Consider the following 287175-nt stretch of genomic DNA (forward strand, 5'->3'; position numbering starts at 1 on the left):
GTTATAATACTTATGTTATTAATTTAAGTAGTGTTGTTACTCTATAGGCAGTATCTTGAAATTGTTGTAATACAAGAAGAATTCTACGGAGCAGCAGCCATGGATCGAGATGAGGAGTTCAAAGAGCAGCTACGGAGCAGGATAAAACTACATGAGAACTGATTGAACAAATGAACTGAACTGCTTGTTAAATATGATTAATCAGTCGTTAAATCAAACCCTTTTTCAGCCAGAAAGAAAACAGGGGAAATGTAGAGAGTGTTTTTTACAGCTAGTTAGCTGAGAAGGGTCGTAAACACGGTGCAGTTTATCAAGCAGCCATACCACTTGCAAGGACAGCGAGAACAACAAGATGCCCAGGGATGGTGAGGAACTAGCCATGGTTCTGGGAACTCAGCAAGGGAGTAGCTTTCAGTTGATAACAACAAGCTGTTAAGATACTCAGGGATGGTATGTAATTGGGAACCAATGATGAGCTCCACTTTTGCAATATGTATGAGCTAATTATCCGTATTATAAAGGTACATGCAGCCAAGGAATAAACGAGAATAGCTGATCATATGTCAATGACAGGTGTGGTCGTTTGCTTTTCTCCCGCCGTTCTGCAACAGTGGTGTCTCCGGTGGTCGGTACGGGGGCCCATATTGTTTAATATTTTTATTGATGACCTAGATGAGGAGATTGAGTGTACCCTCAGTAAGTTTGCAGATGACACCCAGTTGGAGGTGGTCTCAATCTGCCGGAGGGTAGGGAGGCCCTTCAGAGGGGTCTAGATAAGCTGGATCACTGGGCTGAGGTGAATGGGATGAGGTTCAACAAGGCCAAGTGCTGGGTCTGGCACTTTGGCCACAATAACCCCATGCAGCGCTATAGGCTTGGAGCAGAGTAGCTGGATGGCTGTGAAGAGGAAAGGGACCTGGGGGTGTTGGTCGATGCTCAACTGAACATGAGCTGACAGTGTGCCCAGGTGGCCAAGAAGGCCAACAGCATCCTGGCCTGTATAAGAAATATTGTGGCCAGCAGGAGCAGAGAGGTGATCATCCCTCTGTCCTCAGCACTGGTCAGGCCACATCTTGAGTACTGTGTTCAGTTTTGGGCTCCTCACTACAAGAAAGACATTGATGCGCTGGAGCGTGTTCAGAGAAGGGCAACAAAACTGGTGAGGGGTCTGGAGCGCAAGTCTTATAAGGAGAGGCAGAGGGAGCTGGAATTGTTCAGTCTGGAGAAGAGGAGGCTCAAGGGGAGACCTCATTGCACTCTACAACTTCCTGAAGGGAGGTTATGATAGGACGGGCCAGGCAACAAACAGGACAAGAGGAAATGGCCACAAGTTGTATCAGATGAGGTTTAGACTGGACATAAGAAGGAACTTTTTCTCTCAGAGAGCGGTCAGGCACTGGAATGGCTGCCCAGGGAGGTGGTGGAGTTGCCATCCTGGCAGTGTTCGAGAGACATCTGGATAGGGAGAAAGGAGATATGGTTTAGTGGTTTTCTGTAGGTATGATAAAGGGTGGTTGGACGGACTAGATGACGGTGTAGATTCTTTCCAACCTTGTGATTCTATGATTCTATTAATCTCAGCAGAAATAGTTGTGCTAAGAGTGTGAGATTAAGGAAACATCCCTATCAGGACAAAAGTCTTAGTATGGCAGGTTTAGTTATGGCACGCTGACTAGAAGAAGAGAAATGATTATTACCTTGAACTTTTGTCTTTCTGTCTCTCTCATCATGTAAATCTGAGGATGACCAAAGCCTGTTGCCCTGAGCTTTGCTGAAACCATCAAAATGGTTGCTCAGAGGTATTGCACCTGCACATAGCATAGGAGAACTCTGTAACCTAAGTGCCAAGGAAAAATGAAAGGGGAACTGTCAACATTCACCACCTCCTGTAAAGTGATGGTCATTGGCAAATGTGGGAGTATTGCCCATTGGACAACAGCCATGGTGCTTAAAGCCAAAGCCACAGACAGACGGGCTGAAAAAGGCCCTGGAGACTAAAGGCACAGCTTGAAAAGCTTGAAACAGTCCAGGGCCTTGAAGCCATGGCCACAGTTGAGAGAGGCCGGCACCAGCCTGAGAGCCTGAAGATGCAGACACAGCCGGGGAGGCCAGCACTGCCCTGGGACTTAAAGCCACAGTCTGAGAGGCTGATATCAGCCCTGGGGCTTAAAACCCCAACCAGAGATGGCTGCACTGGCCTTGGGTTTTGTTTCCTACAGGTTCCTCTGGAACTCCATTGACCACTATGAGGCCATATTGGCCTTTACTGGTTTTTATTGGGCTGCACTAGACTCAGCTTCACTTCTCTGTTATTTTACTTAAAAACACCCCACTGGATGACCCTGGCATTGGTTTCCTACCATTTGGATCTAGAAGGAGTCCATTCCCTTCGCCTATGATGAAAGCACAGCAGTGATGCAGACACTCGCTGAGGTCACAACCGTTGCCGGGTGGGAGCATTTGTACCACAGGTGGTGAGCAGAGCTGTGCTCTGGTGAGTGTCTGCACGCAGACTGAGCTCTGGGCCCTCCTTGGAGCTGATCACCCTGTGAGAGCCCATCTGAAGCAGCGCTGCGGCGTGTGCGTGATCTGGGCACAGCTTGGGCTGAGCAGGCCCAGCAGGTGAGCTGGGTTTGGTGCTGGGTGGTTGCCAGGAGGTGTCTCAGCAGAAAAGCTGTGCTGGGGAGGAGTTCCCAGCTCCAGCGGTGCCCCTCAGCATGGCTGTTTGCAGGGAAATGGGTTCTTGTGGAAATTCCATCCCATCTTACGGTGAGGATGATGAAATGTCATTCCTGCCCTGGAAAACTGCTGCCGGGTTCCCAGCTTCACGTCAGACATGACAAACGCGACCTTCACCAAGAGCAAATTGTGCTGCGCTGCCCCGCAGATGGCTGGGTGCATAAGAAAGCTGGGAAAATGCTTCTTCCTGACAGTTTTTCACTTGTTGCAACTTTCTGCAAGGTTCCTGTCCAAAAGGAGATTTCGGGGTTCGAGGCAGTCTTAGGAAGAGTGAAGCCAGCTCTTTCCAAGAGCGGGGCACGTTCCTGTGGAGAGAGCCCTGGGAGTTTCAGCTTCCTCTGAGACTTCACCAGCCATGTCTCAGCCAGGAGATGACTGCTATTCCTATTTCTGCTCTGTGAGTGGAAAGGTATGGCTGGGTTTCTTTGCTTGGTTCTTCTTCCTTTGTCTCATTTTTAAGGGAAGGGACGGAGCGGGAGGAGCCCTACTGGTCCTTTGTGCCCTCAATAAGTGGTCGGGTTCTGTGCTCACTGCTGACAGCCTGGGCTAATGGCAGGAATGTGGCTCAGGCTGTTTTCCCTTAGTGATAAATAGTGTCTCAGCACTCTGATATCCCATCTCTGGCACCATCTGGAACCTCTCTGCAAACCGTGGCTGCACGTTCCCTCCCATGTTTCTTCCTTTCTCTCTTCAGAAGCAGCCAGCAGGCTGCCAAGGATCCAGCGTCGCCTTTCAGCTCACAGAGGGACTCGATGGGGATGGCCTGTCCTTACTGCCAGGCAAAAGTGAGTGTCCTCAGCCCTCTGTCATGAAGTGTGGAGATATTTGACTGTTACTTCTGGGCGGGGGCAGTGCTGCAGGGAATGTCAAGAAACCTTAAGATTTGCAGGAAGGCGCAGCGAGAAGTGATCAAACAGATTGTGTTTGGGCTGTCAAAGTAGCATCCTTCTGTTCTCTGGGGGAGCATGGGCTTACTGGACAGTATTTCAGCTTCTCCCTGGTATCTGTGAAATCAACACCTGATCTGTTGTTGTAGGGACGGAGACCGCAAATCCATGGAACGGTGCGGAACAAGAGGGGAAACGGAAAGCCTCCATGGGTAAGAAGCTCTTGTGAGCTGTGGTGTGGGTACCTGCCTCTAAATAGGGCTGCATGAAGGGCAGTGTGTGTGATGGAAGAGAGAAGAAAGGACTCTGCAGATCTCTGCTGACTGCAGAAAGGGCACAATGTTGTGGCAGCAGAAAGGCAAACTGAAGAAACTGCTGTTGAAGACCAGAAGCTTGTTGTTGGCTGCGCTCAAATCTTCCTCCATTGAGATGCTCTTCATGTCTTTCTTGTCTCCTTCGTGTCAGAAGCTGATGCAAGCAGCATTCTATCAAAGCGCAGCCTTGCCGAAAGCCAGGGGAGGAGCACAGAGTGTGGCCCAGCACCCAAGAGAGATACAGACACACAGTGGACGTCTGGCTTTGGTGCACTGTCTTTCTACTTTGGCTTTCTGTCCATTCTTTCCTGGAACTGTTCTCATTGTCTGTTCCTGGGGTCTTAATCCCTGGGCTTGACACTTAACTTTGCCGTCCTGATCTGTAATGGGAACACAACGTCCACCAGAGATCCCTTGGTACGGGATGAACATGGTACTGGAGAGCTGGCATTGAACCTTGGGCATTTTCTTGCTTTTCCCAGCAGTGGCGACCAGCTCGGATGTGCCGGAGGACATCACGGGCATTCAGGGTTTGCTCTCTTGGATCAGCGGTGAGTTTGGGGGCTGCACAGCCCACAGGTGTGTGTTTGCACAGAGTGTGTGTGGGAAGTCCCCAAAACGGTGATCATCTTGCATTTTCAGATGTGTCAAGAGCTGCTGAGGTGCCTCACAAGAAGCCGAGAAGCCCTGCCCCAGGATGCTTCATCGCTGAGCTCCCTGACAACCCCTGGGAAAGCACAGAGCTCAGCACGGAGGCACAGGCTGCCAGCGGGACCCACAGCGACCCCTTCTGGGGGCTTCCACCATCCCCTGGGTTCCTGTCTGAGCTGCAGTATGAGATGACACGGCTGTGCCCTGTCGTGCCACCAGCGAGTGCCCGGCTCAGTCCGCTGCCAACCACGCTGGCTGTCACCACACCTCCCTCAGCCCAACCCGCACAGCTCATTGAGGAGGTGAAGCCAAAGCAGCCCCAGGTTCTTCATGCTCCCTTTCCACCGTCACTGGGCTCTACTATCTGCCGGGTGGCAGATAAGAAAAAGAGGGGCAGCACCAAGCGGGCCAAGCGCCCTGCGCCTGCTGACATGGCCCAGAAAGGGGAGAGTTCCCAGCAGGAGCAGCCCACCAGCAGCGCTCCAGCCAAGAAAAGGAAGCTGCTGCCAAGCAAGGAAGGAAAAGAAAGAAAAGGCTGCAAACGCCCACATCAAGTGAAGCAGCCTGGGGCCAACACAGGAGCCAGCAGCAGCGGGCAAAAGGGCACTGCCAGCGAGCTGCACGTGCACCTGTGTGAATCCATCCAGGCCGTGCACCCGCTGGGGCAGAGAGTGACTGCGGTGGGGCCGGTGCGCCAGCCACCCTCTGTGCAGCCCCAACCCACACCCAGCGCCAGACCTGCTGCCCTCCAGCCCCAAGGCAGAGGCTCAGCCAAGGCAGTGCCGGCACCTCCAGGCAGCACGGCGCGGAAGGAGAACGCTGCCAAGAAGACACCATGGAGGAGCTCAGTGCTGTGCAGGGACCCACTGCCACAGCTGCACCAGCAGCAGCCTCGGCCACAGCGCCCCATGGACTTTGTGCCCTGCGTGGGGCCCCGGGCAGGTGGCCGTGCGCTACCCAGAGTGCTGGAGGAATCGCTGCCCATCACAGCCGAGCAGCGGCTCGAGCGGGAGCGCATGAAGAGGCTGGCCCAGGAGGAGCGGCAGCGGGCGGCCCAGCAGATGAAGATCGGCCCCGTGCAGTTCCTGGTGCAGCGGGAGATAGAAATGGCCATAGCTGACATGTACGGCTACCTGTAGCCCTGAGCTCCTCGCCGGCCCTGCAGCACCAGGCAGCAGCGGCAGCATTCCAGGGGCACCAGCAGCAGCCCCATCCCTCCCCTGCAGAACAGAGCCATCCTCCAAAGTCATCATTGCAGTGGGATGGGACACTGTCTGGACACTCAGTTGTTGTGGGATGGCAATTTTAGGAATATTGTTGTTTCTGTTACTCATTGTTTTCTATGATTTGTCATTAAATGCTTTGTGTTTCCTTTGACGTATCCCTCTGCCTGCATTCATTTGTGCCGTGTCATAGCCCCCCAGCTCCCATGGAGGGGAGAAGCAGGGGCAGCCGGGCCTGCTGTGCGATGTACAGACAGCCATAAAGATACCTCACATGGCATCGTGGCTCCTCTGCCTCGTTTGAGGCCAGGCAGTTTTGTCCTCGCTCAGCCAAGCCTGGACACCCAGAGCAGCATTTGCTGGCTGGTGGCCAGCCACGAGTGGTGTCCCCCAGGGCTCAGCTCCTATTGAACACCTTGATCAGGGATCTCATCCAGGGCATTGAGTGCGCCCTCCGTAAGTTCACAGACAGCACCGAGCTGGGAGGGAGTGCTGATCTGCTGGAGGGGAGAAAGGCGCTGAAGATGCAGCTGGAGAGATTGATTGCATTGATTCTACGGTTGGGCTGCAGTTGGATATCAGGACCTTGAAGCTCTTTTGCAACCTGAGCCATTCTAGGATTCCGTGATCCCATATGCATCCCAAGTCCATCCCATATGCACAGCCACCCCATATATATCCCAGTTCCCGATATCCCATCCCATATCCATCACATATCCATATCCCCACATCCCAATCCCAAATCTCACATCCCACATCCAACGCCCCAATCCCGCATTTCAGTCCCACGTCCTAAATCCCACATCCCAATCCCTATTCCAAATCTCGCTCCCAACCCCTCATCCCAAACCCATCTTTATGCTTGATCGCATAAAGAACAAGCATGTGATCCGAGACAGCCAGCATGGCTTCACCAGGGGAAGGTCATGCTTAACTAATCTTGTGGCCTTCTATGATGGAGTGACGGCGTTGGTGGATGAAGGGAAGGCGACCGATGTCATTTACCTGGACCTGAGCAAGGCCTTTGACATGGTCCCCCATCACATCCTCATCTCCAAATTGGAGGGAGGTGGATTTGATGGGTGGACAACTAGATGGATAAGCAATTGGTTGAAAGGCCGCAGACACAGGGTGGTGGTCAATGGCTCTATGTCCAGGTGGAGGCCGGTAACGAGCAGCGTCCCTCAAGGGTCTGTCTTGGGACTGGTGCTCTTTAACATCTTTATTAATGACATCGATGAGGGAATGGAGTGCACCCTCAGCAAGTTTGCTGATGACACCAAGCTGAGTGGTGCAGTCGATACGGTGGAGGGAACAGATGCCATTCAGAGGGACCTTGACAGGCTGGAAAGCTGGGCTCGGGTGTACCTAATGAGGTTCAACACGGCAAAGTGCAAGGTTTTGCACTTGGGTCGGAAGAACCCCAGGCACCTGTACAGGCTGGGAGGAGTTGTCCTTGAGAGCAGCTCGGCTGAAAAAGACCTAGGGGTCCTGATAGATGAGAAACTTAACATGAGCCAGCAGTGCGCTCTGGCAGCCCGGAAAGCAAATGGGATCCTGGGCTCCATCAGGAGAGGGGTGGTCAGCAGGGATAGGGAGGTGATCGTCCCTCTCTACTCTGCTCTTGTGAGGCCCCATCTGGAGTACTGTGTCCAGGTGTGGAGCCCTCAGTACAAAAAAGATATGGAGATTTTGGAAAGGGTCCAGAGGAGGGCCACAAAGATGATCAGGGGGCTGGAGCACCTCCCCTATGAGGACAGGCTGAGGGAGTTGGGTTTGTTCAGCCTGGAGAAGAGAAGGTTGCGGGGTGACCTCATTGCAGCCTTTCAGTACCTGAAGGGAACTTACTCCCAGGAGGGGAGTAAACTCTTCGAAAGGGCTGATAATAGCAGGACTAGGGGAAATGGTTTTAACTTGAAGGAGGGAAGATTTAGGTTGGATGTTAGGGGAAAGTTCTTTACTAGAAGGGTGGTTAGGTCCTGGAACAGGCTGCCCAGTGAGGTTGTGGATGCCCCGTCCTTGGAGGTGTTCAAGACCAGGTTGGACAGGGCCCTGGGCAACCTGATCTAGTAAATGTGTATGTTTGGTGGCCCTGCTAGGCAGGGGGGTTGGAACTACATGATCCTTAAGGTCCCTTCCAACCCAGGTAATTCTGTGATTCTGTGATTCTGTGATGTAATCAATGCTAGAATCTACCAGAATAGCTCTTTCAATGTTTTAGTACTGTTTGGTTATGATGTTATTAGCCTATTAATTAGCTTTTCTTAATTTGCAAAGACAAAACATGGAAAGGAATCCCAGTCAAAGAGAAGACCCTGTATCATAGAATAGATACCTCTCTTACATCCAACTAATTGGGATTTTTAAAATATAACCATGCATCATTTTAGACAAAAGTGCACGCTAATAGAACTAAATTTGATAGTTTATTCTGTTTTCCAAGCAGGTGTTCCACTTGGGCTCTGTATCACACACTGGCCATGCGGATATGGTGTACAACTGGAAGAAATCCTTCAGACCCTGAATGCAGGAGAGAATCTGTGATGGGTGAGAGAGGAAATGTGCACCTTGAAGCAGGGGACGGCCTGCTGGCACTACCTGTCGCATCCACCACCAACATGGCTTGCTGTTTCTTAAGGGTCAGTAAGTATTAATGCCCCTAGTGATACTCTAGTACATTTGTCCTCTAAACTTGGTTCTATTTGACATGCTATTCCATTAAATTGTGCGATCATTAATCAATTATTAGCCCAGATAACTCAGTTGGTAGAGCATGGTTATGAGCATCCTAAAAGCATTTATTGCACAAATTTTAGTGGTCATTAAAAATCAATGTATCAGAGTATATGAAAATTGAAGAATTTTCCAAATCAGCTACAGATTAACACAATGGGACCCTCACGGATTTATTTTCAGGTTGCAGAAACTTAGGTTGCAGTACAAACATATTTGTTCTTTTTAGTGGGTTTAACAGTAATGTTGTTATGTTGTATTTGACTTGTCTCTTTTTTCACTTTTAGAGTATTGTCAATCGAGGCTTTGATTGAGTTATAATACTTATGTTATTAATTTAAGTAGTGTTGTTACTCTATAGGCAGTATCTTGAAATTGTTGTAATACAAGAAGAATTCTACGGAGCAGCAGCCATGGATCGAGATGAGGAGTTCAAAGAGCAGCTACGGAGCAGGATAAAACTACATGAGAACTGATTGAACAAATGAACTGAACTGCTTGTTAAATATGATTAATCAGTCGTTAAATCAAACCCTTTTTCAGCCAGAAAGAAAACAGGGGAAATGTAGAGAGTGTTTTTTACAGCTAGTTAGCTGAGAAGGGTCGTAAACACGGTGCAGTTTATCAAGCAGCCATACCACTTGCAAGGACAGCGAGAACAACAAGATGCCCAGGGATGGTGAGGAACTAGCCATGGTTCTGGGAACTCAGCAAGGGAGTAGCTTTCAGTTGATAACAACAAGCTGTTAAGATACTCAGGGATGGTATGTAATTGGGAACCAATGATGAGCTCCACTTTTGCAATATGTATGAGCTAATTATCCGTATTATAAAGGTACATGCAGCCAAGGAATAAACGAGAATAGCTGATCATATGTCAATGACAGGTGTGGTCGTTTGCTTTTCTCCCGCCGTTCTGCAACAGTGGTGTCTCCGGTGGTCGGTACGGGGGCCCATATTGTTTAATATTTTTATTGATGACCTAGATGAGGAGATTGAGTGTACCCTCAGTAAGTTTGCAGATGACACCCAGTTGGAGGTGGTCTCAATCTGCCGGAGGGTAGGGAGGCCCTTCAGAGGGGTCTAGATAAGCTGGATCACTGGGCTGAGGTGAATGGGATGAGGTTCAACAAGGCCAAGTGCTGGGTCTGGCACTTTGGCCACAATAACCCCATGCAGCGCTATAGGCTTGGAGCAGAGTAGCTGGATGGCTGTGAAGAGGAAAGGGACCTGGGGGTGTTGGTCGATGCTCAACTGAACATGAGCTGACAGTGTGCCCAGGTGGCCAAGAAGGCCAACAGCATCCTGGCCTGTATAAGAAATATTGTGGCCAGCAGGAGCAGAGAGGTGATCATCCCTCTGTCCTCAGCACTGGTCAGGCCACATCTTGAGTACTGTGTTCAGTTTTGGGCTCCTCACTACAAGAAAGACATTGATGCGCTGGAGCGTGTTCAGAGAAGGGCAACAAAACTGGTGAGGGGTCTGGAGCGCAAGTCTTATAAGGAGAGGCAGAGGGAGCTGGAATTGTTCAGTCTGGAGAAGAGGAGGCTCAAGGGGAGACCTCATTGCACTCTACAACTTCCTGAAGGGAGGTTATGATAGGACGGGCCAGGCAACAAACAGGACAAGAGGAAATGGCCACAAGTTGTATCAGATGAGGTTTAGACTGGACATAAGAAGGAACTTTTTCTCTCAGAGAGCGGTCAGGCACTGGAATGGCTGCCCAGGGAGGTGGTGGAGTTGCCATCCTGGCAGTGTTCGAGAGACATCTGGATAGGGAGAAAGGAGATATGGTTTAGTGGTTTTCTGTAGGTATGATAAAGGGTGGTTGGACGGACTAGATGACGGTGTAGATTCTTTCCAACCTTGTGATTCTATGATTCTATTAATCTCAGCAGAAATAGTTGTGCTAAGAGTGTGAGATTAAGGAAACATCCCTATCAGGACAAAAGTCTTAGTATGGCAGGTTTAGTTATGGCACGCTGACTAGAAGAAGAGAAATGATTATTACCTTGAACTTTTGTCTTTCTGTCTCTCTCATCACGTAAATCTGAGGATGACCAAAGCCTGTTGCCCTGAGCTTTGCTGAAACCATCAAAATGGTTGCTCAGAGGTATTGCACCTGCACATAGCATAGGAGAACTCTGTAACCTAAGTGCCAAGGAAAAATGAAAGGGGAACTGTCAACATTCACCACCTCCTGTAAAGTGATGGTCATTGGCAAATGTGGGAGTATTGCCCATTGGACAACAGCCATGGTGCTTAAAGCCAAAGCCACAGACAGACGGGCTGAAAAAGGCCCTGGAGACTAAAGGCACAGCTTGAAAAGCTTGAAACAGTCCAGGGCCTTGAAGCCATGGCCACAGTTGAGAGAGGCCGGCACCAGCCTGAGAGCCTGAAGATGCAGACACAGCCGGGGAGGCCAGCACTGCCCTGGGACTTAAAGCCACAGTCTGAGAGGCTGATATCAGCCCTGGGGCTTAAAACCCCAACCAGAGATGGCTGCACTGGCCTTGGGTTTTGTTTCCTACAGGTTCCTCTGGAACTCCATTGACCACTATGAGGCCATATTGGCCTTTACTGGTTTTTATTGGGCTGCACTAGACTCAGCTTCACTTCTCTGTTATTTTACTTAAAAACACCCCACTGGATGACCCTGGCATTGGTTTCCTACCATTTGGATCTAGAAGGAGTCCATTCCCTTCGCCTATGATGAAAGCACAGCAGTGATGCAGACACTCGCTGAGGTCACAACCGTTGCCGGGTGGGAGCATTTGTACCACAGGTGGTGAGCAGAGCTGTGCTCTGGTGAGTGTCTGCACGCAGACTGAGCTCTGGGCCCTCCTTGGAGCTGATCACCCTGTGAGAGCCCATCTGAAGCAGCGCTGCGGCGTGTGCGTGATCTGGGCACAGCTTGGGCTGAGCAGGCCCAGCAGGTGAGCTGGGTTTGGTGCTGGGTGGTTGCCAGGAGGTGTCTCAGCAGAAAAGCTGTGCTGGGGAGGAGTTCCCAGCTCCAGCGGTGCCCCTCAGCATGGCTGTTTGCAGGGAAATGGGTTCTTGTGGAAATTCCATCCCATCTTACGGTGAGGATGATGAAATGTCATTCCTGCCCTGGAAAACTGCTGCCGGGTTCCCAGCTTCACGTCAGACATGACAAACGCGACCTTCACCAAGAGCAAATTGTGCTGCGCTGCCCCGCAGATGGCTGGGTGCATAAGAAAGCTGGGAAAATGCTTCTTCCTGACAGTTTTTCACTTGTTGCAACTTTCTGCAAGGTTCCTGTCCAAAAGGAGATTTCGGGGTTCGAGGCAGTCTTAGGAAGAGTGAAGCCAGCTCTTTCCAAGAGCGGGGCACGTTCCTGTGGAGAGAGCCCTGGGAGTTTCAGCTTCCTCTGAGACTTCACCAGCCATGTCTCAGCCAGGAGATGACTGCTATTCCTATTTCTGCTCTGTGAGTGGAAAGGTATGGCTGGGTTTCTTTGCTTGGTTCTTCTTCCTTTGTCTCATTTTTAAGGGAAGGGACGGAGCGGGAGGAGCCCTACTGGTCCTTTGTGCCCTCAATAAGTGGTCGGGTTCTGTGCTCACTGCTGACAGCCTGGGCTAATGGCAGGAATGTGGCTCAGGCTGTTTTCCCTTAGTGATAAATAGTGTCTCAGCACTCTGATATCCCATCTCTGGCACCATCTGGAACCTCTCTGCAAACCGTGGCTGCACGTTCCCTCCCATGTTTCTTCCTTTCTCTCTTCAGAAGCAGCCAGCAGGCTGCCAAGGATCCAGCGTCGCCTTTCAGCTCACAGAGGGACTCGATGGGGATGGCCTGTCCTTACTGCCAGGCAAAAGTGAGTGTCCTCAGCCCTCTGTCATGAAGTGTGGAGATATTTGACTGTTACTTCTGGGCGGGGGCAGTGCTGCAGGGAATGTCAAGAAACCTTAAGATTTGCAGGAAGGCGCAGCGAGAAGTGATCAAACAGATTGTGTTTGGGCTGTCAAAGTAGCATCCTTCTGTTCTCTGGGGGAGCATGGGCTTACTGGACAGTATTTCAGCTTCTCCCTGGTATCTGTGAAATCAACACCTGATCTGTTGTTGTAGGGACGGAGACCGCAAATCCATGGAACGGTGCGGAACAAGAGGGGAAACGGAAAGCCTCCATGGGTAAGAAGCTCTTGTGAGCTGTGGTGTGGGTACCTGCCTCTAAATAGGGCTGCATGAAGGGCAGTGTGTGTGATGGAAGAGAGAAGAAAGGACTCTGCAGATCTCTGCTGACTGCAGAAAGGGCACAATGTTGTGGCAGCAGAAAGGCAAACTGAAGAAACTGCTGTTGAAGACCAGAAGCTTGTTGTTGGCTGCGCTCAAATCTTCCTCCATTGAGATGCTCTTCATGTCTTTCTTGTCTCCTTCGTGTCAGAAGCTGATGCAAGCAGCATTCTATCAAAGCGCAGCCTTGCCAAAAGCCAGGGGAGGAGCACAGAGTGTGGCCCAGCACCCAAGAGAGATACAGACACACAGTGGACGTCTGGCTTTGGTGCACTGTCTTTCTACTTTGGCTTTCTGTCCATTCTTTCCTGGAACTGTTCTCATTGTCTGTTCCTGGGGTCTTAATCCCTGGGCTTGACACTTAACTTTGCCGTCCTGATCTGTAATGGGAACACAACGTCCACCAGAGATCCCTTGGTACGGGATGAACATGGTACTGGAGAGCTGGCATTGAACCTTGGGCATTTTCTTGCTTTTCCCAGCAGTGGCGACCAGCTCGGATGTGCCGGAGGACATCACGGGCATTCAGGGTTTGCTCTCTTGGATCAGCGGTGAGTTTGGGGGCTGCACAGCCCACAGGTGTGTGTTTGCACAGAGTGTGTGTGGGAAGTCCCCAAAACGGTGATCATCTTGCATTTTCAGATGTGTCAAGAGCTGCTGAGGTGCCTCACAAGAAGCCGAGAAGCCCTGCCCCAGGATGCTTCATCGCTGAGCTCCCTGACAACCCCTGGGAAAGCACAGAGCTCAGCACGGAGGCACAGGCTGCCAGCGGGACCCACAGCGACCCCTTCTGGGGGCTTCCACCATCCCCTGGGTTCCTGTCTGAGCTGCAGTATGAGATGACACGGCTGTGCCCTGTCGTGCCACCAGCGAGTGCCCGGCTCAGTCCGCTGCCAACCACGCTGGCTGTCACCACACCTCCCTCAGCCCAACCCGCACAGCTCATTGAGGAGGTGAAGCCAAAGCAGCCCCAGGTTCTTCATGCTCCCTTTCCACCGTCACTGGGCTCTACTATCTGCCGGGTGGCAGATAAGAAAAAGAGGGGCAGCACCAAGCGGGCCAAGCGCCCTGCGCCTGCTGACATGGCCCAGAAAGGGGAGAGTTCCCAGCAGGAGCAGCCCACCAGCAGCGCTCCAGCCAAGAAAAGGAAGCTGCTGCCAAGCAAGGAAGGAAAAGAAAGAAAAGGCTGCAAACGCCCACATCAAGTGAAGCAGCCTGGGGCCAACACAGGAGCCAGCAGCAGCGGGCAAAAGGGCACTGCCAGCGAGCTGCACGTGCACCTGTGTGAATCCATCCAGGCCGTGCACCCGCTGGGGCAGAGAGTGACTGCGGTGGGGCCGGTGCGCCAGCCACCCTCTGTGCAGCCCCAACCCACACCCAGCGCCAGACCTGCTGCCCTCCAGCCCCAAGGCAGAGGCTCAGCCAAGGCAGTGCCGGCACCTCCAGGCAGCACGGCGCGGAAGGAGAACGCTGCCAAGAAGACACCATGGAGGAGCTCAGTGCTGTGCAGGGACCCACTGCCACAGCTGCACCAGCAGCAGCCTCGGCCACAGCGCCCCATGGACTTTGTGCCCTGCGTGGGGCCCCGGGCAGGTGGCCGTGCGCTACCCAGAGTGCTGGAGGAATCGCTGCCCATCACAGCCGAGCAGCGGCTCGAGCGGGAGCGCATGAAGAGGCTGGCCCAGGAGGAGCGGCAGCGGGCGGCCCAGCAGATGAAGATCGGCCCCGTGCAGTTCCTGGTGCAGCGGGAGATAGAAATGGCCATAGCTGACATGTACGGCTACCTGTAACCCTGAGCTCCTCGCCGGCCCTGCAGCACCAGGCAGCAGCGGCAGCATTCCAGGGGCACCAGCAGCAGCCCCATCCCTCCCCTGCAGAACAGAGCCATCCTCCAAAGTCATCATTGCAGTGGGATGGGACACTGTCTGGACACTCAGTTGTTGTGGGATGGCAATTTTAGGAATATTGTTGTTTCTGTTACTCATTGTTTTCTATGATTTGTCATTAAATGCTTTGTGTTTCCTTTGACGTATCCCTCTGCCTGCATTCATTTGTGCCGTGTCATAGCCCCCCAGCTCCCATGGAGGGGAGAAGCAGGGGCAGCCGGGCCTGCTGTGCGATGTACAGACAGCCATAAAGATACCTCACATGGCATCGTGGCTCCTCTGCCTCGTTTGAGGCCAGGCAGTTTTGTCCTCGCTCAGCCAAGCCTGGACACCCAGAGCAGCATTTGCTGGCTGGTGGCCGGCCACGAGTTGTGTCCCCCAGGGCTCAGCTCCTATTGAACACCTTGATCAGGGATCTCATCCAGGGCATTGAGTGCGCCCTCCGTAAGTTCACAGACAGCACCGAGCTGGGAGGGAGTGCTGATCTGCTGGAGGGGAGAAAGGCGCTGCAGATGCAGCTGGAGAGATTGATTGCATTGATTCTACGGTTGGGCTGCAGTTGGATATCAGGACCTTGAAGCTCTTTTGCAACCTGAGCCATTCTAGGATTCCGTGATCCCATATGCATCCCAAGTCCATCCCATATGCACAGCCCACCCCATATATATCCCAGTTCCCGATATCCAATCCCATATCCATCACATATCCATATCCCCACATCCCAATCCCAAATCTCACATCCCACATCCAACGCCCCAATCCCGCATTTCAGTCCCACATCCTAAATCCCACATGCCAATCCCTATTCCAAATCTCGCTCCCAACCCCTCATCCCAAACCCATCTCCCACCCGTCAATCCCAATCCCTCATCCCTAATCCCGATCCCAATCCTGATCCCACATCCCATCCCCTGTAACGACAGAACGCACCCGGAGCCCCTCCCACACAGCCGCTCCGCCCCGCCCCCGGCCTCTCATTGGCTATCGGCAGTTCCGGCCTGATCGTACTTGGTAAGCGGCAGTTGCAGCCCACCCCCAGTCTCTCATTGGTCAGCGGCAGCGCCACCGGCTCCGATTGGCTGAAGCGGCCCGCCGTCCCCTCCGGCGTGGGATGTGGGGATTTGGGGCAGCTGAAGGACTCGGGGCCCCCACTGCTGCAGCGCTGCTGCCCGCATCCGGGCCGTGCCCCCCCCGAGGCGTCCAGCGCTGCTCCCGGTGCCTCCCGGGGCTGAGGTGGTCGGTGGCGTAGGGGGCAGTAGGTTAATGTGGGGCTGTGGGAGTTGCGGGGGCTGTAGGTTAATGTGGAGCTATGGGTGGGGGGATGGGGGGAGAACAGGGTGATATGGGGCTGCTGGGGGCAGTGGGATGGATGTAGGAGTGGATCTTGGGGTATATGGGGTTGTAGTGGGCTGTGGGGGGCTGCCAAGGGACTTGAGGATATGGGCAGGTGTGAGGGGAATATGGGGGCTGTCAGGGGGCTTTAGTGGGGATATAGGGATGTAGGTAGCTGATGTGGGAATATAGAGGGATGTGGGGGTATTGGAGATCTATTGGGAGAGATGTGGGGCTACAGGGGGCTTTGGGGTTCTATAGAGGGATATAGAGCTGGACGGGGCATATAGGAGGATACAGGGCCTGCAAGTTGCTACAGGGTTTATAGGGGTGGTTGTAGGGGTATATGGGGCTATGGGGAGCTTTGTTGTGGCTTTAGTGGGGATATAGGTCTATGGAAAGTTATGTGGAACTACAGGAGTGATATAGGGGGATATGGGACTGCAGGGGCTCTGGGGAGGATATAGGGAACTGTGGAGGGGATATAGGTCTGATGCTGGGCTGTGGCGGGCTTTAGGGGACCATGGGGCTATAGGGAGCTGGAGGGCTGGGGTACTATACAGGGTTGTGGGGGGAGCTATAAGGTTCTAAGGGGGGGCGATAGGTGCTCTGTATGGGCTGTAGGAGGGTTATGGGGGACATGTGTCTCTAGGGGGCTGTGGGTGGGCGATAGAAGGGTTCTAGTGGGAAATGAAACTATAGGAGGTGTATGGGGGATATGGTTCTATAGGGATCTGTGTGGGGCCATAGGGTGATATGGGAGTATAGAGTGGGCTATAGGGGCATGTAAGGCTAGAAGGCTCTCCCTTGCTTCCTTATTCCTTGCCCCCTCCCTTCCCCCTCTTCCGTAGCAGGGTGAGTGGATTGCTAGTCAAGAAATTTAATTCAGAATTCTATTGGAATAGAATATGACTGTTTTGTGGTTCTGAATATGAACTGTGTTTTCTCCTGGGGCTTCAGGTCCAGGTACTGTTTAATAATGACTTTGGAGAAGGTTTCAGCATCCAATCTCCTGCTCAGGAAGAAAGAAGGAGGTTTCTGGAGGACTTCCTGTCGAGTGGAGCTGCTGCTGAGCCTCCCCTTCCAAGAAGGCAGCAGGTGAGGCCGTGGTGCATCTCAGCCTTTCCTCAGTGCAAGGTAGCAGCGATTCAGGATGTGCTTTGCACTGATTCTCCACCAGCAGTTGTGCTTGTATCTGAGCAGCAGGCGGCTCCTAACATTGTCTGCTGGATTTAGGCTGGGCAGGCATGGGGAGCACTGCCTGCAGCAGCACCAGCTGAGCCGAGGTACCAATGGGCTGGACTGGAAGCACTGAGGTTTTGAGGGCCTGATGCACAGAGGTAGGCCAAAAAAGAGACCATGAATCCGTGAGTACTTAAGGCACAAAGGAAGGCTTAGAGCTGTAATGGAGAGCACGCATGGAGGCACAGATGTCCTAGAGGCATAGAGGGAGGCCTAAAGGCCTAGAGGTTGCCCAGGAAGCTTAGAGGCCTTAAGGTAAAACAGCCTGGAGGGAGGCCAAGAGCCTGGCCAAGAGGCCTTGCAGCTTAGTAGTCCTGAGGCCAAACTGAGGCATGGAGGCCAAGAAAGAGGGAGTCTAGAAGAGCAGAGGCCAAGAGGACTTAGGGGTTCTATTTGAACCTTGAGGTCACAACAGCTACAGCCCAAGAAGCCTGAAGGCCTTGAAGCTGGACTGGAGGATTTGAGTTGGTCTTTGCTCCCCCTCCAGCCAGTTGTAAAGAGCCCTTCCATTGTGGAGAGGGCTGTAGGTTGAGTTCAGCATCTCCTGATGTGCTACACAGATTCAGGGCTTTCAAGAGATCGCTCATTGAAGTGCTTCAGATGGTGAATGTTCCTAGACAGAGCGGTTGTCTTCTCAAAGCTCTGAAGCCCAAGGTTTGTTTTGCAGGTCCTGATGATGGCACAGGCATCAAACAGCCCAGAGCTGGGGAGAGACTGCGTATTGCATTGTGAAGGGAGAGCTGGAGGAGGGCTTTGAGCAGCGCTGTGCAGGAATGCAAGCAGCTGGTAAGAGAAGAGGTGTGTGTGCTGAGAGCACGGGCTGTGGAAATAAGCCATCTGCCAACCCCCCCTGAGCTGCAGATTGTCAAGGAACTCCATCCGTTCCCAGGATGAGTAAGGGATGAAATGAGTAAGGGATGGCCATGGTGCCTGAGGGCGGTGGCTGCACTGGTGCTCAGTATTCAAAAAGCCCATAAATCTACACTGGGCCAAAGGATACCAGTTTTAATAACTCATACAGTGTTTACTGTATTGGGGACAAAAGGGGGACGTTGGCTCACACCCCAAAGATTCCTGAAATACCAGGCCATCCTGGTAGAGCAGGATGATGTAGAAATAATTGTAACGAATATTGTCAACCATTATCTTTCCTTCTGAAGTACTTCATGACTGCTTTGAAACATCTGAAACTGCATGTTGCAGCCGGTTAGTCGGACCTGAAGGACAAACCCTTAGAAGATGCAGAAGTTCCTGGTCTACCAACAGTTTTGTGAGACAAGGAGGCAGTAAGGCAGGATGTGCTACTGAGCAGGTAATGGAAGCACAGCATTACCTGTGGGGACTTCCCATCAGAAGGCTGAAATGACTGTACTGACAAGAACCTTAAATATATGGACAGATGCTAATTACGTCTTTGGGGTGCCATGCGCTCTTAGTGCCATCTGAAAATGGCAAGGATTGCTCACACACAAGGAAAACAGCATGATGTAAATCTACCAATGGCTCTTATGCATTGCTAAGGACATCAGAAAGGTAACACTGTACAGGAAACAGGGAGTAAGATGATGGGTCAGGTGGCAGAACAGGCAGTTGAAGAAGGCTTCAGTTCTAGACGGTAAACTTAAAATCTGTGAACCTGAGTCAAAACCCGTAAAATATTTTAAAGAGGAGAGGAGTCCAATTAATTTGACCTGGTAGTCTCGGCTGGGGAGCAGACTAAACCCCCCATGATTCTGGAAGGAACGGTCAGAGACTTACTGCTCCAACTGGACTGCCACAAGTCCATGGGGCTGGATGAGAAGTATCACAGTATCACAGTCACAGTATCACAGTCTCATGCAGGTTGGAAGGGACCTTAGAGATCATCGAGTCCAACCCCTGGGATTCGAGCCTTCTGTGTAGCAGAGCAGCACTTCTACCACTTGCGCCACAGATCCACCTGAGAGTGCTGAGGGAACTGGCGGAGGTGATAGCCGAGCCGCTTTCCATCATCTATCAGCGCTCCTTGTTGACTGGTGAGGTCCCAGAAGACTGGAGGCTTGCCAGTGTGATTCCCTATTACAAGAAAGGTAGTAAGGAGTATCCAGGGAATTACAGGCCTGTTAGCCTGACTTCAGTGTCAGGGAAGGTTATGGAGCAGATTGTTGTGGGGGAAGATGTAACTGTGAGCAAGTCACCAAAGAGCTTATCAGATTCTTCGGTAGAACTTAACACTGAAACCCTGGAAGACCAGAGTATGAGACAAAGAGCAAGCAGTGTCTCTTTGCATCTAAGGGTAGACTGGAGGTGCCATTGATATGCATTGTTAATCCTGTTACTCTTAAGAAACCTTTCATCCTTTACCACTGTTGTTTGGGAGAATCGGGGACCAATTAACTGATTAGAGGAACTGTTAGAGGAACAGGAATGTCTTGTAAGTGAATGGTAAATAAGATGTATGTTGAATACAATAAAGACACACTATTCTGATACTACATGAAACTAAGAGAGCTCTCTAACTCAACTGAGCACTGACAATTGTCTGGAGGGAGATTATGTGGCATGTGTGGGATGGCCGGGGGTTCAGGCCTAGGCCGCATGGGTTCATGAAGGGCAGGTCCTGTTTGACCAACCTGATCTCCTTTTATGATCTAGTGACCCATTTGGTGGATGAGGGAAAGGCCGTTGGTGTGGTCTACCTAGACTTCAGCAAAGCCTTTGACACTGTCTCCCACAGTATTCTCCTGCAGAAGCTGGCAGCCTGTCGCTGGGGGTCAGCCTCTTCTCTCTTGTCATTAGTGACAGTACTAAAGAAAATGGTTTCAAGCTGCAGCGGAGGAGATTCAGGCTGGACATTAGGAAATATTACAGATCAGAAAGGGTGGTGAGGACTGCCCAGGGAGGTGGTGGAGTCACCGACCCTGGGGGTGTTCAAGGAACGATTGTATGTTGTGTTCAGCGACATGGTTTAGTTGGAGCTATTGGTAATAGGTGAATGGTTGGACTGGATAATTTTATAGGTCTTTTCCAACCTTGATGATTCTATGATTCTATGATCATGCCAGTTCCCTGGGCTGTCCCTTAAACTCTGTTGTAGCTGGAAATGCAGCACAGGGCCTTTCTGGAAATCCATGGCCAGGGAGTGTCCGTGGTGCTACGTCTACTCTAATGCCTGTGTGCCACCTTGTACACTAATACAATAAGTGAACTATCCAGTCAGGCGAAGAAAGGGGTACACAAGCTCTGGAAACAAGGCTGTGTCACCTGGGAAGAATACAGGGATGCCGTCCGGTCTTGCAGACGTGGGATCAGGAAAGCCAAGGCGCAGGCAGAACTGAACTTGGCGAGGGATGTGAAAAACAATAAGAAAACCTTCTACAGGTACATTGGCCAGAAGAGACAGGCCAAAACGGGCGTACCTAACTTGGTAAATTTAAAAGGAGAAATGGCTTCAACAGATGAAGAGAAAGCTGAGGTGCTGAACGAGTTCTTCACCTCGGTCTTCACTTGTGGCCAGGATTCTAGTCTTTTTCACGTCCCTAAGTCTTGCACCCACATACTTCTATGTGGGGACCAAGGAGGTAAATCCCTCCCCACTGTAAGGGTAAAGCAAGTCTGAGAGTGCCTCCTTAGACTGAATGAGTACAAGTCTATGGGGCCAGATAGCGTGCATCCCAGGGTCCTGAAGGAGCTGGCTGAGGTGGTTGCTGAGCCGCTCTCCATCATATTTGGGAAGTCGTGGCTGTCAGGTGAGGTCCCGGACGATTGTAGGAAGGGTCACATCACTCCCATTTACAAGAAGGGGAGCAGGGAGGACCCGGGTAACTACAGGCCGGTGAGTCTCACCTCCATGCCTGGGAAGATTATGGAACAGATCCTCCTGGGCAACATGCTTGATCACATAAAGAAAGTCTTGCCTGGGCATTGCAGGTCCTCGCATGGTGGTATGCAGAGACAACAAGGCCAACCCTTGATGATTTTGCAGCTCGTTCCCACTTTGCAATGGAGGTTTGGCAGGAAGGTCAGGAGACACAGCTGGGACGGCTGTGCAACAGCATGCAAATGGTACCAGGGTGACAAGGGATGTGTTGGCCCTGTCCTCCAGCCCCCACCTCATCCTATGCAGAACGCCACTCCCAGCAGCACAGGTGCCATTTTGGAATTTTCCCCGTGGCACAGCTGTCACAATTCCCCCCTTTTCTTCTTTATACTCTGTTGATTTCTGCAATTCTTTTCTAAGGTACAATCCTATATATATATCTTCTTCTCCTTCATTCTCCAGTTCTTCTAGTATCATCAGTTTGTTCAGGTATGGTGGTGGCTCTATTGGCATTTGCTTTGTTAGTGCTGTCTCAATCAGCCATTTAGCTTGGAGAAGAGCAGTTTGTTCTGAATTGCCTGGACCTGTTAACAGACCATCTCTTTGACCTGACTTCAAGTGGAAGCAGTTTTGCATTATAATTCACTGTGTTTGAAGTAGTGTAACTGTGTATGCAGCGCTAGGCTTTGCAAAGTCACAGAGCTGTGTGTCATCAATCAACAGAAATGACAAATTGCATTGTGCTGATTAACGGCATTACCTGAAGTAAGATATAGTGACATGACACTGCATTAAATGGGATCAAGAACCTTAAGGGCATCCTACGATAATGTCTGTATTGGTGTTGCAGAAAGGAACCAGGTCAAGACTCGAACTCGTGGGTACTCCAGGGCTGATTTTATTAACAAGCTCAGTGCAACAGTGCAACATGCATACAGAGCTTGGGTCACTCCTAGTGAATCCAAGCCATCTGAGCTAGACCAGTCCATTCCATCTGTCTTATGATTTTAACTTATTAACTAGTAAATAGCAATGTCAGCACTATTATTGTCTAACTCTGTTGTTTTATAATTTCACAATAGTCTAACACCCCTACATGGGTCATGGTCCAGGGCTATACAGGGGATACATGAGTAGCATATTGGTTGAGAGATTTACTATTTTCCCTATCAATTGGGCAGAGGACGAATCTCCTTTCAGTGCAGACAGACATCTGCTTGTTAAAACAAGACTCAGGTCTAGTCAAGGCAGACCTGGTCTAACCTGCTGTACAGTGCAAGGATGCGTTATGATGTTATATTAATATTAAAAATTAAAACCCTTAATATTAAAAACAAGCATAATGCAGGTGCTTTGAAGTACAGTAGTATTTAAGTACAATGGTCTTGCTATAGAAGCAAAGTAGTAGCTTGTAGTTTCCGTGTTTGTGATCCTTTTTCTCCCCTAAAGGTGCTCCTGTGTGGAATGGAAGAAATTGATCTGAATGACTGGCAGAGGCAATACCATCTACCAGCGTGATACCAGAAGCAGCCGACAGATACTGTGGTTCTGGCAGGTTTGTAGACTTCTTTTTTCCTCACAAGAACACAGCAACAGCTTAGTGAGCAACAGTCAAAATTACTTAACAGCTAAGTAGCATGTAAATGTAAATGATAAATAACTGCTAATCCAGCTGTCCTAGGGGTGATGGGGAAGTGAACGTCTCAATATTAAACTTGACATCAATGTTAATTCAATGCTAATTATTATCTTTCAGTTTGTGAAAGAAATAGATAACGAGAAGAGAATGAGACTTCTACAGTTCGTTACTGGAACATGCAGATTACCAGTGGGAGGATTTGCTGATCTCATGGGTAACTGTGAAAGACAGAACTGGTTTTCTTTTGTTGTCTCAAAGTTTGCTTCATGAGGCCTTCCTGATGATAAGACTCTGACTAACAACTGTTAAGTGTCCTTGGGGGTGGATGTTGGTTGTCATTGTGCCATAGTGTTTCTGCTTACAATTGCAAAGATAAGCAGAAGCAGGACGAGCAGTTTTCTTCAGGGGTGCTGCTTGAAGGAGCTGACCACTGCAGAAGGCGATAATGCTTGTGTCTGGTGACAGAGACCCCCATCCCCTTTTGCTGGCTTATCTGTGGGCCAGGAATATCACAAAAGCTGGTTTAAATCCCTACTACAAAGAGTGTTTACCTGCTTGTTTGGAAGTTCAGTGTTTGCTCGAGATACGTTCCCAAAAATGCTGAGTCAAACTTCAAAGAAGGAGAAAAACAACCTCACCGAAATGGAGGATAAAAGGCCCTCGCTAAACTGGGGACTTAGGAGACAAACTCCCAAAGACACCTTTGACGGAGAATTCCCTGAGGGGAAAACCTCGTCGGAAGAACCCCAGGACCGGCTTGCTGCAGAGCTCCCTGGCTGTCTCCCATCCCCCACGGTGATCAGACGAGTTCCTGAGATCAACGGACCTACTGTGTACCTCGCTGGACCCACAGTGGTGACTATCTCTTTTGCTCTCTGCAAAGACTCCTTGCTTATATTTCCTACTTTCCCTATCGCCTACCTTCCCTTCCCCATCTCCCTAAAAATGGCTAGGACTTTAATAATAAACTGGTTGGACCAACATTTGAACCGTTGCTTCTTAATCTCATGCCAGGTATACACATATCAAAGAACCTTGCCTCCCTCCTACAAATTGGAGTGAGACAGTAACGAGCCCTCTTTAAACCATTTTATGCTCATGTTTATTTCTTTTTTTTTTTTTTTTTTTTTGTTAATAAGGACCAAGCTCTGTGTTTAAGGGTATTTTTTAATGAATTTATATGGAATCCTTTTTCTGAGTCTTGTATATTGGTAGAGCTGTGACAGCAAAAGGGATGGAGTGAATGTGAACACGCCTTGCATCAGTGACTTGATCCATGGTTTGGACGTGGTCCTGGCAGGGCAGCCTGCTCTAGGTATCCCTGCTTGATCAGAGTGGAAGGACTAGGTAAACTCCAGAGATTCCTTCCAGTACCAAACCAACGATGTGCTTCAGGGGTTGAATTTCTTTGAAAACCGCTTCATATTTATGCATTTCACTACGTGGATTTCTTCAGAGGGATGTAGTGAAAGACAGATGTCTTTGTGCTCTGCAAGTAGTTATAGTCTTGTTTTCTCTTCAAGCCTTTCACGCGCTGTTGTCATCTATTACCTACTGGTTTACACGGGCAGTTAGACCTAAGAATTCCTTGTTTGATTTTTGTACAGGGAGCAACGGACCCCAGAAATTTTGCACTGAGAAAGTTGGGAAGGAAAACTGGTTACCTAGAAGTCAAACCTGGTATGTATGAAGGATCAAACTCTGCTGTGGGTCTGTTCTTATAGATGGCAATCTATTTTGAGATTTAAGGAAGTGAGTGTGATATGGAAGTGACTGAGACTGTGAAAGCAAAGCACTGGGTTATGGCAGCAAGCTCTGCTGAGTAACTGAACTTCTGAACTGAGTAGCTGGAACTTCTGAAAAGCAGTTTTGTTGTGGAGCTATTTCCATTGTAAATGCCATGGATTTGCACACCACTAAAAACATATAGCTACTTTTAGTACTTAAGGTAGTGCATTTTTCTAAAGAGTTTGGGATTGATCTTTCATTATCACCACACCCGATATTGACAATGGAAATAAATAGCCACATTCATGCGCCCTCTTGGCTGGTTAAAATGTAGCTTCTGCTCAGTTTCTCAGTTATGCTGGTGCTTTGTGAATATGCTCAGATTTTAACTCTCAGATACAGAAGAGATAAGGTGAGCCTTGTTACTAAATACGTTGCCAGTTCTGGAAAGTTATCGCTGCTCAGGTGCTTGTTGTGCTTTAACTCTCACTTTCACAGACAAATGCACATCAAGATACAGCTGTTTTAGAGGGTACAATTGCAGTTGTACAAATGCAGTTATCCCTCTGAACAGGACAGTTCATATGCCTGTGTTCCTAATGGATTTTTTGGTGGTCTAAACTGTTCTTCAGTACTTAAGGTTTCTCTTTGTTTTCAGTTTCAATCACTTGGACCTTCTAGCCTATAAGAATTATGAGCAGCTGAAGGAAAAGCTGTTATTTGCAATTGAAGAAACAGAAGGTTTTGGGCAGGAATAGCTGCGATTTGCACCTTGAAGAATGTGAACTCAACATGTGTCGGAGACGGCAGGAGAAATGCAAACAACCATACTGTCATTGACATATGATCATCAAATCTCGTTTATTGCTTTGGCTACATGTACATTTATAGTGCAGATAATTAGCTCATACATAGTGCAAAAGCAGAGCTCATCATTGGTTCCCGATTACATATCATCCCAACTATCTTTGTAACTTGTAGTTATCGTCCTGATAGCTACTCCCTTGCTGAATTCCCAAAATCATGGCCAACTTCTCACCACCATCACACATCCCTTTGTTCTTGTTGTCCTTGCAGATGGCACAGCTGCTTGGTCAGCTGCACGGTGTCTACGTGACCCTTCTCAGCTAGCCAGTTGTCAATAAGACTCTCCGCACTTCCCCCATTTTCTTTTTGGATAACTAAGTTGGCCGAAAAAGCTTGATTTAACAGCCGACCAATCATATTTTGCAAGCAATTCAGTTCATTTGTTCAATTGGTTCTCTTGCTTTTTATCCTGCTCCGCAGCTGCTGCTCTGTGAATCTTGATCCATAGCTGCTGCTCTGTAAAATTCTTCTTGTATTACAATTCCAAGCTACTACCTATAGAATAACAACACGACTTATATTAGTAACTTAACTATTATAACTCAATCAAGGCCTCGAATGACAATACTCTAAAAGTGAAAAAAGAGATTAGTCAAAGACAGCATAACAACATTACTGTTAAACCTACTAAAAAGAATAAACGTTTGCTCTGCAGCCTAAGTTTCTGCAACCTGGAAATAAATACGTGAGGGTCCCATTGTGTTATTCTGTAACTAGTTAGGAACAGTCTTCAACTTTCATGTACTCTGATATATTGATTTTAATAACCAATAAAATTTGTGCAGCAAATGCTTTTAGGATGCTCATAACCATGCCTTTGGGCTAATAATTGATTAATGATTGTGCAACTTTATGAAGTAGCATGTCAAATAGAACCAATATTAGAGGACAAATGTGCTAGAGTATCACTAGGGGCATTAATACTTATTGACCCTTGAGAAACAGCAAACCGTGTTTGTGGTGAATGCGACAGGCAATGCCAACAGGGCGTCCCCTGCTTCAAGGTGCAACTTTCCTCTCTCACCCATCACCCATCTCCTGCATTCAGGGTCTGAATTTCTTCCAGTTGTGCACAATATCCCGTGGCCAGTGCTTAATATAGAGCCCAAGTGGGACACCTGCTTGGAAAATGAAATCAACTATCAAATTTAGTTCTATTAGCGTGCACTTTTGTCTCAACTGATGCATGGTCGTATTTTAAAAATCCCAATTAGTTGGATGTAAGAGAGGTATCTATTCGATGATACAGGGTCATCCTTTTGCCTGGGATTCCTTTCCAGGTTTTGTCTTTGCAGATTAAGAAAAGCTAATTAATAGGCTAGTAACATCATAATCAAGCAGTACTAAGACATTAAAAGAGCTATTCCCATAGATTCTAGCACTGATTACATCAAATCCTGTTTAATACACATTTGAACTATTACTAAAATAGAAGAAGCACACAACCACCTGAATAATGCCTAATAATTCTAACTCTTGAGACAGCATTGATAACACAGAAAATCACCCACTACGTCATACAATTACTAATATAATCTATAACACAAGTTATAAAGCAGTACCACTAGGTAAGAAGCACACAATCCCAGTTACTATAAAGGCTGGGTGCTATTCTGCCTTGAGATGAGGCCAACATATCACGCTGGAACACAGTCCCTGTGGGAATACGAGCACATCCACAGCTTTCAAGCGGCACTTGGAGCAATGCGCATGCGCCTGGATCGACCCTGCACTGCGCGTGCACCCTTCTGGGCACAGAAGTACGCATGCGCCACTCTGCGCTCGGCACAGCATGTCCGGGATGTACGCATGCGCAACATTTCCCCATAGCTGCGCGCATGCGCTTTGCTTTCTGCCGCACAGAGACCTCTGCAGTTCCGCAGATTCGCTACGCGATGGCGCCAGAGACGCAGAAAACACTTCTCTGGAAAAACCACATTGGGGGTGAGGGGCGAATAAAAGGGGAAAAAAAACTACGGAAAACTTCTCAAACCCAGCAAACCTGTTCTGTGTGCTTTTGAATATCTGTGAATAAATATATAAACTTCGAATTTATGGGTTTTAATTTTTTTTTTTCCCCACAGTGTCTGAGGCGGTGGAAAAAGCTGGTGTCTATCAGCCAGATGCATGCAGTTTGGATGCAGGATGGTTTGGAACCATTAACAGGGCAACACAAAACAACAGAGCCACTTTACAATATATACATATATATAGTAACAGCTTCTGTACCTAGCCTCACCACTCTGTGATTCCAGCAGTTCACCCAAGGCCTGTAAATATCCACTGGAGTGGTTTTGATATCAAGCAGTTTAATGTTAGTTCTTTCATTCACAACCAGTGTCAGGATCTGCTGCAGGGCGTTCTGACCACAGCACCACAGCTGGACCATTTCAGTAACTGGGATTCCCAGGCACAGTTTCAAGACATTTGATCTACTTTTGACCCAGATGAAGAATTAATATGAAACATGAGGTTTGCGTGAGTCACCATGAGGCATGCTTCAGCATCACCTTTGGGAAACAGATAATGGATTTGTAATAAAAATCTCACTACAGCATAGCATGCAACACTGTATAAGAATAATACAAGAACACTTCTCAAGGAGGCCAGTAACTTAATTACCTCCATCTGGGACATCCAGCACCATTTGCCCGCAGACACCTCTTTGGCAACTGTTCCAGATCCAGCTGTATGTTCTGTTTGAGAGCACAACTCAAAAATACCAAGGAAACAAAGTTTTAAAAAGAGTTTTCTTTAGGCAGAAGGAAAAAAAAAAAAAAATAAAAAAAAAAAAAAAATGGTATGTTTATTTCAGTATTTAAAATAAGCAAGTGAACAAGCAACAACAGAAGCTGTTCCTAGAATACTGCCATGAGAAACATAGCAGCAGAGAAGAAAGTATCCACATTTCCCTGAACTACTACTCCAAAGGAAAAAAAAAAAAAAAAAAAAAAAACATAAAACAAAAAAACAAAAAAAACAATAAATGTGTTTTATACGTTACCTGTTTGAAGGCATCTACCATCCTCACATTTTAAAAGCATTAAAAAAAATTCAGAGTCATCTCTTCCAACACTATGTGTATTTGCTCTAGATAGCAAGTGCTGCAGCTTTGTGCCATAGTGAACTTATAAGCACCAAGTTCTGGAGGTCCAACCAAACATGCCTATGGATGGACAGAATCCTTAAGTAGGACAGTAAGTAAAAATGTCAGACAAAGCACCTGATTCTCAGCCCCTGGTTTTGAAAATCCGGAAGCCTTTGTGAGAGCTCCATCTCTGGCCTGTAATGTTCAAGTTTGCTGTCTGTTGAAAGTCCCTGTAACTAGACAGGAGAAAACTTACATTGGACTAAATTTCAGGAAGGCACTGCATTACATCAAAAGTAGTTCTTCCCTGAGCAATAATATATGGGCTAAAGAAAAACTGCTTAATTCCTGAAGAACAAACTTAATTTCTCCTTTTCACATTACAGAAAGGACTAATGTGAAACAGGATGAGCAGAATGCAGGGACAGTTTAGCATTATCTGCAAATTAACATGGGACATCACACGAGAAGGGCTTTAGTTCTAGATGCTGTCCAAACTGATGCAAGAGCGAGGTTGTGTCCTGTGTTACAACATACCTGATCTCCTCTTGCAGCACTGTTTGGGAAAACTGACACAGCAGATTGTGATAAGTAAGGGTTAAGTTTGTTAGTCAAACTGTTGTGTTAGTCAAAGTGTTGTGAAATGTAAATCATGTTGTAAAGAAGGGAAACTAAGAAGCTACAGGCATTGCAAACAACACATTACCAGGGCACATAAGCTGCTAGAAAATAACCAGAGAATAACAGAAAAGAATGCTGACTTTCACTCCACAACCATCAGGAGACAAGAAAGCGCATCCCCGGCAACAACCTACAACCCCAGCAATAACCTGTGCAGCCGCAAGAATGACTGGAATTTATACAAGAGATAAGAATTGTATAAATGCAGAACTGATCCTTTGTTCAAATTGCGACCTTGGCAGAGTGTAGACTCCCCTTGGCACCCAGTGCTGTTTTGCTCACTTTACCAACTCGCTTAATTGAATAAAGCCATCCCTTTATGTATCACACTAGACTTTGTCTGGTTTTGTCACGGGAATCTATACCAATTTGGTGGCATGACTCGGATCCAGATTCCTTTGCTGTGGGATTCCCTCACGATGGGAGACACCTTGCCCACAGTAGCAGGCAGCCCTGAGCTGGGGGTTTCTTGCTGCAAATACTGGATCTCTGAATCCCTCTAAATTTGGAGAGTGAGCAAAAGAACCTGCAGAACCCCATAATCATTTGTGCACGAAGATCGAACAAAGACTCAGGATTGAGTAAGTATTGTGTTGATCTGGTCGGGGTTGGTTATCCTGGGGCGTGCCTGTGTGAAAGGTCTCTGAGAGGCCAAGTGAGAGTGGACCCTTCAGTAGTGCTGTTCTCATAGCCCAAGAGGGAGCGAGCCATGACCAAGGGGAGCGCATGTGTGTGTATAAGAAGGTGCCCCAGAAGATGGGACAGGGGAAAAGCAAGGCCCCTCTACCCAAAGGCATCAAAGGAAAGTTGCCAGACATACCGCCAGAAAGTCCGTTAGGGCTAATGATCAAATATTGGAGGGACTCTCCCTGTAGAAAAGGGAAAAGTAAAGAAAAAATGGTATACTACTGTATGGAGATCAGAGGAGGGAAACCCCTAAGAAATCTCCATATAATATGGCCAGTATTTGGCTCATTTGAAGACTGGATATGTTAAGAATTGGATCTATGGGTAAATAATAAACCCCAAGTGGACTCTGAGGAATCTGAATATGCCACACTCTGGATTGTGCAATCACAGGAGCAGGTCTTTTTATTTAATCTTAAAGAAAAGGGAAAACAAAAAAACTGAGGAGAAGGAGGGGGAATACCTTTGGCCACCCCCACATGTGACCCCCAGGAACAAGCAACCCCTCCTCCCATTAGCGTGGAGTCTTCCCTGCAACTAGAATCTCCTGTAGCAAGGAGAAGCACCCGAAAATGTAATCAGAAGGAAGAGAAGTTATATCCATTAAGGGAGGTTTTAGACCCAGGTGCAGGTGCTGCAACCCCCAGGTCTGGGTATGTAGCAGTCCCACTGCAGTTTCTGGGACCTAATTTATACACTTGGGACAAGAAACAGGATCTAGGGATCCTGTTTACGGCAGAGGAGAGAAATATGATTTGGGGAGCAGGAATGAGAAACTAGAGAAGCTGGAACACTGGCAAGGTATAACCAATAGACAAGTTACTGAGGGAAGCACAGAAGGTATTCATTAAGAGAGAGGAGGAGAATCAAAAGGAAACAAGGCAGGATCTTGGTAGCTGCAGTAAAAGAAGGACAGAGGGGAGCTGTAAGTGCAATAAGAAGTCCAGTAGGGAAGGGAATCGAGAAATTCCCTGCCAGAGGGTCAAAATTTGAAGAGAAGGAAACGAAGAAAAGAAGAAAGAGAGTGCTTCTATTGTAAAAGGAGAGGCCATCTGAAGAAAGATTGTAGGAAGAGAATACAGGATGAAAAATAAAATAAATAAACTAAATTAAAAAATAAAAATAATTTTTAAAATGTTTTTAGAAGATTGGGGGGGGAGGGGGAAGGGTCAAGGGCTCTATGTGCTGAGGATCCCAGGAAAAACAGAGCCCTTGATAAAATTAAAAGTGGGTCCTCAGCAACAAGAGTTGATATTTCTTGTAGACACAGGGGCAGAGAAATCAACTGTCCAGACCTTACCTCCTGGGTGTAAAATCGTGTCTGAAAGCATAAATGTAGTAGGAGCAAAAGGGGAGCTATTTAAAGCTCCAGTCATGAAACATGTAGAAATAGAATCAAAAGGTGGGTATGGCATTGGATCCTTGCTGTTAGTCCCTGAAGTGGATTACAGTCTATTAGGCAGAGACCTAATTGTTGAGTTAGGAATAAATTTAAAGGTAGAGAGAAAGGAACTAAAAGTATGTGCCCTCACAACCCAGAATGAGGAGAAAATTAATCCAGAGGTCTGGTATACCCCAGATACTGTATGGAGATTGGAAACTACCCCCTTTGAAGTAACCATCAAAAACCCTGAGATCCCTGTTAGGATCAAACAATACCCCTTATCTCAGGAAGGAAGGCAGGGGTTAAAGCCTGAAATTGAAAGGCTGCTAAAAAGGGGCCTTCTTGAGCCCTGCATGTCCCCGTTCAACACTCCAATATTGCCCATAAGAAAACCCAATGGAAATTATAGATTGGTCCACGACCTCCAGGAAATAAATAAAAGAACAGTAACCAGGTTTCCTGTAGTAGCTAACCCCCATACTCTATTAAACCAATTAAGCCCTGAAAATCAGTGGTACAGTATTATAGACTTGAAAGATGCCTTTTGGGCCTGCCCCTTAAAGGAAGAATACAGGAACTATTTTGCATTTGAATGGGAGGACCCGGAGAACATAGGAAGTAGCAAATTAGATGGACAGTCCTTCCCCAGGGATTCACAGAATCTCCTAATTTATTTGGTCAGGCCCTCGAGCAAATTCTCCGAGGTTACAGTCCGGGCAAAGAAATCACCCTTGTCCAATATGTAGAGGATTTACTACGTGCAGGGGACACCCAGGAGCCTGTGAGAGAAGAAGGTGTAAAATTACTGAACTTTTTGAGTTTACAAAGATTGAAGGTTTCTAAATCAAAGCTACAATTTACCAAACAGGAGGTAAAATACTTAGGACACTGGATTAGTAAGGGAAGTAAGAAGCTAGACCCTGAAAGAGTAAATGGAATCTCTGCAACCTCCCCAGAGCAAGAGACAGGTCAGACAGTAATTGGGATTATTAGGCTATTGCAGGCAATTGATTGAAAATTTAAGTGGAAAGATAAAATTCCTATACCAAAAGTTAACTAAGGAGGGATTGTTGAAGATGAGGAACAATTACAAAACTTGAAAACTGAACTAGTAAATGCCCCAGTTTTAAGTTTACCAGATATAAGAAGGGCGTTTTATTTATTTGTTAATACAGAAGAAGGTACTGCCTTTGGAGTTTTAACTCAAGAATGGGCGGGGAAAAAGAAGCCGGTAAGATATATCTCTAAGCTACTAGACCTTGTTAGTTGAGGATGGTCCACATGTCTGCAAGCCATAGTGGCTGTAGCCCTGCTGGTGGAAGAAGCTAACAAAATCACTTTTGGGGGAGAACTGAAGGTATATAACCCCCATAACATTACAGGGGTTTTACAACAAAAGGCGGAAAAATGGATAACAGATGCACTGCTCTTAAAATATGAAGGGATCCTAATAAATTCCCCGAAACTGAAAGTGGAAACAACTACTCTCCAGAACCCAGCACAATTTCTATATGGGGAACTGGTAGAAAAACTCACCCACGACTGTTTAAGAACTATAGAGGAACAGGTAAAAATCAGACCTGACCTAGGGGAAGAGGAGCTGGAAGAAGGGGAAAGACTATTTGTAGATGCATCCTCAAGAATCCTAAATGGGAAATGGAAGTCAGGTTATGTTATTATTAATGGGTTAGAGATGAAAGTGCTAGAATCAGGGCCTCTGAGCCCTAGCTGGTCCGTCCAAGCTTGTGAACTCTATACAGTCCTTAGAACCCTTCAGTCATTAAAAGGGAAAGTGGGAATCATTTATACAGATTCCAGATACGCTTATGGGGTAGTACATACATTTGGAAAAAATTGGGAAGAGAGAGGGTTCATAAATTCCCAAGGAAAAGGACTAATCCATGAAACATCAGTAACTCATACCCTGGAGGCTCTTAGAGGGCCTGAAAGAGTAGTGGCTGTACATATAAAGGGACACGAAAAGGGTTTTGATTCAAGAATAAGAGGAAATAATTTAGTTGATGAAGAGGAGAGAAGGGCCGCCTTTATGCCCTCAAGAATAGAACTGGCAAGAACAGATACTAACATTCAAGAGCCTGAATTGAGGCTCACAAATCAGGAAAAGTTACAGTAAATGCGGATATGGGAAAAACATGGAAGTGGAGATTACCCGATTAAAGGGAAGTCCTCCTGAAAGCAATGGCACTCAGAGTAATGAGGAGAAACCATGATAAATATAGAACACACTGGGGAGTACAAGCACTACACGATCATTTTGCAATAAATTTTATGTGCATAGGGGCCTATAATGTAGCTAAAAGAATTGTAGGGGAGTGCTTAACTTGCCAAAATATTAATAAACATCAACTAAGGGAAAAAATACATGGGGGAAGGGAAATGACCCATTGCCCATTTGCACGGTTACAGGTAGAATTTTCCTAGCTCCCTAAGGTTGTAAGATTTAGATATCTTCTTGTTGTGGTGAATCACCTCACATATTTTGTTGAGGCATTCCCTACGGCTAGAACAACTGCACGCACAGTGGTAAAAATTTTGTTTGAAGAAATAATTCCCCGATACAGGGTCATCGAGATCATTAGTTCTGACCGGGGACCTCATTTCACCTCAAAGACGGCATTAGAGGCGATGGTGTTAGTAGGTACTAAATGGGAATACCATACACTGTATCACCCCCAAAGCTCAGGAAAGGTAGAAAGGATAAATGGAGAGATTAAGAAACAACTTACAAAGTTAATATTAGAAAGAAAATTATCATGGGTGAAGTATCTGCCTTTAGCCCTTTTAAATATTAGAACACAACCCCACGCTGACATCGAGCTTTCACCTTTCGAGATGTTATACGGTATGCCTTACAACATTGACCTACCCCTAGATCATCCCATGTCAGATGATAGGAACTTGCAACCTTATGTTATGCAACTAATGTCCAGAAGAGAAGGCAATGGTGGTACAGCACCCCCCTTAGGAAATCGGCACGCATTCCATAAAACCAGGAGATAAAGTATTAATAAAGAATTGGAAGGAGTTATCTCTTACCCCTTGCTGGGAGGGACCCTTTCCTGTCTGCTCACCACAGAGAATGCTATCTGGACTGCTGAGCGCAGCTGGACACATGTATGTAGAGTGAAGGTACTTTGAGAACCAGTGAACTGGAAAGTGGTGGGCCCACCACCCCCAAGGACTATAACTGACAATGAAGAGAACAAATCAATTAGATGAGTAGTCCCATATTCTGTGATACCCTATCTGTTTTCCCTTCACGTGTTTAGATGTATAATATGCAAGGATAGCTGGTGGACATATTGTGTGAACGGGCACTCTCCTGCAGGTACCTGCAAGCAGTGCTATAGGAATAGGTATAAATTGGCCAAGTAAACCCTAAGGGTGGGGGTAGACACTGGGCGTATCGTTAAAGGGTCCAGAGAATGGTGGACCATATTAAGTGAGGGAAAACACCCCAAGGAGTGGTGGGTTCACATTAACACAGTCAGTGTGCAGATTTGGTGGAGCTATCCCTCTTGCACCCGGTGCTGTGCAACACTGAAATAAACATACCTGCTTTATAACCAAACTCTGGGTTATAGAGTTTGTTTCCACAAGTCACTTGTGTTCTCGTAGGTAATCCAAATGGATTTGATATGCTTTCCTCTGTTTACAACCAAGCCACTGGGACCAAAACGAGAAAATGAGTGCTTACTTTACTTTTCAAATTAAAGAGAAGTAATAACAATTCTAAATTTCCTTCTGCTGCTCAGCTTCAGCTAAACAAAATGTAATGGAGACATGCTCATCTTACAAGATATACAAAGTAAGAGAGATACAGTAAAGTGTTAACTATTTATTCCATTGGTTGTCATCGTGTGAGACTTGAAATTATCCCCATGAAGAGCATGAGCCTTCAGAAATGCAGCTAGGGAACAAATGTGTAACTAAGGAATCAAATGCACAGAAACACATGTGCAAAGGTCATGTGGCAGATGCTGCTGCTGGAGAGAAGAAGGACACAAAATTATAAAGCTTCAGAGTGGATTCTCTACTCCTGATTCTCAGAACAGAAATTGGATGAGGAACTGGACTACATTTAATGGGAGAGTGCTGTTTTTATGAGCTGGGGGATTGTGATTGTGGCTTTTTGTTTGTTTGTTTTGTTTGTTACAGGCAGAGCACGTGCTACCTATGCAGGAACAAACGTGGATACACAGGCCAAATAAAGCAGTATCAGAGTGCAAAGCATATATTTAACTTGCAAACGTTTCAACTGCAACCTTGAAGAAAGATTCTTTTAATTACTCCCCTGTAAATGTGCCCAACCTTATGATGAATAATCACACCATCCATTCCATGTCCTCGACTCTCCGAATCCCTAGACAAATGAGAAGAGAAAGAGACTCTTACTCAGGCACACTGAAAGCCACGCTGCCTCTCTTCAGTTCTTGTGACTTGCGGAATCAAACTCTATAATCCAGAGGTTGGTTATAAAGCAGGTATGTTTATTTCAGAGTTGCGCGCCGGGTGCAAGGGGGATAGCTCCACCAAATTTGCACACCTGAACAGTGAAGCAAGAAGCAGAAGCTCTGCTGGAATTTAGAACAAAGGGGAGCTAGAGGGAGATAGTTAAATGTAGTCTGTAGGTGGGAAAAGGAGTGATCTGGTTAGTCAGAATAACAAGGAATGGAGACAGAGGGTCTGGGAGAGCAGAAAGGATGCAGATAAGGAGTGAGATTTCCTTGAAGACTTAGATCAGAAGAGTAAGTGATTAGATCAGAAAGGGAGTTACTCTCCCTGATTAAATGGGTGATAACAAGAGGGGTCTGCATAATAAAGAACTATTGAATATGTATCAGAATTACGGGAAATCATTGACTATGTATGAGGTGTACCTATATCTGTATCACGGTTTTACAAGTCGGTGTGCAAGTTTGGTTTGTGGGAATCAAATGTTGTTTCTGCATTTAGAACAAAATATGAATATATAAGTGAAGAAATTGGTAGTTATTAGGTAAAAATCATAGTTACAAAGACTGCAGCTTCTGTCTGTCCAGCTATCTGAAATAAAAACTATTTTTGGTGCTGGACAAATAGGGCCTGAATGATAAAAGATCCAAAAAGAGAAGTTAAAATAACAATATAACTGTATAAACTAGCAATAATGTATGTTTTAATGTTTTGTTGTACACATTGCAAAAATATACAGGTCGTGACATACCTAAGGAAGAAGCTTTGAAGGTAATCAACATATCAATACGATAAGAGTACCGAGACATCTTGGAAACAAAAACAGCAGGACGGCAACTGACTGGCACAAGATAGCAAGTGAACTAACAAATTTCAGAATGTAATTAACAAATGCAAACCTCGGGTAAAATTGTAACCTTGAATACCCAACCAAAGGGGAGAGGGGAGGGGAAAACATATGGGAGAAAAGGTATAAAAACTGTAACATCATGTCCATAGGTGCGCTTCTGCCATCAGGGCGCCCACCATTGCAATCGTGAATAAAAACTGCTTTTATCAGAGATACCGTCCTGACCAAAAATTATTGAGGATATTTCCAACAGGTTGGAGCTATCCCCCTTGCACCCGGCGCTGCGCAACGCTGGAATAAACATACCTGCTTTATAACCAACCTCTGGATTATAGAGTTTGATTCTGCAAGTCACACCGACTTGTAAAATCGTGACACAGATATAGGTAAAACTAATACATAGTCAATGGTTTCCTGGAATTCGGATACATATTCAATAGTTCTTTAGCATGAAGACCCCCCTCTTGTTATCGCCCATCTTTTCAGGGAGATGCAGCTCCTCTTCTGATATTAAAACTTCTAATCCTCTCCTCAACAGATGTATCAGAGAGATCTCACTCCTTATCTGCAGCCTTCCTGCTCTCCCAGACCCACAGTCTCCGATCCTTGTTATTCTAACTTCTACATTCCTTTTCCAATCTACAAACTACCTTTAACTATCCCCTTTTAGCCCCCCTTTATTCTTAATTCCAGCAGAGCCTGGAGAAAACAGAGGAAACAGAGCCTCTGTTTCTCACTTCACCATTCATTCGAAGAATCACAGTGATAACACTGCATGATGAAAAATTACTAAAATAAAGACATATGACATACTATTGTCTATTTCCAAAACACACAGTCGGATGATAAAATAATAGGTGAAAATTACTCAAATGCTGTTTTTAATCTCTGCAGCTTGAGGAGAGTTTATTGTTCATATAACAACAAAAAGAAGTAAATTATATACATTCTTTGTGAGAAGCAAGTCTTTGTGAGAAGGAAATTCTTTGAGAGAAGACTTAGCCAGCCTCCTCTCAGAAGAGGCAGGGCTTGTCACTGTGTATAACCCTAATTTGGAGCCAGCTGTTGCCTTTCTTAGAAAAATTGTAACGTGATCAAAAGCTGAGCCTACCCTTTGAAACATAGCATGACTAATAAGGTGATCTGCAGAGAAGAGATTCAGTGACAGTTACTTGGATTGTAAGAAGACAGCTGATGACAGCTGGTGAGCTCGTGTTTTTATCATCATGGTTGTCAGTGCTTCTGTTCTTCCCTTGGTTCCTCCTTCAAGCATGTCAGTGCTGCAGCTGTGTTGATTTAAGCTTTGAGAGTGAATTTGTTCTCTTGTTTTTTCAGATTTGTATAGATCCAGGTCCCGTTCATTGGTCTACCCAATAGAGGCAAGTGAGGGGTTTATTTGATCTTAATTGTTTATTTGTTTTGCTCACCCTTTTCTGATTTGTCTGAGGCAGTTCAACAACTTCATTTAAACTCTTCTTGAATCTTCAGTATCATGCTTAGCAGGGTGAGCTGCAAGAGATAGTTACACTGCATTCAGCTATCAGGATTAGTTTCTAACTGTCCAGCTGTGTTGCAGTACACAATTAGAAAGCTGTCCTAACAACACTCAGCTCTACCCTGCATTTCTCCTGCCTGAGTTTCTCAGTCCCAAAATTGTTAAAATTTTTAGTTGTCGTCTTCATAACTGTTCTTCCCAACCATTGAAACACACGTGAAAAGGGACTGTCTGCAGGCTATACAAATTTAAATGCAAGTACCAGGTGAAAGCTGAGTTTTCCAGGCTTCTGATTCTTTTCTTGATAAACTGCTTTGTCTCCCTGGCTTTCTGTGTGAAAAGAATCCTGAGTCACAAGGAAACATTAGTTGGCAAGAGCTGGATAACCTACCTTCTCCTCATTTGTGGCTTTTGTTGCCCCCTCTTTGGCATGTGCAATTGTGGAGAAGGGCTGCGAGCAGTGTGGGAGCAGTTAAGTCAGAGTACTGGAGTCACCGGGGATGACAGCAGTCTTTGAGTTCCAGGCCTTTTTTGATGCTGCTTTTCTGAAGCCTTGGTTAATCTGGGCCCCTTGTACTTCCAAAGGTGATAAAGCTCTTCTCCCTTTCAAGATTAGTCTGCCTCTGTGGTGTACTTCAGGCACAGGCTGTCCCTTTTTGGATGTACAACCCAGATGGGATCAAGTCATGACTGCCACAATTGGAAAGAATTGAAAACTACTGACTAGTTTTAGGCAACTCTTCTCCTTGAGCAGCTTACTCACCCTGTTTTGTTGTATAGCTTTGGTAAAAAACATATGTAGGGGGACCAGACAGAGCTCTCTGCTCACATTTTTCCTGTTCTTTTACAAATCTCTAGTAATAAAGGATCTTGGTTGCTTTAATCCATGTTTCTCAGCTATTTCTTCCACTTTTTCTGATGAAGTACAGTCTTCTTTGGAGTCAGCTAACTGCTGTTCTCACAACCCTGTCAGCACTGAATCTGATTCCAACTTTTATTCCCATTTCACAGATTATGAAATGTAAGGTTCTCTTCTGATCTTTATTTGTGCCCACTTTTCATCTCTCAACCCTCACTTTACACAGCTGGAATGCTCCTGAGGATGAGGACTGACTCCATGCTCTCATTACAACAAGTATGATTGACACCTGATTCTTGACTGAATTCTTTCACTGTCTTGGTTAGTCCATTAGCAAATGTTGTGCGGGAAGTTAGCCTGGAACAAATGTTCCCAGATATTCTGGATCATGAGTGAGTGTACTTTCTTTCAGACAGGCAGCCAATGTTCCCCTTAAATTTGGACTCAAAACTGTATACGGTGAGCCATTTCATGGGACACATTATGAAATATTTACCAGCACTCTTCTGACTGTTCATGGTGTTGGAAATATCCTCAATAATTTTTGGTCAGGACAGTATCTCTGATAAAAGCAGTTTTTATTCGCGATTGCAATGGCGGGTGCCCTGATGGCAGAAGTGCACCTAAGGACACGATGTTATAGTTTTTATACCTTGCCTCCCGAACGTTTTCCCCTCCCCTCTCCCCTTTGGTTGAGTATTACAGGTTACAATTTTACCCGAGGTTTGCATTTGTTAATTACATTCTGAAACTTGTTAATTCATGTGCTATCTTGTGCCAGTCAGTTGCCATCTTGCTTTTTTTGTTTCCAAGATGTCTCGGTACTCTTATCATATTGATATATTGATTCCTTTCAAAGCTTCTTCAATTCTGTCCCAGAAACAAAGAGTTAAACAAAGAGCTGGGGGGGGGGAGGGGGGTGTGATTCCAGTTCTTCCCGATATCTCTTCAGGCACATCCTTAAGTATGTCACGACTTGTATGTTTTTACAGTGTGTACAACAAAACATTAAAACTTGTTTGCTAGTTTATACAGGTATATTGTTAATTATTTTAACTTCTCCTCTTTGGTTCCTTTATTACTCAGGTCTTATTTGTCCAGCAACAAAAATCAGTAGTTTTATTTCAGACAGCTGGACAGTCAGGAGCTGCAGTCTTTGTACCTATGACGTCTACCTAATAACTACAAATTTCTTCACTTATGTACTGAGACCTTGAAATAAAATATTCTTATCTTTTTCTAAATGCAGAAACAACATTTGATTCCCACAGTGGTCTGTGGAGAGTGTTTGGGAATGCAAATAAGGCAATATCATTGTTCCATCTGATCTTAAAATCTAGTGAATGAAACTTATAGCAAAACTGTAATTCTCAGTTAGTCCTGATACACTTAAGCAGTGCAGAGGCTATTTCTGAGTGCCTTCAGATTGTCTGTTGCCTGGTAGTAACTTAGGAAGAACACAGCAAATAATGTGGAATGGTAATATTTAAAGAATATGTATTTTCTTCCACAATTCTTAAAGTTTTAATAGGGGGGGCGTATTCTTGCCTCTCATTGAGATACAGCTGCACCTGAGGTGAAGGGCAGCAAATGTTTAACAGACTTTAAGAGCCTACAGTTACAATAATTCAAGACCAGTTCTGAGGGTTAATATGTACAAAGGTAGACAGTAATGTGAATTTTACATTGTAAAGAAAAGCAGTCCCAAGTGGCAGGTGGGCCTAAATAGAGGTAGAATCCATGTTCTAAAAGTATCAGCACAAGCTCCTCATTTCTGTTTTGTCCACACAGTGGTGCCTCATACAGCAAATTGATCAGGGGCTGTTCACAGGGAGGGGCATGATACGAGGGTAACCACTGCTTGCTGTGGAGCTTGGCTTGTGTTTTTCAGGTTGGCCTTTTTTTTTTCTCTTTTTTTTTTTTTTTCCCTCTTTGATTACATTTACATTTGATTTCATTTCCATTCTTCTTTGTGACAGAATCTATAGATTTCCAGTTCTCAGGCTGTAGTCCTCTGCACAGGATAGGGAGCAGATAAAAAAAAAAAGGAAGCTAAGGAAGATCACTTCAGCTGGACAGTAAGTTTCATCTTCCCAAGATGTGAGCTTTGTTTCTGACAGTTTGTTGGCTGCTGCAGAGCTGCTCAAAACAGGTGATTAAATGGATGGGTTTTACCTCTTCTCTCTGAAATACAGGATCATGCCCACTGTCCTGATAAGTAATTCTTTTTTTTTTCTTCTGGATTTTATTTCTGTCATGCAGCTTCCCTTATTTCTGCTTTTCAGCAATATCCACCACAGAGGCAGAGCCTAAGCTGTCCAGGAGCAGTTCTGCATCCCTAACACCTAAAAAGGATGTAACACCATAGTCCACAGGATGTTTCTTCTGTTACAGGCTCCTTAAAGAAACCTGAGAGGTGAGTTTTCTCAAGAGAAATATTTTCCATAAGTGAATATCACAGCCTGACTGTCTGTGCTCTGGTCTGATTTTTTTAAATATCTATTTCCTAGAGTTCAGTTTCCCTCTCATTTAGCTAACCACTAGGCATTGCCTCCCTTTATTAGAAGAAGGGCTTGATATCCTGGAGTTAAAATATTACCCAGAAAAAGCCAAAAACTAAACTGCTAATAGAACTTTCTTTCCCGAGAAACATACTGCTTTCTGTTTTTAAACTACCTGGTTTGGCTGTCATTCTTGCATGTAGTTCAATGATTGTAGCCAAAATTGCAGATCTTGGTTCACTCTGGTTTCCTCTGATCACTTTGATATCTAAAGGTCAGACTCATTTTGCTGTGTTATATTCTCAAATGTTCTGCTGTCAGTTATTTGCATTCCATCACATGGGAAACCTACAATAGAATCAGAACAAGAATCAAAACTATCTATTTTTTTCTGCAATGTCTTTATCCCGAGACATTTAGCCGTTCATCTCAGTATTCTAGTGAGGTGCTATGCAGCTCAGAAATTTAGGATAACAGACTTCTGTGGCTATTATGTTTATCAAAATCTCTTTGCTTAGGCACATGCATTCAAAATGAACCCTCCTAGTTACTGGCCTTCTGATCTCATTGTTTTTCACTTACCATTGCTGAAAATATACACAGTGATATAGTGGTTCTAAGTGACATTGGCCGTCTTGTTACAAAGCCTGGTGCTTCATAAGTACGTGAAACCATCATGCTGCATCGTCATTTTCCCCTTCTTGGCTATATATTCTGTATGCTTGTATTTGGTGAAAATAATATCCCTTCACCATAAAGAGCACAAGATCTAAGCTGCAACTCATATTACTGCATTTAATTGGCTAATGCTGTCATGCAGCTCCTGCAAGTCATAATTTACTGTGGGTAATCATCACAGAACAAGCTTGCTGGCCTTGTAATTGTTACTGGGTCCAGAAAAATGAGTTGCTGACCTTTTGCAAGTGCTATTTCTGTTGACTGCTGAAAACATTCTGAACAAAGTTACGTGTTTCTTAGGGGTGCAAGCCAGACTTTTTTCTGCTTGCTAGTCTCCAAATCTTTGCATGTCTGTAATGACAGCATGAGGTACACCAAAGAAGTTCCCAGTTTATTTAGTATATACTCTAAGGAAGGGTGAGCTTCAGGTCTTGCCTAGCAGCACTGAGATAACATCCCTTCTTTCTCCTTCAGAAACTGGTTATGGTGAATCATGTTAAAGTAGCTTACAGAGCACTTTGAACAGAAGAGCAAGTTTGTGTCAGCCTTATATGTTTCTACATAGACACATTGCTGACCAACACACAACACAGCCTGCTTCACTGAGAGGTACTGTTGGTGGGGGAAGCCCAGTGCTGGTCTGCTCTGTAAGGACCTGATTCGGAATACAGTAGTGAGAAGTGAAAAAGGCATTATTTATTCCACTGGTTGCAGGATAACAGATGCTGAACACCTGTGATTCTGTTCTGCATCTCAACTCTTCTGGGTATTAGTTGTCCATGCTAGTTCAGAGCTAAGACCTCAAGCTGCTTCATCAGTACAGGATAAAGGTAAAGGATCTGTCAGTTTCACAGTCCTGCACATCATATAAGAAAATCCCATCTTTTTAAATACAGTGGGGAAAAAAAGAGTCCTGCGAAAGATTTGATAGGAAATTTCAAAACCAGAAGCATACGAAAGTTCCCCATATTTTTCAGAATGAAGGATGATGAAGCCATATTACTTGAACTGCATTGGAGAAATCTGAAATGTTTATTTGCTAAGGATTGTATCACAGGGGGTACTCTCCTAGCTGTCTTCTTTCAAGGCTGTTGGGGGACAAGCTGAAGCAGCACAAAGGCAACAGTTTTGATGCTAGAATAGAGGAGGGCTAGGAAAAGTTGTTTGTTCCCGAACAACTTAATTTTTGGTACTGTAGATAGATCAGTCCAGAAAATACATCGCTTACTGTCCTGTCTGTAACATGAGGATTGCTTTTCTTAAAGGACTTGCTGATTTAACCATGGGAAGATGTATATGTTATCTTAAGTAATCTGGGGTTAGACTGATTTTATATAAAACAAACAGAAGCGAGGTTTTGGGGAGCACAGTGCTGCCCTTCAGATGTCACTGTTCATTCTCCCAGTGTTATTCCTTAGCTGGGTCCAACCTGTCCACTCTTCATGGACTAGTGGCTTTCAGTTCCTCACACTGGCATTTAGATAATGCTTTAAAAATATGCAGTATCAGCTGTCATTAAAGGTCTTTAATGAAGCAAAACAAAAGTGAGAAGAGAATGGTTTTATCTGCCTCTTTCTGAGAATAATCTTGTAAGTGTAGATAAATAGCACAATTAGCCTAGATAAATAACACAGTTCTTTATTACTCAGCTATTTTCAGTCTTGAGCAAGGCTCATGACTTTTGCTGAAGGTCGCAAGTTTAAACTAACTTGTTGAACTGTGGGTTTAACTGGCATACTAAGGCAAAACCGTAATTGCTTCCTATGGTGAAATATTCCAATAAGCTGTTCAAATGTTTGTCAAAAGCCTGGTAACTGTTTTTCACATAGTTGTGTGAGGAATGGGGAAGTGGTTTCTAGAAGCTTCTATTTTCAAAGTCGGGTAAATCAGTGATCGGTGTCATCCAGGTCTCAGCTTTTTCATTGTCCACTTGCAGAGACAATTAAATGTCTGCATATGCCTAGCCAGGTAACTCAAGGCACAGTGATGGGCATGCAGTGATCATGGCACGTTCTTTTATTTTCCATGCAGATGTATTCTTCCCACAGCCCCCCAAATAACAAGACTGAGCACTTAGGTAGTGCTTGTTGTGCTGTCAGTTAACCAACTACTGTCCCACTTGCAGGATAAGGAATCTGCTTCTCCATGTTTGAGATCATAATCTGTGAACTGTCCAGTCTTCATGGTACTGTGACCAAATGTGGAAGATCCCTCTGAAATACCCATGTACTTACATTATCACGATGCTCTATTCTGCTAGATGGCAGATGCCTGGGGAAATGGCTTTGCACTATATGTAAATATATTTAGCAACTTCAGTTAGTCTAGGACTGCTAATGCTGGATAGCAGTTACACTGAGATTGTGTCTTTCTATTGTCTTCCCTCTTGTTTTGACAGCTGCTTTTTTGAAATATATGTAATGTATGCCATGAGGTTCTAGTTCTTTTCAGTTCCAAAGATAACAAGTTTAAATTATACTCTCATAACCTTGCTATTATAGTGGGTTGCTGTAGCTGAAAGGCAGTCTCTTATGCAAGGTCCTCACTAGTTCCACAACTGTGAATTTATAAGCAGCTGAGGTAGGTTTCTTTTTAGTCTCTGATTAGCAAGGAAGAGAGAATAGAACCAGTGAAATAATGCATGTTTAGTAATTTACATAAGATCAGACATGAAGCCAGCACTGGCGGAGGAGATGGCTCACTGGAAACAAAATGTGACTCCACTGAGGTTGAAGGAGTTGCATCACAATTCATCTGTAGCCCCAGTTTGTTTTGAGTTTCCATGTTAATATTCTTTCTTACATACTTATGGCACGCCCCTACCAATATTCTACTCACCCACCACATTTTCCATGCCCTTTCTCTTTGGAGTGCTGGGCTATTGGTTTGACATATGGTGTGACATATCTTTTCATAAAATAAACAAATACTTTGTATATACAATTTTCAAAATCAAGACCAAAGCCTGCATTCAGATTTTAGCAGCATAGCTACATATCTCAAATAACTGCAGGAACTATTAAAATAACTACAGATTTATTTTCTGGTATTAAAGCTGCAACTGGAATGTTTGCTGTTATAATTTAAATTACTGGCACAGCACATATATATGTACCTCTATTAAAAGCCTCAGGTCCTTCCTGCCACTATGCTTCATGTGAATATGTAAGGCCTGGGCTCTGTCTTCAGTAAAGTCTTTTCAGGAAACATATGGCTAACATTAAATGACAGCCCTTAGTAAAAGTCTGACTCTATTGCCAATTGCTCTTGTAGTCAGGGGCTTAATGAAAGTTAAATATGTCACCCATGTCACATAGGCCAAAAACACATGGCAGCCAAGAGTAAAATAGGCTGTTAGCATGTTTTAATACTTAGGATTTCCCTCCAAAACAATACAAAACAACAGAACAGGTTGTAGGAAGCTGGGAGGGGTATGGAGCTGAAAAAGCAAAGAATTCTGAGGGGGTAGGTGTGTGGAAAAATCTTCAGTCGGAAGAACAGATAAAGATACATACTGATTAGGCCATGATCAAGTGGTAGGAATGTTATGTTGTGCACAGGCATGTGTTTGATGGTTTCCTAAGGATACTCAAGGAGCTCATCAACCAGCATTATCGCTCAGGAAAACTGCTATCAGTCCCTTGCCCAATAAACGGCTTAAAAGCCTGGTGCACAATCAAAGTTGGAGTAGTTTATGAAGTGCTTGGGGAATGCAAGGCAGGATAGTGGAGTACCTAACAGCAGATTACACTCAAAGCATGAGGAAGAGCAGCATGCTGCTGGTCTCCTAACGTTCCTGATACTCTTCAGAGGTTTGGCAAAGGTGTTTCTTGGAACAAACAAACAATTAGCTGACTGGGGAAACAAAAATGCTAGCCATTTGAGTGGGAGTTTTGCATGTCTTTTGGCAACTTCAGGGCCATGGAAGCATGCAAATATTTTACATCCTTAAAGGATGTCAAGGTGATGACTGCAGACCAGTTGTTTCCTATAGTGTTGGGTGGCCCTGCTTCTTTCACATGCAAAATCCAAAAGTCAGTGACTGTGGTATTAATTTTTCATTCTTCCTCTCAGAGATTTGCTTGTGAGATCCTCAGCCTGGGTAACTCTCACAGCATAACAGAGACCTGTATGGCTTTTGTTTACTTCTCCTTTTTGCTCACTTGTAGCCCAATCTTGGATTTTTCAGTGATATATCACCTCTGTGCCCCAAACTGGGTAGGCTGAGTGCTGTGGAAAATAATAGCTAATAATAAGCCACATTTTAAGATGCAGTGCATGATGAAGCAGGTGCTAAGTAGGAGATGTGATTAAGGATCTGGTTTTAGTGAAGTGACAGTAGATTTTTTCCACCTCTTCTGTAACAGAGCACTCTGGGACAGGTGCTTACAAAAAATGTCCCATTGCTGAAGCCTTTCCCTTGCCTGGCAGTCCTGTATAAGCTGGTGCCGGGCCAGAGTATCATGTTGCCTACTGCCATGAAAAGTTAGAACTTTGATCTGGAAAGAATTGGAACTGCCCATGGAATGCTGTCAGACACATGATCAGATAGCGATTTTCTGAGAAGAGGATGACTGGGCCTCAATGTTATCTGAGATCACTATTGAGAAAACAAAGTTTGCAACCATGGTAGCAACTGCTATCTCTTAAGCGTTATCCTTGACAGGGCTTGGCACCCTAGTGTGCTGTAGAGACTGTTAGCTCTGCCAGTCCTTTTTGAAGTGAGTGAACATGGCAACAAGTGCTGAAAGACCTTGCAGGATCTGGGAATGGATGCTCCTTTTGATGTCCATGAATTACTCTGGCACATATTGCAAACATATGCTTAGCGCACACACACTGTTATTTCTCTACCATTGTTATTGTTTTGTTGTGATAATTCCTGATGCCAAGAACAGAAAAGTTGCCTGTCAGTTACGTTAAGCACCTGGAGACTCTTGGCTGTTAGCCTGCACAAGGTTGTTGTTATCTTCTACTATTTTCAAACAAGCTTCTCAGAGCAAAGCTAATGATTCAGATAAGCTGCTGAGATCATAAATAATTTCTAATATTAACTATGTTTACAGCCCCTTATCTAGTTGCTGAAATACTGTAATTTTCACAGCCATCCAGCTGTGAAACCTCATTGGAAAAGCAGTTTTCAACTTGTCTGATTCTAGGATCTGTTTCTGTTATTTACGTTAACCAAAGTATTTTTATGTCTAAGGCACCTCTTTAAATCCTGGGTATATTAATACTAGTGGATTACTTTGCTCTTAGGCTAGCCTGTGTTCATAGGATGTCTTTTTTCAAGGTCTGAAATATGAACAACTTTAAATTGTTTCTAGAAAGCATTTATGTTGCCTGTGAGGATTCCCCAGCTCATTCTTCATCTCAGACATTCACATGCACGGAAAAAATGGTGAGTTCCTTTCTATCTGTGTGTCTTTTGGGGACAGAAGGGACAGTAACACTTAACAAAGAACAGAAAGGTAATCCGAAATAAGTTACCATATTGGGGGCAATAAGAAACCAGATGATATTTAACAAAAGCAAATAACTGCAAGTATCAGTACAGGTTGGGGCATGACCTGCTGGAAAGGAGATCTGCGGGGAAGGACCTGTGGGTCCTGGTGGATGACAGGTTGTCCATGAGCCATCAGGGTGCATTAAAATGACCATGTTCGGGGAGGTGATCCTCCCCCTCTACTCTGCCCTGGTCAGGCCTCACCTGGAGGCCTCATCCACTTCTGGGCTCCACCGTGCAGATAAGACAGGGATCTCAAGGAAAGAGTTCAGTGGAGGGCCACAAAGATGTGGGCTGGAACTTCTCCCCTACAAAGAAAGGCTGAGTGACCTGGGTCTGTTCAGCCTTGAGAAAAGAAGAGGGGGATTTTAAGTGTGGGAGACAAAGGGACATAGCCAACCTATTTTCAGTGGTCCATGGGGACAGGGCAAGGGGTAATGCCCACAAACTTGAGCATGGGAAGTTCTGCATCAATATACAAAAGAACTTCTTCACAGTAATGGTGATGGAACACTGGAACAGGCTGCCCAGGGAGGTTGTGGATTCTCCCTCTCTGAAGATATTCAAGACCTGTCTGGACAGGTCTGGAACTGCACAGCCTGCGATAGAGAGCCTGCTTTGGCAGGAGGGCTGGACTCTATGATCTTTAGAGGTCCCTTCCAACCCCTACAATTCCATGACTCTGTGATTGTTGCAAAAGGGAGTTTACCCTCCTTCTCACCTGGGCAGAACAACTCCACAACTAGTGGGCTATGCTCCCCTGCTTTCCTCACACTCATTTCATCCCAGTACAGCCCCATAAGCTTTGGAGGGATACCTCCTGATTGCTGGGAGAAAACACGTTTTTATTTTCAGACCCTGGATAGTGGGAAGTGATAAACATGATCTTGGATTTCCTTAACAAGATATTGTTTCCATAAAACATACTGTTCCAGTGTGGAAATGTGAATGATATCTTGTTGTTTACAATTCTTAATTGTGGTATCAAATGTAAAAGTCACCAACAGTGTTCTCCAGAAAGATCTGGTAACAGAACCCCATAACATGTCCTAGCTACTGTGGAGTAAGAACCCCCTTCTTTCTTTATATGAGCATCTAGCCTTTTAAATAAAAGCTGACCGCAAACAGAAATCACATCCACCACCTGTTATCCCAGTTCTGACAGAAGAGCATAAAGGGTCTTAAAGCCTCAGCAGGCTAAAAAATTAAGTGACTTGTGCAGTGATTGCTGGAAGGTCAGCAGCAGTGGGAAGATGAGCCCAGTGGCCAGTCCCTGCACTGAGTGCCCTGTTCAAATAAATGAAAAGAGACTTGAGGAACTAAAACTGAGAAATGAGATTCAAGTGGGAACAAATCTCAACTATGGAAATACATCAGAGAATGACTTAAAATACACTCTTGGGCACAACTGATTTTAAGGGTTCTGGAATTATGACTGCAACATGTCACACTGATTTGTGCGCAACACACTGAGAGATTGCATCAAGAGCACTCACAGTCTGTTCATGTGCACTTGCTAAGATCATATTTCATGCCATTAAGATCTCTGCAGCATGCATGGCTTTGATTTGTACATCTAGATTTCTTGCATACTGCACGAATACAGCGCTGACGTGTGTATTTCTTGTGTACTGCAAAGTGAGCTGGTATGCCAGGACTGAAAAGATGTAAACATACTATATTGTCACACTTTGCTACAAAGCATAAAGTGGTTCTGAAAGTAGCAGAGGAGTAAAAAGTACACTGACAAAAAAAGCCAGCCGGGTAGTTCCTCCACTTCAAACTTTCTCTGATTAAAGAGCATGCAGGATGTCACATTTCTGTTCCATGCTCTATTGAATAAAGAAATATGGTCAACGGGTTGTGGGAGGTGATTCTCCCCTCAGTGAAAGGTGCATATATGTGCATTTCTCCAGAATGTCTCTCAGAGCCAATTATCTTCCTTTGTTTTCATGCTCCTCCAGGAAGGAATACATACTGTTTACTTCAGCATCGTCATGCAAGCAACCCAGGAAAGATGAGATGATGACCTCTTCACTTGCTCTCATTCCTGCCCAGCTGCCATTTCCTGCTCACTCACTTCACGCACAAACTCTGCATCCTCGACCTCCTCCAGGTCTGGTTCCATAACACCGCCTTCATCCCGCCACGCCCGGCCTTTCCTTCAAGGGAAAAAGACAGCTGTGAACCCCCCATTGCCCCCGCCCCTTCTCCCTCCCCCTTTCGTTTATTCCCTTGTGAAATTACATCTCCTCTGAGGGAGCACACACTGGGCCGGGTGGCCCTGGGCAGTCACTCAGCTCCTGGTCTGGTTGCCCCGCTACGGCGCGGCTCTGTTGCGGTGACCCCGCCGGGCGCGCCGCACGCTTTGTGTCCACGTTATGGGAGCGTACCGGGCTGCGGCAGCCGTGGGGGCAGGCCGACGTGGGGGTTGGGCCTAAGGGCGGCTAGGGGGAGGTTTTGTGTGCGCTTTGAGGGGACGAGCAGGTGGTGGCAGCAGGGAGAGAAGATCTGGTCGAGAGTCTGTAGCCGTCGGCTCCCGAGTTCCCCCTCCCCCCCCCGCTCCTATCCGGCCGCACCGCAGAATCTGCGGGCCGTGAACACCATGTCCAGCGAGATCGACAACCTGAACAGCCGCGAAGCAAAGACGGTATGCGAGGCGTTGGGGCGCTATGAAGACACGCTGCGAGGCGCTGTCCGGGAGATCCACGTGGACATTCAGGTGTTCAAACAAGGCGTGAGCCGGCAGGTGGATGAGGTGCTGCGCCTCGCTAGCCCACTGGCACGCACCGTCTCGGAGCTGCAGCAGGAGAACCAGCGCCTGCGGGTGCAGCTGGAGCGTCTGGCTCGGCAGGTGGAGGCCCTTGGCCGGTCGGCGGGGCTGCCGCAGGAGCTGCGGGACGAGGCAGAGAGGAGCCCTCCGGCTGTGGAACCCAGCTCTCCAGCCCCAGCTTTTTCTGGAGACAGGTTCTCTACCCTTGCAAAGCTAGCAGTGTCTGGTCGGAGCCAAGTAAGTGCTGTCTGTGGCTGGGGAGGCAAAGAAGGGAGAGTCATGAGGATACATGAGCACCTATGTGAGTGGATGCTCCTACACTGAGCTGTATGGTAGCATGGGGGAATGTTTACATGGAGCACTTCCTGTGCAGTGAATATTTATGAGCTTTTGGAAGATGCTTAGAGAAGTGGCCTTGACCATTCTACCATCTGGAGACATTTCTGATTATAGTGCTACTTGGCCAAACTGAGACCTTGCTTAGAGCGGTCACAATCGCTGTTAGGTGTGGTTAGAAGTACGAAGTCATAGCAATCTCAGCTACCCTACCCACACCTACGTGTGGGTGAATCTCTGTATATCCTTTCCAGACTCAGGAGGATCTGTTTGCCAGCATTGCTGTTTGTCAGTTACCAAGCTCACAAAGGAAAAAAGCTCAGCATACACATAGCAGTCAATAATGTGCTTACCTAACATAGAGGCTTAGCGTACTGAAGTGTTACAGTTTTGAGGCAGAAGTGCTGTGCTACTGTGCAGTCAATAAGTAAACAAAGATATAAACAGATATTTTGTTGAGAGACATTATCATGATGGAAATACAATCTATAATAAATGGAAACGCTCACCAGTGTTGAAGGCTCACAGTAAACTCCACAAAGAAGCAATCTCCAGAGAAAGAGATCCTTCCTCAGTGGCAGTCAACTCTTAAATGGGATCTAGGAGAGGTGGAGCCAGGTTCCACCCCTTCCAGTAGCACAGCTGAATTACCTTCACCTGTGCTCCCGCATCTGACTCATTGCTTGCCTCAGGTGGTCAAACAGAGGTTCAGTCTGTAATCAACAGTTTCTCATACAACTACTGTGGTTCCATCCTAGAGAGGCACATCCCATGCAAGCTGCTCTGGTCTCCATGACATAAACTACCACAGAGATGTTTTTTCCAGTGGTACAGCTGTTTCTGTGATGTGAAGCTTTATAGCGTGGTGCATGGAAAGCTCAGTTAGTGGGAAGCTCATATGGTACTGAGCTTTGTGTAATATTTTTCCAGTGCATCTGATTTTGTGGAAGGAGATGAAAGTTCCTGTACAATCCTTGATGCCAAAAGAATGTCCCCAGACAGTGCATGGTGATTGTTATATAAAACTATGTGGTATTAGAGAGCTTTCAAAGCTGACAGCCTATTTCATGTAATATTAAACTATCTCTTGCAAGATTCTTTAAGATTTGGAGCCTGGAAAGTTGTGGGACTGGCTATCCAGGCCTTGGGGATGAAAAGTAAAAGCTTGGAAATGAAACCAATTTGAAGTGATTTGGGTGCGACTGAGTAGAGTCTGTATAATATTCCAGCTCTTTTACTTCCCACCAATCCAAAAGCATGGACCACAGCTGGCCAAATGAAAAGTCAGAGCTGCCATGTGCTGTACTATTCCAACTCTGTTGTAGCAGCTGCTGCCTTTTCTCCAAAAAGACTAAGATTAACAGCTTACAGAACGTATGGATCTTTTGTTTGTTTGTTTTGTTTTGTTTTGTTTCCTCCATGGAGCCAGCTGCATTTACTTACATTGCAAGAGAGGAAAGTAAGCTCAGTTCCAGGAAAGGGATAAGAGGAAGTGATGTCTCACACAACTCATCTTCATTGCCACTGTCTATCTGTAGTGTGTACTCTATGCTCTGTGATAAGCTTTGCATTGAAGCTATGTCATTATCCAGCTTTTGATATCAGACTAGGCTAAAACACAAAATGTGCTTTTGTTTTGGTTGGAACATTCTTACTGTGCTTTGAGGGTTCAGGGAAGATCACTTAAATACTGGTAGTTCCCCAGTGTCCTCCCAACAGTTTCCCCACAAGGATGGATGGCTTCTGGGGTTAGCATAGCTGACTGAAAAGGAATCTCAGTACTGAGAACCACAGAAGATGCAGCTAGAGCTACACACACCAAGTGCATGCAGAAACTACATAATTTTTCTGATTAAGGCTGTAATGTGGCTGTGTTCAAATGACTAAGGATCACTGCACTGGTCACCCAGTTTCTCTGTGGTAATGAAAGTATTCCCTTAATTGTCTGAAATTTCTGTTCATGCAACAGAAGCACTTGAAGCAGAGTACCATAAATGACACTGTGTTTGCTTTTAGATAAATTTGTGGTTGTGATAAAAATTGATGAGACTTCCATCCACAGTAAATGCTTATATAAGTCTGAGATAGAAGAAGCAAGTAATATATTTCTGGAAATAGCAGCAAACAAGATGTACTCTTTTGCTCCTGAAAAAGATTTATTGGTTGGCTTTCTTTTAAGTATGTCGTTGATGTAGTTCTTATCCCAATAAGTAGTTGCGTTCTGTTCCCTTCAACACATCCATCAAAATACTCTGGATAAGAGTTTCTTTCTCAGAGTGAAGATCAGGTATTAGAGATTCTGAGTGTCTTTATTGTGTGAACTGTTATTTTCTAACATTGCTAGATTACTTTTCAAGTAATTGAGAAGAAAATGTGGCTAAGGAGTTCTGAGCAAATTCAAAAGTAAGGACGCAAATCTCCTTTTAAATCTTTGGCTAGTCTCTTCTACACTGTCCTTGAAATCCGATATACAACAGCCTATGTGTTCATTTAGATGGAGTCAGTTGCCTTTCTGTCCAGCAAGTGGGCAGAAAGATAACGATTTGTTGTTAGCCCCCACTTCCTGCAGGCGACACAGCAGTGACAGTGTTACAAAGGATTTGTGTGATCTGCCCGAGATTTATATTATACCCAAGAACAGGGCTCTCCACGTACTGGGGAAGGCTATTTTGGGGGTGTAGAGTGGGGAAGGGAGTGTGTTCTTCACGTTTGCTCCGTTGTTTTTGTTTGTTTGTTTCTCTCCTTTTTTTCTCCCTCCCATTTCTGTGGTATGTTGGTCTTTTTTTGTTTTGTTTTTATTGTCTTTGTGGACATTTCAGTGTCTGACTGACAGAGCAGGATGGTTCAAAAAGCAACTAATTCGTTTGTTTTATGATGGTGGTCATTTGCATCCAAGGTTGTTACACTGGTAGTCTTATTTGCCCTGTTCTCCCAAGAGATCGTATATGGACAATTGCTCATCTTTCGAAGGATATGGATAGATTAGAAATTTTAATAATGAAAGGAGAAACACTTTTTGTATTTGCAGTGCTATAGTAAACCCACTTGTTCAGTTGCTACAGCTAGATCCTTAATTTTCTGTTTATTTCTTGACTTAGACTTAGCAGCTAAGTACCTTCAATTCTTCAATACAAGACTTGTTTTTGGACTCAGTGATCTTTGTAGGTCCCTTCCTACTGAATTGTTCTGCTCTGTTCTGTCCTTTTTTGTGCCTGCAAGGAAATGCAGTATAAACTTGACTGTGAATTCTTATTGTCTGTAGAAGCACAATATTCTGAGCTCTGTTCTAACTGCACAATAATTTGCAGCACGTTCATTTGCAGCACAGTAAAGATCATGTATCATTTTTTTCAATTACATCTCCTGATAGGTAATTAGTTCTGTACTTTTGTTTCCGATAATTTTTGGTCAAAACTTTCACTGCTAGTTATCTGTGATGTCATTCTCAGCAGCTAGCTTTGCATATCTTATGTGAAAAATGGGGAGAACAGCACAGAGCTAGAGGTACCAGTACTGTTAGCAGGTAAAATAGAATTTGCCAGTTGCAGTCAGTGTTTGTTTGTGGTGTTGGGAAGGGTTTATCTGTTGGATACAATGGCTGCTGAAATCTAAGGTTAGAGTGTCCTCTAACCTTTTTAGATTTTAGTGAATGAGAGGTGTCCCCCTATTTCTTCCTGATGCTTAGTTTTTTATTTTTTTAAATGTGAAAATTGTGGCAGAGCTCTGAAAAGTTCTGATCAAATCTGAAGCTTGGAGGGTGTACCTATGAAATTCATTTTCCATCAGCTCCAGATAATCTTGACTGATAAAGGAAGCAGGAGAATTACAGTTGCTTGGGTCCAGCTCATTTGAAGACACTAGGTTGTTGAGTTGCAGTCTCATGTAAATATCTGTGATTAAAAGGTCTATGTACATGTCAGCCCAAATTCTTATCAGGCTGGATCTAGATCAGTTTGGTTTATAGATAGATAAAGAGAGATGGTACGTTTCCACTTTTTTTCTAATCAAGTGTTCCTACCCTGCCTGAATTTAAGCCTCCTCTGTCCATTTACTCTCACCTTGAATCAGGCTAGTGAACTGCATTGTGAGTCAGTAAGAATTAGTCAGTGCTTCCTTAGTAGCCTTATCTCTTTTCATGGTGTGACCTCTGCAGAAGCTGTATACATGGATTATGGGATTTATTTCTGTGAGCTCCAAAGTCTGGAAAAGTTTGAGATTAAAGATGGTAACTTGAATTTGTTCCTTACCCATGATGAGTCTGTTATGTAAACAGTCTGCTGATTTCCAAGGATTGAAATGCCTGATGAGGAGACTTCAGTTGGCAACTTCCCTCAAAGCTGAGGAAATATCATTTAATTCCAAAAGCTGACGGTGTTGAAACTAGAAAAACTATGTTCTTTGCCTTCAAAAACATGCTGTCTGTTGATTGTCCTTGACTGAATTGTCTTTCCCTTCTTTTTCTTCTTCCTTCAGTCAAGGCAGGATGCTGAATAAGCTGCAGAGTAAAGAGATAAATATATGAGTAATGAAAATGCAGCTCTGTAACATATCGAAGGTTGGGGAGAATTTTAAAAGTTGCAGAACGGGGAAAGAAAATTCCAGGAGTTGTGTCTGCCTTCTGCTGCTTTTTTCAGTGTGGGAAGCAGATTAACACACCACTGTCAGTGGTATCTGTAGCTTTTGTGAACAACCACAATATCTTTTTGTTGTATTCTGTACAATCGTGTTACATGACAATAACTTTCTGTGCCTCTGTCTCCCTTTCTTTTCATGCTGCAGTCTTTATTTTGCAGAGACTGATCACTGTCTTCCTGCTGTCGATATGCACATTGCCTGGTGCAATACAAACAAAGCTAAGTAAGAGCTGCATTCAAGTGTTTTTCAAATAATTATTGAATGATAAACTGCAGTAGCTCTGAGACTGAGGCAAATTGGCATTATGCTGTTAGGAGAACCTTATTTTCAGCAAGAAGACTGCTATCACTGAGGTAAAATCAATCCCAGACCAATTAATGCACAAAACTGAGGAGGTGGTGGCAGAAGTTATGGGAGCTAGCTTCTCTGATACCTGTACAGGGTTAAGATCATGTAATCAAATGTCTTGTGCTTTTGTCCAGATAAAGACAGGTGAGGTCTGTCTGTAGTCCTTCAGGTGCTCTCTGTGCTCACAGTAAGTCTTGGTGAGGGGCATGTGTCAGGGCTTAGGGTTCAAGTTTGCTGTGTTTAATTCAGTCTAGCTACAGTCTGTTGCTGCTTCAACACATGGACATATTGATATCATATATATGGTTGCTTGCTTCCACTGCAATCTAATAATGTAACTGTGAGGAAACGGGATCTCATGGAAAACTAGTGAGTTTTTATAACAAAAGGGTTTATTCTTTTATTTGATTTCTGAGCTGGTGCAACTTGCTCTGTGGTTGCACAGTTTGGTAGATCTGATACAAGGGAAGCGGAGGAAAAAGGAGGCCTGGAATTGGAGAGAGGCTCTGTATTTTAGCAGTAATGCTCAGGAAATAAAATGAGGAAGTGCACCCGCAATCTTGGCAGAGCATAGGTCAAGGTCTTCAACTGGGAGCATAGAGGAGAATACTACCTGCATTCCTCATCCCTTCAACATCTTTCTGGGAACCTAAAGTCTCTTAATATTTTGTGGTTTCTGTGTTGCAACCTCATGTGACATCACTTGAGAGAGCGGATAGAAGTCCTCCAGCTTTACTGCTGACAGTAGCCTCTCAATATCACAGATGTGGGCCCCTGGCAGACAGCAAAACTCTCTGGAGAGACTGTCCAAATGGCAAATGATTTGGTGCCTTTCAGCAAGAAGTCCCTGATTATTAACGCCATTTCCCACCCTTTGGTGTCACTGGTTCTAATAAGGATGCTTGGTTGGACCAAATTAAGTTGGTTGTTCCTTCTTGGCTGTTGACCACTATCCATGCCTCCTCCTTTTTCCAACCTCAGAGGCTCATATTTGTTGTGTAGGGGCACCATGGGAGCAGGGGGAAAACTTCTGTAAGCAGAAATTAAGGACTGGTCCTCCTTTTCTTGTTAGTGTTATTGCAGTATGTCTCTTCAAGGTTGGAAGCTATTTTAGTTTAGTTTCTTTCCCTTTCAAAGACTTAAGGGCTGCTGGTCAGCTTGTGTCACTTCGCAATACCACCCTTCAATCTCTCTCTGATTCCTGGATACTACACTGTCTGGTACCTTCCTCTTGCAACCTGGCCACTTGCTCAGAAAGTTTGTGGAGCTGGGCATGCTTGCAGCCATGATACCCACCCTCAGCCCCTAGGGGGACTTCCAGAGTCTAGAATTCTCCATGGTCAAAGATAAGGGCATCTCTAATGCTCCTTGGGAGGTCTGCTTGGGAAACGTGTGGCTGGTCTAGGTTTCTGCCTCAGCCTGTTACAATGGGCAATGGCCATATTGGTTTCAATAGAAGGCTCTTCCCTGCTTCTCCCTGATGAGAAGAAAGCAGGCTGCTTTTTGCCCTCACTGTGTGCCCTCCATAATTTGATACTCTTTCCCTAGAATGTTTCATCAACCGCACAATTGATTTCCCATGTGTTTTGTGTTGGTTTTTGTTTGTTTTTAATGTGTGATGAAAACAGGTGATATCTAGCTTATAGCTCCACATATGTCATGAGGAAATGCCTGAAGGTTTATCTGCAGTAAGAGAATGACAGAATAATCACATAAACAGGTAAGAAGATGTAGAACACAGCACTGTATGAAACTGCTTACAAGCATGGTACACAGTATTCCGGTCTACCAGTTGCCTATGCAGCTATTAAGCCAAACAAAAAAAAAGTGTGCATTTATGTGTTAGTTGTTAGCAACTGTGAATAACAGCAGTCAGTCTTTCTGGTATTTTGATGCCAGACTTTAATTTGTCTCTTTAACCTGGCCAAATACTGAGTACTGCTTTTGCAAAAATATCCGTTACAGATAGGTAATCATAGAATGGCCTGGGTTGAAAAGGATCACAATGCTCATCTAGTTACAAACCCCCTGCTGTGGGCAGGGTCGCCAACCACCAGACCAGGCTACCCAGAGCCACATCCAGCCTGGCCTTGAACGCCTGCAGGGATGGGGCATCCACAGCCTCTCTGGGCAGCCTGTTCCAGTGTGTCACCACCCTCTACATGAAGATTTTAAGGATGAATTTTAAAGCAGAATAATGGAGCTGTAGCTACGCGACTGAGTATTTATCCTTTGTTGAACGATTTGTTGCTGTTTGTAATCTCTTGCAGTCCTTCTGCTTGCCAGTAGTGATTATTAGAAAGGATGAGTTCTGGCCCTTTCTGATGAGCAAATCTCACACGCTGGTAGGAGCACAATCACTTAGAATCTTTCTGCAGTGTTTGTGGTTCAGCATGATGCCTTTGTGAACAAGGAGGACTAAAATTAAAACAAGCATGTTCTATTTTGATACTATCAGAAGAGTCTCTCTTCAGTGCTGACAGACTGCTGGAAGGACATCTGCAGAGAACCAGCCTGCTATGGGGAAAGCAACAGAGTGATTGCCCAGCTGGCTGGGATCACTTAGGAAGATCTAAACAAACATTAATTGGTATCTGGTGACCTTATGGCACTCAACAGTGCAGGAGTAACTGCATGAGACACAAAGACCTGGGGTATACAAGCAGACAGATTAAGTGCTCCAGAAGGCACCTTGCATTGTATACAGTAAAGCCATCTCAAACTCCTGTATTTGATAAAGGAAGTCTGGTCATTCTGTTTACTTATTATTCTCTTGAAATTCCCATAAGTGTCTTGTTGGAACGGTGGCATTCCAAAATTGCCTGAATCCTCATTTAGGTGATTTTTTTCTTTTCTTTGACTGTTCTGTTGTTGTTTTATTGTGATATAGTGTGAACACCTGCTGAGCCTACAAAGGTAAAGTTGTTTTCCATGCTGTCAATTTTTTAACCCAGGTTTGCATCAAAATAAGGTTTTCTGAAAAGTTCTACAGTTTTTCTTCAGAGATTACTCCATGTGAAAAAGCTTTTCTAATGCTGCTCAAGGCTGCTTCTTCAGGCTGTGGGGTCATTTATAGAATACTCCCATTAACTAACAATGTCTTTCTGCTCTAGTAGAATTGAGGAGTAAAGGTGGTGCAGTTCTCACTAATATCTAGCGGCCTTGATTGTCTTCCCTTGCACATCTCACCTTTCTCCATTTCCAAAGTATCAGTAATCTCTGTATGCAAAGTGCAGAGAGGTGACTGAGGAGCTGGCTTTTATGAAATTCCTGCTTTCAAGAGGTGCCTTAATGGAAGATATCCCATGAAAACCAGTGGAGCTAATGGTGTTTTTGCTTGTAAGAAAGTTTTAGATTCTGGACCACTGCTATTTTAAGTGCATATGAAACTATATTCGGGCATGAAAGAAAGTTTAATTGTCTTTCTAATGGAGCTAAAAGGCTCATTGTGATAAAACTTGCAGTTTTGTGTTTGGTTTTGGCTTGTTTTTAGAAAGCAGCATCTCTTGCAAATTTTAATAGTAAACAGACCAAACTTGGCTTGCTGTGTAACCTCCAGACCTTTATCTAGCAAAGCGCAGAGTTGCATATGTAACTCCACCAAAATCACTGACTTAGAAAAAGGCAGGAGAAGTAAATTAAACCTCTTGTCTGAAAAATACTGAAAAAATCAAGGTTTTGTTTCCAGATATATGGTTAAGTAAATACCAGACACATTCACCTATCTTTTTTTCATATACAGATGGAAATTTTTGTCCTCTAAAGCATCTTAGATTTCCATGTGCTCCTAGTATGGCAGATGGCATTACTTTAACACCAGACCTCTCAGACTTTCTGATGAAATAAAAGAGGTAGAACGGGAAGATTTGATCTGGAGTTTCAAATCTCATGTTTCCCTTGTCTCTCAACTATTAGACAGGGTCTTCAGTTTATCATGATCACAATGGATACTGACAGCTTTATCTAACTGAAGTGGAAGATCCCTTCTAGGTGTATGGGGCCTGTTGGGACAAGTATGTGAGGACTGATACATGTCCTGCATTGCCAGTGTTCAGTTTTCAAGTTCTGGCCTTTGGAATTAAATAATTTCTCCCATCCTGTATTACAACCACTAGTAAAGGAAGGCCTGTTCTTGGCTGGGGTTTCTGGATAATCTTCTAACTTCTGATGCTGTTGGCAATTTAGTTGTGTACATTTTCTGTTCTGACAGAGTGTAGACCTGGATGATCACCACAAACCTGAGGTCAGAAGAGTTTTTAGTTCTTCCATCATTGAAAATGGGCATCAGTCTTCATCAGGTAGGAACAGGACAAGAAATGAAGGATTACTTTAAAAAAAAAACAACCCGATTCTGGCAACCATAGATTGCTTTTGGATGTTGGAACCATTAAAATCTGAAATGGTTTCAGGATGGATTTTGTGCTGCAGCACAAAATTTACTAATTAGGAAATAATTCCTAATTATTTCCAATTATTTCCTAATTAGGAGTCTAACTTTTATAATAATAAAACGATAATAAGATCTGCTATTCTGGGTTCCATTATATATATTCTGGGTTCCATCTCAAAACATTTTGCAGATTACCAATCTATTTCAATAATCCTTCAGTGGGGGCAGTGCTTCTTTTCTATATTTTAGAGAAAACTGAGGCACCCAGCATTATGTGAAACTAAGAAAATAACAAGGACGCTGATTTCTAATCTGCATTGTGTGATTGGGTTGCACAGAGGAATAGGAGGAGCTTGCCAAATATAGGTACTAGTGAATTAAAAATCTGAAAAGGCTGTTCTTGCTGGGTGTCGTGTAGGACAGGTACCAGGACTGTACTTCAATTTCTGCAGAGCACTGCAAGTGATATAATGTCCCAGGGGAGAACTGGGCAGAATACTTCAATTGGCTTGTAAAATAAAGTTGTCACATGGAAATTTGTAATTTTTTTTTTACAAGTGTGCAAGTAGATTTATTTCATTTCTGCTTTTCTTTTATTCACCAGGTCAGGCAAAAGTCTCCCATGAACTGACTTCTTTTTACACGTCAGACTCTTCCCCTGAGGCCCATGCTCCTGCAATGACCTTACAGATGCCCCACCTTCCCGTTACTGCAGTAACCAAAATATCAGAGAAATTTTCAGGAGAAGCCATCCATTCTGCAGGAACAACTAATGCATCCACTGGCCTGCTCGGACAAAACCAGAGCAAAAATGAGATGGCACTGAAAACTTCCAATCAATCAGGTAAAATATAGGGATTTAAAAACAAACAAACAAACAAAACAAAACAAAAAAAAACCCCACTGTTTTCTGAAGCTCTGTTTCATTTCATTACTTCAAGTTACTTCAAGGAACTAGGGACATGGATATTGTCCTGTGACCTAGAGGTAATTACGTAACCTTGCTTCTATGGCTTTCCCTTCAATAATGGGACACTCTGATTTGTAATATTGTGGGTCCTAGTTGGAGGCTGAGTTTATAATGTCACATCTTCTGAGAATTTTTGTTGCCTAAAATTGAGTTCATAGCGCAACCTATTTTCTAGTACAGTTACTGAAGAAGTATTTTAAGAAGTGAGTATTTGCTAATGGGTTTAAAAATTGTTTGGAGGGAGGAATGACTGACAGCAGACTGACATGTAGACAGAGAGTTATTTCAGAATTTTATCTGTAAGTTAAATTTAAAATAAAAAAGCTGATGTCATTTGATTTATAGTCAGATATTTTGTCTTTAGGGAAAAGACAAATTATCAAGTGTTTTTGGTGTAGGTGATGTCTGATCAGAAACTATATAGATAGATCGGATGGAGTTGCCAACAAAAAACAGATTCTTTGCAGGTTCATCTTTCAAATTTTATCTTATTCAAGCTAAGAATGTAGGAAAGCCTTCCTTTGTTGCTTTTTTTTTTTTCTTTTTTTTCTTTTTTTCTGTTTCAGTGAGAACAATGACTTCATCTGCCAGTGGAGGTGAGTGTTCCCACCAGTGTATCCTTATGCAAAGCATATTGAGAGGGATTCCATGTTCCATATCTGGGGGATTCAGATCTGAGCATCTAGTTCCATTTAATAGGTACATGACAGTATTAAAATCACAAACAAGACTGCATGCAGATTTCCTGGGTATCATGGATCCTTGTTCTAGTTTATTGGGCTTTCCATCAGTTCAAAGCAAGGGAGCACCTACCTGTACTTGCACAGTGGTGTACATGTGTACTGTTAGGCATTCTCTACAGTGGAAACAATAGGTGCCAGAAAAGTAGAACAGAATGCAGTTTTACTGGTGAATGTTTCAACTCATCAGGTAAAAAATGTGACTGAATGCAAGCTGATGGCAGCTGGAAGGTAGTGGGCCCAGGATTTTATAGCAAAATTTACCTCAGCAGAAGAAGAGTAAGTAGTCTGCATGTCTAAATGTGTAAAAAGACAAAATGCCCTTACCTAAATTCCCTAGACTGATTTGGACAGCAATTAGGTTGAATTGCTTCTAAGATGTCAGTCTTTCATCTTTGTCTATATAGTAAGCCTTCAATAAATGACTTCTGGCCTTGCACAAAACATTCTGGCTTTCGTGTGTTAAATCTGAACAAGTCACTTAATTATTCCACATTTGTGGTGCCTAGCCAGAGTCTAGTACTGGGCTCTAAGATGGAAAGCACACTAGATGTAACCACAAAAGAGAGAAGAGGAAGATACAAGGCTGGTTTTGAGCCACCTTTGAAGTCTGTTCTACTTTAAAATTAGAAAAGTTCCTAGTGTAAATTATGATCGGGTAATTTAAACTATGCTGTCAGTTGTGGTAGCCTTCCCAATATGGCTTAGGTATGTCAAAATGACTGTTGCAAGCTAAGCTGTAGGAAGCTTCTCTCCTTCCAGTGAAATATCCATGGCAGAATGCCCTCCTCTGAGGTCTGCACAAGGGCCTAGAAGTATCCAATGTTCCCGACACAGTTTTATCAAAAGCATTTTCTCACAGTCTTTTCTGGCCTGTTAACACAATCTTTGCTGCAGTACAACAGTGTTGCAGAGGGAATAAATCCCTGGGGAAAATCTCTCTGGCTTGTTAATGGGACCTAGACAGAGGCCTGTTACTTCTTACAGTGGTGAGAAGCAATGTATGACTGTCTTACCAGGAAATGATCTGAAAAAGTATGAGGAGAGAAGAGAAAAATGTTTCAACATTGTTGCATCCTAGGGTTTTTTATTGTTTTTTTGTTTTGTTTTGTTTTGTTTTGTTTTTGTACAGTGAATGCCACATCTGTCTCTTCTGCAAGCTGCGAGGCAATTAGTGGAAACAAAACTGGCGAAAGGTAAGCATTTATCTTGATGTTTTGTTAGGCCACTGTGTTTTGTATATTCTTGATGAGGTATCCTGCTGAAAGGTGAGTCCCAGATGCTGTAATTTAAATGCATTAAAGGTTGTGAGCCTTCCTGTGAGATATGTGGAGCAGAGATGGGAAGGAAAGAGGGAAAGATAACAAAAACCAACAGTCACCTTTTTGCAGAGCAGCTTAAAGCAGACTTAATTGTGGATTTTACTTTTTTTTTAATTATTTTTTTATTTTTATTGTGCTACTAGCACTATACTACTCTGTGGTAGATTTTTGTTAGGGGGAGCGAGATCTCAGGCCCTTAGGAAACACTTTTAAAAATAGCCAGATGTGTCAGTTTCTGCTTTGGACTAACATTTTGAAACTCAGCAACTGACTACCATCAAACATCCATAGTTTGGCTAGACTAGAGTTTGGTTTGTAGATAAATGCATTGCAGAGTACAGAAGAGACTTACAGCCATCTTTACAAACAGACAAACAAACAAACAAAAGGCTACTACATACATTTTTTAAAAAACACAGTCACAGTTAGTATAGTGTTACATGGTATAGCAATTACTACAGCCATGTCCAGGCACTCTTGGCACGCAAAATATCCATCAAGAAAAGAGGGAGAACAGCCAATGTAATCTTTTAAGTTGTGCTTGTGCGTACATTGAAAATCATCCAGATTTTGACTAACACATTCTTCTGTGTTAGTTCCAGCATTTGATATAGCAAGCACCTTGCAGATTTTGCTGTCAGGAGATCTGGCCTTAATCAAATTTTCAAGGTTGGAGTCAGTGAAACAACACTGATGTGCTAAGGATTCTGTGTATTATAACTAAAATTTTCGAAGCTTCTTTCTGAAATACTGTTCAAGTTTATTTTTAAAATGTGTTAAAAGTTTATTTTTAAAATTAAATCCTCTGGGAAACCAAGAGTTGCAAGTTAAAGGGATTTAGTATTTCTGTGTGTCCACAACTTTTGCTTTAGTTTGTTTCGTTAAAGGTATTGCTGTTCTTCTAATCAGGGCTGTAAAGCCTTTGTGGCTTGGCTAACTGTCTCATTCCTAAAAGTACCTTAGAACCTTCTGAATTTGAGTGCTGTTGTCTATTAGTAAAACTTTAACCTTCACTTAAATTGCTTTTGACTCATTCACGTCCACTTGAAATTGCTGTTTTGATGGGCATTATTGGGTATTTATGGTATTTATGCTGACTGCTGGCACTGCAGAGTGCTACTTTTTTTTTTTTTTTTTTTTTTTTAACCACATCCTTTAATTTTTCTTTAGTGCAACTGACAGTTATTGTGGTGTGACACCCAAGCCTCACTCCTCTCCTCCTACTATACATCGTCAAGTTGAAAGAAGGCGAGAACTTGTGCGGTCTCAGACACTTCCACGAACTACAGGACCACAGGCCAGGAAAGCACTTTTTGAGAAATTCGAGCAAGACAGTGGAAAGTATGTCACTTTCTTACATCTCCAGAATGGATCTCTTTATGGGAAACTAATTTGATAATCGTTGCTAGCAGAGGACAAGTGTGTAGACTTTTGAGCTTGGGGAGCTATAAGGTAATGTATAGATTTGCTGCCATCACAAATTGAGCCCTGGAAATTTACAGGTACAGATTTCTATCTCTGAAGTTGTTTAGCTGAAGAAGCTAATGACTTTTATTGGGAAAGATTGTTGTGAAAGATGTCTTCTCTGTAATTAAAATCAGAGACTGACAACCTTCTGTTGTCATTTGTTAAGGAAGAAAAACAAGGACTACTCTTTTATGCATCATGATAAGGGCATGATTTAAACAGAAGAGCACTCAAAATCCTGGCTTTGGTGAAATGAAAATCAGTTTTTCTAGCAGAACCAGTAGGTTGAAGTTTTAGCCACATGTTTCTCAGATATCACCTGAGCAAAGTTGCATATATGTTGCTGACAAATAGGTTTAAGTTATTCTAGAATGTAATTTAATCTGGTCTCTGTTGATTTTTCAGAGGAAGAGGGCAATCCAGAGCTAAACTGAAGAGATCGCAGAGTTTTGGTGTTGCCAGCGCTAGCAGCATTAAACAAATTTTGTTAGACTGGTGTCGCTCAAAAACCATAGGATACAAGGTGAAGACATTTGCACTTCTATCACTCTTTTTCAGAAGAAGCTACTAAAAAACTGAATGTAAAAAGTGCTAGACAGTGAGTTAACTTCCCCCAGGGTCAGTGTTCTGAGATCATGTAACATGCTGTATGGGCAATACTTCAGGACAGTCATTGCATGAATGAGATTTTGTATATCTCTCAAAGCACTGAAACATTTGGTCTGAAAGCTGACATTTTTGTGGATACATATTTGGACTTCGCTATACACACACGTTTTTCTTAGATGCAGACTTTTTTTGCATTCTCATCACATTAAGTCTGATTAGTATTTCTCCAGTATGTTATACCTGTCTCACTTTGACTACACAGAAAACCAAATTATTCTCTTTTGATTTTTAGATAAGAGAATTTATATTAAATATTTGGGATCGAATCACAGCATATTAGTAAGCAAGATTTTGTAAGACAACATCACAATAGATATGAGAATTCAGTTGCTGAAATTTCATTAATTTTACCTGGCCCTAAGCCATAATTCCCAAAGCAGTTTCAAGGGGAAAGAGAAAAAATTTCCAGTTTGTTTTTTTTTTTCCCCCCAGTAATGCATGTTTTTTCAGCTCTTTCTAAAATGTGCTATATCACAGTATTCTTCAGCAGAGCTAGTGAATATGACTGTTAGTTGTTTAAGAGGAGAGTTGGGGTTAAAATTTTATATGATGGGAAAGCAACACTAGCAGAGAACCTAAGTATTATTTTGTTTCATTTTGGCAGTTGAAAATAACAATAAGCATTAGTTCTAATAATCAGGGTCTGCAGTAGGCCTAATTCTTCCTGTATTTTTACTAATCTGTGTAATAAACAAGCAATGAATTAGGCCTTACTGAGCACAAAGTAAGCAGGTCTTTATCCAGTATTACTTATTTTCACAAGGTGAACAATTCTTCAATTATAAATACTTCATAGGCATAAGCATTGCTCTCACTGTACATAGACACTGATCTGGTACATTGGGCCTGCTCCAGAGCTCACTAAGTTTCACAAGATTCTTCACAGTATGCTAGTAGGTTTTGGGATCAGGGACATTGAGTGTGTGTTTGCTTTGTATTTGGGCATGTCAGGCAAGAGGCTTTCATTACTAAGCGTGCCCTTTCTTCTCAGAATACAATTCATGTATTAGATATGTACAGAGGGGAAGAAAAACACAAAGCCTGTACTCGAGTCAGTGGGAGAGCAGGACAGAAAAGTGCAGTGAGCAAAAGCAACTGCTCTTTCCTGTTCTCCAGCGCTGTGTTAATGTGTGTTTTTCATCACAACAGCACATTGATCTTCAGAACTTCTCCTCAAGCTGGAATGATGGGATGGCATTCTGTGCTCTTGTACATTCTTTCTTTCCTGAGTCTTTTGATTATAATAAGCTTGATCCAACTAACCGCAAGCAGAACTTTGAGCTGGCTTTCACCATGGCTGAGTGAGTATCACCTTAAATCTCTGTGAAGTGCTTCCAGTTCAAGTTGCATGAAGTTGGACAGCAGTGAAGAGTTTAATCATTCTTTCCATAAATCCTGCATCACTAGCTTAAGTATGATGTGCTAAAAAATAAAGCTCTGCACAAAGAATGCACAGAACAGCAATCTAAGATCAAATGTGGTTTTGCCAGGCACAGTGTAGTTGACCAGAGTCCCATGTTCCGATCTTTCACAGTCTCTGGGTGGTACTTCAATTCTTCTTTTTCACTTCTGTGATCCTAGAAGCAATGCTAGAACATGTGACTGCTGCAGCCTCTGATAGCAGTAGGTTTCACCCACTGCATTTTACCACAGATGATATTGCTAATGGGACTAGTACTGCACAAAGTCATCAGTTTCAAAAACTCTGTGGAGTCCTTAATTCTGCTGCTGCTCATAGTTTCCTGTTTTGTCCTTACATTTGCAGTATGCATTACTGTTTTGTTTTTTTTTTTCAGTATGTCATATGAGCGTAAGTGCAGTCACTGGATTTCAGTTGTGCTCTATAAAGATGTAAAAATTCACAGCTTTCACTTGTACTTCAAGATGCCTCATCTGCCATGCATGCTTGCCTTCCAAGATTTGGTCGTGTGTACCAATAAGAACTGCTTTACAATAGGATACTGCTTTTAAAGGAAAATAGCCCTGGCAAATATATTTTACTGACAGAACATTATTTCTCAGGTCATGTAAATGACTATCTGGAAAGTTCCTAAACCTTACAAATTTGTATTTGTCGCCTCCTGATCTGGCAACAAATCAAGGCTGCTGAGTGAAAGTACCGTGCCTCCGTGCACGGGGAAGACGGGACTCACACACAGTGTGTAACACCAAAGGTCCAAATATAATGCTGCACCACAAACCCTATATACTGGTACATGTGACCGCCCCTGTCAGATACTCGTGACCTCCCTGACTCCACCCCTGGTGCACTCAGGCGTCACCTACCCAACACCCAACGGTATTTTCTGGGACTTACACAAGACAAAACCCAGAATGAACATAGCCCAGCCCATTAGAAACACAAAATAAACACAGATTGCATGACAGAAGTAATTGTTAACAACCTACTGGATGGCTGTATGTTGGCAATTGAGACTTTCATTCTTCTGTCTTGAATGATCTATGTTGAGTTGTCTGAATGTTTCCAGAAAAAGGAAGATGATTAAGGTGTAGATTAAGGTGCATTTTAGACATTTACTGTCTCTGTTGTGGTTTTACATTGCGATGGGTGTGCAGTATGACTTCTGTGTCCTTGCATTTCTTAATTGAGCAGTTTAGTTTCTCTGTTAGCTTCTCTGTGGCCAAGGAATGCAGAATCGGATGCTGAGTAGAAGCCACATTTGGGTGTATCTTACATTGATGTTTGCTTAGGTCTGCAAAAGACTATTAACAGGGAGGAAATCTGTTCAATTATCAGGCTGTCACTTCATTTATCATGTATCTTAATTTTTGTATGGGTTTTAATATCAATGACAGTTAATCTTTCACATGGACTAGCATTAACAAATTCTACTTATGCAGAATTACAGAGGTATGCATCTGCGGAAAATGGTGCTCAGAGAAATTCAGTTCATCTTAGTGAATGTATTTGAATAGTATGTAATAGAAAGTAATACAAATAAGTGCAAATTACTCCTCAGTTTGCAGTGAAGATTTATTCTGTATCTCTTATGTATCGCTTAGGGAAATAATTATTCTGGTGATAACTAGCATCAAAATGTTATGTATATGATGGATTATTGATTGGGGCACTGCAGTACTCTTCTGACCACATGAAGTGGAGACTAACTTTTCATTAAGGTCAGAATTGATCTGACTGTGTAATCAACTGCAAAGATAGATAGGTTCCCACAGATGTTTCTTTTGCTACAGATCAGTGTGTACCAGTTAAGATGGCATTTCCTCTCTCCCCTTCTGAAAGTAACAGGAACAAAGCTTTGGCTTTTCAGCATTGTTACGACCATGTATACCATTATGAAAGAGCAGATGTTGTGATGGAGAGAAACAGAAACTGCAGTACTAGTGAAAACCCTGTGTCTTATCTCTTTATTGTTCTGCAACATATTCAAAGTTAACAGGTCTAAAGTGCATTATAAAGTGACTTCTTTCCAGTTTTCATAAAAGATGAATTGCAAGCATGGGAAGTTAATTTATAAAGAGTAAGAGAGAGGAAAACAGTGCTATAGTGGATGTAAAACTTACATTTCTAGAAATGTGAAGAATTCTGTTGTGTGGTTCTCTGTTTAGGCAAACAACTGCAGATCATCTGAACTGGATGAGGGTCAACAAACCGGATGAGGTTCAACAAAAGCAAGTGTAGAGTCTTACATCTAGGGAGGAAGAATTACATGCACCAGTATAGGCTGGGGGATGACCTGCTGGAGAGGAGCTCTGCTGAGAGGGAACTGGGCGTCCTGGTGGACGACAGGTTGGCCGTGAGCAGCAGTGTGCCCTTGTGGCCAAAAAGGCCAGTGGCATCCTGGGGTGCATTAAAAAGAGCGTGTCCAGCAAGTCGAGGGAGGTGATCCTCCCCCTCTACTCTGCCCTGGTGAGGCCTCATGTGGAGCATTGTGTCCAGTTCTGGGCTTCTCAGTACAAAAAAGACAAGGATCTCTTGGAAAGAGTTCAGCGAAGGGCAACAAAGATGGTGAAGGGACTGGAGCATCTCCCCTGTGAAGAAAGACTGAGTGAGCTGGGTCTGTTTAGCCTTGAGAAAAGATGACTGAGAGGGGATCTAATCCAGGTTTATAAATATCTGAGGTGTGGGGGCCATAGTGGTGAGGCCGGTCTCTTTTCAGTGGTACATGGGGACAGGACAAGGGGAAATGGACATCAGCTGGAACATAGGAAGTTCCACACGAATGTGCGTAAGAACTTCTTTACAGTGAGGGTGATGGAGCACTGGAACAGGCTGCACAGGGGGGTTGTGGAGTCTCCTTCTCTGGAGGTATTCAAGTCCCGCTTAGACGCCAAGCTGTGCAACCTGGTGTAGGGAACCTGCTTTGGCAGGGGGGTTGGACTCGATGATCTCTAGAGGTCCCTTCCAACCACTACAATTCTGTGATTCTGTGATCTTAGCATTTCAGTGTAATTGTGCAATTTAACGCTGCAATTGTTATAACAAAAACATGTCATTTAAATTGGAAAAATGTAGTTGCAGTTACTTCAAGTCAGCCTTAGCTAAACTTGAGAAAACAGGCTAATGAGTTAAGCACCTACTGCTCCATTCTACTTCTCTCTGATTTTTATTTATTTATTTATTTTTAATTTACTGGGGGAGAAAAGGTTGTTTGTGGGGTTTTTGATTGTTTTAATGTTTTGGGTTTTTTTTTTTTTCATTTTCCTTTTCAAGTAATTAAGACGTCTTAATGGATTTGTCAATCATAAGAAAGAAAATTGCGTTAATAGAGCACAATGCATCCAACTTTTACCGCTAGTCCACTGGAACTGGACATCCAACTTGTAGCTTCTTTGCCAATCCCACTTGCCTGAAACCTGATTTGAATCTCGGGCATTTTAATATATGAAACATCTCTAGGGAAACCTGTAACCCTTGAATAGGAAGGAGCAAGCAAATTAACTTTTGGAATTGAGTTTAGTGATAGGGTTAATAGAATCATAAAATGGCTCAAGTTGCAAGAGACCTTAAAGATCATCTAGTTCCACTTCCCCCTGCCATAAGAAGGAATGCCAGCTATGAGATCAGTCTGCTTACAGCCCTACCAACCTGACCTTGAATGCCTACAGGGATGGGGCATCCACAGCTTCTATAGACAGCCTGTTCCAGTCACTCACCACCCTGTAACTAAAAAATTTCCTCCTAATATCTTACATAAATCTCCCTTCTCTTAGTTTAGAACCATTCTACCTCCTTCTATCACTATCTGTCCAAGTAAAACAGTGCTCTCTTTTTTACAAGCCCTCTTTAAGTACCGGAAAGCTGCAGTGTGGTCTCCTCAGAGTCTTCTCCAGACTGAACAACATCAGCTCCATCAGCTTTTCTTCATAGGTGAGATGCTTTAGCTCTCTGATAATCTTGGTGGCCTCCTTGAATCCCCTCCAACAGCTCCACATATTTCTTGTGCTTGAACATGGTACTTCAGATGGGCAATGTAGAGGAGGACAATTGCATCCTTTGCACTGCTGGCTTCTTTCTGAGGCATCCAGGATATAGTTGACCTTCCGGGCTGCAGGTGCACACAGCTGGCTCACGTTGAGCTTTTCATCCATCAGAATCGCCAAGTCCTTCTCTTCATGGCTGCTCCTAATGAGCTCTTCTCCCAGTCTGCACTCATATCTGGGATTGCCCCAGACAAAGTGCAGCACCTTGCACTTCGAATTGTTCAACCTCATTTGGTTCATGTTGGCCCATGTCTCAAGCTTGTCCAGGTCCTTCTGGATGGCATTCATTCCCTCTGTTGAATCAACTACATTGCAGAAGTCAAGGTAAATGACATAAGTTGCTCTTCCCTTGTCAACTGATGCAGTCACTCCATCACAAAATACCACCAGGTTAGATACAATTTGCCCTTTGTGGAACCATTTGCCTCTAATTGTGTGTTGCTTTGGTTGAGCAAGAATGAAGGTTGAATTCAGTATAAGTAGAGTTTGGTCAAGGTTGATAACTTCTCATCCTTAACCTGATAACTGCGTTTTTGTAAAATGGACTCTTCTAATACTCTCAATCATACTGTCCTTTTTGAAGCAGCAATTAATGGTTGTTAAAATTGTCGTGAGTGGGAATGTCTCAGCTGTTTCATTGTTTTGTTTAACAGCAAAAGGAAAAGCCAGCTTTCCTGACCTTGTATCAACATGTTTTTTTCTTGCTGTTTTGCTTGCTTGTGTAATAGTAAGACCACTCCATGTGTTATGCATCTGGGTTCAATGTGCTCTTTTCAGATACTGATGGGATGTGGGGATACATTGCTGCAGCTTCCTGCAAGTTCTGATACAGCTCCAAACACTGTTACCACCATGCTGAAGCTGTGGGGCTCTTCCAGATTTGAAACTCCTAGCATAATATTGGCTGTCCAATGTACACCTGGCAAATGATTTACATGATTTGGGAATCAGAGTTTTTTACATACATATGCACACACAAATTTTCTCACACATCACTGAGTTAAAAATGACACTACAGCATTTTCAGTTGGTTACTCTATACACTGTATATAGCTCTCAAAGATGAAGTATGCTTTTACCTTGATTTCTATCTAACGATAAGTATAGGGAAAATTCAAGAACAAATTGAGACATAGGGTAAGAAATATCTACAGAAATTACTTACTTCTCCTTAGCTGAGAAAGCCTCTAAACTGTTCTCTTATTGACAGAAAAGGCTCCTTTCTCAATTACTGCTGTTAACCTTAATGTGAGCTCAGGAGCCCAAATGCCTAACCTTTCTAGGTTAAACAAAATCTTTGAGATTTTTAATCCTAGGCTTCAGCAAATCTTTCTTTTTCTTCGCATTGTTCCAGTTCTGTTAGACTTGTGCTCTCCAACATGATGGTCATCTCAGATTGTTGCCCAAGATGCTCATGTAGGGGTAGGGGAAAGAGAACAGAAAGAACCTACAGCCACTTTGGTTTTTAATGAGCACCTCTGATCTCTTCTCGTGTTTGTTCATTCTTTAGAAGTTTTCTACTTAATGAGCAGAAAAACTCATAATTTGCAAACTCATTTTGCCCTGTTTACTAAGACTTGGGCGGAGGAATGAGATTGTATTACGTGGCACAGAAACATGGGACAATGACCCTGCAGATCACAGTATAGAGGAAAAGCAGGAAAGAACAAGTATTTTCCATGATCACAAAAATAGCGGTCTCCAAAATTTGACCTCAGACTGACCATTTCACTGTTGCCTATAAATCACCGGATTTCTTATATGCCTCAGTGGTGCTCAACTCAGAGCAGCAAATGAATCTTGGAAGTAGTTACAGTCTTTGGCTTTAACTCTTGATTGGATAAATCTGTTTTATTATTACTACAGGAAAATGGCTCACTGTGATCGTCTGATAGAAGTGGATGACATGATGATGATGGGCCACAAGCCAGATCCCATGTGTGTCTTCACCTATGTCCAATCTCTGTACAATCATCTACGACATTTCGAATAAAACCATTGCCACCTGTCCAGCCAGAAGGATCAAGTAAATTATCCTAATGGGAAGGAAGACTGACATTTTGCAAATAGAACACTGTTAGTTTTGGCAAGCATGTGGACAGTAAAAAGCATTCAATTGCATTTGCTGACTGAAGTGTTGCTGAGCAGTGTTTATGTATTTTTGGTGCTAATAGTTGGTTGAATTTTTAATATTCTTTTAAAGATTACAGGAAACTAAATCTCAGCTCTCATCTCTGTTAGAATCACAGAATGGCTTGCATTGGAAGGGACCTTAAAGATGGTCTAGTTCTAGTCCCACTGCTGTGGGCAGCATTGCCACTCACTAGATCATGCTGCTCAAAGCTCCATCCAGCCTGGCCTTGGATGCTTCCAGGAATGGGGCATCAACAACTTATCTGGGCAACCAGTACCAGTACCTCGCTGTCTTCATGGTAGACAATGTCTGCCTAGTATCTAATCTAAAACTCTACCATTATTTAGTAGGGTCACTCCATGTCCTGTTGCTACATTACTGGGCTAAAGACAGTCTTATACACTGACGAGTAATTCTATGATGTTCCCTCTTAAAAATACAGGTAAAACTCTAGGAGGCAGCAAGAGTTTTTCCACTTCTTTGCTCAGCATACCAGAGAAGTCATAGCAGACAGACGAGAAAAATCCTGTTTAACAAATTTAGCAATATTGCCCCTCCACCATCCCCATCCCACTTCAGCAAACATGCGTACACACGCACGTGTTCATGTTAAATAGGCACTGTTCTAAACTCTGGAGAGCAGTGGTCCAGCAGGGACAGGAACGAAGCCTTTACAACTTGTTCAGTCCTTATATTGTCACTAATGTGGCCAGGCAGTGTTCCAAAAAAAGAAGTGTGAAAGATGTGGGAATTCTAAAATGTCTTGGGCTAGTATCTGGTTTCAATTAAATTTATGTTAAATCATCAATGTCTCCATTAACTAGGGTTGGTTACACCAGAATTGCTTGACAAAAAGTTCACGGTTTATCTTTTTTGATTTTCTGTTCACTAAAATAACATAGCTTTGTTTTCACATTGAACATTGTAAATGAAAACACCAAGCATGCATATCTTTTTTTTTTTTTTTCCCCTAAGGCCTTTCAACTTATTTCTTTCCTAAGAATCGTCTATATAAAGTAAAAACTACCAGCCACAAGCCCTCTACTCATGTTAGAGAATGGGTTTTTAACCTGCGTTTATTTGTGCTCTTTGTAGATAGTGATAAAGGTGACTTTGGCTCTGTGCTGATGACCCTTTATAATAAGACATATCAAATGTTCTTTAGAATTACTGCTTCTCTATAGAAGGATTTTATTTTACCCTTCCTTTCTAGTGAAGTTTACTTAGGAAACCGTGAGTGAAGCAACCACTTTATCAGAAAAAGTTTGAAAAGAAAAAAGCATGCAAAGGTAGAGCATAAGCTAAGTGCTGAAGAGCTGGGTCGCCAGTATCTATCTGTTCAAAGTGTGCCTAGCCTGTTTCTACAACATGTTTGAAACAGCTTGAAAGCATGTTTTAAATGCGCGTCTTAGTATGTATCTGAAAGACATATGATCAAACTAGCAGTAATCCCAGGTACTGCTCATACGGGTTTAGTGCAAGTGAAGAGAGGTCAGGCAGGATATTTGTGTCTGCAATTGTCTTTGGTTTTTAACTTTTTTTGAACAGTTATGATGAGTGTGTATCTGTTGTTCCAACAAGCGCTCTATAAAAATGAACAAATTGTAGTTGTGTTTTGGAGAAGTGATCAGATTAGGTACAATGAGAAATTAGTCTGCAGGAGGTATGTGATGTGCCTATTTCCATTTTCATAGCAGAATACTTTTTATTAACTAGCAGAGCCAAGTTCCACTGCAGCTATATTACTGGCAGTAGCAGCTTTATACATTTAACTTGTTCACAGTCCCAGGTTCTGTGTGACTTGAGTGCCAAAGACATGGTTAAGTGTCCGGCCAATTTTGGTCTAGTAGGAAATAATTACAAAAAAGGAAGTTCTAGGCAGAAGTTTTGCCAATGCACTAAGGGGAATTAGCATTTTTGCTACAGTTTAGCTTGTTCACATCTACCCAAAAACTTCTTGCACAGTTTCCAAAATTCCTCTCAATTTAAAGAGACGATCGTAAAGATATCTTGTGAGCTGGGGAGTGGAAGACTGTAAGCTGGTTCTAACTCCTGATGGTTTGTATATAAGGACATGATAGAAAAGATATTATTGTCTAGTTATAGAAAAGTACAGTGCAATAAAATGCATTAAGAGAATGCCCGATGCCTGGATGAGATTGTATGATTAAATGTAATAATGTATGTAAAGTATGCCCCCGGTGGTTTTTTATGGTTTTTAGTTAAAAGTAATACAGTGTGTATGAATATGATGGTAAATGTATTTAACATGAATGACAAAAGACCAATATATTAAGTCATCACATTGTATTTTACACAGATGGAGTGTGTCTTGGATTTTTTTTTTATACAGTTTCTGCACTGTATCTAAAATTTAGTGCTATCTCAGATAGTTTATTGGCATCTTTATCCTACTTTTAAAGGCTAGATCAATTTGTTCTGCATCAGATTTTCAAAATAATCCTAGCAGAGCCATTACCTACTGTTTAGGTGATTATATTTTTCCTTGTTGTTCAAAACTTTCAAAACCCAAACAATTTCAGCCTTTAAACACATTTTGTTCTCTTTAGTCATTGCTTTTGTTTACAAGCCATTTCTGAGCAGTTTTGCTTAGAACATAGCTCTGAAATAAACTATGTGCTGGAGGTTTACCCTACAGAAGCTTTGAGTAATTCTGTTCTCAAAAAGCAATGCAAGTGACTCTCCATCTTATTCTACTAGCTGTAGATGAAATTAACAACAAAGAGAAAAGGATACACACTGATACCTAAGCAATGCAAGCACTGTCATAGCTTCAGTTCACTGACGATGTCTATTTGATTTTCACTTTTGAAAAAATATCTCCATAGGTGACTTTCAAGTAGACAAATCTATTGACTCATCCTGAAGGCACTGCATCAGCTACAAATAGGTATTATTAAAGTAACTTTAAAATGGTAGCCCAAGCAAGTCCAAGGAATCTGTCCCAAACTGCCACTGGCAGAGATTTTAGACTTGCTGAGAGTCTATAGCATCTCTGCCTCTAAAAGTCCTGGCTTCTGACAAGGTCTTGTCAGAATAGATTACATGGTAAGTGCCATTAAATCAGTATTCTTATCACAAGATATATGGTGACAGAAGGGGTGGAAACATTCTATGAACCTAGGAGATTCTTGTTTTTTTTGAGCAAAGTAGAAAGTTCTGATTAGCCTACACATTCTGGACTGAGAGAGGAAAGAGGTAACATTCCAAGTTCCTCTTCATCTGCATTCTGGTTTTGATGCTGTCCAATGGAGCTCTGCCACAGATACTGACTGTGCAAGAAGCGGCACCAAATGAGTAGTGATAACTGGGATCATCACCTGATAAACCATGGATGTAAGCAGGGAAGAGATTGGGATACCAAAGTGTTCACAGTAAGAGGTAAAATGCATATTTGAAGTAGAATACACAAACTCATCATGCAACTCTGTAGCTGAATACCACACTCATTCATCTTTCCTCTCATCCCTACGAGTTAGTTTCAGTTAATAATCGGCTATAGCCACATGCTTTATCCTATTGCCAATAAAATGTGAAAAAGCAAAAAAAACCCTACAGTCATCTTTCACATGCACAGGTCTATGAATAAAGACCATGCAGCAAGTGTTTTTTGTTACTGATAATTAGTTCATTCATGTTATAAAATTCATCCCATAAATCTGGGCTTTTTAATCATATCTACTACACAGGTCAATTTACCTCTTTTGGAATAGATATATTATATACATCAAGACGCTGTGATCTTGGATGGTTAACTTTACACAGTGACCTGTGATTTATAAAGCATTACAACAGCCCACTAAACACACAGTTAAGTATTTCAGCAGCATTGGAGTTGGTTTTGACTTATGTTTGTGCTGTTAAATTCATTTGCAACTGCTTTGTTGTTGGTGGGGTTTGTTCTTACATGTGTGGGAGTTTCAGTGTAGTTTTCAGTGCTCCCAGCAGTGCTGTCTCCGCAGATCAGAGTGGGAAGCGCTGTGCAGATCTCAGCACTGTGCATCTGGAAACACCCAGAGAGCAGCTGCTGCACCGCACCACCTTTATGCAACAGTACCATGGTGAAGAGAGCAGATGGTCCTGAGTCGTTCATTTCAAATTGTAACAAACATTAAAACATGCCTTTGTGAATTTAGGGCTGGAAATGTGCACGTTTTTGTTCACATGTTAATGTCCACGTCAAGATTATTACGGTTGTACACATCATCACAACGACCACTTGGGCATCAGTTTGGCCGCTCCTCTGGTGCTGAGGCAGAGGGGTGTCAGATGCCCGGGAAATCCCTCGGCCCCGCGCCCGCTCCACGCCCTTCCCGCTGCGAAAAATTAAGAAGCTCTGCGAAACGAGCGGGGCGGCTTCGCCACAGACCCCCGTGGACCCCCGTGGGCCGCCATAGGCCGCCACAGCCCAACGGGCTCCCGCAGCAGCGACACACGCACACAAGTCTAACCCCACGACCCTTGTTAAGACGCGCGTTGCGGGGGGCGGGCGAGGTTGTGGAGACAAACCGATTGGCTACGGGAAGTGAAGTGGCAGCTGCGATTGGCTGTGGGTGAGTGGAGGCGTTGCACCGCAAGGGGGAGGAGAAGGGTGGGCGTTGTGTGCTCCGTTACGGAGCGCTGGGTCTGTGCCGGAGTTAACAAACCGCTCTAATTTCTTCATAAATTATCTTAGATGCTGAGTTGATTTTAGCGGTCGTTTGACGAACGGCAGCGCACTGTTGTCTGCTTCAGAAAATCTACTATGACTTAAGCCCTGAAAATCACCAGAGGTAAAAATCAAACTTTCTTCTGTTTTAGAATTTGCATTAAGGGACAAGTTGTATATTGAGTGTTAATATAAAAGCAAGTCAGCTTTTGTGGCAAATGATGAACAGCTTCTGGGTTTGTGACTGTAAACACAGCACTTCATGAAGGCTGTAGATATTGGGTTCTCAGAAGAAAATCTAATGAAACCCCATAGGCCTCATAAAACCAACTGGATTACCTGATTTGAGGATTCACCCGTTCTTAAAGTGACTGAGCATGCTTTAAGGAACATATTGGATATCACAGCATCTCAGTTTATTAGTAATTTATTTATTCATGGTTTTGCTTTTGTGTGACATGAAACGGAGTATTCTGAGTGTCTGTGACCACAGCTTCCCTCCCAGCCCCAGCCTCATTTGACAGATACTTATAATTCTCCTTGTTGGCATTGTAACACATTTTCTGCTGCTTATTGAATCTCTAGTTTTGCGTCCCCTCAGGCTAATAGCTTCAGTTTTGATGTCAGCCTTGTCTCCTGAAGCCTGGATGTTCCTTTGTCTCTGGAATACTCACATCTTTTTTTCTGAGACAGTGTTTCTTCAGCTGCGAGATCTTTTTGTCTTCTCTGGAGTATGAGCAGATTTCTATATACATGGCAGCTTACATGAGAAGTGTTGTGGCAATCAGTTTTAATGATCACTGAGAATTTAACTAGTGTTTGACATTATAGATTGCTTTCTAGCCATTGGTGCAAACAATAATTACAGTTGTTTTGCACTCTTATATCTTGGACTAGCTCAACATCTTTTGACTATTACCATTTGCTTCTTTATTATTGTTTTGTAGTCTCTTTGAACCTTGCTGGAAAATACTGAGAAATGCCATTCTGATCTAAACTGTGCTATGGCCATAACAGAAAGGGCTTAACTTTAGCATCTAATGTAGTACTTTTCTGCCTCCTCCATTTCTTCTCTCAGGCTCCTAGTCTTTTGTCCCAGGTAAGGCAAGAACATAGTTCCCATGGAGTGGATAAAAAATACCGCTAAAAATATTGTAAAAGTGAAGCTTTAGATAGGTACATAGCATAACTTTCATTTGATTTAAGATTTTTTAAATGCATTTCTGCCGTATGACCATTAAAACTACTGACCAAGGCTGTTGAAAACATTTTAATTAACATACAATAAGTTTTTATTTCTAAACAGACCTTATCTGGCAGTGGGTGAAAGGAAGTACTCCTGGCTTGTGTGTACTGTTCTTTCACCTGGTGTAACAGCAAAAGCTGGCTGGTTTGCTAGAAGCAACGTTGCATAGCAACCACTTTGTTGACCTCCCATGCCGTTCAGAGCCCCCTCCTGGAATAATTGTCTCACATTTAGAACTACACCGTGGTGCTGCTCTGGAGATAGAGACTGCACGCCAGCTGGGAGCAAACCTCACAGTGAAGGGGAACAGAAGATGTGGCTTTTAGCCAGAGTTTGACCTTGGAAATAATCAGGTGTGAAGCAGTATCAGTTAAGGAGTATGTGGGGGGACAAAGAGATGTTTTAAGGATGCCTGTGCTGGAGCACGGACAAACTATGTTGTGGAGGAACTGCTGTGTTTGTCTGGGGAGAGAAGTTGTCTCAGAAGCACTGGAGAAACATAGTGCTCTAAGAAGGAAGTTGATATTGAATCAAAATTCTGTAACTGTGTATTTTGGGGACACTGGCTTAACTGCATTAGAAACTTCCCTTTGTTCTTTGTTCTTGTTTAGCCCTCCCTAGACTTCTCAATTTTCTCTTTTGTCTAGTGTACTTTCTCCTTCAATTTTCTCATATTTTGCCAGTGACTGTGCTGTCAGTGTTGTTTTTGTCCACAGTCTACAGTTCATCCAGGTGTTAACTGTTACAACTTTGCGGGACACTAATTAACTCTTACGTTTGTTCACATTTTTTAATTTTTTTTTTCCCAATTTGCTGTGAATCTTTTTCTCTTCTAACTTCCATTTCCAAATTCTTGTTTCTTCACGCTTTTTTGAAGGTTAATGGGACAAGAATCTTTTCTACCCTCCTGGGCCCATCTTTAAATATTTTTGCTTCTGCAGCCAAATGTAATCCTACTCTGATTTCAGGTTCCACATTCCAAGAATTCACCTGTGTTATATGCAAAACCTTTCAAAAAAAAAACCAAAATGGCCAGACCGCTGCAAGCTCCACCCAAGTTTCTTCCTTCAGAATGGCATGTTGCAAACAAGATGCAGAGTGCCAGTACAGAGTCTCAGAAATCCAGTTCAGAGCGCTTAGTAGCTGAGAGTCGAAGACAGGTGGATGAAATAGAAAAGACAACTCAGAAAACCCAAAGCAGCGTCAACAAGAAAATAGGTAATCCCACGTATACTTTTCAAGTGTCACATGTTTAAGAGGGACTTAGAAAATTACATGATTGTGAGTAAGAATATATGTCCATGGCATGTTATCTGATCTCATGGAAATGTCAAGATATTATCTAAAAAATATTTTTAGGTGGATTCTTTATTTTGTATGAAATGATCACAGAATCACCAAGGTTGGAAAAGACCTACGGGATCATCCAGTCCAATCATCCACCCATCACCAATAGTTCTCACTAAACCATGTCCGTCAATACAACGTCCAAACATTCCTCGAGCATTGGTGACTCCACCGCCCTCCTGGGCAGCCCATTCCACTTCTTTTTCAGAGAAGCAGTATTTCCAAATGATGTCTCCATACATCATGTCCAGCACTAAATTCACATCATAATGAACTCATTCTATTTCTAGCCGTATCTAAGAAATGACAAACAATGCGCTGGCTTATATTAATAGCTGTTTGAAATGTTCATTCTGCAGAACAGAGACTGGAAGAAATAAAGTTCTGGAAGCGAGAATTAGATAACAAACTTGAACAAATTGTTAATGAGACAGAGGTACTGTTAACTTTCAAGATCAGGCTGGAGAAAGCCTTGGAGAGCTGCAAAGAGCCCCTTGCAGTTTCCCAGAAGTGTCTCCTGAACAGGTGAGATTAAGAAGGAAAACATCCAGGGAGAGAAGAAAATCTTATGTAACAGACCTTTAACAAATACTTAAAACAGTGGCAAGCTAACGGCCTGCTTATGCAGCAGTCACTGGCTGTTTTTTTGTTATAACATTGGAGAGCCAAGCCCATAAAGGCAGTGTTTCCAGAGTGGCATAGAAAAGCTTTGGATATAGAATGCTGGGCTTTACCTCTGTTTGTTAGCTATAGGCATTCTAATAATGTGATTGATGGCTTTTCCTCTTTATTTAGGCAAAGACGAGCTGGGACTGACTTGGTACTTGATGAAGTGGAACGGGAACTGGTCAAAGAAGTTGAAGTTCTGCAGGGGGTGATTGCTTTGCTTGAACGTACATTGGAACAAACCGATGAGCAAATCAGGTGCAGAGGCAAAAAGTGTAACCAAATGTGGGTTAGCTGAAAAGTAGGGCAGTCATAATACCAAGAAGTTACATCAGGCTGAACATTCAGCAAAGATTACCTGCAGTGCTACACAGTTACAGAAGTCCTGTTCTAATCCATGAAACTTGATAATTAATTCTTAGAAGTTCTGTTAGAACTGAAAGTACTGCTACATGATCCATGACCTCAGGTTCCAGTCCTGTGGCTTTATTTTAATGTAATTTAATAGTATAATTTCTAATTGATTTATTAGGAGTTTGAACCATACTCTAGGTCTTGGGACGTTGTAAATAACAGTTTGTGAATGAAGAATTTTGTGAGCAGCATTTCCACTGCCTAATGTTCCATTTCTCACATGCGTGTTAGGGAGACTTGTAAATGCCTCAGCTTTGGCTGAGAGTACGATCACTTCTTCTTCTAGACTAAACCGTGCCGCAAAATACAACCTGGAGATGGATGTGAAAGACAAGTACACAGCTTTGATGATTGACAGTTACTGTGCTAGCTTGACGAACAACTCTCCTGATGTCAGATACCCTGAAAAAACAGTGAAAATAGGAGGAAAGTAAGTGGTTATTTAACTCAGTGGATATACATTAATTATACTGCTAGGAAATGAACCATTGCAGTAACAGCAAGATTAAAGTAACTGTATGTAAGACAGACTAGCTGTTCATTGTTCTGTTGTAGCTATGTATTTTTTTTTATACACTGGTGAAATGAGCCACAGTAATCATATTTCCAGTGAATTGCTGCTCATTGGAAGTTTTTGAGGCTCGCAGATAGCCAAATTTCTCACATGGCTTAAACCCAGAATAGATTCACTGATCTAACTTTCTTTCCTCTCCCATGGTGTCTAGGCAGGTCAAATGCTGGACTGAGGCAGATGAGGTGTGAGGTTTAATTAATCTGTCCGGTGTGCATATTTTGTGTGAATTGGTGTGAATGGTTTAGATGAAGAAATACCTACTACAAAACAACAGGCCAGCAAGAAGAAACAGGCTAAGTAGCATGCTTGGAACACCAACAGACTGCCAGCTCTTACCGCTAGCACGTTAGTGTCCATCAGCAGGTTGTGTAACTCAGACCACACCCAGAACAGCGTTTGCTGCTATACACAAATAACGATTATTAAATTACAGGTTTATATAGATACCCATTGAAACAAAGAAGTCTCTGAGGGACTTCACAGAGACCTGCCTGCCAGCCACTAGTTGACAGATACCACTCTCCCCTTCTGAGGATGGGCTTTCCAGCTATTGCTGGAAGTGACTATGTAGGGGTGTCCTGTGAGCACAATTAATGTGTGCATAGAAACTTGGTGTTAATAATACTAGCAGAATTGTATTACTAGTAACACCTTCACTGATGAAAGATGTTCCAAGAAATACTAGTTATTATGTGTGTGCCTACTTGTCCATATCTTTCCTCCCTTTTCCTGCTACAACTTAATCTCAACAAAGTTGTTCTGAGATTGTAGCAAAATAAATTTTTATTTTTTATTTATTTATTTATTTTTACACTCGTGCTTGGCTTATGGAGTAATTATAGATTAATGAAATTGCAGATTCTGCCATTCTTTTATTTTGAATCTCTTTCAGTTTTGTTAGCCCCGAAGACTGGATATATTTCTCAAAAATAAATGTTGAAAAGGCTGACAAGCAGAGAAACAATTCAGTGGCACTAAGGACGCTGATTGACAGCATCCTCTCCCAGACAGCAAATGACATGTGCAAGCAACGTGAGATTGTGAATATCGCATTTAGAAATAGAGTGAAGGAAGTCAGTGATGCCAAACACAAGCTAGAGACACTCCTTGCAGTGGTAAGTTGTAGATCATTGGTGAAAAGATACAAACAACGAGCTTTGGTTATCAACCAGTTTTCTCAGTCCAGTGTACTGAGGTGTCTTGAGCTACTGTGGTTAAGAATTTTAGCTTTACAATACTGGCAACAGCTGGAACATTCCCCGTGGTCCCAGTTTCTTTTAACAGTCATCTTAGATTTCATTAACTTACCTATAAGTGCACTGCTATTAACATGAATTTCTTGAGTCAGTCAATCGATAGAAGTATTCTGGTAGACTTCACTGAAGTCAGGATTTCCCTTGTGATTTTTAGATACGTAGGGCTGCTACAGGTTTTTTGCAATTGTGCTGTAAGAGCTTAATGGCTTATAAAATCAGGGCCAGCGTGTTTGAAATTCAATACACGAAAACTGTGCTTGAGTTCTAAAAAGTAACCACTGAACTTAAAATGATATTGGCTACTCACTAATCATAATCCTGGACAACCTTTGTGAAAATCTGTTGATAAAATAACACCTTAACATAATGAGTGTTATTACTGTGATTACAGCTGTACTGTAGCTGTGCTTTCTTCTGTTGGATTTGTTAAAGGTGATGGAGGAGATTGCCTCACAGGAGGTGAACATTGTAGCCTTAAAGAAAGCAATTGCTGATAAAGAAGGACCTGTTAAGGTGGCTCAAACCCGCTTGGAAGCAAGAAACCATCGCCCTGGTGTGGAACTATGTTATGACACAGTGCAATATAGGTTGATGAGTGAAGTTCAAGAGATTACAAACAATATTCAAAGGCAAGTGGAAATTATGAGAAAGTGGGGAAATCTGTGGTACAGTTTATTTGGTTAATTAAATAGTCAAAGTAGCACTGGGTCCCAGCTGTTCTCCATGAAATTTTGAGACATGCTTTTTCCTTAAGAGTTGCACACTTTAAAGGATACTGCATGGATATTATCTCATTTTGAATCCCTGTCCTTGTTTTTTCACTTGGAATTATTTTTGTATATGACAAAATATCTATGTATTTTCAACTAACTTCTGGCTGTATTTACCCTGTTAGGTTAAAGGACACACTGGCACTGGCTGAAACAGAGCTGAAAGGGCTGAGACGTCGACAGCTTTCCCTGGAGGAGGAGATCCAGATCAAGGCAGATTCGTTATACATTGATGAGGTGCTCTGCATGTCGTTGAGAGAGTCTGTTCGCATTAACAGCTTTTGAAGTCACATTACTGGACAGCTCATGCTGAGATTTTTATTGACAAACTCCAAATTTATTGATTTGAATTACTGCTGTCCTCATTCTAGATGTGTGAGGTAACTAACACAGATGTAGTATTTACAGCTAGCACTGTGCTCTAAAATGTCTGATGAAATCTCCAACTTGTCAATAAAGCTCCAGAATAAGGAGTGTGCTTTCCATGTTATCTCAGGTACAACCAATTTTGCCATTGAGAGGTGTAGAAGTTGCTAGAGCAGGAGTTCTCTCACAAGATACTGCTAGGTGGTCAAGTGGGAGTGTTGACTGCCAGGACTAGCCACAGTATGTTGTTTTTTTCTGCTGAAGAACTGGGCACAGTGTACATTAAACTCAATGGGAACTAGGGAATGATGATGCAGTGGAATGGAGTACCTGACTGCATCTGAGTCAAGGTCAAGCCAAGGTTGATTTGGGGATAATTGTTTCCTCACTCCCTGGCTCAGTTTTCCTATTTGTAAAATGGAAAGAAACAGATGGGCCTCATTGATAAGATATTTGAAACTCTGCAATGGGAAATATTGAATGAAGACAAGGCCTTTTTTTTTTTTTTTTTTTTTTTTACTAGAGGTTGCCTACAAAGGCTGAGAAGGAGCTCGCTGCTGCTTCTGGTTCTGGTGAGGGTAAATAAAAAAATGGCAATAAGTGATTCTGGAGACATAGGAGACTGGTTCCCAAATCCAATTTTTTAATCCAAGGCACAGTAAAATTGTCCTTTGCATACAATCACATCTCCCTTTCAGAGGCATGCTGACAAGACTCAGTTCTCTTACTAATGCCATCAAAAGGATTTATTCATCATTTGCAGACGTAACTCCTTGTGGCTTTATGGCAGTGGATAGGCAGTGACAGAATAGTTGATCTCTGAGTCAATCAGATTTTTGAACTTCTTGTAAATACTGCGCAACAGCCGCTCCCCCTCCTTGGTCTCCTGTCGGGATGTGTAAATCCTGACCTGTGAACATGAATGGCGGTCATGTCTCTCAGATACCTCTCAGTCCATTAAAGCTCATCGCAGAAATAAACCTTTGTTAATACTGAAGAATATAGAGAAGCCAAATTCTTAGAATAAAATCCTAAAAATCACTTATAGTTTTCACTTGGTTTAGAGTGAAAACTATGACTCATCTCCTGCCAAAGAATTTTTGGGAAGGGGAAGGTTCCTTTTACCCTCACGACTGATGCATTCTTGGAATATGCATAGCTCTGGATCTAATACATTTAGAATCCAGCAAGCAAAATAGTATGACAGCATGGTTTACACCAGCTGCATTTGTGGTGTGGCCCACGTTCAGTACAACATCCGTTTTTGGTGTGATGTGTTTATATCTTTTGTTTAATGAGATTAAATTGCCATGCTTCAATTTAAGCGTAGATCCAAGTACCAGGCGAGCATCTGGGTGAAACAGACAATCCCTAGCTTAATAAAGGAGGTGACAGAGGGGACCCATAGACTAGTGGAGTCCTGTGGAATGGTTGGTGCTGGTTACCAAATTTACATAATATTCTGTAATATTTGTACTTATGGCCTAGTAGGTTGTAAAGACCCATTTCTGAGTGGTTCTCAGGATTATTATAATGCTAAAATGTTATATAGGAAAGGTAGTTATATTAATGTTTCCTTCTCTAACCTTACTGCAGGATTATGGGGACCTCAGCATTTCTCTGGATATGGAGGAGAGGAAAGTAGATAATGGGAGTTTCTGGAGCACGGAGTCTTACCTTTATTGTAGTCAAAAAGCATTTCCTTTCTGCACGATTATGTAGCAACCTTTCCATGAAAGTGATGCTAAGAAATGCCCAGACTTTCAGAAAATACAACTTCCTGCATGATAAGATAAGCTGCAGCAGCTCATCATCCAGCAGCTCATTGTCATTGTTTACTTCAAGGGTTAATTTCTTCAAAAAGAAAGAACATGGTCAGTACTACAAAACAAAGCTTGCACTAGCTAGACTTCAAGTGTTTCCTAATTTTACCAACAGAAGTGACTGGCAGCAGATCAGCTGTGTACCTTGACATTAGCAGAGAACCGTTTTTTCATTATGACAAAAATATATGCTCCGCGCTCCCATAGATATGAGCTTCCTGTGTACATTGCATACCATCCTAAGAGACAGACAACTTCCAGTGGGTGCTATACCCACAGCTCATGCCACTATACTATTTTGCATACCAGAAATAATTCAAGATAAAAAGTAAATCCAAAGCTAATTTCTAGAAAGCTTTACAGATCTGAGATGTCTATTGAAAACTGTAGAGCATTAGGCCGTAGAGAAATCTGTCAGTAACCATCAGTTTTAAGGCCATGTGCTTCCCTCAGGCACGCACAGACTTGATGCTCGTTTATATGGGTCAACTGTTGAATACCTTTCATGATACATCCTTGATGATGCCAAAATGCTTTGACTGAACAGCTTTCCTACAAAAATAATGCTTTCCTGTCTGAAGGTTCCTTTTGTTCACAGCTGGCTTTACAACCATCAGTATTTTTTGAGTGTTTTAGCATTTCATGAGGGCAACCTGACATAAGCGACATTTGTAAAGAACAGCATAATGGACATTATAACTGGACAAGGACAATCAGTTGAACTGAACTATATAGCTGGTACACTGGATGGCTAACTCCTACGGTTATGTAGAATGCCTATACAATTACTTTGCTTAGCTTTCTGCGGTGAGTTGTCATGACTACTTGCCTTACCTGCAGCACATGCCAGTAGGCTGGGAGGATGTTGCTGAGGGTAGGTCTCATCATCCATTCTGGGTCTCTGAAATAGCAGCTCCGTAAACTGATGCTCCTGACCGGGATCTCCGCTAGCAGGATCCTGGCTAGATGATCATGCTTCATGACTCTTTCGAAGTAGAAGTTCACATTCAATTTTGGGGCTCTTTTGGCCAAGTTGGCCCATGACATTCTGCAGACCACTTGCCCATGAGGGTCATGGATATGACATTTGATATTCAAGGTGCACAGGGAATGAGCACAGTTCTTGCACAGAATGTCCAGCAGTTGATCAGAAACACAGTTATAATTGAAAGTTAGGATAACCAGGTTGTGGAACTTGGACACAGCATGGTGGAACACGGTGCTGCTGTAGACAGGAAGATGAAGACTGAAGAAATCCTCGATGTTTATTTCTGATATAAAGCTTTTATTAGTCAGGCAGCTCAGGGAATTCAGAAGCTCACAGCCTTCTTCCAGGGTTACTCTCGCTCCTTTTAAGTTGAGATAATTAAGCTGTTTGCTCATTCTTTTCAGAAAGGTACCTAAGTTCTTGATAAACTGAGCCCTGACTATGTTTTTCCAAACCAAGCGGTCTAATTCCAGATGCTTGATGCTCAAGGACAGCAGGCGACAGTTACACTTAGCCAAGTGTGAGAGAAGGCCTCTCATAGACACTTGAAATTTTCTGGTAAAGACAGCACTGGAAGGATGCAATAACTTGACTTCAAGGTGTTCCAAATACTTGCCAAATTTCTTGACATACCACAGTGCAGTTTCAAATTCAAATGCATGTGTCCTTGATGGTTGGCCATTGAATGTGATGGTTCTGGTTTTCCAGAGGGATCCTGAGTACATGGCCTGGTTCCATTTCTTACAGACCAGTGCAGCTCGAGATCTGTCCTTGTCATCTAAACAATGGAAGACATGCCTCAGACAGACGTCAGGTAAATATGCCCAGTAGCTCTGCTCAACCTCACCGTCCTCATCCATTGAAGAAACACTTCTTGACAACATTTTGGAGTGCAGAACAAAACCTAGATGAAGGAATTTGCTGGATAACTGTCTTGCAATTCCCAACAGAACAGCCTTTGAAGCAAACAGCTAAAAGTTGCCTTTTTTACATCCCAAAGTGATAGTCCTTTCTATGTCTCTGTACTCAAGTTGTCAGGATCCAAGTTCTTGTGTCTAACCTAAATCAAAAAACGAGTAAAAAGCAATCATAGTAAGAGCATAGGACAAGTCATTGAACATTTTGGCTTCTTGTCTGACTAAACAGGGAAATTGTATGATGATAGAGCAGTTGTTGCAATTGATAATGGTTTGGGGCCCCATACCTAGTGTTCTGGGCTGTACAGAGATGAACAGTAACCTGCACAAAAGCAGTGCAAATGACCATTCTCAGACCTTCAGAGTATTTTGTCAAGAAAACCTGAGGTAGTCCCCTGCCATAGATGAAAGTACAATCCCTATTGAGTGGAATAAGCACTATAAGCTGCTCTATCACTTTGCTTAAGCAAGATGTTCAGCCATTTTCCTCCAGTGGACAGGAAGGATAGTGAACAGGAGACCAGGTATAACAGTAAAATACAGAAGAAAATAATCATACTGCAAGAAATTACTAGTTCAGCTCTCAACACTAGACCCTAAATATTCAACTCCCTGAGAACCTTTTCAGATCTGACTGATAGTTTCCCACCTGTCTTCATGATTTATTTCCTGCACCTCCTCCTGCCCCTCCCTCCCCCATGTTCAGTCATTGCTATGAAACAAAGAGGTAACCTTTGTGACATCACAACTGAATTTATTCTAGGGCAAACAAAGCTGACTTGAACCAAGTTAGCTGGGTTGAGGTGAAGACACTGGAAAAGAAAGACTTGCTTGGTCATCTCAGAAACAGAAAAATACAGGCCACAATCTATAGACATAGGTGCAGGCTGTATGTTTGGTATTATCACTTTAAGCCAGCTGGATAAATGATCAGGCAACTGAGCAGTAAATATCCAAATAGGGATGCAATGCATTCCATATTTCTTTACTTATGAATTGCAAACTTCAGTTGTGAAATGCAAATTACCTTCCACATATCTGTTTGATGCTTGCTTTCACAAGACCTTTTATACAGATCGGGTACCAGTTGTCTCTGCCAACAGCCATGGGGAAAACTTGTATTTTGTTAGTACTTCTGCAGTGAGGCAATAACTCAAAATAATGGTACTTCCTATTTCTACAGTGCACATATTACCATGTTCACTTGACAAATCACTGCTAAGCTCTTGGGAATTAAATTTAAAAAAGAAAACAAAACAAACAAACAACAACAACAAAACAAACAAACAAACAAACAAAAAAACAGCTAAGGATAGTGAACTATATGATCTACCCCAAAAATCAAGGCCTAAATGCTGGTATGACCAAAAGACAAAATAACTAAAAATTAGGTGATGCCAATCTTTAAACAGTCTATCTTTCCTCCTTTGTATGAGAAGTTTCCTTGGTGTAGTGGAAATGCTGAACAGCCTGAAGCAGTGATGGAGCACCTGGTGGGAAGGCAGGGCCAACCCAGGGAAGCTCATGCGCATGCAGTGTACCTGAATGACCAGGAGGGCTGTAGCCGTGATCCACCTCTTACCTAGAGCTCATTTAAGGGTTGGCAGTGGAGGTGAGGGTATCTTGCTGGAGATCCCTTCCTGTGGCTTTTCAAAGGCAAGCAGCTTTGTTTTTTTCTCCTTTGTTCCTGTGACTGCTGCATCTAGGCTTGTTCTTGTTCGCTGCAGCTAAAGACTTTGCCACCTTACTGTTATTGCTGTACTTTCCATTATGTTGTAGTGTTACAGTGTAACGAAGTTGTAATGGATGAAGATAATGGGTACCATAAGGAGATGAAAAAACGTAGGTCTCTTGAGAGCCTGTTTACAACTCCAAAGGCAGCTGTAATATTTCTCTTTTCATTTTATTAACGGGCTTATGAGGGCAGGCTGACTGCCCAGTTCAACTTTGCCTTGCTGCTTCCCTTTTGGATTAGGGCTATTCCGTCACACTATTTCTGCATTAGCATGCACCCTCTGTTCTATTAGCACCATGTCTTTTCCTAGCTTCTTTCCCTCTTGATACAAAAATGCTAACTCAAAATCTAATCTTTCACCCTTATTTAAGTGCTCTTAAGTCATGGGGTTGTGATTACTAGCTCACCACCCTTGCTATTTAGGTCTTGCGACATCCCTCACCCCACAAAGAGCTTTGTTTTTAGTGTTTTTTAATTACTTTTGGCCTGTCTAGATTTGAGAGGAATCTTAAAATACAGTGTTTCAAACCGAATGTTGCAGGCAAAAGGAACCTGAAACCTTTCCTACATAGATGGAGGTTGGAGGCAAGGGGATGTACACTGGGACAGTTACAGATTTGTTGTGCCTCTTCCTATCTGGAAGCCTTAAAGTGAATTGGTAGGAGGAAAGAAAAAAGCAAAGGAGCGTCCATGGCTGTAATACCGAGAAGCACATTTCTCCACTGCGCCTCACAGCCTAACGGCCACCGCGCTGCGAGAGGCGGCAGCCAATCATAGACGAGGCGGGGCGAGATTTGAACGCGGCGGCCGAGGCGGCTCTTGTGTGGTAGCGGTCTGTGCCGGGTCGTTTCCCGCCGTCCGAGGGGAGCGAGTCGGGTCTCCTCCAGCTTCAGCGTCCATCGCCTCAGTGTCCGTCGCCTTTACCGCCCTTACTGTGGGTTCGACCGTGCGTTGCGGCAGCTCGCGGTGCAGGACCGGCTCGGCGGGAGCGACCGGCGGGGATTAACAGCGCTTGACAGCACCGATAAACCGACAGCAGGCATCGTCTCTTACAAAAGAAGCGGGATAAGGTACGGGGCAGTCGGTTAACTGACATTGCCCAATTACGAGCTTTTCCTTGGTGCTACGTGCAAAAATGCACTGAAGATGTTAATGCCCTGAACGTTTTTGGATTTAAAAGTTTTCAATAACTTCTTGCACTTCTGAGATAAATAAGGCCACTTCTGAGAGGTGGGGGTACTTAGAAAACGAGATTTAATAAGGAATATATGGGGAGTTTTGTAATATTTAATGTAACAGTGTCAGAATTCTCCCGTGTTTGTTTTTTTGTCTAATTCTTAATGAAACAGCAGTGAATGTCTAACTCTTAATTCAGATTGCTAAAATACATCTGCTTTTCAGTTGCTTTTCAGAAGTAATAGCAGTATATTTTGCTAATGAGCTAGTGAAAATTAGGAATTTAGAATACGTACTTAACACTTTTATGGATCATTGTAAGTAATGGGCATTTTAGCCCTTCTTGCTTTTCTTCTGTCACTAGCAATTGTTGTCCACTTTTGGACTTGTCATGGTTACAACTGTAGATAGACTTAAGTGTAAGTTTTCAGTCAGGAGGCAGCAGGAGCTCTGTGAGCTTGCCCGGGAGTAGAAGATTTTTAATGAAGCCAAAACTTTTGTGTGAGACCTTGGCTTAATTTGCAGTTAAACTCTGTTCTACTTTACAAGACTGAGTCTCACAGCTTACCCGGACTGATGTCCTGGAAGTCAAACAAATGAGAAGACTTGCCCACAGACATACATGAGTAGCTGTAGGAATTCATGTTTTCTTCTCCCTCAAGCTCAGAAGTAAAGAGTCTGCTTGGCTCTACTTTCATTTCAGGTAAATGTAACTAGATGTATTATTATAGCACAGTTTCCATTTCTCCTTTTCCACACTGGTGGACCTTGCTTTAATTTTTCTTCATATTCTCCCTGTTTCAGAAATAAAGTTGACAAAGAACAGAAACAAGATGGCATCTATGCTTCAAAATGTCAGGTCAACAATGGGCTGGCAGAAACACCTGCTTTTAAATGACTATGATGAGAATAAGAGCCCTGTGCCAGACAAATTCAGGAGAAAAGCTTCTTTCAGTTCTCTTAATACTCTTCGCATGTCTCTAAGAAAGCGAATACCATTAAAACAAGTGGAGCTGAATTTCCACGAGACACCACTTTGGGAAAACATGGAGGCAAGCAAGATGAGTCAAATGCTCCAAAGTATTACAAAAACAGCAAGAAATGCTCTTGGAACAGTGTCACAGGTACTTTGTCTTTGCAGTGGCATGTAGGTAGTGCCTATTTTTTGCTTCAATTTCAGCACTAAGATTTCTGAACTTTCATGTACTCCTGATAGTTTATCCTCTGTACTGCACAAGGTAGTGGTTGGCTCATGGAACATAAAAACTATTGGAGGGTGTCCAAAGGAAGGCTACAAAGATAGCGAAGGGTCTGGAAAGAAAGACATGTGAGGAGTGGCTGAGGTCACTTAAGTTTGTTCAGCATAGAGGAGGGGAGGCCTCATGGCAGCCTACAGCTTTCTCAAGGAAGCGCAGAGGGTCCCTGCTGAGTTCTGCTCTCTGATGTCAGTAACAGGCATGACTGAAGTGTTGCTGAGCAGTGTTTATGTATTTTTGGTGCTAATAGTTGGTTGAATTTTTAATATTCTTTTAAAGATTACAGGAAACTAAATCTCAGCTCTCATCTCTGTTAGAATCACAGAATGGCTTGCATTGGAAGGGACCTTAAAGATGGTCTAGTTCTAGTCCCACTGCTGTGGGCAGCATTGCCACTCACTAGATCATGCTGCTCAAAGCTCCATCCAGCCTGGCCTTGGATGCTTCCAGGAATGGGGCATCAACAACTTATCTGGGCAACCAGTACCAGTACCTCGCTGTCTTCATGGTAGACAATGTCTGCCTAGTATCTAATCTAAAACTCTACCATTATTTAGTAGGGTCACTCCATGTCCTGATGTCTCTGATGACAGTAACAGGCATGGAGCTGTATTGGGGAGGGTCAACTTGGGGTTGGGGAAAGATTCTGCAACAGAGGCTGATGTTAATGAAAGAGGCTCCCTAGGGCAGTGGTCACAAATTCTAGTTACTGGAGGTCAAGAAGCATTTGCACAGGGTTTCAGTTTTGGGTGGTCCTGTCCTCTCTGTGGGTCCCTCCCAGCTGATGATACCCTATAATTATATGAACAGGTAGTAATTTTATTATCCTGGCTAGGTAACTCTTGCCTTATTATCTGGATAAATTATGGCTATGGCAGAACAAGAAAGTGAGCAGTAGCTACATGGGAAGTAGTTTAATCAAAACCTTTTCCCTTACTTCATGTGGTCAGGTAAGACAGAGCAGCCCTCATGAGGAAGAATATAGGTAGACTGCCATTGCTTGCAAATAGTTGATTCTGAGAAAGGTGTAGCTTTATATATAAATTGTTTTTGTACCCACACTATTAGGATGTTCTTCCAAATTGTCAACATAATTTGGACTGATAAAATCCAGTGGGTAGTAGTATGTTAGCAAACTGAACTTTGTATTGTTCTTGCTGGTGGAAGACATTAAGTGTACTTCAAGTTCATCAGTGTGTATTAAGAAGCCTGGCTCTTTCTTGCACAGAATGCAAGAAAAGCATGCAGAAGTCCTTAACAAGTTCCAAGGTTTAGAGAAGCAAATGATCCAACCCAAGTTGGTACACAAGAAAAGCATTCATGCTAGACTAAACCTGATATGAGAGTGAAAGCTAGGGATTCAGCTCAAAGAGGCTTCCTCATCTTTGTGGTCCCAAACGATACACTGATTGACTTATTTGCTTAATATGTCTAACTAATGCATCTTTCAGAAAATACAGAAGACTTGCCAAAGCCCAGTATGTTCAACTGCGACCTTTCCAGCTGAATACAGCTCTGCAACTGGTTTTTCCAAGAAAAGAACAGTGCAAACACCGTGCCTCAGTATGAACAGTGTTATTCCAGCAGCTAGTTCCAAGTGTACTCCAGAGTCCAGCAGAAGATTTTTGCTTGCGCCAACAAGGGTGTCAAAACATAAAGAATTGAGGGGTTTCCCATCCTTGCATGGTGAAGATGCTGTCCCGCTCTTGAGATCAAGGAGAGCATCGGCAGCACTGAAGAGCGTCTATTTGTCACCTGTTCCTGCCAGCAGAAGAATGTAAGCCACCTTCTTTTGTGAACCTTATTGTTTGTTTGTTATTATTGTTGCTATGACTACAGTATCTTGTACAATTAAAGGCAAGATGAAGGTTGCTAACCTATTCCACTGAAATGATATACTACTAGAAGATTTAAATTCTACACAATTGCACATCCCTGCATAGAAAGCTTACAGTCAGAAACAGACTGTAACAAACAGCATCTGACTCAAGATCACAGAATCAATCACAGAATAGCATGGGTGGTAGGACATGACCTTAAAATCACTTAATTCCAACTCCCTGCCCTGCTGTGGGCAGGGCTACCACCCACTAGATCAGATTGCCCAGTGCACCATGCAGCCTGGCTTCAAGCCCCTCTAGGGCATAGGGCATCCAAAACTACTCCAGACAACCTGTTCCAGTGCCTCATCACCTTTTGAGTAAAAAACTTCATACTAATATCTTAACTAAGAGAGGGGGACACTTAGATTAAAACCATTCCCCCTTCTTCTATCAATATCTGCCCATGTTAAAAGCCTGCCTCCCTCCTGCTATAAGCTCCCCTGAAGTACTGGAAGGCTACAGTGAGGTGTCCTCAGACAGAGCCTTTTCTTCAGACTGAACAAGCCCAGATCCCTTGCTTTTCTTCATTGGTGAAGTGCAGCCCTCTAATTATCTTTGTGGCCTCTAGACCTGTTCCAACAGCTCAATGTATTTCTTGTGTTGAGGGCCCCAAGCCAGGATTCTGTACTCCACATGGGTCTTAAAATGGCAGTGTAGAGGGGAACAATCACCTCCTTTGCCCTGCTGGCCATTCCTCTTGTTGCACCCCAGGAAACAGTTGACCTTCTGGGCTGCTAGCGCATGCTGTTGGTTCACATTGAGTTTTTTATCCATGAAGATACCAGATAACTTCTCTTCAGGTGTGCTCTCAATGAATTATTTTCCCAGTCTGTACACATCCCCAATCCAAGTGCAGCACCATGCATTTGGGTTTATTGAATCCTATGATGTTCATGGGGGCTCACTTTTCAAGATTGTCCAGGTCCCTCTGGACCATTCCTTCTTTTGTATCATCTTCACCACTCAACTTTGTGTTATTAGCTAATTTGCTGAAGGTACACTCAATCCCACAATCCAGATCACTAATAACGATGTTGAAGGTCCTAAGATGGACTCCTTGGTGTTACCCAAGGACATAGAGCCAATGACTACAACTCACTGTCTGCAACCATCCAACCAATTCCTTATCCACTGAATAGGCTTGGGCATTGCCACCTACTCAGTCTGTCCACTTTAATCTTTACTAATGACAATTCTTCCGGAGTGGAATTTGACCGTGAGTTGGATCTGGTCTCTTCAGGGATTTGCCAAGTGAAGCATCTTTTCAGGGCACCTGATGATGGTATTGTGAAAGACAAGAAGTAAATACTGTTAAGTATCCCTCATCTCAACTCCTGGTAATAGGCCACCTCTCGCTCAAACATTACGGTCTAAGTGATTGCTCTGACTCAGGATGACAAAAAGCTGTAGAACTTCATCAACTGTAACACAGAGCCTTTCTTTTTTCAAGATACCTATGCAGATTAAATCTGGATGTGCAGATTTTAAAACGTTAGATTCTCTCCTTGTCTTTGGGTTTCTTGTTGAGGAAGTCTGACCCAGTCAGACCCCAACTGTAACCTTGTATGAGAACAGTACCTCATTGCCTCTGTGTAGAAGAGCTATTAGTCTAAATATTTTGAAAACAAAAAACAAACAAAAAATCAAACTGTAAACCACTGACCACTTATCTGCATTGGTGTCTGCACATATGTAAGAAATTTTCTTGTCAGGTAACTTTATGTTCACAAATAGTTAATGGTAACTATACCTCAACATTTAGAGGATGCAGAAGCCTCTTGTACAAAATTGTTAATCCAAGCGGTGATAGGTTGCTGTGTTTGTAGAGGTTATGTCACACTGAATTACATGTTCAGTCAGTAAAAACTAAAGGTGAAGAATTACAACACAGAGCATTTCCCAAAACTCTTTCCTCTTAGAACAGTTAATGTCAAGCACTCAGAAGTTGTCAAGCATCTAAAATCCTCAGCATTAAGTACTTTTGTCTACACAGAGATAAAGACTTACAATCCTGTATAATTAAAAAAATAAAATAAATTCGACTTCTACCGATGGGACCATTTTTAGATAACTGTAAGTTATCTAAGTTTACTCCTGTCAAGTTAATAATAATATATGTTGAAAATTAACTAAATCTCACTCCTAACTATTCTTCCATCTGTTTGTGATATGACAGTCTCTCATTTGTAACTGAAGATAATATCAAACAGGTAAAGTAAATGTTTGATATGTATCTACAAAGAGAAAATCTGATGTTTGGAGAGCAAAAGAGACATGAATTCAAATTTATTTAAAACTTTAGTGTGTGGAATCAAAAGGTTCTTCCCTCATATTCAGTGTGGTTTCCATAGCACACTGTTGCACAGTTGCAGAACTTAACCTTTATATTGTGGATTTTTGCACGAGGATTAGTTAAATTTTGTGACGTAAGCTGTAAGTTATGCTTCTATGCAAGCAACAATTTTTCTCATCCCATATGAGAAAATTACTGGTACTGATGTCTTTGCCACTTGACTAAAATCACAAAGCACTAAGGAACAAACTATTACCCTAACCAGTCTAATTGTTGTGGAACAAGGTCAGCCGGTTGATGGACCTGAGCAATTGCACAAGAAATGCTACATAACAACAGCTGAACCAAGGAATGGGATGCAATAAAGTGCCTTGCCAAGTGCCGTGTAATGACATGATTTATTCAGGGGAGGACTCTGGGAGTGGGAAGGGGCATGTGCGCATGGGGTTGCGTTATTGGGTGTATGGGATGAGCCTGTGCAGAAGCCATTGCTGGTATATAAGCAGTGTGATGCAGCAGTAAATAAAGAGCAGGCTCCATGGCATCCATGATCGCGTCTCTCTCTGGATGGGGTCCGGTCCAGGGTCAGTTGTCAGAAACTACACTAATTCTAGTTTTTTGTTTTTTGTGTTTTTTTGTTTGTTTTTCTCTCTTGCATTGTCTCAGTAGTTAATACAGTGACAAAAAATGTAGTTGATGTATGCATTGTTAGCATTTTTAAACGCAATAATTGTACATAAGTAAATGGGAATAGTAATTCTTTGCACTATGTTTCTGAGCATCGCTTCTAGTATCAACTCATTGCACCATTACTTGATTTGCCATGAAAATGTCACAAGAGCCTCAATTACCTTCACTGTAATCTGCACTGTGAGATTAACACAATGTCCAATACTTATAGGGAGCTTATAGTCAGGACAGAGAAAGACTTTTAACGTGGTCTGATAGTGACAGGACAAGGGGGAACAATTTTAAATGGAAATTTTTAATTTCAATTTTTAACAGAACAGGAGGTTTAGATACTAGGGGGAAATTTTTCACACAGAAGGTGGTGAGACATAGGAATAAGATGCCCAGAAAAGTTGTGTATATTCCATGAGGCATTCAAGGCCAGGTGGATGGAACCCTAGGGAACCTAATCTAGTGCCTGATTTAGTAGCTGGCAACCCTGCCATGGGGTGGGAGTTGGAACTGGATTGTCTTGGTGGTCCCTTTCAACCCAAGCCATTGTATGATTAATACCTTGGCATTTGAAGTATTTCTTTTGTTCAAAGGGGAAGTTATACTGTGTGTTATATGTACATATGTCTCTGATGTTGCAGGCCAACAATATAAAATAGGAGGCAATCCACTATTATAACTAACATTATTTGCTAATATAATATAGGAATTTGGTTCAGTGAAGTATACTGGGCATTGACACAGGTATTTTACTTAAGCAAATGCTACTTTAAAAAGAAATAAATTAACAAGCCTTTTTTTGATGTGTGTGTAACAGTTACTATTCTTGTAACAAAGTTTAGGAACTTTATTTCTGTAAAAAAAAAAAAAGCACCCTCTCCCTCAACTGTGCTGGATTAAAGCTTTGAACAGTGATGTGCATTGCTTTCACAGAGTGATTCATTCCGGTTCTCCAGCATAGATAGATACACAGAGTGTGCTGTCACTGGCTGGTTTGCAGGCTCTGCATTTGGAATACCTGTAGAATAAATCTTTTTAGAGGTACTCTTATACTCTAGCTTGTTGCTTTCTATTCTGGTATATAATTGGCAAGAATTTTAGCATTGTAGCTCCCACTTACCTTTTCCATGATGAACCAAGATTTGATCTCCAACTGTCAATGGTTGCTATCTCCATGTATCATTCAAATGTGTCTGTTTTAAATAATTAGTTTATATTGCAAAAATTGCTCCTGTTGCTAGTTAAAATATTGCCATACTTAATTAGTATACTGCTATTTATGCTCAATGAACATTTTAAAAAAGCTTTCTTGCTTGTTTTCAAAAGTGTTTAGTGAAATACACAGGTCTGTATCTCATCCTTCCTTGCTCCCATTAACCAGTTTTCCAGCAATGCACATTGATAACCAATTACATAACCCTGATGACTTCTGCATGCAATATCAGATTACTACTATTCTAATCTGTAGCCTGTGCATCAGTCTTAGGAACTTCCTCAGTCTGTCAGAAGGCAAGAAAAGAAAATCCATTGAGTAGTTTGTTCCCGGACAGAAATGGCTATAAATAAAATTAGTTTATGAGCATACGTAAAGGAAAACTTCACCTGAAATATGAGACTGTATCTTATACTCTGCATAGAACAATGTGCTTTAAAAAAACAAAACAATTACATTTTATAATATTTGTTGACAGAGCAGCCTAAAACTTCTCTTCCCTTGCTTTTGCTGTTCAAGTCAAGTAGAGAATTAAATTTGAACCACAGTGTATTATCTATCTCCTGCTGAGAGAATGGACCATCTTCAATGTGGGTCTTTCATAAGGCACTAAGTAGGCATGGTCAGAGCAAGGGCAGAGATTTATGAATGATGATCATGGGCAAGAGTAGTATTCAGATCCTCCTATATATCATGAAAGCACTGATCTGTAATTTGCAAAGTTTAACAATTGATTTTATTTTTTTAATACTAACAAATCAAAAGCTAACTTTCAGTTAAATGTAAAGCTTAAAGAAACAATATTTGCTATTTGAGTTCTGAGCACAACTGCCTTTCCAAGTCAGCATGTTTCTGTAGTTATTTCAAAGTCACAACTGTGGAACCACGTTAGGAATTTAACTCACAGCCCAAGGATTGCTGTTAAGTAAGTTAGCCCAAGTAGTTCTGTCTTAAATTGTCAGGTTCCACACCAATCATAGCAACTTAATTTTTTACTGCTATTTTAAATACCGTCATGGCATCAGAGTTAAACGTTGCTTTTGTACAACATAATTTGTCATTTAGTTATTTGCAGAAATTGCTGATCTTAATTAATATACATAAGTTGCTCTCAAAGTAATGCCTTCTATTTGTTTCCATAAAAATTCAGCAAGTGTTGATGAATGTCAGTGTGCCATTTTTTTCCCCAGACAGAGGAATTCCATTCTTCACCTTTGCTTCATACAGATGCTATTTTGTCCCACTGCCCCCCCCCCGCTACCCTCTGCCACATGGCAAGAAAATGTAGCAGAATTGTTTTCAGTCACTAAGAAGATTCAACATGTACTGTCATGCTACCAACAGATGTCTCTGATGTTACAGGCCAACAACATAAAATAGGAGGCATTAGTTTTGGAGCAATCCACTATTATAACTACCATTATTTGCTATTATAATACAGGTATTATGTTCAATGAAGTTTACGAGGCATTTGACACATGTATTTTACTTAAGCAAATGCTACTTTAGAAAAAAAATTAACAAGCCTTTTTTGATGAGTGACTCATAACGGAATGTTGACTTTCAAACTGGAACAAAGATTTCTCAAGCTTCAAGAATTCAACAGCCGTTTCTATAGTAGCAGTTCTAGAATTTACTTTCTACTCTAAACTCAACCTTCAAACAAAAGAGTGATTCAGACAACTTTTCTGTACAGTGACTTTTAAAATGAGTATGTAATTTTGTAAAACTGGAACAGCTAAAATCTTAATGATATTAAGTATAAATGTAGGACACAGTAATGTTTGGTTCTGATTTAAGAACTGATTTTAATACTCATTCCTGATTTCAATTTTTCTTCTTAAACTAAATTAATTTATTAAATAATGAAATAATTAGCAGGCTCTGGAAGCATGAAAACATCCCAGCCTTCAGATGACTGGTGAGAGCTTTAGCTTGTGTTATTTTTTTTATTTATTTTATTTATTTATTTTTTTAGCAAACTAAACCAAATAAAACAAAACACCCATTGCCTTTGTAAATTGAACAGTAGTTATTCTTTGTATGTACTGAGATTGCTTCTATAAAATGTTTTACAAGGATGGTGTCTCATTATTGAAGTATCTTCTCCTACTACTTTTGAAAAGTTAGGAGGGTTGAAGTTCACAGGTTGACTTCTGTTCACAAACTGAAGTTTTACTCTAGATGGTCACCCACACTAAACAGTTCAGATACTGTTTTTACTTGCTAACATGACATGCAAACGATGATCTAAGACTTTCAATACCGTTGATAAGAAGAGTCAGGAACACTGTTTGCTTAAAGGCAAGGAAGGTTTTATTTGATTAATTTAAGATTTTAAAAACCAGCTCACATCAAAATCTATACGAGTTGTAGAAATCTTACTCCTTATTTCATATTAAGAAATGCATTATTGTACATTTTTGAATCTTTACAAGGCAGCCATAAGAAATATAAACATTTGTCACAAGATAGAACCTTCCCACTGACAAACAATATTTAAAAGTTTACACTCAATAAAACTATAGACTGAAAGAAAATGTACAATTTCAAGTTTACTTATAGGAATTCAGTTCTAAGTGGACCATCCTTTCCCCTCCCCAACAAATAGAAAAATATGGAAACAGCTTGGGGTTCTGTGAGAGGGCTGCCATTCTGGCCTCCACACCAGAGGTCCCGGAACTGCTAACCCTTAGAGGCTACAAGTGTTAAGTTACATAGTAATCTCTGTTAACCCATCTCAGCAGATCACTGTAAACCTGTTTCTTCCTCTCCTTCCCCCATCTCCTCCTTGAGTTCTATACAACCTTATAAATTAATCTGCCAAAATTTCCTTCATGCTCCTCCACCCTCCCAACAAGGATATGATATTTTAAAGGTTGCTTATTGGGTTAAATTAAAATAGAAAAACTTTAATCCCATTACCTTGGGCTTAATTTAAAAGGAAGGAGAGAGGGAATACCAATACCTTACTTGGATCACAGAGTCCATGGCACAGGATTTTAGCTGCTCAGGGACATTTCCTGTTTCTGAAGAAAAAGAGATCTCTTCATCCAGAAAGGTGTGTTATTATGTTATTACACACACACACATATTCCCCCCCCCCCCCCCCCCCCCTTTTTTTTTTTATTTTAGGATCATAAATAGAAACTTAAAGTTACAGTTGAACAATTAAATAGAATTGAAGTCAAATTACCTTGTTAAAACCACAATTTCTATGGATGCTATGAACATAGATCATAAATAATCACTGCTCTCACAGAAGCTGAGGAAGAAAGCTGGAAATGTTTGCGCTTAGGGAATTCTGTCTATCTCCTACCAACTCCAGAAGAGAATGAAAAGTGCTGCTTTCTCCCCTGCATGACTGAAAGTAACACTTCAATGCAGAAATCTTGATTTAAGATCTTGTATTTCAAGCTGAAACCAGAAAAACCTATGAAACTGCACTCCACACAATCTCATCTTCTCTCCGCTATTAAGCCAACAAGCTTATTAAGAAAGGGTCCACACTGGGATTGTCTTGTACTTTGATAACATACTCACTGTCTGTAGCTTATAGGCAAAAGGAGGAAAAATGTGGAAAATCCCATCTGTTCAGTAACAATTATTGCAGCAGTTACAAATTATAAAAGCTGAAAATACCTTTGGTTTTCTGGTACAATTAAAAATGCTTTCAAATGAAGTTTTTAATGCATTTAGGACAGGAAATGAATAAAGAATTTCATTTTTCCCTTCTGAATTTATACTGTGAAATACATGATAATTCTACAGCCTTAACTATCAGGGACTTAAAAACACATATTAGCAGTGTCATGATCTTGCAATGTGCAAATAAGACAATGTGTTCACTAACAAAAGCAAAGCGAGGCTATTTTGCAAAATGGTGGAGCTTCACGGTAAATGTCGCTGCATTTATTTTAATTATAGATGAAAGTATTAAGTGTATTTCTCTGTGGTATCTGCACTTCTACATAATGAGTAAAAAGCTTTTATTTTGTTTAGAAATGACTTCCCTACGTAGTAGAGAAGTGATGTGCAACAAATCAGAATAGCAACTCTCATGAATCCCTAAGGAACAAGAACAATGATCAGTGCCGTGTCAATTTTACACTTGATACAATTTTTATGCAGAATAAACATAAACCATGCCACAAAACTAAATAGGTGTAATCTGTTCCAAGTGCATCAGCATATGCAAATACTTTTTTTAATTGAATAAACACAGTCATTGTTTAAAAAAAAAAAAAATACAATTTTGCTGTGAAAGAAGAAACAAAACATCACTTAAGGTTGCTTTCAATAGTTACACACATACAACGTATGTGACAGTGGAAATGTGTGTTTTCACAATACCTCAGATAAATCTTGGTAAGTCTAAAACGGCGACTGATCACAGTTGGTTTTACTTTTTGTCTAATACAGTAATTTGAAACTGGATATACATCAACAATTCAAAGAAGTAAAGTAAGTGCTTTCAGGTGTGGCTTACTTTGTATTCACTTGTTCTACCGCTTCAGCACTTATTGAAATAACAGCTTTGTATTTCACGGTTTCACTTCTGCTTCTTCTATTCAGCAGGTAAGTGTAAGTGCTTCTCTGTAATATGCAGCTTTCTCTGTCTGTTTCCTTTCTGTGGAAAAGCTTCAGAACTTCCACAGCCTTTAAGGTTAAAGAAAGTGCTGCCCGTACAGAGAATGCAGCGGTGAGGAACCAGTAGAGAACTGAAAGGCTGTAGGATCGTGCTCAACCTCAGTGAATGGCTGGCTTAGGAGGACTGATAATCCCTCCGTGATAACTGAAGTGAAACTAATCCCCACACAAAATGAATGTCCATGAATGGCCACATGGTTTTATGTAGACAAAGCATAAAACTAAAGCACTGACTAGAAGCAAATGTTGCAGGAGAAAATGGCATTGAAAAAAATATGCTGTAAAAAACTGGTGATTCATCAGAAATTGTCCTAAGTGTAACTGGGGGGAAAAAGGCCAAAAAAAAGCCCAAGCAATTGAATTCCTTAACCATGTCTGCAAAGTACTGAACTGCCAACTGAGCTGTGAGATGCCTGAGTCACTACTATCTCTTTCATAGTCTTATCTCCAACAAAAGTTCTATTTAGTGGCAGCTAGCTGATGCTTTCAAAAGAAAAGCATCTGATGTTTGTGAAGATAAGCTCCAAACAAGCATGAAGCCTTACCTTCCAAACCGATGCCCGCACCATTGTTTGTCAGAGTGCTCAGATGGAGGCATGCTATCAGGCAATAAACCATTCTATCCCTGAGCATTAAGTAGTGTTGGCATGATGAAACGAACATGTGAGCTCTCATAGGAAACAAAGTCAGAGAAAATATTTCCAGCTGAATTCCAATATGACATTTAGAGACTGAATTGTTACCACTCTCAATCAAGCACAAAGAGTAGCACTTGTTTTACTACTTTTAGCTCATAATATACTGTAGATACATATAGAGAACCAACACAGCGACTAAAAAAAATAAACCTGGGAGATTCATCTAGCCTTGTGTTTATATGTAGTCTTTTAACAACAGTCACAGAATGACACGCAGATCTCTTTAGAAAGGAAGGAGGTTTTTTTTTAAGTTAGCAACTTAATTCAGCAAATAGATTTTGGATGATAGAGGTAGACCGCTAAACCAGAATTAATTTTGCTAATACTAGTAGGTATAGTGATTACTATGAGGATACTGCTACCCAGCACCCAGTGCTTAAGAAATTAAGTTCAAATTCTGCAGTCAGTGTTGACTTTATGTCCTCTAAGCAAATTTCAAGTTTGCTCTTTGCATTTCTCCACTCTTCAATTCATTCACCTATTTAAAACCAACAACCAAGAGCATGCTCAAAATACTTATATTCCACTGGGTATGCTCTGGCAAGAGTCAAAACTGCCAGTCATGGAAACACAAGAAAAAAGAATGTTTGTTTTCCTAAGGAGGCTGCCAAGACTGCTCTGTTATATCAGCCATGTATTGGTCAGACACTGGGCTGGTCTTTTCAGAGGATGTACTCTGGGCATTGCCTTTTTTAAAATTTTTTTTTGCTGTCTGTTAAAGCAAGATTTACTTAACAGGAAAGAAGCACAGATATAAACATCAGATGTACATTTTGCTACCTGCTTTTTTTCTTTCCTAGATCAGCGGCAGGAAAGAAAACCTCATCAGTATGATAAGAAGCCTTCCCTGCTCTAACATCTTCTCTGACACCTCTGCAAGCAGTGAACTGACTGGAGGAAGATGGAGTATGCTCTCTGGTCTACCTTGTGCAATTTCCTCCTAGCTGCAGAGGCTAAGGAAAGAAATGGACACAATCAGAATAAAAACACACAGTGGACCATGATAAAACACTGAAAACTACTTAAAAGTTATGGCTTGAACGGCTGTGAAACTACTGTGAAAAATGTAAACGCGAAGACTGCTTCTGTGTAGTTCATTTAGCTTTTGCAGCTGGCTACCTTGGCAGCAGAGATTAAAAACCCCAGGCTCCAGTAACAGAAGTTACCTCTTCCTAATGAACATGAACCACTAAAATCTTAACATTCTTCCTAAGTTTTCAGCAAAAAAATTTCCTCTTCCCTTACAGGAAGCATTATAAAAAACTACTGATGTGCCAGAGATCTTTCAGGATATTTGAAATACGTAACTCAGAAACTTGCTAATCACCATCATTTATACACTAGTTTGCTGGTTGCCTCTTAAGACAAAAGCCACAAAGCTGTCCTTCAAAAAGCAAACTGAAAATTTTGTGTGAACTGGGAATTATTGGACTTACTTCTGCACCACCATCATAGTTTTTCATGGCACTGCTTCTCTGTTTTACGTACCGACTTTGAAATCATTAACAACATCCTTCTCCCAGTGCTAAAAAACTTAGGGAGGGAAGTCAAACAAATACAGAAACAGCTTAAGAAGTCATGTGTTGACTGTAAGCTTTCTCAGGGTAAACAGTTTGATTTGAACTTTAAAAGAAAACTGGTTTTGTGCTGTAGCAACTTCATTGCAGGTTTTGAAACATACATCAGTTCTATCATAAAAGTTATGATCATTAATTTAGCACGGTGGAAATAGTTGCATAAAGAACCAGCAAACTGCAGCTATGTTAAACTAACTACAACATTTAGTTTAGAAATATTATCACTTACGGAAAATTTCACACGTTTTACTTCTAGTAAGAAAAAGATCGAAAAGAAGTAAGAAGGAAAACACACATTTGGCACCTCCATTCTTTGAAGCTCAACTACTGCAACTTTGATTGCTATAGATTGTCTTAGCAGAGCACTTGCTGTAAAGCATGAGAAGGTACATGATTTACTCCATTAGCATTTATTTTTTATCCTGCAGATTAAAGATTCTAGTCAGAATAATGGAAAAAGTGACTGCTCTGCAGATCTCAGACCCCTTAGTAAAAAGGCTCCCTTAAGGCTTCCATCTTAGAATCTGTGTCTCAGTCTGAAATGGTCAGAGACACACAGTTCACACATTTTACACAGTCACCAAGTTTCACAAAAATCACACTGTTTTGTACACCTGCACATCACTTTGCATACAGCAACACTGACTACTTCAAACTGTGGCAGAGATGTTTATTACTAACATTAAGCGTTTATGATTTGGTTCGCAGGCAGAGTTCTATTTACTTGATGTCCAGCACCTTATGCAGCATGAGTGCCTATATTAGTGTATGTTGACCAACAGTATAAACTGAAAAGAAATCCTGGACTCAAGGCACCCAAAAATTATCTTGCTGTACAGATCCTGATGACCCACTATTGTACTCTCACCTCTGCTTCCCTTACAAATGTATCACTATCAAAAGTGAACTGGCAAGAGATGAAACTAATGGTTTAAGTGTGAACTTTCTCTGTAACCTATAGGACCTACTGTTTATATTGTTCTGGGTGCAGCTAGTTAGCTGATACTACAATCCTTCTTTCAAGTAAAAAGCCTGTAGCAGCTTTTTCTCTTATTGTACGTTTTATTGAATCTGTTGTAAAAAATAACTAAATAACTGAAGACTACTTTTTTCCTGTTTGCTTTAATGTTTAAGCATTTGAGATAGTTTTAGAGTGTTTTAAAATTTCCCAAAACATCAAGAGAACAAACTGAAAGTTCCCTGGTTGGTATAAGAAGACATTTTCCAGAGCAGGGAAGACAGTTTCCCCTCTACACCTCCGAGTTTGAAGCAGCCTAAATAATACCTTTGAGGCATGACTACAAGTTAAATAGAGGACACCCAAAATCTACAGCCTCAGGCTTCCTATGGAACAGACTCAAATTTGTGGACTCCACCCCTAACCCAAGCAATGGAAGGCAGATGCCTGTCATGATCTTTGTCTGACTCAGGCTGGCTCTGGGCACGCTCTGGTTTGGGGTTTGCAGAAGGTGGGTCAGGTTGCTGTACAGACATAGTCCTGCGGAGATGGTTTCTCTTGCGCAAAAATTCAGGTTGAGAGTGGAGGCCAAAGCTGCCCTTTCTCAAGATCATCCGAGAGTTGTTCTTTTTGGATCGTGAATGAAGACTGAACTCCAGTGAGGCCAAGTGGGCTGCATAACCCTCACTAAGGAACTGAAATACAGAGGAAAGAGAGGGAGCGACAAGTTACCACTGCTTCAAACTATAGACTCTATAAGAAGTTAAGTTGCTATCTTTGGCAGAAGAATAACATTAGACTCCTAGTGCTTTTATTTTCAGTGAATTCTTCAATTTTGTTGTTCAAGAATATGCCGTGCATGCACTTGCAGGTAGAAAATGTGACCATTCAATTCTATCATTCGCTCTGCCATAAAATGCCTCCTCTGAAACCAAAACTGTCTTTTTTTCCTCTGAAATATTCTCTGCTCTTTATTTTCTGAGTCTGTGTATGCATGTGTGTGCATGCACACATTCACACAGACGCGTTTCCCTGCTCCCCTGAAAACTTCCTAGTTAAGTAGCAAGAGTTACTTACTTGACACTGTGCCTGGTATTTCTTTGTAGATCGTCCAACTATGTAGATCTGGGATGGCGACAGAGCCAAGACATTGTAAACGGAAATATCCTTTGTTGAACCATATGCAGCACAGATTTTGATGTGGCACTGAAACAAACATTACTTGCAGAGTGAGTAATATGGCTACTGAACAGCATGCGTTACAGGGATGGAACTTGTTTTGCACTGAAACAGGAGATAAACTCACTGTTAACGTTTTTGTAAAGTACGCACAGCTAAACCTGTCTTCCTGAATGACAGCAAAATTATGAATAGGCAGACAGGAAAGAACAAGTTGTTTATTTATTTGTAATACTACATGCCAGGAGGTGCACTTGGATGTTTTATTAGCCACCTTTGCTCTTTAAAAAGTAAGAAATGACATTAGGAATGGCAAAAATATAAGAGCAGTAGGATTTACTGCTCCAAAGGAAGAGACAGATCTTACTTCAATGAATGACAGTTTCTAGTAAAAGGTTTCAGAAATATCAATGTGTTTCTAGTACATACCTCTTGCATGAGATTCCGTAGAAAAATAGTCTTTTGTCGCAGTGGGTCATGAACAAGTCCATCAGAGAAGAAGATCATTCCTTGAGGGAAGTTGTGTTGAGATAACCATGAAACCACACGCTGTTTTTGCATATCTGGACGGCCAGTAATATAGATAATCAGATATCCTAGGTCCTGCCAATGTCTGTCACAAGCAACAGATAAATCATATAGGTTAAGAAAAAAAATTAATGCCTACAGGTCACATCAGTATTTATTTGCCTGACACAGACCCAGTCAGACAAGATCTTCCAACAGGTGTGAATCAACATGCCTAAGCATCTGCACCTACTGAGAAATGATGTAATAAAGTCTACATCTTGGGAGAGATGGAGGAAAGCAAGCAATAATCCAGTCTCATACAGCATGAGACTCATAAAACTTAAAAGCTACAAATTCACAGCTACCTCAGGCAACTCTGCAGGCTTGGGGAGGAGCGGCTGGAAAGCTGTCTGACAAAACAGGACCCTGCTGTACTGACGGACAGTCAGCTGAATATGAGCCAGCAGTGTGCCCAGGTGGCCAAGAATGCCAGCAGCATCCTGGCTTATATCAGGAAATGGTGTGGTGAGCAGAACAAGAGAAGTCATCCTGCCCTTGGACTTGGCACTGCTGAGTCCTCACCTTGAGTACCGTGTTCAGTTTGGGGCATCTCAAAACAGAAAGGACATTCAGATGCCAGAGCATGTCCAAAGAAGTGCAACAAAGCTTGTGAAGGGCTTGGAGAATATGCCCTATGAGGAGTTACTGAAGGAATTGGGGCTGTTTGGTCTGTGGAAAAGGAGGCTGAGGGGAGACCTTACTGCTCTCTTCAAATACCTGAAGTGTGACTGCAATGAGAGCAAGGCTGGTCTCTTCTTACTGGTTACAGGTGACAGAATGAGGGCAAATGGCCTCAAGATGCTGACAGGGGAGGACTAGGTTGGATATCAGGAAAAATGTCTTTACAGAAAGGGTAGTTAAGTGCACTAGAATGGGCTGCCCAGGGAGGTGGTTGAGTCACCATCCCTGAATACGTTTAAAATCCATTTGGATGTGGTGCTCAGGTGTAGAGAATGTTTTTTACAGCTAGTTCTCAGCTTAGCTGAGAAGGGTCGTAAACACGGTGCAGTTAAGCAAGCAGCCATACCACCTGCAAGGACAGCAAGAACAACAGGATGCCCTGTGATGGTGAGAAACTAGCCATGGTTTTGTGAACTCAGCAAGGGAGTAACTTTCAGGATGATAACAAGTTGCAAAGATACTTGGGGATGGTATGTAATTGGGAACCAATGACGAGCTCCGCTTTTGCAATATGTATGAGCTAATTATCTGTATTATAAAGGTACACGCAGCCAAGGAATAAACAAGATTAGCTGATCATATGTCAATGACAGGTGTGGTCATTTGCTTTTCTCCCGCCGTTCTACAACACTCAGGGACATAATTTAGTGGTGAGTTGTTAGAGTTAGGGTAGTATGGTTAGGCTGTGGTTGGAATTGATGATCTTGACTTTTCCAACCTGGGCAATTCTATGATTCTATGAACTTGAGCTATATCTCAAGTTCTACTACCTTTGAAATTTATAATGAGATTCCCTGTGATTTCAGCATCCCTCCTTTCCCATGCAAGCTCCAAAACAAGCACTGTATTTCTTTGCCCACTGCAGCACTGCAAGAATTGCAAGACTGAATTAAGAGCCTTTTAACTTTTCCTCCAGAAAATGCTTTTGCACTCATGGCAATGTGTCATTCAGAAGCAGAACTATGTCCTTATTTGAAGCTGACCAAACATAAAATACACTCTTTGCTAATCACAGTAACAAATGAAATCATTTTAAATTCATTATGCTCACTTTAACATCATATTCTCAAGAAGCATTCTTTATGCAACTTAACATACAAATTGTAAAGCAAACCAAAGCATTCTAAGATTCCTCAGAAAACCATGAACAATTGTCCAAGTAAATGCAGGAGCATATCTGCAAAACACTTCTGTATATGTAGTAGAAAAATCTATTCTCTTCCTACTACTTCCTACTACTTCCTACTACTACTACCCTCTTCCTACTACTGTGTTCTAACAGAGAAGCTAGAAATTTACATACTGAAGCATGCAAACCATACTCACCTTACCACATCGACGGCCCCAGCTCGGACTTTGGGGTCACTTCCCATTATTGAAACACTTGCTGCAAATGAACCATCAATGCTGAACACAACACACTCCATTCCTCGGGGAAGCACAGTCAGGTAGCTTGTGGCACTGCTCTGGTCCCCTCTGCAGATAAAAAGCAATACATGTTTTTTTAGAAGGAGAATATTATCTGCATGTTCTAGTTAAGAACTCATACTAGATCTGCCTGGATCTGCAGCCTCAACAGTCTGTGTTAAACAGGACTTTTCAGTTCTTTATGGGGAAATTAAAGGCTACACTTTTAGGAAATAACTTTCCAAACATGAAATTTGGAAGCTGACTTTAATAAGACATCACATTCGTACAAATATATGATTTATATTGAACAAACAACACTGAAGAACTTAAACTTTGAATGTTGTCTATATATACACACAGATAATACACTAATGCTCTATTGGCATACATGCATTTTGCACAGAAATTAGCTATATTTTTTTCCCCAGCAGTATATAATTACTCGTAAATTATTAGAAATTACAACAGGAGAACTGACACACATCATTTACTGGCATCCACCAGCTTATAGACATCAACTTATCTCTACTAGAATTTTATTGAATAGAATTTTTAAAAGCACAGCTTACCCTAATCCTGCACCTGTGTCAACAAATTTTGTTTCACACCTTTTCACTTGTCATGCTTGACTTGGCACAGTGTTGGTTTGTGGGTTTTTGTTTGTTTGTTTGTTTGTTTTTAAGTGTTGGAAAGCCAGGAGAATTGATTTCAATGAACAGTTACTTTCAAGTGCTGTTTTCTTCCCCCAGTTTTAGAATAAACACACTCTTACAGAATTATAGTATATAATTCTGAAGTATAGAATTAAAATGACTTCTACTATCAGCCTGCCATCAACATACAAATAGCTGGCTGAGAAGGCGGCAGTACATGCTCTACTGTTCATTTCAACAATTCATTTCAACTTCTTATTGAAGAATACACAACTATACCCTTCAGTAATATTTTCCCCAGTGGAGAAGCTCTGAAATAACCCAAGTCACACACTCTTAGCACAAGAAGACTGATTACAGTCATTCAGTCTCCCTACTTTTGCAAGTTTGAATGTCACAAAACTGAATTATGTTGAGGATTTATGTTGCATGAGGGATAAAAACCCACTGGACTGAACACCTTTAAGCTAGCCAGAATGCACACAGTCACTGCTTCAAATCTAAGCTGATAATACAGAAAAAAGATTAAGGAAAGATAAACAGAATTGTCACTGGAGGCTTGAGGCAAAAAGAACTTAAATCATTTGCCCAAGGCCACACAGAAGTCTGATGCATAATCTAGAACTGACCAAAATTCTCCTCCATGCCCCCTTCAATCCTACACATCGATGTCTTCCTGGTCACAAGAGCCCATATCAGCTGTAGTATCAACTTGAGAGCAATTACCTGACCACCATTTTGATGGGATATACACCAATTCTCAGTCTCTTCTGTTTGGGTATGCTATAGGATATCCGGCCACTGCTGTTGGATATCTCTGTGTCAAAATACACCCACCTACCAGAAGATGGCTCAGTCATTACGAAGATATCAACCTGCAAAACCAAGCAACAGTCACCTGGTGTGAGAGCGGACAATACTATTGCCACTTTAGGAACATGGTATGCCAAGCCTTCAACATATTACCACCTTCATTTGTGTTTTGTAACCAAAGGTTGCAAGTAAGTTTCAAGGAACCTCAAAACTCAGAAACTTCTCAGAGCGTCCTCACAACTAGAAAATGCTTCCTAACACACAGTACAAGAGCTCATTATTTCCTTGATTAATTAAAGTACTCAGCACTGAAGTTATTAAGAAAATATAGAGCTCAGGAATTTAGCAGGAACCTAGAAGCAGAAAAAGGATCATTTAAATCTATGTGTGTATATTGTTTTTGCACAGAACAGGCAAAGTGAAGCCTCCATGCTTTTGGTTTACCTACAGCTCAGCAACACTGCCAAAAATTCTTAGTCTCGCTGAATGTGACCAAATGAATTCACTCAATATTTATTTGGCTTTGAAATTTTAAACTTGGGTACCACAGGCAGCTTTAAGAGCACACAGTGTTCCAGCTACATTACATCACTGAAATTCTGCAACTACTTGTGAGAGGCCATGCTTTTTACTACTGCCTCAAAGTTTGCTCCCTCCTATAAATTGGAGCAAGACACTACTCTCTACTCTTTCATGTATATGAGAAACAACAGCTACCTAGCCTTTAGAATCCCAGTTCCTTTATACCATTCTCTTACCTTGAAAGGAGGATACACACTTTTCTTTTACTGACTTGCCAATTTCTATTAAATTCTTTTTTGTCCTTGCTCAAGTTAATCAACTCCAGTAGGTGGTGCAAACAGATGACAGGTTCAGAAATCACTGCATAGCACACTGTTCATTAACCAGACGAGATGTTCAGCATCATATAAAAAGGATTACAGGTAGAAAAAATGTAATCTACCAAAACCTTTGATCCAAGTACGGTGGGATGCTCTCCTATGTACTCCCCTTCATTGTAAGGCTCTCTCTGGTATTATTAACCACATGTGCATTACATTCAGCAACTATCTGTATTACATGCCAGTTGACAGAAAAACAAGGAAATAGAATACTCAGTCTTTACCTTTTCACCTGTTAAAGCTACCATGTCCAGAGGCCCATACATAAAGCGCCCAACAAGTACCTGAGGACCATCTTCTGCAGCAATTACATCATTTGCTCGATGATTAGCAGTCACATTCTGAAATGAGACCAAAAGATGGAAAGTGTTTGTTTTTATGTAAAGCTATTGTCTCATTAAGAACAGTGATAAACAGTCCCATCATGTTTGAGGAATGTCTCAGCGTACCTTAGTGTACCTAGCAAAACTGGGCTGCTATTTCAGCAAGAGCCAGGACCCCATTAATGGGGTGAGAACACTTAAAGGAATGCCAATTATCCTTCAGTACAAGTGGTGCCATAGTGTGAAATTATCACATGCAAGGCATTCATCCTGTGAGGTACTTTCACATATTTTTAGCAACTGGAATTTTTTGCAAAATCAAAGCATAAGTATAAAAGCAAATCTCCTAGAAGAATGCTTTAACTGATGCCAGTGCTGGAAGAATATCTGCAACTTCATAATACTTTCAAACTGAGTATACATCTCAGCACATACTGGACACAAGCTTTTGCTGATGGTCATGCTTCACCCTGCTGTGTTCTGAAGTGCATACTAGCACAGTGTTACTCAACACTTGTTAACAATTCATCTGAAACTTAGTAGGGTCGTTTTGCTACAGGAAAAGAACAGTCAGAATCTCTGTGACTTCCAAAAGAAATTTCACACTGCATGATTTTTTTCATGTATTATTTAAGTCTGTAGAATCTGAAGAAAAAAAAAATATTTTTTTCTTGGGTCACAAATTCATCCAGCATATTAGAAAACAAGAACAACCTATGTTGTTAACAGGCCCTTCTGTTATTTAAACACATTTGGAAAAAAAAATGTAAATGTCTAATGATAAACCAAGAATAAACTGCTCTTCTTTCCTAATTGTTAGATTGACTCTGGACTGTATCAGTAGTTTTCAGTTAAGTAAAATTCATGCTTTGGGAGATCAGGATCTTAATTTCACCCAATTTCTATAGCTGACCTGGATATTCAGATTTATACTTACTCTCAATTTGACATGTGTCCTTTTGCGTAGCCATTTTTCTCGTGGATTGGATGGGCTCAGTGTTGCTGGATCCAGGCTATCATTTTCTTTGAAATTTACATTTTCATATCTCATCACCTGAAATGATATTAACATTCTAAAAAGCTGTGCTGCCTGGGGAGCCCTGTACTTGACAAGGAAAGGAGTATCCTGCTGACCCAGCTGAGTAACATTGCAGAGCAAACAGCACAAGCAAAACAGAAAGAGGTACAGGCCATATTGTTACATTAAATGCTGCACAACAGAGCAAAACTAGCTTATCCATCTGTAAGGGTAAGTTCAGGTATTAAACAGCTTTTCCACCCTCAGCACAGCTTAGGTGTTCTTTAACATTAAAATCCTTCCCACACGAATACAGAGAAAGTGGTGAAAATACTGGATGATATCAAGAAATAGTGATGCTCTTTCCTCTTTGCTAAGTCTGTAAGGCAGCTTAGGACCACAGAAGTACTTGTTATCGGCATTCTGAACAGAGGTTCATCTGTGTTGATCTTCTGTACTTAAACAGACAGTCAGCCAATGTTTCTCATCATCTTTTGGATGTTACTCACCACTGCAAGTGGCAACAGGGTCAGGATTTAGCTTATGGCTAGTAACATCTAGCCATCATCGAGGGTAACAGGACTGTAATTTGTGGACATGCAGAACCCAATAATATTGTACAAAATACATTTTCTTATAAATATCACACACCAACAAATTTGCATATTCAACTCAGATATCAGAACCAGTTGACAAATTTAAATGATACGGGACTTCTGGTTCCATAATCAGACTACAGATAGAACGAAACTACTTTAATTTGAATGAGAAATAGCTTAGTCTGTCCATTTCAAAAGCTAGTAGAAAATGAATCAAGCTCAACAGTTGGCTATGCTGAAGTTTTCCATGCAGCTGTTTCTACCTTTGGTGCCCTCCCTGGAATGGTGGCCTGAAATCCCTTTGAAAGCTGCTTCTTACAAAGTCCATTGAGCAAAATCTTGCTGCACTCAGTTTTAGCAAAGCTAATTGGCTTTCCACTGATCAGAATAATCCTGAAAAGTCAGTGTTGTTTTTAATAAATTGACATAAATTCCGTTCACCAGAGGGCAAGTATAGGTTCACAAGTCATCAGCCTTAACTTTAACATCCAGCAAGGCAGAATGTGGAGCACATGCTGGAATTAACCAGTCTCTTATGCAGTGCTGCAAGCTCACATTATTTCTTTAGAGTCATGATCCAAAATGCTTGGATGCGCATCTATTTTAAGCTTTAAAAAAATTCAAAGCTTTAATGCACATATAAGACTCAATAAGACATAACACTGCAGATTAACACAGATGCAGGAAAAATAAATCAGGAATGCTTACAGAGAGACAAGCATGCTTAGGAAGGTACATGAAAGGGGAGATGCAAAAATGTTCTGACGGATTTAAGGTATAAACAAACAATCAGAAAGTGTCCTGAGAGAAAGGAAGAGATGACAAAGGTATTAAGAAAGCTGCAAACAAGCACAAAAACATCTATGTACAATTATCTAAGGCCCTGAAGAGAAAGAACAAGGATCTGCATCTTGCCACTTCCAGCAGAAACTTCTCTAGTTGGGAATGAACACCAAACAAACTTCCTGTTCAGGAGGCTGTTCTGAGTCATGAAAAACTGTTCAGCAGCTTTTGCACTGCATTGATTATGGTGGCACTAATTATAAACGTTTACTTAAACTAGCTTTAAAAATACAGCATTGCTCAATGACGCACTTTGGATGGAATTAGATATTCTAAGGGATGCTTTAAAAAGACAGTAAGAGGCTGAAGGAATCTTAGAATTTCATCAGCTTAAAATATTGATCAAAACTCAGCAAGTATTCCTGTTACCAGCCAGATCTTCTGCTGCACACTCCACCCACTGGCTGGTCTATAACAATGGGAACCCTATACAATTACACAGTACAACTCAGCAGCAGTTCTGAACTGATGGAAACTCAGCTACCAAGTTCCCATTTCACTAGAGCCACTAGATGAGAGATTTTAAGCCATTACACCCACACAAAGAGTAGGAGATGTCAGAGCACATACACAGAGACCAGCCAAAAGGAGAGCAGCAAGCACACTGACATTGTCCCAACTGATTTAATCAAGAAATATGACTGTGCAGTTTTCTGCTCTACTCTCTTGACCATTTTCCAGGCTTCAGCTGTATTATCATTCACTGGATACAAGATACAATGATTTCTGGGTTAATCCAAATTAAAATGTTTATAACTGGATTCCATAGGAGGGTCATCATGGCTTATTGGAGAGATACTTTTACTGCAGGTCACACTGAAATATCACTAAATTTCTTTCAATCCATGTGAGATTTCTCAACCTCACCACTTTCTCTAGAGGTCACAGCATGAATCATCTCCACATCACTGACAGCTGCGATCTAAAAACTGGGACAATAGGAATAAGAGAGACATCACACGCCTTAGAAATGAATTCTGAGGAGACAGTGCACACAATGCTCATAAACATACTAGTACAGTTACAACAGAGACTGGTAATGAAGTCTTTTCTTATACACTTCAGTCTCCTCATTTTTCCTTATCCCCTCAAAGTTACAGTTCTTTCATTGTGGAGAGAGAAAGATCAACAACCTGTCTTAAAATGAATGCCACAACGTCTGTTGATTCCCAGTAGCTGGCATGGAAAAGATGTGGCAGGGCCACAGTTGGAAATGCTGTCAGGACATCTGGACAATACAAGGCATAATCAATCCGCTTTGTTCCCCACCACTTGGCATTAACTACAAAATAAATAAATAAATAAATAAATCACATTTCTAAAATATGTCTTCTTAATCAATCTGCTGTTGTAATGTATAAAATAGATAACAGAATGAAGCCTTCCATTTTTTTAATTCTGACATTTAGAGCCTGTTGAAAGCATCAATCTAACACAAATGTTCTGTTTTCACCAACTGCACCATCTGTTGAAGGTCTGCTGTCTAAATTGCTCTGCAAGTTTTGGGAATCAGAGGTTACTACAGCACGATGCCCTTTGCTTTCTGGCCCACAAAAAGTGTACAGGGAAAGACTGGTTAACTTTATGATCATATTATACAGCAAGAATTGTAAATACTTCCCAAATAGTGACTACAGCATTATTAAAACATTACAGTCTATAAAAGAAGAATACAATGATCTATGGCACCTAGATCTATGTATCTTTCTTCATTTTTGGACCATGGCTCTAAACTCAAGTTTGTCTGAAACCCTTAGTAACTACGACTTACACCTTAACATAAACACCTACTGCAACAGTCTATATAAAGGATTTCATTTCTATTACCTCACCTATGTTACTATGAACAGAAGAGCAATCTAAATTGTGTTATTTAAAAAACACAACAACTTAAGCTGTTCTTGTTCTCAAATTTCCAAAAAATTAGTTTTCCTAATAAGACTTTTCCACAGAAATGATGTAGTGGGAATGGCTTTTGCACATTGCAACAAGCTTCACTCACTGCTGGTGAGGCATGCTGATGACAAGCTCTCTGCTGACCCTGAATTTTCACTGTTTGTGCTGGCCAAGCTCAACCTTCTCTCTTGCTTCTGAGATGTGTTCGGAGATTCAGAACTCTCTTGAGAGTGAGGTATGTTCAAAGAGCTGTTCTCAAGGAACAGAGCACTGTAGTTTTGAATAGCATCACCTGCAGATTACAGAAATAAAATAAAGCAAGACAAAATAAAGAAACACTACACACACACATACATACATATATATGAATCTTCCTCTGTTGTCTTCTTTCAATACTTGCTAAAAATATTTGTGCCATCCTGTCCCAACTTACTTATTTTTATCATGCTAGCATATTTGTAGTTCAAATCCTCTTAAGCTGTGTAAGGAGGAAAGCGTCAAGAGAACATTAAATAAACAGAGCTATGAAAATAAGTACTATACCTAACTGATGCGATCTTCCATCCCCCAGTGGGTATCTCTGGTATCGTGGGACACCGAATGGAGGCAGGAGATGAAATTTTTTCTCCAACAATGGTTCAAGTCTGCAGGCAGATGGGTCAGCAGAGTGAAAGAAACTGTACACTTGGTTGCAGGCTGGCCGAAACTGACAAACTTCAATGAGAATGAAAGAGAAAAAGAGTTTGGTATTGCCAGTTTAAGATTTTCCAGGAGCCTATGCATAAATGTGATTAATATATTCTCCTGCAATCCAAACTAGCACACATCTAGCCAATATAAATTTAAGAAAATAATCTACAATTACCTCTGTGAGTAACACCTCATTGCAAAAAAAGTTTACAGAGACATCATAACCTGAGATGCAGGCATGCAGCAGACAAGAAAACCAGACAGAGTTCCCAATCTTTCAGTGATCCTAGTACACAATATAAAATTTCAGGAAAGCAGATTCCAAACTTACTTTTAAAGGACATGTTTATATACAGCCAACAATAACTTTCGAACATACAAACATTTTCACACGCAGCACAGTATTCAAGAGAATGTAATCAGGCTGCACACAAAATATAAAACTTCTGAGCAAACTCTCTTGCAAAAACAACTGTGTTGTTAAAAACAGCTTACAGCCAACATATCTGGGGACCAAGTTTAGTCATGAGACCAGAAATGAACAAGATGAAATGCAAGTCCAACCACAGATGCTATTTTTGGTATCATTTTCAAGGACTACTCCTTGGTGAGGCAAAAACTTCCACGTAACATGGTGAGGAATATATGATCAGCAGCAGGAAAAATGACACGCTACTGTGAACAGGTGAGCAGTGACGTTGCTGGAATAAAACCTCATCATCTCATGCCTCAGTACTAGCTTGCACTGACATTCCCATCTTTTAGAAGAAGGAATTTCCTAACTCATTCCCCAGACTTCCATCAGACTCCTTTATTTACCTGCTTTTAAAATAACCTCTTTATTTACAAAGTCAATAAGCATCCTGCATTCTAACATTAGAAAGAGCATACCATCCAGGCCCGGAAGAACAGTACTCCTCATGGCCAGCACCAAACCAAGCGGTGATCCAAAGAGGAAGAAATCAGACACCTCAAAATCAAACCGGCCCAGGTTTACATCTGAGAGACTGGAATTCACAGGAAGAAAGTCTGCGTCACCTTTCAACACACTTGAGTGGATGCTGAGCAAAGAAAATACACTGATTTAACCTTAATGAATCCAGAGAAGAAATGCATTCCCCAAGCAGGTAGCTTAAAAAGTTCTAGCACCCATGTCTAGATTCAAGAAATATGCCTTAAACTGCAGAAAGATAATTACAGCATAGCAGCCACTTATAATGATTTCCAGTGTGGATATTAAATCTATTACCTTTAACATATGCAAGCTTTCTACTGTTAAAATACTTATCAGCAAGTTATGCAAGAGCTCTAAAAATTGAAAAATTACTTTTACTTACTGTTAGCTGTATAGACGTGTTTAAGCTTATTCTGAAACTTTCAATACAAATTTGAGCCTTCTCAACTTGTATTAGGACAACAGTATTAAAAAGTGTCATGGTTTTGTAATTTTGTAATTTTGCTATCAGTATTCCACATTATAACATCATGTCAAGTATGGATACTTCTATTGAATGTGCAGTCCACAGAAGAAGACTACATATCCCAGAGAACAACAGGAGTAACAATAAGTCACGGGACCAGGACTCTATATGATCTCGTTCCCAGGCTGGAGTGCCCTCCTTCTTCTCTCGAACTTCTCGGAGAGTGGGAAGCGTTCCAGCTGTGTCGCCTAGAGTTCACAGTAGGCCTCTCGGTTTTCGGAGACTCTCTCTCTCTGTTTCGTTCGATTTGTTAGCCTTAATTATATTATATTGTGTTATCTTGTATTTCGATATCATATTTAGTAAAATAAGTTTTTCCTCCTTAGATTGTCACTGTTTTATCCCACTCCCCTTTTCCCCCTCCTTTCCGGGCCCCGGGGGGGGGGCCCGCGGGGTGGCTTCCCCTGTCACGGGCATAGGTAAATCTAAGTAACCCGTGACAGATTTTTGGTGGAGGATGCGGGCAAATGCCTTATGGGGGTGGTTACAGCGGTGGGAACAAAATAACTGGCAACGGAGGGGAAAATCTGTTTGGGCCACTGAACTATGGAAGGACATTGCTGCCCGAACAAAGAATATGGTTGTAAAGGTGCGTCACGTGGATGCACATGTGCCCAAAAGTCGGGCTACTGAAGAACAACAAAACAACCATCAGGTAGATAAAGCTGCTAGAATTGAGGTGGCTCAAATCGACTTGGATTGGCAGAATAAGGGTGAATTATTTCTAGCTCGATGGGCTCATGAGACCTCAGGCCATCAAGGAAGAGACGCAACATATAAGTGGGCCAGAGACCGAGGGGTGGACTTAACCATGGACGCTATTGCGCAGGTTATTCATGATTGTGAAACATGTGCCATAATTAAACAAGCCAGAAGGATGAAACCTCTCTGGGAGGAAGGGCGATGGCAAAAGTATAAATATGGGGAGGCGTGGCAGGTTGATTATGTACTCACTATGGTAGAGGCAACCACTGGGTGGCTTGAAACATACGCAGTACCCCATGCAACTGCTCGAAACACCATATTAGGTCTTGAGAAACAAGTCCTGTGGCGACATGGCACCCCAGAAAGAATTGAATCTGATAATGGGACACATTTCAAAAATTCTCTTATAAATACTTGGGCCAAAGATCATGGCATTGAGTGGATTTATCATATTCCCTACCATGCACCAGCTTCTGGTAAAATTGAACGATATAATGGGTTGTTGAAAACTATGTTGAAAGCAATGGGTGGTGGAACATTTAAGCTCTAGGAGAAGAATCTGGCAGAAGCCACTTGGTTGGTCAATACTAGAGGATCTGTCAATGATCCAAGTGACAAAAAGTTACAGTCATAAGTACATAAAACAGGTTGCTTTAATGCATTCCCTGAGATATGACGTAGAAGTCTAAATTAGTGATGCTTTATAAACAGCTTTTCAATTTGTAAATGATTAAAATGCTTATTTAGTTTCTACACTATACATGCATAGAGATGGTTATATTTCTTAGGACACAAAAAAGTTAATTATGTTTAATCTTGCCCCCAGACTCCTTCCATCTAGGCAAGACATTTGCTGTTTTAGTTGTTGTTTTGCTTTCAAGAGAGCTGCACATCAATGGAACATCAAAAACAATCATCTTACTCTGTAGAGAATAAAGGAAAGCCTATAAGGGAAGTCCAAGGTGTGTTTAGAAAGAAAAAAATATCAAGGTCAGAATTATAAAGCATTCATCCACCTTGACTTCTGTGGGCTATTCTGAAGAAACAAAACTTGCATTTAGTCTTGCATATTCAAAACTCACACAGCTGAATAAAAAATAAATATAAAACTTGTGAGTAAATTCATACCAAACCCACTAAGTCTATATCTTTTCTTTGGAGGATATTTGCAAGAACTTTAAGCAAACCTCTAGAAACACATCAGAACCAACACAAATGATTCTGCCCCTACAGCACTGACAAGCTGAATCAAGTGCCAAGCCTATTTCTTTCACTCAGTCATCACACACTAGTTACCAAGACAGGAAAGCATGATGATGTGTTATAGTATCACAGTTGTAGCTGGATGAATCACTCTGCTTCCTAGGTAACAGCTGTCTTGGCTCCTCATCGTCCATGATTTCTGAGATGTCAATATTGCTTTTACTCAGATGCTTTCTGCCACCCAGACTGCAGTCCTCTGTTAAAAGGGGATTATCCTTCAGAGAATGAACAGAGCAAAAAGAAGATTTAGACAGACTTCAAAATTCAACAGAACTCATACAAAAGGGCTGCATTCATACATTTGACCTCATTTTATCCAAAGAATGGTTGAAAGGGTTAGATTTCCTCTCCACTGGAGAAGAAAGGGAAAGATGTATGGCCTAAAAGCTGGAGAGTAAGACATGCAAGAGTGGGAGGAGTTTGCTGGGCAAAAGGAGTAGCACAAAGGCTTCATCTTTTGTTGAATGCATCATTCCTGAAAAACTATAAATACTGTAAGGCAATCAGAAAGGGGTCTTACCTGGCTGTACAAAATTAGAACATTATTGCTATTACTCATCATGTTCCATGGATACATGACCTGATTTTTAAAGAATGTGAGTTTCTGTGGAATGCAAGACCAGTGGTGCCATACCCCATGCCCCTCAAATTGGAGATCTATTTATTGTTCATTTCCTCCAGCACTTCTGCAGCTAACACTGATTATGATTTATTTGAAAAAAAATTTAAAAAATCAAGCAAAATAAAGCATACGAACACGAGCAAGACATATTAAGAAAAGAGATACAGTTAAACCCTTCTAATTGTGTAGTGCTTTCACCTATATAGTACTAACCCACATGATGCAGTATTAGAATTCATGGGATGATACTACACAGCTAACATTAGCATCCTAATAACCTTGCAAAAAATTAGTTTAGGATCCTGGCATTTGTATGCAATTATTCCTATGGTGATATAATAAAAAACATTATTATGTGTATAGGAATTTTTCTGCATTCCATAGTAACACAGCAAAAATCCTACCATGCAAACTTTCACATGAAAGCCAGGTGGCAGTGGTTTTGGATGTGTTTTTGTTTTTTTTTTGTCTTTGGTTGTGTTTGTAACAAACTGCGATACTGACTCTATATGGATTAATTTGTCCTGCAGTTTACTCTCTTACAATGAAGCTCTGTTATAAAATAATTTTTCCCTTATCCATTATCTGTTTTATCTATTCTGTAAAACACAAAGGTACAGCAAAAGTCCAAAATTTTATAATCAAATTATTCCTGAGAGTGTTTCCTGCAAAGAAGCTTTTGACAGATTAATTCCTGGAAACACTCATGAACACCATTTCTTGATCTGTTCATGTTTCATGATAACCTCAAAATGACCTAGTACTCAGAAGGTATTTATTAGTCCTCATGAGGCTCACCTAAGCAACTGTGCCACAAGAATATATACATTTTTATGATTTTAACTTTGAAATTTGCATTCTACAAACATTCTGCAGCCTTTTTCCAAAAATGTCAATTTGGCAACTGTTCTTAACATTAAGAAATTTATTAATAAGAATATTCATAGTGGCACACAAAGTGAAGTGAATTCACATACAGCTGAAAGGGAATTCATAGAAACTGAACAAAGACCCATGAAACTCTCCGATAAACTCACTGAATTAAAAGGGTGAAGCACATACAATGCTGGTAACTTCTGTAAATGATACAAATGCTGTCAAATTTCAGAGTTTCATCAGAACGCTGGACACTATAAGGCTCGTTTTCCTAAAGCCACGTGGCAGACATAAGAGCATCTCAGCTCTCATCACTTTTAAAAAGGTACTGCTGAAAACAGACTGAGAAAAATGGGAGTTCATGATGATGCCAGAGCAAATAAATAAATAAACAAACAAACAAACAAATAAATAAATAAAAATTAAGTGAAAAGAACACAATCAAATATTTTGTTTTCAACCTCTTTGTTTACTGTTGGTCTCGGGAAAAATGCCGGCTGTTGAAAAGGTATGAAATTGATAGTAATATAACACCAACCATTCTTCTTCTAGTGACACATATTTCTCCATTGTACTTAAAAACTACCTTGTACCACCACAGGATTAGCTGATAAGGCTGCTTAGCATGGAAGTTAATGTCTTCATCCCTGAAATCTGGCCACAATTCACCTTTGTCCTCCAAGTTTCAAATATGTTCTCCTTGCAGAGTGTGTATTCTTTTCTTGCATTGCAAGATAATCTCAGGACATCTTTTGTAGGAGCTAAATTTTCATGTCACTATCTTGAGCCAGGTTCACTTTCACGACATGTTCTTTCTTGTATGCTGTGAAAGAAACTAGGCCAACTCAGCACTTGTTTTAGCCCTATCAGGGAGTGAGAAACAATTCTGGTAAACCACTTAAAAACTGAAGCGATCAGTACAAAGACTATTTAGTGCATTTCAAGCTATTAAAAATCTGTTTTTCTACTGATACAAGCTCTCTCAGTGCCCTGAAATGCCACAATAAAAAACTCATCTGTAGTGAAATGGTATCAATAATTAGGCTCTGAATCAGTCACCCACAGGTGGGTTTTATGTATTATCTATCTTTGTGGTAAAAATCAACTTTCTGTGTTTGTTCTATTGAAAAGTTTTCTGCTTCAAAATAACGTGCATTTTAGCTGTTGCAGCAAGAGGGAACCATCTTCCTCTTCTAAAACGCAATGCTTAGTTATTCTCAGATAGAAGTTACACTAGAAGTGAAATGGAAGAAGAGAGAAAAGATTTAGATGAAAACTGGGAAGGAAGCTCTTCAGCACTGCGAAAAAAAGAGGCAAGTACAAGAACTGGAACTATAAGCAAGAGCAGTGCAGTCAAAGAACCTGTCCTCCTAAATCCTGATCCCCATTATCAGATTAATCAGCAACACTTTTACAGGCTCACTGTAGCAGGGACTCACGAGGTCAGTTTCTCCTTTTATGCTGCTTGCAACACACTATCCTCAGTGCTGCTGCTGTCAAAGGCTGGCTTCTGAGATCTACAGACATTTTTGTATCAGAGAATAACTTTCCTCCTGGAAATATTTAAACAGTTTCTCTTTGCTTGTCCACATGCTATTCCATCACACTGCTCTCAGATTGAACTGAGAAGGCTGCTATCACTGATCCCATTTTTGATGAGAAAGGTAGCTAAAGAGACAAAAGATGAAACAATTTAGCTAGTGTCACAAAACAATCAAATAATAGATTATAGGCATCTCATTCAGTATTAACACCACTATTCCATATCCACTTAAGTCTAAAGTACATAAAAGTAGTTGAACTCAAGTTTTTGTTCTTAAGTAGAGAACACACAGTGTAGCTTATATGACAGTAATGCTTTAAAAAAAAAAAAAAAAAAAAAAAAAAAGTGCTTTTACTACCACATTCTACTCCTAGATCACAGTGAGAATTAGTCCTCCCTTATTTCCAAATGTAGCACCCATCTAGAGACCTTGTTATTCTCACTGGCCTGTTTACCCAACCTCAGGTGACTTGCATTCTTCACCAGAAAGTAGGCACATCTCTCACCAGTCAGCAGACCTTATTTATGAGCGTATCTTAATGTTAGACTACCCCTAAGCAGCAGAATAACAGATCCCATAGTGTCTGAAAATAAAAAATAAAAAATGGCAGAAACAGCAGTCTGAGATTACTGGGAGGATACATTTACATCTACAGTTAGAGATGTAACAGAAGACACTACTTTAAAGATTTACTAATAAAGCCTTCGCCACTGATTTCTAGGTATCGTAAAACTGAAGATGCAGACAATTTTCAGACAGCAATTTTTTGAGATATGAGCAAAATCCTGTGCCATCATTTTAAGTTACCAATTCCTTCAGTTTTTTCTGGTTTAATATGGACATGAACTTATTTCCCCTTTAGGGAATGAATCTACATATAGGGTATGAATTTCAGCTGAGTAGATTTTTTTTCTCTTCACCTGGGTGCTGCTGACGCTTCCTCTCCTGCTACTGTTCTGACTCTCATCAGTTCTAGTATTACAGCAGATGGCATCAAACCCCAAAATGCCTCCAATGCAGTCACCAACGAGACATACCTGAGGGAATATAAAATACACTTATTGAGATGTAGCAAGTATTTTACAAGAAACAAAAACCATTACAGAACTGCAGAAACATACCCAACTCATTTTAAACCCTTGTTATATATATTTTTTAATATCTTGATTCCTACTGCAGTTAAAAGTTGTAGTCACTTTTTCCCATTTCCTCTTATTTACAGACATATGTCCTATGCCACAAATATCTGTCCCAGGGACTGTTTTGACAATCATAGAATTGTTGTAAATGTACCACAGAATTCTTCCAGCTACTTACAGTCAGATTCCAGCTCAAAAACTCCATATCACTGAAGAATCTGTCTTATAGATAAGACACTGATAACTTTAATAAAATTAGCAACTCATTTTTGAGGAATTAATGGTATTTCTGTAAATCTACCATTCCAATTATAATCCTTACTATCCCTGGCATTAACTTAACAGAGTTAAGTTGATCTACATGCTGCAGAAAATCAAAAAGACAGATTCTGATCTGCTGAATGTTCCACACAAACTGACAGAACAGATAAAAATATAAAGGAGACACACAGGGTAAGGTCAGGTGATGCACCAGTACATGACTTAGTGGTAAATCTGAAATTTATATCTGAGGACCAAAGCAAGTCTGCATTCAAACAATACTGGTACCTGATGATGGTAAAAGCTCATGCAGACTTCTGCACATGTAATATTAATGCAGAGTTTGCAATAATCACCAGAGATATTTGTTGTTGTTGACCATAAAATTTAATTTTTAACTGAGAGAACTGCTTTCACAATTATTTCCATAACTGCTATAATTCTTTTTCACATAAGACTAACTTTTATAAAGTTCTATCACAGCAGATTGTTTGTTTGCATGTTTTGAGCAAGAACAGTTTACTTTGGATATTATGAATGGCTTAAATCAAAGCTTAATCTAAAAATACTGATATGCCACAGTGTAGTTTTATTTTAGCTGTGGAAAATAAGAAGTGTAATTAGACATGTTTTTCCTTCAAAAATCATGCTGCACTCCAAATACAATCTGTTTTCCCCCCTGTCGTGTAGACAGAAAGTCACTGTACTTTAGGGAAATGAATGTTTTCAGGTATCTAAAGGGCCCTATCAAAATAACATCAATAACTTACACAGAGTAGCAGTAACATATTTATTCTAAAGTAGGAAAGTACTATTTTTTCTAGTCTAGAGATGGAGAAGCAGGAATAATAATAACTGTGACGCATGTCAGCTGGAAGAATTCAATAGGTGACTTCCCTGAAGAGTGAACCATACCGGAAAAATTAGAGTATCCCAAAGCTACATGAGAAATCTATCTGCAAAAGAGTCAGCAACTGAGTGTTTATCTTCTGAGTTTCTATGCCATCAAATGCTTTATTACTACTTTGATGTAGGCAAAAAAGAAGTAACAGGTAAATTTTGGATTCTTTTTGCTGTCAGGGATGTGCTGATGACCCAACTCTTCAGCTATGGAAGGTGTGTAACAAACACAGAAACATAGATTAGCGGTTGTTTTGGACTGACAGACTCGTCCACTGCTTAGTATAATACAATTTTAATGCACAATTAAGGCTCCTGTATACTATTAGAGTTCACAGCAATAATTACTAAGAGTTAAGGTGTCAAAAGGCTTGTGGGAGAAGGTATAGTATTTTCCACCAACTGAATAAATTGAGGTTAGATTCGGCACAGGATTCCAGAAGGGTCTTCCTCATGCAGATTACTGAGAGGGCATTTTGTTTAGGTAATCCCAAGCTAATGTTCACGCATCTAATGTACAGTACTGTTCCCTCACACTCATAACTGAAAACCATGAATGCAAATCAGAAACAGCTTAACAAGAAACAGACTTGCTCCGAAGGAATTTTTATTTTATGTAAGAGAATAATAGCCCTACCTGCCCGTTAAAGCCAACTCCATCTGCAGATTTGAGAAAGTCATTGTAAACTTGGTTTGCTCTACTGATCACCATGGCAACTGCGTCCTGGTACTGAGGGGATGAAACAGCCAGCAAGGGCAAAGCAGCCAGTGGGATGTGGTCTTCACTGCTGCTGAGACAGCTTTCATCATAGCTGTAGGGATTTAGGCTAAAGTAGAACACGCTATTGTCAAGAAAAATGCAAAAGGCAGCACACAGCATTAGCACATGAATAGTTACTAACAGAAATAGGATGTGCTGTTGCAGTTCACTATGAAAGTACAAGGACCATCTGACCACAACACTCAACAGGTTAAACATCAACAAGGTTAAAAATCAAGGAGTTACTGCTTTATGAGACAAAGACAACCCTAAAAGGTATTCCTGAAATTAAATACACAAGGTGACATTTTTCCACCTTACTTTTACACATACCAGTAGACATAACTTAAGAGAATAAATTGATTATTCCTTTCAACCTTTTTCTTCCATATACTGACTTACTACATTAAAGAATGGGATTCAGAAACTAAAATGGAATGTTGTTTCCTAGAACAGCAGATAGATACACTGTTTAAAAGCATACAAAAACATTTTTCGAAATGTTCCATCCCCTCAGAAAGACAGAACAAAGTTGTACTACCTCCAAAATTATATGCAATTGTTTGCACAGTAAAATTCTGCAAAAAGGAGGTTTAATGGCTGAAAATGCACGCTTAGCATGGCAGTTTTATTTTAGTTTGGATGTGTGCTTTGCAAGCTTTTCAGTAAATGCCATTCATATCTTGACTGATTTTTACTGATGCATGGAGAAAATAATTCAGAGAGTCAAAGGTGCAGGCCATATAACTCAGTGCCAGATTCAGTAAGCTGACTGTCCTTCAGAGACTAAAATACAAGTCAGAAGTATTCTTGACAATTCAGCTCATCCAAAGTTCATCAAAAGCAAGCAACTTCAATATACTTACCAAGTGCTCAGCTTTGTACCTCCACTTAAATGTCTATGAAACCTACAGCACACACAACTCTTGGGATTTACATATAGCCAGTCCTTAGCCTGGTACATAAGGTTTTATTCAAATCAAGTGTTAAAGGGAGTCCTGAATTGTAGATGACTGCCAGATAACCAACTTCCAGTGATGCTTATCTTTCAAGATTGACTTTTTTGTTTCCTAAATGTGTTTTTTATTTATTCATTTTATTTTAACGTTTGCAATTATTATTCTCTAGTTTGACTTCTTCTGTAATCTAGAAGCTTCAGTATGAAGTGTGAATCGATGTACACTCATCAAATCAATCTATCAAAAGCCTAACTCTTGATCCAGTCAGTGACATCCAGCTGGAACAAGAAAATAAAGGTTAGAACTAGGGCCTATTTTGTCTTTAGCAGCAATGGTGGAAATAAGCTTCACAGAATATTACTCATATATTACAGATTCACACTAGTTGCATAAGCAGTGTCTTTCTGATATACAAGAGAGAAACGAAAGTGTGCCCCGGTGGCACAGTGGTTAAGGACGCCACTTTGCAACACCAGGGCCCAGGTTCGAATCCCCTGTGGCGCAAGTGGTAGAAGCCCCGCTCTGCTACACAGGGGGCTCAAATCCAGAGGGTTGGACTCAATGATCTCTAAGGTCCCTTCCAACCCGCACGAGACTATGATACTATGATGAAACCGAAAGTGATGGAAGTAGATGGGAGCAGACCAGATTAAACAGCCTGAAACATTTACTAGTTGGGAGTGATTTCTCCTTGAAAAATCCCTTTCTTTTAAGCCACTACTTGCAAGATAGGGAGGAAAACTACCTACATGTGTTCAGATTAAAAGTTCCAGTGGAATTTGTCTGAACTCAGACACTCGGCACACAGGCATAGCATATCACAAAACCTGTGTCAAAGCAAAGAGTTGCTCTACTTTGGCATGCACTATGCTGGCACATTCAGAAAACTGAGTATACACTTGAATCAAACAAGAAATCTTGTGCTGCTGCTTAATCTGGCTCACACTTGATAAAATATTTCAATAATTAAAAACACACTTCCTCCTCCACAGTTTGCTAAGCAGGATGTTTACCACAATTTTATGTTCCACAACTGCTTCTTGGAGTTTTGAATGTAAAAGCTGTTGAGTGAAGCTACAGCAATTTGAGACGGAACCACCTCTCTTTTTGTCAGCTCCAAACAGATAAACCACAGAAGCAGCTCTGTGCAAGAACATATAAAGATAATACCAATCATACGTCAGCACTAGGAATGATTCCACTGGACATTCAAACATTCAGCTTAGCTATTTTCAGTTTGGCTGAGTATAGTATAATGCAACAAGAGGGAATCAAAAAACAAAGAAAAAGCAGGAGGGAATCTGTTCATTTGGACTGCCAGCACACACTTCCTTTCTTCCACTCTACCAGCCCTCTGGGGCTCCTGATCTGGCTTCATAAATGGCCCATTCGAAGGGGGATCCTTCAAACACCTTTTGATGCATCAAATTTCTTTCTTCTGCTGGTTCACCTTCTTTGAAGGGTAGCTACTTGGACACACACTCATCCTTCTTTCCTGGCTGTTTCAGTGTATTCCCCCTCAATGTGAACACTGTCACAGCTTCCAGCAGTCTGGAACACTTAGTCACCCCTTCTTACTATATGCCTGTGTATGGGAAATCACAGCTTGAACCTCTGATTAATTAGCTGAGGCAAGTGTTGGGTCAGCTGCAGGAGCACAGGTGATAGTAATCTAGCTGTGCTCCCGGGAGGGGTGGACTTCGACTCCACCTCCTCTGAGACCTCATTTAAGGGCTGGCCACCACTGAGGCAGTGTCTCTTGGAGACTGCTCCCTAGTGGAGACTGCCTCAGCTATCTGGTCATGGCATTGACATTGGTGAGTTTTCTTTACTAATAACCTTTGACTATTTATTACCATCTTGGTTAACATCTTCATATTAGCCACCTTTATATTTGGCGAGCCAGCCAAGAGCCTGTGGACACAGGAAAAGAGATGTCTTTCTTGTGGAATATGTTTAGCTGGCTCAATGGGGAGAAGGCCACTCCTTTAGGAAAAATCCTTCCTGGGCAAATCCCAGGATTCATGGGGTCCCCATTTTTCCATTATTGAACAATGGGGTCCCTTATGGGTGGTGGACAACATGTCCCCATTTTGTTTAACTGAATATTTTCAAGGATTACATAAGGACATACTACTAGAGAAAGACAAATGGCTGTGTCTATAGTAGCCTGGCCCTTACTAACCGCTTTAAATCAGGCTGAAATGAGATCAAATGATATTGAGCATGAAAATCAATTATTAAAGGCTCTAATTGAAAAGCTAGAAAGCTAGCTTAGTTTATTAACGGGGAAAAATCCATCGTTTTTTTCACCAAATACCCAAATTAGTTATATTACAATGAATGATTAACAAGATCCTAAAAAAACAGACCATTCTAGTCACCCAGACCTGGGTAAAACTGGGAGTTGGGCGCCTCCCACCATGGGAGTATAAGGTATCCATTGCCCCAATTCCAGAGTATATATTGGGGACTGACATCTTGTGGGGCCTGGCTCTCCACACAACGGTGGGGGAGTTCCGGCTCTGACAGAGATGCATTAGTATCCAAGCAATACAAACAATACTGAGAGGCCATGCAAAACATGAGCCTATTTCTCTGCCAAAGCCAGGCCGGATTACTAATGTAAAACAATATAGACTCCTGGGTGGGCAGGACGAAATAACAAAAACGGTGCAGGAGTTAGAGAGAGTGGGTATTATAAGGCCTGCACATAGCCCATACAACTCCCCAATATGGCCAGTATGAAAGCCAGATGGAACATGGAGAATGACAGTAGATTATTAGAGAATTGAATAAGGTCACGCCGCCCATTCATGCGGCCGTACCCAATATTGCCTCCCTAATGGACACACTAAGCAGAGAAATTAAAACATACCACTGTGTCCTGGATTTAGCAAATGTGTTCTTCAGTATTCCAGTCAATGAAGAATCACAAGACCAGTTTGCATTTACATGGGAGGGCAGGCAGTGGACTTTCCAGGTCCTACTGCAAGGGTATGTGCATTCTCCCACCTATTGTCATAACTTAGTGGCGCATGACCTGGCTAATTGGGAAAAGCTGGATAATGTCAATTTATATCATTATATTGACGACCTCCTGTTAACATCCGACTCATTAGAGGCGGTAGGACAAGCAGCAGATTTGTTGACAACTTACCTGCAGAAAAGAGGGTGGGCTATAAACCCGCAGAAGGTGCAAGTTCCAGGGTTATCTGTGAAATTCCTGGGAGTAGTTTGGTCGGGGAAAACCAAAGTACTACCCAGTGCGGTAGTAGATAAGGTTCAGGCATTTCCAGTCCCTATGACATCTAAGCAGCTGCAAGAATTCCTAGGTATATTGGAGTATTGGCGCTCCTTTATACCTCATTTGGTGCAGCTATTGAGGCCACCGTACAGACTCACTAAGAAGGGGTCAATCATGGGATTGGGGGAAGGTAGAACAGGATGCTTTTCAACAGGCAAAACTGGCAGTTAAACAAGCTCAGGCACTGGGTATATTTGATCCTACCCTCCCAGCCGAATTAGATGTTCATGTTACCCAGGATGGTTTTGGCTGGGGCCTGTGGCAATGCCCGAGTTCTGTTCGAACCCCCACTGGATTCTGGTCTCAGGTTTGGCATGGAGCAGAGTGAAGATATAGCATGATTGAGAAACAGTTATTGGCTGCCTATTCAGCGTTGCAAGCAGTAGAGCCAATAACACAGACGGCAAAAGTCATAGTAAAAGCTACATTACCAGTCCAGGGGTGGGTAAGGGATTTGACCCACCTTCCTAAGACAGGGGTGGCCCAAGCACAAATGGTAGCACGATGGGTCGCCTATCTGAGCCAGAGAAGTAGTCTGTCTTCATCTCCACTTGAAGAACTACAGAAAATCCTAGGGCCAGTGACATATCACAGTGGTGCACCAAAAGAACCAAAAACCAAAAGAAAAGTGGTTGCTCCACCAGAGAAGAGTCTTGTTCATGAATGAAGACATCCTATTCCTGAAGATGCCTGGTATACGGATGGATCGAGCAAAGGCAACCTGAGTAAGTGGTGAGCGATAGCATACCATCCCTCTACTGAGACAATCTGGTTTGATGAGGGGGATGGTCAGAGCAGCCAATGGGCAGAATTGAGAGCTGTGTGGATGGTTATAAATAAGAACCTGGTGACAGTGTCCTGAACATCTGTAAAGGTAGTTGGGCTGTGTATTGGGGGTTCACTCCTTGGATTACACAGTGGGCTACTCAGGAATGGACTATCCACACCCGACCGATTTGGGGTAAAGACATGTGGTTAGACATATGGAATGCAGTCAAACGCAGGACAGTACGTGTCTACCATGTCTGTGGTCATCAACCCCTGCAGTCACCAGGAAACGATGAAGCTGACACACTGGCCCGAATCCAATTGATTGAGAACTCACAATCCGAAAATATTGCCCATTGGTTACATCAGAAACTACGACATGCTGGACAAAAGATAATGTGGGCAGCCACTAAAGCATGGGGGCTGCCTGTACAACTATCTGATATCGTCCAAGCATGTCAGGATTGCAACGCTTGCTCAAAGATGAGACCAATACTGTTGCCTGAAACAACATCGCACATTGCTAGAGGATACAGTCCTCTTCAAAGATGGCAGGATGATTACATTGGGGCCCTCCCTCGATCTGAGGGGGTGAGATATGCCCTGACCTGCGTCAACACCGTATGTGGACTGCTGCAAGCCTATCCAGTGCCAAAAGCAAATCAGGCGTATATCATCAAGGCACTTACTAAATTGATGTCTACCTATGGGACACCTCAAGTTATCAAGAGTGACCAAGGGACTCATTTGCAATGATACAGCGCTGGGCAGAAGAAAACAACATTGAATGGTGATTCTACCTACCATATAATCCAACAGGGGCAGGCATTATTGAATGTTACAATGGTATCCTCAAGACTGCCCTGAAGACAGACTCCCAGACCCTGCAGGGGTGGACAAAAAGACTATACAAAACCCTGCGGGACCTGAATGAAAGACCTCGAGATGGCAGACCCAGTGCCCTAAAAATGATGCAGACTATATGGGCCTCCCCTCTTAGGATCCAAATTACGGGTACTGATAATCAGGTAAAACCGCAGGTTGGTAATGAAAATAATCTTCTGCTCCCTGCCCCTGAGAATCTAGAACCAGGAATCCATAAGATAAATTGGCCCTGGAAGGTACAGGTAGGACTCAAGTGGTGTGGCCTACTTGCACCTTGGGGGAGATTATTGGAGGTGGAAGGTTCAGTAACCCCCTCTGTGATAGGTACATGGCCTACTCACATTGTGGTCAATACTCCGATCTTCATTGCTAAAGGGACACCTATCATGTCCTTATGGCAAATTAAGACTCCTCCTCTAGTGCCAGATATAGTTATACAGCCACAGATATCTGGCCAGAGGGTATGGTATCGGCGGCCAGCGCATAATCCGGTACAAGCAGAAGTATTGACCCAAGATAAGAATACGGCCTGTATCTTGCCTTGGAGGGTGGACCTTCCCCTCCTAGTACCCTTGAAACATTTGTATTACTCTCCCTAAAACTCTAAGCCTCTAGGACCATTGCAGGACGATTCGTTTGGACTGATGAAATGCAGATAGTCTTGCACCTTAAGATGGCTTGTCTCCAGTAACATCTATCAAGCACTGGCCCAGGGAAGATTATGAACACCCATCAAATCATCACTCAAATTATATCAACATTTATGGCGACGGGAAAATTGTATCAGTGTCACGTTGGGTCTCTGAAATAGGGAAAACTCACCCAATCATTGGTTCACACTGTGAAGGGGTGGAGTGTATGGGAAATCACAGCTTGAACCTCTGATTAATTAGCTGAGGCAAGTGTTGGGTCAGCTGCAGGAGCACAGGTGAAAGTAATCTAGCTGTGCTCCCGGAAGGGGTGGACTTCGACTCCACCTCTTCTGAGACCTCATTTAAGGGCTGACCACCACTGAGGCAGCATCTCTTGGAGATCGCTCCCCAGTGGAGACTGCCTCAGCTATCCGGTCAAGGCATTGACATTGGTGAGTTTTCTTTACTAATAACCTTTGACTATTTATTACCATCTTGGTCAACATCTTTATATTAGCCACCTTTACAGCCTGTCACAGCTTTGAGTCCAGCCGGTATTTCAGAACTTTAATGTATGCCCTAATTCCTCCAATTTCACTGCTGTCACCTAGATAGCAGGCATCACTGTTCCCACATCTTAAGGTCCCAAATGTGTTTTTAAAAAACTCCTCTCCTGTGAGGTTCTCTGTTCCACAATAAATTCAAACATAACCTCAGGTGTTATACTGCAACAAAGGCCAGAATGAGACCATCACTTGAAGGAAATCTCAGGAAAAAAAAAACCACAAAAAACTATAGAAGTTTCTCTCTGCTTAGGAAAAGAATAAATCAAGCAATCTGAATCTTTCTTCCCCATCACCACAGAATAGCTCTTGGTTTACACTTGCAGAAGAGCTGAATCAGGCCCAAGAGCATATTTCCTTCTCCTTTCTCAGGCAGAAAAGGTTAGTACACATCTGTTTAAAATATTTATATAAAGGAAAATGTTACTAAGGAAATAAATGTTACCTTGAAAAGGTTCTCTCATTTAAGGAGTGAATTTCAGGACTAAAAAAGTGGGCACAGGCAAATAGCCCATTGGAAAATTCAATTTGGTATTTTAAATTCACTTCACTAAAAATCACAGAAATAAATAAAAACAGTGAAGAGATTTTTAATATTTTACTCTTGATGTTACAGAATATTCTGTATAAGCTCAGCTAAAATACTGCTTGTACTAGTACCAGAATCACAGCACAATCAGAGCTATTGCTACCCAAACTGATAAAATATTATTGATTACCAGTGTGAGAAGGCAGAAGACAGTTATAACATCACTCAGAGGAAAACCTGCTCAGGAAATAAGGCTTTCAAGTGTTTAGTGTGCAGGTAATGATGCATGGAAAATTTCTTACAATGGGGAAAAGAAGTAAAATTAAGCTGGTTACTCTATTGCTGCTATGACTCTCCTTTCATCATAAACCTTATAAATGTAACAGCCTTTAAACATGCAGGCTAAGATCAGCTGCTGTCCCATGGTGTTAACAACCTGACAAAGAGAAACATCTTAACCGTGGTACTCTCTTATTCCCACATCCCTTAAGTTTTCCTCATGTATCCTAGGCTAGAGATACAATTCAAAGACAGCATAAATATTTCTATTTCTTCCTCAGGCTTTGTGCTAGGCTTTTGGTTAATGACTGAAAGAAAATCTCCTTGTACCATTTTAACCTTACATCTCTTCAACAAAATTAAGAAGCGAGGCACTGATAGACCAGTTTCCTCTTTTGAGAACATGCAAGAAATGTACTGCAGTCTAAGGAATACTACCCTTATTCCCTGAAGTCCATGTCAAGATTATACCTAAAAAATCATACCTCTCCCGGAGCTGCTGCTACATGTCATTTTTTAATTCTCACAGCATTGTCGTAACAAGTGCATATCTGAAATTTTTACTAGCATACATGTAACAACTGTTAAAATTAACAGCAATAACAGTTTTTCAACATACCAGCACCTTTCATACAAGCACGTAGAGGGTCTTCAAAACACATTACTGATGTACAATTAAAAGTAATGTTCTTGCTCCAAGCACAGTAAATACCAAACTAAGCAGGTCTCTATATGCAGCTGCTAATTACCCTTTCTCTGAAAGTACATTCAGAATTTCATACTGACTTGTTTTGTATTGAAATATTACCACAGCATACTACAAAACAGCTATTAACAATAGAGCTGACTTGCTACCAAGAATATGATCTGATGAACAACCTCTTTGGTTTCTTCAGCCCAGAGAAGAGGAGGCTGAGGGGGGCCCTCATAGCAGCCTGCAGCTCCTCATAGGATAGTGGAGAGGCAGGCACTGACCTCTGGGGACAGCAACAGGGCCCAAGAGAAAGAATGGAGTTCTGTCAGGCAGGGGTTGGTAAAAGGTTCTGCACTAGAGGGTGGTGGGCTCCCCAGGGCAACAGGCATGGCCTCAAGCTGCCAGAACTTTAGAAGCATGTGGATACTGCTCTCAGACATAACCAAATCCTAGATGTATTGTGAACTGAAGCCTTCGATAGCCAAAGGCTATCTTTTCTTACAGATGCATCCTCTGTAACTCATTCAAGAGTATACTGCCTTCTTAATGGCAACAAATGAACACCACAAAACTGTAAGACTTCAGAAAGTAGCTCCTATTGGGAACAAACATGTCATAAAAAGCCTTTCAAAACCATGCTGCATAGCCAAATAATATAAAGCAAAATCTGCTTACCTGGAAACAAGAGAGAAGGCTGCTGAACAGATTGCTGGGCAGGGAACAAGCCTGATTAAGATGTGGCCCAAAGCAGCAGGGAAATGGGCTTGGGTCACCTTCTCAAAGACAGAACTGAAGGTGTTGATGTCTGCCAGCTTGCTACTATGATCCTCTCCCCCAGTGTCTAAGATGTTCCCTCCATGTAGGATCAGAATTAGCACACGAGTTTTGCATTTCTGGTGTTGAACTACTTCCTATGAGAAAAACAGGAAATAAGAAAGAAGGAAGCCTTTTTACAAAAAGTGTTGGTATATTCAGTGTAAATGTTCACAAGCACTGATTTCTTTTTTTCCTCATTCCCACTGCAATCATTTGTGTTACCTGCCTTTGGGAAAGGATGGGGGATGTTGTTTAATTCAAGTACGTCTCAATCAGCTGGAGCAGACTAAGCTCTGCCATAAAACCCTTACAGCTCAGATTTAGGCATTAGACTAACAAAAATTATCAACAGTTTTGTACACATCAAAAGCTATTGGAAACATATTCACACTGGAGAAGACATCAAACATTCACAGACAGCCTAAGTAGGTGTCTAGGTATTGTGAACTGGGATGCTACAATTTTGGAGAAGTTTATCTCAAATAATCATGGGATCTGAGAAGAAAAACAAATGAGAACATTTCTGGTTATTTTTATTTCTGTCAATAAAAGCATTGAGCAAAAAAAAGGTGATAGAGTTTTGACAACAGTAGCCTCCTGAAATTGACAAAATATTAAACTGAAAAAGTGGGGTTAACTTACCCAGACATTTACTGAAAGAGTAAATATTGTACTGGAGATGACAGCCATAAATCTCATAATTAAGTTTATGAGAACGTGAATGCATGCATACAAAGACAACAATCTACCATGGAAGGTGAAGTGATGTGGTCTGCAGAAAAAACAAGATGTTATCTACTTGAAACTGGAACAAGCTTTTGCACGTTTCACAGGTGCACTTTTATTTTCCCCTTCTATAGACTCTATGAGTCATATTCACTCAAACAATGACTTACTAATACATTAAAAGATCGGGAAAATTAGGTGATGTACTGAGAAAGCATATGAAATATAACAAGACATTATACTGTGAAATAAAATCCATTTATGTCCAGCAAGGTCTTTTAAATTAATTTATTTTATATTCTACCACAATCTGATCATAATCTAATTAGATATGTCTGCATCTTTATCTGCCATACTCAAATGATGTCTCTTCTCTTTTTCATTCCTTTACCAGTTTATCTAAACTGCAAGATATTTAAGGCAAAAATTGGTTAGACTCATGTGTTTACACAGCGCCTTCTAAAATATATATATATAATTCATATATATATATATATAAATTGTGGCATGTTTGAATATATATATATATACTATATATATATATTCCTGAGGGATATATATAGTGTACGTGTGTATATATGTATATACACACACACATATAGTGTGTGTGTGTGTGTATGTGTGTGCGTATATATACATATACATACATACATACATACATACATATATATGTGTGTGTGTGTGTGTGTATATACATATATATCCCTCAGGAATTCAACTCCAGCATGGTATTATGTTTTTGTGAAGAAACTGACCAATATTATGATGACAGTTCTGGGCTCTCCAGCTCAAGACAGACATGAAGATATGGAAGTGCTAGTGAGAGACCAGCACAGGGCAGCAAAGAAGGTTGGGGCCTGGAGCACCTTTCTTACCAGAAAAGACTGGGAGCTCTGGGGCTGTTCAGCCAAGAATCGAGAAGGCTGAGAGGTGATCTGATCAATGTTTATCAGTATCGAAAAGCCAGAGATCAGAAGGGAAAAACTAACAAAGAATAATTGCAAAAACATACACTTCAGCCTGTAGTTTAGGAGGATGCACAGCAGGTGAAGGGAGGGGGAGGCACATGTTGGGGTGGAAACACTGACATAGACAAGGAAAAAAGATGTCATTCAGTATGTAGAACGGTGACACAGAAATGGTTGAAAGAGAGAACTATAAATTGTTCCACACAACCATTACCTTTGTTTAGCCTGCAGTTTTTAGTCTCCAATAACGTTACTCATTTTAAGTCTCACATTCATCTCCTGAAGGCATGTTTTCTGCCTTCTAAGTTTGGGATATGCATGTACACAGAATGAATGTTTTTAAGGCTCCATCTTTCCCTGCTCTAATATACAAATTCTGTCTCCATTTATTCCCAATCCAGTTATTCACAGAGTAACTTAATTCCCTTTAAAAAGCTTTAAAAAGAGGTTTTTTTTGGCTTTTTCCAAAGCCAATGCCAGTTTGTAAATAAGTAATGCTGCTGAAAGGTTGATGTAACCAAAAGCTTCAAAACAGAAAAATTCAGGCAGGTAGTATTGATCAAGTCACTGTACAAGAAGTGTCTCAGCATAACTGCATTTAACAGGTATCCTTCACAGAAGGAATTAAAAGGAATAAAAATAATGTGCCTTTAAGGAATAGCCCAGGCATGTCTAAGGAAAGAGGCTCAAGGACTAAACTTATTCTGGTGCAACTTGAGGCCATTTCCCCTCATCCTGTCACCTGTCACCAGTGAGGAGAGACCAGCTCCTGCTAGTCACTGTGAAGCAGCGACCTATGAGTTTGAAATTATGATGTCTAAATTCAGCTTGCAAATTAATATTAGCCTATGTATTTGAATTAAACCTGTAGAGAAGGGTCTGGGGGTCCTGGTAGATGAAAAGTTTAGTTTAAGATGAAAAGTTTAAGTTAAGGTTGGATATCGGGAAAAACTTCTTTACAGAAAGGGTTGTTAAGCACTGGAATAGGCTCCCCAGGGGGGTGGTTGAGTCACCATCCCCAGATGTGTTTAAGAACGATTTGGCTGTGGTGCTCAGGGACAGAATTTAGGGGCGGGGGTTGTTAGAGTTAGGGTAGTATGGTTAGGTTGTGGTTGGACTTGATGATCCTGCGAGTCTTTTCCAACCTGAGCAATTCTATTCTATTCAAGGACTAATTCAAAGAGCATCTGAAGTGAAAGACTAACATAATTTCCAGGGAGCTCTAGGACTGGGATTCCTCGAAAACAGAAAAGGAGGCATCTGTTTCCTGTTTTCTTTGGTTAACTGGAAGGACTAGAACTACTTTAGATTCTTTGCATCTTCTAAAGTAATTATTATGTTACTATAAATTTCATGACTGCTGCTGAACCTTCTCAAAATATGCGTTTGCATTGAAGCACTATGCAGATGTAACTATTTTTCGAGAGAGATAGGGTCATATTTCCACCCAAATTCATTATGCAATATTTTAAAAACTTGTTTTGATTTTCTGTGATTTCATGGGCACTTACTGAACAAGAAGAAACACTAAGCCATCAAAGAGGCTTACAATTCCATAATGCAATATGACAGTATTTCCACATTTCTGAACCCAGAAAATCGGCACAGTCTGTTTTGAGAAACACTCACCTCGTTGTCTTCATGTATTTCAATACTGCCTTGTGCAGGTAACCTTTGTTTTCTTAAAGAGTCATGATATAATTCACCTGAAAGGAAGTGAGACATAACCGACTGTATAAATACTTGGGTACTTCACAAACACCTTTCACAGACATCTGTGGAGTTAACATACAGTTATAGTTTCAAGACAGAAAGATTCATATTCTGTGGACAATCAGAACCATAGACAAAGTTTCTTTGCAGTTCTGTGTTATACAGAGTCCGCTATTCCTAACAGCAACATTTGTAACAAAATTCAAGTCCTTATGCAAAGGTATACTGTACCAGCATCTGCGCTGTTTGTCATCTGTGCCTTTCTGGAACAGGCTGAAAAGATGAAGAGTATTACCTTGTCTAAACACAACTACTATGAGGTAATGAGAAGGAAGAGAGTCTAAAAAAAAAGTTCATTATGAGAACTATGGCATGGTAAAACTACAGTGTTGTTTCTCTGTTGTTGTTGTTTAGAAGTAAACAATTACAAACTAGAAGTCCTAGGTTGTCTTAAGATTATACCTTTTTATTCCTATATGTCAGTGGAATTTACACAGTAATTAAATATTGCAATATTTCGCTAAAGGGCAATTACTTCAACTGAAGTTAGAGGGTTAGTTCTTTGAGAGGTTAACCCTTCTATATAGACAGTGTTGACATCCCAAATAAATGAGAATCCTCCCATCTCCTCTGAACGCGTTCCAGGGCCTCAATGTGGGCCACTCGGGCACACTGTCAGCTCATGTTCAGCCGAGCATCAATCAATACCCACAGGTCCGTTTCCTCTACGCAGTCTTCCAGCCACTCTGCCCCAAGCCTGTAGCGTCACCCGGGGCTGTTGTAGCCAAAGTGCAGGACCTGGCATTTGGTCTTGTTGAACCTCATCCCACTGGCTTCAGCCCAACTCTCCAGCCTATCCAGATTCCTCTGCAGGGCCTCGCTACCCCCAGGCAGACCCCACACTCCCAGCCAATTTGGTGTCATCTGTGAACTTACTGAGGGTGCACTCAATGCCCTTATCCAGGTCATCAATAAAGATATTGAAGAGGACAGGCCCCAGCACCGACCCCTGGGGAACATCACTCGTGACCGGTTGCCAGCTGGATTGAGCTCCATTCACCACCACTCTCTGAGCCCGGCCCTCCAGCCAGCTCCTTACCCAGCCAAGAGGGTACCAGTCCAAGCCATGGGCTGCCAGCTTCTGCAGGAGAATACTGTGGGAGACAGTGTTAAAGGCTTTGCTGAAGCCTAGGTAGACCACATCAACAGCCTTTCTCTCACCCACCAGACGGGTCACTAGATCATACAAGGAGATCAGGTTGGTCAAACAGGACCTGCCCTTCATAAACCCATGCTGGCTAGGCCTAATCCCCCAGTCATCCCACACACGCTGCATGATCTCCCTCAAGACAATCTGCTCCATAAACTTCCCTGGCACTGAGGTCAGGCTAACAGGCCTGTAGTTCCCAAGATCCTCCTTACAACCTTTCTTGTAAATGGGAGTCACATTAGCAAGCCTCCAGCCTTCTGGGTCCTCACCAGTAAACAAGGAGTGCTGATAGATGATGGAAAGCAGCTCGGCTGTCACCTCTGCCAGTTCCCTCAGCACTCTGGGGTGGATATCATCCAGCCCCATGGACTTGTGGCAGTCCAGCTAGAGTAGTAAGTCTCTGACTGTTTCTTCCAGAATCACAGGGGAGTTAGTCTGCTCCCCAGCCGAGACTACCAGGTCAGAGGGAGGGGTACCCTGAGGATAACTGGTCTGACTTTTAAAGACAGAAGTAAAGAAGGCATTCAGAACCTCCGCCTTTTCCTTATCCTCAGTGGTCACACTCCCAGCCTCATCCAGCAAAGAATGAATATTCTCCTTTGTCCTCCTCTTACTGTTAATCAATTTATAAAAGAGTTTCTTGTTCCTTTTCACCCCAGCAGCCAGGTTAAATTCAAGCTGGGCTTTTGCCTTTCTTATCTCCCCTCTTGTCACGGAATTCCCTCTAGAGATCACTCTGTGACAGTGGGAACAAATACAGGGGGGCAGGAACAAAAGTGCCTCCCTTCTCTAGCAGCACGGTGCGGCACGGGGCCTGACCACGTGCACTTCGGGAGAGGGAAAGGGAATGGAGATTGCAATTGGGTCTAAAAATAATAAAGGAGAAAAAAAAAGTGATCTGAGAATGAATGGCAGTTTAATAACCTAATAACGCTAAGCAACAACAAGAGAGTTTCAACAAAGAGAATACCAAGTCCCCAATCTCACCAATGGAGCTGTGGAAGGCGGGAAGCTCCGACCACGTTGACTCCTCGCAGGGAGCCGGGCCAGCAATCCCATCCCCTTCCCCACTTCCCCTGCGGTGCCGCTCCCCACATGCCCATTTAAGGCAGTCCACAGAAAAAACTTGTCCCCTTAACTCCCATTATTCCGCATGGTGTTCTGATGTGGAATACCAACACCAACCAAATTACAAAACCATAACACCTCTATACGTCTTAACAGCTTGTTTGTATTCATTCTGAATTGCTCATCCCTCCTTCCACAGGTGGTAGATTCCCTTTTTCTCCCAGAGCCTCAAGAATAGCTCCTTATTCATCTACGCCAGTCTTCTTCCTCCTGGCTCATTTTACAGCTTAGAGGGACCACCTGCTCCCGCTCCCTTAAGACTTCCTTCTTGAAGAGCAACCAGCCACCTTGGACCCCTTTACTCGCTAACACTGAATGCCAGGGGATTCCCCCTACTAGTCTCTTGAACAATTCAAAGTCCACCCTCCAGAAGTCCAAGGTAGCAGTTTTGCTATTCCCCCTCCAGGCTCCACCAAGAATCGAGAAATCCACCATTTCATGGTCACTCTGTCCAAGACAGCCCCCAACCTTCACATCTCCCACCAGACCTTCCCTGCTTGCAAACAGCAGGTCCAGCGGGGCAACTCCTCTTGTGGGCTCTCTCACCTGCTGCATCAGGAAACTGTCCTCTATGCACTCCAGAAACCTCCTAGACTGCTTCTTCTGCGCTGTGCTGTACTCCCAGCATATGTCAGGGAAGTTGAAGTCCCCGATGAGGACAAGGGCTGGCGACCGTGCAGCTTGTGCCAGCTGCTTATAGAATACCTCGTCTGTCTCTTCATCCTGGTTTGGTGGTCTATAACAGACGCCCACAAGGATGTCTGCCTTGTCAGCCCTTCCTCTGATCTTTACCCACAGGGATTCAACGTTATTGTCCCCAGTCACAGTCTCAGTAGCATTAAAGAATTCCCTAACGTAGAGAGCCACACCACCACCCCTCCTTCCTTGCATATCCCTCCTGAAGAGTTTGTACGCCTCTCTCCTAATCCCAGTACTACTTCCCCAGGCTGATCTCTAGCAGGCCTGGCTTTATCCCTTTCCACCTTCCTATCTAGTTTAAAGCTCTCTCTATATTTATCCTCAAGAGAGTACTTAAGAAATCCAGGAGTCATCAAATACTCAGAAATCTTCACTGCTACCTTTCTCTTCAGCACAACACACTAGGCAAAATGCTTTCTGGAATTATTTATACCCTGTTCCTTTGAAAATCCTATTCTAAAAATACATCTTTAGAAAGCAGAGAGAGTGGTTTGCTTTTTCCTTAATGCACTTGATACCAAGGTTGAATGATAGTTTGCTCCTGGTGTCACATGCAAAAAAAAAACAAACCCAAACAAACAAAAAAACAAAACAAAACAAAAAAAACCCCACATCATAGATAACTGGATGTAAAATTCCAGGGATTGTGATATACTGGGCTTCTTTCAAAGAAGCGTGTGTGTGTGTGTGTCAGGGGATCAATACATGCCTTTATTTCACATTTCAGGTTTGCTAATTGTACAGTTTGGAAGATAACCAGATTTGGGGCCTAGGTTCAGCTCTACTGTTTAGGTTAAATACCAGACAATCAAGTAACTGGGGATCTCCTCTATAATGAGGAAAATATAATGAATAAGACTACTCAACAGCTAAAGCTCTGTCCAAGACAGGAACACACATCAAGACATACTACAGAAAAACATTGAAATCTCATTAGGCAACAAAACAAACTGATCAGAGATTACATATCTTATTATTTATTGGAAGGGCTTTAATGAGGTAAAATACTAATAAAGCATGGCTGGACCAAACCTCTCTGTTCATGTTACCAATATTTTACAGATTTTTCCAGTAGACTCGATTCATATTGTCATTAGACCAAATTATGCTAATTGTGCCATTATGTGAATTACAGTAGGGGAAAAAAATTGTATTCAAATCCTTCAGTAAGAAAAACAGTAGGCTGTAACAGATTACATTCTAACACCCAGTAATATTGTCAGGAAAGGTCAGGATGAAATAAGAAAAGAAAAAAATTAAGAAGTAATTATTAAACTTGCAAATTTACCAGCTAGAAAGACTCCATAGCTTCTCAAAATCTGGCACAAGAAGACACTGGAACAGGAGAACAACCTGATTTTGGTTTCAACCCGATCCTTCAGGACAGTCAGCTCTTATACAGGCTTCCCAAAAAAAAAACTAATCAACAGTGGGCAGGCAGTCGTAGTGGCTAGTTCCCATTGCCATTCTTACATTCCAGTTTTCAAAAGCAAACAAGTCCTCAAATATACTGGGAACCTGGGAAAACCCAGCCTTTCTATTGTGTTTTTTCTGGGAACATAACTATTGAAAACCTAGATCTAGGTACATTACAGCTGCTGGGCCATCCTACACAGTTCTGGCTCATATTACTGAGTAGAATGAATTCTTCATGCTACTGAGTGAATGTGTCCCAATGACATTCCCTGGTTTCCTGTGGGCTAGAAGTAGGAATGAAAAGTCCTCGTCTTTTTCTAAATGCTTTCTTGACCCAGCCAGCATGCCAGGTTGTAAGGTCACAATCAATTATCCTGCTAGGATCCAAAGACCTTCCTCTAAAAGTTCAAATAATCTTGCCTCTACAGACATAAGTATTCTTTTTGGGAGATAGTCTGAGACTGAAATTAACTCACTTAGCACAAAACTTAACACCTTCCACTCCCACTGCAAAACACTTTTGCTGTGAAGAAACAGACTTGAAGTTATAGCAGCAACAATTTAAACAAAGAAAAAAAAAACACCAAAACAACAACAACAAAAAAACACACCAGCAAAGATCGAGAAATAAAACCATTGAATCACAATACTACCTTGCACATAGGACTCCACAGAGTACAAAAAGAAAAGTGAAAGCACTGCATATGACAAATTTAATCTAGAACATATTACTATACTCCTAAAGGTAACCCACTTTAGGACAAACTAATGAAAGAATTAAACAATGATCTGCCAGCTAAGACATAAAAGCTCAGTTCAAATTTGTACCTTAGCATGTGCTTCTTCTATATCATATATTATCACATTTCTCTATGCCCTTTTTTTAGCTACGCAGGTGGACTCTAGAGAACAGCTGTATTACAGGGTTAGGCAGGTAATCTATCACTGAATTTCTGGATCTGCAGGATTAGCATAAGAACAAGCTTAATGCAAAGGAGAAAAAACAATAACAAAAAAATCTGGTCATGTGTTTTCCCTGTGGGAACTCCATTTAGCATTTTACAGTAATGCTTTACAGTGCTCAAAATGCCCTCATTTCCTGCTTCAACTAGCTACATACTACATTACTGCGCTGTTTTGCCCTTCTTGCTAAAACAATAAAAAAAAAAAAAAAAAAAAAAAAAAAAAAAAATTAAATGGAATAAACCAGGTTAAACAGAGCATACAGTCTAATACAGCATAATGCACTATTTAATGTACTAGCTCTTACAGGCACTTCTGGGGTACATCTTCATAAACCTCAGTAACAATAAATAAACTAAGCAAACACAGCCTTTGCTCTTTCATACTTCTTCTCAAAGTCACTTTTGAGGAGAGCATGGTAACACTTGCGCTGATCAACACACTATCTCTAGCTGTTGCACAGCACTGAATATAAAGAAAAAAGAAAATAACTTCAGACTCACGTTGCTTTTCCTGTAGAAAGCCAGATGAGCAAAACACAGATTCTTCACCTGCAAAGGGAAAAAAAGACAATATGAAACAGGATTGCTTCACACAAACATCAACTTCTTTCCTTTTTCTAATACATTACAGTAAATAGTTTGCAACTGACCACTATGCTGATTTTGAAAACATCCAGTGGCTTCTGTGGAAAGAGCTTATCAAAGGACACACTGGAGAATTAGTCTCTAGTGAATAAGATTCTAGGGTGCATAACATGGTGTATCTGCTTAACAATTCAGAAGCACTTCAAATAATGGGATGCAAAATACAGCCAATTCTTCACAACCCGTTATTTCACATGGCAAGTACATACATACAATTAATTGACAAAATAAAGCAAGCAACGGCGACAATGAAATTCTAGATTTCCAAAGAAATTAACAGATCACAAAACCATCTGATACTACATTTAAATTCTGAGCTGTGATGGTTTTAAATTTTCAGATGCCACAGTTAGACACCTCATTAAGTCTGTCCTCCAAATGCTTGACACAAAGTTCTTTCAAGCACATAATTAAAATTTAATTTTATCTGTTTTCACAAATATTCACAAAATGTTGTTCATAAGAAGACAAATCCAGAGAAGTATGTTCTTTAGCATCTTCCAGCTACAGGTTCCTAGAATTCGTTCTGGTCTCATTTCCTCCTTCTCCTCACAAGTAAATCTTTCTCCAGCTTCAGGATATGTGACACCGAAATTCACAACGCAGGTCTAAAGCTTTCCTAAATCTCATTATGTTTCTCTTCACAGTCATCCCTCAAGAGGTTCAAGGAGCACAAACCTAGACCGAAGGCAGACCTGCTACATTATAAACTATCTTTCTGATGACACTGAGAACATTTACTGTGATACGACAGGAAAGACTTAAATGCCAAGCCTAATTAATGACACGTGGGCATTCTACTTCATTTGTTTAACCAGTCCTCATAATCTACTGTCTAAAACCATGACATCTACACTACTAAATAGCTTTGAAATTACTTCTAACTTTTCAGGAAAAGTTTAGTTTATGAGGAGACTCACCAGATTCAAAGAACTATTGACTTTATCAAAAGAAAATATGCTGCTGAAATTAAGGCAGCAGGAACTCTATGCTCTAGCAGACTTTAAACTATGCTCTTCACAGGTGTACAGATACGTTCATCATACGTTCATTTCCTCAGAATCTGGGAAAAAGAAAAAAAAAAAACTACTTCTCTAGTCTGGAATTACAATATGATCTGCAATTCTTCCAGTTGCACGTTACTAGCTACTGTGATGCTACAAGCAAACCAACCAAAAAAAGCACGCAGTTTTTTTGAGCAGTGCTGAAAGCAGAACAGAATCCATCTTACTTTTCCACAAAGGACAGCAGATAACAGCAGCAAAAATAAACTTATCTATTCACCACAGAAATTTGCTGCAATTAAATTTTTACAAAGTTTGCCTTAGTGTTACATACTTGCGTGTTATGCTCAATATACATATGCCTATCTTCACAGATCAGCGCTCCTAAGATGCCAAAGAATTGCAGAATGGCTGAGGTGAGATGGGACCTCTAGGTCCATCAGATCTAACCCTCCTAGTGCAAGCAGGGAGGCATAGAGCAAGCTGCCCAGGACCATGTCTGAACATCTCCAAAGACAGAAACTCTACAGTCTACAAACTGCTCCAGTACTCTATCATCCACACAATAAAGAAGCACTTTCTGATATTTAGATGGAATGTTGCATTCCAGTTCGTGCCCACTGCCTCCCATCCTGGCACTGGACACCACTGAAAAGAGCCCAAATATGTCTTCTTTGCAACCTCATAGGGTATTTGTATACCTCGTTTCACTCTCCCCCACAATTACATCACTAATGTGATCAGCACCAGAGGACAGCACAGAGGAACACAGCTGTGTGCCTCAGTACCAGTAAGATACTAGTGTGGCCCTTGTTTGTCTTCCTTCCCACACATCCAGGCTTTCTTCAGCAAGAACCCAGTGAAATTTAACTAATAAAAAAGTCTGATTTTTTATTTATTTATTTATTTTTAAACTATGGCAAATATAACAGCAATGGCAGTTCAGTTAGGCAAAATTTAGAAAGGGGGGAGGGTAGGGGAGGTAATACACTTAAAGACAGCATGATCTAAATGGGACTGACAGCCAGGGAACCTTTAGGCCCAAAGAAACTGATGCAAAATCACCTGCTGATTTCAGCATGTGGATGGGATCTTAACACAGATCCAGAATCTGCAGAGGGACTGCAATAAAGTAAATATGCTACACAGCATGACCCCACTCTCAGGTAAAAACATCTTAGAGGCTAATTTAAGTTTCTTCCATTTTGCACACATTTGCTGAGCTGTATTTTACAACATACAGTATCACAGAAATAAAATGACAACAGTTGTAGAATGCCAGCAGCCTTGTTCTAGTCTGAACTGCTACCACAGATGATTTGCATCTGCTAGAATTGTTAGTAGAATTAAATCTGTTTTTATATGAGCCATCTGATATGTTTTGAATTGCTATTGACTACTGTAATTTCCATCTTTGCTTTCCACTGCTCAATTCACCAAACTAAATTTTACTTGCCATTCTTCATGTTATTAGGCAGTGATAGATGTTACTGCAATAAATTTAATAGCAGCATAAACATGACATTCAGCTATGTACAGACACGCTTTCACTATATGACCTCAGGAAGCCACAAGAGAGAGATCACATGCTACTGGCAGGGAGAATACCCATTTGTTTACAGAGAACCTCGACTGTGGATAAAATCAGGCAAGGCAACCTTCAGGGCCAGAGGCTGAGAACACCAATAAAAGGTGAAAATCATAATGCTGAAAGCACATAAAGATATATGGATTTTTCCATTGTAGTATGCATTTCAATCACTGCACTGTTTCAGGCCTGAAGATGAATGGCAGATGTAGCAAAGGAGAATGAATCAGCAAGTCAGTGAAAGATAAGAGCAGACACACAGCTTGATAAAGTGTGATATTGGTATTAGTGTGCACCCTGTCTTGCACAGAATCTCCTGTACTAATTAGTCTCCTGTACTAATTTAATAGGTCCATATCAACACAGCTTATAATTTCAGATAAGATTTAGTATTCATACTAAAAGGTAAGATGCAGAAGATATATGAGAGGCCATGAAATCATCACTCTGCGAGGCTTCTTTTTAAACACAGAATGTGACAGTTATCTCTAGATAACTATCTGTGTCCACGACAGGGGGACAGCAGGCTCACAGGCCTGAAAAGGAAAAAAAGGGAGGGGAAAGGGTGTAAAGAGAGAAAGGAATAAAAAAACAACATTAGCAATGATCTGAGAAGGAAAGTTAATTTATTAATTATAATAGCAAAAATACAAGTTAACTGGGATTGAAGCTAATAAACCACACAAATGAGAAAGTGAGTGTCCAGAAATGCAGGCCTTTCTCTAAAGCTGAAGGCAGATGGCTGGGGAGAACATGGTTCAGAGACATGTAGCATGAAGAAAGGGGAAGCCTCATGATTTGGGAAGAGTTTTATCTTTCCCTCTAAACAGAAAACAGAAATCGAACAGTGAAAGTCTTCTGGGAGATGGAGCTGTTCTCTTCTGAGACGCAGATACCTGGAAATATCCAAAGGCCGCAGAACTGGAACATCAGTCCTTTTAACTCCCAGTGCACTATGTGATGTTATGATGTGGAGTACTGATGCAAAAGTCATAAAACCACGACATAGAGTTACACAGAAGAGCTGGAGTGGTAGGGAACTGTGGTGCACACCACAGTCTTTGGAGAACAATTAATGGTGAGTTTTAATGAAAGAAGTACACAATTTGTTATTAAAAAAAATAAAATAATCAGTAGGAATTGCATGTCTCAATTCTAGGGAGTGCAGAAAGGGCAGGATTTTAGGGTTTCTGTATACAGATGTAACATAATTTGTCCAACCATAGCACCTCACAGCTCCAAATCACTACCTCACAAATCCACTGGGTGTGAAAATTAATGTTTAGTCTAAGTCAACAATTCAAACAAGTCTCCAAAAGAGAGCAATATTACTATCAGCACTGCTTTCCAGATAATCAGTGCATGAAAAGATGGAAAGATCTCAGTAAACTGGTCTTAGGCAGTGATACCAGGACAGAGCTTTAATGCAGCTGGTATGAAAATTCCCACTTGTGAAAGCTGACTGTGTCCATCTATTTTGCTGGTTACCAGTAAAACAATACCATCAGTCTGCATATGCAGCACGTGAAGCACAGGAAAAGAAGACTTCACAGGCATTTTATGGCTAGTTATGTTTTAATCAACTTAAAAAAACCCACCCAACCAACCAAACAAAAAAAACTGCCTACCTGGGAATTCATCACAATCTATTACATTTTAATTGAATTACCTGGATTTACAGCATGTAACAGTAGCATATATGACAGAATTGACTAAAGGCACTTAAAATGTAAGCAGGGATTATTAAATGAACAGTCACCCTGCCAAAGCTGTATTATAGAAATAATACCTTTGATTGCTTGTTTACATTATATTCAACAATAACTATCACTAACTTCTTTTCACTATTAACACTTGAGCTAAGGCTGAAATACTTGCTTCTCTATCTGAAGATTACTGGTCACAGACATGAGACTACTGAATCAGTAATTCTACTCAGTCTTATTAAGCTATAACAAAAGCACTGTCTAATTACTTGTACTAAAAACACTGCAATAAGCATTTGGCAGATAATTCCATGAAGACAGACACAGATGTGTAGATGTAGGGGAAATCAGGGAATAACAAATGAGTGGGGCTGAGTTTGAAAGCATAAGGTGGCAAGGAAAAGGAAGAAATGCATATCACTGCTTCATCTGCTACAAAATCTCACATATTTATCAGGCATGCAAGATAGTTCACAGTGAGCCATTTAGAAAACTAAGTCATATTTGATGCAATACCATATTAATTTTTCTTACTACTCTTTTTTCTCTTGCAGAGAAAATGGTATGCTACTTTACATCCAGTAATTCTTCCAAACTGCCATTTGGAGTCAGAGACACAACAAAGTTGCCAAGTAACATAAGAGAAAACTTGGTATCACAGTGGAGAACAAAAATAAAAAAGAAATCTTCCCAAATTACCTACTTAACAATTGTAAACATATTGTCTGGATTGGCATTTACTTGTCATCTAAGTACTAGCAAATAAAACATTCCAATGGTAGATAATCAAAAACTTTCTGAATCAGATAAATATTACTTCTCATTAATCCTTATACTGAAATACATGGGCTCATAGTTATTTTCAGGATTGACTATGTGTAACAAATCAGTATAGGAAAGCCTGCAAAAAAGGATCTTGAAATGCACAAATCCATCAAATTCTTTAAAAAAAAAGATTAACAGCAAGCATCATTATACACAAATTCTCTCACCACAGATGGGAAAGTAAGTTAGGTTCACCCATCTTCAACCCAAACCATTCTATGGTTCTATGATTCCCTGTAAATTCACTGAGGTAATTTTCATTTCTAAATGACAAGGTAATTTAGGAGACAAAGAAACATTTAAAAGGAGTTGCTTCTGCCTTAGGTCCTAGACCCTTACTGGTGCATCAGCATTCACTTCTCACTCATATCAGTGGTGCACTACTACCTAAATGTTATGCTAAAGCTGTCTGAAAACATTCTTAAGGTATGTCTCCTTGAAATTTTTTGATAATGATTTGTTAACTTCAAAAGAAGCATTCAGAGTGTTTAAGTAACAGACAGAGACTTACTCTATGTAGAAAAATAAACCAATGATAATGACAAAAAGGTCTTTAATATACCTTGATCACAGGAAACACAGAAAACAAGGCTACCATCTTGTGGTTGTTGAGCTTTGAATCTAAAACAGCCCCACTGAAGTCAATACATTTATGATGCTACTTGGCTTATCAGAGAAGTAGTTTCTTTCTGGAATAGATCACTAATACATTTTACAGCCCTAAAACATTTTAACACGTTTATGTAAATCCTTAAACAATGTGATATTATAAATTTTATTTCTGTTGAGTATTTACATGTCCAGCACTGAATTGCTTAACTTTAAGTAGATATGTAAGGCAAGCTGAACAGTACCTTGATTTTCTTCCAGCTTCCCAATTGTTTCTATCTGCTCAACAAGGTCATTAGAGTTCCACTGGCTCATGCCAATGAGAATAGCACTTTTTCCTTCCACCACCTCTTCTGCATGAGGAAAAAGGAAAACAGAATAAATGGCAGTGATGAACATGAGAACACCACAAAGGACTAAAACTAGTAACTGTGAGAAAAATAAGCATCTTAAGTTAGCATAGGCAAGACTCTCCAGAGAAGCTTCCTGCTTACTGATATATCCTGAAGTGTACCTATGCACTACATAAATTTTGTGCAGGAAAACCAAAGAGGAGGGGATTGTTTGACTATTTGCTCTTAACTTGAGCAGGTTACTTAAAAATAAAACTGGGAATAAACAACTGAAGTGTTTACTATCAGCTTAGTAGTTAGAATTCCTTTCCCTTTCCCCACTCCAGGTAAGCACTGAAGATCAAAACAACCCTAAAACTGACATCTTTGTTTTCTCCTAACAGCTGAAAAAAAATTTCACACAACCTACAGCCCTGCCCAACTCACAATTCTCCTTTCTCAGTTTCTAAAAACTGAAAATACTTGCAGTACTACAATATCAACTTGTGTTTTTTTTTCTATGAAACAGACATACAGATTATATTCTCACATTCATTCAAGGAATGAAATCAGCTGTACTATAATCAAAATAGTCCACAACAGGCCAACTATATGAGCTTCCCAGAACACGAATAAGAACTTTTTTCCAGATATACGGGGAGTCTTGGTCAACATAGTAGTACTTACATATATATTGGTGGTTCAACATTCATTTCAGCCTGAAAATGGAGCTCTGTTCTATAATTATAAGCATTTTTAAGTTTATTATATACCACAATTTTAACAAGTAATTAAAAGTAATCCTATTCCAGACAGGCCTGAAGTGAAAGATGCAGCAGAATATGCTCCATACTGTTTTGATGCCAGATGCAGTTCATGGCTTCTCATTCATCCACACCAGTACTTCACCCATCTCTGATATACTTGGGCCTGTGCAAAAATCATACCCCAGTCTGGTGAGAACAAAGTTGTCAGTCCATTCCAAAATGAGCTTACTCACTTGTGGCAAATCTGGCAAAAGAATAGGGAGAGTAAAACAAAATTTTGCACTGACCTCGAGCATCAAAGAACTCATCATCAGAGCTCTCCACAGAGTCTTTGAGGATGTTCTGCATGTGCCACTGATCACCAATGAATCTGCGTAGGCCAGCTGGAAATACAGAGAGAATGACATTAACCCAAAGGAATGCTCACTTCTGTGCCAGACTTAAAAAGGAAAAGTACAGTAATAAACACTGGTCATGATGTATCGAGAGGATCCTTTTGGTCAGGGCACCTAATCTCAAAAGGATTCTTAAGATGGCATTAAAATTACACTTCTCACTTTCACTTAAGAAAAATTATTAAAACAAGGTTTTGGTTAAAGATGAGCCTGCATCACTTTCAGTTAATGATGAGCCTGCATCACTTTCAGTTAATGTAGTGACTTGCAAGATAAATTCCAGCATATGCATCTCACCAGGCTGTTCAACACTCAGACAGTACAATATTTGGTTCCTAGACCTCAAGCAACATTTCCCCAGAACATGGCAGTGGTTCCTGTCCAAATTATACTTCACTTCTGAGAGAAATGGCATCCTATTTGGCTCACATGTTTACAGACAAACTAATGAATACTCATTCATTCAAACTTATTCATAGAATTTTCAAATCAGAGAGCTTTGTTTTGACAGAGACCTGTGCTTATATTCATAGCTTGTCATTACAAGACAAGAGGGCAAATCCCCATCAGAACAGGTACAATACCAAATATACTGACAGTAGTTCCAAGGGGTTACACATAACTCAGGGTAATTTTTAACTAGAAAACCAGCACTACATAATTACATCAGTCCTTCTTAAATCTACAGCAACATATATGTTGCCTTACATTGACAATAAACGCACCCCAAAACACTGGTGAAGCAGGAATTGAATCCACCTTAATAACAGAGGCAGAGCCAGACTCCTCACAGCAGCACTGGGCAAGGACAGGAGACACTGGGCATAAGTAAAGTGAAAGTTTCATACCAGCTTTAGGGAAAAACGTTTTCCACAGAAGAACATTCATTGAAGCAGCTCTTCAGAATTGTGCAATCTTCATTTTTTGGAGTTTTCAAGGCCCAGATGGATAAAGTCATGTACAACCTGGTCTGCTCCCATAGCTAGCTGCACTGTTTGGGAAGTCACAGGCACAAAGAGGCACTATGATCAATGCTGTATTCCTATATTAAATGTTTAAACACAGCTACAAATGACTGGAGTGATGCATTCTGCCCCCTGCATAGGAAACTTAGCCATCATCTCCACTGATGATGCTCTCATCACCTCCAAGCACAAGATTAAAAAAAAAATCCCTTCAGACCTGTAGAGTCACTTTTCTATTCTTCTCACTGACCAGCTTACAAACAAAATGTCTTTATCCACTGGCTGACCACAGCCTTGCACAAATGCACAGCATTCCTCAAGCAAAGAGATGAAAAACAAGAAGAAAGGAATGGATGCACCGAGTACTTAGGTGACCCTGTTACATAACAAACCACTGCAGATCCCTGCAGAGTCAGAAACTTGAAAGATAAATAAAAGAAAAAGAACAATTTACATGTAGTTCAGATGAAGGGGGACAAGCTCATGTTCAATTATGGGCTCTGTTGTAAACTTAAGAGGGCAAGGTACTTGCAGCAGGATTCTATACTGCCAGGCAAGAGCACACAAACTCAGGATGTCAGTGATTGTGGACAGCAAACACAGCACTTTCAAATAGTAGCCATGTCTCTGCAGTACTTAGTAGTGAGACAAGGAGATGACTTGACTGCGTCTCCACTCTGTCACCTTCTTTTACTGGTCTCTTTCCCTAGGAAGCCAATACTGTCTGGTGGGTGTTCAGATCTATCAGAATCAGATTAAAACCTGCTTTGCAGCCTCTGCAGTTGGCCATAGTACACTACTATCAGCTTTACAATAAGGATGAAATGTATTGCAAAAATTCTGGCTATCCAAAAAGCCCTTGGCAGCATCAGCTTTATTATATCTCACTAGGAATGCTTCTAGATTTAGAAATAAAACATAGACACAGCTGGCAGCACAAGTCTGCATATGCTAGCTGCAGCAGTTCTTCATATTCACATTAATTTGCTGGCTGGACTGCGAGACACTGCCCTAGTACAATAGTCTTATCAAGTCTGCTTCATTCTGTGCCAACAGCTTAGCATTCGCCACCTCTGTAGGACTCTATTATCATTCCCTGATTATATTAGACACTGCCATTGCCTGGGGTCACTGATTTCATTTACAGCATCAACTGCTGCATATTTTATAATTTAATTTCAGAGAAGGATCTTAGATTTACTCCAAAATACAGTCTACCTCCCTGGTGATGACATTTAATGCTTCTAAGTATTTCTCTTTAAATACTAGACTTGCTGACTGGTTCCCAGCAGACAGATTTCAGTATTTTCTGAAAGCAGGGCAGCAATTAACATTTAATTTCACTTGATCAGTGTTAGAAATATCCTCAATAATTTTTGGTCAGGACGGTATCTCTGATAAAAGCAGATTTTATACAAGATTGCAATGGCGGGCGCCCTGATAGCAGAAACACACCTAATGACATGATATTACAGTTTTTATACCTTGTCTTCCATGTTTTCACCTCCCGTTTCCCCTTTGGTTGGGTATTCCATGTTACAGTTTTACCCAAGGTTTGCATTTGTTAATTACAATCTGAAACCTGTTAATTCATGTGCTATCTTGTGCCAGTCAGTTGCCATCCTGCTGTTTTTGTTTCCAAGATGTCTCGGTACTTTTATTGTATTGATATATGGATTCCCTTCAAAGCTTCTTCCATTCTGTCCCAGAAACAAAGAGTTAAACAAAGAGTCCGGGGGGGGGGGGTTAATTCCAGACCTTCCCAATATGTCTTCAGGCACATCCTTAGGTATGTCACAATTTGTATATATTACAATGTTTACAACAAAACGTTTTAGTTTATACAGGTATATTGTTAATTATTTTAACTTCTCCTCTTTGGATCCTTTATTACTCAGGTCTTATTTGTCCAGCACCAAAAATCAGTAGTTTTATTTCAGACAGCTGGACAGTCAGGAGCTGCAGTCTTTGTACTCATGATTTCTACCTAATAACTACAAATTGCTTCACTTATATACTGAGACCTTGAAATAAAATATTCTCATCTTGTTCTAAATGCAGAAACAACATTTGATTCCCACAATCAGTACTGCTGTTTCAGAGAGTGGTAACGAAAGCTATCCAGAAAAGCAATCCCTATAATAGAAACCCACATTCCTAACTTGCAGGTCATTCACACGAGTGAGCTAGAAGTACACGCACTAATTTCCAGAGGCTGCTGGAGACAATGTACCAGACTGGCAGTGAGGACACAAGCAGAATACTTTCTCACAACACAGTCCACAGAGATGCACTTTCCTCCTAAGAGAAGCAGAAGCAAACTTTCCTATCTAAACTGCTTTCTTTTGTATAGTACTGCTGGTTCCTACACTCACCTGTTTTGCAGACAGCTGAGTGTGGGTTTGCACTGAGCAGAGCCATCTTCAGCACTGAACAGAAATGTTGAATTTTCTAGCTTTGTTCCTGTATGGCTCCAACTTAGGCAAAGACCCTTAAAATAAATAAGTCTAACCACCTAACACTGCACCACTAAACCATGTCACTTAGTGTCACATGCACACAACTCCTATATACCTTTAAAGATGGCAACTCCACACTTCCTTGCGTAGTCTGATGACTAACCACCCTTCCAGTTAAGAAACTCTTCCTGATATATATTACCTAAAACTCTATTGAAAATTAATTTAGACAAATTTAGGTTCAACAGGAAGTAGGATTTATTATGAATCCATGGTAAACCATGAGTTAAGATTCTGTGATTTTTACAGTGCAACTTGAGGTCATCTCCTCACACCTAAGTGAGCCCTGGTACTCCACTGAGCCAGCTATTGGACAAACAAATAAGAAGCTTCTCATCTCAACTGCACTCAACTACAATCATTTCATTATAAAACTGGGTGGTTAAATTGTAGTTTCAACAGATTTGCAGCCCTAGTGTCACGGGTTACCTAGGTTTACCTGGGCCCGTGACAGGGGCCACCGCCCCAGAAATGAAGGGATAGAGGGGAATGGACAAAAACAGTGACAGCAATCTAAGGAGGAAATTTATTTTACTAAATATGATATTGGAATACAAGATAACACAATATAGTACAATATAATTGAGGCTAATAAATCAAACAAGAGAGAGAAAGAGAGAGAGGGAAAGAGAGAGAGAAAATCCCCGAAAACCGGGAGGCCTACTGTTAACTCTAGGCGATAGGGCTGGAGTGCAGAGACGACTGAGCTGGAACGCAGAGAGCGAGAGAACAAGAAGAAGGCGTTCCAGCCTGGAAGTGAGATTATATATGTCCTTCTCCGGTGAGTCATCTCTGGCCACGACGTCCTCTGGGATATGTAGTTCTCCTCTGAGAGCTGAGTACTCGGGACGCTGCCATTCCACGGAACTGGAGCATGAACCTTCCACACTTCCACATACCTTCAATCACACTTCCACATACCCTCAACCACACTTCCACATACCCTTAATTACACTTCCACATACCCTCAATTACACTTTCACATACCCTCTATTACACTTTCACATACCATCAAAACAGTTTGTCCCATTCAAACACCTTTAATACCATATAACTTTCCCTCAGCAATCCGTATCGTTCAGTTATAAACTTACTTTCTCTTTAACCCTTTTTCCTTTGTACATGATTCCACTATTATACCCTCAATTAATGATTCATACTGCACATGATGTTATGATGTAGAATATTAATAGCAACAGCACAAAACCATGACACCTAGGTCAAGTGTTGACTACAATCTTGCCAGCTCTGATCTGAATGCTTAATTTTATGCAGGTATTTCATCCCGCTGACATCAGTAGAAACTTTTGTGTATGAAACTAAGCAGCTGTTAATGCACCGCTGGAATTAGGACTATGAGATTATAAACATTTGGATATCAAAAATCAAATAGTTGAAACCAGTCTGCAGGAAGTTCTGAAATTTCTGAAAAGATTTTCACTCACTGATCAGGGAATTTCTCCCTCTTCCCTCCACTCATCGAAACAGATTCTTCTCTAACTTGACCACTTCCCCACATTATTATAACAGCCCTGATGTTCAAAACTCATTAATTTCCAAGTATCCTAAGTATCATTCAATAACTCCACATGTACTACTACCAGTACCAAAATCAATATTTCAAGATTATTTGATAAGGAAAAAAGAAAGATTAAATGTGCATCAAATGAGGGGAAAAAAACAAACAAACAAACACAAGAACTTATTCAGCCCAGTGACAGGCATTAGTTCTGAATTATAATAAACCAATATCAAACACAGTGTACCTCAGGTCTCTAGATGCAATACATCTAGAGGTGGAATGTTTGTATAGAGAGCACACTTCTGCAAAAAGTGAAGAATATTTGCCTGTGGAAATGATGTCCTACAACAGGCAGCACATCTGATGAAAATGCAGGGCTTCTGGACCAATCCATTTGAGAAATCATTGAAAAAATGCACTGGAAGTAACCCTAGCTCCGCTGTCAAACCAAAGCCATGTCACCTTTTCTCACTGGCTCTCCTTCTCCCCAGCTTCAATAGGCCATTATAACCAACAGCAGCTGAAAATGAAAACCTTGACTTGCATCATCACTGCTTATTACAGCAGAACTTCACCGGCAGGGTCAGCACAAGCTCTTAGTGAGTGGGCTTTCCTTTAAAACTAACTCAGTACAGTTCACATCAGTGTCACGGTCATAAATTGCATCAAGCTTTGAAGCATGCAGAGCAGTCCGCAACATTTTTTGCTTGATAATAAACACTTGCTGATCAAATGTAAACACAAGCAAAGGCCACAGGCAGGTGAACATTAAAGTAGTGCTCTTGGATATTACTATCACAACAACAGAGCTATATTCTCTTAACTACTGAAAACTCAGTATATTCATAAATCACTGAAGACTGAACTAATCTCAAAACAAATTAATCAAAAATTGACTTAATTGCACAGATTAAAGCCTTTCTGTTTACCAAAATTTGTTTCAGAATTGTGTCCTCTTTGAATTCAGGAAAGGTTTTTCTAATAAAACTAAAAAGCACAAATCATTGGACAAGAAATGATGGGTAGAAAGACCTTTGTTGTCGCATAATACTTCTTTCTGTTCTGCTGGTTTCAGATGCATCTTTCCTACCCTCTACGTGACTAAAGTGAGCTACCCACAATGTTACCTAAGAACTGCAGAGCCAAAATTACGCACTGCTATGTTATAGTTATGCTTTATTTCTTCTACAGAAAACACAAAACTGAAGGTGCATTTTAAAATACACAAATTTTAACTACTGGACATACTTCTTGGACTTAAAAGACTCCGACAAAAAAAAGGGGGAGATGCTGACACTCCCTCATATTAATCCACAGCAAAAACTGATGCTATAAGTAAGTAGCACACATGGTGAGAAGCAGTAGGGGAGACTGAGAGGAGCAAGAGGCCTGAGAAGAGAGCACACAGAGCCAAAGGAAGAAAGACAGTCAGTCCAGATAGGGAATCCATGGGACAGCAAGGAACTAAAACAGGAGTGGCAGATTGAGCTGGTGAAGTACGTAAATAAGCAGGGCAAGGGGAGCAAAGGGAAGAGGAAATAAGGGGCAGGGGGCCTCCTACCAGTCTAGCTGACTGCTTCTTGCAAGGGATATGATCCTGTTTCATTCCGCCAGCCAGGCACAGCATTCACTTGATTCTGTGGTTGACCTGTAAAGCCAGCAGAAATGTTCAAAAAATTTAAAACAACGAAGGGTTTTCCACTTCTTTGGCTCCCAGAACTTGGCTGCAGAAGAGCTGGGGAAGCCTGGTAGCCAGCAAAAAAAAAAAAAAAAGAAAAAAAAAATGAAGAGGAAATGCATCAAATTTCTCTTACTGTTGTCAGCAAGGCACCAGATCTAAGTATACTTTGTGTTCATGGACTTGCAGTTCTCCAATTACCTGCTAAAACCTGCATACACTTAAAGTCTTGAGAAAGGAAGACTTCTAAGTACTGCTGGCACTTCAGAAAGAGGACACATGGGCGGGGGGTTTAGTCAGGAAGAATTAAACAGTGAACAGAAATGGGAGCTCTAACTACAAGAATTAGGAGAAAGCTTCTGGTTTAATAGGCAGTGAGATAAAAGACAAGAAGTCAGAAGCATGTTTGCATGAGAAAACGATATTAAACAAAGTTAGTCTTGAAAGAAGAATCAAACAAGCAGGGGCCTACAGAAAGCAAAGTTGTTACGTTTATCAGAGAAGCTGAAGCCCAGAGAACAAGTGTTAACATAATCACTTAAGAGCAGACCTGGGCAGGCAGAAGCAGAGTGCTAAGATTCAGTTTCTAGCAGGTGGGAAAGGGGCTGGCAAGCACAGAGAGAAAAGAACTCAGAGGTGAAGAAAAGCATTAAGGGATGAATAAAGTAATCAATTTTCTAACATGCAGGTTGGAACAAGAAACAGAAGAAAAGCATAACAAAGACAGTAAGTCAGACGGACACAAGACCTCCCTTTATTCTCACTGTGGTCGAACCTGTACCAAAATAAAAATGAAAACAAAGAGCCCAGTTGATTCAGCCACAGACAGAGTTAAAGACAGAAATTTCACACACACAGAAAAGGAGGTTCCGTTGCTATGAAGTAAAAGAGCCAACTGGAGAACAATCCAGACAACTCTATGGGCAGAAATACCCAATATTATCAACTATTCTCACCCATCTCCTCACTCTGTGCCTTTCCAGTAACAGAACTTCAGCAACTAAATGTCCCTTGTTACCTACTCTGCACATCCTTCAACTGACAGCTCTGCAACAGATGGCATGGATAGGTATATGTATGCCTGGCTCACTGAGAACAGAAAAAGAAACAAGAAACTACGTTATGCGGTCCTTTGAGCCCTTATTTTAAGGTACCAGAGACATTTTCAGTCATGCACCTTATGGAATTACCAGTGAAATGGGGAAATAGAGAGACGTGGTTGAAAATCGTGGTTCAGAGTCCAAATCCTAAACTAAGCTTTCCTGTAAATACAGTACATCTTTCAGAGCTGTTTCTTGATGTGTTGGATGCCAGTGCTTCAGAGCAGAAATTAACTTCACCCTCTTTCTCATCAGCATCACCACCTCCTCCAGACTCACTCTCCAAAACAAGGAACATATGAATATTCTCTAACCTTTTCCTGCAACAACTGTAGGTGGACTGCCTGCATCACATCTGAAAGGCTCTACTTTCACAGCGCAGACATTTTTGCATTCTGTGAAATATCTGGTGCTTTTGAGTCACTGCTGTTACAAAAATGAAATAGAAGATGAAGAACGGATACCACACCACCCACAGGGACATGTCAGGTAGATCTGCAGCTGCCACTATATGCTCTGCAGTTTACCATCCTGCATGTGCCTAAGCATTTCTTTGCAAGGACTTTATTCCAGTTGCTTAAGATCTGGTGGATATGTAAAGCTGACCACCTCTGAAAGCCCTTCATAAGCACATGTGACATTTGAAAATGATCAAGCAACAGATGTAACAGCCACTAGAGTAATGGTGATTCTCTGTGACCAAATAATAGTGGCTGAAAGGCATGGAAAGCACAAGCACAACATCACATTTATGTATTTGTGCATATTCCAGCTTACGTACAAACCCAGCAGACTCAATTTATAAAAGCAGTAGATTTGCCCTGCTGCTAACCAAGATACATTTAATTTATTAAAGATGAAAATCACTGACAGTATAAAGCTGGCATCAAAAGTCACATTTTACCTACCGAAATGTATGGAATCAATTAATCATGCAGAAGAGAATATCTACCCTTGGAAATTTGCATGCAAAGTTGTGCATGATCAAGCATGCTATGTCTGCAGAATAGAATACCAAAGTCCCACTGAATGTGAAAACACCACCTCCTTATCTTCCTATCAAAGTTAAAATGTCAGCAAACGAATGCCCCAAAAATCAACGTGACATTTTCCGTTTTTACTAATCCTCAATTTACCAAAGAATAAAACCAACTATCTAGCTCTACACCCATTTTTTTGGCCTTTTCTCTAGTGACTGATGCTCTCGTGCTCTTGAGTGCTATTTCATAGGGTTGCCACCAATCCACGTCTATCCAGGGGCAGAGGGGAATCCTGTTTGGAAGGAAGCACTTCGTTTTAGCTGTAATACTACCAAACTGATGTAAGGATACACAGCAGGTAACAGTGCTGGCAGTGAACACCAAGTTTTACATGCCAACCAACAGGCATTCAGTCATGGCACAGTTTGGCCATCACCACCCAAAGCAACGGGCTCTGCGTGCAACCTCGAAGAAATCTACCACTCCAAGGGAGAGGTTTCTCATTGTTCACGCATACCAACTATGTGCCGCCTGGTACAGAGGCACCACTGCCTCCAAGCTTTCTGGCCTGAACCCTGGAGTGCTAATTTCCTCCAAATAGTACAGTTTCTGGGTAAGGAAATACAGAAACGCGTGAACCTACAAGATAAAGGATGGGTTGCTGCTGCCTTCCTTCTGAGCAGGTACTACCTGACAAGCACGCCTTTACTGTTCGTAGAGGAGACCGCGATTCTGCGACCTGCACCATTTCTGCCAGGTCTCGCAGCGCCGCGCATCAGTTCCACCGGGCCACCTCGCTCCCCAGCCCTGGGAGCTCCTTGGCGGACCCCGAGACGTCCCCGCAGCCCCACACGGCACCCCGCGACTGTCGGCACAGGCGCCGAAGGCAGCGCGGGCCTCGCTCGAAGGAACGCACTGCAACCCCTCAAGGGATTCTGCGCTTACCTTTCGGAGCCTCGCATCGAGCGTGGGCGCGCCTCGCCTCCAGCTCCACCTCAGGGCTGCGCAGCCCCGCCGCGCCATCCCCGCGATCCACCACACACTCACCAGGGCGTGGAGCTTTCGCCATCTCGGTGCTACCCGCTCCGGGCCGAGCCGGGGCCGGCCGCGTCAGCTGCTCGCCCGCGAGGCCCTCCAGGCACGCCAGCACCCCGCGCCCCACCGCCCCATCTGCTCGCGGCGAACGCTCCGCACCGCCCCATCACGCCGCGCAGCCCCCGCCGTTTAAGGCACACAGAGCGGCTCCCACGCACCATGGGGCCGAGCCCAGGCGGCGCGGGCCGCGGCTGCTCGGAATCGGCGCGGAGACGGCCGTGCGCAAGGATCGATCACGCCAGCTCGCCCGGAGGGGCCTCCCCCGGAGCCGGGCCGCCGCTGGAGACGGGGGGAGGCCTCGCGCTTCTGGCAGCGCCCATGTTCGCAGAGGAAGCCCGCGAGGCGCGCGGCCCACCCGCCCGTCCCGCCCGGTGTCCGGAGCGCGGTTCCCGGCCTTCGCGGCGCACCTCAGAGAAGGGAGAAGCGGCGGGAGCCGTTCCGCGCCGCCCTGCGCCCAACGTCCCGCTGCGCAGCGCCGGGGGCTCGCCCTGCACGCGGCTCCTCAGTGCTGCAGCGCTGCCTGCGCAGCTCCTGTCAGCAGCATCTCTTCGCCTGTTGCCCAGCCCTGCACGGCTGAACTGCTGCAAGGCACTGCCTTGCAAGTCAGCGCCGTGCTGGCAAGCTGAACTAGGGAACATTCAGGGCTTGTTTCTTCTCCCTTCGCGACCCTCGCTAGAGGCATTTCTCTAACGCTTCCGAGGGGAAAACAGCAGTCAGCTCCTTCCCAGCTCCTAAGAACTGGGAGAAAGTCAGCATAAGAAGTAGATGCCTGACTTGCAGGAACAGTGGGAGGAGATGGGCAGAAAAACTCTGAGGGGTTGTATTTAGTTACAGCATGTCAGTCAGTACACCACCAAATAAAGATCAGTAAATAAGTTCTGCCCAAGGACGTGTACAGTATAAGAGCCAAGCAAACACAACACAACAGGGACCTAAAGCAACTTAAGAGGCTTTCCACCTGTTGGTTGGTTGGTTGGTACAGTCGCAGAATCACCCAGGTTGGAAGGGACCTCAAGGATCATGAAGCTCCAGCTGGGGGCCCTCCCCCCAGCCTGGCAGGGCCACCTACAAACATAACTATTTATTTGCACTAAACAGCTCATTCAAGCAGTCAAAGCAAATACCACTGAGAACAGTGTTTAAAACCCCAGAGAAAGTTAAGTGGCTTTGTTTGAATCTTAAGTGGAATGGTCACAACTCCCAGTAATTTTCAGCCCAAAGCCAAATGCCAGTAAGCTAACTGTAATTTATGTTACACCATCTATGTGTGACCACTCCACTGTGGAAAGTTTGGGCTGGAACCTCATTGCCTCTGCTGTTTCACTGCAAGCCCCAGTTTAAAGATGTGACTGCACAACTGGCTTCTCAAAGATGCTGTAGTGTCACTAAACTGCCAAATTAAGTAATCTCAAAGAAGAGCCATGGATAATATATTCATGGGTCTGTTGGAAATACTAGCTTAGCAGAAAAGTGTCTGTAAGATGGGGATATGCTTGAAGAGAATACTGCACCGCTTACTCTGTGCTGCTCCCTACTTGTGACAGTTACAGTACTTTCCAAACCATTTCTGTCTTGTATAGATGTGACATGTGAAGGAGCCGGATAGCAAAAAGCAGGATTAAAACATCTAGTTTAATTTCATGTTAATCCAGTACTAGTTGGAGTAGGAAGCAGAACAAAGGACAGACTACAGCTTACTTTTAATGAGCATTTGAAAATGCATCATTATCTTCAGCTATCAAATGTACAACAAGTGTATGTTTATCGTAAAAGCTATCATGACAACAGCATGAAAGGGATAAACAAACAGCATTTTTCTTCTCTATGCTATTCACAGGGAGCAAGTGTGCACTAACCTTTGCTTTCTGTTATGTCTGTGCAACTTCTCTGAACTCATCAGAGTGAGCACACACAAGGGCAGAATTTCATCTCTTATTTCCAAAGGTGATGTTGTTACCCATGCAGAAGGCCAGCACAAAAGTTATGCATCACTGTTTCAAGGAAGTTACCCGTACAGGAGGCTCATGCTAGCAAGAATCTATCAGTGATGCATATCCATACATCCAGGAATATATTTGTTACAGACCAGACACCGATCCACCTACACTGTAGCTTTTAAAAAATATCTTAATCCTTTCCATATTTGCATTCAGTCTGAACAGACATGGACTGCAGTAACTTTCCAGAGGTGACAACCAACAGTCTCCATATCAGCTACCATGTAGAAGCCACACCAAAACAGATTCTTATAATCATCTGAACAGAATTTTCCATGAGAAGTTTTTCTGGGGCTTGGAAGAATTCAGTTTGCAGGTAAGACACAACCAGGGAGATTCCCATGAGGCTATTATCTATGTTAAAATCTCTGTCCTTCATTAACTGTGCCCAATTTAATAACCAGACCAACATTAAAGTGAAGGTGATTCCTTTTTCATGCTCCTCAAATCTTCATTGGGAGAGAAAGGGAGAAAACCGTGTGCCCCGGTGGCGCAGTGGTAGCAATGCCTTGCAACACTGGGGCCCGGGGTTCGAATCCCCCCTGTGGCGCAAGTGGTAGAAGTGCCGCTCTGCTACACAGAGGCTCGAATCCCGGGGGCTGGACTCGATGATCTCTAAGGTCCCTTCCAACCCGCACGAAACTATGAAACTATGAAACCTGCCTTCTATTTAGAGATGTGAAGCAATTTCTGCAGATACAAAACAAAACAGCCTTTTAAACAGAATATCTTTACAATTTATCCAAAGTCATTTCATCATTAAGATTCTTGCATTGTATTATCATCTCAGTAAGTGCAAATACTGAACTGAGTCAAATTAGTCTTTTCCTTAGAAGACACAAGATGCAAAAATTTCTTAACATCTGCATGAGATTCAAAAACTACTGTATTCTGTGCTCTAAAAAGGTTTGGCTAATACTACTGAAAGAATAACTTTCTTCCTAAAATGCCCTGAGAATTTGAACTGTATAGAGAACATAAATACTCAGATTAGGTAAATGTTAAATTTCCCTGTCCTTTGTCCTGTACCCCCTTTTACAGACACAGAAAGCAAAGTAGCGTGGCTAGAGGCAGCATTCAAACCCAGGTATGCATTCCCAAAGCTCTGCTCAGCATGCTAAGAGGTTCTTAAAAAATAATAATTCCTTTCAACTTACATTGAGCTAATTTAAACCTTGCAGTTGTGCTGTCTCCCCACCCATCATCCTTCCTGAAGAAAGCTGAACGCTTTCTGGAAGTTACTGATTGGACAGTAGCAAAACACATCTCTGGCTGTGAGAAAGCATAAGCTCTGTTGTTCACAAGTGACACAACAGTTCTAACACATTCACCTTGAACAGCTATTTTGCTGTACAGTTTGGAAAAAACAAAAGGTTTTCTTATGGCATGGCTGCTGTTACCTGCAGCCTTTGAAGGTAATAAGAACTACAATTCCTCCCTCTAAGGGAACGGTAAAGAATTACTCCATATCGTCCCCAGCTCTGACAACAGACAACTGGCAGCCCTTGAAAATGTAACCTCCAGAACTTTCTTCTTTCTTCTGAAGTGTTGCAAAAGCTTCAGACATTGTAATTAATTCCTCTCAGTACATAAAGGCAACCAGCCTTTCCATGGATTACAGCACAGATGTACAACCTCTACAAGAGTCACAGCCAAACAATAACGTAAGAAAAATATAAACTAAGAAGTGGCCTGAGCTGGAATATCTTCAAAGATCTTTTTACTTCCAACTGCTTTTTAAGAAAATAATCTTAATCCAAATACATTTTCTCTTAATTCTAAACACATTCAGATTTACTGGTGACTCGAGTGTTTTTCCTTGCAATTCAACAGAGAAACCTCTGTGAAGACAAAGCCTCTATCAAGGGATGCTTTCTATTATCATTAGGTTTTCTAGCACGCAAGATGTAAAAAACCTTGTATGAAACATAGTTTACATACTAACTCCTGCAGAAGATCAGCACAAAAAGTAATGCCATATGTCACTAGGGGATGAGAACTCAGAGGAGAATGTTATCTACTGACACCATTGTCCCCGTGAGAAGCAGCTTTCCACATAATAAGCCAAACTTGCCCAAACTGGACAAGGAAAATGGCTTTGGATGTATGCTTAAGGGCCTATTCAGAAAAAAACTGAAAGTCATTTGGTTGGCTAATATCTCCTGGACTACATTCAAGTCTGGATTCTATTCAGTTGTGCCTGCTGATACAATGTTCAGTCTGGTTTAAACAGCCTTCAGGGCCAAACCAGGAAAATGCTAAGGAAGTAAGAGAAATGGGAGCTCTGTCCACTGGAGTCCACAGTCTGTCCAAAGTTACAAAATAATCTTTTCTTATGTCAAGAAGTGGGGATGCTGAGTGCAGTTCCATCAGCAGGCCTGGGGATTCAGCGATAAAGCAGTGTGCAGACTCAAGTAACGCAGCTGAAGAGGGCAATGGTCAGGATGGATTTCAACTGCTATAACCTTGATGTCACCAAAGAAATCAAGAGGCAGCTCTAAGGAGAAGACGCTACATTGAATCAGAGAAAACAGCAGGTGGTAGAGCTGAATGTCAGCCACTCACTAGAAATGGGTTGCACTATGCTGTTTTACTTTGAATGACTGAGAAATTCTCTGGCAGCAGAGATAGTGATTGCTCATGCTAGTGAAGCAAACACAGAAGTCGTCCAAGATCCAAGAGACAGCAATTCTTTGCAGTATAATATTAAATCTCTTTGCACTGTTTACATTTCACCTACTGCCAAAATGAAAGAAAGAAAGAAAGAAAGAAAGAAAGAAAGAAAGAAAGAAAGAAAGAAAGAAAGAAAGAAAGGGAGAAAGGGAGAAAGAGAGAGAGGGAGGGAGGGAGGGAGGAAGGGAGGAAGGGAGGAAGGGAGGAAGGGAGGAAGGAAGGAAGGAAGGAAGGAAGGAAGGAAGGAAGGAAGGAAGGAAGGAAGGAAGGAAGGAAGGAAGGAAGGAAGGAAGGAAGGAAGGAAGGAAGGAAGGAAGGAAGGAAGGAAGGAAGGAAGGAAGGAAGGAAGGAAGGAAGGAAGGAAGGAAGGAAGGAAGGAAGGAAGGAAGGAAGGAAGGAAGGAAGGAAGGAAGGAAGGAAGGAAGGAAGGAAGGAAGGAAGGAAGGAAGGAAGGAAGGAAGGAAGGAAGGAAGGAAGGAAGGAAGGAAGGAAGGAAGGAAGGAAGGAAGGAAGGAAGGAAGGAAGGAAGGAAGGAAGGAAGGAAGGAAGGAAGGAAGGAAGGAAGGAAGGAAGGAAGGAAGGAAGGAAGGAAGGAAGGAAGGAAGGAAGGAAGGAAGGAAGGAAGGGCATAAAAAAGACAAGCTACATCAGATCCCAACAAACCAGAGGAAAGCAGCAGCATTCTGCCAAAAAAAAAAAAAGGGAACAAAATCATAACACACAGAGGCATAACAGAAGATTGCAACTGATGGCTAACTTGTTCCAGCAAGGATTTTATAGTACTCTGAGTCACAGGAAATTCCCTAGCAGAAAGATACATGGTTTGATGAGCAGTGTTGCCTGCCAGGTTGCTGTTAGCTCTAGTTAATCCCAGGTACTACAAATCTTGCCTCATACAACCCTTACAACCAGGGCTGCACTGATTAATACAAGAATTAGCTGGCACTGAATGCATGGCTATGAGAAGTCCACACCAGACACATAAGACCAGACAAATGTCTGGGCCTATGTGAGAACCCTTCTTTGTTTTCTGGCTCAAAGCTTGGGTCCTGAGGTGTTTTCTAGTGATAAGAGTCTCACTGATTTATGGAGGAGGCAAGTGATGTAGTCCACCACAGTTTGAGGGGTGCAATCTGTGTCTTTCACAGAGTTCCACCACCAGCCAATCTCCTGCTCACACTCTCTGATGGTTCTTAATCTCTCTACCTCTTCCCTGAACTCCATCACCAGGCTGAGCTGCTCATCCACCGCTTGCACCTCATGCAGGTGGCATCCTTCCCATCCTCCCATGGCCACAACAGGCTCTGGCACTCCGTGCAGCTGGAGACCTGAACTGCCACATTTCTAGGCAGGCCCTCTGTCTGGGTCGCCACGGTCTTCTTCAGACAAGCCTGCCATCTGGTAGTGTTGTGGAGTAAGTGGATTGTGTTGATTACACAACGAGCTTGGATGAGGAACCTCAGCCATCCAGGAATCCTAGAGGTGATCATGGACTGGCCTGAAGGAAAAAAGTTTGGAACATCACCAGGAGAAGAGGTGTCACATGCTGAAGAGGTCCCACCATACAATGAACTGCCAGAAAATGAATAGAAATATGCCCTGTTCACTGGTGGATCGCATTGTATCGTGGAAAAGCATTGCAGATGGCAATCTGCTGTGTGGAGCCCCACATAACAGGTTGCAGAGGCCACTGAAAGAAAAGGAGAATCAAGTCAGTTTGCAGAGGTAAAGGCTGTCCAGCTGGCCTTGGATGTTGCTGAACAGAAGAGGCGGCCAATGCTTTATCTTTATACTGACTCATGGATGGTGGCAAATGCCTTATGGGGGTGGTTACAACAGTGGGAACAAAATAACCGACAATGGAAGGGTAAACCTATTTGGGCTGCTGAACTGTGGAAAGGCATTGCTGCCCAAACAAAATATAAGGTTATAAAGGTGCATCACGTGGATGCACAAGTGCCCAAGAGTTGGGCTACTGAAGAACAACAACCATCAGGTCGATCGAGCTGCCAGAACTGAGGTGGTTCAAATAGACTTGGACTGGCAGAACAAGGGAGAGTTACTTCTAGCTCGATGGGCCCATGAGACCTCAGGCCATCAAGGAAGAGACACGACATACAAGTGGGCTGGAGACCGAGAGGTGGACTTAACCATGGATTCTATTGCACAGGTTATTCATGACTGTGATACATGTACCATAATTAAACAAGCCACGAGGATGAAACTTCTCTGGGGGGAAGGGCAAATTTTTGCAAAAGTATAAATATGGGGAGGCGTGGCAGGTTGATGATATCACCTTGCCACGATCTTGCAATGGTAAGCATTACGTGCTTACCATGGTGAAGGCAACCACTGGGTGGCTTTACACATATGCTGTACCCCATACTACCACCTGAAACACCATACTGGGTCTGGAGAAGCAAATCCTGTAGTGACACGGCACCCCAGAAAGAATTGAGTCAGATAATGGGACTCATTTTGAAAATTCACTTGTGGATAGTTGAGCCAGATATCAGGGCATTGAGTGGGTTTACCATATCCTATCCCCTACCATGCACCAGCTTCTGGTAAGATCGAATGCTACAACAAGTTGTTAAAAACCATGCTGAAAGCAATGGGTGATGGAACATTTAGGCATTGGGAGAAGCATTTGGCAGAAGCCACCTGGCTGGTCAACACCAGAGGATCGGTCAATTGAGATGGTCCTACACGATCCAGCTCCCTACATACTGCAGAGGGAGAGAATGTCCCTGTAGTACACGTAAAGAGCGTGTTGGTAAATGCGGTTTGGGTCCTTCCAGCTTCTAGAAAGGGCAAACCTCCCTGTGGAACTGCTTTTGCACAGGGACCTTTGGCACTTGGAGGGTGACAGAGAAAAATGGGGACATGCAACATGTACCACAAGGGAATTTGATGCTTGGGGAGCGCAGTCAGTGATTCCATGTATATATATGTATATAGGTGTGTGTATATGTAACACATGTTAGTTATTGTTTCTTCAGATATGTGCATATGTAACACGTGTTAATTATTGTTTGTTCCTATACAGATATAGGTCAAGCATGATGTGGTGATGTGGAATAAGGGGTGGAATGTTGTGGTTTTTGATGTTGGTATTCCACATCAGAACATTATGCAGATCAGTAGCAGTTACAGAGTTCATCTCCTGCTCCTGTTACCGCCATTTTGGGCATTCTGGTTTTCCAGAGGGGAAGGGCAGCATCCCCAGAGGACTTGGCGCAAAGAGGAAGTGGGGTGGGACTCCGGACAGACCCCAGCCGCTCTCTGTCTCCAGCCTCAGCTTGCCACAGAGCAAAGCACTGCTGTGGTTTGACTCATACTTTGGGTACTCGTCTCGTTGTGCTTCATTTGGTTACATGTAGTCAATTCCCATTCCTCCTCAGATCGCTGCCATTGCATTTTCTCTATATTAAAGCTATTTGCTAGCTCTCTGCTCCTTCCCCTTTCCCGAAGAGTGTGGCCCGGGGCCAGCCGGGTCGTGCAGGAAACCCCCTCCTTTTTTACTGATATGCAGGGATAACCCCGTGACAGGTAGAGACTGTGTTTGAAGCTGTGGCCTCAGGGTCTGTCAGTAGGAAAGCTGGTCTCCTGAGCAAAGACAAAAGCACTCACACATCCCACCACAAGACCCACCTCCCACACCTGCTGCTGCAGTAATGTATGGGCAGCGTGGGCTGCACTCACCCTCAGACTTGCCTCCCTCTTGTCAGTGGACAGTAACACCCTTTTCTCACCCAGCATGTTCTGTGGGCTGAAGCTATAGCTCCCGAGGGCTGCATTTAGCCTCCCAGAAAAGGATCAAGGTCAGCTCACGAGATAAAAACAGGCAGTGCCAGCTCCACCCCTGCTGGCTCAGCATCTCGCCCACAAGCTGCCAACCCTTTGGCACCAGTTCAGAGCTTTTGCTGGCTTCAAAAAAAGACCTTTTTGGTCGGCACTTTTGCTTTAGATCCCTTACCCAGTGCAGCCCCTGAATCTGGTCTCCACAGCATCTAATCTTAAAGAATAACCCATACACTTCAGTCCCCAACATTACTGACATTTACTTTGCTTTCTTAAGCCCTTCCTGATTTTTTTCATTAGAAAAAAGAGGATGACAGTAATAAAATGACAGGGTCCCTCCATTTCAGCAGATATGCACTGGGCATCTATTCTTCCCACATGGAAAGCTCTATTAGTTTCTCAGTTTTACTTTTCATCAAGGCAGCTTGTGTTTTCTGGTTGCAGTGGTTTTCTTTTCTACAGCATTGTTACAGGGGCTTAACGTGTTGCTAGGAAGCACTCCTACCTGCCTGATTGCTAGTCCATTTGGACTATGACAAATGCAAGAAGATTCATTGATGAATATCAGCTTGATACTAAATCTATCTTATTTTACTAAATGAGGGACTGAATACTTGTGATTTTGGAACAAAAGGGAAAAAAAAAAAGACTATACATTCAAAACAAAAACAAAAAGCTCAGAGTAATTAGACAGCTCAGCTCTCTGAGCGCTTTAAACAGTAGGCTATTTTTAATCATCGGTTTCCTAATTGAAATGCTGAGGGGAGAGGACTGACAACGGTGCCAGGATTTTTATAAACATCTATAGAGCATTCCTGCTCTGCAGCTCAGCAGCTGTTTGCACAGACATACCCACCTCAGGCTTGTGATTGTCTAGTCAAGACACACCTGCATGAATCCTACTCACACTCAGTGGAAACAAGGGGAGCTACCCTCCTCTGCAGTATGGAGACCATCCTGCCATGCCATCTGTGTCACTGAGAGAAGTTAGGTCTGCTCTTGTGACACAGCTGAGAGTGGCACAGCTAGTCTGGACTTGAGTTGTCAGCAGTCAGTTGTGAACACTCTTATGGCTGTGGTAACAAACAGTTCAAGTGAAGCAGCAAAACATCTGCAGAAAGCAAAGGTGTTACTCTGGTAGTTTTTCCCTCTGAGTTCTCTGCTACTATGGGTATACTGCAATCTATAACCAAGTAAGACTTTAGCTCTAAGCAGACACCAGAGCATGACAATATCACACATTTCTTTACAGTTGTTCAGGGTCGACAGTTACAGTTCCCAGCACACACATATTACCATTAAAAATATATACGTATCTGTATTATCTATGTCCATTTCTCCCTATATTAAACAGTTTACAGCTGATGACTAGGAGCTAGTCAGGCTCAACACATTTTCTTACGTTATTCCTGTTACTTCCTCCCCCAGTTCTGATACTAATCTTACAGTCTGGTGGACCATTTATTCCCCACATGCAGTCTACCAGCAGTATCCTCCAGGGAGCCGGCCTGCTCCAGAAACCCAGGCTCAGAACAGGGACCAGTCTCAAACCTCCTGCTGGTACACACCCTGGCATGCAGGTAGACTCTTACCACTGAGACAGGTAGTTTTCCCAGATGCAGAAATGGATGACGTGTTTGTGCAATGCCTCCTATAAGCCAATTAGAAACATCAAGAACACAGCCCAACACAGCCCTAAGCTGCAGTGGTCACCAAGGCATTTTTACCCTGCTCACCTCTTACAGGCTGAGACCAGTAACACCAGTATCCCCACAGCTGTGACCAATCACAAAAATCACAGTCATAGGATATCTTGAGTTGGAAGGGATCCATTGAACCCACCCAGCTCCCTTCCTCTACTAGAAAACTATGTCATGTTTCTGTAAGATTTACAGAAAGGGTAGTTAGGCACTTGAATAGGCTCCCCAGGGAGGTGGTTGACACTAACACAACTGAAACACAAGGAAACAGGTGACAAATGATCAGCTAGGACCACTGTCCTTCAACCTGCTTCATTCTCTCAGATCAGACCAGCATTCTAAAACCTAAGTTCAACCTCACACTTCAAGCATGCTGCAAGAGGTAACGTGGGGTCTTCTGATGAAACATGTACTTGAAACTTCATTCTTCAAGGACACACCTTGAGAAAATATAGCAAAGCAAACTGTCTGGCAGTTGGCTAACACATATGTTACGAACAGAACCCCTTCTCCTGTTGCTGGTGAATCAGATCTCAAAGTGTCCCCAAAAATAAGAAAAAAATGAGAAAACCGGTCAAAAGAGAAACAACAGAAAGTTAACCTCTAGGAGTAACACAGTGATAAGGCAAACCAGAGGGAAGGAGTTCAAGTTACGTTCTTATAGTGACATTAATGACAGCAGAATTAGGTCCAGCATTGATAGAAAAATAAAATAAATCAGTTCTCCAAAACACTGGTGAAGCAAACGCTGTTGCCAAAACCATCTCACTCCCAGAAGCATGCTGATCTAATTTCTACAGTTAAATATTTACAGAGCAGATTGTGTGCTTTTGGGAGTTGCAAGAACTGCTCACAGAATTCAGATGAGCAATTCTGCCTTTGTGGTCCTCACAGAGGGTTTTCAGAATCATCCACTTTCTTCATTGCTCCTTATAATACCTACTAGGTATTATACCTATCAGGGAGCAGCAGGAGGGAGGACAAGCCAAGAGAACAAGGGTGTCCACAGCACCAGTTGGGAAGTTTCTACACCAACACTGTGGAGCTCCGAGGTTTGGTAACTGCCTGTGCACCAAACTGCTCTGATGCACTTCTATGTCACTCTGAACTGCTCCATAAACCTCAGCTTGCCTGCAGCAACTGGCATTTAATGGAGCCATCCATACATCTATACTACCACTGAATTATTTCATCCTGTTTTTGTTTTATCTCTTTCACAGCCCTGACACTGAAGAAAATTACATGTAAAGAATAAAAAAAACCCAGGCCTGTTAAAATCTTGTAGATCCATGGAAGGGGATCCTTCACGGTATCAGGTGGGATATTATATTTTGGATATCTAAGCTGTTCCTAAGGATCTTCAGCAATAAAAAACAGCTCAGGTTCCAATAAAATTTGTTCTTCCCTATCAATAAAACTAAAATACGTTCCAAATCTGAAACTGTTTATTGTAGTCTCCCAGTACTCAGCTATAAAGAAGCTGTGGATTCAGATGCATGACAGTGCTATAAGTGCATGATCAGTTAACACATATAATTAGATGCACAGTTAACTCTTGTGGCATTATTATGGTTGCACTATATGGTTCAGCTCCATGAACATATCTTAACAAAAGTTATGCATACATGTAATATTCATCAAGCTTGATTCTGATTTGTCCCTTAAGAAAATGACATGCAGTCACTTCAACTCAAAACTTTACAATTGTGAAATTTTCAAGGTAGAAACATTCTGAATTATCTAGTTTGCATCTGAAAATGGACGGTACAAAATCCATCAGTTTGGTTCTGTAGGAAGGACTGAAGAGCATGAAGCAGGGCTTCTACCTAAAGCCTTCACTCTCCACAGATTTTCTCTTAAAAGAAAGCATGTGAACACCACAAAATCTCATTCAGAATAAAAATTCACTTTGGCATTATTGTTCAGAGAACACCACTCACAGCAGGGAAAACATTTACTTTGTCAGAAAACCACGTTACACTGAAGAAATAGGGTAGTCTGACTCTTGTAAAGCTGCCAAGTTGGGTGCTGATTGTTCCAAACGGTTTCAGGAGGAAGTTATCTTAAATTAAAAATACACTGAGTTCTATGAAAGACACATGGTTTATTAAAAAACAGAATACTTTGGCAATACTTTCATGAGCGTACATGCAGATACAGACACTATGCCTACTATTTTTTATTTTAAAGTAGACTTATCATACAACTACATAAATAAAAAGGTGGTGTTTAGAATTTAAGAAATCACTCATCAAAGTCACACATCAGTAATATTTACATTGTTACATCTGGTGAAAAATTCAAGACAAACAAAACAGGAAAAGTCCTTGATAAAAACAATTATTTTAATAAAATATGTTAAAATAAGAGGAAATAAAAATAGCCTTAGGAGATTAAACTTATTCTGATGAGAGCAACACTGCTATAGAAAAGAATCTTGTCAAAGGATACAACCTGTTATGCTGTTTTTTGGATTACCTCGAGGGCTGAGCTCATACCTCCCCAAAATAGTACCATAAATGTTACTCATTACTCATTCCAGGCATAACCCAAACTAGTAGAGACTAACTTATTAACTACAGCGCAGAAATGACAGTTTTTGTTTATTTTGTTGCTCTTGATTTTAATAGGATTGCTAAGATTAAAGAACGTAGGGCTGGATAATGAAGTGATTTAAAGTTTATATAATATTTTAAGCTAATTTAAAGAAAAAAAAAAAAAGAAGAAGAAGAAAGTCTCCATTACATGCTTCTCTTGAATGGATTAATTTGTGCATAATGTACTAGTGACATTCTAAAACAAACAGGAGAGCTACTTCATTCAGAAGTTCACTGTAGGAGCGCAATTTCTGTCTACAGCCAGTGTAAGAGTTTACCTCTACTTAGCACTGTGCCATGGGAATCCTTCACATTCTAACAGAACTAATCCATCTGTTCCTCATGGTGGTCAGACAGTGCCTTTATTATACAACACATAAAGCTCTAAAGAGCAAATCCAACGGTTTTTGTTCTTGACTTTTCCATCAGGATTTTAGATTATTATCAGTAATGACTTGCTCTTCCAACACAACTATCAGACAAATTCAATGCATTTTCTTGACAGAAATAAACTAAAACCCGTAAGTCCTTTGTGAGGTAGTTGAGATACTCCCAGTTGAAAGAAAATTGAGGCATAGTGCAGCTTAGTGTATAACATAGCTTAAATCCAGTGTCCCCTTCCCAGTATTTTATTCTCATCAGTAGTTTACACTCAAAAATGGATAAAGTTATCACAGGAAAGCAAACAGACACGTATACCTACTAAAACATATAAATTTTACCTGCAGTAGTTCACATCATTCTACCAAAACACTGGTCAAAGAAAAATGTCCTGATCGTGGTTCTATAAAAACCTGACCTGAATTCTCGTTGGATTTAACTCATTTAAGGGAGCAAAATCTCAGACAAAAAGAACAAACAAACAAAAATAGGAAAAATTAGATTTATCAAACTATTAGACTGAGGTTGATTGCCTTGGTAATGGGTTAGATTTGAAAGCACTTACTGTGCTGGCTGCAAGAACTCCGATGTGAACACAGCTTCAGCATAATCCTCACAAACATTCTGCAGCTCTGCTGCCACATCAAACAGGGCTTGGTCTGTTAGTTCCTCTGCAAGACTAAGGTAGAAGGGGAAAAAATAACAGGAAAAGGCTGTGGTCAGATTTTGAGCTTCGCTAATTCATACTAGTGATATCAAATGTTGTAATCTTAAAAGTTACAAATTAAAATTTAAATTGGAATCATAAAATCCTTAGTCAGAAAGGACCTTTAAAGGTCATCTAGTCTAGTTTCCCTGCAATGAACAGGAATCTCCAGCAAGAGATACCCTCACCTCCACTGCCAGCCCTTAAATGAGGCCTGGGAAGGGGTGGAGCCAGGATCCAGTCACTCAGGTGCATTGCTTGCACATGAGCTTCCCTGGGTTGGCCCTGCCTTCTCACCAGATGGTCAGTTACTGTTTCAGGCTGTGACTTTGCATTTCTGCTGCACATAGCTTCCATGAGGATCTGCTCCATGATCTTTCCTGGCACAAAAGAGAGACTAATAGGCTAGTAGTTCCCAGTGTCATCCTTTTTACACTTTTTAAAAATGGGTGTGATGTTGCCTTTTTTTCCAGTCACCAGGGACTTCACCTGATTGCTACAATTTTTCAAATATCACTGAATGCCCTGGCTACTACATCAGCTAATTCTCTTAGGACTCTGGGATGTATCACATTGGGACCCATAGACTTCTGGATGTTCAGCTTCCTCAGATGGTCACAAACTTGATCTTCACTTACAGTTACACTTGCAGGACATTGCTTTTCCAGTCCCCTCCTACCAAACCAGACATTTGAAGGCTGTGTGGTGAGCAGTTATCAGGGAAGACCGAGGCAAAAAGGCTAAGTACCTCAGCCTTTTCCTTGCCTGTTGTCACCAGCTTGCCTGTGTAACACTAGGAGAAGTACAGCCTCCTGGACTTTCCTTTTCTGGTTTCAGTACCCCAGCTAGAACTAGAAACCTTTCTTGTTTGTCTTGGCATCCTTGCCAAGTTTACTTCAAGCTGAACCTCGGCTTTCCTAACACCATTCCTACACAGCCTAGCAGCTTCCTTATATTCTTCTTACAATACCTGTCCCCACTTCCACTGCCTGTGCATTTTCTTCTTACTCTTCAGTTTGGCTAGCAGAACCCAGTTCAGCAATGTCAGTTTCCTCCCTTCCTTTCCTGACTTGCTACACCTGTAGATGGAGAGCCCTTGTGCTCTGAGGAATTCTATCCTTTGTCTAGTTCATTGCAAAATATAAATTTTGCAGGCTTAAAGATGTTAAGAGATCACTGTTGCTACATTTTTCAAACACTTATATATTAATTCTGCTTTAGGAGCAATAATTATTATACTGTGGCACTCATTCTAAGGACACTGAAGTAAATAGGAAGCATTTTACTGATTTTAGTTGCTACTGAATGAGGCCTTATAGAGAGATTTAAGGAAAAATGAGATGAGTGGCCTCCAGATAACAACAGTGGACATAACAGAAGGGAAAATTACTTAAACATAAAAACAAAATTGTTTATTGACCTCTGTAAAGTTTATCTTCAGAGTTTTGCAAATATTCTAAAATATAAGAAAGCTAGCATATCCAAGACCTTTTTAGCAGAGCAGGGGAGTGTTTCGTCTAAACGTTTTTTAACACTTATTTTATATAAGAAGATTTACAATGCCCCCTTGTGGTAAGAATTAAGGACAGAAAAAAAAAACAAACATCTGAGACTTTCCCAATTAACTACAGGTAGTTCATATACCTTTCAGCAATCTGCCATGGATTGAAACTGCCTACTGTTTCATGGAAAAGAAGCTTTAGGTGATGCTCATATTTGCTGTTGTAATCCAGGATACTCTGGAGCATATGCTTTGTAACTGAGAATGAAATATAGGACTCTTTCTGCACAGAATTCTGAGTCAAGGGCTTCGGAATATCATTTCCAGTCAGCAGTTTTTCCTGAGCTTCTTTGTTTTCATCAGTGCCACTGGAAATATAAAAGAGTCATTAAATCAGACCTAGATTATCAAGTATATTTTTTTTGAAAGATCAGAAAATGGTTTCAAACAGTAAGCATAATTCCCTCTATAAAACAAACACTATAATGAATGTGCACTACAAAAATGCACAACAGCTTTGTCTACAATCAATGTCTTCTACTTACTTGTTATCAAAAACTTTTTCAATTAAAATGTCAGTTTCTGGCTCTTTCTGTCTAGTTAATTTGGTTATCTGAATTGAATGAGGAGATGTAGGTGTTTGAGCTATTAATGCCATTTGTTGATCTAGAAGAAAAAAAGATAACATTAATATTTGCTTCTTTGGAAGAAAAAAACCCTACAGTTAATGCAGTTAGGACTTCACAAAAACTTCTGCTTCTTTTATAGGCATATTCTTCAGGTAAAAAAAGATTAGTACTAAAGCTGACAAATCCCTAATAATGTAAATTCAAGAAAGGATATCCAAGAGCTCAGTGTAGTGAAGCTAAGCATTTTAGATGTTCTTCCTTCAGTACAAATGTAGTTTGTTTTATCAATGAATACCTCTCTAGAATAGGTAGAAAAATATCGCTCAAAAATTAACGTAGTATATTAGAGCATGGCAGTAAATCCAAGATATAGAAAAATGTAACAAGACTTGGGGTAAGTCTTTACCTATCTTACTGTTAGATTTTGTACCTCATGTGAAACAACACATTTCTATTAAAGTTAGTATGTGACCAGATCTTCAACTTGGTAAACTGAAGTAGCTTCACTGTTGTATTCAATCAAACAGAAAGATAAAGAACAATTCACTAAACACTCTAAGATCTGGACTTAGAAATTCCCAGTCATGCAGAGCCCACCAAAAAAACCAAAACAAAACAAAACAAGGTGAAGAGGCTTCAGGAGATTTCAGGCTCAGAAAATAAATTGTCTTTCTTCTGGAATAGATTCAAACAGCTCGAAATTGAGCTGAAGTGTATGTACTCCAATTACAGACTACAGTATTTAATCTCCCTGCACTAAAATCACTACCCACAATTTATTAGAAAAGAAAATATCTAAGTGAAGGAATGACAAATGCCTTTAAAAGGGTGACATTAAAACTTAACATGTGATGACTGTATTAAAGCATGTACTGAAGATTCCTATCCTTCAACTAAGCTACACTAGCAGTGCTATGCATGCAAATGTAGACTCAGCAAAGGCAAATAAAAAATAATACCCTGTTCTCAGAACAGATCCTTCTTCTTTTAGGACTGTATTTTGTAGAATCACAGAATGACCTGGGTTGAAAAGGCCCATAGTTTCAAACCCCAGTTTCAAACATCCAGTTTCAAACCCCCTGCTATGTGCAGGGTCGCCAGCCACCAGACCAGCCTCCTTGGGCAACCTGTTCCAGTGTGTCACCACACTCTGAGTGAAAAACTTCCTCCTAATATCTAACCTAGATCTCCCCTATCTCAGTTTAAAACCATTCCCCCTTGTCCTATCACTGTCTACCCTTGTAAACATATGTTGCCCCTCCTGTTTATACACTCCCTTCAAATACTGGAAGGCCACAAGGACTCCCTCTGGAGCCTTCCCTTCCCCAAGCTAAACAAGTTTTTTTTTCAGAAACACTCCTCTCAATGGAGCACCTATAATCAAAAATGTGTCTGATGAGATTTGTGGAAAAAACACGAATCATGGGCTGAACAAAAAAAAAAAAAACAAAAAAAAACAACATTTCCTTGGGAACACAAATAAACTGCCTCTAAGTTCTGCACCTAGAAGAGACTTGTGAGAAACAGCTCTGCAGCTGCAACTGAGTATCCTCATTTTCTGCAAATAACCTTGATTAGACTGATTCATGTTGCTTCACTGTCATACATATGGCAGGCACAGACGTCTTGCCAGCCAGCCAGCTGTTGGTAATGAGAGTATCTCTAACAAACTGGTGAATGTTAACTTGCCTCTGCAAACTTTGTTTGGGATTTGGTAAACCTTATGCAGAAGCATTCACACTTTTGCATTGCAACAGTGATATATGATCACGTGTAATCACTTTGACTTCAGTTCTTTGAACTCAAAGACAGAGATGCCAGGAAGATGCACTGAAGAAATCACTTACCAATTTTATCATCTTGGGCCCTGAGTTCTGAATCACTGTACACAATCTGGGTGAATCTCCTGCATACAGTTTCCTGACATCTCTGTTTTTAAATATAAAAAATAATCAATTAATACATGCTTAACAGTTCAGCTGTAATAGATACCACTTGATAGGAAAGGAGGGCGTGATTCTGCTTTTCAAAGCAGGATTATTTTGCGTGGTTAATATAGTACTGAAAAGGAGTAAAGGGGAAGATGAAATCACAGATAATCATCAACGAATAGATTAAAAACTTACTTCAATTTCTTCCATTCTTTGCAACATTGTCTCCAGAGTAGGACTGCCAGCCACAAGCAGATTCTCATCCTGAAGTCTCTTATGCTGCTCCATGTTGCAGAGCTCCTGAGCAGTATCTTCCAAAAGATCATCCAATACTTTTTCACTCAGAATATCTGCATTTGCTGCAACCTGAGAAAAAAAGCAAAATATACACAGCCAATGTGGGGGGGTGGGGGGGGGAGAGAAGAAAGAAAAGAAAAAAAAAGAGAAAAAAACGATGCTTATAAATCACAATATTTCTTACAGCATCTGCTGGTAAGAAGCCAAATGTCATTACAACTTTTCAGTGAAAACCCAAATAATTTTGTTTTTCTTCTATTCACATAGTAAGCCAAATCAATAAAAACAGCTTGGTATATTCTTATCAATAAAAATCAGTGAACGTGGATGAAGAACTCTACACAACTAATTTTCTAAGTTCCTAAACACAGGTTCAGAAATCATCCAGGATTCAAGAATAAGAAGTGAAGGCCTTCATGTTACAAACATGGATTTAACAGAACATACAGGAGAAGTCCCACAGCAGTTGCCAAAGTTACTAAGTAAATATAAAAGAATACAAAGTGAGTAAACCCAGGCCAAAGCTTTGGGGCGTTGGACTTGATGATCTCTGGAGGTACCTCCCAACCCCTATAATCCCGTGATTCTGTGACAGCTGTAGGTTCCAGTTGTGTCCAGTTTTACCAGCTAGAATCATAAAACTGCTCGCGTTGGTAGGAACATTAAATATTATCTTATTCCAACTCTGCCATGGGCAGATTGGTGCAACCCCTCCAATCAGACTGCATACACCCCCCTTCCAGCCTGGCTTTGGGCAATTCCATTTCTTTTTAACATCTAACTTAAACTCCTCTCTTTTAGTTTAAAGCTGTTTTCCCTTGCCCTATCACTAGCCATGCTATGGTATCTCTATTCATAGAATCACCAAGGTTGGAAAAGTCCTCCAAGATCATCCAGCTCAACCACCCACCTACCACCAGTATTTCCCAAGAAACTACGTCCCTTAATACAAGATCTAAACATTTCTTGAACATGTGGGGACAGTAACTCCATCACCTCCCTGGGCAGCCTGTTCCAGGGCCTGACCACTCTTTTGGAGAATATTTTTTTCCTGATAACTAATCTAACCCTCCTCCGGCATAACTTGTGGTCATTTCCTCTTGTCCCAGCGCTAGTTACCCCAAAGAAGAGGATGACTTCCATTTTGCCACAGCCTCCTTTCAGGTAGGCTGTAGAGAGCTATAAGGTATTGTAAGGTGTAAGGTGATGGAAAGTGTTAAGATCAAGGAATAGTCACTACTTTTCTAGATGAGCTCTGCCACATGGGAAAGATAAAAACTCAGCTTTTCTCTATGACACATAGATAGAACATACCTTCTCAGCTGCATGAGTTGAAAGCTGGCTTAATATTGAAGGATCCTTCAAATGACAGTTTGTTTCCGAGGAAATATTGATCTGCTAAAAAACCATAAATCTACTTAGAATAATGAATCTTCTGTATTATCAATCATAATTACTAGTAATGAGAATATACTTAGTCATTAAACATGGTATTATATTAATTATTAAAATAATCTCATCAAGTCCAGTCATTATGAGTGTAGAACAGTTACAACTGTTCACTACTTAACAATATACTAAGAAAAGATATTAAAAAAAAATAAAACAAAATGAATGCAGCTTTGCCACTTTTGGTTACGATAATTTAAGGCCTACATACTGAAATGGAAATACACTTGTCAAATGTCCCAGAATGTACTGACCACGTGAATCACTTGACATGTTTCTCCAAAAAAACTTACTTGCACAACACTGAAAACAAACATTATATTGACCCTTTACAAATGTACCCTTCAAATACTGCCATGAGCCTGACTGCACTTACCTGTGCCCTATCCAACAGAAGTTCTACATGCTCACATGCTGCTTTGTCAACTTTGTCTGCATACTGAGTTGGAGAAGCACTTTGCAACCTAGACACACACACAAATAAGAACAAATGACAACTTTAAAATCCGGCATAACAACAGTAAAAAAAAAACAAAACAACAAAAACCCACATAAGTCCACTTTTTTGGGAAGTAGAAAGTTGAGTAGCTTTTCCTATTGCTGGTGGGGATAGTAGGAAGACTATATCAAGTTCTGGTACCACTTATTAGCTGTTTTGAGCAAGTAATTACCTTAACTTTTGTACTTTTTTCATTTCTCCTCTATTAACGTCAGTCAGAACTTTCATTCTTCTTGACGCTTCTGCTTCACGCCATGCTAGTCTTCAAATGTAGGATAATTACATAAAGAGAATTACAAAACACATGTTATAACTGGAGAATTAAATAATCAGATTTTGAATATTAATTTATAAAAATTTTGAAAACATTTATAGAGAAAATTAAATTGGCTTCAATATTGTAAAAGCCAGGAAATTCATCTGAAAATGAGCGATCTTCAATCATCCCTACACTACTGGTGAAAAGACAACTTCATGGCTATCTTCAAACACTGCCTACATAGACAAACTCCTCATCACTGTGCAATGCCTACTGCAGATCAAGCAGCAGGATACTGGTTAAACTGCCAGAAACAGTGCAGCAAACTAAATGTGGGGAACCTGAGTCTCCAGAATGCTGAATATATTTTTTATATAAACAGACCTAGACCATATTACAGACATAGAAAAAATTACATATTTTCTCTTTCTGGAACCAGGAAGATCACATCTGCATTTTCATCACAGTGCTGAGATAGTACATTAATTACATTTGGAAAACAAAATATTTAGATGGAAATATGAATGAGGGGCATACCAACAAACTGCACCTTAAGAAATGGAGATGGACTAATTAACAAAGTTAATTTGAGAAAGAATGAAATCTTAGGAAAAGGAAGGAATACAAATTACTTCACTGCTGCAATTCTAATAGTTCAAAGCAATTTCTATGAAATAGCAAGCTTTCCACAGACAAAACCTGGAGCACTGTGTGCAGTTTTGGGTGCCACAGTGTGAAAATGTAGCACTACTTAAGGGCAACAATGAGAGGGCTATGAACCAAGATCTTTGGTTTGTTTAACCTAGAAGAGGGAAGGCCTGATGGTGGCCTATAGCTCCTCACAGGGAGCAGAAGGGCAGTGCTGAGTTCTGCTCTCTGGAAACACCGACAGGGTCTGAGAGACCAGCATGGAGCTGCATTAGTGGGAGGTCAGGTGGGGGGTCAGGAAACAGTTCTGTAGCAGAGGTTGGTGGGCACGAAACAGGCACCCTACAGCAGCGGGCACAGCCTTGAGCTGCCAGAGCTCAATGAACATTGGGACACAACTCTCAAACCTAGAGTCTGAGTGGTCCTGTGTGGAGCCAGGCACTGGACGTGATGGTCCTCGTGGTTTGTGCCTTCCAGCTTAGGATAATCTATGATTCTGTGATTAATATGACTGAATTACTTCCTCCAGAGAAGGCTGAGAAATTCTTCATTTAGATGAGTAATTTCATGGCACTTGAAGAAACATACTGTTGTTACTTTCACCTCTGTCATTTTAAAACTGAAATTAGCTGATAGGTTTCAAAAACCATTATGGCAGGACTGACAGTCAAAATTGCCTAATTTTGTTAGTTAAATAAATTTAAAAATTTAATTAGAGCAACAGCATGGCAAGTGAAGTCCATTCTGCATTATATGTACACTGTCAATGCTTTGCCTAGTGCAGTTCTGGTCTGTGACTTCCAGATGATATTCAGATATAACACAGGAAAAACATAAGGCAATGTTTTTCCCCATGTGTGTGAATGAGGCCACTTCATTCTGAGAAAAGAAAAAAAAAAACAACAAACAAATATCCAGTTGTGAGCTGTACTATGGCACTTGCCACTGTAGTCTGAGAGCCAGGCTAGGTATTACTAGTAAAGATACAGTACTACTTCCACAGAAAAGTGGGGTGAACATTGGATCCGGTAGACTATGAACATACCGTTTAGGTGAAGCGGGAGGTGACGTAGGGTTTGGAGGCACCCAGGGTATGCTGTTCTCCTTAACAAATCGTTTGTTCTCTTTTAACTGAAAAGCTATAGTTGTCTCTCGAAATCGGGCATGATTTCCTGGAGGCTGCACCTGCCTTGGTTTTAGAGATTTAGGCATTCCCTTAAAATTAACAAAATTACATTAAAAACATGCATCTCTGCTGCTTAATTTTTAAAGTATTTTGTATTCTGCTTTAGAATTTGTTTGGTAGTCATGTCTTTTTACTTTATTGCACAGCTGACATGGAATATTTACAACTCATTTAAAGGCAAGTACAACTGTGCTGTAACAAGATGTGCTTAAATTCTGTGATTATAATTTTTGCAAGCATTTCTAAGGTAACACTTTATTTGGCCATCAAAACTGCACAATCCACCCCACCACTAATTTATTATGTTGGCCCACAACATCAGAGGTGGATTTTGGTAGGATGGCAGTAGAGGTTGAACCTTCCCATCAGTGTTCTGTCACATTTTACTTTATGTCACAGACAGAAGCAGAGGGACAGTCTGATAAAATGGTGTCTGACATGGAAGTGCACATGGAGCAAAGGTCTGGAACTGAAATACTTCAAGCAGAAAAAATGTCACCTACTAACATTAACATTAGCACAATACTGCTAAAGGCATTTTACATGACAAAAGATGACCAGTAAGACATTTCAGCCTTAATTCCTAATGGGGGTTGGACTTGATCTCTGGGGGTCCCTCCTAACCCCTACGATTCTGTGATTCTGTGAAATCTAGTCACATTAATTTCAAAAATGAAACCAGTTTTGAGCAAACAGTTCTCCTTATTCATCCTGTTATTCGTTGTTTCTAGTTATACAGTGCATTTCTGATAAGCAACAGCACTACTTTCAAAAAACAACTGATAAAATATAACCATCAGAAATAATGTAGGCAATAACATTATTTCCCTATACTTCTAAACCCAAATGAAAAAAATCTATGTTTATGAGGAAGTACAAGGTCTGAAAGTGCCTTACACTAATGACAAATCCTAAAGGACAAGATGAAGAAAGCATAAATTCTTTTAAAACTTGCATACCCGTGATTTTGCAGGTAAGAATATGTCTTTCTTCTTTAAAGAGCCACTTTGAAGGATGGGATCTTTTTTTACAGCTCTAGATCTCACCAGTGCATCTGGACTTCCCTGTAAAACAACATTTCTTTCTGGAGTGGGTAGATCATTTGCTTCCTGGAATTTATCAGGAATGTGATTGTTCATCTTCTGAACTGCCAAATTTTTTGCAACATGTCGATGTTTATCTGTATCAAAAATAGTAAAGAAATCTTCAGCTGCAAGTTCAAGGGGGCAAGAATCACCTTAATGTCTATATCCAACTTTCAGTTGTGCTAGGTATACCCAACCACAACATTTAAAGCTCTAATATAATACAAAACTATCAAAATTATAAGCAAATCTAACAACAAAAAAACCTCATATTTCCTGCCAAGTATTAAAGTAACTGTGTTTGTTACAGTGATTAATAGAAGGGAAGATTTAGCATTATGTATGTGTACACATACACATACAAGAAAACATACACATTTTCCATTTACAATAAATGTATGTACATACACAAAAACATGGACACATATGCAGTCATGTAGTAAGCTATAATAGATTTAATAAGGTGGCAAAATATTGTATTATCAACTATTTCAAAACACGTTGGGAAAGAATAAAGTCCATTTCATACATAAGGTAAATGAAGAATAAAGAGAAGTAATTCCCAAAGGCTGCGTCTCAATCTAGCAGTGAATAAAAGAGACTTCAGTTTAACTATCAGTTAATGTGTCTTTAGACACTGAGACTGTGATTAGTGTGCAGAAGAAATGTGAATGGATCGTCATGACCAAAAGCCACATCTCTCAAAATCTCTTTCAAAAGTAGAGAAACTACACAAACTAAGGAAATTCTGAGCCAAAGCTTCAGTTCATCTTTTCACTCCAAACAGTTGTACAAACAACAATAACTTCGCTGGAGACGTACTAACAATGACTTTGCATTTCAAAATAATACATTCATACAGTATCTTCTATGCAAATATTTGATAAATTCTGTGTAAATCATTCAAATTAACTTGTAAATTGTCATCTAGGCATGCACTGCAGAAAAGCAATCAAAAGGCAGCCTGCTGCAAAAGAACTAAACAAAATAAAAACACGATGATTAATGATAATATAAAGAGGCACATAAACTATATAAACCTATATAAACCTATAAATCACCTAATGGTAACTGCTAGGGAAAAAAAACAACACTAAAAGTATAGCAAAGCTACATGAATCTGATGACTGCATGTGGGCTGTTATACACTTCTGCCCAGCAACATGTAACACACTGAAAAACTGAACTGCAGAGTGTAAGTTAACTAAAAATTTAGTAATAAAATACAAACCAATCAAGAGACCTCTGGCAGCTGGAGATTTTCTATGTCCACGTCCATGTTGTTCCTTTAAGAGGAGAGGCTTATTTTCTCGTTCTGGAGATATTGGCTGCTTTCTGGATGGAAATGTCACAGTGTTCACTGGAGATTTGCCATGAGATTTTGAAAGACAATTCTTCATTTTTTTGGGAGTTTGTTTCATTTCCAACAATGAAATCAGATCCTATATCAGATATTTATAATTTTAATTACTTTCTCAGTAAACAAGACATAATGAAGAAAAACAAATGCAAAAGATTCTGAGTAACTGGAACTTTTTAATGTGGCTTTGTTGGGTTTTTTGTTTGTTTGCTTGTTTTTTTGTTGTTTTGTTTTTGTTTGTTTGTTTGTTTGTTGTGACTAATCCTGACAGCTTGCTCATGAAGAAGCATCTTTATTTGATTAACTTAATCATATAAGAAGGGGTCCGATTTTTTTTTTAAGTTACAATTGACTAGCAAATTATCTACTTAAAGCACATTAAGAAATAAATTGATACATAGTCTGAGACAAAAAAAAAAGCCCAGGTGACTAAGATAAGACAGACAAACACATTGTCCATTGAGAAGTACAATGTTAATTCTACATCCTTTCCTATTCTGAGGAAACTAGAATTAGAAGTAGTTCAGAATATTAAAAACATAGCTCTTACAATTAGAACAATATTTGAAGGTAAATAAAATATCTTGCAGCCATTGGATCAGCTATTTTTATTTGAAATAATTAAATACTGATTGTAGAATAGTTCAGGTTACATAGATTATTACTTTAAAAAAACAAAATAAAACAAAACAACCCTGTAATTAGAAACTACAGCAGGAAATGTGAATCAGAACTTTTTTGTTAGATCAACAGATGTTATAAAGCATCAGCCATTACTAACATTTGAAGGGCAGAGAGCTTTAAATTGTAGCTACCATCTACACATTTCTGCACCCACTATTGTATGTGAGGCAGAAAGACGGATGTCCTGATGAGTAAAAGATGCACAGCAGAACAACAAAAAAAAAAGTTAGATATTCTGCAAAAACAAAATATTTATTCCTACCTCAACTTGCATCAAAATATCTATTATAACATCAGAAGCTGAAGAATCTAGTTCTAGTTTGGCAGAACAGAGTGACAGCTGTCGAATGAGACTGCCCAGCTCCTTGTAGTGGGTAGGAATCCATTGCCCTGTTTGGTCAGTAAACTGATTGGCAAATGCCTGCAAGGCTCGTATAGCTCCTCTGTGTGCTGCTGCCAATCTGGATACTGCTTGGGACTGGAAAAACAAAAAATATATACTTTAGTACCTACAGTTTCTGTGAATATTGATACAATTGACATTATTCACAGAATTGTTACCAACATTTCATGTATCTGGAATTTGGAATAATTTGGATGGAGATTAGGCTGCTTTTCAGGGAAAATGAAACATTCATTTAAGAAGTCTTCTAAAGGTACTGCACAACACATATCAAATACAACGTTAGCTTCAGCTCAAACAGCATGGTGTTATAACTCCTGGTGTTTCTACTTTACTGCTTTATACTTATAAAGTCATGGGGTTGATCCCAACGTACAAAAACACAACTGTAGGATATTCTCCATCCACCAGAGCCTGTTTTCTTGTTGAAAAAGAGCAAGTGATGGATGGAAAAGCACAAGAGAATAATGAGGCAATACTGGCCAAACAGTAACAATTATCACAGCATTATCTTTCTGAAAGATAACGGACTAACATGAAAATTAGTAAAAATAGCTACGACTGAGTGACATTTTTATATAAATAAAAGTCAAAAAAAAAAAAAAAAAAAGCAAGTGGAATGAAGTAGGAATGAGAAAGCACATAAAAGCAGAGGGCCACCAGTCTTTTCCACACCTGTGTACCGTAGGCAGATAAGAACTTAGAAAAAGATGGAAGGAATAAAGGCAGCATGAGACCAAGTGAGATATATTTCTATGCAATAATTTAATCTTACCTTTTTAGTATGTTTGATTTTATGAGGACTCAGTTTTTCCAAATCATCCTGAATTTCTTTTACCTGTTCATCAAGAGGGGGAGTAGGGAAAATCAATTAGAATTAGTTCCATGTTTATAAACGAACAGTAAGTTTTCACTGTAACATCTGAGTGATTTTTTCCCAAGAGTGATGCTCGCACCTCTAAAACCAGTCACAAGCAAAACTGGACACACCACTCAGACCCAAACTGGAACGTCATGGAAATTCAGACACATTCCCATTAATCTCTCTTGTTTCAGTTCACATCTGTCAAATTTATCACAGTTAACATCCCAACTTGAAATGCTAGTTGTACCTGTTGCTGGAGTACATACAGCATCTGAGCTGACCGTGCATCTTGTTTCTGCCTTTGAGTGCAAAGTTGTTGCTCTTCATCAGCATCTAAGCTTTTTTTACCTCGCTCTGAGAAGCATGAAATAATAAGTTTTATAACCGAATATATAAGATTTTATATATATTTATATATACATATATACTTTATGTACTTAATATAAGATTTAATATAAGTCTTATTTTAACATGTGAATATCTTGTTTAAGCCAAATGAACAAACGTAATTTAGCAACAAGAATCTTTCATGCAGAGCATCCTGGAGCAGTAATGAAAGCTAGTTACTTTAACTCTACATTATGTACCTGCTTAGCATGCAACTACTCTTACACAATACACCTTTTCAGATACAGTTTACAAAATAACTCATGACTCCTTAGCCTCATGACAAACCTGCAAGTAAAACACTCTCAGAAATAAATTTAAACCTCCAGGTAGTTATTATGAAGGGACCAATGCAATGTTCCAGGTCTGGCTGGAATGGCTTTACATTTTTCACTATAACATGTATAGAGCTGTTTTGGATTTCTGACTTAAAACAGTGCTGATAACACATCCACATTGTGTCTGTTGCTGTAGAGCAGGTGCACAGTTCCAAGGTTCTCTTTTTCCAACTCAGTCCCCCAAGTGAGTAGGCAGGAGGTGTGCAAGAAGTTGTAAGGGGTCACAGCTAAACCAAACCAAACAAAGGGATATTCCATGCTATATATTACCATGCTCAGCAAGAGCTTTGGGTGAAGAGAAATGTAGCCATTACCCAGAAATTCGTTGGGCATTGGACTACCTGTGGGAGACAGCACAACTGCCATTGCATCATCTGTTCTGTTTTTCTATCTTCCCTTCATTTACTAAGCTACCTAATTCCCAACTCATACGTTTTCTTGCTTTTGATCTTCCTGTTCTCTCCTCAGTTCTGCTAGAGGAGGCGATAAGCATAAGCAGCTCTGTGGTGTTTTGGTATTTAGACCACCACAGTGTCAGAAAGGACATTAATCATTACACTGCACACCTATATATCAGATGAGTCAGATATGCAAAATGACATGAACTGTTGACTCATTACAATTAAGAATGAGGTAAATCATGGTACTGCATTTTGCAGTCAGAAGCTCCAGTTAACACAGCAATATTAGGCTATTAAATAGCCTGCCACTGATCTACTGTCATTGCAGGCTGAACTGAAACTCCCTACAAATACTCAAAGATATCAAACCTTGTTATTACCCATCCTGGCTAACTATCCCACTTGTTTTTCTATTCTCAAAAATCCAGATTTTAATCCAGGTAAAAAACAAACAAATAAACAAGTAGAAATCAACAAACAAGAAACAAGAAAGAACAAATCAACAAACTCTCATGCATTTACATATAATAATTGCTCAGTCTTACACCTTTTTTAGTTAGGTCTTCAATTTTCTGGATGCAACTTCGTAGTTCTTTTTGCAGCCGTTGAATTTCAAGAATGTTATTATTGTCCTTTATTTTAACGTTTGTCTTGGGGTCTGACCTTGCATTATGGGTGAGTGAAGAGCCCAAAACAGCTGGTATTAACATTTTCTCATTTGGTGAGTAGAGATACACTTTTGTTCCAGACATGGCAGTCTTCATTTTGGAAGGCTGGACAAGTTTCTGGTGATGTTTCAGCTGAGTTTGAGACTCGAGCTCACTTTTCTCTCCTAGACTTTCAGACACTTTGCTCTTCTGCTCTTGCGACCTCTGGGCCAACAACGATTTATTGACAGCACCTCCAAACACTTGTTTCACTTGCTCTTCAAGATGCCTTCGTTTTATGTCCCTTTTGGCTAGATGAATGGCCAATTTTAGTCTCTCTTCAGATATCACTGAAAACATGCCAGAGCTTCTTATGCTGGGGTCATCGCTTCCAGCTAGATTTCTCTGATCGTTAAATGACTGCAGTTTTTCTATTATAATTGGATGGGGGTTAGAGAATCTGAGTGATAAGTTTTCCGGAAATGCTGGAACATTCTTATTAAACTGGAGCTGTTTCAAAGTATAAACAGAAATCGATGTTACACAACACTTTACATAGATGAGGCACCTCTAGTACACGACAGTAAGGAAAACAAAGCCTCTTTCATATTACAGTGCATTCCGTCACAGTGGTACTTTTCCAGCACGTGCAAGGATTCCCTCCACTCAGATAAATGCCACTATTCAAAATGACCTTGAATTAAGCATGTAGATATTCTTGTAAATAACAACGCATACTTATTTTCACCTTTAGGTAGGCACCCACAATGAAAAATCTGCTCCAAAATGAGCAGGTAACAGTCAATGCCATTACAAAGATTTTAAAAAAATTCTGGCAACAAAATTAGTAAGTTGTAATGTAAGAAGGTATTATTTATATCATACCAAAAGCAGAGTTACAAAGGTAACTGATGGACAAATGACAATGAACGCACAATGAAGGAGAAATGGAAAGCTAAAATGCAGTAACAGAATAAAGTTTCTAGATTCAGTGACTATGTGGTAAAGTAGGAGGCTAAGACAAGCAAATGGTATTTGCAGGTGTAGTTTCAGTTCCACGCCAGGAAAAAAAAAAAAAGGGTTAAGATTATAAGTGACAGTGTTATGAAAGCAAGTATGAAGATCTGACATTCACGAGTGGCCTGTTCCAGGAAATGCATCTCACTCATCTTTTTGTAGTAATCACAAATGAAAATTCCTTCAGCACTGCTGAAAAAGTCAAACAGTACCTGTGTTTGTAAAGGTTTTGCTTCACTCCTGTACAGCTGGGTAGTGGGTGCGAGTGGAGCATCAGACAAAGGCTTGCTTGGTCCCATCACATTAACCTGATGCTGAAAAATGAGTTATTTGTCTTTTGCTTACAATTACAGTTAGTTATGGATACAAGAAGAATCATATGCTATTTCTGTCTCTGAAAAGGAATCCCAGGTCTTATGTGAATAACAAACAGATTGAGAACCAATCTGAGGAAGCACACAAAACCAGGAAATAGATCAAGTGCCTTTACACAGGCAGTGTACAAAATGGAAAGTACATTTCTGTTACTTAATGCAACATTTACCATTTATATCTTTCTTTTACACACACCCACAAACACTGAGGAGCACCGCCACAAGCCATGGTATGGCTCATCAAGGAACAACTGGATGTTGTGTTGAGGGACATGGTTTAGAGGGAGCTATTGGTAATAGGTGAACGGTTGGACTGGATGGTGTTTTAGGTCTTTTCCAACCTTGATGATTCTATGATTCTATGATCAGAACACTGCAGGATTTCCATAGTAGTTATCTACCTACAAGAACAGCATACTGCGAAAGTATGAGAACAGAGTAGGGCAGCACTCAGGGCAGCAGGCTCGTGCCCTATTACAAAAGGAACGTAGATCAAAGGGCGCTATTCAAAGCGAATTATCTGAAATATAAGCTATGTGTCGAGATCATCAGAAAATTATATCCCCTGCGTTTGACCTCGGGAATTAAAAACCGAAACTGCCGCTTCTGTAGCAGCCGAGTCGAGACTTTGCCGTTGTTCGTCAGCTCGGCCCGTACCGCCCCAGAACTCACCGATCCGCGCCCGCCGGAGGTTTCAGTCACGACGCGCCGCCATAGGCCGGACAGGCAGCGGGAAGCCGCGAGCTGCACCCAGCGACCCGAACCGTGCCGGGGACGGCCCACGGAGGCCCGCTCCTGGCGCCGCGCCTCAGGCACCAGCGGGAAGGCACCGCCACCCCTCGCGCCCCGCAGGAGTCCCGGCCCGGCCCGCTGAGGTCAGCGGTTCAAACCCGCTGTCGGCGACCGCCGCCGCTGAGGCCGTCGGGAAGCAGCGCGGCCCCGCAGTACGGTAACCGGGACGCGCTGGGCGGGGCTGCGCCTTCCCGCCCTCGGTTGCCACCTCCCGCGGCCGCCATGGGTTGGGAGGAGAAGCAGGTCCGTGGGTACAGCGAGTTCGTACAGACGGCGCAGCGCTACCACGGCCGGCCTATTTTCGCGCTCTTCTGCGGCGACAAGGATGCCCAGGGCCAGAGCTGGTGCCCGGACTGCGTGACGGGTGAGGTCCGGGGCGGGAGATGGCTCCCCAGGGAACTCCGGCCTCGGCCCGTGCGGGCGCGCAGCGCTCCGCAGCCGCTCTCATTGGTGTGAGGCCGGCGGAGCTGCGCCGGGAGTCCTGCGCCGGGTGTGTCTTCCTGGGGGTCGCGCGGTGGGAACTCCAAGCGGTCGCGGCGCGGTGCAGAGGTGCACACAGACCGCCACTGCCGTGTCCCACTGCAGTTATCCCCGGCGTTAATCGGGCCGCCATTGCGGGCCGCTGACTGGGAGCTGCCACAGCAGTGCCGAGCCGCCCACGCGTGGAACGTTACGCTGCTCGGCAGAGGCTGGTACAGAGGGTGGTTGTTCTGTCTCGGCAAACAATTCGATGTAAATCTTATATGAATCCACTAATGCTTTCCCTAACAAAAGGCAGAAGTAACTTACCAGTGTCTGGGAGCACAATACGAAGGTGTTATGAATGCATTACACTGAACTCTCTGGATTATACTTGCTGGATTACACAGGGCAGCAGCTTGCTGCTGTTCTGCTCGGCCTCCTCCAGACAGCAGCCCGCGTGTTCTTATGACTTGTCAGAGCAGCGGTCGGTCTTCGTGCAAAGGCTGGTCCCTTTAACACTGAGTATATACATCCTGCAGTGCTTATGGATGACCACATGAAACAGTACAGCTGTCTGCCCGAAGCAGACAAAGCATTCATTAGTAGCACTGCTAGTCAGACTGAATGCTCATGATATTGTAGCATGGTGTATTAACTATTAACACTGAGAAATTACTCTCTAGCTGAACCAGTTGTGAGGAAGGAGCTTCATAACATGCCTGATGAATCAGTGTTCATCTACTGTCTTGTTGGAGACAGAGCCTAGTAAGTAACCGTTTTAATGCAAACAACTGACATTACTTCACTTTTCCTGGCCTGCAGGCTAACTAACCTGTTGGTACTAGTGACTGAGTTAGTTCTGTCTGTACAGGTCTACAGTTCCCTTAAGTGGATTATTTGCATGCTTGTTCTAACAAGGAGGTTGGGGAGGTGGGAGGCAGAATCATCCCTTTGAAAGAATTTTAAGAGTCAAACTTCAAACTGTATTTTTACAAGTTCTGTTTAACTACACTCTTTGCTAACAGCTGGAAAGATCCTAACAATGAATTCAGGAAGAATCTGAAACTAACAGGAGTGCCTACACTACTTAAATACGGAACAGTAAGTCATTCAACATATGCTGTGGCTCTACATGCATTCAAGCGGGAAACTGACAGGAACTTATGACAGTCACTGTGTTTGCTGTCCACATTTTCTTATACCTTCTCTTGTTTCAGAACAGACAGTGTGGGACGCCTTTCAGCATTGATGAAAATCCATGCACTTTTTCTAGCTCAAATTTGTTTTCTCTCAGAGAACTACCTCTCGCAGAATGCTCTCTGTAATGAACTTATCAAATGAAATATATACACTTAACGCATCTTGTTTGAGGGGCAGGATAGATACTTAGCAAAATGTTGTCAGTTTCCTGACTTGCAGCCAAATGCTGAATTATAGAAGTGGAGCAGGATTGTAGGTAGTGTACTCTCTTCTTGAAAACATTAACATACCACACCAAGCTTTAACTTTGATCCATTATTTAAATCATTGGTTACTTTTGTAGGAATGCTTCAAAGAACAGACAATACACAGGCATTTTTTCATCTATCCTTACACTGCTGTCTCCACTCCGCATACCAGCTCCCACTTGCCATCTAGCAAGAACAGCTGCCGTAGCATGGCTAATATTATTAGGTATGAATAGCTCTAGATATTTTAATTTCTCCTAAAAACATCTTTTCTTTCAGCCTCAGAAGTTGGTTGAAGAGGAATGTTTTAAAGCAGATCTTGTGCGTATGTTGTTTACTGAAGACTAAATCCTCCAGTAGTCAATCATTTATGAAGATGTTTATCTTGTGTTGTCCTGTCGTGGGATCCTCACTCCCCCCCCCCCCCCCCCCCGAAACTATCATGTTTAATTACTTTTGACTAATCAAGATAAATGTCATTAAATTCTAGGTTCTAACCTACTAAACTCTTGCAACAAAAAAAAACCGTTTTCTTTTCTTCTTTGTTGAAATAAATTTGAGTCTGTCAAGTCTTTACAAAGAAGCCAAGCTCAAGATATAAACCAAGGCAGCAGTCTGAATTTACTGAACAGTAATACTTAATGACTAAGTTTAACCTTTAATAGCGGAGGAGGGGGAGGTACAGAGAGGAGCAGGTAGAAGACCAGAAAAAAATACTTTTTCTTCCTGAAGCTAATTTTATGCAGCTGCTGAAGCTTTTAAGCTAAATTTTCAACACCAACAATGTTTAGCAGCTTATCTCTTTAGCAGCAGGTATGGTGAGCTGAGGGCTAGCAGTTTCCATGTCACTGACTGCACTGCTGCACCTACTCCTACAGGAATATGAAACAGGTGAATACAGCATGAGCACAATCTAAAATATGAAAATGAAATCCCTCACAGCTACCATGATCTTCATCCTTACAGAAAAAAACAACAGCTACACAAGAACACATAATGCTTCTCCAGTTTTGCAAGCATTTACACCACCTTTGTACCAGAACCCAGGAAACAAACATGGCACTGCTCTATCTGTGCTATAAAAGTTTGTCATTACTTATTTCTGCTCCACTCTGCAAGTCCTTATCTCTTCACACTGCATTTTTTGTCTCTCAAATAACATTATCAAGAGAAGTCTAAATTACCTCTGCCCACCGACCCCCCATCAAAAAACCCCAGCTAAACAGAATGGACAAGTAATAGCTCATCTCTGTTTCCAGGGAAAAAATTACATATTAATTTTGTGCAACAACCATAATCACTTTGCTCTTAAAAAGCAGTACGTCTTAGTCACATTTGGAGACATGTTCTCTCTCGCTGGAGAGTCTTCTGAATGACACTTTTTGTTGATGCAGCAATGTCAGTGCCCTCAAAAAGGAGGTTTGGTTTTCAAAAGGAACCAATACCAGAAATAATACTTTTAACAAGATTGCCCATCCCACATAAGAAACTGCAGAAGTAGGTGTTTCAGGCTTCTCTTGTAAAAATGTTACAAGTTGCTACAAGACAAAGTCACCAGACAAATCAAAACTTCAAAGCATACACGTGGCAAAACCTACAAAAGACTTTGTTCCTTTCTTGTAAATACTTGAATTAATGCAAAGTACATTTTATCATCACTCTTCCAAGTGCTTTTCATTTCACAGAGGTGTTCTGTTGCTGCTCTGCTAGTGCTTGCTGGAGGCGCATTCTCTTCCGTGAATAGTGCTGCCAGTGAAGGATCTGCTGCTCATCAATAAACTTGGCACACTGAGCATTTACCAGTTCTTTGCGAAAGTGCTCATACTGGAGCAGCTCTAACATATGCAAACACTGAGGATACCTGGATTTAAAAAAAACACAATTTACAAGGTGCACTAGAACTGGAGTCTCCAGTATCTCTCCATTATTTTAGTCATTTAGTGCCTTACTCAAGTACCTGAAACAGTGAGCGCTGTACTTTTTCCATACACTGTAACTTAATACCTTCAGTAACTACAAGGCTAGAAAACAGGGAATCCAATAACAATATAAATACATACACGGAGCTGATTAAAATAACTTTTATAAATACTAGATTTCATTAAAACAAAAACTAATTAATTAAATAGCTCTTTCCAGAGCTCATTTGAAGTAAACAAAAAAAATTTCAATAACTGAGTTTAAACATTAATTAAAAAAATGAAAAAAAACGATTCTTTGTGTAGCTATCAACAGGGCAAAAATCACTCTCAGAATGTTCTTAGTGGGCTGAAGTAGTTTTGTCCCGTGATGTTCAGTAATCTTGCTTTATGCAGATAGAAGGTGCAGATAAAGGTTGCAAATGGAAAATTCCATGCATATGTCAAGAATGAAACGTTCTTTAATTGTGCCTATCCCAGACTACAGGAAACAGGAAAATTTATACTGCATATAAACACAGTGCAGGTTTTGGCTGCAGGGAGAAATCAAATATGCACATGCTACTTTACAGTGCATAAGAGAAGGTAAAAATCATTAAAATGCAGAAACCTGAGGGCTTTTAATACTTACTTCAAGTATTTTGCATATTCAGGTTCTTTCCAATACAGTAAATATTTAAGATAGTTTACAAAAGCTTTGTCTTTGAAGTATCCTCTTTGTGCAAGAACTGAAATAAGAGACAAGGAATTTTTTACAACTCAATAAAAAAAAACACAAAGGGAAAAATATATCTTAAGTCAACACTCTAATACAAGTTAAGCATAGTGAGTTAGCATATAACTTTTATACAGCAACAAGGATGCGATGTCTTCAAAAATAGGAACTTCTGACATCAAAACTGTCAGGGAAAACCAAAGAAATTAAGAATTCCACCTGAAACTATTATAAGCATTAGTGAAATGTTGGTTTCAGATATGAGTACTTCTAAGATTGAAATGTAATTATTATTATTTATTTTCTACTACAGATGTGCACTTATTCTCCACCAGACAGTTGTGTTTTATTTCAAGAAATAATCATTTCACATTTTAAAGGTGTCATCTCCTCCCTCTTCTACCTCACCTTTGAAATTCGGACAAATTAAATTATCCTCAGACTACATTTTTCCTTAAAGATCTCTTCCCTTTTCTTTGTTTACCCTTCGCCTCTGCCCAGCTGCGCACGCGCACACACACACACACACACACACACACACACACATTGTTTACCATTACACGTAATCATTAAACTGTTAAATAACATTAACTTCTCAGGATCCCTGACATTAAGTACTCACAGTTGAGGTAATTGGGATTTGCTAGGCACTGAACAAACTCCAACTCCAACTGGAACCTAAGTCGATTTCCTGTATCATCTGAATACAAGAGAAAAAAAAAAACAGTAAAAACTGGACCTACATGGCAGATTTAAAAGTAAGTTTCTCAACTTGAGCCACAAAAATAGAAACGTTTAGAGAGGAGATAAAGCACCAAGAGCCCACAAGTATGGGCTCATCTAGCAGTCTTTTCTATTACATGAATAAGTGTTGGGCCCATGTTAATACATGTACTATTGTTTGTTTGTTTTTTTAACAACTAAAAACGATGCAAATAATGGAGAAATGCTCTCTGACACTTTATGTAGAATATATGAAAAGGGAAGGGAAAGGGGCCTGCTTTTAGTGCAAGGAAAATATAAGAAGGCAAGAAAAGAACACTACCAGCAGCTCACTGAAAGCCTCCTTGCACATAATTTAAGAAATGCTTACCGTGAGGCTGCTTTTTGTTTTGTTTGTTTTGTACAGAGATGTCTCAGTTTAGTGAGAATCCTGCAGTGTTCTCACACTATTGGTGTACAGTAGGCACTGATGACAGACCCAGGGGTCAGCACAAGATTCTGCTGTCCTATGACAAAAGGGTGAGGGAGCTGGGCTTGCTCAGCCTGGAGAAGGCTCAGGGAGATCTCACTCTGGTCTTTTAGCGTGGAAAGGGAGCTTATAGAAAAATATGTTGACTTTCCACTCTGACTGAAAACAACAGAACAAGAAGGAACAGCTTTAAACTCAAACAATAGGAAACTCAGGTTAGATGTTAGGAAGAAATTCTTCTCCGAGGGGCGGTGAGGCCCCGGCACGGGCCGCCCCTCTCTGTGGGGGCCCCATCCCTGGAGCTGCACAAGGGAAGGCTGGAAGGGGCACCGCGCAGGCCGCTCTGGCGGGAGGTCCGATCTGTAAATAAAGTCCCCTCCATCCAAACACTCGGGGTCTATAAAAGATTCAGCTCCTCGACCACAGATGCAACGTGGGATGTCCGCTGCCATGGCGTCCGGGCAGGTAAGAGCCGCGGTGTCTCCATGAACGTCGCGAAGGGCCCCAACGGGGCCAACGGCCTGAGAAGGGCCAAGCCGGGAGGGCAGCGCAGCAGGACCGCCCCGGGCCCCTCCCGAGGAAAACGATTCGGAGCCTGTCCGGCCCATCGCTCCCGAACCGCCCGAACTCTGCACGGCAGGACCACCGACGCTCTCCGTGGCCCGGAGTCGCTCGCCCTGCCCGAACCGCACCGCGCCGCTCACCTGCGTCCATGGCGGCGTGCTGGGCTCCGCTCCCCGCCCGGCCTCAAAATGGCGGCGGGAGCGCCCGCTGTCGGCAGGCGGGAGTTAGGCGGGAGGCGCAACGAGGCAAGATGGGAAGGTCTGTGGTGGTGAGGAGCTGCGTTAATGATGCGAGTTGTGTAGAAAATGACCTTTTGAAATAAACTAAAGTTGGAGCAACTTTTTTTCCCCTTGTCTTGAAAGAGAGCTGTTACCAGACAGGCAGTACGATTGGAAGGTACCTGTAGGAGCAATGTTCTGGGATGGATTTTTTCCTAGGCATGTGTGTGCTTTTCTTTCTTCCCTTTCCCCTTTTCCTTTTTTCCTTTTCCCTTTCCCTTTTTCCCTTTTCCCTTTCCCTTTTTCCCTTTTCCCTTTCCCTTTTTCCCTTTTCCCTTTCCCTTTTTCCCTTTTCCCCTTTCCCGTTCCCTTTCCCCTTTCCCCCTGGCAGCCCATGCTGAGCTGATCTCACACAACCTCTGCAGTTTATTTATTAAGAAGTTATGTCGTAGTGAAACCAGTTAAACAGATGCGCCAGGGGTGCAGAACAGCACTATGCTATTGCACCTGGAGAAGAGTTCAGCACTTAGGTTGCAGATTTATTCCTAATGCTGCATTCATGTCTGGGGTCACACACTGGATGTTCATATCTTGGTTAAAACAAAGACTGGTGGGGTTTAGCACTGTCAAGCTACCTGAGTTCCATTGCTGCTATGATTGCATTATTAGGCACTTGTGTAACAGTTTGCACTATACAGGCTCAACACGAATCCTAATTCTTTTTTAAAATTTGTGATTTGTTAAACTATTTTCAGTGTCTCAGCATTTTCCTGTAGTGCTATCTCTTTCTATGTAGTGTAACTGTTCCCCTCCAGCCCCAATAGAAATTAGGCTATAAGACCACCTAAAAAAAGACTTCTGCATTGCTTTCCTTAATAAAATAATTTTGTGTTTTGTTTCTTTTTTCCCCAAGGTTTTAGTGGTTGTGGAGTACTACCATTACTATAACAGAATTAGCAGGTCACTCCCCAGTAAATACAGACTTTTGTCTAAAAGCAGAGATCAAACATATCCCACGCATTGGCAGTGCTATTCTGGAACACGATGTATCTCCCAAGACTGACTTCAGAGGAGAGAATCCTAAGAAAGGCTTGGTCACATGAATTAAATTACTACATAGGTTTGCCAGAGTAAAGTGCAAGAACGCAATTCTTGGCCATCAAAACTAGGAACAAAATTGAAAGTTGGAGTCATATTACAAAGACTAAGAACATTCTCTAGGAAAAGCTGGATTTATTTATGCTTTTAAATATTAGCTTAGTCAGACTTTCAGGGAAGAGGTATTAAGCTGTGTGTTTGAGCCAAGAATTTTCCTTTTTATCATCATCAAATCATAACATCACTGCCTCAGTTTCACTTTTTATAGGAGCTGAACTGCTAACCCTATTCTCTGTTTGAGCACTGGTGCTGAACCCTTGTTTTCCTAATGCATTTTGAGAGCATGCTCATAGTAGATCTAGATATAAAACAGCCACTAGCTAACAAACAGATCAGATAAGGTTTTCTACCCAAAGCAAATAAAGCTATTCAGAGTTTAAAATTACACTCCAAAAAGGGACACTTTGCTGCAGTAGTAATTCTAGACAATAAAATCAATGTGAGATGTCCCTATAAATTATATATTTAGGAATGATATATTTATACACAGAAAGTATAGTCTTGTATGATCTTCAGCAAAGCTTTACAAATGAGAACAGTAATCTTGTTGAACAGCGTCATGCCCAACGCTTGGATTCTCAGACATCTGCTTTTTCTGTAGAATGCAGACTTATGTTGGCATGGATAATGACATCTTAAAAGATCTTACTCATAGAATGTAATACAGAATTTTGCAGACTGGTGAGTAGTCTGCTTCAAATAGAGTTAAATAACAGAGAACAGAGCATGCATTATGTTAGCATTATGTTATATTTATAACCAGCCAGTACGAACTCTGCAATTTTTTTACTCCAATGTTATAATTGCAATTGAATAGAAGCAAGATCATAGTTATCACTGACTGAAACAATTGTTAGAGCATATTTAGTTAAAGGCTTAACTATTCATGAAGCTTTTTGGGCTTTTTTTTGAGGTCAAGTAACAGGCTGGTAATGTACATTTCAGATGTGAACCTATGACTGTCACAGTAGAACAATCTTAATTTGAAGACTATTAAACTCCATTGAGCAAAGAAGTAAGTTTGGCAAAAGGGTGCAAAAAGACTCAGAAGTCTGTGGTTTACAGACATGGCAGCATGTACTCATGTAACTATGGTACTCCTCCACATATAGAAGGCCAATGTGAAGCCAAGAATTCCAAACTAAAAGGCAAATGTTCAGAAAACGTTTTTTTTCTTTAATATATTGGTTAGAAATATCAGTCTTCTTAGGACATGCAGAATGCAGATAACTTTGAGGTCAGCCTTTTGTAAGGAGCAATATGCTTTGAACTTCAGAACAATAATGCAGTGAACACCTTCATAAGGTACTTCTTGTCATTTTGAAGCAAATTTTAAGGTGCTTTAAGGAAATAATTCTGTAGTGAACCAAGAAATGTGGGACCCTATTTAAAATATCATAGTATCATAGTCTGGTGCGGGTTGGAAGGGACCTTAGAGATCATCGAGTCCAACCCCCGGGATTCGAGCCTCCTGTGTAGCAGAGCGGCACTTCTACCACTTGCACCACAGCGGGGATTCGAACCCAGGCCTCGGTGTTGCAAGCAGCATTCCTATCACTGCGCCACTGGGGCACACTAGATAGATAGATAGATAGATAGATAGATAGATAGATAGATAGATAGATAGATAGATAGATAGATAGATAGAGAGAAGCATCCTGGCTCCACAACTGACAAGAATGGCTGAAAATGTGACCTCCTCCTCCATAACAGCCTGAAGGTTCAAGAGCTGGATGGGGAAACCATCACCCCCACCTGCAGAAGTACTGGCTAACTAAATTTTGGATGTCTAGTTTAGGTTGTTTGGATTTGGTTATACCAGAACAGCAGATTTCTCTAGGTTTTGTAACTGATAAATGCATTTGAATCCCCCTCATCCCAATTTCCAGACATGAACAACAGAAGTAAGTAGTAGACTATTGCGCAGAACTTCCCTAACAGCTCAGAGACCGCCTAGACAAGGTGGTCAAAATCTCAGGGATTTCCTGAAACTTTGAGAGGAGTGGAAGAGCACTGGAATAATTGTCTAAAAAAATAAAGGTAGAAGATCGAGCACATTCAAGTTGTTCATCCCCAAAATGCTGAATGGGCCAAACTGCTGTAACATGTGCTAGAAACCTAGATCCAAAAGAGCTTTAGATTTAAGGATGTTTAGGACAAGTGCTAAACCACATGCAGTACTGAGATGAATTGTTATTAGGAGGAGCATTTCCAGTGTGCAATACTGCTAGCCACCAGGTCTATAATGCTGGTGGACATAAGTGTTAATATTTAGATAAAAATGAGTCATGCAATTGAAATCACTGGGGCTAATTTAAAAAAATAAATTTAAAAAATATATATTTGTTGTTTGGATTTATTTTTTTTTTCCATTATTATTTCACTTGCCTGATTTGAGAGAAGCAGAAGAATAAGATTCTTCTGATCTTGTCCAGGAATACAGAGCTGCACTTGAAATAGTATTGCACTTTTATAGCTGAAGAAAAGAGTACTAGAAACACAAGGTCTCTCGGAATGAAAATGTTGTCATTCATGGAATTCCTTCCTGCTGGCAAGTAAAACTTAACTTAAAATATCTCATACAAACTCACCCACAAGCTCATCCACCCATGATGAAAATAACTTTAATTCTTGGTCACTGCAGAGGTGGTGTACAAACAGTTACAATTTCATAGATGCCTACCTAAATATTTGGCAAGAGCATAAGATCCTTTAGTTGCTTGCTAGCCAACCTGTCAATACTTATAGTTAAGATTGTACAGCACTCAGGCAAACAAAAGTGCTGAATTCTTTAGGGAGCAAATTTAAATATAACAAATATAGACAAGTCCCATAATCTCTGAATGTCAGGCCTACAGTAGAATGGATTATGTCCTTGTTTACTTAAATACTGTGAAGTAACCTGGAGCTTATGAATAATTACACAGCAGGATAAAACACACCTGGATTTCTTACTTGTGTTATGTTCGATTTTATTTCTTGCTGTATTGCAAAGTTAAAATCTTTTTCTTTCTCGTGAGCATATTGAGATCAATATAATACTTCACGTTTCCTTAACTGGCTTTGGGTCTCTCACCAGCTTAACTCTACAATTTCTTTGTAAATTCAAGAGAAAACATAAAAATCTAGTGCAAGGTTATCCCGATTAGTCTTTCTCTTGAATTACAGAAGTAATTATAAAAACAAAGGGAAATAGTACATAATGAATATGTTTTCATCTGGGATTCAGACTCACCACTGTCAATTCATGTACTTCTATTTATTGTTTTGATTTGATGGATAGATCACTTGCTTGATAAGAAATTGGTTGGATTGTTGGACTCAGGGAATTATGGCCAATGGCTCAGTGTCCAAGTGGAGATCCTCAGGGATCAGTATTGGGACCTGTTTAACACTGGAGACATGGACAGTGGGATTGAGTGCAGCCTCAGCAAGTCTGCAGATGACATCAAGCTTAGTAGTTCAGTTGATGCGCTAGATGATCTTAAAGGTTCCATCCAACCCAAACCATTCTTGGACTCTATGATTTATTCCTCCAAATACTTGTATGGCCTTTTTTCTGATCCTTTGATTCCCACTCTTAGAGGTGATAAAACTAGAGGGGAAAAATCCCACCCTTGTAATTTGAATTCCTTAAAGCTTCTCAGGAGGCCGAGAATCCTGACCTCCCTAACTATATTCTACTGTGCAGATACCAACCTGCTGGTGGATCAATTACAATACAGTGCAGTAGAAGAACTCCATGGTTAGGATAGCAGCTGCAGTGATATGTATAAATTAGTAAAGGCTGGAGAGGTGTTTCATGAAGGACATGTGCATCTAGTTAATGCCTAGAATGATGACCGTCATCAGCTCCTATCAGCTCAAAATGAAACAATACAAAACAAAAAAAAAAAAAACCAACAATTCCTAATAGCTGGGCCCTGATCACCTGCAGAAAGTCATTTATTTGAATGTTTGGGTAAATCTCCCATTATGAATTCCCAGTTTTTAACTGGTACATTTCCTGTACATTAGGGTGATATATTATGATTTGCTCTTATTGATCTAACTCACATATATAGACAGTTGTGGATGGAAAGAGTAAAGGGTAAGCTCTGAAACAAGGCATCGTAAGACAGCTGAGGTTAAGGGGCTACTCAGGAAAGTGTAAATTGTTGGGTTTTTTTCCCCAGCTTTTGTTAAAAAAGGAGCTGAAGCCTCCACCACCTTCAGAGGAAATTTTATTTTTAACCCCATGACCAGGAGAAACTGTTGAAGAAAAATTCATATTTGTTCCAGAAATAATCAATGCTTAATTGAAAAATAGTATTAATTTTATTTCTGATGGAAAACTTGGTATTCAGCTTGCTTGCCAAAATATTTGTGAAGACCCAACCCACATTATTGTTCACAAAGAATCATTCACACATGTTGGCTGTTCTGGTATCTGGTACACTCAGTTCTGTCAATGGTATGGACTGGCTATAAAATAATGTTTGGCTCATCAATAAAATAATGTCTTAAGAGGCTCATATTCTGACCTGGATGAGTATGAAAACTCGTTGAGAAGATGCATGCTGAAAAAGACCAGAATAATTTAATTTGGGTAAATAAACACAGAAAGGATAACTTTTTTTTTCTTACAGGAGGAATGGCCTCTTTCTTATGATCAAAACAGACAATCTACACTTACGCTGTAACTGACGTGCAGTTGACACAGTGCCACAGGAAAACAAACAAACAATGACACCTATATGGACAAGAAAATATTTTTCCTCTATTCAAATCTATTTTTAAAAAGCTGCCAAATACATTGTTTTTTAATCATCTTACAGCAAATGACTTTCCAAATGACCTCCAAATATCCAGCGCTGTAGTTTTGTCACATCACACATGATAAAACAGGAAGTATTTGCTGGTTCAGTATGGCTGACTAACCTGTACTAAGTTAAGTCCACACTAAGATCCTCCCATGCTTTCTTTGTGCTTTGGTGGTCAATGCTTTGAAGTTGGAGGAAAAGGGATTATTTTATGCTACCATCTAAAGACAACTTGTACGTAAAGCTGAAAGACTTTGATTAGAAGAAAAATAACTGCCATGTAAGATGAGGAAGTCTAATGATACTTATCCTGTAGTGCTGGAAGACGAATGTAACCTACCTCCAGTGACAAAGCAATTGTCTTTGTGTTACCTATTGTAAATAACACATTTATTTACTCAGGCACAGGAGCAGGACGACATGCATGCTTGATACTGAAGAAAAATGTGTTTGCGCCCATTATTCTGTAGACTTTGTGCAAGTATATTTCTTTAAAAACTGCTGTGTTTCTTAGATTCCTATCTTGCAGTGTATACTTTGGTTCTGCCTGAGCGTTTTCAAAGGTGGAAACTCAGGTTATCAATTAGTTGATGAAAGGAAGCACTGATTCGTAGGTCTGAAGATAGTTAAAGCAGTGTTGAAATCTCTGCTTTGCACTTATTTTCTATGGTGTGTACCACTGTGGACCTTACTGGAGCAATACTATACTACAGTGGAAGGTAATGCAGAAACAGGTGGTCTGCTGTGTCAGACAGGAGAAAATCTGTGCCAGATAGAAGACAGTCCTAGCAATATTTTAGTTGCCTGACTCTAATTCTGCAATTTGCCATTTAAATTGAATATCCATCATTTATAAGATGTCATAAGGATGTCTCAGAGGGAAATACTTGAGATCAGAAAGGCAACAAGGTGACACATCAAGTGTACCACATTTATAATAAAGTCAGAGTTCTTTCTTTAATTTACCATAAGTACTTTCCTCCCTGATCTGGCACTTCTGTCAGTAACTCACCCACTGTAACCATTGCTGAAAACAACACATTTGTTTTCTACTTGCACAACAACAGAAGAAAGCTCTTCCCTAGCTGAGAGGAGGACACTTTCTCCTCTTCAAAATACTTTCAGAACATTCCTTTCTGTAAAAAGGAGGGGAAATACCTGTCCTACACCTTCAATCTGAAACCATTTTTGGAGGAATCTGGGTCTATATAAATTGAGACAGACAAGCTCAATGTTACACAATGGTCCACACAAGGACCATTGTTGCAAGAGTGAAGATGAACACTATGAAGTTTCTTGCAGTGATGAAATGTCCTTGTATTATGAGGACTATCAGCAAAACAAGTCACTTTCTCAGGTGCAACTGTAGATACCTAGTTGCAAGTTGGCATTAAGTAATGATTTCCAAAGCACAGAAGGTGCTTAGTTGGTTCTGGCTATACTTTAAATGAAGACTGTGATAACTTTCAGGTGGTGGTGACCAATACTTGTGACCAAGCCATTTCTTGGCACTAGATCCGCTCTTTTGCTTAGACAAACTTTGCAAGTGTTTATCCACATGTCCCAGCATTCCATGGAAGAGGTATGAGGCTGCACCATATGCAGCCAGCTGGAACAGAGCTGTTGGAGGTACCAAGAACAGTGGTCAGTGGAGAGTTTATAGTGTCCAGCACCTTGAAAGACCATAGAAGACAAAAGCAAGAAACGAAAATCATTACTGAAGTTTTCTGCTCAGAAGAGCATCTAGTGATCTTGTGAATATATACTTGACTCACTTTTAAAGACAAAACATGAATATTTTTACAGTTATGTAAAGAACATTCATGTTAATAACAACAGCAAAACTGTTGAATATTCTACACACATTACAGTGCTAGAGGCCAGATGCTGCTTTTTTTTTTTTCCCCCCCTCACGGTGGAAAACTACCTTTGAAGTTCACCCTTATTTCTTCACAACATCCTATGAGGTAGATAAGTACTGTATCATCTTTTCAGAATGGGAAACAGACAAAAAGAGGTAAACTGACTTGCTTGAGGTTGTACAGCAAATCCAGAAACAAAACTTTAGTCATGACAAGGTAATGAAAAATATTTGCATGTTGACTTGGAAAGAGTCTGCCAGAAGTCTGAGTCCAGACTAAAATATTACAAACTTTACACTAAATAAGTGACATCAGGAATTTCTGTTCAGCTGCTGACTTGTTGATATCTGTAGCAGTTAATGAATTGTCAGCTCTTAACTGGATCCAGTGACAATGATTTACAAGAACATACCAGTGATAAAATAGTCCAAACTATTTGATACAACAGCTTACTCACTCTTTATTAAATAAAATTAGATAAATTCTAAATCTTGACCTTGGTTGAAAATGCAGTGAATCACTTGATCATACTTATGATCCAAACATACCATCCTTAGGGTTGCATAATTAAACAGCACATTTGTCTCCAGCAAGACTGTAATGAGTTTGTTCATACTTGATCTGATGCGTGACTCCCAGAAGGTAGCACCTAACACTGGATCTGAAACGGCAACAAGGCTCTATATATTGCTTCAGGCAATAGGGAGTAGGATTAAGGGGTCTTTCCTTGTATAACATATGAATTCTTCATTGTTCTTCATTGCTCACTGATTAGTTGTGCTGTTTGCCCACGTTGGGAATGTGTCCAGCTCAAATATAGGTCTTCCCCATGTGTTGATTGCCAGTGTGATACAGAAGACTCCAATGATATTCATTACTATTCCAGACCTAACCTAGAAGGATGAAAATTCAAACCAACAACCAAAAATCAGCACAGCAAATTATAGCAAGACATATTTGTACAAAACAAACAAACAAACAAAAACCATGGTCAAATTAAAGCAAATAAAATAGCCACAGTACCCAATGCCCTATGTTCTTGCTTAGGTAGAAATACCAGGGAACACACTGTCCAAAGCCTTTGAATGCTTTGCTCTTCAACAGGTCTAGGAGATTTAATAGACTATCAAGAAGTTGTTCTTACTAGTTAAAGAGTAGCTTCCGTGCCCTTCAAGTCTTCAGTCAGAAAACTGATCATTTTTGGATGTTCAGCACAGAATGTGGTACTGTGTGATCCACAGGCAACCAGAAGACCAAAGTCCAGGGCAACTGGACTTGTTACCTTCAAGCTTTCAGCACTTTTATCTACCTTTGCAAAAGCCCCAGAAGACACTGGAAAGCACCAGCTGCATTTTAAGCCCTTTGTGTTTAAGAGACTTATACTTGCAAGGTTTGAATTTCAGTTGGACCAGACAGTATGTCTGCCAAAGTCTATGAGAAAGGTAATGTTGCTGCAGAGATGCAAATCTTTGCAGCAGTAAAGAGGAAGGCAAATATTAGGCCAAGAAAATTAAACTCTTGTCATATTTCAGGGGAAGTACAATGGAGAGCTTCAGATGAGAGACCAGGCAGTTATCAACTTACCATGTCCAAAACCCGGATATGGCCATAGGAAAACACTATTGCATTTGGAGGTGTTGCAACAGGCAGCATGAAGGCAAATGAAGCGCTCAGAGTACCCGGCAGCATAACGTACAAAGGGTGGATCTTGACAGATGTGGCCTGCAACAAAACAAAGACAATTATCAAGCTAGAAGGTTTTGGTTTTTTTTTGTTTTGTTTTGTTTTGTTTTGTTTTTAAAAAGCACCAAAAAAAACCACCAAACCCACATTTCCCAGACCTCTGAGACACACAGGTTCAGTTAATTCCCTGGTATTACAACACCAGAGTAATTTTCAAGCATTTTATTATGGAATCTACACGTGCTTAAAGATAACTTTGGTTTCTCTCTCCCGCAGTACTTAAAAGAGTGCTTGATTCTTTCTCATTGCTCTATGGTATAATTTGGAGTTCTGGTCAAAATTACCCAGCAATCTTTTCTTTGACCTTGGACTGCATTTTTAGAGTGTTTGCTGGGTTAATACAAGGATGGAACTATAATTACAAAGCATGGAGAGTAACACTTTTAGACGTTACATAAACTTTGTGGGACTCAGAACTGCAGTGACTAGGAGCACAGCACCTTTATTTGGCAATTCAATCCTGATGAAATAACTTAGAATAAAGTGGCTGTACTTTCCGAGTTAAATAACAAAATATCCTATCCTTTTTTTCCTTCATGCTTGCATTTCCATTCTGGTTAGAAAAGGCAGGACTTGCAACTGCTTTTACAGCAAAACTTACCAGGTTTTCCTCCCTAAGGTTTAAAAATGTTCTGTCTTAATACAGAAAATGATGTATTTTTAGAGATCAAGCCAACCACTTCCTGTGTTCTAGTGTAAATGATGAAGATAAAGGAACCATCCAAAGGGATGAATAGAAGAAAGTGGTGGATATCTTTTTTTTGTTTGGTTTAGATTTTCCAGTTCTGAGTTGATGGCTCAAATATAAAGTGATCCAAAATAACTGATGTAGTGTGATCTGTATTAAAAAAGTGACTCTCACTTCACTTTCTCCACAGCCAAGGAGCATTCCTTCTGGCAGGCTTGAAGTGGCTTCCTGAATTAGCTTCTTGCCCCAATAAGCCAGTATCTCAGACTTCAGATGTATGGACAGGACAAAGACTGGTTGAAGTCTGCATTCTCACTGCCCATCTGCTTACAACATTATAAACATAGCAGTAATGTTAGGGATATAAATTTGACTCTGTCTACCAACACTAGATTAAGTCACTGTCTATTAGAATATACTGTCAGATGGACTATTTCATTGCTGGATTTCAGAGTGACATTAGAGCAAAATTCAAGATAGTAAATATGATGTTGCTTTGCCACTAGAGACTGTCTGTTTACTCCTGATCTGTCAGTTAATAGTATAACAAGATTTAAGTAATCTTACCATGGATGAAAAGACAGGTAGGAAGAGGGTGGCTGTGGCAACATTACTGGTGCATTCAGTGAAGACAGCTATAATAAGGGAAAGTACCGTTGCAATGGACCAGGGTGGAATAGATCCTAATGGAGTCATCTGATGACCCAGCCAAGCTGAGAGTCCAGAGTTCTGATAAGAGAAAAAAAGTATTCCTTTCAGTGAGGTTTAGACTCCCTGGCTTGGGAGCAGAAACTCATTATGTGTAATGTTCCTAACAGATAATGCTAAATGGCTCCTGAATTATATAACCGCCCCTCATGAAAGCACAATGATCTGTCACAAACGCTAAAAAGAATTCATTGCCAACTGGACATAACACTCAGCCACACTTCTCTGATTTTCCTAAAACCCAAATACTTGTTCATGTTTTGGTTATTTATTTCTTTTCTACTAAGCAGAAATAATTATTGTGGGACTACTGCAAATACTTAATGAACCACTCACAAGGTTCCTAGAATGAATTTTTAATGTTTCTGAAGATAATGATGCTGTATGAATATCCTATGTTATGAATAGACAGCAATTGAATCAAAGAACTTACAGAGCCTTTGACTTGATAGCTTGTAGTCTTCCAGAACTTTAACTTTGTACATATGGTGAATGTAGATGAATGTAACAGACCAGAGCTTTAATTTACCCCATTGTTTAAAAACTGTGTAGGCACAAAACTTAGATCTGAATACAAGCTTCTCTAAAGCATGACACTCTTGTTATCTAAGGCTACGACCTAGGATGCGTCTTAGTACAATGAAGTAGAGAGCATAGTTTGCCTCAAGATCCCTTCCTGTTTGTGGAATTCAGCTGCCTTTTCTGTGAATTCATAAGCACAGGATTAAACAATGGGCTTATGGAGTACAGCATATTGCCTAGCAACAGCCAGTCACAATAGATTCAAGAAATCCCACTGTGTATGATTGTTTGAAAAATATCTTCTCACAATCATTTTCTTCCTGAACTGTTCAGAAATAGTTTGGTTTAAATCTGAAGATTAATGTCCTTTGAACAAACCTCAAATGGTTCTGGGAAGCTTTTAAATGTTATTTATGCTCCTATTTTTTTCTAGTCAGGGATGGGATCAGAATGACAATACAAATAAGAAAAGCTACTCTTTTTGTCTGTGCAGCCAATGAAGGTCCCAAGACATCCAGGGCTTAGATAAATTTGACAAACTTGATCAGTGCATGCAAGTTCCTGAAAAAGAGTCAGAAATATTCACCTTTCCTCTTAATTTTTGCTAATTTTTATCTACCTCCAGATGCAAACATTTCTAGTGAGTTTGGCTTTGAGTGTATGCCCAGTGATACAGGACCAGAAAGCAAACCAGACAAGTCCACCTCTGAGTTAGAGAAAAATAAATATCAGAACATACTGCACTTGCATCAGCCAAAGCAAAACCTCCTCCCAGCAGCAGCACAATGCTCCAGGGCATCTTCCTCTGAACCACATTCCATTCTAGCAGTGGGGCTGATAAAAATGGCTTTTTAATATCTGAAGTGAGAAATAAAAAGCAGAATATATTTCAGGAGAGTGAAACCAATTTTGTCTCCAGTTTTTTAAGATACAAGGGAAAGATACAGCAGGCAGAGGTATGTTACTGACAAACCTGCACATGTAAGAGTAAGGATAACACATACAAACAGGGAGCTTGCCCCAGCCCTGCGCAGGATGTTTGTAAAATGAGGTACCCTGAAGAAATGCATGCAAATCAGGAGTATGTTTTTTCCATGTTAGCTGGAATGGGGTAACTTTCACAACATTACAATGCCTCTTTTAAATACCTTCTTCAGTCTGTTCAGTGTCAGACATGCTTGAATTCCAGCCTATGAATTTGGGTTTATTAGCAGGAAGGATAAACAGTAGCAGGGCAATAAACACAGCAGGAGCAGAATCAGTGATATATCTAAAGAAGAAAAGAGAAAATAGCTTAGAAAATAAGACATCTGTCTTCCAGAAGATGCCTGCCTTCCAGCATTGAAAACAATGTTCCTTGTCATTCTGCTTGGGGCCTATATATTAGCAAAACAGATTGCTAGCTCCTGACTTATCCTTAGGTTATTACCCTTAGGTATCTTAGACCTGCCACAGCAAAAACATCATAAATGAAATTAGCACACAACTAATCAAAATCACGTACGAAAATAACCTCCATGGGCAGGGTTACCTCTCTCGGAGGAAGTCAAGACTCAAAGCCTGTATTCCAGTGATTTGCAAGAAAATTACCTGAAAGATTTTCCTGTTGCACATTTTATGTTCTTAATATGTAATTCATTTCCCAGGCATTTCAATGCATGTTTTTTTTTTTTAGAGATGATAGTACCAAATACTTAAACACCACAGCTAATCATAACTCATACAAAGAAAACACTGCCACGTACAGAAGTACAGAAGCATGACATAGGCAAGCACTGCAGAATTTTATCTTCCTTTCTGAGGCTCAGCTTGCTCAATGTCCCAGTCCTCAGCCTTCATTGCAATCCAAACTGTCAGTTTGTAGATCTCATGCATAAGAGGATTCAGCCCAACAAACAAATTCAAATATGGTTGGAATGAACAGTCAAAACGGAATAAGAGAATGGGAATCTGATTCCCATCCAGGGAAGTACAGAATGAAAAAACCTCAAAACTTACTTTTCTCCTTCTGGGAAGAGCCTGCTAGCCCAGCCTTTTACAAAGCCGGGGTGTCTGGAAAACCACAAGAGAACCAGCAGAGCAAACATTATGAGGACATTGAATTCAGCATAAGAGATAGGGCCTAATTTCTTCATTTCTGCTTTCAGCACGTTGTATGCAGCTTTTTCTTTAGCAGTTCTCACTGTCCCACATCCCCAGCTTTTTTTAAAGCTTTAAGAAAAGGGAGAAGAAAACACTGTAAGCATTAACACACTACAGGAATTTACCATGCTTTCCACACTGAAGCTGTTCCTTCTCCAGACAGGCACAGACTAAAGCAGAGGGCAGGAACAGATAAATGGTAGCAGTGTCACAGTATTTCACATGCACATGCCAAATTTCACAGAAAATTGGAGTCTATGAATGGATGTAAGTCTCTCCAATTTGGTACAACCTAGTATGAAAAACCCAGTGTTGAATCGAGGGCAGCAAAATATATGCATGCTCTTCTAGGACTGAAATTCTCAGATTTTAAATTGAAAAATACAGTTCTATTGAACATTAAGAATGTCTTCTACTTCTGCATTGCTGTGACTGCCCTAACATAAAAAGCTTCCAGATTTCAAAAGTATGAAATGCAACAGCTCCCAGTTACAGAATGAATAACCTGTCAGTGCTTTTGTTTTATCTAGAAACTTGTGAGCGACCTGATCTGCATTAGCTGAGTGGTTTACATGATATGATGTAGTTAAATGCTTACTTGAATCCCATGAAAGAGCACTGGAGCCAAAGCCAAGCTAATACCAACATCAGAATCATGTTTGGGAAGGCAAACCCAAACCAGGAAGCAAAATTCACAACATCATTATTGTTGGGGAATAACCTGAAAAGAAAAATACTTTCTGTATTAACCTCAAAACATTCAGTAATCTGCCCTCAATTATGTTTTGGTGACAATTAGACATGTAAATTCAGGACAACCATTACTAGTAATCATAAGCAATACTCACTGCCTAACTGAATAGAAAGGCAGATCTGGATCTCAGAAGAGAACTTAAAAGATACTCTGATAATCTTCCCTACATTCTACTTTAAAGCAAACAGGAGCTCGTGCATATATTTTAGGTCACAGTAAGACAAGCACTGTTGAAAGATCTCTACATCTGTTCATTTATTCCATGATGTGATGTTTTTCCCCCTCTCCCTTCATAATTGTAATAGGAGAACAAGAATTTCCTTTTGAAGTTAATAGCTGCACTTCTGCTCACTTCAGTAGAAGACAAATAAAGCAGCCAGAATTTTATTAACAACAACTTTCTGTTCTTCCCCACACTGGAGAAGAAATGGCAATAGCAAATTTTCAGCTGGGTGATAAAACCAATGGATAATGTAGCTGCTGCAGCTTAATTACTCCAGTAGAATGATGGAATGTTTATCAACTGTTGTGGAGCCTGCAGAATTTCCACTGCAAAAAAAGATTGCATCTAAATTAATTTCTATAGCAATTGGACAGATCAATACAATGGGAAAGGTGTTTCAACAAAGGTGTGATGACAGAAGGACCAGCATACTAGAAAAGCACTATAAAAGAAGGGAAGAATATTGCTCGCCCATATCAGATGATTCTAGGTTCACAAGGGAAAACTCCACCGAAGAGGGATCTCCAGAAAGAAACCTTTCCCCAGTGGCAGCCAGCCCTCAAACGAGGTCTAAAAGAGGTGCAGCCAGGCTCCACCCCTTCCTGTCATACAGGTGAACTGCCTTTACCTGTGCCCCCAGGTCTGACCCTAGGTGCTCAATCAGTGGTTCAGGCCACGACTCCAACAGTGCCCATCTTAGAAAAGATTATTTTGCAGATAACTCCTTTCTGTTACAACAGTATCTGTATAGTTTACACAGCCACAGGGTGGAGAAATAATAATACAACAGTGGCTAAACTATTCTTACATCTTTTCAGTGTGTTTATGAGAAGACTTAATCATACATTCTTCTCAAGATCCTCACTGCAGTTGCACTGTTCATGTGCCACATTTTACTTGAAAAGGAGGAGGCAGAAGAACCAGTCTCTCATACTCAGCCATCCGTCTGTCAATTATTAGCAAGAATTTCTAAGTTTCTCAGGAGATCTATAGTACCATCATACAGCTACCTAAAAGGTGCTGGAGCAGAAAAATAAGGCCCATCGCTTTACACACATTTCTTATTTTCAGTTCATCAGCTGGTTACTTAGTAGTTTAACAACTGAAATGGCTACTATTACTTTAATATGTCGGTCACAAAACTGTACAGCATTAAAAGTAAAGAAACAGCAAGAATGACTTACTGATTCATCTGGCCTTTCAATACCATGTTTGGCCCTGTTCCAGTCAGTGTTGCAGTTCCTCCAATGCTAGCAGCATAGCACACACACAGTGTCATTCCCTTACATATACGTTTCTTCATTTTCTTTTCCTCAGAAGATCTGGTGCCATCAGGAACTTGTCCGTTGCTTATGACTAAACACAAAGAACATGACTTGCCTCAGGTGAAGTTAGGGTCAGGGCCTGGAGACTCAGTTCTTCCACTTAATTTTCTTTTAAAACCCCACAGAATAATTCCCCAAATATTTCAGGATTGTGTTCATGAGGTGCTGAGGATAAAGGCTGATAGTCTGGCTCTACATTATCCAAGGATGCTGTTGCCCATTTTGTTGCCACAGTTTCTAAACAGCAATTTCCTATTTCACATAGAGGCTTACCATCACCCAGAAATTGTAATTACGAGAATCCTTTCAATACCACAGTAAGAACCCAAGAAAGTTTAGCAGCTGCAACTATGACAGAAAAACAACATCAAAACAAACAACAACCAAAACAAATAAACAAAACAAAGCAAATAAACAAAACAAGTAAACAAAACAAAACAAAAAAAAAAACCAAAAAAACACCCCAAACACAATTCTGGCCTGGCACAAACACAGTTCTGGCCTGGCACAAACTGTTTTGATCAGTGTGAAATTTTGCTGCTGTGCCCATTCTGCTCTGAGATTAACAATTTAATCCTTAAGTCTGACTGGACTGAGTGAGACAATGAATTTATAGCAATTACAAACAATTCAACAATAGCCATAGGTATTCTTCACTCAAATTTGCTGCTTTCATTGCATGTTATAGGTAAATTAATCAGCAAAGCCAAGTAGCTCCTTCTAAGTATACAGAAAAACAGCAAAATGAATATCTCTAGTCTAAGTGCAGAAGTTTTTTAGACTCAAGAGTAAGCACAAAAAATCAGCATTGACATATTACAAGATTATACAACTGTTTGAAAGCTAGCAATGAGAAAACCTACAGAGCACTCTCTGATCTAGCAGATCGTGGCTGATCGAACTAATTCAGTGAAATCACATCTCCATGAAAATCCCCAAGACAATTCTTCCTTCTCTGAATGAGAAAGGCATCACAGATTGACATATAGTAGTATTTAATAACATAGCCCTCTGTACTTGCACAACAGAGCAGTGAAATTGGAGGGACTGAATATATAAGCTCTGAGTTTACAAATTCCTTGGAATCAACTAATTCCTTTGGCAGGCCCTTACCCTGCACTGGAGTGGGATCTGATGCATTCTTTTCCTCCAGCTCAATCACTGTATTTGTTTGGCCAGTTGCTTGCTCCATCATGGTCACATCATTCTCTGTGTTGTCCATTTGATCCAGGACAGCCTGAACAATGGGAACCATCATAGCAGTGGTAGCTGTGTTACTTATCCACATGGACAGGAAGGCAGTGACTATCATAAACCCCAGCATGAGGCTGAAAAGAGAGAAACAAGCAGAGGAGAAAAGAGGAGAAATCAGACACTGCTAGGCTTTGTAGTTAGAGAGCGTAATTTAGAGAGCAGACTCCAGAAAGAGATGTGTGTAGTCTCTGATAATACAAAGCAGGGACAGATCCCCTCCTAGCTCTGCCATCTTCACTGAAAGAATTCAAGAAAGGCATGTGTGCATGATCAAGTTTGCACCATCTTGTTCCCAGTAGCAAGAACCCAGAATTTATGAAATGGCAGCTCTGTAGAAGTGAACTATAAAACTGTGTTGCTTCCCTGACTATTGTCATTATGTCTAAAAACTGCTTTTGCATCTTGTAAACTTAGCTTTATCTGCAGATGCAAACTAATGGATACTGGACACTCTTCACCACCACCACCACCTTTGCAACGCTTCTGCCTGTGTAACTGGTACCACTTAAGCATGACAGAAAAAGCACGTGGCTTTAAGTGGGGTCCATGTCTCCATTCACACAGACGTTGGTGGGGATCCTGCCTCACTGATGACTTCAGGTCATGTTAAAAGGATTTCACAGGAACTGTGAATGCCAGCACATACAATAATAGGTCAGCTGGGTAGCAACAGTACAGGTGAAGCCACAGCTTTGTAGTTGTGCAGAGATTCAGCCTAAAACAAGAAGGAAGAGAATGATTTATCTCACTTGTCTTTAGAGAGGAAGGAACAGGTATTTGGATTCCACTCAGATATTTACTGCTTTGAAGCTGATAAACACTTTTTGTGCATGAATCATTTGCCGCATTATAGACAAACCTTTTCCTTTTTGACAACTATACCGACAGTCTAGATATTTGAAACAGAAGTGAATGCTTGTGTTTTGAAAACTGAATTCCACTGAATAATCTTATCCAAGAATCAAACCATGAACCCAATGGGAAATATGAGAGACTATAGGGACTGCTGCTGACATAGAACTGAAAGTATTTTCATGCCACTGAAGTCAGTTAGCAAACTTGCAATCACAGGCGCCCTTCCATTAATGATGTTTTTGGCTGAGGGGTAAATAAACTGTTTCTGCAGAAGACTTTGTCACTGGAAACTCAGTGTAAGTGCAGCAAAAGAGCTTCTTGGAGCTTCCCTCCTCTGCTGACTCTTGAACACCATACCTAGGTCTCTGCTGAACTGACACAGGTAAAGAAAAGTTAATGTAACAATCTTACAGTGCAGGCTTCACCCCAAGCATCAGCAGGACTCTCAGTGCAATCCTTTTGTGAAGATTCCACCGTTCAACAGAAATTGCAACAATCAGCCCTCCAACAAAGAGCATATTTGTGTCATTTAGATACTGCAAGCACACCTGTAAGATAAAGAAGATAGATCAGGGGACCAAACCTTGCCTCTTGCTAGTTTCACTAGTATTTCCTGCCTTCCTCTCAAAGCCATTTAGTGCACCAGGCCTCAGCCCCACACTCTCAGAAAGAGCAGTGACAGCCTAAGAACTGCCTCCAGATTCCAGAACTCTTGATTCCCTTTTTTAGTGCTGAACAGCCTAAACCGAAAAAAAAACCATCAAGATGGGTAGAAGCTCAAAGTATTATGTAGGTACCAGAAATGCTAAGCTCCAAAATAGATTTCCCAGCACCTCTAACAACCTCACCCATCCTTACTAGTTAGCTGGCCAATAGTAAACCTGGGCTACAGTACCTAAATGTAGTGTCTCTAGCTCGGGCTAAAGCACTACCCTACCACTAGTACAAACAGCCAATTATCCTGTAGCAGCATGAGCTTCAAAGGGGACACAGTGTACTTGCTGGCATTGTACTGTCTATTCTGCCAGAGGAAGTTTGTCTCATGCATTCTGAAATCTCTCAGAAGATGTTAGCAATGCTCTGTAATTGGGTGGGTTTTGAACGTACAAACTACTGGCACTACTGGGATGTTTTCCAGCAGGATCCATGCCCAGAGGACATTTCCCTCTACCACCCCAAGCCCCACATCCTTAACATTTTGGGAAAATACATATTTGGTTCAGCATCTTCCCATACCACAACCCTGCTCAACATGTTCAAAAACAGCATCACAGAAATTAAGTGCTTTCCTACCAGTGAGGGATCAGAGCAATGGATTTCCCTTTATCAGATATGGATGGAGTAAGAACAGTTCCTTACTGATTTAGAGCTCTGAACTCCGAGCAGAGGGAAAAATACCACTGGCATTAGGGAAGTAACAGCCAGTGGGATAACTTCAGTGCACCAGTAGACAGCCATGATGATGATGATATACGCACATTTGGCTTCCTGCAATATAATGGAAGACACATATAAGCATAGAAAACTATTCTTACAGATAAGAAACACACTGCTACCTCTTCTAAGTGGACCAAGCATTCAACTGTCTGTAGCTTAATAAGTTACACAGAAATAGGTAGAAGGGACACAAAGATTTAAACTTGTACATTTTAAGTCTTGTTCAGAAGTCAGTTGCATAAAGTCTTTCTGACCATGGTGAGTTTCCTAATGCCTTTACATAAAATGTAGGGCATGAAAAAAAAACAAACTTTCCACAGCTAGGTAAGTATAATGTGCAGTATGCAATTTCCTCTTGGCAGTTGAGGTAGGCAGATTTCACATCCAGGTGCCAAGAATTTTTAACAGTGTTTGAGATTTGGGCATTTCTATTTTTAGTAAATTATTTTTAAATGGATGCCAAAAATGAGTATTTCCTAGTATAAGTGAGTGGACAGGTTGACATTCATGTGTATTTGAATTGAAGCTTGTCTTAGTAATACACTTGAACCCAGAAACTGCATCACTGAACAATTTAGAAATATAACCATAACCCTTTAGATTCATTTATTTACTTAATTTTTTTTTAGCAGTTAAGGACATATGAGATACTAACTTGCTTTCCCAAACCATGCTGTGTCTATCTGATAAGAGGATTCCCCTTGTTGTAACATGACTCTTTATATCATTGGTTACACATTTCTAACCTAGGTTTCCTTGGTTTCTACTTCCAAAATTGTTAGAAGCAAGCATTCATTAGCCTACAGTAAATGGTGTTTTAAAGCTTTAGTTAAAGCATTCTGTTCAGTTTGTTCATATTTAGGGTACGTGTTTGTAGGATCTGATTCTAATGCACAAATAGGACTTTATTGCAAAAATAAATGGCATTAGTGATGTTTTAAAATTGCAGTAAGGTTATATTTATAAACAGGGAGGAGTTGGTTTGTTTTTTTGTTTTTTTTTCTTCCCCCAGGTTTAGAGGAGATTAATTGCAGGTCAGGTTTTGAAAGAAATGTTTCATTAGAGACTAGAAGATATCAGAGAGATCCTATTTTAATTTCTTTCATTGATAAATGTGAGGTGAACTTATGATTGAATTTAAGCTGCACAACAGTAACTAAGTGCAAGAAGAGACTGTAGTTAATTTATTTGACAAGATGAAAGACAAACAAACTACTCTAGGAGAATATTACTTTGAATAAAACAATACAGACAATGCTGGCTTTGTACAGTGAAGAGTCAATAATTTACATGAAGTTAAAAAATACAGTCGTGTTTATAAATTAACTCAACCACAGTCCGTTTGAACAGCCGAAGTTCTGAGATTAAGTAAGTAGCTGTATGCATATCTATCAACGTCTGTGATTTATAGGAATAGTCACAAAGTGTTTCCTTGGTGTGTCTGGATATCCCAGAGCAATCACTATGATTTGTCTTCTCATCGAGAGCTGAAAAGAAGCCACTGATGGAGATGGTACTCTCCCATTGTGTAATGCTGTAATTTACCAGATAAGACTGATGACATGGTATTCGGTATTCCTACAATTACTGGAAAACCGCAGAAATACTCTTTTTTGGTTTTGTTGTTTTCTTCCAGGAGATTGTCCTAGTATTGATCACAATAGTGCCAAACAGACAGAAATTCCTTTCCTCAAGACACCAGCATTAAAGTGAAGAGAGAGGCTGTTATTAGACAGGTAAGACAGAAGGACTGGCAATTCTGTTTGTAAACAAGTTTAAAATACACCTGCACAACACTCCTTCTGTAGTTAAAAATATATGGATCAATACACTCAGAAGAAAGACTGCATTTAGCCCTAGAATAGCTGAAGCCCAAGTTGGCCAAAATACTATAAACAGAGGTTTCACATTTTCCCAAGAACGCTACAAGGTTTTAAAGATAAAATTCTTGGTAGCTCATTCCAGCTTCATGCTACTGTAGCTGCGCTGAAAGCAAAGGAGCTGTGACACCCCTGTCACCAGAGAACGATGGATGTGAGTACTCTATATTCAAACTCATCTTATAATCACTGCATAACACACAGTGCATGGCTTCCTACTGCTCCGCTGGATGAAGAATGGCACTCAGGAGCACTCTTAAAAGCATCGCAGTGTCACAGCAGCGGGCCTGGAGAGCCCAGAAGACCCCGCCTATCAGCCCCCTAATTGCCCACTGACAGCTAATCCTAGGTAACCTGGAGTGCAACTCTACATGTCCGAGCCAACTACTCATATATTTATCTTTGGCTCAAAAAGAATTGTATCCAATTTGCAAGATGGGCTGGAGGGAGCTCAGGTCCTCGCACAGGCATTCCTCTGAATGAGCAAACAAATGGGCACGGGGCTCCTGTCTGGGCTCCTTATGTGAGCACCACTACCGAGCACCAGCACCATTCAGAGCACAAGCAGTAGGACACATCGCTGAGCCCAGGACAGAGACTAACAGTGAAGGAAGTCCTCTGGGACGGGGTGCAGGACGGCGCGACTGCAGCTCCCGCTCAGGTGCCGGAGGAGATACAGTGCTGGGCAACGAGCGGGCAGCACCGCGCGCAGCGTCCGCCCGCCATGGGGGGATCCTCACACGAGGGAGAAGAGGCCGGGTGGGTGCCCCGCAAGCTCCAACCGCACCTGCCTGACGTGCCAGGTCAGGGGCAGCTGCGGGGCTCGGCCCCGGGGGCGGAGAGTGGGTGGGTTCCTTTGGGGCAGGGGGTCCCCGCACGGACCCCGCAGGCACTTACCCGCGTGGGCACAGTTATCGGCAGCGGCAGCAGCAGCAGCGGTGCGAACAAGAGGATAGCGAAGGAGCGGTACCTCAGCAGGGACCGTGGGCACGTCGGGGCCATCTTCTGTGGGGAAACACGGACAGGACGCGAGCGGCGCGGCATACGCTTCCCGCCGCTTTAAGTAGTGGACGGCAGGGCTGCGGCGGGAGGGACATGGCGGGGAGCGGCGCGACCCGCCCGCGCCCTGATGGGACACCGGGTTCGCCCGCGCCCGGACGGGGCCGGGCTTGTGCGGAGCGATGCGGACAGGGCCCACGAGCGGGACTGCGGGCACGGAGATGCCGTCGGGCGCCAGCCCAGCCACCCTGCCCCGCGCCCGCCGCACCGAGTGGGGTCGAGCAGCCCCGCGGTTCCTCCCTCCCACTGGCAGCGCTGGGGGACGCGGAGCTGGTGTTGACGGGCCCTGTCCGACAGCTGGGAGATCTCGGCGAGACCCTGAGCGAGGCCCAATCCACCAGCTCCGTCTGTACGGGGTCCTGTCCATAACGCGGGGCTCCATTCCTCTCTGCAAACAAGGGAAGCAGCTCAATAGCTGTGTTCCAAATTATTACCACAACTGGGAAAATGCTCAGGGAAATCTCTGTTCATAGTGCCTGCAAAAAGCTGCCAGTGGCCACTGGTTCTTCTAGTGCACCTTAGCTACAGGACCAAATGCTGGCCCAGGCTTCTCTAGGTGCTGGGTGCACAGGTTGATGGCAAGGGAGGACCATCTCTCATTCGACAGCAGCTAGGGGCAATGCAGAGTTAATCCTGCAGTGGGGATCTCCCTAAAACAAAGGTCTGTGCAGGCATGCATGGCTGTGTTTCACTGCCTGTTATTTTGTGAGATTTTACCTCCATGATCTGAGTTAAAAATAACTCAGAAAGGTTAACCAAAAAAGTTATCTTAAAGCTGTGGTGTTTCAGTGATTTCTCTACAGTTTGGCCTATACAGAATCAGAAGTGATGGCACTTCTGAGAGGATGGCGGGCACTGTTCACATGGCAGAAAGAAATGATTGGAGTGGAGGGGGGAGGGATTGGGCACTAGACAAAGAAATTGTTGATCATTTTTGCTCTGCTTCTGTGATGACAAAAGCCACCTGAAATGGAAGGCAGCAAAGATGACAATTTGATCCTGTGGGCTCTGTACAGTCTTACAAAGCTTTTATTGTCAGAAATAAAGAATTTCAGATTCTACAGCAAGTAATGGGGAATTCTGACTATAGGTTGCGCTCTTGTCCTCTGTTGAGCAGAGGATCTTGAGTGATTGAAGTTTGAAGCAAGTCACTCCAACGTTACAGTTCTGATTGCAAAAACAATGAATGTTCATTAAGGAAAACTGTAGCCAGCTGGATCTGTACAGATTCCAAATATTCAGACTTTTAGCAGCAATCCCCCTGGGTTACTTACCAACAGAGAGGAAGCTTCACACCAGCACAGAGCTTAGCAGGAAGTGTGGAATCAGCCAAAACCTGCATTCCTGTGTCCAGTCTCCAGTGAAAAACACTCCCTAGTCAACAAAGAAAAAGGACAACAAGCACTTAAATGAGAAAATGGAAGGAGTTAACTCTAGAGGAATAGCAATATGGTTCGCTTTGTCTGACAGACCAGTGTAAATATGACTTACTATCTTCTGCTGTTCATGTACCGAGTGTTTAGCAGAAGGGGGTATATTTGGAAGGAGAAAGGGAGGGATAAATTGAGTTCAGAAAATCTAAATTTATGGCTGATCATTTCCAGCAACTGGCCAAGCTCACCTGATGGCACAACCTGCCCTGGCTGTTTTGCAGTTTCTTAGCTAGCTATATTGGGACTCATTGGACTTTTCGCAATTGATCCAGCAAAAAAATGAACCTGATAAAAGAAGCGGTTTTCTGCTGAGTTAGTGAGCTGAATATATTCAATGAAGTGTTCAGTGACCTCCAGAGCCAGCTCAAGAAACCAGTTATAGCTTGAATGGGTTGAGTAACAGAAGCAGAAACAGTCAGCTCCTTTGAAGACAGCAGGTTCATAGATGAGCTTAGCAACATTGTCAACGACATGTAGAGCCTTGTGATCTTCCTTTTTGTATTACAGATACCAGAACAAATGCCATTTATATACAATGTGAGTCAATGTAAAGAGTTTCACTCAGAAATGGGACACTGCTAGAGGCTCATTAACAAACACTGGCCTGAATTGGTTGTTTGGGTTAGTAGAAGGGGACTATATGTCAAGTCTTCTTGGGAAGCAGAAATTCCAGGATCAACAGTCCAGGTGGAAAATAAGAAAAATGAAAGTTTTAGCATAAGGAGCTACTTTTCTGATTTTTCTTATCACTACATGCCATTCATCCCAATTAGTCTCATTGTTGCTGGAGATGAGTGGTCTGTGGCAAGGATGCATAGAATTACAGATAAATGTATTTTCTGCCTTTAATTCAGATGCTGCCCAAGTATACAAGTACAGTTTGCTTGTTTAAAAAGCAATCTGTTTGATCTAGGTAGCTGCTATTCCTCTCAAGACAAAAACTCTTCAGTTTCATTTTAAAGTTATTTTAGTGTTGCAGGCTCCATGCAACACACAGAGATAAAAAAGATTAACAAAATTGTATTAAATGAGGACTGTAAGACCTCTAATACTTGGCACTGAGAAATAAAAATCAAAACAGCTGATGTTAAGGCATTCTAGGACAGCAGAAAAACATCAGTCTTCCATAGAGCCTTTTGAAAATTTCATTTTAAAAAACAGCTATTGCAGAACTTACCTCTCTGTGCTGCTTGCATTAAAAAGATGCCTAGAAGAGGTCTTGTACAATTATGGTACGCTCTGAAAGTTTGCACAGAATTTAAATTCAAAGAGTTATTTCCAGCATTCAGCAAATATCACTGCTTCCTACTTTCTGCTTTTCCTTCCAATCAGTACTCCCATATCCACTGCCAGTCCACTCTGTTGCTTTAGGAGTATCTTTCAACTAAGTTCCCAGTGGAGCATCTGATATTTTTCCAAGAAAAGCTTTTCAGACTCTGAACGAACAGTCCTTTCAGTACAAACCCTGTACCCAACAACTCTCTACATAAAAGCCCTCATTATGAATATTGAGTCAGTGGGGCTTTCTCAGTCAGCGTGTGTTGCTGATCAGGCATTCTTGACCTAGAATTGGTATTTCTCATATAGTTTGCAAAAAACCCTAAAGCATATTAAAATGTGCACCACATTAAAAAGTAGCATAGACTAACAACTTCAAAAAAGAAAAAGAGTGAAAAAAATAAAGAAAATGACATAAAATCTTTGATTTGGAGCTGGCAATCCTGTAACCTCTCCCTTAGCTGCCATCTCATTAACATATTTGTTCAAAAGACTCTTCTCTGCTTCATTACATAATTTGTATCACAAAATTCATACAGACATTCATTATTCCCAGACCTAGATAATGGCTTACATGTCTGACATGCTTATCTTCTTCCTTTTTTGTTCCCTTTTCTTCCCTGCCCCCCCCCCTCCCCCCCCCCCCCCCCCCCCGCTTTCTTTCTTTTTTTTTTTTTGTTTTTTTTGTTTTCTCTTTTTCCCAGAGAGGAATGGAGGACAGAGAGTGTTTTTTTGGGATGGGAACTGAACCAGACTAATTTCTGACTAACATCCAGGACATCTCTTACATGCAACTTCACAATATATTACACAAACACTAGTGAATGATTTTTCCAATACCTCTGCAAAATAGAAGTGTTAATATTATTGCCCTGTTTTACAGATAGAGAAGGTCAACTCATAATTTCTGCATCTCCTGTACCTACAATTCCACACCTGGTAGGATCTGTAGCATCAGGGAAGAGCTCCTTACTTCACATTTCTGTGAGATATCAGTTGCAATAACAAGTATGTGAAATGCCAGGACTTCATCAGGAGATCCTGGAGATACAAGTACTGGTATTGAAACAAAGATATGAACTTCTATTTCTCTTTAAATTTCATTCCTTTATAAGCGCCCTGTGCAAACCTGTACACCTGCATGACCTTCGGCTGAGATCAACTGATGGGCAGGACTTGCTGCACCTGTGGCATATTCATGCTATCAGACAGTCCCAGCCATGGTAGAATAGGGAGAAAGGGTGAAGCCAGTTAGCACAGGCTGGAGGTTTCACCTTGTACATACTGAAATACTGGAGGGGTCCAGGAATAACTATAGGCCTGTGAGCCTATAAAGGTAGAGCTGAGCAGCCCTGATGTAAGGTTCAGTGAGGTGGGGCTGTCGGACCAATGCTGGGTTTCTGCCCATGATGGTGGGCGAATGTTTTCTCTCCACCAGCTGGCAGTTCTTGTTTGTGACATGAGCACAACTCTGACTGGGCTGGACAAGCTCCATGGGTTCAACGTGGGTTTGCAAGGCTGGATGCTAATGAAACTGCTGCCCCAGAGGTGGAGGGGGGGCCACAGCATGCCCCTGCCCTCCTTGCTTGCTGCAAACCAACCATGCAGCAGAGGTCCAGTAGCCCTTTGACCAACACACGCTAAGAAAACAGTGGCCATGGTGACATCAGCCAAGCTGTGACAAAGCATGGAACTCAGAGGCATGGAAAGCTGCAGGTGGAGCCCACCACCTGCAAGGCAGCCCTGCTGGCCAGGGGCTGCCCTCTGCCTGAAGTGCCCTAAGGTTTGTATTGTGGTGCTGCCTATCCCTCTCTTCTGGTACTCATCCGGGCTACAACCTCGTAAACTGTGATGTCATAGGTGGTGAATGTTACTGGGGTGAATTTACAAATGGGCTGCCACAATCCCTGCAAGCTGATGCTACACCTGCACTGCTGCCAGCACAGCTGCAGAGTGACATGGGGTGATGGGGCCTCAGAGCTGCCTGTGGTTATTGCCACTTCTGGCATAGAGAGATGTTGCCCTGTGGCCCTGTTTGCACTGTGCAGGAAGGAGTGATGGAGGTCTCTGTACCCAGAGGCCTCTCTGTGAAGCTCTGATGAAGAGAGGATCCCACTGCCACTTGGGTCCCCATGACACAAGACGTGGATGGGCAGCTTCCCACCTTCCTCCTCAGGGAACTCTGTGCCCCTGGTGGACACCTGCAGTGGGCAGGAGAGGGCAGAGGAGTGTGGGCATTGCAGGGCAGAGGGCAGATGGTGTCACCCTCCTGCAGCAGGGCAGGAGAATACCTTCATCCCCAGGTGCATCAGTCAGCTCCAGACAGCGGCCCTGCTTGCTGCATACATCCCATACTGCATTTAAACATATTTGGAAAAGAAGGAAAGAGGTACCTCATACTTCCTCTGGGTGGAGTTATTGCAACATAGGCTTTGAGTTTCTTTCTTTTTTCCCCTCTGCTCTTAGAAGAAAAGAGATCCAGCAGAATAACAACAAAAATGAGGAATGAAGAGACCAGATTCTGCAAAAACTGGTAAGAGATCTTTCTCCCTCTTCACCCTTTTTCTCTTTTTACACAGTATCATAATGGGTAATTGTACAGCACCTGACAAAGGAGTCCGTGCACAGACCATGCCAAACACTGGAGTTTTCTCAGTTTTCCCTCATGACTGATGCTCCTTTATTTTGCTGTATTTGTAATTAAGTGAAATGACATCTTTATCGGTATTAAAATAAAAGGCTAAAAGGGGCCATGAAGATAGCATCAATTGATGTGTCTCAACTAGTAGCTTTGCCACTGGGCATATTGTATGAATGAAGATTGTGAAACACTGCATTTAAAAAGAGGTTTAAAGAGATTTAAAACTCAGTGAGGACAAATAATAGGATAACCTCAATTTTATTGGGTCACAGAGGAAAATCAGAGCACAATCTTTCACAAAGAGAGACTAACAGTTTTATACTTAAAGGTTGTAGGGGATGTTTTGAATAAACTTTGCCTAAAATGTCTGATAGATGTCCTTGTAACTTCTTTAAAACTCATTTTGACAGCAAATCCATTTCACTGTTAATCCATCTTGACCATGAGACCACTTCTGCTGATGTCTAAGGCTGATTTCCTTAGAGCGACTTGTCTTAAGAAAACTACACAATTTCATTTATTTTCCTCTTCCTTGGGCTTAGTTTGCTTTGGTTGCCCTGGGCGGGGGATGTTATTTTGCTTTGGCCTGGGGCATGGGAGAAACTGTTGCAAATTTATGTTGCCTTACTTTCCATCCATGATGAGAAACCAGCAAATGCGCTGGGTGGACTGTGTGCAGACATGATGTCAGAGCTTGGAACAATACAGAAAACTCATATTACATCATCTACTGTGCCTCATATACCTCCTCTGAACAGCAAAGCTGGAAGTGTGCATATCCTTTCAGGCAACCTTCCTGATCTTGTAGGCCAGAAAGGTTGCATGAGTTTGCCTCTAGCTGCTGTGTTCCCATGAGCATCACTGACTGACATGTGTCAGGCACCAGTATGTCCTGCTGTCCTGCCACAAATTCAAGGGCTCACTGCAGTGTGTACAGGGAAGTGAGCAAACAGCTATGTGGGTGCCTGGCCAGGGTCAACCCACTACAATGGTTCATTACTCTTCTCTCTTTCTAATTCTGTTCTTGATAGCAAACTGCTGCCAATTTCTGCCTCCATGAGGCCCACTGCTTGTGGTTTCTCACTCTCTGTTCAGAATGTGGTGAACCAGTTGCCAGAAAGGATATGAAAGACCATCAAACTGAAGCACATGAGCAGGTAAGAAATGCTCCATTTTCTTCTTGCAATCAGCATAAAGCTCTGCCAGCCTTGAAATACAGTCATGGTACAGTGCCCTCTATTAACTACCTTTGAACTTCTACAATTGTTTGAACAGGAAATCTGTAATGGTCTGACATGAACCTTCAGTCCTGGTTACAGCATCTTTTGATACTATTGCACAGGCAGGTTAAGAGAATTCAGATTACACAATAGTATCCCAGCTCTCCCAGCAATACAAATTACAGATCAGGTATGGATACATGTGCCTATTGCTTGTGAACTAGACAGAGCATGCAGTAAAAAGTTGATACCTTCTGTTGGCTATTACTCTAGTATTATTTCAACCATAGGACATCAAACAGTACCTGCTGTAGCATGAATTTAAATGATCTGTACAGAGGAAGACAGACAATATCTGATGTGATATAAAGCTTGTACAAATTTATATCAGTGCTCCTTTTTAAACAAAACTGAAGTAGCAAAGTGAATTTATCAGGTTTTCAAATCATGCCATGACGTTTTTAATTTAACATTAGGAATCCTCTATCTAGAGGCACTATATTGAAGTAGAAATACCCAGGCATGACTTTTTATTCCTTTCTACTAGTTTCATTGTTTTAGCAATTCTACTGATCTCATTTGTGTATCTATATGAGTACCTCTCATGGCAAATCTCTAGAAAGCTAATATGTTCCATAAGTTTTAGACTAACTGAATATCAGCCCTACACTTTCAAGTTAAACTTCAGTAAAAATTTCAAACACAGACTTGGCATTTCATGTGTGGCTTTTCAGAACTTGCACAGAATGACAACTTTCTGCAGAATCATGAGACGTATGTTTTCCTCCAAATCACATCAACACAGCTCAGGCTGGAAGAGAAAAAATAATTCGCTAATAGTTTCTTGATGTTTGGGATCAAAATGACAAAGAGATCATCTCAAGATCATCTCAGCAGCTTAAAGTTGTATTTACAACATGTGAAAGCTTTAACTATCCTCTTATGCTCCCATTGATGTTGTGTATATTTCACTTGCAAGTCAGATGTAATCTTTGTTGCCAAAGTATGCAGCAATACCAGCTGGAGCATCACAAAGTAAGTACGGAGTGCAGCACTTGTCACTCTTGAGGCTGACACCTTTGAATCACCACCAAGAATCACACTGATAGATTCAATAGCAAAAGTATGTAAATCCCTGACTGGTATTATGGGTCCTCAAATTTCTCAATGATGGCAGTGTTTGACCTACCTTTTCCTTTGAATATAAGTATATCCCATAATGGTTGCCCACCCAGTTATGTTAGTCTGTGCCTGAAGACTTTCAAGGTAAGGCTGGATAAGGACCTGAGCAACCTGATCTAGCTATGTATGTCCCTGTTTATTGCAGGGGAGTTACACTAAATGGCTTTCAGATGTCCCTTCCGACTCTAAGGATTCTATGATGACATACTGATTTCTCATTCTTGGCACCTCAGGCTGCTGTTCTTTGAGAGCTGCTCAAAGACCTCTCTGCTCTACTCACACACTCACATCATCTGCTTTTCTAAAGGCAGTTACAAAGTGAGAGTCACTGCTAAGACAAGAGCTTAATGTGTAAGTGCAAGGCCAAGGAAAGATCTGAATAACCTGTCTATGCTAGGTTTAGCCTAGTCATTTCAAGGAACAAAAGACACAGTAATTTTCCCCTGGAGGTGGTAAGTGAAATACTGGAATTTTCAAGGTGGACTTGTGCTCTGTTGCTAACTTATAATGACATAGCACATTATTCCTATTTCCTTTTCATTTATTGCTTAAACCTTCCTAAATTAAAGGTAGCCTAGATAGATGAGCTCTTAACACAGCTATGCTTTCTTTTGGCTCTGTAGATACTCCATAGAGAGGACATTCTTAAGAAGTCATTTATTGTTTTCACCCAATGGTAGTGATAGAAAATTTGGAATAATTTCCTCTGTTTATGTACAGACCAAGGAGTGTCACAAACAAGCAATGAAATGCAGAATCTGTGAGTTGGAAATGCCCTTCAACAAGCTGCAGGAACACCTGAACACCTGAACAGCGGTGTTGGAAGTGTAACAAATACACTATGTACGAAGACCAGAAGAAACACAAAGATATTTGTCAGAACAGTGGTCTGTCCTATTATAAGGATGTGAACTTTCATACCAGGGAAGCATATACTAATGCAAAATGTATTGACCCCACTGGCGAGTAAAATTTCTCATTGTTATGGACTGATCCATCTCTGTTAAATGTCAATGAAAATCCTCCTGCCATCTCTACAGTTCTCAGTAATGCAGGTTGAAGGATTCTGTTTAACCAGTCACAGTGAAGGGGCCAAGTGTTTCTATTATGCTGGTTGTTGTGAAGCCAGAGTGACTCTACTGACTGATGTATCATTGTCTATGTCCTGTTGTGCAACCATTATAATCTGGAAGAGAAAATCCTTCTATCAGAAAATAAATGGAGCTTCCTCTTTCCATTTGTCACACAGAGGAAATTTGATTTAGATTGCCTCTTACTTCATATCTAAAGCCATTGATTTCTTAAAGTTGAGAGCAGCTTTATTAGGCCTAAGCTATTAGATAGAATATATATATATATATATATATATGTATATATATATATAAAATATATATATATAAATAAAAAAATTAATGAATCCTGACAACAGTTGCAGAAAAGAACTGGAACCAGTTGGTGGTTGGAAAAATACACTTTTGTGGGAAAAACCCCTAGCAACAGGGATGTATGAAGTCCTGGCCTAGAATTAGCTTGGGTGAAGCAGGAATGAACCATTCTGAGCCATAAAACAGGGTGTAGGAGGGGCAAATAAGTTTTTGAGAAGGGATGTTGGATTCATTTTTAGCAAAGCCAAAAGCAAAATTAAGTCAGAACTCTAATTCCTTCTTGACAAGTGGAATCAACTTCACGTGTTTCTCTATTAGCAGTGAACATAAGTGGATGTAAGCAGCCTGTCTAGATGATTCATGTCTGTATTTTGTTTCTCACCTTTATCATTCTGAAGGTGCCAGTGACAATATTTGTCAGAGGTGCAGTAAGTCATTCTCAGACGACCAGTACTCTCAACATCTTGTGTTTTTGTAACTGAACAAGACAATGGTCTTTGCTTAATTTCAGTCAGATGATTTCTTTTAAAGACATGTATTAGATAAGAAAATGCAGTGTATCTCAGCTCTTCAGATTATAACTTAATGATACCACATATTCAGCTGCAGCATCCCTGTGACATTTTTTCCACTATCCCTGTCAATGACTCACCACTACTGAAAACCACAGCATACCACACTGTTGGGTGTAATGGCAGTGTTCACCTCATTATATTGCCTTCTATCTTGCAGAATAATTTCTGTGCAACCCATAGTGCACCACCATCTTCCTGCTCTCTGGCTCCCTCTTCCAGCTCTGCATGGAAAGACATTTCTCCCAGAGGGAAAAAAAGAGAACATCCATTGACCTCCAAAACCTTGCTCAAACCTCCAAAGAACAAAAAGGTGGTTGGCATTCACTCCCCCACAAGAAGCAAACTTTCCATATCACCTCAAGTTCTTAAAGACACTCAGTCTTACAGCATGCTGGGAACCTGCGCCCACTGCAACACTACTCTGCCACTTCCAGCCCATCAGAAACATCAGGTGAGAGGTGATACACTGAAACGTAAACTCCTACATGCTTGAACAAAGAGCCATACCCACAGAGTTTCTTCTTATCCCCAGACTACCTGGGTCCCATTGCCTGTTTTGGATTCCATAGCTACTGTTCAAGGTACTCCCATTCTGTAAAGTACAAATTCCATTTGCTATTTATGCAGTAAGATTGTCTGCCTGACTTATAAAGAAATGCTAGCCATGATTCAAGCTGTTGATTTTAAGCTTAAATCCTGGAAGGTCTTCAGCACAGTTATTATTTTCTGAAGTTTCTACTTTTATTCTATTTTCTACAGTTTCTACTAAAAAAAACAGTGTGCTTATATCTCAGCTGTATCAGAGATGGAGTTCTAGATAAATTACCATTCTAGCGGAGGGGCCTAGTTGCCTCACTACTTAATATGATAGTGTGTGGAATATAATGTTAAATTCTCTAACATGTATTTATTTATTTATTTTATTTTTTAGATCAAATGCCCAAATTTTGTATCTTTGAAAAATGTTAAGATGAACCAAAAACCACGCAGTGGAAAAAAAGGTACTGTAGAATTTCAGAATCCCAGCATAAGATTCAGCTCTCAGGATTACTCTGCACTGGGTTAATAAGTACGATTTTGCAGAGGAAGTGCATCAGTAGGAGCTAATACGCAGAATATCACTAAGCTCTGTGGATTCCAACACACAGTGGGTCCCCATGAGGTTCTTGTGACTCAACAGATAGTTTTATTAATAATGTGATTAAAAAAAAAAAGGCTAGGCTTTCATTTTAGTATTAAGAGGAAGCTAGTTCAAGCCAAGAGAAGGAAAAAAAATTCTCCACAATTTTTCCTTTTTTTCTCTTCTTTTTTTTTCTCCCCAAAAGCAAAGAACGGAGTGTTTTTCAGATTCGTGGAGTTAAGTTTGGAAAGGACCTCCAGAGCTCATCAGGTCCAATGCTCCTGCTCAGTAGGAATACCTAGAAGAGTTTACCCAGGACCATGTCCAGACAGCTTTGAAAAATTGACAAGGGGGGAGACTCCATTACCTTTTTGCGAGAGCTACTTTCCAGAAACCTACCCAAAAAATCCATGACTGTTTGCACTTAATCAAATAATATATTTTTCAGGAAACTGATTTAGCAAGCATTGCTTCAGAGCCAGTATGTTTGCAGTCTCTTGCTTCACACCTGCACATACACATTGTGCCTCTCAAGTTATGCTACTCTGAACAGGGCAGTACCTTCCCTATTGTAAGCAGAGATCAGCACAAAGATTTCATAGAACAGATGTTCTGTCCAAGGCCAGTCAGACTTCTCCAGTGCTGAGGGAAACCTTAGAGAATTGTTTCAGAAGACAGGAAGAAAAAATTATTTTGTCTCCACAGTAAAAAATGCATCTTCAGTAGAACCACATTGACATAGGTACATAGAAAGAACTGATATAGAAATCCTGGATAATACTTCCAGCTGAGCTTGGTCTGATTCATAGATAGTGAGTCTCTTTCTTCTGTATATCTCATGTACGGTGTGAATCATATCACTTTGCTAACATTCCTATCTGTGTTTCAGTTTCTAAGCAGTATCATTTATTTTCAGTCTAATTAATTAAATGAATAAATGTAGTTTTTCTCAGCCTATCCTTTTCTGCTTGGTTCAATAAATGAAGTTTTATTTCTTTGTCTAAAACTTTCCTCTCCTGCTAAATGAAGGAAAATACCAAAGTGAGAAATAATGAGTTTGCATAGTTTTGAATTACAGGACCCAAATCTTGAAATAAAAGTAATCCATGATAGTTAAATGGATTATTTGACTTGCACTGTCTTTCTTTATATTGCTCTACATAGAAATGACATAGAGACAGGGGGGCAATAAGACTGAAACTCTAAAAAACCTTCTAACTCTGCTTTGTTTTACAGAAGACTTTTCCTAGGGTACTCATGATTAAATCTGGAAATAGAGAAACATTTTCCGACTGAAACTTTATCTCAGCTTTAGCAGAAGGCATCAAAGGTCCAGTAACTTTAACAACAAAGAATAAAAGTGACTTGCTGCTTCAGATTTAGAGCAAAGAGTGACTGTCATGGTTTTGTAATTTTGTAATTTTGCTATCAGTATTCCACATCATAACATCATGTCAAGTATGGATACTTCTGTTGAATGTGCAGTCCACAGAAGAAGACTACATATCCCAGAGAACAACAGGAGTAACAATAAGTCACGGGACCAGGACTCTATATAATCTCGTTCCCAGGCTGGAGTGCCCTCCTTCTTCTCTCGAACTTCTCGGAGAGTGGGAAGCGTTCCAGCCGTGTCGCCTAGAGTTCACAGTAGGCCTCTCGGTTTTCGGAGACTCTCTCTCTCTCTGTTTCGTTCGATTTGTTAGCCTTAATTATATTATATTGTGTTATCTTGTATTTCGATATCATATTTAGTAAAATAAGTTTTTCCTCCTTAGATTGTCGCTGTTTTATCCCACTCCCCTTTTCCCCTCCTTTCCAGGCCCCGGGGGGGGGGGGGGGGGGGCGTGGGGTGGCTTCCCCTGTCATGGGCATAGGTAAATCTAAGTAACCCGTGACAGATTTTTGGTGGAGGATGCGGGCATAGAGCTTTTTAGCTTTTAGAACAACTCTCTCTTTGCTCTTAAAGAGCTTCGTTACGGGAGTGTTGGGAGTGTTATCTTTCCGTAGCTGCTCACAGAGAACGTGACCTTGAAATACCAGACAAACTGTCAACATTAAGGGCTGCTGCACATTCTCAGCATTGCTATCTAACTTTTGTGTAGAAAACAAAGGGATTTCTTTCTCCCTTAGAGCAAAGCTAGCTAGCTCTGACTTTTACAGAGCCTGCCAGCTATGAATCCACTCTTCATCCCAGTTGCTCTGTTTAAGGGATTGAAAGCAATTATGATCTTCTTAAAGTATTGGTCAACTATTAACACCATAATTTGGTGTTGTGGAATTGTGCAGATATATAGCCTAATAAGGTGGATACTGATGGAGACACCTGCCTGGTACTTTTACGAGATGTGGTATGGTCAGAATTTTGGCATCTACACCTCAGATGGAACTGTGAATCTTACAAACACTTGCATCCCAGATGGAACAGGCAATTTTACAAATACTTGCATCCCAGATGGAACAGGCAATTTTACAAACACCACCATGTTTAATTCATTGTACAGGCTAAAAAAACCCTTTTTATTTAGGTTGTACTCTCAGATTTCCACACGCTTTTCAATAACTGAGATAGGGTTCATACTTGCATTCATGTTATCACTATCAATGCATGCATATATGTTCCTATGCATTCGTTCTATGCGGAAGTCTCCTCCAGAACCAGAGAATGATGACTGGCAGGGAATATGGAAAGGTTTAGGAAAAGTCTTAGAAGCATGGGGACCCGCAGTGTCATGGGATTTCACTCTTGAACACCTAAGGGACCCTAAGAAATTAAGTGAGTATTTGGGTCAGAGATCTAAGGAGGTAAACCTTATGTGGGGTTTGGCTTATGCATACCGTGCTTTGTATCATACTATTCTGGAGAGAGAGAGTTTCCGATCTGAGATTCAAGCCCAAGTTAATTCTGATCAGTCACAGGAGGCATCAGTAGCAATATCAGTTGCCCCTGTGGAAGGCAAGAAATGGAAACGGGTGTCCATGCGTCTAGAACGAAAAGAAGGAGAAGCACAGGGGGGGGGCAGCAGAAGACCCAGGTGCCGGGCATGGAGCAGTACCGAAAAAAGCAAAGGCAAAAACCAAGAGGCATGAAGAAGAGACTGATGATGAGGAGGAAATCACCTATTGTCGACCTCTGAAGCTGACTGAAATCCAAGGCTCAAGAAAGGAGTTCACACGGCGTCAAGATGAAGGTATCCTTGCTTGGTTGCTTCGCTGCTGGGACAACGGGGCCAACAGCTTGTCTCTAGATGGTAATGAAGCTCGCCAACTAGGAAGCATTGCCCAAGATGCAGGTATCGACAGAGGGATTAGCAGATGTTCGGATGGAGCTGCCACTCTCTGGTTGCGGCTGTTAGAAGCCGTGAGAGAAAGGTACCCCTATAAGGATGCTTTGAAGCCTAAATTTGATAGTTGGAATACCGTCCAAAAAGGTATTCAGCGCCTGAGGGAATTGGCCATGGCGAAAATGTTGTACAGCCCTGATCCAAGCGAACTTGACCCTGAGAGAGTGAGGGCCGATCCTGACATGTGGCAGAAAATCACAAGTACAGCACCAGAGAGAATTGCACAGTCATTGGTATCAGGATCTAAAGGATTCGTGGACAGATGGCCCCGAGTTGTTGAGCTGATTATAATGCTTCAAACCATCGATCAGCAGCTCCCCCAACTGCATGCCGCAGTTTCTGCCATCTCACGGCTAGAAAACCGAGTAGATGAAATGTGCAAGAAATTGTTTCCATCAACTAATTGTAATGATCCTGTAATAGTATCAGAAACAACTGATGAAGGTCAATCCTCGTACGGGCCACCAGGTCTAATGAAGGATCTGATCAAACTAGTCCAATCCTACTCCCCACCTGCATCATCAAAAGTCTCAGCTGTTAAACGCACACGCTTCCCAGCTCGAGCAAAGAACAACAGTACGATTGCACCGCGTGTTTCCATGTGGCGCTACCTACGTGACCGTGGAGAAGACATGAGGAAGTGGCATGATCAGCCTACTTCTGCACTACGAGCACGGGTGAAAGAACTGCTAGACATACCAACCACCAGTGGAGTTGCTCCAGTCATCACAGGTAACCAATAGAGGGGCCCTGCCCTCAGTCAGGGGAGGGAAAGGGATAATAGAGTTTATTGGACTGTGTGGATTCGATGGCCTGGCACATCAGAACCACAGGAATATAAGGCGCTGGTGGATACCGGTGCACAGTGCACCCTAATGCCCTCCAGTCATGAAGGGACAGAATCAATCCATATTTCTGGAGTGACTGGGGGCTCTCAAGAATTGACTGTGCTGGAGGCTGAAATAAGCCTCACTGGCAAAGACTGGCAAAAACATCCTATTGTGACTGGCCCAGGGGCTCCATGTATACTGGGTATTGATTACCTCAGAAGGGGGCATTTCAAGGATCCTAAGGGGTATCGATGGGCCTTTGGGATAGCTGCTGTAGACATGGACAACATTAAGCAGCTGTCTGTTTTGCCTGGCCTGTCAGAGGACCCGTCTGTTGTGGGGCTGCTACGAGTAAAAGAGCAGCAGGTACCGGTTGCTACAAAGACAGTGCACAGACGGCAGTATCGCACCAACAGGGATTCCTTGCTCCCCATTCATGATTTGATTCGCCAGTTGGAGAATCAGGGAGTGATCAGTAAAACTCACTCACCTTTTAACAGTCCCATATGGCCAGTGCGTAAAGCCAGTGGAGAATGGAGGCTGACAGTAGACTACCGTGGCCTGAATGAGGTCACACCCCCATTGAGCGCTGCTGTGCCGGACATGTTGGAACTCCAGTACGAGCTGGAGTCAAAAGCAGCCAAATGGTATGCCACCATTGACATTGCCAATGCCTTCTTTTCTATTCCTTTGGCCGCAGAATGCAAGCCACAGTTTGCCTTCACCTGGAGGGGCATTCAGTATACTTGGAACTGTTTGCCCCAGGGGTGGAAACACAGCCCAACCATTTGCCATGGGTTGGTCCAAACTGTACTGGAACAGGGTGGTGCTCCTGAACACCTGCAGTACATTGATGACATTGTTGTGTGGGGCGATACAGCAGAAGAAGTTTTCACAAAAGGAGAGCAGATAATCCGGATTCTTCTACAAGCTGGCTTTGCTATTAAGCGAAGCAAAGTAAAAGGACCTGCCCAGGAAATTCAGTTCTTAGGTATAAAGTGGCAGGATGGACGTCGTCACATCCCAGCAGATGTGATCGACAAAATCACTGCCATGTCTCCACCAACTAGCAAGAAAGAGACACAATCTTTCCTGGGTGCAGTAGGCTTTTGGAGGATGCACATTCCAAACTACAGCCTCATTGTAAGCCCCCTTTATCAGGTGATGCAGAAGAAGAATGATTTTGCATAGGGCCCAGAGCAGCATCAGGCTTTTGAACAGATTAAACAGGAGATAGCCTGTGCCGTGGACCTGGGGCCAGTACGGACTGGACAGGATGTAAAGAACATCCTCTACACTGCTGCTGGAGAGAAAGGCCCCACTTGGAGTTTGTGGCAAAGAGCCTCAGGAGAGACCCGAGGCCGACCCCTGGGATTCTGGAGTCGATCATATAAGGGGTCTGAAGAGTGCTACACTCCAACTGAGAAGGAGATCTTAGCCGCGTATGAGGGGGTTCGGGCTGCTTCCGAAGTAGTCGGGACTGAAACACAGCTCCTTTTGGCACCTCGACTGCCAGTGCTGAACTGGATGTTCAAAGGACAGGTTCCCTCCACCCATCATGCTACCGATGTCACCTGGAGCAAGTGGATTACGCTGATTACACAGCGAGCGCGAATGGGAAACCTCAATCGTCCAGGAATCCTAGAGGTAATCATGGACTGGCCTGAAGATAAAAAGTTTGGAACATCACCAGCAGAAGAGGTATCACGTGCTAAAGAGGCCCCACCATACAACGAATTACCAGAAAATGAAAAGAAATATGCCCTATTCACTGACGGATCATGTCGCATTGTAGGGAAGCATCGCAAATGGAAAGCTGCTGTGTGGAGCCCCACACGACAGGTTGCAGAGGCCACTGAAGGTAAGGGAGAATCAAGTCAGTTTGCAGAGGTAAAAGCTGTCCAGCTGGCCTTAGATGTTGCTGAACGGGAGAGGTGGCCAATGCTGTATCTTTATACTGACTCATGGATGGTGGCAAATGCCTTATGGGGGTGGTTACAGCGGTGGGAACAAAATAACTGGCAACGGAGGGGAAAATCTGTTTGGGCCACTGAACTATGGAAGGACATTGCTTCCCGAACAAAGAATATGGTTGTAAAGGTGCGTCATGTGGATGCACATGTGCCCAAAAGTCGGGCTACTGAAGAACAACAAAACAACCATCAGGTAGATAAAGCTGCTAGAATTGAGGTGGCTCAAATCGACTTGGATTGGAAGAATAAGGGCGAATTATTTCTAGCTCGATGGGCTCATGAGACCTCAGGCCATCAAGGAAGAGACGCAACATATAAGTGGGCCAGAGACCGAGGGGTGGACTTAACCATGGACGCTATTGCGCAGGTTATTCATGATTGTGAAACATGTGCCATAATTAAACAAGCCAGAAGGATGAAACCTCTCTGGGAGGAAGGGCGATGGCAAAAGTATAAATATGGGGAGGCGTGGCAGGTTGATTATATCACCTTGCCACGATCTCGCAGTGGTAGGTGTTATGTACTCACTATGATAGAGGCAACCACTGGGTGGCTTGAAACATACACAGTACCCCATGCAACTGCTCGAAACACCATATTAGATCTTGAGAAACAAGTCCTGTGGCGACATGGCACCCCAGAAAGAATTGAATCTGATAATGGGACACATTTCAAAAATTCTCTTATAAATACTTGGGCCAAAGATCATGGCATTGAGTGGATTTATCATATTCCCTACCATGCACCAGCTTCTGGTAAAACTGAACGATATAATGGGTTGTTGAAAACTATGTTGAAAGCAATGGGTGGTGGAACATTTAAGCACTGGGAGAAGAATCTGGCAGAAGCCACTTGGCTGGTCAATACTAGAGGATCTGTCAATCGTGATGGTCCTAGTCAATCTAGCCCCCTACACACTGTAGAAGGAGATAAGGTCCCTGTTATACATGTAAAGAACATGTTGGGAAAAGCTGTTTGGGTCCTTCCAGCTTCTGGAAAGGGCAAACCTATCCGTGGAACTGTCTTTGCCCAGGGACCTGGGTGCACTTGGTGGGTAATGCAGAAGGATGGGGATGTTCAATGTGTGCCACAAGGGAATTTGATGCTGGGGGAGTGCAGTCAATAATTTTATGTATCTATATATATATATATATGTTTGCATGTGTAGTGTATTTTAGTTATTATAGTTGTACATTTAGTTATGTTACATGCAATTCTACTATTTAGCTATCACAATTTTACATATGTGTATATATATGTACATATATGTATATATTAACCATGATGTAATAATGTAGAATAAGGGGTGGAATGTCATGGTTTTGTAATTTTGTAATTTTGCTATCAGTATTCCACATCATAACATCATGTCAAGTATGGATACTTCTGTTGAATGTGCAGTCCACAGAAGAAGACTACATATCCCAGAGAACAACAGGAGTAACAATAAGTCACGGGACCAGGACTCTATATAATCTCGTTCCCAGGCTGGAGTGCCCTCCTTCTTCTCTCGAACTTCTCGGAGAGTGGGAAGCGTTCCAGCCGTGTCGCCTAGAGTTCACAGTAGGCCTCTCGGTTTTCGGAGACTCTCTCTCTCTCTGTTTCGTTCGATTTGTTAGCCTTAATTATATTATATTGTGTTATCTTGTATTTCGACATCATATTTAGTAAAATAAGTTTTTCCTCCTTAGATTGTCGCTGTTTTATCCCACTCCCCTTTTCCCCTCCTTTCCAGGCCCCGGGGGGGGGGGGGGGTGGCTTCCCCTGTCACGGGCATAGGTAAATCTAAGTAACCCGTGACAGTGAATCAGATTTTAATTCCTTATCAAAACAGGCTTATAACAGGTTTCACAAAAAAAACCCTCTAGAAGTGATGAGGGTTCAATGGCTGTTGTCATTTCAAATGTTTCTGAGTAAGCTTGCCTTAGGAATGTGCCTTTTCCACCCTGCATCAGCAGGGGAGAACGGCTTATTTTAAAATGTTTCTTCTGGAGGAGTGGAGGAAATAAGGAAATCATAATTGTCATGTTGAGTGTCATTGATTCCTCTTGCCCTCACTGAGGACTGAGACATTGGTGTTTTTCAGAGTATAGCCGAGTGAAAGTAAAACACATAAAATTCTATTTTTCCTTACTTTCTCGTGCCACTTGATTTAGGGCCCAACCAGCTTAGCCTTGGGAGATTTGGGGACATTTAAGGATTACTGTCAGTGTTCATATTCTGACATTAAATGGTCCAAATGGTAACTGATAAGAGCTGGTAAACTCTGACCAGTGCTTAGTGAGCTGCATTTTAAAGTGTGCAGGAATTCTCCAACCACATCTACGGTGGGATTTTAAAGCAAGGTATGAGCCTCTTACTGAGGCTTACTTTTAAAAAAATTATTCTGAACTTCTGCTAACAAGGACTGACACTAAGCATGGTGCTGTGGAGGAACTTCCTGCGTTTGGAAGCAGAGGGAAGGACTGAAAACAAGTCTGTTAAAGATGTACTACACTGTGCATGAAATTAGCCTCTTATTTTGCACTTTTACACAGTTTATTATTCTTAACATTCTTGGCTATTAATCACAGTAATGGACTCATCTCCATACAAAGATACAATCTCTTTCTCTGTTGTTTATTCTGGGAATTTATCAGGCCTCTCAGGAAGTCCTGCTCTTCAAATCTGTTAAAGGAGAGCTGGTAAACGTAGCAGAGTTTGATGAGAGTCCGTGAACAAGTTTGGAGAGGAACAGGACAGACAGCTCATGGTCTGGAACCTGAATCTGCCTGTGGAGAAAACATTTGCATTCCCTTTGAAAAGTATTTTCAAAAGCTTTGCTGCCTACAAATAAATAAATGAACGAATGAATGAAATAAAAACACCAACAAAACCCAACAACCTGTGAGGACAGCAAGCAGGCAGGGCAAGCTCCTCACAGTCTGCATGTCATCAGTAGTCAGCTGCAGAGCACGGTGCTGTGGGTTGTCCTGCACGGGCAGCCACAGGTTACACCTTGTGCAGACAGTAACCAAAGTGCCGGTGCTTGGAAAGTGCCAAAAAACTAGTGTTAGAGCAAAAAAAAAAGCTCTATCCTTGCAACTTACTATTTTGGAAGGGTGGTTCAGGGGAAGGCCTGGTTCCTCGGTGCAGGCTGTACTGCAATGCCTCGTGGCAGCAGGAGACGTGGACCCTGGGGAGAATGTGGCCTGGAGCCCAGCCTCAAACAGCACTTCCTCACTTACTCTTAGGCTGTGCAGCTTTTGGCACTCTTATTATTCACACCCAGTGTCTTACCGTGTGGGGAGAAGGTCCTGGTGTGCAAATCTGACTGCCAGCTGCTAGCAGTTTGTCTCAGCAAAAAGAGAGCCACTTGTGAACTGCCAGAATGGATGAGCCAAATGAAAGCACATCATGTGGATAGTGACTTGAAGGTAAGGGTGGGAAACAGCTTCCCACTTCCTCTTGGTTTCAAAACTCCCTAGATTTGTAATCCAGTGTGTCAAGGTGGGAATAGCTGTGCTCACTAGATGGCAACAAAGGACCAATGAGCTCTTTATGTCCAGCAGATGAAGTCCGTTAGAGCTTGGCCTGGGAGAAAAGAGCTCGAATGCACACCGGTGAGACCCTGAAAACAGGCATGTTCACTTAGCATAGGAATGAGGTGTTCAGCTTCTTCTTTTTTAAAGTTTCTTTAAAAACTGATAGATTGTATTTTCAATCAGAAAAATGATTGTCTGACTAAAAGTACAGTTCTGAGAAAGAAAATGGAGCTTAGCTGGCCAGGACAGGTGAAGATGGCATCATATTCCTGAAATCCTGCTAGGTGTTTCAAATACACTGTGGTTTCGGAGGTTCAGCTTGAAGCTTAAGGAACGTTTTTATGCCTTGGAATTGTTAGGAGAAAATGATTTTCTGTGTGAACTGACCTCTCAAAATGCATTTCTAGAGAACAGTTTTCATTGCTCTGAAAACTTTAATACCAATCTGTGAGATACCAGGGTAAAGCACAGTTTGTAACCACAGTTTTGCACCATTGCCTAGGTGCTGTATGCTGGTGGCCTCCCCTCCACTACACTGAATGTATCTTGATTTTATACGAAGGCTGATCTCATTTGAGGACAGGAGTTTTGGATGTATGAAAAAGAGCAAAGCCAGCCGGTATATCCTGCTCCCACATACTGTTGTGATTTGAAAGATGTGTCATAGGAAGCAGCAGGAATGAAGAAAGTAACTTGACAGTATATGCAGCAGAGAGCTGATGGGGATAAATCTGATTACCTGTTTTTGGACTTGCCCGCTGCTGCTTGTCAGTGGTTCTGTTGCAAGAGCTTATGTGGGATCTCAGTACTTATAACTGTCCTGTGAGATGTGGATTTTCAGCAGTCCACGAGTGAAAGTGATCCATTAAAAGCCAATACAAGGCCTCCAGACTACTAACAGTATGTTTAGAGAAACAAACAGCATGTTTTTACAAACTGTACCTTACTGTGTAACTTTCATAGCTGCTAATGATTTACAGCTTTTCACTGACAGTACTGCATCCAAGTCTGAGACTCCAGCGTGAGAGGGCCATGTATGTATTAGTGCAGGTCCAGAGGAGGGCCACAGAAAGGATCAGAACCATCTTCCAATACCTGAGGGGACCTACAGGAAAGAAGGGGACCACTTTTTATCAGGAAGTGTAGTGATAGCAAAAGTGGTGGTGTTTTTAAACTGAAGGAGGGTAGATTTAGGTTATACATTAGGAAGAAATTCTTCTTTATGAGGGCAATGAGGCCCTGAAACAGACTGCCCAAGTGTCACGGGTTACTTAGATTTACCTATGCCCGTGACAGGGGAAGCCACCCCACGCCCCCCCCCCCCGGGGCCTGGAAAGGAGGGGAAAAGGGGAGTGGGATAAAACAGCGACAATCTAAGGAGGAAAAACTTATTTTACTAAATATGATATCGAAATACAAGATAACACAATATAATATAATTAAGGCTAACAAAATCGAACGAAACAGAGAGAGAGAGAGTCTCCGAAAACCGAGAGGCCTACTGTGAACTCTAGGCGACACGGCTGGAACGCTTCCCACTCTCCGAGAAGTTCGAGAGAAGAAGGAGGGCACTCCAGCCTGGGAACGAGATTATATAGAGTCCTGGTCCCGTGACTTATTGTTACTCCTGTTGTTCTCTGGGATATGTAGTCTTCTTCTGTGGACTGCACATTCAACAGAAGTATCCATACTTGACATGATGTTATGATGTGGAATACTGATAGCAAAATTACAAAATTACAAAACCATGACATTCCACCCCTTATTCTACATTATTACATCATGGTTAATATATACATATATATACATATATATACACGTATGTAAAACTGTGATAGCTAAATAGTAGAATTGCATGTAACATAACTAAATGTACAACTATAATAACTAAAATACACTACACATGCAAACATATATATATATATATAGATACATAAAATTATTGACTGCACTCCCCCAGCATCAAATTCCCTTGTGGCACACATTGAACATCCCCATCCTTCTGCATTACCCACCAAGTGCACCCAGGTCCCTGGGCAAAGACAGTTCCACGGATAGGTTTGCCCTTTCCAGAAGCTGGAAGGACCCAAACAGCTTTTCCCAACATGTTCTTTACATGTATAACAGGGACCTTATCTCCTTCTACAGTGTGTAGGGGGCTAGATTGACTAGGACCATCACGATTGACAGATCCTCTAGTATTGACCAGCCAAGTGGCTTCTGCCAGATTCTTCTCCCAGTGCTTAAATGTTCCACCACCCATTGCTTTCAACATAGTTTTCAACAACCCATTATATCGTTCAGTTTTACCAGAAGCTGGTGCATGGTAGGGAATATGATAAATCCACTCAATGCCATGATCTTTGGCCCAAGTATTTATAAGAGAATTTTTGAAATGTGTCCCATTATCAGATTCAATTCTTTCTGGGGTGCCATGTCGCCACAGGACTTGTTTCTCAAGACCTAATATGGTGTTTCGAGCAGTTGCATGGGGTACTGCGTATGTTTCAAGCCACCCAGTGGTTGCCTCTACCATAGTGAGTACATAACACTTACCACTGCGAGATCGTGGCAAGGTGATATAATCAACCTGCCACGCCTCCCCATATTTATACTTTTGCCATCGCCCTTCCTCCCAGAGAGGTTTCATCCTTCTGGCTTGTTTAATTATGGCACATGTTTCACAATCATGAATAACCTGCACAATAGCGTCCATGGTTAAGTCCACCCCTCGGTCTCTGGCCCACTTATATGTTGCGTCTCTTCCTTGATGGCCTGAGGTCTCATGAGCCCATCGAGCTAGAAATAATTCACCCTTATTCTGCCAATCCAAGTTGATTTGAGCCACCTCAATTCTAGCAGCTTTATCTACCTGATGGTTGTTTTGTTGTTCTTCAGTAGCCCGACTTTTGGGCACATGTGCATCCACATGACGCACCTTTACAACCATATTCTTTGTTCGGGAAGCAATGTCCTTCCATAGTTCAGCGGCCCAAACAGATTTTCCCCTCCGTTGCCAGTTATTTTGTTCCCACCGCTGTAACCACCCCCATAAGGCATTTGCCACCATCCATGAGTCAGTATAAAGATACAGCATTGGCCACCTCTCCCGTTCAGCAACATCTAAGGCCAGCTGGACAGCTTTTACCTCTGCAAACTGACTTGATTCTCCCTTACCTTCAGTGGCCTCTGCAACCTGTCGTGTGGGGCTCCACACAGCAGCTTTCCATTTGCGATGCTTCCCTACAATGCGACATGATCCGTCTGTGAATAGGGCATATTTCTTTTCATTTTCTGGTAATTCGTTGTATGGTGGGGCCTCTTTAGCACGTGATACCTCTTCTGCTGGTGATGTTCCAAACTTTTTATCTTCAGGCCAGTCCATGATTACCTCTAGGATTCCTGGACGATTGAGGTTTCCCATTCGCGCTCGCTGTGTAATCAGCGTAATCCACTTGCTCCAGGTGACATCAGTAGCATGATGGGTGGAGGGAACCTGTCCTTTGAACATCCAGTTCAGCACTGGCAGTCGAGGTGCCAAAAGGAGCTGTGTTTCAGTCCCGACTACTTCGGAAGCAGCCCGAACCCCCTCATACGCGGCTAAGATCTCCTTCTCAGTTGGAGTGTAGCACTCTTCAGACCCCTTATATGATCGACTCCAGAATCCCAGGGGTCGGCCTCGGGTCTCTCCTGAGGCTCTTTGCCACAAACTCCAAGTAGGGCCTTTCTCTCCAGCAGCAGTGTAGAGGATGTTCTTTACATCCTGTCCAGTCCGTACTGGCCCCAGGGCTACAGCACGAGCTATCTCTTGTTTAATCTGTTCAAAAGCCTGCTGCTGCTCAGGGCCCCATGCAAAATCATTCTTCTTCCGCGTTACCTGATAAAGGGGGCTTACAATGAGGCTGTAGTTTGGAATGTGCATCCTCCAAAAGCCTACTGCACCCAGGAAAGATTGTGTCTCTTTCTTGCTAGTTGGTGGAGACATGGCAGTGATTTTGTCGATCACATCTGCTGGGATGTGACGACGTCCATCCTGCCACTTTATACCTAAGAACTGAATTTCCTGGGCAGGTCCTTTTACTTTGCTTCGCTTAATAGCAAAGCCAGCTTGTAGAAGAATCCGGATTATCTGCTCTCCTTTTGTGAAAACTTCTTCTGCTGTATCGCCCCACACAACAATGTCATCAATGTACTGCAGGTGTTCAGGAGCACCACCCTGTTCCAGTACAGTTTGGACCAACCCATGGCAAATGGTTGGGCTGTGTTTCCACCCCTGGGGCAAACGGTTCCAAGTATACTGAATGCCCCTCCAGGTGAAGGCAAACTGTGGCTTGCATTCTGCGGCCAAAGGAATAGAAAAGAAGGCATTGGCAATGTCAATGGTGGCATACCATTTGGCTGCTTTTGACTCCAGCTCGTACTGGAGTTCCAACATGTCCGGCACAGCAGCGCTCAATGGGGGTGTGACCTCATTCAGGCCACGGTAGTCTACTGTCAGCCTCCATTCTCCACTGGCTTTACGCACTGGCCATATGGGACTGTTAAAAGGTGAGTGAGTTTTACTGATCACTCCCTGATTCTCCAACTGGCGAATCAAATCATGAATGGGGAGCAAGGAATCCCTGTTGGTGCGATACTGCCGTCTGTGCACTGTCTTTGTAGCAACCGGTACCTGCTGCTCTTTTACTCGTAGCAGCCCCACAACAGACGGGTCCTCTGACAGGCCAGGCAAAACAGACAGCTGCTTAATGTTGTCCATGTCTACAGCAGCTATCCCAAAGGCCCATCGATACCCCTTAGGATCCTTGAAATGCCCCCTTCTGAGGTAATCAATACCCAGTATACATGGAGCCCCTGGGCCAGTCACAATAGGATGTTTTTGCCAGTCTTTGCCAGTGAGGCTTATTTCAGCCTCCAGCACAGTCAATTCTTGAGAGCCCCCAGTCACTCCAGAAATATGGATTGATTCTGTCCCTTCATGACTGGAGGGCATTAGGGTGCACTGTGCACCGGTATCCACCAGCGCCTTATATTCCTGTGGTTCTGATGTGCCAGGCCATCGAATCCACACAGTCCAATAAACTCTATTATCCCTTTCCCTCCCCTGACTGAGGGCAGGGCCCCTCTATTGGTTACCTGTGATGACTGGAGCAACTCCACTGGTGGTTGGTATGTCTAGCAGTTCTTTCACCCGTGCTCGTAGTGCAGAAGTAGGCTGATCATGCCACTTCCTCATGTCTTCTCCACGGTCACGTAGGTAGCGCCACATGGAAACACGCGGTGCAATCGTACTGTTGTTCTTTGCTCGAGCTGGGAAGCGTGTGCGTTTAACAGCTGAGACTTTTGATGATGCAGGTGGGGAGTAGGATTGGACTAGTTTGATCAGATCCTTCATTAGACCTGGTGGCCCGTACGAGGATTGACCTTCATCAGTTGTTTCTGATACTATTACAGGATCATTACAATTAGTTGATGGAAACAATTTCTTGCACATTTCATCTACTCGGTTTTCTAGCCGTGAGATGGCAGAAACTGCGGCATGCAGTTGGGGGAGCTGCTGATCGATGGTTTGAAGCATTATAATCAGCTCAACAACTCGGGGCCATCTGTCCACAAATCCTTTAGATCCTGATACCAATGACTGTGCAATTCTCTCTGGTGCTGTACTTGTGATTTTCTGCCACATGTCAGGATCGGCCCTCACTCTCTCAGGGTCAAGTTCGCTTGGATCAGGGCTGTACAACATTTTCGCCATGGCCAATTCCCTCAGGCGCTGAATACCTTTTTGGACGGTATTCCAACTATCAAATTTAGGCTTCAAAGCATCCTTATAGGGGTACCTTTCTCTCACGGCTTCTAACAGCCGCAACCAGAGAGTGGCAGCTCCATCCGAACATCTGCTAATCCCTCTGTCGATACCTGCATCTTGAGCAATGCTTCCTAGTTGGCGAGCTTCATTACCATCTAGAGACAAGCTGTTGGCCCCGTTGTCCCAGCAGCGAAGCAACCAAGCAAGGATACCTTCATCTTGACGCCGTGTGAACTCCTTTCTTGAGCCTTGGATTTCAGTCAGCTTCAGAGGTCGACAATAGGTGATTTCCTCCTCATCATCAGTCTCTTCTTCATGCCTCTTGGTTTTTGCCTTTGCTTTTTTCGGTACTGCTCCATGCCCGGCACCTGGGTCTTCTGCAGCCCCCCCCTGTGCTTCTCCTTCTTTTCGTTCTAGACGCATGGACACCCGTTTCCATTTCTTGCCTTCCACAGGGGCAACTGATATTGCTGCTGATGCCTCCTGTGACTGATCAGAATTAACTTGGGCTTGAATCTCAGATCGGAAACTCTCTCTCTCCAGAATAGTATGATACAAAGCACGGTATGCATAAGCCAAACCCCACATAAGGTTTACCTCCTTAGATCTCTGACCCAAATACTCACTTAATTTCTTAGGGTCCCTTAGGTGTTCAAGAGTGAAATCCCATGACACTGCGGGTCCCCATGCTTCTAAGACTTTTCCTAAACCTTTCCATATTCCCTGCCAGTCATCATTCTCTGGTTCTGGAGGGGACTTCCGCATAGAACGAATGCATAGGAACATATATGCATGCATTGATAGTGATAACATGAGTGCAAGTATGAACCCTATCTCAGTTATTGAAAAGCGTGTGGAAATCTGAGAGTACAACCCAAATAAAAAGGGTTTTTTTAGCCTGTACAATGAATTAAACATGGTGGTGTTTGTAAAATTGCCTGTTCCATCTGGGATGCAAGTATTTGTAAAATTGCCTGTTCCATCTGGGATGCAAGTGTTTGTAAGATTCACAATTCCATCTGAGGTGTAGATGCCAAAATTCTGACCATACCACATCTCGTAAAAGTACCAGGCAGGTGTCTCCATCAGTATCCACCTTATTAGGCTATATATCTGCACAATTCCACAACACCAAATTATGGTGTTAATAGTTGACCAATACTTTAAGAAGATCATAATTGCTTTCAATCCCTTAAACAGAGCAACTAGGATGAAGAGTGGATTCATAGCTGGCAGGCTCTGTAAAAGTCAGAGCTAGCTAGCTTTGCTCTAAGGGAGAAAGAAATCCCTTTGTTTTCTACACAAAAGTTAGATAGCAATGCTGAGAATGTGCAGCAGCCCTTAATGTTGACAATTTGTCTGGTATTTCAAGGTCACGTTCTCTGTGAGCAGCTACGGAAAGATAACACTCCCAACACTCCCGTAACGAAGCTCTTTAAGAGCAAAGAGAGAGTTGTTCTAAAAGCTAAAAAGCTCTATGCCCACATTCTCCACCAAAAAATCTGTCACGGGTTACTTAGATTTACCTATGCCCGTGACAGGGGAAGCCACCCCACGCCCCCCCCCCCCCGGGGCCTGGAAAGGAGGGGGAAAAGGGGAGTGGGATAAAACAGCGACAATCTAAGGAGGAAAAACTTATTTTACTAAATATGATATCGAAATACAAGATAACACAATATAATATAATTAAGGCTAACAAAATCGAACGAAACAGAGAGAGAGAGAGTCTCCGAAAACCGAGAGGCCTACTGTGAACTCTAGGCGACACGGCTGGAACGCTTCCCACTCTCCGAGAAGTTCGAGAGAAGAAGGAGGGCACTCCAGCCTGGGAACGAGATTATATAGAGTCCTGGTCCCGTGACTTATTGTTACTCCTGTTGTTCTCTGGGATATGTAGTCTTCTTCTGTGGACTGCACATTCAACAGAAGTATCCATACTTGACATGATGTTATGATGTGGAATACTGATAGCAAAATTACAAAATTACAAAACCATGACACCAAGGAAACTGTGAATATCCTTGAAGGTTTCAAGGCCAGGCTAGGTGGGGTCCAGGGCTGCCCAATATAGTGGGAGGTGAAAAAAAAAAATTGTAGAAGTAAATAGCAGGGGAGGTTGAGTGTTAAACATAAACAGTTTTGTTGATTGCCAGTAACCCTAAATTTAAAAGGAGAAATGGCTTCAACAGATGAAGAGAAAGCTGAGGTGCTGAATGAGTTCTTCACCTCGGTCTTCACTGGTGGCCAGGATTCTAGTCTTTTTCACGTCCCTAAGTCTTGCACCCCCATAACTCCATGTGGGGACCAAGGAGGTAAATCCCTCCCCACTGTAAGGGTAGAGCAAGTCCGAGAGTGCCTCCTTAGACTGAATGAGTATAAGTCTATGGGGCCAGATAGCGTGCATCCCAGGGTCCTGAAGGAGCTGGCTGAGGTGGTTGCTGAGCCGCTCTCCATCATATTTGAGAAGTCGTGGCTGTCAGGTGAGGTCCCGGATGATTGGAGGAAGGGTCACGTCACTCCCATTTACAAGAAGGGGAGCAGGGACGACCCGGGTAACTACAGGCCGGTGAGTCTCACCTCTGTGCCTGGGAAGATTATGGAACAGATCCTCCTGGACAACATGCTTGATCGCATAAAGAACAAGCATGTGATCCGAGACAGCCAGCATGGCTTCACCAGGGGAAGGTCATGCTTAACTAATCTTGTGGCCTTCTATGATGGAGTGACGGTGTTGGTGGATGAAGGGAAGGCGACCGATGTCATTTACCTGGACCTGAGCAAGGCCTTTGACATGGTCCCCCATCACATCCTCATCTCCAAATTGGAGGGAGGTGGATTTGATGGGTGGACAACTAGATGGATAAGCAATTGGTTGAAAGGCCGCAGACAGAGGGTGGTGGTCAATGGCTCTATGTCCAGGTGGAGGCCGGTAACGAGCGGCGTCCCTCAAGGGTCTGTCTTGGGACCGGTGCTCTTTAACATCTTTATTAATGACATCGATGAGGGAATGGAGTGCACCCTCAGCAAGTTTGCTGATGACACCAAGCTGAGTGGTGCAATCGATACGGTGGAGGGAACAGATGCCATTCAGAGGGACCTTGACAGGCTGGAAAGCTGGGCTCGGGTGAACCTAATGAGGTTCAACACGGCAAAGTGCAAGGTTTTGCACTTGGGCCGGAAGAACCCCAGGCACCTGTACAGCCTGGGAGGAGTGGTCCTTGAGAGCAGCTCGGCTGAAAAAGACCTAGGGATCCTGATAGATGAGAAACTTAACATGAGCCAGCAGTGCGCTCTGGCAGCCCGGAAAGCAAATGGGATCCTGGGCTCCATCAGGAGAGGGGTGGTCAGCAGGGATAGGGAGGTGATCGTCCCTCTCTACTCTGCTCTTGTGAGGCCCCATCTGGAGTACTGTGTCCAGGTGTGGAGCCCTCAGTACAAAAAAGATATGGAGATTTTGGAAAGGGTCCAGAGGAGGGCCACAAAGATGATCAGGGGGCTGGAGCCTGTGAGGACAGGCTGAGGGAGTTGGGTTTGTTCAGCCTGGAGAAGAGAAGGTTGCGGGGTGACCTCATTGCAGCCTTTCAGTACCTGAAGGGAACTTACTCCCAGGAGGGGAGTAAACTCTTTGAAAGGGCTGATAATAGCAGGACTAGGGGAAATGGTTTTAAGTTGAAGGAGGGAAGATTTAGGTTGGATGTTAGGGGAAAGTTCTTTACTAGAAGGGTGGTTAGGTCCTGGAACAGGCTGCCCAGTGAGGTTGTGGATGCCCCGTCCTTGGAGGTGTTCAAGACCAGGTTGGACAGGGCCCTGGGCAACCTGATCTAGTAAAGGTGTATGTTTGGTGGCCCTGCTAGGCAGGGGGGTTGGAACTACATGATCCTTGAGGTCCCTTCCAACCCGGGTAATTCTGTGATTCTGTGATTCTGTAACTTCAGAGCTATATATTTCTTCTTTTTCAGAAAAGCACATTTCCCAAAGTCTGAAGGCATAGGTGCTGTCTTTGCCTGGTTACATAGAGGAGTGGTGCAGCTTCTTCAATCAGTTCTCTTTAGCAGCTGTCAAGAACAATCTTGTTCTATGGAACATGGCAGAATATGTTAAAAGGATAGGAACTTTATACATAGGTCCCATCCTTGCATGTCATGCCATTTCAATCTTGAAGATTTGCTGGCAGATTCCTTCCTGTATTTCACATAAACTATTTAATGCAGTCCCCTTAAAAGGCTTGGGTGGGGAACAGGTGGATAAACATGTCAGTCAGGCCAGCAGCTTGATTTTAAAATAAAAAATCAGTTATATTTTTTCTGTCTTTGTGAAAAAACTGACACTTTATTTCTGTACCATGAAGTGAATGATGATTGTCAAGGCTTTACAGACCTATGGGTATAGTTACTGCAAAGATGTTTGAATTGACTGTTGAGAAGTTACAGTTAATGGGTATGAGAGAGGCATAGGGTGAAGTTTTCAGGGGCATCCAGTGGATGCCTCACAGACCATTTGGTGAGTTGGCTGCTCTATCAGCATGAAGCACCTCTGAGACCTTTGTTCCCAAGCACTTGCTGATGCTGATATCTGGTAAAGGAGAGACTCCATAGGGATGAATGGCCACACTGAGACCTGGCCTTTGAACCTTGTTGCATACTGGGTAGGAGGTGCCTGCGTGCACCTGGGGTGGAGTCAAGGAGGTCACGAGGGTCTGCCAGGGGCGGTCACCTGTACCACTATATAGGGTTTGTTGCAAGGCTTTAAACTTGTACTTTCGGCGTTACGCTTTATGTGTTAGTCCCGTCTGTTCCCCGTGCGCGGAGGCACGGTAAAGTCACTAGGCAGCCTTGACTTGTCGTCGGATCGGGAGGCGACAATTGGCGACCCCGAACGTGATGTGGTGAAAACGGTCCGGACCGTGTGTGTGTGAGACAGCAACTCCATTATAGTTCTGATTATGGGACAGTGGGTGAGTATGCTGTGGGGGATGGCTTCACGGGTGTGGTGTGAAGTGCATGATGAGGACCGCGATTCAATTATTAAGTGGATGATGCGGGGAGGTCTGGCTGACGAAGTTGTTCACTGTGTGAGTCGGTCAGCATTAGATAAAGCCAGCAAGGAGCTTTTTGAGCAGGCTTGTGCAGGGGATGAGGAGGCGCAGAAGCTGCTTCCCGCCCTTGGCGCTCTTAGAAAGTGAACTGGATCGGCCAAGGGGGAGAGGGAGTTATGGCCAGCCATTAACACCTCGTTGCGGCCTATTGATTCAGAGAGGGAGAAGGAGAAGACTCAACAACAGGAGGCAGATGATCGAGAGGAGACAAAAGAAGGAGAGGCAGTAGAAGAAGAACAAAAGGCCTCATTAGCTAGGAGAAAACCCTATTATTAGCCCCGTTACAGATTTCGTGGGCTCCCTCCATGGGACATTTGAAGTGGGGGGAGGATGAATCGGGGGGGCTCTGGGGCATGGGGGGCCGAGGGTTTATCTATTTTCCGAGGGAGAAACCTCCGGAGCTGGTAGCGGACGCTGCTGCCCCTATTCAAAAGCCTGTGTTCTCTGCTGTGTCGCCCCCGTACCCTCAGCGAAAGGTCTCTGAGGAAACAGAGAGGAGAGGGGAAGCAGAACGGAGTGGCACCGATGGATCCTCGACTAGCGAGGAGGAGGCAGACAGTGTTAACGCAGATAAAAAAGCTGTCAGCCTCAGTTAGTGAGGCATCCTCGGGCTCTCAAAGTAAAGCCGCGAGCAAACGGGATCTGGGGAGGGAAGCAGCCGAGGCTGCTGAACGCTGGACCATCAAGGCACAAGAATGCATCCTGACCGGGTGAGATCTGATCCTTGAGATAAATGCCCGTAGACTGTGTTCGGTGCTGGTGCGTCGGGGAGCTGGGGGTCTCCTGGTCTGCATACACATTGTGGGTTTGTTGACCCCATACGACCCTGGAGTTTCTGGTGGATACTGGTGCAGACGTTGCCACACTCCCATTATGACCCTGGCCTGGAGAGTGGCCGCTGGAGCCAACGGTGCAGTTTGTGGCGGGGGGGTGGTCGGGCCGGTCGAGACGGCGTCCGGGGTTGTGGGGAGGAATCAGTGTGTTGGTGCCGCTTGCTGCATGGCTGCGGTTGGTCTGTGTGCCGCTGCTGAAGTGTCATGTGGGCAGTTCCTTCAGTCGGTGTTGTCGCTGCACAGGATGTTTCAGGTTTCAGTTGTTGTTGCAGAGGACATTGTACAGAATTGCCCAGGTTGTCTTTCAGCTAACACGTTTTCTGAAGGGGTGAACCCCAGAGGTTTGAGCTGTCATGGGTGCACCTCAGGAGTTGAAGACTGACAATGGCCCAGGATATACAAGTGCATGTTTTGGACACTTGTGTACAGCTTGGGACATTAGCACACCTTCAGCATTCCTGGCAACAGCACCGGCCAGGCTATTGTGGAGCGTGCACATCGGACTATGAGGGGGCGTCTTTGTGCGCTTAAAGAGGGGGGAGGGCTGGAGGGGCCTGAGCTGTGCCCACACGCTTTCCTCCTTCTGCACTGTTTAGTTTAAATCATCTGCAGAATCGGATGGGAGACCATCAGCTGACTGAGAGGACTCCAATAGGTCAGGTCCTGATCAAACCTGACGGAGAGTCATGGCTCCCAGATCCTATGCCACTCCTCATCATGGGCAGGGGATACGCCTGTGTCGGGACCCCAAGAGGGCCCCGCTGGCTGCTGGCACGTTGGGTTAAGCTGGCACCAATCAATGAGCCATCCTGTGCACCGTGAGGATCCGAACATTTCATCACCGGTTTTGGTCAACGTCTCCTTGGTTAATGTCTCCAAGTGCAGCCAGTGATTTGACATCAACACTGGGCAGCAGCTGCTGGTAACGGCACATGAGACAGCATTGCTCCAGATGTGCCTGAAGGTCCGAACTGGGAATCCAGCCTTCATGCTGGACTGATAGTTCGTGAGCGGGGGAGACCTTGTTCCTGGATAATACCCCAGTGGTGGACATTTGGAACAATTCTGCACAACTAATACGTTTTTGACTTGTTATTTGGTTATGGAGTGTGACATTTGTAATGCACACTGGACTGAACTGGAATGCCATGAAGATTCTGTACAATAGTGTTATACTGAACTTGGAAAAGTTGCAACTCCATTGTGTACTGTGCTGTTAGCTTGAACTTGAATGCACTGTTCTCTTCAAGTTGACTAAGTGTTGCCATACAGCATTTTGAAAACTGTTAGGCAGATAGCTGTTGTGTGTTTTCAGGTTTGTAGGCACTGCAGCTGCATCTCTTTGGTATGTTATAATGACAGTTTAATAGTTTTTTGCATATGTTTAATGTTTGATTTGTTTGCGGAGCATCCTTAAATGTGAATCACCTTTGGGGTAACAGGGGTATGTGGGGGAACCTTTACAGGGGCTTGCAGATTATAAAGAGGGGGGAGATGTTGCACACAGATGATAAAGAGGGGGGAGATGTTGCATATTGGGTAGGTGGTCACTGCGTGCACCTGGAGTGGAGTCAGGGAGGTCACGAGGGTCTGCCGGGGTGGTGACCTGTACCACTATATAGGGTTTGTTGCGAAGCTTTAAACTTGTACTTTCGGCATTATGCACTGTGTGCGAGTCCTGTCTGTTCCCCGTGCGTGGAGGCATGGTGCAGTCACTAGGCAGCCTTGATTTGTCGCCGGATCAGGAGGCGACACTTTTGAAACCTGTGCAGTTATTATTCAGTTATTCATATATGTGTGTGTGTGTGTGTATACATATATGTATATATGTAAATATTTTTACTGAAGAAAGATCATTGTCTGTGTTGGGCAGTGTGGTCATTTGGAGATGAAAGACTTTTCTTGAGGCCACACTGCTGCTAACAAGTCGCTAATTAAAATGCCAATAACATTAACGATGTGTGTGTTTTTCAGGAGAGACATGCCAACTTTACCATTCCATGTGTCTGTGAACTGTTGAGACTTTGGACATAGTGCAGGTTTGTTTTGCAGCCTGTTCCCACCTTCTTCCAAGTCAGTACCAGAAGAATGCTTCCAAATGCTTAATGTCAGCACAGTTCTGTGAATTTGCTTTTTCACTGCTAATAATAATTTCTGGGCTTTATCTTCCAGGTTCTGTCCCAAATGTTTTTATGTCACCATAATAATTAATTTCTAAGCTCAGAAATGTCAGGTAACATTGATTATAGAGATTACCTCTGTGAACAAGCTCCCTGAAATAACCTCCAAGGCTGTGTAAGGAACCTTACATTTTATAACTATGCAAACCTTTGATAATTATGCAAACCTACCTTTAACAAATCTTTAGGTAATCAGAACAAAAGAGGATAGATGTCTTTGTTAATTAGCATGAAATCTTTCATTATGAATATTGTAATTCGCAAATTAACTGTTTTTACTGTCATTCATGGCCCAAGTAACTTCAGGCAGTATTATTTTCCTTCCACTGTCACTATAAAGGGCTAATGAAAATAAAATATCTGAAGTTAGAGGCACTGCTTTTTCATTTCAGGATAGATTATTCTTCATGTAATCTTAAGTTATTTGTCTGTTTTAGGAAGCCAGATGAGTGTGACACAAGTAATTATGGGCTCAAATTCAGCTTTCTGGCATGTAAAATGTGCAGGTGTCTTTGCCCCTCTGCAAAACCAAATGATCCACCAGACTGCTCATCCAATGGAAACTATTCTGTTGCCTAAGTCTGGCATATATGTGGTGAAAAGTATGCCTTTACATCAAAGGTATAACTAACTAAAGTGACCTGACGGTCAGCAAAAGTCTCTCTAAGTTGTCTTCAAGGCTCATTACTGCTTATTTGAACTGAAATATGTGATCATTTCAGACAGCTTGTAGAACCAGCCTCTATTTGCTATTACTGTAGCCACAAACAGGTATTCCCCCTTTTCCTTTCCTTTTCATCCTACTGTCACACGGGATGTATTACTTTTGATACTTATCTGCAAATGTCATAATAAAACAAGCTGTAACAGGATGCTGTAGCAGGTTACTGTGCTTCACAAATACATAGCTATGCTGAGGAAAATTACCCACAGATCCAAACTTTGAGAGCTCACACTTGTTTCTTTCTTGTAATGCCCAGAGCTTAAACACCTTAAATCAATAGTGTTCCTTGCAATGTGCAAACCAGTGCAAAGAAATGAATTATGTATCAGTGCTTGTTACTCAACATTAGTTTTCCCCAGCAGTGGAATGAGAGGACAGTCAGGACTTAACCTCAACTATATGTGCACTTAAAATTTTGACTGAAATATCGCACTTTTCATTTGCTACTGATTTAGGTACACTTACTTAGAAACGACCTAAAGTAAGCCATTCAACAGGAATTAGCTTTTCGCACCTTTTGACAATGAGTCTTGCAGAGGATTTCATTTGAGGGTATTTGCCTTTTGTTGGTGATGCAGAAGGAATCCAAGACTGAATCTTTCCAGAGCTCTGAGCTTGCCTGGAGTAGAATTCCAGTTCACTCAGAGGATGCAGTAGCTTCAAATTGTGTCTTTATATACTCTTCTAGAAGCAAGTGACTCAAAATAATTTGGTCATATGCAATAATTAAATATAGATCTGCTCCTAGGCTACAAGTCACTTGACTCTTGGTTTGGCCATTTTGAACAATTGTAGTTAAGTGGTAGGTTTCAATTTGTGTTTTCTTCTTAGACTGTTGTGTGGTATCACTGATGGTGTATCAGGGTGTGATACACTGGCTTACAGGAAATAAGCCAGGAAAAAAAAAAAGTGCAAATTCTAGTGCCATTCTTGGTTTTCTATTTCATTAAGAAGTCACAACATCCTTTTTTTTCTCTTTTGTTTCTGAACCCAAACCAGCTCCATTTCTGTTCTCTGCCACTTTCTGCAATCTGGACCCAAACAGTTATTGTGTCTGCATTCTGAATTTGAAGTTCAGAGTATTTTAAAATGTCTTGAATCTCCATAAGATTGCTTTGAAGTATGGTTTATAAGTTTGTCCCAGTTCTCCAGGTGTTAAAAACAAGAGTGAATGAGAGAGAGGGGGAAAGAGAAACAGAGAGGGAAACTGCTAGAAACACAAGAGATCGTGTTGGTCCTTGATTTCAGAACCTGACCTAAGTGACTTCAATCTCTGCAGGACAGCCTGCTTTGTAGATATTTGCAAGTACAACTGCCATCCTACTCTGCACACACCATTTCAATGTCATGCAATCAGAAACTACAGTTATTATGCCACCTCAGCTTTGAAGTTTGCCCTTTTAATTTTTGTCTGTTGCTGTGGTAGCAAAAAATGACTGCAATCACTGATGTTTATATTGCAATTCAAGTTGCATCAATAGAGATCCTAGAAACTACACAATACAAATTTGACTTAACAGTATACTGCTTCTGTTATTATATATAATGAATTGTTCATGATAACCAGGATTCATTACAATCTTTTGTAGCTGAAGCATTTGGAAAATTCTTCTAACTGAAAGGTAATCCAACAATCACTTATTTTTTGATACATACTTACTCAGTTATCTTCACAAAGATGAACAACATTTTGCACTATTTCATGAGTGTATCCTTGAAAACAATTGTTTTAATAGCCTTTCTAGTGTTGAAATACTTACTATTCTTATTTTTACCTTGTACTAATTATAATAGTGTTTTAGATCTAAAATACAACATATTCAAAAAGAGAATTCTGTACTTTCTCCCATGTCCTGCCTGTCTTGTCTATTACATTATAAGGGCTTTTTGAGCAAGGACTGCCTTTTCTGCATGCAGAGGCTTACTTAATGGGAAATCTATGAGCTGCAACACTAATAAACTATAATGTAGATTTCTGGGTTTGAATGGCACCTGTTGAGCTCTGAAGAAGTTGAGAACAACATAGAAAAGAGAAAGTGAGCGCAGGAATCTGCCCAGTGCTGTTCAGAGCAATGGGCTGCTGTTTATCTTGCTCCACAGCAGCTGCTCTGAACAGCTTTTCTTGTATTCCAACAATGGGCAGCTTGAGCAGCGGGGCCAATTTGCCCGCAGTCATCACTGATATAGTGCTGCCTCCAAGTTCTGTTTGGGGATCTCAGCACCACCATTTTGAAGGCCGTTTAGCCAAGACTATATAGATATAGTATGGAAACTATGCTCCTGAAGTCTTAGGTCTTTCTGCCATTGATTTCAGCTAGGAGAGGGCTGCTCATTCTCACTTCATCAGCTGCTAGGTAGGGGGGGCAGAAGGTGTGTGGCCACATGTGGGGCTCACCTCTCTGCTGCACGGTCTGCAGATGGAGCACAGCCTCCTGGGCCCATCCACAATGTTGTGCTGGGGAAGGGGGTAGAGCTTGCAGTGTGCAAATTTTGTTTACTGCATGGTTGTGCTCTAGTGCCCGCTTTTCCCTTGTAGGCAGACCTGTGGCTGCCTGCTCTCTCTGGGTGTCTGATACCCAGATAATGGGGTCACCTGGCTAATGTCTGCTCTGAGAATGGTGAAAGGGATCTATGCTGAAGCACATCTGTTGGGTGGTGCTCCTTTCGTTACAGAAAGTAGAATCTAGTATATCAGTCAGTACAGGAGGCCAGTAAGGCAATTTGCTGTTTAAATGACCCAATGCACACTGGTTGCATTGAAGAAACAAAAACATTTCCTTGTGACTAAATCTCATTAAAAAAACAATTTTCCAATCAATTACAATGCAATTTAGTTTATAAGTGTTTAATTATTATTAAAAAAAAAAAAAAAAAAAAAAAAAAAGAAAGGTGATTTTGTTCTCTGTTCCCATATTTATGAGCCATGCTTTAAAATCTCATCTTAGAACTAGCTGTTTGGAGGAATATTACTTATCAATGCATTTGTAATAATGTTAAGATTTTCAGTTAATTTTATCGTGTTCACTGAAGGACATAGTTTGCATGGAAGCTTTTGAAACAGAGATTCATTGATTTACAAAAGATTGGATCTCTATGGTTATTTTCATGCACTATAAAAACTGAATTATCTTATGTAGGTTTTGTTAAAGGAACATTATTCCTATATGTTTTTAATCTTGTGCAAGAATTATACTCCTGGAAGCACACTCTGGAAATAGAGAAAAACTCCTCTTGTAAAGAAAACTTGGCTTCCAATGAGACCGAAGCAGCTTGAAGTCAGAGGTGATTTATAGGAGCTGGGAAACTGGTGCCAGGTTGTGCTTTCCTGTCTCGGGGAGCACCGCAATGAAGGATGTGCTATGGCTCAGTTCTGGGAAAGGAAGGCATTAATGCAGCAGTGCTGCAAAGTCTCGTAATTTTTACTGAAAATCTCCCAATACTCAGTGTTTCTTCGTAGAGCCCGTTGTTATGTGAGACTTCCATAATTCCTTTTCCTGATGCTGTTTCAAGTCATTGTAGTTTAAAGGAAATCTCAGAAACAGTTCTTATTGGCCTTCAAAAGTGGATGAAAATTAAAGAGTGCAAAGCTATTCCTTCTTCACAGCTTGTGCTTTTTAATCCCCTCTAGGGATAGATCCTGTGTGAAATGAGCCCCTCGGCATTGTGCTTCTATGCAGATGGGTGGTAGTGCGGCTGTCAGAGATGGCAGCACTGCGCTGCTGGGCAGCGATGGGCCTCAGCCTTACAAGTAAGGGCCCACTCTGGTGGGTTTAGTGTTTTCTCTATCTCCGGTTGAAATAAATCTACATATTTATTGAAATGATATGTCTTGTGCCTTTGAACATGCCAATTACTTCTTTGTAAATAGTTCCTAATGCTCAGACATTCTCAGCCTTTAATGAGACTATCCTGACATTTTTCAGAAAGCCTCTGAGACTGCAGCAGTAAGTGCACATCTGACCCATTATACCACATCTTCCCATTTGTCATCATGTAGTGTGTTAGGACTGAACAAAAGTGTTCTGATCTTTGACTGTCATGGGGGTGGTATGTCCTGCTGTCCATGCCTATTCCAGGAAGCTGTGCAGAGCATTGTGTTCAGCTGCAGTTAAACTCTGCTCAAAGAAAGCAGGAAGGGCTGCTTGTAGCAAAGGCACTCCTTTAAAGCTGCACCTCGCCTGTGCAGGCTGCAGCAGCAGGAGTGGGCTGGGGCAGCAAGGCCTGGTGGCATTTGCAGGAGCTGCGGAGGAAAGTGCTTGGTGGGCTTTGATACTGCTTGTGTAGCTCAGAGCAGGAGATGAGAGATGTCTTGTGACACCCTCTGAACAGAAGGAACAGAGCCAAAAGGTGAATAAGTGGGGACGGCTTACAGAATCACAGAATGACCTGGGTTGGAAGGAACCTCAAGGATCATGTAGTTCCAACCCCCCTGCCTAGCAGGGCCACCAAACATACACCTTTACTAGATCAGGTTGCCCAGAGCCCTGTCCAACCTGGTCTTGAACACCTCCAAGGATGGGGCATCCACAACCTCCCTGGGCAGCCTGTTCCAGGACCTAACCACTCTCCTAGTAAAGAACTTCCCCCTAACATCCAACCTAAATCTTCCTTCTTTTAACTTAAAACCATTTCCCCTAGTCCTGCTATTATCAGCCTTTTCGAAGAGTTTACTCCCCTCCTTGGGAGTAAGTTCCCTTCAGGTATTGAAAGGCTGCAGTGAGGTCATCCCACAACCTTCTCTTCTCCAGGCTGAACAAACCCAAATCCCTCAGCCTGTCCTCATAGGGGAGGTGCTCCAGCCCCCTGATCATCTTCGTGGCCCTCCTTAGTTAGGAGATTGTGGCTTAGATAGGAGATTGTTAACTGTGTCTTGCCACAGATATTTTAACAGTGATGGCAACTGGATGTATGCTTCTTGTTACCTCTTCTCTCCCATCTTTTATTTTATTCTGAGTTGTTACATAAAACTCCTACATGAGTCAAGAGCCACTTCACTACAGCTTTGGCTGTAGTGATCACTTTGCTCATGTTCACATGCCCTTGTGCATGTCTGATCAGTGTTTAAAGTTATGGTGCAGAAACAATAGCAGATGAGGTGATTATCAATGTGCTGTTGATACAATTAATTTCTCAAAAGCCTATTGTAGACTTAGAATGAAATTAGCCAGTTTGCAGCCCACAAACTTTGCAAATTTTGCTGTTGAGCATGTAGAAAAAATGCAGATTTTCTACAGGACAGTGGTTTTCATTTGTGTGGTTATTGTTTATTTCCAGTATGTCTAGATCTAGAAGGTTCTACTTGTAAGCACAATAGTATGGCATATGCAATTATTTATTGATCTAGCTCAAACAATTAATGATTCAGCTTTAACGGGTTTGCTTTTTTGCTGTAAATAAATGGTATTGAAGGAATTAAAATGGCTTGATTGCTCTGCAGGTCAGGTGAGACTTGGCACATTTGGACATGGTGCAGTGCCATCCTGGGGGAAAAGTCCTTTTGAAAATGAAGGGCTGATGCAGTGCTTTGAGTGAGTGGTGGGGGATACCTGCGCCCATCTTTTGAAACAGAGCTCTATCAGCAAGTTTCTGAGTGAAACTCATTTGCTGAGATTTAAATATTGACTGGAGAGACAGAATGCCTTTGGTTACAATCCCATAAAAGGTTTTACATTTCACAGAATCACAGAATTGTAGGGGTTGGAAGGGACCTCTAGAGATCATCAAGTCCAGCCCCCCTGCCAAAGCAGGTTCCCTACACCACATCACACACGTAGGTGTCCAGTCGGGTCTTGAATATCTCCAGAGAAGGAGACTCCACCACCTCCCTGTGCAGCCTGTTCCAGTGCTCCATCACCCTCACTGTAAAGAAGTTCTTGCGCACATTCGTGTGGAACTTCCTGTGCTGAAGTTTCATCCCATTACCCCTAGTCCTGTCCCCATCCACTACTGAAAAGAGACCAGCCTCGCCACTATGGCCCCCACACCTCAGGTATTTATAAACCTGGATCAAATCCCCTCTCAGCCTTCTCAAGGCTAAACAGACCCAGTTCGCTCAGTCTCTCCTCATAAGGGAGATGCTCCAGGCCCTTCACCATCTTTGTGGCCCTCCACTGGACTCTTTTTAAGAGATCGTTGTCTTTTTTGTACTGGGGAGCCCAGAACTGGACACAATATTCCAGATGAGGCCTCACCAGGGCAGAGTAAAGGGGGAGGATCACCTCCCTTGACCTGCTGGACACGCTATTTTTAATGCACCCCAGGATGCCATTGGCCTTTTTGGCTACAAGGGCACACTGCTGCTCATGGCCAGCCTGTTGTCCACCAGGACGCCCAGGTCCCTCTCAGCAGAGCTCCTCTCCAGCAGGTCTTCCCACAGCCTGTACCAGTGCATGCAATTATTTCTTCCTAGGTGCAAGACTCTACACTTGCTTTTGTTAAACCTCATCCGGTTAATTTCAGTATGGGTCATCATGCAGGTGTGAGTGGGAGATTCCAGAGCTCAGCACAGTGGCACAGGCACTTAGCACAGGCATTTGCAAGATCAGAGATATAGTGATGGGAGTGTTTGCCTTTCAAGCTGAAAAGGTCAGCTGTATGTGCTGATTTAATTCAACAGCACTGTGCCTGTTTTTAAGTGAGAGCAGGACTGTGGTTTTCAGCTCAACTTTGGCTCAGATGAACTCCTCCCCATCATGAAGCCTGCAAACCATGTGTCCACAGCCAACCCCAGACAAGCAGCAGTTGCTGCCCTCCCAGAATATGGGTGGGATGAGTGTCACGCTTGGTGCTTGTTGGTTGTTTCTGCATCCCCCCTGCTGGACCTGTGCAGGGTCTATGCCATGTTCCCCAGATACCTTGAAGGCACTTTCTGGTTTTATTCCTGATAGAGTGGCAACAAATTTAGATGATGAAATGATTCCATCAAATGGATTTTAGCTCTTAAGTGAGACTTCTATTTCTGCTCCAGAAAGAAATCTTGTACTCATAAAACAGCCTACTTAAATTATAGAGCTAGAGATGGAAATGGTTTGTTCCCTGCTGCCAACTGCCTATTTAAATAAAAGAAGGTTGATGAATAATTCAAATAAATATTTTTCAATAATTGATAAACTTTGTAATAAAGATTGAAGCATAACCCATTAAAACCTTTAAGTGCCACTATGTTCCACAGTGGCTGATTTTGCTGGGGAAAGGGCTGTTTCCATCTTTCTTTGTTTTTCCAGCTGAACTACTAGGAAGCAGAGATTAGAGATGTGGCACCTGGCTCTGTTAGAAATGAAGGTGAAGCCAACAGGACGAGGTTCAACAGGACCAAATGCTGTGTCATGCACTTCAGCCACAACAATCCCAGGCAGCGCTACAGGCAGAGTGGCTGGAAGACTGTGTAGAGGGAATGGACCTGGGGGTGTTGGTTGATGCTCAGCTGAACATGAGCCAGCAGTGTGCCCAGGTGGCCAAGAAATCCAATGGCATCCTGGCCTGCATCTGAAACAGTGTTGCCAGCAGGAGCAGGGTGGTTGCACCTCAATTAATGTGTCCATTTTTGTGCCCCTCACTGCAAGAATGACATTGAGGCCCAGGAGTGTGTTCAAAGAAGGGCAACAAAGCTGGTGAAGGGTCTGGAGCACAGGCCATATGAGGAGCGCTTGAAGGAGCTGGGATTGTTCATTCTGGAGAAGAGGAGGCTGAGGGAAGACCTCATTGCTCTCTATAACTACCTGAAGGGAGGTTGTAGTGAGCTGGGGGTTGGCCTCTTCTCTCGTGTAACTGGTGATAGGACCAGAGGGAATGGCTTCAAGCTGCGTCAGGGGAGGTTCAGGCTGAATGTTAGGAAATACTGCTGCTGTGAAAGAGTGGTCAGGCACTGGAATGGGCTGCCCAGGGAGATGGTGGAGTCACTGACCCTGGAAGTGCTCAAGGAACGCTTGGATGTTGTATTGAGGGACATGGTTTAGTGAGAAGTATTGGTGATGGGTGGATGGCTGGACTGAATGATCTTGTAGGTCTTTTCCAGCCTTAGTGATTCTGTGATTCTGCGTGATTAGAAGCATGGCAGCAGGAAAATGCCTTGCTAGATTCAGGCTGCATTTTTACCCATGAGAATAACCCTACCGTCTAATGGCATGCTGGTGCCTCCTCAAGCTGGAGGACTCAGGGCAGCTCCAGCTGTCTGTGTCACACCAGGTGAAGCTACTTCTTTCTCCCAGGAAGTAGGCATGGATGTTTTTCTTTTATGTGTGAGCAAACCAAAGGGCTGCATAACAGCTCTTGAGCTAATGAGAGACCATGGGAGCAGAGCCGCTGGCATAATTCAGCTTGTCTCTGTAGTTGCAAAAAAAAATCCATTTGGATTTAGGCTCTGGGCAAATTAGGCTTTCTGCAACAGTTTGTACAGGACACTTCAAAAGCTCTGAGGGTGTGAAATCCAACTTTGTTTTAAGGATTAGTACACTTAATTTAGACAGTGTAAGACTTGCCTCTGGTGGGACAGATGTATTTAACTGACAACAGAACCATCTCTGGAGCCATGAGATTTTATTACAAAGCAATAAGTCAATACAAAAGAGGAAATTAGTAGTTGTTATGAACCACATTCATGAAAAAAATAATCTGTCAACATGCGTTTAAAACCAGCCGAAGCAAATTTCTTCCCACCATGAGCATTAGTATGATAAAAACAGTAGATTTCACTCTCTACTCATTGCTTTTTAGTTTATATTGAAATGTGCAACTTGCAAAATAGCAGGGTGTAATTATAAAGCTTTATTGCTTTATGGCTTTACATAAAGACTAACTTGGCAGTCAATCAGCACAGCAGGGATGCAGCAGGCAGAAGGCTGAAGGTATCATTGCAGCATAGTTACAGCAGGGAAGCTACTGATCAGACCAGTGGGGAAGCTGTGCTGGACAAAGTAGCATCTCTGGGGTATCTTCCACATGAGAATACCTCAAGGCTCAGTGCTGCATTGCTGTGATGTTCCAAGGAGCCAGCCCTTTCCACCCAGCAGAGCAGTACCACCCACAGAGGAACGATTATCCTGGTACAGACAATCTGCTGCAGGTTTCGCAGATGCTGTGACCTCCCTCTTTCTGGTTAGCCTGTGTCTGATCTTTTACCATCAAGGCCTGTTCTTGTGAATGCTGCACAGATTGAGCTATCACTGTCAGCAGAAGACAGGAAGTCTTGCAAGTAGCATTTCAAGGGTGCTGCAGCTGCTAAAAAAATAATAAAAATAATAATAAAAAATAGTGTCACACATGTTAATAAATATCTGCAAATTCATTGTGTACCATAACGAGACTGTGATGCCTGTAGTGTTTTCTGTCACACTGTGACCTCTGATGGAAGCTGAGGCATTATGAGAGCCACCCCACAAACCTGCTGTGTGCATGGGGAAGGTGGCTTGCCAGTGGGAGTACATGCCATGTTACCATCCCTGTCCTATCAGTGGTGGAGATGCATGCTTTCAAGCAGCTAGCTGTGATTTACAAAGAGATCTTTATGATGTTGTACCTGTGCATTTCACAGATTCTTTCATCTAGAAGAATGAGAGCAGTTGAAATACATTGGGTCTAGATTGCTAAAATTGGGTGCTAAGAAGCCATTCTCCATGAGCTTCTGTTCATCTTCGTCACTATTTGATAAAAACAGGATCTTTGTATCCTAGGCAGGATACAAAAAGCTTTACATTTTCTAGCCTCCATCCACCTCTTAGTAATAATGATAGGTAACTTACCTTTTTGTATTTAGAACGGGGAGGGAATTTGCCTACTATCATGACAGAGTTTGTGGATTAGTTTTATTTCCAGTCAACTGTGAAATACTCAACAGCTTGAGCTCTGACAGGCTTTCTGGGAGAGGGAATATAGAGCTGGAAGAGGCTGGCTGATTAATGTTTGGTGATTGTAGCTTCAGAGTGGTTTACACAGAAATATATCATGAATGTGAAACTAATAGCTGTGAGAGTGAACAGTGCTTGGCTGTATTAGTGATGACATTATGCAGTGTAACAGATCAGCATTAATATGTGCTGGTCTGATATGTATCTGGAGAAATAATCTGTTATGCTTTCAAATGGCAATGGTAAAATGTTGCGCTTCCTAATTGCAGTGTGCAAATACATTCTGTTTCTCACAGTTAAGGGAATCTTTCCATTCTAAAACTGTCTGTCTCTCTGGTACATGTTATCTTAGTATTGAAAACATGCTCTGTGAGGATGCATAGGCAATTCACCTTGATGAGAAACTGGTTTTCAAATTTGAAGTCATTGTTACAACAGAAAATGGAGGTGAAGAGCTCATGAAAATGCAGAAGGCAGGGAAGACAAGGAAGTGCAGGCTGGTGGCTCGCAATGCAGTGTGAATTGTTCCTTTATAGTTTACCAATTTCATTGCAACAAAGATTAATAGTCTCAAGGCTACTGTCAGCATCCTGTGTTTTCAAAGCTTCCATAAATCTTTGTGAATTGAAATGATTATTTTTTTTTTCCCAAAACAATCAATATTTTTCCCAAAACTGAAATTTCACCTCAAGTGAGTAATACAGGAAATACTATTCATGATAGTTACATAGCCAATTTACATTTTCAAAAACACTATTATTTTATACATAGTTTAGGATGACTTTAATAAATTTGGTCATTTTTGTGCTATCAATTCAGGGAAGAGAGAAGCCATTTGTTTATGAAAGTCATCATAAATAAACAGACAAAACCTAGATTATGGCTTACAATTGTAACTGGGTTTTGCTAAAGAAAAAAAATGTCTTTTGAAACTGTGAACTTACACTTACTTGTATACACAAAGAGGACACGGTGTATTGTAGAAAGCTCATAAACTGCCTGTCAGCCTGTATGTGTACAAACTGCATTCAATGCTATCCTTACTGGGGAGGTACACAACTTAGAAAAACCCAATGCAAATGGCATAAAATTTGTAAGGCTTCTGAGTGCATCTAAATGCATGCATGCATCCCCTGAAGCAGGGGTCCTGCTGAGGCCTCTGAATTTGGAAACTGTGCTAACCCCAGCTTGGATGTTTGTGCTTATGTAGGGGAACAGGTGGTCAGCCAAGGTAAAGCCTGGCTGTGATCAGGAAAGGATTGTCTTCAGTAAACTGGGATGGGAGCAGAGGAGACATAAAGGTTGGGGTAACTGAGTGGGAGATGGTCTTACAAGGAAATAGCATTAATCTTATCAGTTATAGCCAAATAAACTCAATTATTTATCCCTTAGTCTGTATTAGGTATCAAGAGGGAAGATATCTCTTGAACTGACAGGAAATTTTTAATTGTTTAAATCACTGCATACTTGTAATGAAAACATTTTATCAGGCTGTCTTTTTGAATAATGGATTAATTTCTCACTTAAGTAAAGCATATATTATTTGGAACACTAGTACTTAGGCAGATTTCTAATCCACTGTCAGAACACAAAAACAAAATTCATGAAGATTAGCATTTGCTTTTTAGGCACAAGTCTTGTGAGGGGCAGCGGAGGGAAACTGAGATGGTTTAGTGTGGAGAAGAGGGTCAGGGGAGACCTTATGGCTTTCTACAACAATCTGAAATGAGGTTGTGGTGAGGTGGGAGTCGGCCTCTTCTCCTGCATAGCCAGAGATGGGACCAGAGGGAATGGCCTCAAGTCATCCCACGGAGATTCAGGTTGAATGTTGGGAAAAACTTCTCTTCTGAAAGAGTGGTCGGGTGCTGGAATGGGCTGCCCAGGGAGGTGGTGAAGTCGTTGTCTCTGGAGGTATTCAAGAAATGTTTAGATGTTGTTCCTCCACAGCCAGAGATGGAGTGCATGCTGCTGGGAGCACAGTGGAAATACAGTGCTGGTGTTGTGGTGTATCACCTGCTGGGATTAATGTATTCAAGGAACAGCTGTGTGCTCAGCTACTGCTTCTCACTCTGAGATTTGGGGTCCCCCAGGACAGGTACCATGAGCTGAACCCTGCTGAGAAACCACTGAGAGTAGATCCTCTCTGAATGGTAACAAACCGCTTCCCTGATTATAACTCCCACAGGTGAGCAGCCAGCTAAGAATGCAAGGCACAAATATAACCTTCTGCAGGGCAGGTGAATATGAATATTAATAGATAAGATCATTAAGTAATTCAAATGGGTGTTGTCCAGAGGAAGTCAGTAAAGCTCCATTGATTTACATAGACTGAAGATTTGGCTCAATATTTGTATTATCGTGTGGGGTAGAAGAATGGGTGCTAATTGTCCCAGTAAGTGTGCTGGGGTGGGGACAGCAGGTCTCAGAACACTGAAGGCCTTGAAAATACTGTTAAGACCTGCAAGAAAAGTGTCTAATGGTGGGATATTTTCAGTATTTTTGTCATGTCAGTTTTTCTAAATTCAGCAAGTAACACAAACAATTCTTCTTCATGAGCTGAAGATGTGATCTTATTTTGTAACATGCCAGAAGGAGTTAGTATCCACTACGTGCCATGCTGTCACAAGGCTTTAAATCCTTCTTCATGGATTTCTGTGAAATTACATCCTACCAGGGAGCTCACCAAAGGAATAGTCCAACAAATAGGCTATAATCTGCGACGTAGATGACTGATAAAGTAGAGTGTTTTTTTTTCCTTTGAATTAACCTTTAAAAATTTTAGTAAGGGCATAACTTGTAATAAAATGCGTGCTCTGTAATAAAAATCCTGCCTAAGCTTTCATGGAAGGGTGATGTTTCCAACCAGGTAGTTTGTAAATGGCGGTAATGGCAAGGTGTTCTGCATCTTAACTTTAGGGTGGAATCAGCATGAGTTGAGTTTCAGGGACAGGCATTATGGGACTCTGCTGGCAGCTCTTACAACCTCAGGCTGCCTGCTGGGAGTGCAGTAGATGGGTGGATATGACTGCAAAGATAGGATATTAAAGGGTGCAAGCAGTGTGCAGAGACTTGCCAAATGGATTTTTCAGAAGCATCACTTGGCTTAATGGCTGTTGATTTCTGAGCAAATTGTAAGCTGGAAACAAGCAGCTGAGCAGGACAGGCATCCCGCTGGGGGTGAGATGCATGGTAGCTACTGTTGGACTGGTTGGTTGGGATTTGGCTGATGACAGCTGAAGCAAATCAGCATGGGTCTGGCAATGTGTCACAGAATCACAAAATGGCCCAGGTTGGAAAGGACCTCAAGGATCATGAATCTCCAACGTCCCTGCCATAGGCAGGGCCACCAACATCCCCATTTAATACTCGACCAGGCTGCCCAGGACCCCATCCAACTTGGCCCTGAACACCTCCAGGAACGGGGCATCCACAGCCTCTCTGGGCAGCCTGTTCCAGCACCTCACCTCTCTCCTAGAAAAGAACTTTCCCTGACATCCAACCTAATCTTCGCTCCCTCAATTTAAAACCATTTCCCCTTATCCTGCTGTTATGTACCCTTTCAAAGAGTTGACTTTCCTCCTGTTTGGAGGCTCCCTTTATGTACTGAAAGGCTGCAATGAGGTCACCCCACAGCCTTCTCTTCTCCAGGCTGAACAAGCCCAGCTCCCTCAGCCTGTCCTCATAGGGGAGGTGCTCCAGTACCCTGATCGTTTTTGTGGCCCTCCTCAGGACCCTATCCAACAGTTCTCTGTCTTACTTGTACTAGGGGCTCCAGACCTGGACACAGTACTCCAGATGGAGCCTCGCAAGAGGAGAGGAGGGACAATCACCTTCCTGTCCCTGCTGCCCACCCCTCTTCTGATGCAGCCCAGGATACCATTTGCTTTCCAAGCTGCAAAGAACACACTGCTGGCTCATGTTCAGTTTTTTATCCACCAGGACCCCCAGGTCCATCTCTGCACGGCTAATGTAGTCACAGCTGCAAAAACCTTTCAGTTTCTTGACTACGAGGGACACCCAATTTGCACGCTCTAACGGATGGTGGGGTTGGGTTCTCCTCTCCAGAATTCCTGGCACATCTTGACAGGGTTGTGTCTGAGGAGCTCCCTGTGCGAGGGCAGAGCCCTGCCAAGTGCTGCTGTTGTGCACCCGCCAGTCCTGAGCACCTTCCAGGGTAAACAGATGTCCTCAGAGGAGGGAAGAGTCAGCAGAAAGACTTTGAAAACATCCTTTACGACTGTATGAGGTGGAATCTGCTCAGAACAAATCCCTGCATAACTTTATAGCTTTCCTTAATGGCTGAACAAAGACTATTACAGTCTTGTGGTTACTGTGTATTACAGAGATTATTTCCAAACACTTGGCTAGAACCTAGGAAGAAAATACATATCTTGTGGTTGACTTGCATCTGAGTGCTTCCTTTCTGAGGCTGTACAGCTCTTGTGTAATGAATACAGTAATCATCACGTGCTGTGAGAAAAGGACAAATATTGTTATGATTGAAGTGTGAAGGTTAAATGAATCATTCGGGAGGTGTGTTGATATAAAACCTACTGGGGAGCACAAAGGGAGGAAAATGCCTTTATGAATTCTCTTCCTCTATGTTATTAATAGTGTTTTCTTCCCCAGATAGATATGCTTTGTGTGTTTTGTTACTTTCTTAGCCCTTAGAAAGAAAAAGTCCCTGTTACGTACATTTTTCTCTGAAGGCTGACAGCTTGAACATTGACCCCATGCTATTTTGGCTGTCAGAGGGGAAGAGCAACCTGCTCAGGGCTGGATATGTGACATGTTTTCCACAGGAAGGATCTGGTCAGTCCTCTTGCATGTTGTCTTCTGCTGTTCAGCCTCTCACATCCATCTCTGATAGGGAGCTGCCTCAGAGGTTTGTATGGCATGTCTGAGCTGAGAACCCTTGGTCCCAGCTGGTGCAGGCAGAGTAAATCCTGAGCAGTATTCAGGTCTCTAGAATGGCAGCCCAAAGAAACAGAAAATGCTAGAAGGTAAAAAGTAATTTTGGCCTTTCATGAAATGACTGGAAGGAAATAGAGTTCATCTGCTGCTTAAAAACATTTCCTTAATTAATAGAAAGTGCTTAAAAAGTAGCCTTTTTCTTTGCTTTTTGCAGTAATTAGAAACGTTGGGCACAGAGCAAATAAAGCCATGACACCACAAAGGGCTAAGAAGCAGAAACAGTGTACTATTCTGCTGAAAGGACAATGAAAAAGAATCGGATTTCTCCAATCTTGTCAAAAACTGAGAAAACATGAAAGGCTGCCTCCGTTTGCTTCAGCATCTTCCAGCATTTCTTGGCTTCTGTGCTTTACCCACTGAACCAACACATTTCTGCCAACTGATGCTCTGTCCCCCAGATTCTGGAGCCTATCCCAGTCCAGGTGTAATCTAGCTGTCTTGATGAAACCAGTGACGTGCCTCTGAGAAGCCCAGGCTGTCCAGAAATGCAGAGATCAGTCTTCTTGCCTCAGCAGAGGTCTGAAAAGGCTGACTTGAGTAAATCCCTAGGCTATCAGAACAACATCACCTGGAGGTGTACGCTACTGATTCTGTTTGTCTTGTATTGCCATACTGCTATTTCAGGCTGCATTTGGCTGCCATTGAGATGAAAGTCAATGAAAGTGGCTGGTGAAGAAAAGAAAGAAGAGGCTGTTCCTGGCGAACAAGAAGAGTTTCATTTTGGGTGTGCAACAGGAAGAAGGAAGACATTCTAAGGCACCTTGATGTTGGGTACTTCTGTTCTTTTGTAGCTCTCATACATTTGTTCAGAAGAAGAAAAAATTTTCTAATTCCATTGGTGCAAAGACTGAACATGGTCATGATTTGGATTTTTAATGTGTTCACTGTCACTGTCTCCTGAGTTGCTTTGGGAAAAGCATTTTCCTGCTCATTCCTCAGCTTCTCCAGCTGCAAAATGGAGATACTGAGAGTGTTTAGAGCTCAGGGATGTAAAGTAGTACAGAATAGCACATTGTGAGATATAAGGTTTCACCATGTCATGCAGCAAGGAAAATAGAACTACTAAAAGATTTCCCAGAATTCAAGCTTATCTTTAACAGAGAGAGTGGCTATTTTACAAGCATGAGTTGCACTCCAGTGCACAGCTGTGCCTCTGAGAAGTAATTGGATTTGGTATTTACCTTCTTTTTAAGCCTTTAGAGTTATTGCCCCAGACATAGACCACTAGGGGTAAAAACTATTTTTAATCTGAGTCAAACACTTCTCAGTTACACCTGGTTGAATTAAAAATGGTTTCACTGACAATTCCTTGAAACAAACCTGACAAAATCACCTTGTAATTCTCAGTTACTGCTGTCATCAGCAGGAAGACTGAAGCCTAAGGAAAATCTCTGCTTATGTTACCACCCAGCAGGCCTGGATGGGTACAGGGAGGAAAGAAAATCTCTATCTGCTCTGTGGGCTCTATTCTGGCCCACATACGCAGTCCAGGCTATGCTTGAAATTAAAGCCCCTGAGGGTCTGGCTGTTTTTCAGTTTGCACTTTGTTCTGCCAACAAGCTTATTGCTGATTTGTGAAGTGGAATCTTCAAACTGGAAAAATAAGCACAAAAAAACCAACAGTGTTATTTGAATGGAGCTACGTACAGGCTCTCTGTTTTTTGCAAATTGAAATGATAAGGCCTACCTTGCACAGTACCTTCCCCATGTATGAGAAACATCTCAGTGTCTGCTGTTACGATGATGTGGGCAGAGTACCATTATGTTCTTGCACTGACAATATTGTTTCAGTCATTCCGTGCTTTCTGTGTTGGACAGATCGGCTATCCCTCCAGATATTTATCAATTTCCAGTTTAGGACAGATGTAAGCCCAGTGAAATCTCTCTTCCATGTATTTACAGAATCATAGAATAGTAGGCTTGGAAGGGATCTTAAAAATCACCCAGTCCGGCCTGTGCAGCTCCAGGGATGGGTTGGGTCCAGCTGCTCTGGCAGCCTGTGCCAGATACCTCAGCATGACCTGCTTCTAGAGTAGAGCAGACCAAGCAAAAGGTTGGTGAGAAATGAAAGAAATGGTACTGGTCACTGTGACACTATTACTCAGATCCTGTTCTTTTTTCTCTTGGACTGTGTTTTCCTTTCAGGAGTCCATATGTAGAATGAACAGAGACTAGCTGGTACTGAGATTAAAGAGGAGGAAAGAGGCTTATTAAAGCAGGTAGTGTCATTAGCCTTAGCTTTGGATGCTGGATCATAGGCCTTCTAAATTTTAATCATCTAGAGTGAGGTTTTCCTAATCTTTCAGTTTTATTTCTCTTTTTCTCTCTCTCTCTCACAAACACACAAACAACAACAACAACAACAACAAAAAAAAGCATATGCCATCTTGAAATGATGCAGTGCCCCGGACACATCCCATCCATGGGCACAGTGGGTGCAGAAACCCAGTCACTGCCCAAAGTTCCCAGCACATCAGATTCAGTGCCTGCAGGCACTATTGTTCTCCTGTGTTACCAATATTGTCAACAGTATTTCATTCAAATGTTCCTAGTTTCTTGTGCAGTATTTGAGGCATATGTGTAAATTTTATAAATATTTGCATGCCATGGTGACTTGGACTTGGGGCGGAGTGGCTAGAGGACTGTGTTGAGGAAACGTACCTGGGGGTACTGATTGATGCTCGGCTGAACATGAGCCGACAGTGTGCCCGGGTGGCCAAGAAGGCCAACGGCATACTGGCTTGCATCAAAAACAGTGTTACTAGCAGGAACAGGGAGGTAATTGTCCCCCTGTACTCGGCATTGATGCAGCCACACCTCGAGTACTGTGTTCAGTTTTGGGCTCCTCACTGCAAGAAAGACATTGCGGCCCTGGAATGTGTTCAGAGGAGGGCTACGAAGCTGGTGAGGCGTCTGGAGCACAGGCCTTACGAGGAGCAGCTGAGGGAGCTGGGATTGTTCAGCCTGGAGAAGAGGAGGCTCAGGGGAGACCTTATAGCTCTCTATAACTTCCTGAAGGGGGGTTGTAGTGAGCTGGGGGTTGGCCTCTTCTCTCGTGTAATCAGTAATAGAACTAGAGGGAATGGTTTTAAGCTGCATCAGGGGAGATTCAGGCTGGACATTAGGAAGTATTACTTTTCGGAAAGAGTAGTCAGGCACTGGAATACACTGCCCAGGGAGGTGGTGGAGTCACTGACCATGGGAGTGTTCAAGAAACGCTTGGATGTGGTGCTGAGGAATATGATTTAGCCTGGAAGTATTGGTAATGGTTGGACTAGATGATCTTCTAGGTCTTTTCCAACCTTGATAATTCTGTGACTCTGTGACTGCAGAATAAAATTATATTTGGGACCTGCTGTGATTTCTATTTCAATTTGTTGAGAAATATCCCTCTCCTGAAATACATCTTTTTCTTGTTCCAGGAAGTGTAAAAAGTGAGCTACATTCACAGGCACTTTAGCAGTTCTTTGACTAAAGGATTCCTCTTCGTGTGGAGATTTTTTACATGTAGAAGTTATAGGTGCAAAACCAAGAGATCCTAACAAGGAAATAGAGGGAAAAGGAATTCTGTGTGTGCAAATATAGATGTGATGATAAACTGTTAAACCAAATGCTGCCTACAGCACAGCCTCTACTATCCTCTTTTCAATATTTACATGATTGTCACATTGCACACACCTTGAGCACCTAGGAGGAGACCAGTGTAAACTGGGAGATGGTGGCATTAGAATTCCTCACCATTCTAGGAGGCTGCTGGATTTCAATATGTTCTCCCATATGTTTTAACACTTTTGCATTTCTTCCATCTGTTTCTTGGAAAAGTGAAGGAATTTAGTGATCTTTTCTAGGGTTATTAAACCAACAGCTGTTGTCATTAATGGAGGACATTCTTCATGGCAGCATGCAAATTCCAGTGATAAATCCAGCCCTTCCACCCTGTATTTCTTTTTAATGATTACAGCATTTGTACTGAAACTGAGGTTATGAATACAGCGAGTTCGTAAACTATTATTTTATAATACGGCTTTGGAATAAAACAGGACTGCTTTTCTTTTTGCTTTTCTTTTTCCTTCTCTTGTTCCTGTTTGCTTTTGCTATGATGTATGCTTTATGCTGAGTGAAACAGAAAAACTTCATTTTTGTTTCTGTTTTCCTTCCTTCTCATTCCTTCCCTTTTTGTTCTGCCTCCCAAAAAGCAAACTGAAAAACTGTGGAAAAGTTGCTCAAAAGACTGGAACACATCCCAGTTGGATAAGCATTTTATGTGACGTTTATTAGCAAATATAAATCAACCTTTCCAGTTCATTTCAGAGGTTCCTGTGGCATGCAAAATTGATGGAGGCTTTTATTCTATTTTGAGTTTATTTTTGTCTACATTGACTTACTGTCCTACATCATGACAAATACTGTAAATATCTGCATGCATACACTTTATGTCTAATTACACACAATCTTGTTTTTCAGTTCTGTCACTTCATTCTGTATACCAGCTTTTTTGCTATATCACTCTGATTTTCTTACTGTTCTTTTTCAAGTGTATCCAAAGTAATAGCATTGAGCTAAGTGAAATATATAATGTAAAGTGATTATATCGTATTTATTTGCACAGGAGCCATATGTCTACACTGAGCTCCATCTTGTTGTCTGCACAGTCTAGTGATGCCTGGACCATCGGTGGGACCCATAACTCTCACCATCCTGCCTTGGTCAGGTGTTATGAGACTGTGTCCTGCTGGTGTGGCCACTTCCCAGGCTCATGGAAGGGGCACCCCCAGCTCCTGGCTTGTCCTCCCTGCTAGGGCAGCCCTGTTCCTGCTGCTCCCCAACATGCTGTCATCATCTGCTCCTTAAAGCTAGGTTTAATCTTCAGTGTTGTCACCACAGTGTGGAAAAGTTGCATAAGATTCGCAGCATTTCAGAAATATAGAGTCCATCTTGAAAGGGGAGATTGCATTTGAAATATATCAGGGCTTGGTAAGGCTTTAGCGTAAAGCCTACAGCATTTTTCACTTTCTAGGCAACAATAATTGAGAGATGGATTCCTGTAATTTTGACATTTATAATTTTACTGAGAAAAGGTCAACTTCTTCAGGGAATCTTGTTTAAACTAGTAGAAGAGCAGTGCAGAAATGTCATGTTGTCTTTCTGACAGTGCCACTAGCACTATTGCTGATAATGGGTTCAATCTGTAAGCAGAATAAAACCCAAATGACACAAATATCCCAGTGAGAGCTTATTTCAAAGTATCTGAGAAATCAATGGAAAGACTTCCCTTGATTCCACTAGTTCTGGGATCAGCCTAACTGAAACACTGAGTAAAAGAGAAATCAGCAGCACTATTAAATAACGTTAGTTATGCCTGAAGGAATCAGGGCTCTTTCTGTTTGGGAGCCCAGGAGCTGGGTAAGAGCCTTCTGTGAAAAGAACCCCCAGGTGTGCTGGCCCTGAACTGAGTTCCCCAAGTCCTGCCATGGCAACAGAGCACTATTCAGGCTCAGCTGGGTCCTGCCTAGGGAGGTGGTTGAGTCAGTGTTTCTGGAGGTGTTCAAGAAACATTTGGATGCAGTACTAAAGGACATTGTTTAGTGGGGAAGTAGGGGTGGTAGGTGGACGGTTGGGTTGTGTCATTGCTGACAATGGATCCCGAGCTGGACCCCATCTGGACCAGATCCCATCCGGGGAGAGATGCAAACACAGATGTTGTGGAGTCAGCTCTCAAACTTACTGCTTCATCGCAATGTATATATAATGGTGTTGTGGTGTGATCTCCGTGCAAGTGTGTCGTGTACACACAGTACACTACCCTGCGCACATGCATCCCCACCCACCCCCAAAGTCCAATCTTGAACGAGGCACATAGTATCAGGCAAGCCACTCCAGCACCTCCTCGTTCCACAGTTACTTATTTCAGTCTTCAAGTCTTCATTCTGTGGTTACTTTGTATCAGGATGTTCCTCAGCTTCAGGATCGTGGACAAGGAGAGGTTGATAACTGTGTTATTAACAACTCCGATGTTGTTTAGTCTCATCACAGTAAGTGGTTAAAATGGGGAACCTCTGCATATTGAATAGCAAAAGTGGTGCGGAAGGGATCACCCACTGCTGTAACCACCAAGCAAGCCTTAGAGGTGTTAGTCAGGAACACATACTGCTGCCAGAAATTCCCTGACAGCTGGGGTGGTGTCAGGGTCAGTGCTCCCATCATCAGCCCGATGGTCATCATTGGCAGAAGTGTTCAATGACATCCATGGCTGAAGGAGCAACGCAGGAATCTGCTTGGTCCCCATACCTGTGGAAACACAAGCATACCCTTGGCCCCATGTAAGGAGGTTGGCTGGGCCCTGCCAAATAGGAGATTCAGATGTCTGATACCAGACCTTTGGGACAGAATGCCCACTGAATATCCACTGTTGAGTGGAGTAATGTTTTTGCAAAGAAGTGATGTCATCATTGATGGCTGGGTGATATCATCATTGCTGGCTAGCTACTATGAGCGCCTTTTGGAATATTGCTACTGGATCACCCTTGATGGAGGTATTTTCCAACCTTGGTGATTCTGTGATTTCATGCTTTGACGGACTGCTTGCTCCAGGGCTGCCTGTGGTAGACAAGGGTGCTTGTTCACAGCTCCTCAGATTGCTGTCAGATGACCAAAGAGGTCCCTTGTAGTGCTGCCGCTTACAGTGTTAAGAAAGTAGGGGGTGGGATGGGATGGGAACAGCTGTTGGAAGTGAGGGGAAATCTGATCCTTAATAGTCCTGAGTGTGCACCAGACTGATGGGACTGTTAAATCTGAGGGGGTAAGCAGTCTGAAGCACAAATTCTCGAACTTGACAAGTCTATCTCTTCTGATAGGATAAATCAGTGCATTGACTTTGAGCTGTTATGTTTAGAGGAACTTCCTTTGCAGAAAAAGCTGCAGGGAGAGGAGTCATTCAGCTTCATTTGTTCTCACTGTTTGCAGAAGATGTGATGTTAAACATAGGGATGATTTTGTAAGGTATTATTGGCAAGCTGTTAATGGGTGTTTTACCTGAGAGAAGTGGGAGTAGTGCTTTTGCTGGTGGTAACTATTGCTGTGTGCTCTGGAAAGAAGAGATATAGTGGCTGCCCTTGCTGGGCTGCTGCACCTGGCTGGTTGGTGGGCTCTGCCTCCACTCCCTTCCCAGTGGGAACTCTGGAGTGGTGGGCCACCAAAACCTTCGATGTAGGTGGAGTGGAATCTGTGGTTCCCATTAGCTTAAAGACAAGCTGAAAAAAAATGTGAGTTATCTAGTAAGTAAACATGAGCACTAAATGGAAAGAATCAGACCATGAGATTATTCTGCTAGCTACACAGACAAATATTGTGACAGCCTTTGACAGCTCCTTTTAGAAAACTGTACAATCTTGTGTGTGTTGACCTTCCTGGACAGAATAATTTTATCTGACAAAAGCCAACCTTCAAGCATTCTGAGGAACAAAATGAAGTGCTGCCAGATACACGAGGCTTCTTGAAATTATCAGTTCATATAATTTTCATCAACCAAATCTTCTCAAAGGCAATTCCTTCTTGCAATAGTTTATGTTCAGTTTTCAGAATGACTGTGAAGCAAGTATCATATTGCATCATTTGAGGCACAGACTCAGATGTGAACAATCCAAAACGTTTATTACAAGTTCTCACATCCCTTATATACCTTCACAAGTTTTTGTTTTCTAGCTTTCCCATCTGCCCTTACAACTTTCTCAACCACCTTTACATGCCAACAGAGCATTCTACAAAACACTTTTCAACTGTCCATGCAGGCACATTTCCAGTCAGAGCTGTGAGTCCCTTCTCCTTCTAGAGGTGTCCTTGGTTCTCATGCTGTTTATCTTGCTACACAGCTGCTGCTCTGAATAGCTTTTCTTGTATTCCCACACATATGTTGGAAAATATTACCAAAAGTTGCTGGCCATGTAAGTCATACTGTAAGGGGAAAAATATATGCTGGACCATCAGTCTTGAGGTTTGAATGGATTTATAAGGAAAATCCAAAGGGTAGAACAAGGTATGGCTGGAAATTGCTGTCTGTAAAAACTCAGTCTGGTGCATCTTCTGTTTCATTCAGTTTGTTCCATGAGGTCTGTGCAGCAGAAATGCTTCTCATATTCACTGTTTTCACACCTTGCTTTCCATGCCTGTTGTGATTTATCAGTTTGAGATAGTAAGTTGTTTCAAAAGTTACTTTGCCATTTGTAGAAGAGAATGATTGTAGGCTGATAAGTGCAAAGATGTCTGATCTAAAGCTCAACTGGCACAGTGAAGCCTGCAAGAACATGCATGGGAAATGTGACTGTAAACATTATGGCAGGGTACTGTTTGTACAGATACCTTATGAACCTCAATATTGCTAAATTGTGGTTGCCAAATGTTTTGTTTGTTTGTTTGTTTTTGCTGAAGTACTTGAATAACAGGGGAATGGATGGATGAGTACAGGTCTGTTTGTCATATCCAACTGGATCAGAAGGGCTTTGTGTTCCTCCTTCCTGCAGGCTGGAAGGATGAGACTGTTTGCTGCTGTACACCACATACAGTTCTGTTAATACTTGACTTTTATACCTAGAACATGATCAGAATGACAAATATCTTGACAGCTGCTTACTCAGATCATTGTCCAGCATGTCTTATTGAGATGCACTTGATGCTGAATGTGTGATGAAACTGACTCTTGGTTCAGGTGGGCACAATTGTTCTCAGTTTTGTTTTTTTTTTAAATTTATTTTTTAATTAATTTTTTAAATTTATTTTTTTAACCATCTATATAAGATGTAGCCATCCCACTACTACTCATTTGCACAGACATTGCCTGAATCAAAGATCCTGAAGTTTAGTTTAATTTGTTCTGAATTTAAGTCTGCTCATACAGAAATAACATATTTAATTTGCTTGTTGGTGGTTTGAATGTGCCACCATCCCTACAGCTGTGCTTCAGAGAAAGATAAGAACTTGCATTTCATTAATAAATATCTGTGTTCCTTGGTGGTGCTGCTCGTTGTCAGAGGGAGATCCCAGTTCCTGTTCGCTGTCTTGGTCTCTTTAGGAAAAATTGCTCTGTTGCAGTGTTGGTACTACAGTGGATACTGCTAAAGGTTTGTTCAGCTGGCTGTAGACAGTATGATCGCATTTGGTAGTAGAGCTAACCATGTGTGTATTTGTTATTGGGCTGGCATTTTGCCCTGCAATTATTTGATAGCATGAATATTCTTATTAACTTCAATTTTGAGTATCTCTGCAACCTGAATAAAGACATCCTTATTTAATGTCAATGAGAAGTGCCACAGCAAGCACAAGATAACCTGTGTCCTTACAGAGGAAGGTGTTCCTTCTTGCCTTCTGTACAGCATGTCAGCTCAGCAGCAGCCTAGGGAATCAGCTGCAGTCTAGGATGCCTTTTCCTGTGCTTATTTCTGATTTCCTTATAGGTCCTGTTTTTATTGCTGGATCATTCTGTCTCTGTAAGATGGAAACTCCTAGCTGTTTTAATTGATTTTTTTTATTTGCATGCCAGCAGAATTTCTACCAGTCAGAAAGACAGCACGTGAAGCATGTTCAGGAGTGTGTAAAACTGGATAAATGCTTGAACTGGAAACAAATTCTGTATCCTTCATCTCAGTCAGCTGGAAATGTCTGAGACCACTGATTATGGGGGAAAGGAAACCAACAGCTCAAATGTAGCACAAATCACATGACAGTATCTTAATTAGGGCTTTTAAAATAATCTTCTAAATGAGCTACTGATAGCAAGAGCACTTTAAAAAAAAGTGTGGGGTTAATCTCTCTGCTGCTCTGGTGGTGTCACCTTATTAAGTGGATAGTGCATAAATATACATCTCTTCTAGTGAGAAACAGTAAAAATGGACACCATGCAAATATTATGGTTGATGAAAGAAGGGAGACTTTCTAGTGCTCACTGCTGTACAGTAAGGAATGGATATAGCATCTGCTTCCCTAGCGAGCAGTGGCACAAGGAAAGGCAGTTATGAAGAAATATACACCAACACTGAAGAAAAAAAATACTGGAGAGGAGGAAGGAGGCTGAAGCCTAACAAAGTTCATGGGCTGCTGCAACCATGCACATTCTTTACTAGATTAGACAAGAAAATCTAGTTAACTGAAATTAGGGAACTGTGGGGAAAGAGATATAATCTGGAAAGCACTACCCATTGTTTTGAAATTATCCCCTTTACTCATGGCTATAGATACAGATAGAGGTAATTCAGTACTTCATTTAGCCAAATTTTGAATCAATTTCCACAGTGGTTAATGCCTAATTCCTAATGACAGTGCAACATCTCCTGTACTTTTCCAGCAAAGATTGACTTGTTATGATTATTAGCTAAAAATAACTGCACAGAATGCTAATTCACTGTTTAGTGTCTTAGGCAAGTGAGAAAATGAAAAGCTGGCCTTAAAATGCCTTGACAGACAATGAGCAATCTCCTTTCCTGTCAGTCAGTGTGACACAAATGCTCATGTGCTGCACTTCAGCTCATGCTCCAGCTCAGCCTTGTGAAGGGATGTACTGTTGTTCTTTCTGCCAAGTATCTGCAATGTTTAATTAATGTTTAATTTTTTAACATTAAAACCTTATGATTCTGTTTTTAGAGATAGCCACCAGGGATGAACGTCTCATGCTGGCCCACGTAACGTGAAGTGGTACTTCTGTGGATATTAAATACCCTGAACAAAATGTTGAAGTCTTTATGTTTGCTGAAGTAGTGTAGGAAGGAATCACTTAAGTGCTTATTTCTAAATTAACAAACATTCCAGGAGATGCTGAACAAAGGACATGGAAGTATAATGAACCAACTTTAGAAGAAATACATATCTGAAGTGGCTGTATTTCGTGGTGTTGGTTTTTCATGTTTAAAAAGATCCAAAGGGAATAATTGCAAGATCTTCTAAAACTCCTGTATGGGCACAGTGCCAGCACACTGAATTCTGGAGCTCAAATTCTGGATCTCCTAATAATGAAGAGACACAAATTCAGCTACTTATGAGGGCTGACATTCTCAGTCACCCTCCTTGTATTGTGCAAGATGATCTGCTTCTTCCTTCCTGGTGAAGTGCTTTGCTCAAAGACAGAATAATAGTATTTCTAAAATAGCAATGGATGAACAAGGGTTAGTTTCTTTGATTTTTTGATCCTCAAAAGCAAAGAAGCAGTAGACAGGATATCCTTTGTATTCAGCGTTTAGATGCTCACCAAAGGACCATTTTCAAGGCTGGGGTTTAAGCTGTGTACCTGTGTGCAGTGCTGTTGTACGGATGTGTCAGAGCTTAAAACTAGATAAGGTCAGTTCTATTTCAGCACAGGCAAAATGCTTGATCAGTTAAAGCTGAATGCACAAGATCTTTAAAAAATGACATTTTCCATATGAAATTAAGTCCATATATACACAGCTAACAAAGTTTAAGAGAACTGGCTCAGATTCTTCAGTAAACACAGAATGGTTATAGCTTGTGATTTGGCTTTGGCAGGTTTAGAGGGTGTTCCTGTGGCAGCCCAAGGTGCATTTAGTGTGCTTGCTGGGATGAAGTGGGTGGGTGGGGAAACCTGCAAGATATTTTACTGGCACAATGTAACCTAGCAACAGGCTAATGCTGCAAAATCTTTTTTTCCTCTTTAGTATCACACCTGCTTAATGAGCCATTCTGTATTTTAACAACAGTGAACTGATTAATGGATAAAATGATTGTTTTTGTGATACTAGTGACTGATCTTAAAGGAAATTTCTGTCTGGTCTTCAGGCTGAAACAGTGAGATAAAGCAGAAGGATGATTTGAATGGTACATGCTAATGACCGGCTGGGACAAACTGTTTTTCCCTTTACTGCTATTTTCCAAGAAACCTTAGCTTGCTATCTCCTTCCAGGAGTATGTTTATGTTGTGTTTGTGTATAGTAGCAAGTAGAAGTAGTCCTGCAAAAATTTGTCCTTGGCAATCTTTTTACATGGGACTCATGGTGGTTGTACTCACCTGCCTTAGGCTGCTGTCTCAGAATGCTTCTGTATCTTGAGTCATTAGGCATTAACCTTATAAAATGTTAAATAACTGGTTTTGGAAGCAAATTCAAAATGCTTGAAACATAACTGCAGTCATGGAGAAAACACTGAGCTTTATCATAAGGATATATTTGCATGGATTTCTAAAACTGAAGAAGTAGGAAATGTTGTTGGAAGTCTGGGGAAATGGAACAGCAACATAAGAAACATATCAGAAGAAAATGAACTTTTCCCCCTCTCACCTATGTGCACAATGCTAGCAGTCGTTCCCTTTCCTTTTTGGCACTGTAAGGAAATAAACCATAAACAGCAATTGTTGGGGTTTCTTAGGCAACAAAGGCAGCTGCAGCCAATATTTTCTCTACAGCAGTCAAATTCATTCTTTGAATAAATTTGAAGATCCCTGGCAATATATTAATATTATTGTCAGCATAAAGCTTTGAATGTCTGAATGAAAACAACAAAGCTGGAAATCCTAAGAGGTGTAGATCTCATTAAAAATGAGGTGCTTCATTTTAATCTATGGCTTAAGCCTCAGTCAGTAATCAACAAAGTGAACTGGACATTGAACATGGCAAGTTTTTTCTACTTTGTTATGCACAGATGTCTGGTTCCATTTCGTACTCGATTATGAGCCAGGTGCTAAATTGCCTTTGGCTGCCTTCATAGGCCTAAGGATTTCTTGTGGCTATCCCTAATGTAATTAAACATTTACAATCAATTAAATGAAAATTGTGTAGCCTGATCCTGCTAAGAGCTGCTGCTACTTCCACAAAAATTCTGCTTCTGTATCATTCAGACAAGTTTCAAAGTGAATATTCCTCAGTATTCAGACATTTAGATAGCAAGCACAAACTTAGAATATTTATGAACAGAGAGAGTATGTGTGCCATCACTCTATCAGGTAGTGTTATTCTTAGAATAAAGATGCTGTAACTAAAATGCATTGGACCAAGCTGTTCAGGAATTAAAGATGAAAGGTGATGACAAATAGCCCAAAGATTTTAGTTCAGATACACACATCCAGTGCAGAAATCTTGGCTCTGAACACAATGTGAAAACTCCATTTTCCTGAGTAGCTAACTGAGCTTTATGTGTTTACTTCGGCTTCTGGACCTCCCAGCACAACTCAGAATCCTCTGCCTGCTCGGTGTCTTGGCTCTTCTGGCAGGACTGCATGTCACCTGCCGTGCTCTGCAGAGTGAGCATCTCCTCCCATACTGCAGTGCTTCCTCTGCCTGGTACTGCCCTCCACCTAGATGTGAACCATGCTTTGCTGCTGTTGCTCTGTGACTATAGAGAGAAATACCTTCAGATGAATTGACAGTCAAAACCGAAGCACCTGGGTAGCTGATAGGAGTGTAAGAGGATTTCAGTCTCTCAAACACAACGCATGAGAAAACAGTGGCTGTTACATCAGGAAATAGTGTTTTCTGGTACTTGATCTTTTAAAGCTGGTTGGAACAGAGCCGTTGTGGGATTTTCCTTTATCCTGAAATCTGCTGTTGCCCTTGCTATTGAGTGGGGAAAGTCAGCAGAGCTCGAGCATGCAATTAAACTCCTCTTCTGCAGGAGGTTTTACAAGGATTTGCATGCAAAAGAGCCAGAATTAAAAAGGAAACAAAAGAAAACAATTGCATCTGGAAAAATACTGTCCTAGTCATGTGAGAGGCTAAGTGCATACTAGGAGAATAGTTGCCTTGGCTGCAGATCTTCCACCTGGAAGATGTGGCCTACATTTAACAGCGTGTTTGGAGAGCTGCTTGCACCTGTACTACCAGAGGGTGCTGAAAATCTGCTATGGCAAGGATTGAGAAGGCAGCAACCAGCTGGGACTTGATGTGCTGCAGCATGAGGGAAGGCAGTCTGCTGCTGTTTCACTTCATGTGATGGTGGGATAAGGCAGGCAGCAAACACCCCTGTTTGTGTGCAGCTGGTTGGGAGCAACAGGTGTCTTGAGGGCAGAGAGTTGTAACAAAGGCAGCTCCAGAGGTGATACATGGGATTTGAGAACAAAATTAATCTGGCATATGGATGATATTATAATAGATGAGCTCCTCAGTGGGGGCTTTTCATTTATTTATATATTTCCTGATATGATCTTGGTCCTTCTTGGAGTCCTCCAGTGTGAATAGCAATGATAGTCAATCCAAGTGCAAAGAGAAGGATTAAGAATAATTATTCACATCAGAATTAATAATTTTCGGCGCTTAGTTCAGAGATGGTCTCCTGCCTTGGAGCTGGGCTACTTTTTTAAATGCCTGATTTTCTCTTGAGTGCTTTCTACATCGTTACAGGATGGCTGTGAAATCTCTGCCACATCCAGCGCGGGCCTTCAAGTAAAATTGTGAGGTGGGAAAAACTTGGGTCAGTACTGTTCTTAAATGTTAGTATGAACTGTGTACACACTCTGATTTAGATGCTGTTGACCACAGGGTGATTCCCAGATGAGCCTTGCCTTTACATACACAAGCACAAGGTATGTGTGAACAGATGTAGGCACACCATCTGTATTTGTGAGCAGGTGGCACCGATTCCCATGAATTCTGTAGCTTCTCATATGAAGCTCGGAGATGGGTTGATATAGATGTAGCTGCAGCAGTAGTGAAATGAGGTTGGCAAAGTGAGC

General features: G+C 42.0%; 11 protein-coding genes and 2 long non-coding RNA genes across 66 annotated transcripts; 6 read left to right on the top strand and 7 right to left on the bottom strand.

Annotated features, from left to right (window-relative positions):
• The first annotated feature begins 19730 nt into the window (after positions 1 to 19730).
• Positions 19731 to 26083, top strand: LOC107322790 (uncharacterized). The gene is made up of 4 exons (XM_085521812.1): positions 19731 to 22615; positions 22817 to 23554; positions 24307 to 24379; positions 25086 to 26083. The coding sequence occupies exons 2-4, from the start codon at positions 23297 to 23299 to the stop codon at positions 25106 to 25108; spliced, it is 354 nt and encodes a 117-aa protein (XP_085377938.1). The 5' UTR covers positions 19731 to 22615; positions 22817 to 23296; the 3' UTR covers positions 25109 to 26083.
• LOC107322788 (uncharacterized) lies at positions 25264 to 27008 on the bottom strand. Its single transcript, XR_001559049.3, has 2 exons — positions 26857 to 27008; positions 25264 to 25789 (listed from the first exon to the last, which is right to left on the bottom strand). It is a non-coding gene; the product is annotated as an uncharacterized LOC107322788 (long non-coding RNA).
• Positions 27009 to 48323: 21315 nt separating this feature from the next.
• On the bottom strand, positions 48324 to 51234 carry LOC107322760 (uncharacterized). The gene is made up of 3 exons (XR_001559036.3): positions 51118 to 51234; positions 50126 to 50526; positions 48324 to 49661 (listed from the first exon to the last, which is right to left on the bottom strand). It is a non-coding gene; the product is annotated as an uncharacterized LOC107322760 (long non-coding RNA).
• On the top strand, positions 49657 to 75402 carry SMTNL2 (smoothelin like 2). Of its 2 annotated transcripts, XM_015881122.3 has the most exons (9): positions 49657 to 50509; positions 59802 to 59889; positions 60586 to 60825; positions 61518 to 61547; positions 62824 to 62887; positions 64184 to 64354; positions 64886 to 65003; positions 66299 to 66450; positions 72479 to 75402. In XM_015881122.3, exons 1-9 carry the CDS (start codon positions 50105 to 50107, stop codon positions 72603 to 72605), a joined length of 1395 nt encoding a protein of 464 aa, XP_015736608.2. In that variant the 5' UTR covers positions 49657 to 50104; the 3' UTR covers positions 72606 to 75402. The 2 variants fall into 2 exon arrangements, with proteins under 2 accessions (XP_015736608.2, XP_015736609.2); XM_015881123.3 differs by lacking the exon at positions 61518 to 61547 and having other exon boundaries at positions 49739 to 50509.
• A 1977-nt stretch (positions 75403 to 77379) lies between these two features.
• Positions 77380 to 84161, top strand: TEKT1 (tektin 1). Of its 5 annotated transcripts, XM_015881128.3 has the most exons (9): positions 77380 to 77539; positions 78896 to 79014; positions 79630 to 79879; positions 80368 to 80533; positions 80804 to 80932; positions 81375 to 81518; positions 82555 to 82777; positions 83351 to 83547; positions 83814 to 84161. In XM_015881128.3, exons 3-9 carry the CDS (start codon positions 79690 to 79692, stop codon positions 83971 to 83973), a joined length of 1209 nt encoding a protein of 402 aa, XP_015736614.2. In that variant the 5' UTR covers positions 77380 to 77539; positions 78896 to 79014; positions 79630 to 79689; the 3' UTR covers positions 83974 to 84161. The 5 variants fall into 5 exon arrangements, with proteins under 5 accessions (XP_015736614.2, XP_085377970.1, XP_015736613.2 ...); XM_085521844.1 differs by lacking the exon at positions 78896 to 79014 and having other exon boundaries at positions 81320 to 81518; XM_015881127.3 differs by lacking the exon at positions 78896 to 79014.
• A 512-nt stretch (positions 84162 to 84673) lies between these two features.
• Positions 84674 to 87932, bottom strand: FBXO39 (F-box protein 39). The gene is made up of 3 exons (XM_015881126.3): positions 86712 to 87932; positions 85732 to 85908; positions 84674 to 84964 (listed from the first exon to the last, which is right to left on the bottom strand). The coding sequence occupies exons 1-3, from the start codon at positions 87747 to 87749 to the stop codon at positions 84836 to 84838; spliced, it is 1344 nt and encodes a 447-aa protein (XP_015736612.1). The 5' UTR covers positions 87750 to 87932; the 3' UTR covers positions 84674 to 84835.
• Positions 87933 to 90301: 2369 nt separating this feature from the next.
• On the top strand, positions 90302 to 98517 carry PIMREG (PICALM interacting mitotic regulator). Its single transcript, XM_085521854.1, is given in 6 exon segments — positions 90302 to 90587; positions 91498 to 91817; positions 93401 to 93743; positions 95037 to 95134; positions 98236 to 98331; positions 98334 to 98517. Coding segments are annotated over 5 exon segments (867 nt in total). The 5' UTR covers positions 90302 to 90587; positions 91498 to 91526; the 3' UTR covers positions 98373 to 98517.
• A 1800-nt stretch (positions 98518 to 100317) lies between these two features.
• On the bottom strand, positions 100318 to 163565 carry PITPNM3 (PITPNM family member 3). Of its 26 annotated transcripts, none has more exons than XM_085521833.1 (21): positions 163425 to 163565; positions 153051 to 153146; positions 151910 to 152017; positions 145789 to 145836; positions 139786 to 139862; positions 137105 to 137234; positions 136322 to 136557; positions 126908 to 127097; positions 124891 to 125007; positions 120962 to 121143; positions 118371 to 118486; positions 117333 to 117503; positions 116896 to 117081; positions 116027 to 116175; positions 113371 to 113487; positions 112335 to 112451; positions 111122 to 111270; positions 109659 to 109808; positions 107511 to 107694; positions 106980 to 107108; positions 100318 to 106597 (listed from the first exon to the last, which is right to left on the bottom strand). In XM_085521833.1, the coding sequence occupies exons 5-21, from the start codon at positions 139797 to 139799 to the stop codon at positions 106289 to 106291; spliced, it is 2646 nt and encodes an 881-aa protein (XP_085377959.1). In that variant the 5' UTR covers positions 139800 to 139862; positions 145789 to 145836; positions 151910 to 152017; positions 153051 to 153146; positions 163425 to 163565; the 3' UTR covers positions 100318 to 106288. The 26 variants fall into 26 exon arrangements, with proteins under 26 accessions (XP_085377959.1, XP_085377951.1, XP_085377955.1 ...); XM_085521825.1 differs by having other exon boundaries at positions 118371 to 118540; XM_085521829.1 differs by lacking the exon at positions 163425 to 163565 and adding an exon at positions 163176 to 163310 and having other exon boundaries at positions 118371 to 118540.
• On the bottom strand, positions 154098 to 193755 carry KIAA0753 (KIAA0753 ortholog). Of its 9 annotated transcripts, none has more exons than XM_085521838.1 (18): positions 193508 to 193755; positions 192674 to 192775; positions 191345 to 191954; positions 189919 to 190025; positions 189582 to 189644; positions 188666 to 188881; positions 187591 to 187801; positions 186234 to 186454; positions 185134 to 185303; positions 183354 to 183443; positions 183059 to 183146; positions 182548 to 182631; positions 181132 to 181302; positions 180853 to 180934; positions 178922 to 179042; positions 178520 to 178744; positions 176735 to 176848; positions 154098 to 154149 (listed from the first exon to the last, which is right to left on the bottom strand). In XM_085521838.1, exons 2-18 carry the CDS (start codon positions 192758 to 192760, stop codon positions 154113 to 154115), a joined length of 2697 nt encoding a protein of 898 aa, XP_085377964.1. In that variant the 5' UTR covers positions 192761 to 192775; positions 193508 to 193755; the 3' UTR covers positions 154098 to 154112. The 9 variants fall into 9 exon arrangements, 8 of the variants coding, with proteins under 8 accessions (XP_085377964.1, XP_085377966.1, XP_085377965.1 ...); XM_085521840.1 differs by lacking the exon at positions 154098 to 154149 and adding an exon at positions 159673 to 159812 and having other exon boundaries at positions 182548 to 182628; positions 187603 to 187801; XM_085521839.1 differs by lacking the exon at positions 154098 to 154149 and adding an exon at positions 159673 to 159812 and having other exon boundaries at positions 187603 to 187801.
• Positions 193756 to 193830: 75 nt separating this feature from the next.
• TXNDC17 (thioredoxin domain containing 17) lies at positions 193831 to 198630 on the top strand. The gene is made up of 4 exons (XM_015881133.2): positions 193831 to 193991; positions 194773 to 194854; positions 195115 to 195190; positions 195817 to 198630. The coding sequence occupies exons 1-4, from the start codon at positions 193850 to 193852 to the stop codon at positions 195883 to 195885; spliced, it is 369 nt and encodes a 122-aa protein (XP_015736619.1). The 5' UTR covers positions 193831 to 193849; the 3' UTR covers positions 195886 to 198630.
• On the bottom strand, positions 196136 to 200112 carry MED31 (mediator complex subunit 31). The gene is made up of 4 exons (XM_015881132.3): positions 200068 to 200112; positions 198794 to 198871; positions 198088 to 198184; positions 196136 to 197398 (listed from the first exon to the last, which is right to left on the bottom strand). Exons 1-4 carry the CDS (start codon positions 200075 to 200077, stop codon positions 197212 to 197214), a joined length of 372 nt encoding a protein of 123 aa, XP_015736618.1. The 5' UTR covers positions 200078 to 200112; the 3' UTR covers positions 196136 to 197211.
• XAF1 (XIAP associated factor 1) lies at positions 199646 to 234767 on the top strand. Of its 13 annotated transcripts, none has more exons than XM_085521848.1 (8): positions 226969 to 227051; positions 227735 to 227801; positions 229005 to 229066; positions 230108 to 230164; positions 232429 to 232722; positions 232804 to 232852; positions 233203 to 233272; positions 234628 to 234767. In XM_085521848.1, the coding sequence occupies exons 2-7, from the start codon at positions 227774 to 227776 to the stop codon at positions 233238 to 233240; spliced, it is 528 nt and encodes a 175-aa protein (XP_085377974.1). In that variant the 5' UTR covers positions 226969 to 227051; positions 227735 to 227773; the 3' UTR covers positions 233241 to 233272; positions 234628 to 234767. The 13 variants fall into 13 exon arrangements, with proteins under 13 accessions (XP_085377978.1, XP_085377973.1, XP_085377979.1 ...); XM_032448476.2 differs by lacking the exon at positions 234628 to 234767 and adding an exon at positions 233597 to 233695; XM_085521852.1 differs by lacking the exons at positions 226969 to 227051; positions 230108 to 230164; positions 232804 to 232852 and adding exons at positions 199646 to 199828; positions 221255 to 221354 and having other exon boundaries at positions 228941 to 229066.
• On the bottom strand, positions 205602 to 225186 carry SLC13A5 (solute carrier family 13 member 5). Of its 4 annotated transcripts, XM_015881212.3 has the most exons (14): positions 225168 to 225186; positions 223832 to 223931; positions 222396 to 222503; positions 219541 to 219669; positions 218593 to 218729; positions 217186 to 217400; positions 215932 to 216103; positions 214369 to 214491; positions 213627 to 213839; positions 212777 to 212898; positions 212368 to 212486; positions 210966 to 211127; positions 209552 to 209689; positions 205602 to 208860 (listed from the first exon to the last, which is right to left on the bottom strand). In XM_015881212.3, exons 3-14 carry the CDS (start codon positions 222498 to 222500, stop codon positions 208732 to 208734), a joined length of 1764 nt encoding a protein of 587 aa, XP_015736698.1. In that variant the 5' UTR covers positions 222501 to 222503; positions 223832 to 223931; positions 225168 to 225186; the 3' UTR covers positions 205602 to 208731. The 4 variants fall into 4 exon arrangements, 3 of the variants coding, with proteins under 3 accessions (XP_015736698.1, XP_015736699.1, XP_015736696.1); XM_015881213.3 differs by lacking the exon at positions 225168 to 225186 and having other exon boundaries at positions 222396 to 222500; positions 223832 to 223926; XR_014936419.1 differs by lacking the exons at positions 223832 to 223931; positions 225168 to 225186 and adding an exon at positions 210573 to 210721 and having other exon boundaries at positions 208403 to 208860; positions 222396 to 222656.
• Positions 234768 to 287175: the final 52408 nt, after the last annotated feature.

Source organism: Coturnix japonica, chromosome 22, assembly GCF_054131305.1.
Source record: "Coturnix japonica strain WE chromosome 22, WE-NBRP24, whole genome shotgun sequence".
NCBI classification, from domain to species: Eukaryota; Metazoa; Chordata; class Aves; order Galliformes; family Phasianidae; genus Coturnix; species Coturnix japonica.

Coding starts and splice junctions, on each gene's coding strand:
- MED31 (XM_015881132.3), bottom strand. Junction 198,185..198,793: donor AAATCCCAATTACCTCAACT/GTGAGTACTTAA, acceptor CTCTTATTTCAG/TTCTTGCACAAAGAGGATAC. Junction 197,399..198,087: donor GAATATGCAAAATACTTGAA/GTAAGTATTAAA, acceptor TTTTAAATCCAG/GTATCCTCAGTGTTTGCATA.
- SMTNL2 (XM_015881122.3), top strand. CDS start 50,105: ATGTCCAGCGAGATCGACAACCTGAACAGCCGCGAAGCAAAGACGGTA. Junction 64,355..64,885: donor TTCGAGCAAGACAGTGGAAA/GTATGTCACTTT, acceptor TTGATTTTTCAG/AGGAAGAGGGCAATCCAGAG. Junction 66,451..72,478: donor CTGGCTTTCACCATGGCTGA/GTGAGTATCACC, acceptor TTATTACTACAG/GAAAATGGCTCACTGTGATC.
- SLC13A5 (XM_015881210.3), bottom strand. CDS start 222,542: ATGCCGCGCCGCTCGCGTCCTGTCCGTGTTTCCCCACAGAAGATGGCC. Junction 214,492..215,931: donor TTGAAAGGCCAGATGAATCA/GTAAGTCATTCT, acceptor TTTTCTTTTCAG/GTTATTCCCCAACAATAATG. Junction 213,840..214,368: donor TGCTCTTTCATGGGATTCAA/GTAAGCATTTAA, acceptor CTTTTCTTAAAG/CTTTAAAAAAAGCTGGGGAT.
- TXNDC17 (XM_015881133.2), top strand. CDS start 193,850: ATGGGTTGGGAGGAGAAGCAGGTCCGTGGGTACAGCGAGTTCGTACAG. Junction 193,992..194,772: donor GTGCCCGGACTGCGTGACGG/GTGAGGTCCGGG, acceptor ATTACTCTCTAG/CTGAACCAGTTGTGAGGAAG. Junction 194,855..195,114: donor CTTGTTGGAGACAGAGCCTA/GTAAGTAACCGT, acceptor CTTTGCTAACAG/CTGGAAAGATCCTAACAATG.
- PITPNM3 (XM_085521813.1), bottom strand. CDS start 141,445: ATGGGGCTGGATGATATCCACCCCAGAGTGCTGAGGGAACTGGCAGAG. Junction 127,098..136,321: donor GCCTTCTCTCTTGTTTCCAG/GTAAGCAGATTT, acceptor GTTCTACTTTAG/CCTAAATCCCTACAGCTATG. Junction 117,082..117,332: donor TGGAAGATCGCATCAGTTAG/GTATAGTACTTA, acceptor TGTAATCTGCAG/GTGATGCTATTCAAAACTAC.
- FBXO39 (XM_015881126.3), bottom strand. CDS start 87,749: ATGTTGTCAAGAAGTGTTTCTTCAATGGATGAGGACGGTGAGGTTGAG. Junction 85,909..86,711: donor CCTACTGGCATGTGCTGCAG/GTAAGGCAAGTA, acceptor TTCTTTTTGAAG/AAATTAACCCTTGAAGTAAA. Junction 84,965..85,731: donor GCTTTTTGACTACAATAAAG/GTAAGACTCCGT, acceptor TCATGTTCACAG/GTCAGGATTTACACATCCCG.
- LOC107322790 (XM_085521812.1), top strand. CDS start 23,297: ATGCTGAGTCAAACTTCAAAGAAGGAGAAAAACAACCTCACCGAAATG. Junction 23,555..24,306: donor ACCTCGCTGGACCCACAGTG/GTGACTATCTCT, acceptor ATTTTTGTACAG/GGAGCAACGGACCCCAGAAA. Junction 24,380..25,085: donor TTACCTAGAAGTCAAACCTG/GTATGTATGAAG, acceptor CTTTGTTTTCAG/TTTCAATCACTTGGACCTTC.
- TEKT1 (XM_015881128.3), top strand. CDS start 79,690: ATGGCCAGACCGCTGCAAGCTCCACCCAAGTTTCTTCCTTCAGAATGG. Junction 80,534..80,803: donor CAGAAGTGTCTCCTGAACAG/GTGAGATTAAGA, acceptor CTCTTTATTTAG/GCAAAGACGAGCTGGGACTG. Junction 80,933..81,374: donor CAAACCGATGAGCAAATCAG/GTGCAGAGGCAA, acceptor TTCTTCTTCTAG/ACTAAACCGTGCCGCAAAAT.
- XAF1 (XM_032448470.2), top strand. CDS start 227,774: ATGAAGAGACCAGATTCTGCAAAAACTG. Junction 229,067..230,107: donor AAACTGAAGCACATGAGCAG/GTAAGAAATGCT, acceptor TTTCACTTGCAA/GTCAGATGTAATCTTTGTTG. Junction 230,165..232,428: donor ACCAGCTGGAGCATCACAAA/GTAAGTACGGAG, acceptor TCTATCTTGCAG/AATAATTTCTGTGCAACCCA.
- KIAA0753 (XM_085521836.1), bottom strand. CDS start 192,760: ATGGGACCAAGCAAGCCTTTGTCTGATGCTCCACTCGCACCCACTACC. Junction 190,026..191,344: donor TGAAGACCTAACTAAAAAAG/GTGTAAGACTGA, acceptor CATGCTTCTCAG/AGCGAGGTAAAAAAAGCTTA. Junction 186,455..187,590: donor TGCCAGAGGTCTCTTGATTG/GTTTGTATTTTA, acceptor TTTTTGATACAG/ATAAACATCGACATGTTGCA.